The following is a 233,300-nucleotide window of genomic DNA, read 5'->3' as shown; positions in this document are numbered from 1 at the left end:
AGAACGGTCCATGACGCCCTGGTACGCTGGGCTCAGTCCTCCGCCCAGTTCAGCTCCCACACTCCTGTCCTGGGGGCCCTGCCCCCCGTTCGCACCCCGACTTTCTGCGCGCCCACTGTGCGCCCTGCAGGCCACACGTGCCGCCCCATCGACATGGGAGGCTGTCCATTTGGACCTTCAGCACGTCACTCCTCCTCCCGGGACCTCTGTGTCCTCCTCTGAAATACGGGGTTTCAGGGCTCCAAGGTGGTCCTGTTGGCGGGCGCCCTCCCGGCCCCCATGGCTCTGCAGAAGGAGGCCCCTGCCCACACACGCTGTCCCCACGGGGCCTTCCCGGCAGCTGGGGCGCGCCCGTGGTGTTCTAGGAAGGAGTGGGGATGGACGTGCCCGGTCTGACCCCTTCCTGGGAGCGGGTGCCTCTGTAGGGGCTGCCACAGACGGCGGGGTCTGCGCAGGCAGGAGAGGCCACCCGGGTGGGGAGGCTCCTGTGGCTTTCGGTGGCTGTGCGCCTTGGGCTGGGCTGACTGGCTGGGCCTGGGGTGTCCTGCGGCCACAACCTCAGGCCTGGAGCCCGTTTGGGTTTCCACGGGGCCGAGGGCAGTTTATGTTCATGAAGCAGAGTCGTGTTGCCCGGGCTGGAGTCCCTCGCCGCCCACTGCTCCGTGGTCGCTTCTCAAGCTCGCCACAAAGCGGGCTCCCGAGCCACAGTCAACTGTCCTAATTTGAGCTCTGAACTTCCTGTGGGCCTCTCCCTCTTGCCGGGAACGCAGAGGACTTGGTCCAACATCTGGGCTGAGCCTCCTGGATGGCATCGGCTGGACTGGGCGGCGGAGACGGGGTGGTGAACTGTGAGGGGCTGCTTGGCGGGGCGAAGGGCTCCCGGAGCCTCGGTTTTCCCATCCGTAGAGTGGGCGTCACTGAGCACCATCCCTTCCTAAAAGGACAGCTTAGCCCCCAACAGTGAAGGAAGGACAGAGGCTGTGACTAAAGGCAAGTCTTTGAATGTGGATATGCTCAGCTTGAAGGGACACCTGCCGATTTTCTTGTGTTCTCATTGACTGCTAGAAATGGGCGACAGCAGGCAGTGGGTGTGTCAGTGTCCTGGGGCCGCCGTCACAGAGTGCCATAAGCTGGGGGTCTTAAAGCTGCAGAAGCTTATGGTTCTGGAGGCTGGGAGTCTAAGATCCAGAGGTGGGCAAGGCCATGCTCTCTCTGAAGGCTCCGGGGGATCCTCTCCCGCGTCCTAGCTTCCGGTGCTGCCCGCAATCCTTGGTGTTCTTGCCTTGGAGACATGCCACCCCAACCTCTGCCTCCATCATCGCATGGCCTTCTCCCCATGTGTGCGTCTAATGCCTCTCTTCTTGTAAGGAGCCCAGTCATTGGATTCAGGGCCCACCTGAATCCACCGTGACCTCATTTAACTTGATGACATCTGCAAAGACCCTATTCCCAAATAAGGGCCCACTCACAGGTCTGGGGGTTAGGACTTGAACATGTAAGAGACACAGTTTGCCCCAGTAGAGTAGCCAGGATTATGGGGCCCCGGCCCTACCACGTCCTTCCATGCCGACTGCAAAGTGTGAGACAGGCTGAGCTGAAGGAGGATTCCCTCCTGGCTTTTCGGGAGTGAGGGGACAGCCAGGGACAGCTGGGGACCCCTGGGCTATCCCACCTCCCTCGCAGCTGCAGGTGGCCCTTCCAGGGAGCAGCCGGCCTGAGGTCGGCCAGCTGCCCGCTGGCAAAGCCAGGCCGGCACGAGAGGCTCGGTGCCGGGCCAGGGCTGGGCCATGGCCTGGGCTCCTCCTGGGACAGGAGCTCAGCCTCAGCCCCGGGCCGGGAGTCAGGCCCAGCCAAGGAGGCAGCGAGGGCGAGAATTCACGGTAGAGGAAAACCTGCACCTTTGCCGTCCGGATGGAGGCCTTGACCTTGACATCAGGGCCCCTGCGTGACCTCCCAGGCTACAGGCACAGACACCACAGCAGCCACCAGCCTGGCCTGTCCTCTTGAAGGGGACCAGAGTCGGCTCACTCAGGCTGGCGCTGCAGGGGGAATGGAGAACATTGCCAACTCCAACAATGCATTTCCCAGAGAGGTGCAGTGACCAGCCTGGGGTCACACAGCAATCACTCAGGGCCAACATGAGAGGCCAGGGCCCTGCCTCTCAGTTCTGCCAATGAGAGCCTCGTAGCCTTTTACCCCCCAGGATGGCACCTGTCGGGGAAGGTTCTTGCCCACGGAACAGAGGTTGACTTTATAATGGTTTTATAGTGGCAGCCGGGAAGAAAATCCCACCCACTTAGCAGCCAGACCTCCTGGGACATCCGATGTTTGCGGGAAAGAGTGAGAGAAGTAACATCGTCTAAACACCGACCACGTGCCCCGTGTCACCCACACACTCACGGTCAGTGTCACCTCCGCCCAGGGAAGAGTGACACGCCCACCTCACCTGCAAGCAGCTGGAGCCAGCTGAGGGTTCCTGTCCCCACTCAGGCCCCCTCGAGATGTCAGTTCATTCCACTGAGCCTCAGTATCCTCGTCTGTAAAATGGGATCACAAGCTCCATGTCACGGGGTTCCTGAGGATTATCCCATCCCGTGAGGGGGCACACAGTAGGTGCTGGGGGAAGGTAATGGACTGATTTTCTAGCGCTGCTGGGAGAAACTTCCACAAACTCAGAAGCTTAAACAACACGTTTATTCTCTCACAACGTGCAAAAGTCCAGCACGGGCCTCACCGTGCTGAATCCAGGTGTTGGCGGGGCTGGCTCCTTCTGGAGGTGCCGGGGGACGATTTGCTCCCTGCCCTTCCCAGCTTCTAGCAGAAATGCACGTTCTCTGCCTCACGCCCCTTCCTCCATCATCAAAGCCAGCGACACGGCACTCTCTGCCCTCCTCCCATCGTCACGTCCTCCTCTGACCACAGCGGGGACAGGCTCTCTGATTTAAGGGTGCATGCGATTAGATTGCCCCCCCCGACCCGCGGATAACCCGGGAGAATCTGGGCATCACGGGCCCTTAAGCGCATCTGCAGAGTCCCTCTGTCATGTCAGGTCACATACGCTCAGGTTCCAGGAACTAGGGCGAGGACGCCTTTGTGGGGGGCGGTCATTAGTCTGCTGACCACAGGCGAGTGGAGTTGAACCCCATAGAGCCAGGGAGGCCGGGGCTGGTCTTTGGCTGTTCTTTTTGCAAGAAGAGGATTCCACTAAAACCAGCCCATTCAAGGACTATTTCCCATCCTTCTGCTGTTTTTGACTCTCTTCAAAGAGGCCCTGTCTAGCCAAGGAGACTGGGCCCGGGCTGCCAAAGCTTTGCTTCAAAATAAACCCTACTAGGAAATTTCCAGGGCACCAGGCCCTTTTCTTCCCCCACAAACCTGCCTGAAATCCGAAAGCAAGCAGGCTTTCTTGGAGAAAGGACCTCAGACCTCAGGCTCTCCCGAGAACGGGGGTTTTGTTGTTGTTTGGGTGTTTATTTTCTTTTTTTTTGTTTGTTTTTCCCAGTCAAACTAAATAGCTGTTCTGTAGGCAGAGTGAAGCTGGTTTCGGACATCATCCTAACTCAGGAAAGGGTTTTACAGTTCTCGTCCTCCAAAGGGGCTGGTCTCTTACGCCATCGCGGCTGCATCCGGCCGGCTGCCCGCCTGCGGAGAGCGCTCGGCTGTTTCGCAAGCTCGGCACGTGTGCAGGGAGCGTGTTTTCTGCCAACACGGAGGCAGGCACGTGGATCCCGGTCGCCTAATGCTCGGCATCTTTTGACTCTGGTTCATCCAGAAAGCCCCCCTGCACGTGGCTCTCTGTGGGGGGACGCGCGTGGAGGAAGCGCGTCTGTCTGCCATCTCAGGCAGTTTCCGAGGACGGACGCCGTCTCACGATTTCTCCCCACAGTTCTGGCACCTGCGCTTTCCTGATGAGGAAACACGGTGGGACCCGTAGGGGACTTGCTCACAGTCGCTCAGCCCTTAAGTGACAGGGCTGGGTTTGAAGCCGGGTCTTCTGCCTTTCAATCGTTCCAAGTGGCTGTGGCAACACTCATTCTCTGTTGTGATATTGCAACAGGATAAGAAATACATGTTTAGGGCCGGCCCGTTGGCGTAGTGGTTAAGTTCGTGCACCCTGCTTCGGTGGCCCAGAGTCTGTGGGCTCTGATCCCGGGCGCGGACCTAGGCACCGCTCGTCAGCCATGCTGTAGAAGATTGGCACAGACGTTAGCTCAGGGACAATCTTCCTCACCAAAAAGAAAGAAAGAGAGAAATATATGTTTGGTCTTCGTCCCAGGTTCCTGGCACGAGAGCTAAAACCTTTGTGATTTCCTGAAAGGGGTGACAGGAGCATCTTTGGTTGTTTCTAACAAGCTCCTTTCAACCGTACCTGAGTTTATCCTAATGAGGCGACTCTCAGTGGGTCCCTAGACGGCTTCAGCATGGGGGCTGGCTGCCAGAGGAACCAGCCACACGATGAGAGGGTTGGAACTTGCAGCTCCATCCTTGACCTCCAGGGAGAAGACAGGGGCTGGGGACTAAGTTAATCACCAGTGGCCAAGAATTAATCAATCGCACCCTTGCAGGTGGAGCGTCCATAAAGCCCTGAATGGAGGCGTTTGGAGAGCTTCTGGGTTGGCAAACGCGTCCACATGCAGGGAGGGTGGGGCGCCCCACCTCCACGGGGACAGGCTCCGGCGCTGGCACCTTCTAGCCCTCACCCCGGGCTCCTCTACATCCAGCTGTTCATTTGTGCCCTTTTGATAATCCAGGAAAGGTAAGGAAAGTGTTTCTCTGAGTTCTGTGAGCCGTTAGAGCAAATTATCAGACCTGACGAGGGCGTCGTGGGAACCCTCAATTTACAGCCAGGTCGGACGGAAGTGGGAGAAGTCTGGGGCCCCACTACATGTGACTGGAGGCTGAAGTGGGGCGGGCTCGTGGGACTGAGCCCTCAATCCGTGGGGTCTGAGCCAACTCCAGGCAGCTGGTGTCAGAACTGAATTAAGTTGTAGGACACCCAGTTGGTGTCCACAGAGAACTGGACGATTGCTTGGTGTGCAAAACCCCACACGTTTGGGATCCGAAGCATTCTGAGTAAAAACCAGATCTTAGTGGCATCTGTATTCATTCATGCATCAATTCCTTCAATGTTTAGTGAGTTCATGAGGTCAACTTTGGGCTGGTGATAAAGCGATGGACAAGAAGGCCCCTTCCCCACCCTTCCGGAACATACAGAGCAGAAGAGAAACGCGAGCTCGGTCCAGGGGCTCTCAAGCCCCCCGCACTCCAGGATCACGGTGGAACTTCGAACCCAAAACAGCAGAGATTCTGACTCAGTTGGTGTGGGGTGGGGCCATCACACTATAATTCAAAACATTTCTTTTTAATTTAAGTATGTAGGAGGCTGGATAACGGCCCCCAAAGATGTCAGACCCTCATCCCTGGAAACCATAAATGTCACCTTCCGTGGCAAAGACTTTGCAGATATGACCAAGGACCCTGAGATGGGAAAATTATCCTGGATTGTCCAGGTGGGCTCTAAATGCAATCACATGTATCCTCATAAAAGGGAGGCAGAGGGAGATGTGACCCACACAGAGGAGAAGGCACTGGGACCACGGAAGCAGAGATGGGAGGGATGCGGCCACAAGCCGAGGAGTGCTAGCAGCCCCCGGGAGCTGGAAGAGATAAGGAAAGACTCTCCCCTGCAGCCCTCAGGCGGAGCACGGCCTGTTGACGCCCTGATTTCACACTTCCGGCCTCCAGAAGGGAGAAAGAATAAATTTCGATTCTTTTACACCACCCAGTTTACGGTAACTTAGGGCAGCAGTCACAGGAAGCTAACTCGAGGAATAACTTCACACAGCTGTGTGCAAACCTGAACCGCACAGCTTGATTTTTACTTGTGCATACACCGTATGCCACCCTGCAGATCAAGACAGACATCCGCAGCTCCCAGACGGCTTCCAGTCAGCACCCACCCTCAGAGAGAACCCCTCTCCCGACCTCTGTCGCCATAGGTGCGTTTTGCCTGTTCTGGAACGTCACATACACAGAATCCTACAGTGTGTGTTCCCCTGCGAGGTTTCTTTTGCTCAACTTAATATCAGTGAGACTCATGCGTGTGGTTGGTTTCCCCTTTATTGATAAGTCGTATTCCACTGTGAATATATCATAATTTGTTCATCTCTTCTCCTGTCGATGGCACCTGGGCTCTTCCCAGTTATCTGCTGTGATTAATAAAGTGATGGGAACAGCGTCCTACAGTCTTTTGTGGACATACGCGCTCATATATCTCAGGCACGTCCCTAAGGAGTCGACTTGCTGGGTCTGGACTGGGAACTTTCTGTAGCTTCCTGGGTGACTCCAATGTGTCAGCAGGTGTGACACTCATTGCTCTAGGTCAATGTTCTCAACTGGGGGCGATTTTGCCCCCAGGGGACATTTGACAGGGTCTGGACACATTTTTGGTTGCCACAACAGTGGGGGGATGCTAACAGTACCTAGAGTACAGAGGGTGGGGTGCTGCTAACCACCGGAGGGCAGCCCCTCCCACCCCGCCCCCCCCCCCAAGGAATTATCTGGTCCCAACGGTCAAAAGGACTGAGGTGGAGAAACCCTATTGTACGCCAGTAACTCATGACCACGTGCATGAATAACCTACCTGCATGTGGGTTGCTGCTCAGAGAGCCCGGCCCTGCCTGGAGGGGTGGGATGGGCTGACGGTGGTGAGGGTCAGAGGTGTGGCCGCTCTCGGAGGGCCCTGGAGAGAGGGGACAGGCTGCCCTGCTGGGGACCGGGGGAGCCTTTTCCTGGCTGACCTTGGCTGTGGGCCTTCCGCTGCGGCTCTGGGGCAACCTCCTGCTCCACAGGGGCACATGGGGGATTTCTGACGTCATCCCCCAGTGCAGCAGTGCTCTCCTCCCCGGTCTGTTGGCTCCGGGGACACGGAGAGTCCTCAGGGGACGGGAACCATGTTTTAGCCGTCCCTGCAGATGTTTGCTACATAAACGGATGAACGGGCTTCAAAGCCAGTCCGCCTCTTGCAGGAAGCACTGTGCATAGAGCCCTGAAATGAGGTTGGGGTCATAGCCCACAGGACACAGGAACAAAGTGCCAACTGGCAGGCTTTCTACAAGCTCCACCTGCTGGGTCATGTTTAATGGCGTCGCACAGGCAGACTCATGGGGTCCGTTGTGGCCGAGAATGGCTCGTTTCCTCTTCCTCCTGGTCACACAGCTGGACTACATTTCCCAGCATCCTTTGTGGTCATGTGACTCAATTCTGACCAATGGATTGCAGGCAGAAGTCATGTGCTCGGCTTAAAAATCTCCCACATGTGCTCCTCCCTGCTCTGTCCCTACCCCCCAGCTGGAAGCAAAGGGCCCCTGGCGTGGCAGAGCCACAGACAGGAGGAGCCTGGTCCCTAAATTGCCCCGTGGAAAAGCCACCCTCTTAGCACCTGCTTTGTGCTACTGAGCAGAACACAAACTTCAGTCGCTCAAGTCACTGAAATGTGGAGGTTTGCTTGTTACAGCAGCCAGCGGGCTCTCAGCCAGTACACCATGTTTCTGCAAACTGGGGGTCAGGTTTCCACTCCAGTCCAGGTAAGAAGAGACTGTTCCCCCGAAAAGGACTCAAAATGCAGAAGGAGAAAGAGGATGCTGAGTTCGCAGCAAACGCACAGCTGCCAAAGAGACCACAGGATACGGTGTGACTCGGAGTGGTGGAAGCTGCGGCGTTCGGCAGCCATGTCCCAGCTGGTGGAGAGAGGTTGTCGAAATTTGCCAACGGCAGCTCAGACGTACAAACATGAGTGGTTCATTCTTTGCTCTGTTTCTTAAAAAATTATATTTAATTATAAATTTACACATACATATTTAAAATCATATTAGATATTTCCTTAGAAATATGGCTGTTTTCTACTCTCACATTTCACAAAACCATTCGATCAACACTCTCCTCAGGCTCTGTCGCCCTTGGGGCCACGTTGGTGTTCTGTCACATGCATCACATTCGTTGGGTTGTGGACCTTTTCGAGTCCAGATATTATGTTGATGGCTCTCCAGCGTGGCTGTCCTGCCGTTCTCCATCAGGGTCACTTTGCTCCTTAGAGTGGTGACCCCCTCCTCCCATGAGCTCACCGACCTCGCCCCTCAGCCAGACCCCACATCCCCCATGGGGGCACACGGAACTTCTCAGAAGCCACGGGCCACACACAATCCACAGGAAGCAGGGTGTTCTCTTAGGCCCCTTCCCCGGGCCCTGCCCTCCGCCGTTTGTATTCCACCATTCAGGACCATGTTGGAAGGGGGCTGAGCTATGGGTCCTGGGCCTCTTTGCCTTCAGATCCCCCCCAGCCCTTCCCTTTCTCTTTATCACAGGATCCCCAACAGCTGCGTTTCCCAGGTGCCTGGATCGGCCAAGTGAAGCCAATGGGAGGCACTGGAGGAGAAGCCAGGTGCTCCCTCCTCCCCTTCGGGCTACCTCTCTGGTGGCCTCTTGTCTCCTCCATGGTCCCAGCTTCCTCCAGCCAGGCCTCCGTGTTCTGGAATCCTCCCTGACCCTGGGTCCTGCACGTCCTCCTCCTGTCCGCTCACTTGCAGAACTGGGGGCAGCTTCCTGCAGTTGCTGAGCTCAAGGTCACCCCCAGCTCTGTTAAGCTTCCCAGCCACTCTCTGGACTGCAGAACCAACTCCCTGCCTTCAATTCCTTCCGTTGAAATGCTCAGAGGGGCGCCTGTTTCCTGGCCTGGACCCCGATTGCCACGTGGACCCACGGGGAGGTTCTCGGCCCCTTAAGGCAGTGGGGAAGGGCTGCCTGGGGTCTCCACCTCTCTACCCGGAGGGCTGCAGCCAGGCTTTCATCTCTCTCCGTCGCCCCCTCCCTGGCTCTTCCTCTCCCGTGCTTTTCTCCTCCCTCGGCTGCGTCTTGCATCCTCCCCTTGGATTCACGCCGAGGTCAGTCCTCCATGGGTGGCTCTTCGAGAGAGAACATCCAGCTCTGGGAATTACGGGAACCTTTACTCACACTTGAAAGCCCAGCTTGCAAGACCACTGTCTCACCCGGGACTTAAAAAAAACCTCAAGAAAGTTATTTCGATGCTCTAAGCCGAGTGTTTACCCTTTGTACCTGTTCTCCTCCCCGCTGAGCAATAAGCCACATTTCGTGGCCTGGTTGTGACAGCAGAAGGGACGCTGATGTGGGAACCCCAAAACGACCGAGCTATTTCACAGTATCCCTCTCCTACAGAGTAAAGCCAGCAGTCGGTGAGGAACAGAGCATATTCACGGGAGCCACACTTTTGTAGAAATCGGTGGATTTGTGGTTGCTGCCACCGTGCCTGGTCTCCCTGGAAGGATGGAAGATACTGGCAATTGGGAAGGAAAATGGGGGTTCGGGGGTGAGAGGAAGACTCGAGTCCGTGACCACCCCTTGGCACTGTCATCCTGGGCACGCGTATTACTTTCTGAAAATGAAGGAGGAAAAACATCTCTCTTTCCAGAAAGTTCAGTTGGCTCAATTCATCCCGTCTGCAATGAAGAAGAAAATAAAGAAGAAAAACCGCCGATAGAAGTCTCCGGCTGGAGGCTGTGCTTTGAGGAGCCGTGACTAATAGCTCGCCTGCGACCTGTGATAAGCAATTGCAGTTTTGAGCAGAAACAGGCCACAGACATGTGAGTCTGGGCGGCAGCCGCCAGGCGCCCTCCTTCTGGCTGGTTGGGGTTTATCTGCCTTCAGAAATGCGGAGCATTTGGGCTGCCATCATTCCATCTCTGCTCCCCAGCTGGCTGGCTGTCTGAACAGTAAACCATGCACACACTCATTGAAGGTCTGAGATTAAAGGCCCCTCCCGCATAAGGAAGGGTGACCAGGATCGCCCCCTCCCCTCCCTGTGCTCGGTGTCTGAAGTCGGACCCAACCCAGGCACCCGCTGGAGGAAACCCAGGCCGGCCAGACCTGTGCTGTCTGGGTCTGCTCCACGCAGCGCTGGCCTGTCCGTCTGGCGTCTCCTGGAGAGCGTGGCTTGGTGGCATGCCATCTGGGAGGCTGGCCCTGCGAGCTGTGTCCACCAGCATTAACGTGGTGGGGAGTCTCAGAAGGCCGGCAGCTCGGGGCACCCCGAGGAAGCCTTAGAACAGAGGCCGGGATGGGCGCATTGAAGAGGCCACGCCCCGCACGGCCACCAGAGGGCGCCGTTCAACCCGGCATCCCCACTCCCGCCTGCAGACCCTCCATGGCTCCCTAGGGCCCTGAGGACACAGGCCAGGGTCATAAGCCCGGCTCACGCGACCGTGAAGGATCCGGCCACTGACTTTGCAGCTGCATGTCCCACTCCGTGCTCTCTGCTCCAGCAACGATGGCTTTTTCACCGTTCCTGGAAGAGACGACGCTCCCCAAGGCCACAGGGATTTGCACCCACCCTGCCCGCCTCTCAGAGAACGCCCAGCCACCCTGTAGGTTTCATCCCAAACGTCAGCCCAGGCCTGAGGGAGCCTCCCAAACACCCCTGTGAGGTTCAAGTGCCCTGTCGATGCCCCGGCACCCTGCCTTCCTCCTTTGCGGCCTTCGCCATGGACATGATAAGGTCATTCATTCTGCCACACTGGTCCACTGTCTGTCTGCCCGGCTGGACCGTCGTGCCTGAGTCTGCCTCCTTCACTGCTGGCTCCCCCGCCGCCTGATGCCTGCAGGCATGGCCGCCACCAGAAGGCGTCTGCGGTGGACGTGAGCGCCCGTGTGTGGGCAGCGGATGGGGTGCACTCTCACCCCCCTTGTCGGGGGCACATGCATGGCAGTCCTCCTCCAGATAGCCAGCCCGAGAGCTGTGAGCCGCAGAGATGCGCCACTGCCAGGCTGAGTGCTTCACTGAGGCCACCATGAGGCACTCCGGGATGGGGCCGGGAGCCAGTCGAGAAGGCAGCTTGCTGCTCCTCTCACTGGGGTCCCTGAGCATCTGTGATGAGCAGACCTCCCTGCTCACCTGCAGGGGACGTGGGGAAGGAGCAAGGAGCAAATCATTGTCTTCAGCCACCGGACTGGGGTTTTTTTTGTTACCAAGCCCAGTGCATCCCGTCCTGACCGATACACTGCCTTCAGCCCAGACGCAGGAGACATGCAACCATCCTGGAGCTCCAGCTGGCCAAGGGGCCAGATCTAGGACTGCTTGATGGCAGAAAGGTGGCTATTAATCAAATAATAATTAGTAAATTGACAACAGATTTATATTAAAATACAATGCTTCATACTAACTTAATAGATTAATAAAATGGGTTGGTATTACTTAGTAATTTAATAAAACAATAAATTAATAAATACTAATTAATTAATTAAAGGGCTCAGAGAAGGGTCTGCCCCCCCACTTTGTACACACAAAAAATACTTTCCTTCTTGGCCTGAAATTTCACAGTTAGAGTGTCATTTCTTTGGCTAGAGAGAAACAGCCCTAGCTGAGGAGTGCAGTGAAGGTGATGGGAATGGCACCTCCAGGGTTGTGCAGCTCGATGGCCCTGAGGTGGCCTTTGGCTCCTTTTCTTATGGGAGGAAGCCCCATTCCTCTCCTGCTGGCCCATCACTGGGCTCCAGCTCTGCCTTCCTCATGGGGTTGAGACTTTGAGAAGCTGAGCCAGGAAGCTCACAGCCCCCTCCCCCACTTCGACCCCCAAACACCTTCCCTGGACTGGGAGGCCCAGCGCCTGCGGTGTCCTGGTCCGGGAAGGAGGAGAGAAACCTGGGAGAAAAAATTCTGTGTAAATGAAGGCCCCAAAACAAAACCTGGCCACAAAGGAATTTGTAACATTGTATCCGGGCAACTAATTAATTGCTTTGTTTGTCCTGGTGAATTACCCCTTGAAAGCAAGGGCTGTATGTTACTCATCCTGGCACCCACCCCTAGACTCCTGAAATAGAACCAGTGATGCTATGTCCCGCCTTCTCCTGTCCAGGGCAGACATCACCAATGGCTCACAGCTCTCCAGACAGGCATTGCCAATCCATCTGGGCATGTGACGTGATGCCTCCCCTGGCCATTCTGTCTGGGCTGATGTGTGTGGCAGGCTGCTTGGCACAGGCACCAGGAGCTTGATCAGTGTTTGTTAAATGAAGGCAAGGATGACGCTGCTTGTTCCTAAGACTTACCATCTGATGACCAGGGCTACTTCTCTACTCCTACAGCCGTGTAGTTAGTGCACTGAGCAAAGATGCCTGGCGGGGTGATAGGGGCTGAAACCCAGCTGTGAGCTCGCAGTGGCCCTGGCCATGGTGTACGGGCCTGTGCAGAGCATGGCAGTCCCTTCAGGTGTTCTGGATTGTCCCCAGCCCTGTGTGCCTCTGACGGAGGAGATGGGGGCCAGAATTCCAGACAGCAGCCTGCCTTCCAGAAAACAGAAGCCAGGACCCCAGGAGGCTCTTCAGGCCTGAGCGGTTTCCATCCGGGGGCTCTGGAAGAAGAGGGTGGCTCCGGAATGGTGACGGGGGTGGCATGGGACTGGCTGGTTGTCCAGGGCTCAGCCCCCGCCCCCCATACTGGATGGCTGATGAGGACCCCCCACCAGGCAGTAACTGGTAAACGCTTGAAACTATCCTGCTGGTTCCGTGTCAGCACCATACATCTTGTCCCCAAGCAATGAGAGACATGTGACCACTGCTGGGACCGGCTGGGGCTCACTTCCCCTCGCTTCCTTCACTTCTGGACAAAGAGATTTCACGTGGAGGTGATCCCCTTTCATCAGAGAGCGAGCAAACCCTGGACCACCAATTTCACGGTGGTTTCTATTTCTTTCAAAGCGACCCTTTGGATCAGCTATCTCCACGGTCCATTCTCGCTTGGCCCAGGCTAGCCTGGGCTAGCCCAGGTTCTCGGCCAGCAGCCTGGGAGCAAGAAGCCTTGCTCAACCCCAGCTCTGAGCTGGAGGAGCGCGCTTTTTATTTTCAACTCTCAGCCTTCCTTCCCCCTCAGGAGTCACCTGCCATGTTTCCTCCATCCTGAGATGCACATTTGCGTTTTCACATTCTTAACATCTCTGAACTGGTTTGCAAATTTCACGTCACGGTCCCATGGCTGGCAGTCCCGGCGTCGTTGTCACAGCCTGTGCTGTCAAACATCCAAAGTGCCAGCATCGGAACTCGTAGCCCGGGCGCAGAGAGCTGAGAAGAAAATTGGGTGGTAGTGCAGAGAGTTTGAAGGGGGAGACAGATCATGCAAGAGTCGCCGTCAAGGCTACTTTCTCTCTCTTTTTTTTTTTGTCAAGTCTAAGAAACACGTCTGTCCCCCTCTCCTCCCCATTTTAACATCTCTGAGGTCAGGATGCAGCTTTCCAGCAACGGCCTCTTGTATTTGATAAAATACGGTAATTGGGAAGCAGTTGATGACCCTCCGGCTTTAGCCATGGAGAGAACGGGAATTCGCCCTCTGAGCCCAGCAGTGATTCCGAGAGCCGGACTCTGAAAGGGACTACGTCTGTGACATCCTGTAACCTGTTCTTTTCATTTGTATCTTCCTTTTTGTGTCTGCCCAAGAGTGTTATACAGTAAAAATCTATATCTAAACAAGTCAAAAGGAGCTCTTTCAGTAAGAATCAAATAAAACCCGAAATGAGAAGCAAGCGCCGTGTCCTATGCGATGGGTTCGTGTTTTCTTTCTCGGTGGCGCAGGTTGACACGGCGCCTTGCAATGGGGGCATCCCATCCCATATTGAAGAAATACGGTAACTCACCGGTGTCTGGGATGCTGTCTAAATGTTGGAAGTGCTCTGTCTCCATCTCTTAAGTGAGGAGATTGAGGCTCTAGAAGATTCTTGCAGGTGCCCAAGGCCAGTGTGTTAGTGAACAGCAAGCAGGGTTGGAAACAGCCCCTCTCTTTGCTCGCCCGGATGCCCCACCTCGCCCAGGCTCTCCCACCTGGGGCTGGTCCTGGCAGCTGCGCTCCACGCAAAGTTGTGTTGTTCGGCGGGGGGTACTTTAGTAAAACCCACCGGCTGGCCCCGGGCCCTTGGATGCCCACACGGCTTTCAGGGTCGAGGCTGCTGTGAGCAGGGCTTGTCCTGGGGGACCACCTGGTGCCACGGTGCACCCAGGCCACAGCTCACCTGTATTAGCTGCCTGGTGATGGGGAAAGCGGGTCAGGCCCACCTGCGCTTAGGGCCCAGTCCTGCCACCGACCACCTGTGTGGCCCGTCGCCTGCTCCTCACGTAGAAACATATCGAGCACATACACAGGGGAACACATGGACTTATACACCAAGCCGCACACAGACAACCATGGACAGGCACAGAAACACACAGATGCACGTGCACGGACGCGGTGCGTCCATCGCTGCTGGGGTACCACCCACAGAGTGCGCTCAGTAGATGTCTAGTAAATTAATGAATCAGTGAACTCGTTCAGTGGATACATTTCTAACTCAGTTATGTGCTCACTATACTAGACGCCGGCGGAAAATCCTCAAACACACGTGTGTTAGGTCAGAGTCCCCAAAAGCACGTCCCCAAGGTGACAGGCAACTGTCAGCCTTCATGGGCTGGCGACACCGAGGTGCTCCTGGCAGGGCTGGCCTGGGAGTGGGGGAGCGGGACAGGACAGGTCGGGGAGGAGGCCGGCGAGGGGCCCGTTTCAGGCCCGTCGCAGCCTCAGCCTGATCCTGCGTTGTCCGTAACTTGCACGATGAACACGTGGTGCCCAGGTAAACGCTCTGGGAAGGAAAAGCATCTTAACGAGATTGCCCTGAATGTGGAAGGAGCGGGAGAGGGGATTACCTGGCTGTGTCTGTTAGCATCATCAGGAGCCCTGGAGCCTCAGTTTCCCTTTTTATACATGTGTGGTGACCCGGAGGCCTGGCCCGCTGGGCCTGCCGTGAGTTCAAGTGGATGAGAGTGCGCACGGACACTCTACCTTTATCAGTGCCCAAGGCTGCCAGCGTCCGCACACAGCTTCTTTAGGGTTGGTTAGAGGCCCGTCCACAGTGTTGACTTAACCACATTCCCTCTGCCCAAGGTGAGGTGGCATTAAAGTCCGATGGAGACAAAGCGCCAGCCTCTGGCCGAGCCCCTCCGCTGTGCCCAGCTCTGCCGGTCCCCCCCAGGATCTGCCCTGCAGCCTGGCTGCCCCCTCGGCTTCTTGTTAACGAGAGGTGAGCCTCCGGCTGCGGGCAGGAAATGACTTGCAGATGGCAGGTGGGCCAAAGGCAGCTAAAAATGGGCCAGAGCAGGGGTCATTTAAACGCTCAAGTAGGAGGAGAAGCCAGAGCTGGCGCGGCCCAGGCCGCAGCTGAGCAAGCAACGGGCAGGAAGTGTGCGCCGGGCGTTTTTGGACTGGACGATGTCTTTTTAAGGGGAAATGTCAATCGCCTTTGAGAAGAAGACTCAGGCCTCCAGGAAGGGCCGAGTGTTTCCCGGGCCAACAGCCTCGGGCTGCGCACGGGCTGAGCCAAATTGGAGCCTGGCTCCTCCGTTAGGAAGTCGGGGGCCGTGAGGAGCCCCCGGATGGGGCTGAAGAAGCTTCACTGGGACCCCTTCTCTCCCTCCCTCACCTCACCCTCTCTCGTTCTTTTTCTTTCTTGCTGTCTGGCTTTCCTTCTCTCCGTCCTCCCTCCCTCCCTCCCTCTCTACCTGTATTTTTTCTTTTACCAAATGTTTATTAAATGCCTGCTAGGCACTGGGGATTCAGCAGTGAATAAAAAGAACAAAAAACTCCTGCCTTTGTGGAGCTTACATTTTAGTGGGAGAGATAGACAATAAAATAAACAAGTAAAAATAAGCTTTAAAAAAGTGCTACGGGTAAGGAATATGTCAGGAAGGGAAATGTAGTGTATGGGCGGGGGTCTGCAGAACTCTTAGCCAGGGCAGCCAGGAAAGGACAGCGAGGAAGTAAGAGCACTGGGGTGGAGGGGGCATTCCAGGTGGAGGGCACAGCAGGTACAAAGGCCCTGTGGCAGTGATGTGCCTGATGTATTTGAGGAACAGCAAGAAGGCTCAAACTTACCCAGTTCTGTTCTCTGGACTGTCACAGAAGCGTCCTCTTTGTCCTACCTGCTTCCAGGTTCTCTCTCTGACCCAAGGAGAGTCAGAGCACCCACTGCATGTGCGATGCTGCACTCCATACTGGAATCCGGGGCGGGGGTGGGGGGGCCAGGGTATGGACTGTCCCCGTGGAGGTTACAGTCTAGTCCAGATATTAAAAACTGGCCACTCGTGGGCTCACCTTGACCAAAAGGCTTGTTTGGTTTGGCTAACACTGAATGTTTTTTTTTTAAAGATTTTATTTTTTTTCCTTTTTCTCCCAAAGCCCCTCAGTACATAGCTGTATATTTTAGTTGTGGGTCCTTCTAGTTGTGGCATGTGGGACGCCACCTCAGCATGACTTGATGAGTGGTGCCATGTCCGCGCCCAGGATCCACACCCGCGAAACCCTGGGCCACCAAAGCAGAGTACGTGTGAACTTAACCACTGGGCCACAGGGCCGGCCCCAGAGTGGTTATTTTATTTTTTATTTTTTTGGTAACTTTTCATTTTGATGTAATCTCAAACTCACCGAAAAGTTGCAAGAACCGTGCATGGAACTCCCGTGTGTTCTTTCTGCAGACTCACCAGCTGTTCTGATTATGCCTTGTTGGCTTCATCGTCCGTGCTCTCTCTGTGTAGACGGCTCTCTGTCTATAGACAGCTCCTCTGACCCACTGGAGAGGAAGTCACGGCCGTCAGGCCCTGTACCCATAAACACTCGGTGCGATGGAAGCAACCTGAACGTCTGTCGAGCAGGTGAATGGGTAACAGAAATGTGGTCTATGTGTTATACACAACGGAATGTCATTCAACCTTGAGAGAGAGGGGAACCCTGCCCTTGGCAACAGCATGGGTGGACCTGGGGACGTTCTACCGGGAGAAATGGGCCAGACACAAAGGGACTAATAGTACAGGGCGCCACGTATCTGATGAGTCCCGAACAGTCACACTCGTAGAAGCCGCGAGCAGTCAAGGGTGCGGAGTGTCAGTTACGCAGCTCGAAGGAGTCCTGGAGGTCAGCCGCACGGCATGGAGCCCGCCGTTAACAACGCTGGCCTGCGTCCTTAACAGTTTGCTCAGAGGCTGGGTCTTGGGTTAAGTGTTCTTCGCACAGGAAATAAATAAAGAGCCGGGAGGAAACTTTGGGAGGTGGTGGCGTGTTGACGGCATGGATGTGGGGCTGGTTTCACAGGTGTGTGCTTATTTCCAGACTCGCCCCGTTGGACACGAGAAACACGTACAGCTTTCTGTATGTCAGTCACCCCTCGAAAAGTGGTTGAGAAAATCCCGTGGTTTGCAGTTTCTGAGAACAGGGACGTTCTCTGACACAAGCACAGGGTGCAGATCAAACTCAGGAAGTTCACTAGGATCTAATCCATTCTAGTTCTGGTTCAAAATCTATTCCAGTTTATGTGCAAATCTCATCAGCTATCCCAATAACGTCTTTTTAGCTCTGTTTTCTCTCTTATGGTCTGAGATACATTGAAGTTTTTTCTTCTGACAGGTGGCTGTGGCCGAATGTCCTTGCTCCAAATGTGCGACATAAATACAGAAGCAGCGATCAGAAGACTCACAACCAGTAATGGCACAGGGCCGACGCTGAGGCCCGGTGACCCTCTGTGCAGGATCGCCCCGGCCCCCCAGAGCCTGCCAAGGTCGTGCGGCCTGCGCTCCCCGTCCCACGCCGGCTTCTTCCTCTGCCCGGGGCAGCCCGGGACCCCACTGGGAGGGCTCCGAGGAGCCTGTGCGGGTCCACCAGGGCCCGGCCCACGCACGCTTGAGGGTGGCGGGGCGGATGTGGACGTCTGCGAAGTAGTTGATTTTAGTTCTGATCATTTGATTAAGCTTGTGTCTGTCTGCTTTCTCTCCCCCAAAATTACTATTTTCCCCTTTGTAAGTAATCAATAATTAGTGGGGAAATACTGTGAGATGACAAATATCCTGTTCCTCCAAAAGTCTCTGCTTGCTAGTCTTCAGCGTCTGTCAATGATCGAACTCCGCCATTCCTAACATATTTGTTAGTTGGCAGATATATTAGTCGGCAGATATAGAGTTGGCAGAGGGAAGCTTTCTTTCAAAGAGAGTTTTGTCTTCCCCCCATTTACTTATTTGTTTTTTCCTTTATTCCTATCAGCGTGGCCTGGGCATTTCGTCCATGGAGCATCAGGGGTCACTCCAGCAGCTGGAGGGAGAATGCGTGGGGTGGGTGTACCGGTCAGCTCTTGCTGCGTAACGAATCGCCCCAACGCTGGTCTGTAAGTTTATCGTCTCTGCTGGTCTCTGTGGCCGAGGTTTTTGAGAACAGCCCAGTGGGGCGGTTCTGGTGTGGGGTTTCTTGGGGTCAAGATGCAGCCCTGGAGGCTTGATTGCAGTGGAGGCCCCGCTCACGTGGCTTCCACGTGCTGCTGGCTGTTGGTGGGAGGCCTCAACCCCTCTCCACAGGCTGCTTGAGCATCCTCACGGTGTGGCGGCCGGCTTCCCCCAGAGCGAGTGTCCAAGAGAGGCAGAGCCAGGTGGAGGCTGGCCTCCCAGGACCCACCTTACAGGCGGTACCCATCGCTTCCACACCTTCGATTGGTTAGAAGGGGTGGGAGGCTGCGCCCCACTGAAGGGGAGGAGAACCGGGCACCACATTTAAAGGGAGGAGGTCCAAGAACGTGCAGGCACGTGTGGGTTCCTCAAAAAGTTCAACACAGACTCACCTTACAGCCCAGATATCCCCTCCTTTGTGTACACCCAGAAGAATTGAAGGCAGGGAGTCAAATCCTTGTCTCCCTGTGTGTTCATGGCCACCCTAGTCACCGTATCGTAAGGTGGAGACAGCCCAAGTTTGAGCCCAAGCTCAACCGATGAATGTGGTCTATCCAGACAATGGAATATTACTCGGCCGTAAAAAGGAACAAAAGACTGACACACGCGACAACATGAATGACCCTTAAAAATCTTATGCCAAGTGAAAGAAGGCAGTCACAGAAGGCCACAGATTGCGTGACCCCATTTATAAGAAATGTCCAGAATACATGAATCCATAGAGACGGAAAGTAGACTGGTGGTTGCCAGGAGCTGGGGGAGATGGACACAGGGAGAAACTGGTCTGGGTTTTTCCCCAAGGGAGACGGGAGCATTCGGAAACTGGGCAGGGGTGGCGGTTTCCAACATTGAGAATGTGCTAAGTACCCCTAACTGATCGCCCCAAAATGGTCCATTTTATGTTACGTGATTTCACTCACAAATTATTTAAAAACAAAACAAAACAAAACAAAACCCACGACGGTGGGCAGGACCGAGCTCCGGGAGCGAGCTGGAGCCGCTGCCGTCTGTCAGAGGGGAGGGGATGCGGGGGGCTGGAGGGAGCTTGGGGTGGGCAGCGAGGATTTGGAAGGCTGTTACTGCCTGGGCGGTGGGGTCAGCGGGAGAGGAAAGAGCAGAGACGCCCCAGCTTCTGGAGGACTGAGTGCATGGTGGGAGCACAAGGGCCCCCAGAAGCTTCTGGAAGAAGAGCGATGAGCTGTTTGCGTGTTGGGTTTGTGATGCCTGGGGGCCTCCGGGGGTGCTGCTCATGTGAGCATCTTCCAGCCAGTGAGTCAGACAGAGGGCTTGCTGGCATCCATCTGGAAGAACCGGCCACGTGTCCTGGGTTCCGCCACCAGCCCTCCCGCCACATCCGGGTTGAGCCCTGAGGTCAGGGTGGCCGTGTCCTCGCCTGGTGGCAGACTGGCGAAGGAGTGTGTGCGGGGTGGGGTCCGGGTGGGGTTGGGGTCCTGGAAGCCGCGGGGGCCGCAGGGGCTGTGCTCCAGTCTAAGGCTTGCCCCCGAATCCTCGAGCTCGGCGGAACCGAGGGGAGCCCCCCCTCGAGTTTGTAGGATTTGCCTCCATCTGCTTCTCCTTTGGGGCTGGAACCCGGCCACATGGGTTGGACAGGGCCCCTTCCTTACCCCTGACGGGGGCTCAGAAACGCCACGGAGGACACCCAGGGGCCAGAGAGGCCGTTTGGGGGTCAGGGCGGGTGACGTTTTAACCAACAGCGAGCCCACGGATGTTAGGAGCCCGAGCGACATTCATTATAATGTGAACCCCGAGTCCCCAGAAAGGGTTCAGTTCCCTCATTTAAGAAGGTGGGCGAGCGCACGACGGAATCGCTGTGGCGAGTTTTGGGTCTATCCCAAGGTCACGGACTTGGGCTCGGGGCCAGATGGACTTAGCGTCACGGCTCCCTGTGCCGCTCACTAGCGCCTGACCGCTCCTTGCCTCGACTTCCCCATCTGCAGAATGGGACACCGTTGGCCGAGCCCCGCCTGGTCCTGCTCCCAGCCATCGTCTGGGGCAGCGATGATGCTCCCACTTTGTCATGGGGAGAAACTGAGGCTCGGGGCGGGGGGTAGGGGGGTGGTCCGTGGGGGGTCTCGAGGGCCGGGTTGCATCCGCCTGATTTCGAAACTCACTCTTTGTTTCATTTCACGCTCAGCCTCTCACAACACATGTACTTTTCACAAACACATTTTCAGGGGTTTCCTTCTTGAGACGGCCGCAGGGTTTGGGACCTCACAGAGCCCAGGGGTCCTCGGCTCCCGACTGTCAGGATTAAGACGCCTTCTCTTTGGCTTCCGGACCTCATCAGGGTCGCGGGAAAGCCCAGGGTCAGGAGAGGGCAAGGGAAGGGGTCCTGGGGCGCAGTGCCATCGGGAGAGCTGGCCGTGCACCCAGGCCCGGCAGGCACAGGGGAGGGGGGGCCGCTCCCTGAGGGTGAGGGCCGTGGGCAGCGGGCAGGATGGAGCATGGTGGGGCGATGAGCAGCAGCAGCCATCGGAATGACCCTGTGTCCCCACAGGCCAGTGTCCGCAGGCCTGGAAGGGCCGACGCAGGAGCCCCAGGGGCCGCACGGGGACAGCAGGCCAGGCTCGGTGGGCATCCCAGGGCCCTGGCCTCCTCACACTGGACCTCACGAGGACAGGAGGGGACCCTGATCCCTTGTTTTCCAGAAGCCAAGCAAGCGTCCCTCTTAGGGGCCAGGCCTGGATGGCCGTGGACATCTGGAAAACCTCACCCCATTTCCCAACCTCCACTGACTGGCCCAGCTGACGGGACGGGCCCGGGGGTGCGGGCAAGAGGACTTCCCGGCAGGCGAGCCGGGCGCCAGGGCATGTCAGGAATGTCCCATCGGATGGCCCAAGGGACAGCTGAGAGGATATCTCCCTCGGGTTCTGTGTGACGTGACGCCAGACAAGGAGAGGATGGGCTGGGTGTTCCGGAACCTTCTGCGTGGCGCACGAGGCCCCCTCTTAGGCCTTCTCGCCAGAGCCCAGCTGCTTCACGTCCGGACACACCCGAGCCCCTTTCTGCTGGGGGCCTTCCCTGCGCCTTGCCTTGTCTGGGATGCTCCCCCAGCCCCTCACCCGCCAGATCTCACGGAAACGTTCCTAAACTGGGTCAGAGCCCCAGCTAAGCAGTCAGTCACACGGTCTGTGTCCCCGGCGGGCAGGACCGTGTCGGCCGGCTCCCGTCTGTGTCCGTGCCTTCCTTGTACCCGGCAGAAGCTCGGGCAAGACTCTGTTGAGTAAATAGATGGATCTTTGGAATCCCTGGACAAGGGGTTTTTCTCTACAAGTGTCTCTCCTGCTGTAAATGTGTTCAGACACACGTGGGTGACAGAATTCCTAGCTCGCCTTACATATATTTTTTGAAGTTTTGAGGGAAAAGGAAGCAGAAGGACCTACGGTCCTAGCGGAAGCAACCGTGAACACTGCAGTGGAGCACTCTTCCCAGCTCTTCAGCCGCTCTTACACCTTCAGAGGTTTGCACCCTGGGGTGGGCATGGCTGCCTACTGGGCGGGGCTGGGGTTGCTAGAATCCTGTGTCACTCTGAAGAACGAGGCGAACAAGCTTCCACTGAGGCCTCGGGTTCCCACCCGTGCACTAGGAGCTGTGGTGCAGGATCCTGCCTGCCTTGATTTTCTTCAAGAGAGCGGGGTGGGAGCCGGCCCTGTGGCCAGGTGGTTACAGTTCTGCGCACTCCGCTTCGGTGACCTGGGTTTTCTTGTTTGGCTCTCAGACGTGGACCTGCTCCACTCATCAGCCACACTGTGGCAGCCTTCCGCGTACAAAGTAGGGGAAGAGTGGCACGGATGTTAGCTCAGGGCGAATCTTCCTCACCAAAAAAAAAAAAAAAAGGGCAAAAGATCTTTAAAAAGAAAGAGTGGGAGCCAAAAACGGGGACGTGTATCAAAATGCAGATTTCTGGGCTTTGCCGATTGGGGGGGTCGGGGCCCATGACAGGGAGGGGCTCAGAGGAGCTCAGGCTGAGGGATGGCCTGTGGCCTCTTTATGGGAGGGGGCTGCAAATCTGGAACCCTGGGGTGGGGAGCCCCAATGAACCACACACAGTTGGCCTCCCCCTCAGTGCCTTTGCCCGAATGGAGATAACTGGGCGTCGCGGGGCCCTCCCTGGCGCTCAGAGACACGGAAGGGTTTGGCTCGTCCACTCTCTCGTCTCCAGCCAGGGCTGGAAAATGTGCGCAAGACAAAAAAGAACTGAAACAAACAAATGTGAAAAAACAGGGGAAAAGCGTTTCCAAAGAGGCTGGAACCAATTTTGGGGTTAAACCCAGCTGCCCGCACAGATTCGTTTCAGCTTCCCAAGCGTTATTCTATACGATTTATTGCCTGCTGAAGCATTTGACAACTATCGTGTGGACGGTTTCCGTTCATTCTGGAAAGGCATCTTCTGCTCTGGGGAGGTCCTACCGGGAGCCAAGGAAATCAAAAACAACAACAACTGGTTTTGATTTGGAAAAACAAAACCCACAAGGAGACAGAAGGGTAAAACAAAGGCTGATTTCAAAAGGAATCTCCGACCGCTCTGGAATGAGTCACCCCGGGGCACCGCTGGAGGATCTAGGTTTGAATCCTGCTGTGTGTTCTGGGGCAAATTACTTAACCTTTCTGAGCTCCTGTTTCCTCATCTATAAAATGGGGACAGCGGCCGGGCCACCTCACAGGAAGGTCGTGAGCACTGACTGAGGGTGGGCAGGGCACACGGTAAACACTTAAAAACGGCAGCAGTGACTCTGATCGTAAAATAGACGCGTTTTGAACCAGAAATGACTCTCCCTCACTATGCTCGAGGCCTTGGTTCCCACCACAAGGGCTCCAGAAGGAAGTGACCACAGCGGATTCGAGTTCTGGACGTGGAAGTGACTTCTCCCAGAGGAATCGAGTGACGCTCAAGAAAGGACGAGGGACTCATCTCTTCGAGGCTCACAGGAAACAGAGGCGAAGTTTTCTTTTGAATCTAAAAGAATCTTTTCATCTGAGACAAAAGGGGACCCTCCTTCAGAAAAAAAGTGGTTTGCAAACCTCACAATAGAGTCGTTCTTTCTTGACCACGACCAAAAAAAATCTTGATTTAGCCAATTCTGCAATGCTAGTTGGAGAAAAAATAACTTTCCGTGAGCTGGTCCTGAGGCAGCCGGGATGCGGGCGTCGGGACACGGCTTCTGGAAAGCTCGTCAGAGCCGGAGAAGAGTCCTTGCCCATCGGGGCAGTTGGGAGGGAGGGCTGGGTTTTGCTGAGACTGGGAGGAGGGGGCTGCGGCCGGCAGGGGGCCCCGCCTTGCGCATCTCCAGGGGGCCCGTGTGCGCCCTGTTCCGGGGGCCCGTGTCAGCGGCCACCGTTCCTGTGGGATGTGATGCAGGGGGAGCCCCTTGGCCTCGGCCCAGAGCTCCCGGGGGTCGCCCGACAGGCCCGAGTCTGGCTGGCTGGGCCAAGGCCCCTGCGGGTCAGAGCACAGAGAAGGGCCCCGCCGCCCTGGGAATCTCACCAGCATCCGGGCACCCGGAGGCCAGAGGACCAGAGAGACGGGGTCAGGAGGCCAAGCGAGCACCATGAGGTCAGCCTTGGCAGAGCCAAGTGGGGAGGCGGAGCAAGTGCGGCCGGGTCAGCAGGCCAGGGCAGCCTCCGGGCTCCGGACCAAGCCACGGCCGGGCAGGCAGGCCGGGGCAGCCCCAGGGATGCTGACTGGGCCACGGGGAGCCTGGACATGGGTAGGGAGCTGCCTCCCGTCCCGGGTTCCTGACAGTGATCCAGGCTGTGGCCACTGCCTGAGGACACAGGCCACTCACCTTGGCTGTGACCTCGGCTGTGACCTCAGCTGCCTCCTGTCTGGGACGGGCAGGGGAAGGGTCAGAGGGGAAGCGGCGATGGCTGAACAGCTGGGACGGCCAAGTGTCTGGGGAGGCACCTCGTAGCTGCAGCTTGTTAGACTCAAGGCCGGGCTTAGCACAGGCCCGGAGGGGCTCGGGATGGGGAGACCCCCAAATTCCCAGAACCTGCCCTGCAAGACAAGGGGAGCTCAAAGGGGTGGCTTAGTCCCCCCACAATATTCATTAGCCCCTATGCCTCGTGTTTTAGGTTGAGTCCTCCAGATGCAGAGCCTGAGGCAAGGATTTGGTCCAAATAGTTTACAGGGGAGGTACTCCCTGGAAGCACGAGTGAGGAGTGGGGAGAGGAGGCAGGGTGGGGGCAAGACGATAAAGAGAGCGGTCCTGAGCAGGCAGCCTGCTGGGGACCCCTGAGTCGTCCCCCATGAGGGGCAGGGAGCTGGGATTTATACACAAACACTCATCCTTCCTTGCTTGAGGGCTGCACCTGGGATGTTAACGCCTCCACAGGTGACCAACCATCCCAATCTGCCTGGGACTGAGGGGTTTTCCAGGCTCTGGGACTTTCGGTGCTAAAGTCAGCAATGTCCTGGGCAACTGGCAAAAGTTGGTCACCCTACTCTCTGACCCTTCTGGGGGCCCCAGTGCACACCGAGCTTGCTCCTGTGGCTGGAGAATGCCCTCAGACAGGGCACTGCAGGTAGGAAGCCATTGGCATGAACCACGATGGTGAATTCAGAAGGGACATGAGCAAGGGGCATCCCAGCAGCATTTGCTACACCAGACCAGTCACCCCCATAAACCTGGGATGGACCCACCCCGCCCATACCCTACCTCCTGCCCCCCGTTATTCACCAGCCACGGCCCTCCAGCCAGCCGTGATGTTCCACAAACACTCCCAGCACCTCTGACCTCAGGGCCTTTGCACCTGCTGTTCCTGTTGACTGGAAATCTCTTCCCCAGACATGCCCACAGAAGAATGTAACTCCCATGAAGGAGGCTTGTTGGGTATGATCAGTGTGGGCTTCCCAATGCACAGCTCAGTGCCTCGCACGTACTGAACATCTATCCACTAAATAAATGAAAGAAAATGATCTAGAAACAACACTAAGTAGGAATAATGGTCTCAAATGAACCTGGAGACGAGACTCCAGGCCTTTCCACCCATAGAGATCGCCTCCTCCAAAGGGAATCAGAGAATTCTGAAACAGAGACGCCGAGAGAGACTCAGGGCTCCCCTGCCCCTCTGTGGCGGCCGCCTCTGCTGCCGCGAGCCCTGCGAGCCTCCAGTGGTCCCCGTGGTCGTCAGAGGAGGCCTGGCCCAGGGCCGGGACGCTCTGGCGCCTGCACTTCAGAGAACACACTGACGCAGAGCCCCATAAATAAAGCACATGTGTGGTTTCGCCTTCGTGGAAGCAGGGGTGGGGAATCCAGACCTGCACCTCATTGTCCTCATGAGGGGCCCAAAGGACAACCTAGGGATTCGGCTTGAAGGCCGCTGGCTCGGGGTGTGCGGGGATGCAGCACAGGGACAGATGCGATGCTCTGAGGAGCTGAGACCAGAGCTGCTCCAACGGCAGCTGCACACCAGTCGGCAGCTCGATGCAGAAGGTCCGGGTGGAACCGGGGCCTCTGCATTTCTAACCAGCTCCCGGGAGGTGCTGATGCTTCTGGTCCACGGCCAGCACTTCGAGCAGGTGCATTTGGGAAAATCTCCCTTCTCTGCCTGAGTCAGGAGGATTTTGACAATCTGGATGCAGTTTCCATCAGCTCAGCAGAGGTGAGGTGCAGGAGAGTGGCGGCAGAGGTCACCAGCAGTGTGACAAACAAGGCAGCTCTCCTGTAAGCTGCTATGACAAGGAGTCTCCCTAATACACAGGCTTCAACAAGATAGACGTTATTTCCCTCACAGTCTAGAGGGAGGTGACTACTGGTGGGGCAGCTCTGACAGCTTCAACACACGGTTTTTGTCTCTGGATCCAAAGTGGTTGCTCCAGCTCCTGCCATCATGTCTATATCCCAGATAGTAGGAGGGAGGAAAAGGCAAAGGGGCCCATGCCCATTCTTTTTAAGGGCTCAATCTAGCAGTGGTGCATACCGCTTCTGCTCACACTCTGGGGGCCAGACACAGTTAGTGGCTGTTTCTAGCTGCACAGGAGGCTGGGAAATGATCAGTGTTTTGCCCAATGAAAACCGAGGCATTCAAGCATTAAAGGAAGAAGGGGGCATGGGCATTGCTGACATTTATGGGAAGAGAAGTTATTATATCAAAACCATAAAGTTGACATTGTATGAATAATATTCCAACGACTTTACTAGATGGAGGCTGCCCGCCCCAGCCAGGTAAGAACAGTGTGTGGTAAGTGGAACGATGGCCCCAAAGATGTCCATGTCCCAATCCCCAGAACCTATGAGTATGTGACCTTACATGACAAAAGGGACCTTGCAGGGGTGATTAGGTTCAGGCCCTTGAGATGGGGAGGTCATTCTGGACTACCCCGTGGGCCCAACGTCACAAGGGTCCTTATAAGAGGAAGGCGGGAGGCTCAGAGTCAGAGAAGGAGATGTGAGGACAGAAGCAGAGTCAGAGCGACTCGCATGCAAGAGGGAGGAAGGTGCCCCGAGCTGAGGAATTTGGGGCCCTGGGAGGACGAGCCCCGCTGGTGCCGACACCGTGATTTCAGCCTGTGAGCCTCGCCCCGGGCTTGCAGCCTCCAGCGCTGGGAGGATACACAGTCGCGTGGCCTCAAGCTGCTCGGTTTGGGGCCGCAGGCCACAGCGGCCACAGGAAGCTAACATGCTGTGTAGACCACCTGCCGGCTCCTCTGGGCCCTACCCCCTTGAAGCAAGTTCCCGGCGCCCTGGGTCCTTGGTTGCTCCCACAGGTCCTGCTGAGCGTGGGGCTGAGCCCTGACTTAGACCAGGCCTTCGGGGGTCTGCAAAGACCCCTTTCTGGAGCCACCTCCACCTGGAACGGACTCGCCTTCCGCTCCCGTCAGCAAACGACGGCAACCGGCAGCCCAGACGCCTCCCGGGCCCACAGGGCTCGAGCGTCGCAGCCTCGAGGAAACACGGGCAGCCTGGGCCTTGCAACAACTGAGGAATCGGAGGGAACACCAAAGCGGGTTCAACCCATCCACTGTTGCCCCCGTGCTGGGGGCTCCGCCTTCTCTCCTCTCCTGTTCTCTGAGCGCCTGGTCTCAGCCGGGTCGGCCCCAGCAGCATCACCCCCGTGCCGGGCTCCCTCCTTGTGGTGGCCGCTCACGCCAGGTGGTACCCAGCTGCCCCCAGCTCCCCCTTCCCCTCACAGAGGGACCCTCAGTTCTGACTCTGAAAAGGCACTTTGCTCTCCTGCCTCTTCCTGGACGGTTTCTGGTGGATTTTACAAATAAGCACGCTTTTGACAAATAAGTAACATGGATCGGGACTTCTCACGTTGGGAGCTGTGCCCGACGCTTGCCAGCCTGCGCGACTCTGGGCTTCACGACCATCCTTCAGGAGGAGGACGTTCCATGCCCCCCGGCCCCTGTCACAGGTAGGGGACGGGGTGGAGAGGGTCCCTGCTTTCCCAAGGTCACCTTGCTGGCTCGAGCGCAGGTCTGGCCGGGCACCAGTCTCCGCAGTGTTCCCTCGCCTGCTCGGGGCTGTTGCAAGAGCTGGCTGCAAACAACCGCGGCCTGAACAGCTTGTCCCCATTTGCTTCCAGAAGGGTGGCCCTCAGGGTCCCCCAGGGCCACCTCCCTCTTTCCTGAGGGGGAAGATAAACGGTGCTGGCGCAGTGGCTCTGAGGCCGGGACCAGCAGAGCGACTCCTCCTGTGCTGGCCGGCCGCCCGGCTCTGGGGCCAGGACCGATGAGTCAGCAGCCCCGGCCCGGCCCGAGGCATCCTTTCCAGGGGCTGTGCGGACCGAGAGGGGCTGCAGACAGCACCACCTTTGAGCCGCAGCCAGTGGCCCTCTCCCATCCTCTTGGAAACCAGGAGAAGCCGGCCGTGAGCCCGGTGCTCAGACTCAGTTTCTCACCAAGGAAATGGAGAAATAGCCTGGTTCCTGCCTCCAGGTGCAGGTGAAGACCGGGCGAGACAGTGGCAGAGCTAGTATTTTGGAAACCCACTCCCTCCATTGGACACGTTAGTAGAGACACGGCAGCCGGCCAGGGGAGGAGGGGACGTGCAGAGGGGGCCGCCTGCAACTCGTGCCCTGCCGTCCGGGAGTCTTCAGTGTGGCCAAGAAACAGACAGGCCACCAGACCATCACAGATGAGCCCAGGAGTCCTAGAGTGCCTGGGTGTTCTGGAACATTCTGTGGACAGGGCGGTGAGGGGTGGGGGAGCTACAGCTGGAAGGATGAGGGGGCAGAGAGCAGGCCAGTTCTGGGGAAGGAGCCATTGGAGACGGGAGCCAATCAGAATCCTGGCTCACCGCCCCACCCCCACCCCCCCACCCCACAAGCTGCAGACTCTGGGCAGGCTTTATCTCCTCGGTTCTTCACAAAGAGCTGGAAGAGGCTGCTCAACTACAAATGGGGATTTGAGGCCCTGGAGGGAGTGACTTGCCCAAGGGCACAAAGCCGGGACCTGATGGAGCCTTCCCATGACAGCCTGTGCAAAGGCCCAGGGGTGCGAGGGAGCTGGGAGAAGTGGCAGGGCTGACAATGAGTCTATGAGTGGGCGAGGGGCAGGCTGTGGGACCTGAGAGCTCCCCTCCTGAGCCTGAAGGCAGGGGGACGGTGATGAGAAGCTGCAGAGGGTCAGAGCAGGACAGGAGGCAGAGGACGCAGACTCCTTCGGCCCCCGTGGGCAGCTCTCCTGCCAGGAGCCCATCTGTTCCCTGGTGACCCTCCTACTCCAGGGCTGGCGGGCATGGGGGGCCGCCTCGCCCCCTGGCGCTCTGCCGGGGCCCTCTCCTCCTGGACTACGACCATTTGGAGCAGGGCGGGGACACTTCCTCCGGGAGACAAGGCCGGCCAGGCCTCCCTGGCGGCCGCCTTCAGGGGCCGCTGTAGCTTGGGAGCCCGGCTCTCTGGGCCTGGAGACAACGGAATTTTTCTGAGGATAAGTTAGCTCGCGCCCCTGCAGATGCCGGGGTTTAATCCACGTCGAGGCCCTCATGGCGTTTACAGACGAGCTCCCGTTGGAGAGGCTGCGGCCTCACACGGCCCAGGCCGGCCCGGCGGGCTCCGCTCTGCTGCGTCCTGAGGCCTGAGCTTGCACCAGCCCTGCAGCAGAGGCCCTGACCTGGGGACCGGGTTGACCTCCAGAACCTCTCCTAGACGTTTTTGCTCAGGGGTCAATTTGGGAAGAACTAAAATCTTCCTGGGTCCCCCCCGTCCACCCCCTTAATGATAAAAACACTGAAAGTGGACAGGTTGGTGGTGTTTACCCTACTCAGGGTCATGCAAACATCAGTACAGTCAATTTTAGAACATTTCCCCAGCCCCAGAAGAAACCGTGGTCCCTCAGCCGTCATCGCCAATGCCCCACCTGCCACCCCTGCCCCGGCGGCCTCTCTCGGACCGTCTGTCCCTGTGGATGCGCATGTTCTGGACGCTTCCCGTACGTGGACTCAGACACCCTGTGGCCTTCGTGACCGGCTTCTGTCGCTCAGCGGGTGTTTTTAAGGCTTGTCCACACCGAGGCACGTCTGAGCGCTTCCTTCTGCTTTACGGCCCGTGCATCACCCCTCTGTACGGACAGATCCCACTGTGCCCTCCGCTCCTCAGTGGACCGACATCCGGGCTGTGTCCGCGTGTCAGCTGGTGTGAGCGTCCGTGTACCAGTGTCCGCATGAACCTCAGCTTTCAATCTCTTGTGCGGACACTTACAGGTCGAGTTGTGGGTCACACGGGAACTCTGTGTAATCTTCTGAGAGACAGCCATGCTGGGAAAATGTAGACTTTTATAACTGATGCGACCTGTTTATTAAGAAAATTCACTGACGCTTGTTGAGGGTTTACTGTGGGCCGGGGTGTCACATGAATTATCTTGTTTCGCCCCCACAACAAGCTTACTTGGTGGGTACTGTTCTGGTCTCCATTGTCCAGGCCAGGAAGCTGGGGATCAGAGAGGCTGAGTCACTGGGGAGGGCAGCCCAGCAGCCCAGCTCATAAGTATGGAGCAGAGATTTGAACCCAGATCGCCGGGTCCCCTCTCTCCTGATGGGCGGCCTCTTCTCCAGTGTCAGGAGCCGGGGCTCCCTGGTAGACACAGAAGTGCTCCTTTTGGAGAACCAGCTTGCAGCGAACTGCACCCCACTGTGCTTTTCTCCCTTTTCTTCCCCAAAGCAACCTCGACACGTGTCTGCAGATGAGTGGGTGTCGCCATCTTGCCTGACTCATCGGAAGCAGTGGCTGCCAGCACTGAGCTGCTCCAGACTCCGGCTGGGGGGGCAGGTTAGAACCCAAACTCCTGGCCCCCAGAGACTCTGATGCTGTCTGTTGGGGGTGGGGCCTGAGAATCTGCATTTCCAGCAAGCTCTTGGGTGAGGCTGGTGCTGCTGTTCTGGGGACCCCAGCGTAGACCCCAAGAAGTCCGCGGTGCCGCGGCTGGTCCTCAAAAGGAGTGCGAAGGGCTTCAGTCCCTACTCGGGCAGGTGCGTGTTTGAGAAATGACTCCTGCCTCCCTCGGGGACCGTTCTGGACCCCTGCCTGGCGTTCTGTGTAGGATGCCTGGACAGGGCACGCATTCAACTGGGAGGAAAAGGAGGGCTGCCAGGAGGCGGTGTGCAAGGAGTCTCACAACTTATTGCCCTGGTCCTTTGGACACACAACGCGCGTGTGTGAATGGATCCTGGCGCTCTGCCGCCCCCTGGTGGTGGGCGATTCTGCACCCCGTCCCTGGGAGGGGCCCCTGGTTGCTGACTGAAGCAGGGGTGCCAGCTCCCGCGCCCCAAGGCCAGTGTCCTCACACCTGCTCTTTCTTGGGAGCCGACCTGCTATCAGTCATTTGCACCTTAGCAAGAGTAAGGTCAAGCCCTTTATTCTCCACTTAAATCCAGAAGCCATCCCTGAAGGCCAGGGAGGCCTAGCCCTTGGCTTCAAGTTTCATGCACTGAGAAGGACGGGGAGGCCCTTCTGAGAACCCTGGAGAACAACTGTCCCCCCTGAGCCTGGACCACGGAGAGCCTGGCCGAGGCCCTGCCGCCCAGCCCTGGGCGCCCCCCTGGAGGGGAGGATGCCCAGTTCGCACCTGCCTCAGAAGACGGTAACCTCTGATTCCGAGACTCGCCCTGCGCTCGGCCCTGTTGCTGCGTCTCCCTGCACACTGAGAGCAGCCCTCCAAGGTCCCGTCCTTATTACGGCCACGGCCACGCAGGGCAGTCAGGCTAGGGTCTTGCTGCCTTCATAACCGGCCACTGAAGTGTCTGAAGGACATCCGAGGGGAGAGGCCAGTGGCCTGTTGGCTCTACAGACCCGGAACTCAGAGGGGGCATGGGGTGCCCCGCACATGGGTGGCACTGAAAGCCACAGATGGGATGAGCCCTCCTGGTGGGGGTCCAATGAGGAGAGAAGAGGCCCAGGGTCCGGCTGTGAGAGGGGACAGGAAAGAGCCAGGAGGACATGCCAGGAGGGAGGGGGAGCGTGAGGGGTGAAGATTGTAGGTGCCGACAGATAGACGCCAACTGGAAGGGCATGGTCGATAAGAAAAATCCATTTGATCAACCCCTTTGCCGGCCGCAGTGCAAAGCCAGCTGGCCTTGAGGAGGGGCCCAGGGACACAGACCAGGGCTGCAGCCTTGGGGTGGAATTGAACTCAGTACCTTCCGTGTCCTTTTGCTTGAAGGCCAATTTGCAAGAGAATAAATATAAATCCTAGGTATTGGGGTGAATGGTGGCCTGAAAAATGATAGGCCCACATCCTAACCCTGAGCCTGTGGACGCTACCTGATTTGGAAATAGGGTCTCTGCACGTGTGATTAAGCCAAGGGTCTCGAGAGGAGGTCATCCTGGGTCATCCAGGCGGGCCCTGAATCCCGGGCCACGTGTCCTCGTAAGAGAGAGATGAGGAGAAGACACGGACGCCGAGGAGAAGCCACGTGAGGACGGAGGCAGAGACGGGCGGGACGTGGCCGCAGCCAAGAACAACCCGGGGCCACCAGAAGCTGGAAGAGGCAAGGGAGGATTTTGATTAGAGCCTCGGAGGGAGTGTGGCCCCCGCCGACAGCTCGATCTGGGACTTCCCTCCTCCAGGACTGAGAGAGAATTTCCTCCCGCTGTTTTAAGCGCTCAGTGGTGACTAATTCCGGCAGCCCCAGCAGACAGCAACGCCTATATCTATGCCAGTGTCCGTCTATACAAAGACTTCTATATGCACGGATAGATATATAAAGTAGACATCCTCCCCTGTGTATACGTCACATGTCCTGTACAATAAGGGCACAGGGTCAGTGTCAGTGTTTCTCAAAGTGTGGTCTCAGGAACCCCGGCACCAAAATTGCCTGGGGACCCTGTCAAAAATAAAGATCCCCCGGCCACTCCCAGACCTGTGGGATTTGACTCCCTTGGCGGGGGGGTGTGCCCCGAGTGGGCGTTTTCAACCAGCTTTCCGAGTGATTCCGATGGACCTGGAGGTCGAGGCTCCAGGGGGTCCCCGGACGTGGCCATGAGGATAACTTGAGGGCGGGTGGGGAAGAGTCATCGCAGGAGGGCAGGCTGTTCTGGGTGAGCCGAGGTCGCCAACGTGTCTTCCTCGAGGCCGCTTTGTGCCTGGGCCCAGCTGTTTGGGGTCACGGGGACCCAGCCCGCCCGGGCGCAGCTGCTCGCAGGAGGAGCCAGGAGCACAGGGGCTGCTGCTCGCACAGCGCGCTCGGCAGCTGCCCCGCGTCAGGCTGCCCCGGGAATTCCGGGGCCGGGGAAGCGCCGGGGCGCACATCCCAGGCGCAGCTGGTGCGGTGGGCCGCAGGGCCATCTGGAAGTCTCCGGGCCTCAGGGAACACTTATGTAACTGTTTTGGAGGGGAAGTGCTGACGCTGGCTTAGCTCGGGGGCCGAGGACAAGCTGAGTGTTCCCCACACTGGGCGGGGGCCGGGGTGGCACCTCTGGGCAGGTCCCGGCAACAAGGACCGTGCCCCGCTCCTCCAAAGTGCTCCTGTTGTCAAGGACGGATGAGCAGAGGAGGGGACGTCAGCTCTGCGGGGGCGTCTGCGTTGCTTTGTGACCCACACTGCTCAGCAGAGGGCTTGGCACATGGTGGGGCTCAACAGATGTTTGTTGAATGAATGTACGCACGAACAGGGTTTCTGCCAGCGAGGAGGGATCCGTCTCAGGCAGGGGGTCCTAAAGCGGGCTCCCCGGGCCAGCAGCGTCGGCATCTCCTGGGAGCCTGGCCCCGTCTCTTAGTAGCTGGGAGACTTGGAGCAAGTCTCTTAAAAGCCCTTTGCCTCAGTTTCTCTGTCTGCAAACCAAGGACAGTAATCATGGTGACTTCCTCGTGGGTGTTGTGCGGATTAACGTGTTCATTTCCGTACAGTGCTTACAGCAGTGTCCGGGATGCGGTGAACGGTAAATGGGGGCTGTGCTGTCTTACTACTGCTACTATTATTACTACCACCGTTACTATCACTACTGTGACTACTATCACCAATATCATTACTCCTACCACCACCACTATTACTATTGCTACCATCATCACGACTGCTATTACTATTATTACTGCTACAATTATTGCTACTACTATTATTGCTACTACTTTTAATACTATTGCCATTATTCCTATGATTCCTACTATTACCACTGCTACTAGTAATACCGTTACTATTATTACTATAATCACTGCTGTTACTATTATTATCACTGATATTACTATCATCACTACTATTGTTACTTCTACCGTTAATACTATCACGACTATTACTGTGATTGTTACTACTATTACTATTAATGCTACTAGTGTTGTTACTACTACTATTACTACTAACATCATTATTGCTGCTATTACTAGTGTATTACTGTTACTGCAACTTCTATTAGTATTACTATCATTGTTAGTATTACTACTCCCATCATTATTACTTTCAGTGTTACTACTACTGGTACTATTTTGTCAAGGCAGAAGAACTCTGTTCTCCGAGTTCCTTCGAGGAGGGGCAATGGCCGCTCGCCCCTGCTGACCGAGTCCTGGGCTACGGGAGCAGGGACTCAGCTACAGGTCCCTCACGCTGCAGAGCCGGGCCCCGCGGGGGCAGAGTCTCCGGGTCGGGGAGGCCGACAGCGGCGCTGGCTGGGGCTGGGCCCAGCGCCCCCCTCCCCGGCGCTCCAGGAGAGGCTGGTCCATCCCCTGGGAGTGCGGCGCCCCCACACACCCCCACCCCCGCGGAGGCCCCAGATGGTTCCGGAACGTCAGGTACCAGCGCGCCACGCCTGTCTCTCAGGCTCACATTTGAGAAGGCTCTGGGCCAGCCTTCCGTCCTTCCCCAGCAAACAGACGGGATTTGTGGCGGAGGCTGCTTCAGTGGTTCTTCCCTCCCGGAATCCTGTCTCCTCGGGGCCAGAGATGAGAAAAGCCAGCGGCCCAGGGCTGGGGGGGGCGGGGGGCGTGTTTGGAAGGCTGGGAGGGAACGCTGCTCGCCCTCCCTGGACGGGCCCGGGAGCCGCTGGCAACGTCAGCCCCGTCACACTGTGGTTTGCTTTGCACGTGTCTGTGGGAGCAAATATATTACTGAACTTTTAGGATTCAGAACGTAACTCGCAAACCCAGATTTAATCAATGGAGCAGACGCCTCCTGGGGACAGGCTCCCGACGCCGAGGGCTGAGCCTGGTGGCAGCTCCTGGGGGAAGAGGACGAGGCCGGACCCAGGGCCGTCCAGTCCCAGCACTGAGAGCTCCCCGCCCTGCGCTGACCAGCCAGTGACTCTCCAGAAAAACGCAAAAACGACCTCGGTAAGAGGCGTGGATTTGATCAGACAGACGTGCATTTTCAAGTGTGGCTTTCCCTAATCGTCGTACTCGCACGTGGTCATTTATGAACATTTGGGGAATGGAGAAAAGTCAAAAGAGGAGAATCCCGTGTTCAGAGGGGACCCCTGTTGACCTTGAGTGAATTTCCTTTCAGTCTTTTTTCTGCACATTTTAAAACACAGGTAACACCATCCCGTGCATTACATTTTGCATTTTTCAACTTACTATGATGAAGATTTTTCTTTCTCTCTCCCTCCCCAGCCTAGAGTTCCCTGGACTGACAGACACCACCCGGGCCCAGTTCTCGGAGCCAGATCCCCCGGAGGCCGCTCTGCCTGCCTACTCCCTCTGCCTGAAGCCCGTGCACCCCCAAGTCCTATGCCTGTTGTCACCTCAACATCTTGCAACCCACCCACTTCTCCCCACACCCATGGCCACCACCCTGAGCTGCGGCCCGGCTCAGAGGCAGACGGAACGCTTTAGAAATAACTGGCCGCAGGCCTCACCAGGGCTGGACGATGCCTCCCACCTGGTTTCCGTCTTCCCTTCTGGGTCCTCCAAGCCATTTTCCACACTGTCGCCAGATCTCACTTTCAAAATGCAAGTCTGATCACAACCCCCACGCCCCCTCCCCAGTTAAACCTCCAGGGCTGTAGCCTATTGCTCCTATCAGATTCCTCCTCCAGGAAGCCTTCCTGCCTGCACACACAAGCGCCTCCACCCCATGGCACCCCAGGCCACACGCCTCTGTTCTGCAGGTGTTTGCGGGCCCCTCATCTGCCCTCTGCAACTAAATGTCCCACAAAAGCAGGAGTCACGGCACCTCTGGGAACCCCTCTGTCCCGGGACACCCTGAGAGATGCACCCTGAAACGGCCTGTGTCCACGAACACGATGTCAGAGCAGCCTTATAACGCGCCCGGTGGCGGCATCACCGCTTCTTCACCCCCGCCCTCATGTTGGAATTTAGGGTGCGCGATCACCCAGCACGGTGCATAGCAACACGCCCACAAAATTTGGGCATCCGCCGTCCTAAATGCTGAGGATGGCACGGTCACTCCGATTTTGTTATTAGCAAAATAGATCTGGTTCTTAGTCTAAAGAATTTCTGGGGAAATAGCTCAGCAAAAAGTGGAGACTCGAGGGGCTGGCCCAGTGGTGCAGCCGTTAAGTTCACACATTCTGCTTCTTTGGCCTGGGGTTCGCAGGTTCGGATCCCAGGTGTGGACATACACACTGCTTGTCAAGCCATGCTGTGGTAGGCATCCCACATATAAAACAGAGGAAGGTGGGAACGGATGTTAGCTCAGGGCCAGTCTTCCTCAGCAAAAAAAAAAAAAAAAAATGGAGGATGGGGGGTGATGTTAGCTCAGGGCTAATCTTCCTCAAAAAAAAAAAAAAAACGAGTGGAGACTAGAGACCACAGTCCCCTGAAATTCTGCTGGGCTGTCTGCACTCCTTGCTTCCTGGCAGTGGGAGGCTGTCTGGGTGGAGCAAGGCAGCCTGACCCCTGACATTTTCTCCCCTTGCTCGCTGGAGTTTGGGGAGGCAGTGGTCACGTGACCACACTGACTGCCATTGTCAGTGAGCGAGCTGCCCCTGGGCCACTGACCAAGACAGCTGCGGGGTAAGCTGAGGCCACAGGTCCAGCTCGAACGAAGAAACGGTTGGCATCTGCCGGGTGCCAGCCTCTTAACTCCCGGTCTGTGACTACCCACTGGGGGTAGGTCACAGAGTCCCCAGGAGACACGGGGAGTCTGAGGTCGTCCCAAGCCGGGGCCCATCGCTGCTGACGTCAGGGTTTTCCTGCCGCTCTGCGTCCTTTTGGTTAAAATAATTCTCTCGCTAAGTGGCGGGTGGTGGGGTTTGTTACTCTTGCTTTTGGCAAAGCAACAAGAGGAAAACAAACCCACACAGTCTGGAAGGAAAGGATTTGGCCAAATAGTAAGATTTGGACCCGGTTCCTCAGCATCTGGGCCATGAACGGAGAGAATGATGAAGTGTTTTAGCCTCGAAATGGTCGTCACTGGGATCTGCATCGCCGCCGACAGCATAAAGTTTGTCCAGCCACGAGCCAACGCTCTGGGCACTTTGAGTGTCTGTGTTTCAGACACAAGAAGACGGAGGTTTAGACTCAAGACCTCGGCCCTCGTAAGCGGCAGAGCTGGGCCCGCCCCACGCCCACATTCCTTACCTGCTAGTCCACACCCGCGTGCTCCCCGCTCCCAGGGACGTCGGGCAGCTCGGGCAGGGAGAGGACTGAAGCTGAGAGCACAGGTTGAGGGGGGACCCCGGGCCCCGTTTCCCCATGGGCACCAGTGGGTTCCAGTCGCCCATAGATGTTACCCCCGTTTCTTATAGGAGGGGGCGGCAGCGTTCCAGCGCGGGTCCCAGGGCGGCCACATCCTAACCACAGGACCACCGGCACGTTAATTACAAGCATGGACGCTCAGTTTTCCCCGCTACGGAATGGGCTGATGCTACCGAACTCCCAGATTCACTGGAAAACACTCCGCCTTCCCTCTTCCTCCAGCTTTCTTCCCTTCCTTTGGGCCTTGGCGTAAACCGTTTCCACCTGGAGGCCTCCCCAGCTCCCCCCACGCCCCAGACGGGGTTGGGTCCCCTCCACCTTGCACCTCTCCTGCTGGCCCTCCTCCCTGTAATTTCTGTCCTGTGTCTGTTGCTTCCCTGAGCGCCAGGCGGGGTCTCGGTCTCATGAACCATGGGGCCACCGGGGTCACCTCCAGCGCCTGGCACACAGTAGGTGCTTTTGTCATCGCTGGAGCTGGGAGGAGGTTGGGGGCACTGTGGCCTCGCGGACAGCCGGAGCGAGGGCCGCCCTCCTGAGCATCACCGTCTCCAGCAGCCACTGGGGGCTGAGAGGCGCAGGGGCGCGTCAACGTTGGGGAACATCAGTCTGAAAGGGAGGTGCCAGGCTGCCCGTGCGACGTCACAGATCCGGCGCTGCTTCCATTTTTGTGTCATTATTACGGGTAATTCTTTATTTTGGGATGATTTGAAATGTACAGAAAAGTTGCAAGAATAACATAAGGAATTCGCACGTACCCTGTACCCGGATTCGTGAGGCAGTCCCATTTTGCCCCATCTGCTCTGTCTTGCTCTCTACACGTTTCCACGTATGTTCTATCTATATGTAAATCGCAGACGTCGATTCCGTTTCTCCGTAAATACTTCGGTGTGCATTTCTAAGAACAGGACTGTCCCTTACCTGACTATAGGAAAATGGTCCAAATCAGGAGCCTGCCCATCTTACAGGGCTGTCCCGCCACGCGAGTCTAGTAGCGCATGTAGCATACCGCGACAGGCTGCCGCCACCGCCCCACTCCACACTGTCGTTCCAGTGACGCGCTCGCTGGCTGCTCTCGGCTCCTGGGCCCGGGACCCAGTTGCACGTCATCCCCACGTCCCTTGCATCTTGGTCCCTCAGCCTCTCTTGGTCTTTCTTGACTTGTTTCTGATGAGCATGCTTCTTGCTTTGACCCATGAATTGGGAACCATGACAGCCCATTCTGAGCCAAGTTTGGAGAATTAAGTGCACCATGAATTTGATGCCCCCACATCTGATCACACCCTGTCACATGGCCTCGAAGTGTGGCTGTGACCCACTCTAGGTCGGGCACTCCTCTGAGGAGTGGCGTGGCATGGCGGTCGGGAGCGTGTAGTCTGATCCGACTGCTCAGGCTCTGTTCCTCCCAGCCTGTGTGACTTTGGGTAAGTTGCTTATCCTCTCTGAGCCACAGTTTCTTCATGAGGTTGTGACGAGGATTAACGAGCTAATATTTGCAAAGAGCCGAGAACAGTGTCTGGCACGTGTAAGGCAGGGAGCATGTGTGGAATCCGGTGGCTGTCTGGTTTCAGCCGTATAGTCTTAAAGACTCAGACTGTGTCACACTAATTCTGGGGACAGGGGCTCAGTCACATGGACGTATTCATGATTCTGCCCCTGCTCCTTTCCCTGAGCCCTTGGGCTCTCCCTTTACACACACATACACATGTGCACACGCATGCACGGGAAGAAACACAAGAGTTTTTCTCTGCTGGTTTCCTAAGCGCCGATGCCAGGTAAGGGAGTCACCCAGTTGAGAGCGGCGTTTAATCCGTCACCTGAGGCTCCAGGCCCCCCACGTCCCTGTCACCTGCCTCCCGAGACTCTGAGCCCAAAGGGCTTGGTCACCACGTCCCAGACACTCACCGGGAGGAATTGTCCCCATTTCCTTTCTTGCTCATTTTGGCCCCGTCACTGAGCAAGGGGCCAGGGTGAAAGGAGGGGGCCGCAGAAATGAGTCCTCTTCTCGCAGGCGGAGTGCACAGAGCAGGCAGCACCTGCCACCGGCTCACAGGGGTCACCCCGGGCGCTCGGACCTCATTCCTTGGGCTGACAGCCCCGCACAGCCCGCCTGCAGCTGGAGCTCCTGAGACGGGAGGAAGGGAGCTGCTCATGCTCGGGCTTCCCCGGCGTCGGCCTGGCCGCTCTGTTCATTCACGTGCTCGTTCGTGCCCCAGGGGTGACTGGACGCAAGCTGTCGCCCCCGCTCAGCTCTTTACAGTGGTGCGCTTATGGTTGTGATGTCAGCGAACTCATTTGCAGCTCGCTTCGTGCTGATCTGATTAATCGGTCTCTAGTCGACAGTCCAGGCGCCGTGTTAAACACTTTACACTCTTTCATCGACTCCCCATAACCACTCTGCGAGAGAGGTGCTATGATTGCCTGCCGTGTACAGATGAGGAAGTGGAGGCACAGAGAGGTTAAGGAACTTGCACAAGGTCACACAGCTAGAAGGGACCACACCAGGACACTAACTCGTGGGCTCCTCCCTCTTCAGTTACATTTCCTATCCGATGATGCTGGGGATGAAAAAGAGATTTCTGAGACGATGAGAGAAGCTGGGTCTCCAAGTGGTCACAGCGTCTGAGGGGGAAGCCCAGCTCAGGCACCTGTCAGCGTGGGACAAGTCTCTGAGGCAGGTGGGTCTCCTGCTGGGGCTCAGAGAGGGAACTGGCGATTGAGTACAGCCAGCAATCGGGGCGGAGCTAGGATGCAGCGCAGGTTTTTGGGTTCTTGCTGTGCGTTGGGGTGCTGAGCAAGCCAGGCTGTGTCCCCAGCATTCCTGCCAGGGTTGCAAAGGGCCATCAGGTCTGTGAGAAGCCTCCGCCGGGGTTTGCTTCCGCATCTTGTCTGCATTACCTTGGTCCTCAGTTTCCTCATCTGAGAAATGGGCATAACGATAGCTCTTATGTCACGGGGCTGTTGCAAAGACAGGATATAGTGTTTCACAGGCTCCACTCAATAAGGAGGAGCGAATGGGCCCTTCTCCTTCTCTTTTTTTGCTTTTTTACTAAGGAAGATAGGCCCTAAGCTAACATCTGTGCCAATTTTCGTTTTTTTTTTTTTTCCTCCCCAAAGCCCCAGCGTGTAGCTGGATATCCTAGTCATAGGTTGTTCTAGTTCTTGTATGTGGGACACCGCCCCAGCATGGCTGGATGAGCAAGGCATAGGTCCGTGCCCAGGATCCGAACTGGTGAACCCCGGACCGCCAAAGTGGAACATGCAAACTTAACCACTCGGCCACAGGGCCAGCCCCAGGCCCTTCATTTTGACATCGTCCTGTGATTGCTACCTTCCTGAAAGGAGCCAGGGAAAGGCCCGGGAAAGCACAGAGGGGAGGACGGTGGCAGGATGGTTCGAATTAAGCTGTTTATACGCATCCTCACGCAGTGACAAATAGCTGTAGTGACGGAGAAGCGTGGTTTCAATTTTCCATTTGGGATCAGACGTCTCGTGGCTCTGCCAGCCTCCTCCGGAAGCGGGCAGGTCATCCCAACGGCCCAGGGAGCCGGGAAGGTAGGTCTCAACCGTCACCCCTGCTCCAGGCCCGGCCTGCTCAGGCCACCAGACCAGCCAGGGAGGAAGACAGGCCTGGCAGACCCGGGCCTGGGCCTCCCGGGACATTCCAACTGTCCTTGCAGCCTTACACCCACACACCCAGGCACGACAAGGCTGTCTCAGTTTTAGGTAAAACTGAGTTAACACATGTCCACGCCCATCGGCACAAGCTTCTTTCTCAATCGACCCATTTGGCCGGAGCAGCTGTTTCCAGGCCAGCCGGAGCAGGGCGGGTGGGGCGGTGGGGCGATGGAAGGAGGGCAGCCTGGACTTTGGGTAATTTCCGGCTTGATTTTCAAAGTCTTACGGAAGGCACAGGCAAGCCAGAGGCGACTCAGGCTGGAAGGAAGCTCGCCGTGAAGGCGCTGCTCGGGGAAGGCCGCCCCGGGGGTCAGCTCAGGGCTCAGACAGGCCTGCGAGGGACCGCGGCCCACAGAGCCGGACAAGTCGCTTGGCCTCACTGGGCCTCAGTTTCCTCATCTGTAAATGGGGCTAGGAATGAATAAGAGAAGGGCGTGTGAGGCACCAGGAATTTTCAAGCCACACGCTCAGGTGTGCAAGACGAGGTGAATCTTTCTTTGTCTCTAATGAAACTTGACCTTTAGATCTCAACTCCCACCCCGTCTCTAACGAGAATAAAACTGGTCATTCAGGGAAAAGCATCCGGTTTCCCTGTTATTTCAAGTTTAAATTAGTTAATTCGGAAGGCTCTCCTTCCCTTCTCCTTGGGATGGCATTTAACATCCTTTCAAAACGGGAGTCAGAGCCCAGCACTCCTCGGCTCAGAGCCCTCCCATGGCTCCCCATTTCCCCAGAGTCAAAGCCCAAGTCCTTCCCACGGCCCAATGGCTGCTCCTGACCTGCCCACCAGCTCTCCGCCCTCAGGGCTCCTCTCTCCCTCTCCCCCTCCATGCAGCCCTCCAGGAGTCCCTTGGGCCGGGCACGCCCCCTTCTCCGCACCTCGGAGCTCCCTGCTTCCTCCACTGGGAACTCCCCTCCCTCTGAAACCCCCCAGCTCCTCCCTCACCTCTGTCACCCCCTTTTCCAACATCACCTTCCCAGTCACCCGACCTCGCCTTGCCTGACCACCCAGTTTAAAACACCAGCAAGCCCCCACCTCCGGCACTCCCCGCCCCCCTTTCCTGATTCCTTTTTGCTCAATAGCACTTCTCACCACTTGATAATATGTGTAACTTGTTCTCTCGTTTAATGCCTGCCTCCCCCACACGAATGTAAGCTCCACGCAGGAGCAGACACATTTGGGTCTGTTTTTTTTTTTCATTTGTGGTATCTCTAGGCCCTAGAACAGTGCCTAGCACACAGTAGGTGCTCAATAAATGTCAGGTGGATGGATAGACGGAGGCTGGCTGGATGATGGAAGATTGGAGGATTAGATGGGTGGACGGATGGATGGAGAGTGAGTGGATGGAAGATGAATGACTGGATGGGTGGATGGATGATGGACAGGCAGATGGATGGATGGACGGATGGATGATGGATGGATAGATAATGGATGGGCAGATAGGTGGATGGATGGATGGTTGGAGGATGGATGGGCAGATGGGTGGATGGATGGATGGACAGATGGGCAGATGGGCGGATGGATGGATGGGTGGGATGATGGATGGATGGATGGGTGGATGGTGGGTGGATGGTGGGTGGATGACGGATAGGTGGATGATGGATAGGTGGATGATGGATGGATGATGGATGGATGGATGGATGGGCAGATGGGTGGATGGATGGATGCCTTAGTCTTCAGGCTGGGGAATTCTGCAAGTTCTGGAAGGAAGTGGGGATCAAGCCCCTTCTACTTTACAGTTTCCCAGAACTGACCTGGGGGCTTCCTCCCTTCATCCCCACCTGACTTCAGCTCAACGAGAGGAGGGCACAGGTTGCCCTTCCCAGAACCTGCACTCATTTAAGCAGAAAAGGGATTTGTTATATGGACACTGAGGATCCCACAGACTCTCGGGGAGGGCAGGAGGACCAGGCAAGAAGGTTCTGCAGCCAGAAACGACACCCAAATCACACCACGGGATGGTCTGGTGGGACCCAGCTGCTGGGTGCTGAGCCCTGGGTAGTACTGTCTGTGCCACACAGCCCCCAGGGGCGGGGGAGTCTGGACCCTCCTGTTAGTCTCACACCCAGGGTTGCGAGAGAGCACAGAAGAGCCAGTTCAATTTGAATTACAGATAAACAATGAATAATATTTTAGTAAAAGCATGTTCCGTACAATGTTTTATTATTATTATTATTTTATTTTGTTTAAATCTCACACCCCTACCCACTACCTCATGCGCCCCCACTGCTCCCCTGAGAGAAGTCCCTGGACACTAGCTTCCTTGCATCAGGGGCTCTCAATTCAAAGCCACAGCAGCATGTCCCATGCCTGCACCCTAGCTGCAAGGGAGTCTGGGAAAGCGAGTGTCAGACTCTCTAAGCTCCTACAGCAGGAGGGGACTCCACCTCGTGGCTTGGGGAGCCCCTCAGACTGTCGTCAGCACCTGGTTCCAGGCTGCGTCTCTCCCCTTATCTGGAGAGCCTGGGAAGGGTAGAGAACCAGACCTTCCCCAGAGAATATTGTGCGTTGCATGAGATTTGGTTTGTGAGATATGAACATCCTTTCCCTCAACCTATTTTCTCTGCCAGAGAGTTTTATCTTCTAGTCAGATGCAATCTCCACTAAAAGGAGCCAGGCCTCCCTGGAGACACGGCCGATTCCAGGACTGGGGCAAGGAAAGTACACGATGAGCTGGGAACATCTTGTTCTGCCGGAAAGTTGTGCCAAAACTGATGGGGCCATGTCAAACACACACAGGAGCCAGCTGGAAGGGGCCCCGCCTGTTCGAATCTGGGATGATGTGAGCATCAAAGTAAAAAATGATAGTAAAGCGTTGTAATCCACTGCATAAAACAAGAATTAATGAGCCCGTACTGATATATGTGTCTGTGCGTATATGCATAATATATGTATGTAATAAAGAATATATAATATTTAAAGTATGCATAAATATATAGTATAAATATATAATGTGTATTTATGAAATATACAACACTTGCGTGTACATGAATAAATAAATAAATAGAGGAGAAGGGGAACCTTTTCCTTCCAGGACAGTGCCAACTAATAAATACGGGGGGCACGGTGGAATTAGAAAATTCACCCTTGGCAGCCATCATAAAACACTTGTTTCAGGCAAGAATCATCAGGAGAGGCTAGAACTAGTGAGTGAAGGTTTTATGGGGAATAGGATGTTTACTTAGTCTCCATACACCTCTCTACAAGATAGATATTACAAAAAAATGCAGGAACGTCCCAGTGGAGAAACCTGGCAGACGCCAGCTTCCCCAAGTGGTCAAGGTTGACGTCAACAGCAACAGAACAGCTAGGCACGTGCCTCCCGCTACGGCGCACTGAGAAGGACACAACGTCACTTCTGGGAGAGTCCTGCCAAAAAGGCGAAGCCTGAGTCTCGTGATGCAGAAACAGTGGACAAATTCAACGTGTGGGACGTACTACAGGATATTTGGCTGGTAATCTTTTAAAAATGTCAACATCAAGAAAGGAGGAGATAAAGTGAGGAGCTTGTCCAGATTCAAGGACACTAACGAGACATGAAAACTGAATGCGATTCCTGATCCGAGGTTTTCTTTTGCCGTGACGGACGTTCCGGGGACAATCGATGGGATCTGAGTGAGGTCTGTAGACACTTCTCACCCTGCCTCCACGTTGACTTCCTGAGGGGGACAACTGCACCAGGGTTATGTAAGAAAACGTCTCCTTCTGAGGAAGAGAGTGTCCTTGCTCTTACGAAACAGACGCTCACGTATTTAGACATAAAGGGGGTCTCGTGTCTGCCCCTGCCTCTTAAAGAATTTAGAAAAGGAAAGAGAGAGAAAAAGGAAACTATCAAGTAAAGGAGGGGAAAATGTCTGGGGAATCGGAAGGAAGGGTACACAGGATTCCTTTGGACGGTTCTTGCAACTTTTCTGCAAGTCGGAAATTACGTCAAAATAAAAAATGCAAAAACAAACAAAAAAGTCTGTCTGGAAACTCAGAAGCTAAAATTGGCCCCTTTGTTCTGCCGTGGCCTGCACCCCCGGCGCACCCCCCCGCCCCCCGCCCCGAGGTAGGAGCCAGAGAGCAGGGGCTGCTGTCCGAAGGCCCAGAGCAGGGTTTTAGAGGGAAAAAATCCTAGGAATGCATGACACATTTGTTAAAGTGATGGTAATAGCAGCAAGTAACATGTATATAGGATTTACTATGTGCCAGGCTTCCAAACGATTTAAAAAAAAACTACAGTCGCTGGTTTGAGCCTCATAACAACCCTAAGAAGTAGCTGCTATTATTATGCCCATTTTATATGTGAGGAAACTGAGGCACAGAGAGGTTGAGTAACCTGTCCAAAGTCTCTCAGATCATAGGTGGTGGAGCCAGGATTTGAACCCAGATGCACTGGCTGCAGGTCCTTCTCCTGCCCCGGGAAGTGTCATATAGGAAAGACTTCAAAGGCTCAAACCATAATGGGCTGACAAGGAAAAATGGGATGAGGCACAGGCTGGAAACTGAAGCCACACCCCTCACCAGTTCCCACAGCGCCACCCTGATGGAGACAAGCTGTGAGGGGACCAGAGCAAAGACCCCAAAGAGTGAACGGCAGCAAACCCCCCTAAGCTCAGCAACCAGGGAGATGAGATGTCATGTGGACAATCGGCCACCATTGCTCAGCCTGCAGGGGAGGCGCCCACCTGTTGGATTGGGCTGAATTCTGTCTCCCCAATTCTTGTCCTCCTGGAACCTTGGAATGTGACTTTCTTTGGAAATGGGGTCTTTGCAGACATAATTAGCTAAGTATCTCGAGATGAAGTCTTCCTGGATTTAGGGCGGCCCTAAATCCAATGACTGGTGCCCTCGTCAGAAGAGGAAAGGACACAGACAGACACAGGGAGGGGGCCACGTAAAGACGGGGTAGGGCCTGGAGGGGCGCAGCCATCAGAAACGGGAAGAGGCAGAAAGGATCCTGTCCTGAAGCCTTCAGAGGGACCGCGGCCCTGCTTGACGGCAGACTTCTGGCTTCCAGAACTGTGAAAAAATAAATTTCTGTTGTTGGAGCCAACATATTTGTGGTCGTTTCTTACAACTGTTCTAGGAAATTAATACACTTGCAGGAAGTTCACAGACGAACTGCGACTCGCCTCCCAAGGCGCCTCTCTCCTTCCTCACCACACGGCCCCCTTCAGCTGGATCTGCAACGCACTCACTGAAAAACACGCCTCTCTCCAAACTCCCTTGCAGCTAGGAGTGGCCCGGGACCCACTTCTGACCAACCAGGCGTAACTGGAGATTAACTGGCTGAGACTTCTGGGAAAGTCATTGTTTCATGGTTTTTCCGGCTAAGTCACAGACTCAGGGGTTCTGCTTCCAGGAACGGCAGAGTAGCCACAATCAGATCCACTACGCCAGACCCAGCAACCATAAACTCTGGACAAAATATAAGATACAACTACCTGATGGTTATTGAGAGAACCAGAGGCAGGCAGAAACCGCAGGAGCGTCAACATTGTAGAGCGGGGACAGCACCGTGTGAGTCTTCTGTGCTTTTTAACTTTTTGCGTGAAGACAGCTCGGGTCAACACCACGCAGGGTTGGCCAACGTCTAACAGGAGCCGGCAGTCTTGAAGAACCAGAGGACGCCGTAGCCGGAAAGTGAGAGGGGAAACCCTAGCAAAGAGAGAGCCGCAGAAGAGGAATGCCAAATTCTCTGTATACATTCTGCCCAGTCTCTGGCTGGCCCTCTGGCATGTGATCCATGCAGGCACAGAGCAGACTCCATGCTGTGCAGCAAAATGAAGACTGACTGACGCAAGAGGGATTTCAACTGCCGGCCACTGCAGAAGAGGGACTCTTGGAATTGGAGTCCAGACAAGTTAATCTCCTGCTCAAACAAAACACAACAATCCAGAATCTGCACACGGCATTCCTCACAATGTCCAAGATATAACCTAAAATTACTAGACATCCGGGGAAACAACCACCGCCAAAAATGTGTCCATACTCAAGAGAAGGGGTCAGCAAACCACGGCCCACGGGCTGCCCACCTGCTTTTGAAAATGAAGTTTGACTGGAACACAGTCACATTCCTCCGCCTATATATGGTCTGTGGCTGCTTTCACGGTACAATCACAAAGCCGAGTTGTGGCAACAGAGATGCTATGGCTCGTGACCCTAAAATATTTACTAACTGGGTCCTTTAAGAAAGAGTTTGCCAAACCTTATTCAAGAGAAAAGACAATCAATGGTGGCTGACCCCACGATGACCCAGATATAGGAATTAGCTGATATATATCTATGCTGAAGTCATAAAGGAAAGTGTCTTCAAAATAAATGAGAAAATGAGAAATTTCACAAAGAATTAGAAAAAGAACCAAATGGACATGGTAGAATTGAAAAATACAATATCTGGAATAAAAGGGACAGAATCAGCTGCCAGATGGCCTTTGACCTTCACAATGTCCGTCTTCCTGCCCAGAATGTCTACGACACGCAGGAGGTGAGGCTGCGTCATCTTTCAACCACGAGGACACATGCCACGTGCTGAGGATGGCAGAGAGGAAGCGGGAAGGAAGCTGGTCACTGGGGACTTCCCAAGCCCTGGACCCCAGGGGCAGTGGTTGGGTCTCCACCTTCCACTGTGGTTGGGTCTCTGTTCCATACAGCCAAATGCATTCCTGATTGACACTTTGACAAATACCGTCACGTGCCACATACTGACGTTTCTGTCAACGATGGGCCACATATCGGACCGTGGTCCCATAAGATTAGTACCCCATAGTTTAGGTGTGTAGTAGGCTATGGCACCTAGGTTTGTGTAAGTGCACGCCATGATGTTTGCACAACGACCAACTCACCTAATGGTGCATTTCTCACAACATATCCCCATCGTTGAGTGATGTGCGACTGTAAAATCGAATTAGCACCTGAATGATATTTGACAAATATAATCGAATTAGCAAGTCATCGAAGGAGACGTGTGCTTATTAAATGAGATGGCGTCTGCTCGGTGCCCGGCCAGTCGCTGCTACATAGTAGGCACCTGACCCAGGTAACTCCTTTGCACCTTCTCGTGTCAGGAGGGGAGCAGTGGGCCTAGGCCGGGGACAGCGGGATGGAGAAGAAACAGCCTGGGGACGGCAGCCACAACTGGTGTAAGAGGTGAAAGCAGGTGAGCGGGGAGCCTGCTTGCTGACGAGCCGGCCTGTTCCCGTCCAGCGTGGCGGCAGCCAGGGCACACAGGGAGGCCGCCTGCCCTCCTCGGGGCTGGGCCAGACCCTGACAGGGGAACTGTCTGCCCGGTTCCTGGACAAAGGCTGCGACCAGTGCAGTCGGTCAAGATGAAAGAGTCACAGGAACGTCACGAGGTCTTCAAATCCTGCGTCTTCAGAACCAAATTTATTTTTTTTAAGGGCCTAAAAGATTTTCGAAGCCCACAGCAGCAGTCTAGAGCAGTTTGGGTTTGCTGTGAAAAATTGGAAGGAAGGTGGATAAACAAACAAACGAAAAATCAACCCAATAAAACGTAAGAGTTTCAGGACCACCCACATAGCTGCAGGGTTTATTTCTTTTCTTTTTTAGCATGAAGTTGCCATGGTTTGAGGATCCATGATTTCACAGCTTCATGTCACCCCTTCCCCGGGACCCTAGGGCCCTCCGGGCAGGGCGGAGCGGGAAAAGGCAAGCCTCTGCTGGGAGTCGGAATCAGGGAAGGGCCTTAAAGTCCATCTAGTCCAAGGTCGGTCCTGTTTCTGCTTGTATTCTCCCAGAGACAGGGAGCTCCCTCCCTCTTCACACGGGCCATTTCATCTTCGGACAGTTCTGCCAATTAGAACGTCCTTTGTTGTATTCGGTAGAACTCTGTCTCCCTGTGACACACACGCACTGGCATTAGTCCCACCCTGCAAAAAAATGGAGTCACCAAACGTGGTAGCTGTGTGTGCGTACCACGTGCTGAGCTCATCTCAAGTTCATCCTCATTTAATTCGCATAACTGCCCCATGGAGTAGACACTGTTACCGTCACCCTTTTATGGATGAGGCCACTGATGCTCAGAGAGGTTCGGTAACTCACTCAGTGTCACACAGCTGGTAAAGAGCTGAGCTGGGATTCAAACTCAGGCACGTCTGAGTCCCGGCTCTCAACTCTGACACCATCCCGCCTCCTACGAGAGCAAATCTTTATATATTTAAAGACAGCTCTCATGGCCTCCTGGTCTTCCTCTCTCCACTCTAAACCTCCCTGTTCTTTCAACTCTCACTTGAGGTGGATCCAGGAATGGGCATGCGGCCGTGTACGATGAAAGGGACTTAAAAACAGGCCCGCTGGGTGACAACAGGAAAGATTTCCTCCCTGAGAGGAGAGAGAGCGCGTGGGAGGGTCTGTCCATTCCCGTCCCTTCTTCCCGTCTCAGACTCAGTGTTCGGGGACCGGCTGGGCGTGGCGGCCGTCCTGACCACAGAGGACGGGTGAGAGGGGGGCAGGGACGACATCACTGAGCCGCGGCCCCTGGAATCACCTTCCCCGAGACACTGCATGTCTTTGGGGTGGTGATCAGCTGGAGGAAGCACGAGAATCACCCAGAGCCCGGGTATCCCACGGCGCTGGACCCGCCCGCAGAGGGTCCGACTCAGTGCGTCTGGGCTGAGAAGCTGCATTTCTAACAAGTCCTGGGGCCCCTAGCTGGGATTTCTGTCATCTGCAGCCAAACGCATTCCAACCGGGGCAAAACGTGGCCATTATTTGAGCGCTTTTTAATCACCATCTCCCTTGCTTTACTCTTTACGCTGCTGCAGGCGGCTGTGATGTTTCCATTTTATAGAGGAGCAGCGTGAGGCCCAAAGAGGCAACGTGACCTGTCCGAGGTCCCACGGCCGGTGAGAGGTGGAGGACTCCCAGGTCCCCACTCTGGGTCCCCGGGGCCCCTTGTGCTGGCGCAGCCTCTGTCGGTGGCCTCGAGGCACCGAAGCCGGAAGTCATGCCACCCCCGCAGGCCCTGCCTCTTCTCGGACGACTTCTGCAAGGAGCAGCCCCTGCTCCCCCCTGGGCCACCCCGCCTCCCCCAGCTGCCTCCACAACCGTCACATGTGGGAGTCTGGGGGCGAGGAGTGGGGCACGGGACTGCGGCGTCCTGGGGTAGCAGAACTTCCCGAAGCCGGAGGAGGAGGCAGGTGGAGGAAGGATGCAGAAGCCGAGGGAGGGGGGCCGGGGGGAGGGGGCCCTGCAACACCCCGGGGGAGCTGCCAACGGGGGGCGTTTCTATGGACTCGACAGTGCACTTGTCAGGAGCCGGTGTTTCCCAAAGATCAGTCATTATTATCCAATCTCTGTGATTTTTACAATCCACCTGCACGATTGTTTACTTAATATTTTTAAATCATTTAAAAAGCCTTAAATATATTTATTAAAGAGGAAAGCTATCCCCAACTTCAGTGGAAAAGAGCATTTGTCATAAATAGCGAGACTGTGAAAGCAAAGGCAGAGGCCTTGGCAGTGGGGTGGAACAGATCGTCAGGTGCCCCAGAAATCCTTCATGCGCTGTGGGGCGTTGGAACATAAAGGGACACGTGACTGCAATGTGAGGACAAGGGGCTGGGGTCTAGGAAGAAGGTGACTGTTATGGACTGAATCGTGTCCCCTCCCCCACCCCCAAATTCATATTTTGAAGCCCTCACCCCCTATGTGACTGTCTTTGCTGATGGAGCCTCTCGGGAGTTAGTTCAGGTTAAACGAGGTCATAAGGGTGGACCCTGATCCAAGAGAGTGGAGTCCTTACAAGATGAGGACGAGACACCAGGGATGCACGCACAGAGAAAAGGACACAGCGAGAAGGCGGCCGTCCGCTAGCCAAGGAGAGAGGCCTCAGGAGAGGCCAGCCCTGCCGCCACCTCCATCTCGGACTTCCAGCCTCCAGAACTGGGAGAAAATAAATACCTGTGGTTTCAGCGCCCCCCCGTGCGGTGGTATTTTGTTCCGGCAGCCTGAGGTGACTAGGACAGCGACAGAACGAAGCTGAGCCTGTCACCACGCGCCACTCAGCCCTCAGCATGCGATCTGGGGCAGCAGCATCAGCATCGCGGGAGCTCCTGAGCGATGGAGCCTGCCAGGCCCCAGCCCAGATCTGCTGGACCTGCATCTGCGTTTTGACAAAGCCCCGCCCCACACAGGACGCGCAGACTCCATGCATCTCCTCCTGCTCGTCGGCGGAGGTCTGCGCCAGGCTCCAGGGACGCAGCAACGATCAGCGTCCGTAGATGCCACGTGCGACCTTCCCGGCAGACGTGGCGTAAACAAAGTTAGCTATGGGTCCGCGGGGAGGTTTTAAACGTTATATTTCACAGACTGCTCAGATTTGTTCATAAAAGAGACGTCATAGAAAATGTCTTAGAAATCAAACCGGTTTTATTGAAACAATGGCAACGTGGTCCCTGTTCATGCAAAGCACACACACAAACTTTACAAGAAACTTTTGTACATAGGAAGTAGCAAAACACATCATTTTTCATAGAAAAAAGCACACACGTAAGCTGCGGGCTGAGTGAGCCTACAGACAACACGGAAAATCAGAACACGGTGGGGCAAAAATCGGAAGGAAACCGAAAATTTTCATTCTAGGGGCGGGAGACCCAGAAACACTGTTGGCCTGATTTGTCATCTTTTTATGGGTTAAGTGTCGATGGCGCGATGGGCCCTAAACACACCAAATCAGAGGCCGTCCCTCATTACAAGGGCTTCTATTTGGTAGTTTTGTTTCCATTTTCAGAAGAAAAATGGTTCCAGTTTCAAAATGTTCGTGAGGACAAAAAAAGACAGGAAGGTCTGGGTCTGGTGAGGACCTTTAATCCCATTAGCTGGGCGGGAAGAGGCAATCAGGAAGCTGGGAACTTTATTTTTAAATGATGGGGTCGACTCACCCTGGAAGTTTCAGATTCTGAGACCTCAGGTAGGGACAGTTCAAGGACAAACCCGCTGCAACCTCCAGGACTGTCACTGATTCCAAAACCCCAAACTTGCAGTCTCGACATAGCCACAGCCACGAGAGGCTGGTGACAAGGCACAAGTCCGATGGACCAAATCTAGCAGCACAACACCTCGAATCCAGAAGTTTCTGAGTACTCACATCTTGGGCTGCACCTGGACACAATATCTGACAGGCTGACCAAATTTCCTTGCTCTGGTATTTGGGGTTGAATACTCAGAACCTGTGAATTACTACGAGCCCACAATGCACCAGGAAAAACTCAGTCCTGCTCATTTCAGCTCCGTCAAGCAAAACGTTTCATCGCTTTGACAGACTCCCTGCAGGGAGGGGCAGCGATTCCCCTTCAGTTTCTGCATTTATTAGACATGCACTCAACAACCCACGCCCCGAGTTCCCAGGTAGAGAGTTCCTTGCCCAAGCTAGCTTGGTTTTTTGGGTTTTTTTTTTTTTTTTTTTCACTTTCTGCTAGTTCCTTTGCCTTTGAAACATTTTGATGGTGCTTGAAATCAACCTGAAACCGACATTCACAAAAGCGATATACTGGCCAGCGTAATGGCGGAGGGTGGAATGCCACCTTCTGCAAAGACATACTATTTACAAAAGGGGATTTTATTTCACTGTGGGTTTTGGTCTGGGCTTATGAAGAACTCTTACAAAGGGATGGAAGCCAGAGGGCACCGCAGTCCTCGGAGCCTAGGGAACATTTGGCAAGAGTCGTTCCACAAAAACAGGAAGAGAAATCCTTCTAGAGTGTTCCCATCTCTTGTTGTCATTACGCCGCAGGACGGTTTCATAACCACAAACGGTTCCTCCTCCCAGAGCTGCTAACCTCGGCGAGGAATGTGCTCTGGATTCCTTTCCTCCCACTGCTAAAAAATAGGTCATCCGACAGACGGGGAATCTGCACATTTACTTGTCATTTTTCTAAAAGCAGCAACAAAATAGCCCTTCTTTGGCTGTTTTTTAGACATCTCAATGGAACCAACACAGACCAGGAATTAAATTTAAAAAGTGGGCTTCAGACAGAACTGCTTGCAAAGCAAAGACCCGGGTGTGAAATATGACACGTAAACTCGTCTGGGCTGGGGCGGGAGCCACAATGGGTAGGGGGTAAAGAAAGGAGCCTGGTTCATTAGTCCTCACTGAGACCAAAGGTCACGGCAGCAAACAGACAGGCCACGTGGACGAAGAGAAGGACAAAGACAAGATAAACCTCTGGAGTTACTGCTGAACTCTAAATAAACCAGCACTGCTGTATGTAGACCCAGCCTGCGCACGGCAGGATGCTGGCGAGGACAGGCGCCAGGGCAGAGCGGCGTCTCCCTTCCCCCAGCCCCTTGATCCCACCCGTTTGTCTGACCAGCAAACATTAAACCCATTTTTCTCCATTGGTAGGGACGGTGTTTTTTAATTTTTTAAATAACTACCTTCTACTCCTTTCCTGAAACTCAGCCCACGTGCGCTCGCCGTGTCTCTCCCCACGCCCCTGCGGGCCTTATCGCATGAGCCCCAAACCCGCTGTGCTCTTTGCGGGCTTAGAGACCCACAAAAGAACATACAGGAAGGAACGTCTCGGATGACTGTCTATGCAGAGAGGGCCCCCAGGTGGGGACCCCCAGGCGTCAGCGGGACCGGCCACCAGCTGTGTGGTCAGGACCCCGAGGATGCTGTTTCTCCACGGTGCAGAGATGAGACAAGGCATGAAGGATGGGGCACCGAACGCCACTCAAGGAAGCTTCCTGACTCTCCAGATCCCCAGCCCACCCCCCAAATGACAACGTAAAAATAAAAAGCAAACCCCCGAAGCCCTTCTGAAGGCGCCCCCTCTCCCCGGCGCTGGGGCTTCACGGCCTGACAGCGAAGATCCGGAAGGCCTTGCCGTCTCGAGGGGTCCTCAGGCTGAAAAGGAAGGGAGAGGGGATGTTACTGAGAGATCCCGAGAGCCTTCGACAGGGACTGGCGCTGGGAAGGGAGAGCTGGGTGCCCTCCACGTACCCCCCCAGCAGTGGAAGAACCGTGGCCAAGGGACACTTCCCGCCGCCGCTGGAAACCAAGCCGGCCCAGCCAGCAACAGCTGGCAAATTGCGTTCTCTCTGCAGACGGGCCTGGGTCTGAATCAAGGTCACGGTTGTTAAGTTATTTTCTCTGAACTCCGGGAGTCACGGCCCCAGTGTGTCTGAACTGAACTCTCCCTTCAAGACCCGTGCCTGGTTTTTGCTGCCACCTGGGTTTTTGCTGTCAACCCAAATAGGGGCCAGCTGGTCGACGGATTAATAGGATGGCATTATAACAAGCAGGCGGGGGCTGCTGTTATTAAGACGGGGCACGCCGGCGGGGCTCAGATTTTGTGCAAAACACTCTGTCAGCCTTTTTACTTTCTTCCTGAGGTCGTGTGGCTTGTATCTTTATCTCGCAGGGAAGGAAACAGAGGCAAAGAGAAACTGAGTCACTTACCTGAGGCCACACATCCAGCAAAAACTACTCTCTCAAGAGGAGCTCAAGCCTTCAGCTAACTGAAGGCTTTTTGAAAAACTCGCTTTATTGAGGTGTCACACGCCATGAAATTCACCCTTGTTAAGGGTACAATTCAATGATTTTTTAGTAATTTTATAGGGTTGTGCAATCATCTCCACCATCCAGTTTTAGATCGTTAAAAACACACCAAAAAGATCTTTGGTGCCCATCTATGGTCAATTCTTCCCCCCCTGCCCCTGCCCCTGCCCCCGCACCCCAGGCCCTGGCAACTTCCATCTCTACAGATTGCCCGTTCTGGACATTTCATGTAAACGGAATCATACGATATGCGGCATTTTGTGGTCGGCCTCCATCACTTAGCGTAAGGTTTTTGAGGGTCATGCATGTCGTAGCCTGTGTCAGCACTTCGTTCCTTTTTATTGCCAAATGATGTTCCACTCTATGGACAGACCACATTTTATTTTATCTGTTCCTCAGTTGATGGACGTTTAGATTCTTTCCACTTCCGGGCTATTATCAATAACGCTGCTATGAACATTTGTGCACAGGTTTTTGCATGGACACGTTTTCAATTCTTTTGGGTCTACACCCAGGAGCAGAATTGCTGGGTTGTATGTTAACTGTGTGCTCAGCTTTTTAAAAAACTCCCGAAATGTTTTCCAAAGCAGCGGCATCAGTCTTCACGCCCCCAGCAGTGCAGAAGGGACTTCTAGTGTCTCCACATCCTTGCCAACACTTGTTACTGTCTGACTTACAGCTGGTGTAGCGTCTTCCTCTACGTAAAGATTCCTCATTCATTTTCTTCACCTGCATAGTATTCCATCATGATTAAGTATTATGATACAGTTAACTGAGTCCCTCTGAATGGATATTTAATTGTTTCTAATCTTTTGCTTTTGCAAACAATGTTGCAGAGAACAACCGTGTCCAGGAGACTGGATTCATACCGACGAGAGCACCTGTGGACAAGCTCCTGGGGGGGAATTGCTGGATCAAAGGAACGTGCCTTTGGAACTTGGGCAGCTTGCCAAACTGCCCCCCATAAGGTCATACCCATTGACCACCCCCCCATCAATGCGCGAGGCAGCCTGTTTAACCCACGTGCTGGCCAGCATGGCACGGTATCTAGTTTTCTGTTCTCAGCCAAGAGAACGGCATCCAGATAGAGTTTTAATTTGTATTTTGTTCACTCTGGATGAGTTTGAGCAGAAGATCAACAGCCCCGCACGGTTGAGGAGCACAGATCCCTTCAGAGCAGCCCCCTTCAGACAAGAGGAACCCCGACTGGAAAACGCCAGACTAGACAGACGGTCTCCCCCTCGCAGGCTGCTCGGCAAGGTCCTCAATCCTCGGGGAGAGGCTGCTTGGGGTCCCTGGCCTGTCCCCCTCTCCCCCAGGTGGCTTTGTGCTTTTGGCTCCCCTGGGGTTGAACTTGTGAAACGTGTATCCGATGGGAGTCCTTGGCGGGATGGCGCTGTGAGGAGAAGCCAAGAGCCCAGACACAGCGAAGGCTCGGCCGCGGCGGCCTCTGTGCTGGCGGCTCCTCACCAGACGATGCTGGGGAGACGGGCTGGGGCCCGCAGGGGCTGGGGTTACCCAGCTGCCCGGCTGGTTTCTGGAAAGCCCAGTTCCAGGGCCCTCCTCAGGGCTGCAAGATTTTCTTGGATTCCCTGCCCGAATGAATAGTCTGGAAGAACCACCCAGAGCCACAATGCCCTCGGCCACTCCACGTGGTAGGCAAGCCGCGCTGGGGAAAATCACCAGGGTTTGGGTCTCTGACTCACTACGGGACAGTCTATGGAGGGGCAGTGGGGTCTCCCATTCCCAGGGCCCCAACAGCCCAGGGACAAGGCGTCCTTCAGGCTGTCGTCCAGACAGGTACCCCAAGGTTCCTGGATGTCTTTCCCAGACCTAGACAGCATCCCCATCAGACAACCCATCCACCCAGCAGGCACGAGCAAGCCCCGTGGAACTGGGTGTGTATTTCATAGCACAGCAAACCGTGTGCTGATGACGCCGGGCGTCGATGTGACGACCCCAGATGTCGGTCCCACCCACCACCACAGGCAAAAAAATCCTGCAGGTTTGGGTAGCTCAAAGTGCCTTCGGCGAGTCCCTATTTGTCTACACCGCGAACGCTTAGTAAACTCCAGCTCCGCTGGGTAAGGTGACAGTTGTGCACGTTTGATGAAAAACAGGTGACGTGACAAATTATAAAATAACCTCCTTGTCTAAATCTTGCCTCTGATTCTCTTTCTGGATTAGTCTGTAACTCCCATACATGTATGAAGGGAGTGCAAATTGGTGCAGCATTTCTGGGCAATTTTCATAAAAGGTATTGAACAATTTTCACAGAGGAGATTGAACAATTTTCATAAAGGGTATGAAAAATCCCCCAACCAGTTCGGAACCGATTGCTGAACGCAGCGATTTCTCCGTCACTCAACCAGTGTTTACTGAGGACCTACTATGTGCTGGTGACGGGGCTGGGTGTCAGGGACAGGGGTTAACAAAACTGAAGGGGTTCTTGCCTTCATGGAGCTTACAGGCTGGGGGTGGGAGATAAACAGCTAAATATGGGTGAGAAGTAATTTCAGAGGGTGGCGGGTCCTGGGGAAAACAACACAGGGAGACGAGATCAGATCAGATCGCTGAGGAGGAGGCGACTATAGACTCGACAGTAGGAGAACGCTTCCTCGGGGAGGTGGCGTCTGTGTGTAGATCTGAATGACAAGGGGACCCAGCCACAGGAATATGCAGGAGCAGGGAGGGTCCAGGGGTGGAAAACAGGAGGTGCAAAGGCCCTGGGGTGAGAACGAACTCAGTGTGGTCGAGGAGCAGAGAGAAGGCTGGTGAGGTGAAGCATTGTAATGAGGAGGAGCAATGAGCTGGAGTGTGGAGAAGCGGCAGGGGTGGCGTCATGTGTGGCCCTGTGTGGTAAGCGGAGGGGGTTTTATTCTTATCACAAGGGAAAGCCCCAGGGGGCAGGGCTTAAACAGGACCGTGCCTTACAGAAGGAGACCGATCTGGCGGCTGTGGCTGTTGTACTCAAAGGAAGTTACCTAAAGAAGTTGTCAGGAAGTGAGGGCTTGTGCAAGGACGTTCTTTGCAGAGTTGCTTATGACAGTGAAAGACAAACAGGAAGCAACCGGATGCCCATCAACCTGGTAAAGAAATGATGGTCCATCCGCACAGTGGAATGAAAGAGAGAGAGAGAGAGGGGAAGGGAGGGAGGGAGGAAAAAGGAAAGGAGAAGATATTTGCAAATCGTATATCCAAAAAGGGGTTAATACCTAAAATATATAAAGAACTCATACAACTCAACAACAACAAAACAACCCAATTAAAAAAATGGGCAGAGGATCTAAACAGACATTTCTCCAAAGAAGATACCAGATGGCCAACAGGCACATGAAAAGATGCTCAACATCACTAATTATTAGGGAAATGCAAATCAAAACCACAATGAGATATCACCTCCTGCCCGTCAGAATGGCTATAATTAACAAGATAAGAAATAACAAGTGTGGGAGAGGATGTGGAGAGAAGGGGACCCTCATACAGAGCTGGTGGGAATGCAAACTGGTGCAGCCACTATGGAAAACAGTATGGAGATTTCTCAAAAAACTAAAAATAGAAATACCATACGACCCAGCTATCCCACTACTGGGTACCTACCCAAAGAACAAGAAAACACTAATTCGAAAAGATACCTGCACCCCTATGTTCATCGCAGCGTTATTCACAATAGCCAATATGTGGAAACAACCCAAGTGCCCATCAAGGGAGGAAGAAAGAAGATGTGGTATATATATACAATGGAATACTATTCAGCCATAAAAAGATGAAATCTTGTCATTTTCAACAACATGGATGGACCTTGAGGGTATTATGTTAACGGAAATAAGCCAGACAGAGAAAGGTAAATACTGTATGATGTCACTCACATGTGGAAGATAAACAAACACACAGAAAAAGAGAACAGAGTGGTTACCAGAGGGGAGGGTGCTGGGGGTGGGCGAAAGGGGTAAAGGGGCCCGCATGTATGGTGACAGATAAAACCTAGAACATTGGGGGTGAGCACAACGCAGTCTACACAGAGACATATAATAATGGACACCTGAAATTACTCAACGGTATAAACCAATATGACCTCAATAAATAAATAAATGAAAGAATTAAAAAAAATAGAAGGAGAAAGAAAGAAAGAGAAAGAGAAAAAGAAAGCAAAAGAAAACCACCACAAAACTTCCCTTGTTAACTGGGGGATTGGCCTGGAACCTTCCGGGCAGTTCCCTCCAGCTGATCTGTTTGAGCTGAGCTGTGACAAGGGCCCTCTGGGAAGGCCCAGTGTCTGCAGCCTCGGGTGGTGTCCCCATTCAGCCCTGGCTGGTGATTCCCCACCTTCTGATGGCCACTCGCCTCTCCACGCTCGCAGCTCCGCCCGGCACCCGCGTCCCACATGACAGACGCTGCCCCGATCCTTACGCCATCTTACTCCGGCCCTTCCTCGCAGCCACCCTACGACATCTCGGAGGTTCTTCCCGCTTTCAGAAAGGGAAGCAAGGCTCGGAGAGGTGACGCAATTTGCCCCAAATCGAACACCTGTTCCAGGTGCAGTCGGGATGTGGACCCAGGTCTGTCCAGGCTCTGAGACCCTTTGGTGACCACTGTCCTGGACAGAGGGGCCGTGGCCACACCATCCCTGAGGACGACATCGGCCAACCCAGATCACAGTGCCGGGCTCAGATGCCGGCAGCCCCCCGGGAGGCGGGAGGGTGCAGGTGCACAAGGGGCCGCAAGCACAAGGCTCGTCCTCACCAGTCAAAATCCCTCAGGGATGGACCGATCGCTGTGTGCGCCACACGACACAGACTGGGTTAAAGAGGCAGGAAGCTGGCTGCTCTGGAGCAGAGTGTGTGTCCGGGAGGACCGAGGAGTCGTCCATGGAGTCATGGAACCCAGTGTGAGAGGAGAGCAGAAGAGGGGCACTTGATCGCTTAGCCCTCAGCTAACTGCTGCCAATCCTCCTCTTTTTGCTGAGGAAGAGTGGCCCTGAGCTAACATCTGAGCCCGTCTTCCTCTACTTTACATGTGGGACGCCTACCACAGCACGGCATGCCAAGTGGTGCCATGTCTGCACCCGGGATCCAAACTGGTGAACCCCGGGCCGCCGAAGCGGAACGTGCGAACTTAACCGCTGCGCCCCCGTCGTCCCACTTTTTAAATGCATTTTATTACTAAGAACTATCATTTATACGTGTACACGTACAGATGTGTACTTACGTGTATATATACATGTATGTGTATATATACATGTGTATATACATATATATATATATATATATATTTTTTTTTTTTAAGGATTCTCTTTTCTCCCAGAGTCTCAGCCTCTACTGATCTTTCAGGAAAACTCAAGAGCCAGACATAGTCTCAGATCTTGTGTGTAGGCCTGGGGCTGGTCAGCCCATTTCTCTGAGCCTCAGTTTCCACACCCGTAAAGCAGGGTCCATGAAGTACCCACTGCTTAGGGACCCTGTGAGCGTGGCCGAGCTCCTCCAGGCTCGGCGTCTGGGTCAGCGCTGCATGGCGAGCGGTGGGCCGTGGGCCGTGGGCCGTGAAAGCCGTCATTCCAGTGAGGCTCCAACCTCATTCTCCCGTCAGGAAAACCAGGATGGGCCTGGCACGCGGTGGGGACACACACGCGAGGAACGACTTATCCACGTAAAAGCCCAAACCCCAGGGAACTGTCAAACCGCCTTGTCTCAGTTCCTGGAATATGAAACGCCTTTTAGGGAAAAAAGCTTTGGAACAGTGTGTATAATGCGACCTCCATTTTGATTTTCACGCGTGTTGCATGTGCACAGGGGAAACAGGCCTGGAAAAGCTATAAATGAACAATCAGAGGTTAACAGGGTGCCTGCGGGGACTCATTTTCTACTCCATAGACTTATTATTAAATAGTAAGTGTGTATTTCTTTTCTAGTAAATATTTTTTAACTTCGAAATAAGTGTACCTTATAGCACAGTCAGGCTCGCCCTGGCCCCTTCTGCGAGGGGCCTGTGCCCCAAGCTCAGTGACTTGTCTGTGGTGAGGAGTCACATGTGTTGGTTAAGAGCATGGATGCTGGGACAGGCAACCGGGTTCAAGTCCTGGCTCTGCCACTTGCTGGCTAGGTGACCTCAGGCAAGTTGCTTGACCTCTCTGTGCCTCCCTTTCCTTACTGATAAAATGGGGATAAATGTAGTCCCTGCCTCATGGGACTGCTGGGGGGATTAGAGGAGCTAATGTGTGTACAGACGGTAGAACACCGGGAAATGGGGAGAGGAAGGGAAACCCACCGTCTCCACAGCAGAGGGAACCTAACACCCCAGCCTTGGTCCAGCCCGACCTGGACCTTGAACAACTGAAACGTGGCTCGTCCACACTGAGATGTGCTCTACGGGCAAAACACACGCTAGATCTCCAAGATCTTATTTTTAAAAAATGCAAATTTATCAGTATTTTTTCTATTGATACATATTGAAATGATAATTTTTTGATACAATGGATTAAATAAAATATATTCTAAATTTCCTTTCTGTTTCTTTTTACTGTGGCTATTAGAAACTGTAGGAGCCAGCTCTGATGGCCTAGTGGATAAAGTTCAGTGCCCTCCACTTTGGGCCCAGGTTCGGTTCCTGGGTGCAGAACCACACCACCCGTCTGTCCGTAGCCATGCTGTGGTGGCATCCCACATAGAAGAACTAGAAAGGCTTACAACGAGAACATACAACTATGCACTGGGGCTTTGGGGAGGAAAAAAGAGAGGAAGATTGGCAACAGATGTTAGCTCTGGGTGAATCTTCCCCAGCAAAAAAAAAAAAAAGACAAAGAAACTTTATAATCCCATATGTGGCTCACAGTCCACATCTGCTGGACGTGCCACAGTAGACAGAAGCCCCGGAGGATGGGGAGTTTTGTCTCTTCTGTCCCTGCTGTGGCCCCAGCCCCTAGGACAGTGCTGGGCACCCAGGAGCTGCCCCATAAACACTAGTGGAGTGAATCCCCAATCGGATGAAAGTCCATCATATATACACTACCTCCCTCTCTCTACAGGTTTGTTTGTCAAAACCAAGAGGCCCAGAATGTTATCTGTCACTGTTTGTCTATTTCCCAATCTCCCTGTGCAATGTCTTTGAAACTGCTCCTGGCCTAAGGAAAACTCCTGCTCTGATTTTCATCTACATGTCCAGCTTCTTCCTGAGAATATTCGGACAGACCCCAATCCCAGCAGTCAAAGCGCTCCCAGGCCTCTCTCCCCTCCTCTGCTGTGCCTCATGGGCACGTGTGTGAGAGAGAAGGCGCCTGTCCTCTTGCATTGTCCCCATTCTGCACGGTCCTCTTTCAAAACTTTCAGGAAATCCTCTTCTAGAAAAACACTATTGCTAAACTAAAGCTGAGCCCCTCCTGGCCGGCGTGCTGAGAACTCCGTCCAGGAGGGTTTTGTGTGTGCGTGTGATTAACTGAGGATGCCCTATATTTAGAACACAGTTTGCTGTGAATGGATCCCAGTGTGTCCAGTATCCACATCTCTTGGGACCCACTGTAACCGCTCTGGGGTCCCAGCAGACGTTGGGGACAGAGCCACCCTCTTGGTTCCCACAGTCCCTAATGGGAACAGGCTCCAGGGAAATTTCTCAGCCCTGGTCTCTGTGCCGAGGGCTGCTGAGGTCCCATCGAAACAAGAGGAGGATGGGGCATGGCCATACCCAAGGCCTCAGAGGTCTTTGCTGGAGCCCCCGTCACCAAGGAGGTGCCTCCAGACAGTAGGACGGGGCCCTGCTTGAAACGCTCTGCCCTCTGCCCTCCCTCAGCGACAGTGGCGGAGCCACCGCATTCTGGGGGTTGCAACAGACCTTCGAAGTTGTGTCATAGCAACGAGGGTCCCCGGATTTATCGGACGCTTGCTCTGACCCACCCTAAGTGCTTAGCACAGACTATCTCAATTAATCCTCATGGTGACCATTTGACAGAGGACAGACCGAGGCAGGGGACACTGCCCGCCCATGGACACCCAGTGGAGCAGGGTCCCAAATGCCACGGGAGCCATGTGCCCTCCTGGCCTGGCCGCTTCCCTCCATGTGAGCAGGGGGACTCCAGCATCTCGGTGTCTGTGGACCCCGGCTGGGCCTGGCCCACAGTGAATGTGTAGTGAAGGAATGACCCTTAATCACAAACGATCAGAATCAGGTGTGGCTCCAACCATGTGCCAGGGACACGGCGACCTTTGCATCATCCTTCCAGCCGCGGCTGCCGTCCTCCAGCCTGCGTCAGGCCCCTGGAGGGCGCGTTCCCACACAGACCACCAGCCCACCCCCGGAGTTTCTGAGTCAGAAACTCTGGGATCTGCGTTTCTAGCAAGCTCCGCTGGTTCGGATGCCGCTGGTCTGGAGAGCCCACTTTGAGACCCTCCGTCTTCCCACCACCCCAGGGGGTGGGTGCCATCATTTTTCCCTTTATCAGTGAGGAAGCTGAGGCACAGAAAGGTTGAGTAACTGGCTCAAGCATCGTCACAGACTCCAGGACGAGGGGGGAAGAGTCTGAGAAGGAGGGTGGCAGAGGCTCCACTCTGGGGTCTAAAATCACTCACTGAGGTCTTTCTGACGGTGCAGAGGGCCCAGCCACTGTGGGGCCTGGGAGAGCTGCCTCGAAGACACTTATGATGACAGCGGCAATTCGGGTGGGTCCCCAGGAAGAGAGAAAGAACCACCGGCTTCCTCCGGTGGGGGTGGGGGGATTGACAGTGGGAAAGAAGCCACTTTGGGGACCCGCTCTTGGTCCTCTGTCCTCCCCAGACACCCACCTGTGGGGGCCGCACAATCGGCCCTCGTGGGCAGCCAGGCCGAGAGAACAAGGGGCCGGCCCACCCCGCTGGCCCCCGTTTCTCATGAGGACGGGCTCCTCTCACAGGGGGAAAAAGAGCCCCAGAGGTGGGTGTCCTGGGATTTCTTTCCAGCCCATCCAGGAAATTCCACCTAATCAGCTGCTTCGTTTCCCTCCCATTAAATCAATGGAATTTCCCTTCATTAAGCTTTTCCCAAACAAAGCTTGCAAACTTTGAAGGAGAAAATGCAGAACTGTTAACTCTAGCTGTTCGGGGCCGAGGCAGTCGCTGGGCAGGGGCCCCCGGGAAGAGATGCGTGTGACTCGGGTGCCACCGGATTCGGCAGCGTCTCCTCGCACAGCGCCATCCGAGGAGGATGGAAGGGTGGGGCGGGCGCAAGGCTCCGCGGGAACACAGACGCCTTTGCCTCATGGGGCCCAGCACCTTCGGTGCTCTCAATTCTATGCCCCTTCTCCAAAGAGGGCCCTCAAATAGAAAACCTCAGCTCTCGCCCGTCACGGGCTGAATGGTGTCCCTCGCGCCAATTCAGATGGTGAAGTCCCAACCCTCAGGACCTCAGACTGTGGCTGGAGCTGGAAACTGGGCCTTTAAAGAGGTGACTCAGTGAAAACGAGGTCATGAGGGTGACCCTGAATCCAGCAGGACGGGTGTCCTCAGAAGCAGAGCCAGGTGGCACCTCAGTTAATCCTCCCATCGCCCCCAGGAAGCAGACACCACTGTCACCCCGACATCACAGGTGAGAAGACCGAGGCTCAAGGAAATCTGGGGGCTTCGGTAAGGCCCCAGAGCTGGTCGGGACCTAGACCCGCTGGACCCCACGCTCTCTGCTCTTATTTATGTGACGATGCGAACTTACGTTATTATATAGCCGCGTATAACCGTCATGTAACCATAACTTGATCTCACTGTTTTGTGGGGGGAAAATACGCACATGGAAAAAGGACCAGAGGGACACACACCCAAACTCTAGCAGGAACTCCCCCAGGGGACAGGTCATGGATGACTGTTTCTCTTCGGGCTTATCTGATGTTACTAAATTTTCTACGAGAACAGGCATTGGTAAGAGAAAGAAAAAAAGTGCTTCTTTTGAAAAAAGAAAGGAAGAGAAGGGAACGGGCTTGTCCTGGGTGTTCCGGGGAGAGCGCATGCAAGTGGGCCCAGGTTTTATCTTAAAGGGCCCCTTCTTTGGCCCTCCCCCCAGGCCCCCCCCAGGGGCCACCGCTGCAGGCCTCGGGCGCCACGAGTCGGGGAAGAACGCCCTACCTTTCAGACTGGACTCCGTTCCTGAGCGAGCCCACGTAGATCTTCTTCTTGTCCACGGGCATCACGTCCACGTAGCCCCCGCTCTCGTTCCTGATGACCCCCGCGTGCACGGCTGCCTTACAGATGCTCGAAGTCTGAAAGTGAAAAAAGAGCTGTGGTCAGGGTCAAGGAGGTCGGGCCCCTGAGGGAAGCCCTACTGGGGGGTCAGCCATTCCTTGGCCCCCTGGTTTGGGGGGCGTTGACCATGTCGACCTCTAGGCAATGCCCACGACCACCTTGAGTCCTCAGTGGCCATTCCAGAGTGACAGGCATCATTCATTCATTTATTCATTTGTTGAGCAAATGTTTTCTGAGCACCTGCTATGTACCAGGCACTGGAGAAGATGAGGGGGACTTCAGCAGGGAACAAAATAAAGACCCTGCTTTCATAGAGTCGAGCAAGGCAGACAGGTTAACAAACACACAAACTAGCAACTCCAGCTAAGAAGAAAATAAACCCAGATCATGAGATAAAGTGACTGGGTGGAGGGGCTCTTCCAGAACAGTCCATCAGGGAAGACTGCTCTTGGTGGACACTCGAGCTTAGATCTGAATGACAAAAAGGAACCGGCCACAGCCACGGGAATATCACTGGGCAGAGCACGCCAGGCAGAGGCAGCAGCTTGTGCAAAGGCCCTGGGGTAGGAGAGAACTCGTCAAGTCCAAGGGACAGAAAGAGAGCCAGGTGGCTGGAATATGGTGAGTCAGGATGAGTGTGGCGGGAGAGGCAGGAGAGGTGACCAGGGGCCAATCACGTGGTGCTGTGAGGGCCACAGGGGAGTTTGGGTTTGCTCCTGGTGCCAGGGAGCTGCTGGTTTTTAAGGAGGGGCAGGATGTACCGTTTTCTGAAGTCATAGAGTAGTCCCATTGCTGGGGAATAAAACCCTGGAGTTCGACTTTCATTAGGGCCTTAACTTATCCAATAGAAAAACGGTCCTCAGGAGGGACTGTCTGAGGGTAATTCAGCAACAATTCTCAAAGGTGGGGAAACTCATTCAGAGGTGGGGCAGCTGGTGCTCCCGGAAGACGCAGGCTGCTGGGCCTGACCTGACCTGCTGACGCAGAATCTCCCAGACGAGGGCCAGGCGATGCTGACGCACATTCCAGGTTAAGGACCAGCAAGTAAGGCCCTCCTGCAGCTTCGTGATCCCTTCACCCGGCCTGCGCCAACATCCCACACCGGCCTCGGCAGTGGGTCTCAACCTTCACTGCGGCTCAGAGCCCCACGCGGCATCCTCGCTCAGTGACAACACCCAGCTCCCCTGACCTCTCCCACCCCCGCTGGATTCAGTTGCTCTGGGGCGAAGCTCGAGACTCAGCATCTTCAACACTGGCCAGGTGACTCTCAGGGGCAGCCGGGGCTGCACACGCGGGCGGACCTAATCCCCTCGAGGGGTGAACGGCCCCCTCCACAGGAAGCAGCGTTCACACTGACTCTGAGCTGATCACACACCAGGCCCGGGGCTGCCGGCCCTTCTACTTATTATCTCATTTAACGTTCCAATGAGATGGGTGACTTCCCATCTTACGGACCATAAAACATGAGCTCAGGAGGATTCAATGCCCTTGCCGAGGCCACGTGGACAGTTAATGGTTCAGTAGAAATTGCAACTGAGGTCTGGCTGAGTGCAAAGTCCATCCTTCTCTGGTCAGCAGAATAATGGCCCCCAAATGCGGCCACATCCTCATGCCCAGAGCCTGTGAACATGCGACCTGACGTGGCAAAAGGACACATGTGACTCAGTTAAGAACAAATTGAGATGGGGAGGTCCCTGGACTGTCCAGGTGGGCCCAGGGGAATCACAGGGTCCTTCGAAGGAGACAGGAGGGTCAGAGTCAGAGTGAGGCAGCACGAGAAAGCGTCCACCGGCCATTGCTGGCCTTGCAGAGGGGGGAAGGGGCCACAGGCCAAGGGATGTGGGCGGCCTCTAGAAATCGAAAAAGGCAAGAAAACGGATTTTCCTCTAAAATCTCCAGAGGGAATGAAGCCCTGCTGACACCTTGACGTCGGCCTGGTGAGCCCTGTGTTGGACTCTGCCCCCCAGAACCGTAAGGGAATAAATCCGCGTTGTTTTAGCTCCCAGGTTTGTGGTCATTTCTTACAGCGGTGGGAGGGACCCCATAGAGCTTCTAACCACGGTCTTCGAACAAAAACGTCCTATTAATTAAGCTCCTTATGTTTGATGACTTCTAATTATACAGAAAACAGAGTCACCAGGAGAATCACCCCAGTGGCAGCTGGCACTGTGCTCGACCGGGGCTCACGGAGTCAGATGCTCAGTCTGGCTCAGAAACCTGCCAACTTGAAGAGAAAAAATCAGACCCGACGTCTACAGGGCAGGAAGGCTGCCTCCACCCCGCCTTCATTCACGACCTAGTGATTTGTGTCCACATCTGTGTCCTTCCCGGGGGACTTACCCTGTGGACACTGTGTGTCAAGGGTGGACAGGCAGACAGGTCAGGTTAGCCATCCTCGTGTGGTGCATGGAGTGGAGGGCAGAGGCCACTGCTGACCGTGTCCCGAGTTTGAAAACTTCAACACCACCAAGGCAACAGGTGACCCAGCAGGAGGGCGGGTCTGGGCTTTGCTGTCTGTCCGTGCCACCCCTCTGCACAGTACCCGGGTCACAGCAATGACCTATAGTGTGACCAAGGTCCCAACCGCTGGTTAACAGAGCCGGCACCTCCTTCGCGAAAAGAGCAAGAGAATGAAGAAGACAGACCGCGTATGACTCCACTTATAAGACTTATCAAAAGAAGTCAAATTCAGAGAAAGAGAAAGCACAGCAGCGGCCACCAGGGGCTGGGAAGGAGGAACAGAGGGGTGCTGTTCAACGGGTGCAGAGTTTCAGATTTGCAAGATGACAAACTGGAGATCTGTTGCACAACAATGAGAATATACTCAACACCACCAAACTGCTCACTTAAAAAATGGTTAAGAGGGAAATTTTATGTTATGCGTATTTTACCACGATGAGAGGGAGACAGAGGAGGAGAGAGAGAGGGGAGAGTTACCCCCAAGCCCAGGGGAGGATGCTTTTGAGAAGTACTCGGGGCATCCTCGAGAACGCTCAGCCCAGCCTCTGCCCCTGGCACAGCCCTCTGAGTCCCTTTGTTTTCCTGTCCTTACGAGTGTTCCTGGCCCATCCGTGTCTGGAAGATGTGCCCTGAGCTGTCCTTTGAATGGCACGAGCAACTCTTCTAGCAAGTTCTAACACCAGACCTGAGTGGATGGGCTGAAGTGGGCTCTCTGATGACACCGATTTGAAACACCCACTGGAGCGGCACCTGTTACAGCTCAGACCCCGCAGCCCGATCAGAGACTGCAGCATCTCCTCCTCGAGGGGTCCGCCCTCCAGACGGTCAGCTCCGGCCTCGTCCTTCAGAAACCAGGTCATTCCAGAGACGACGCTGGTCATGTACAAGAAGAAAAACTCCTTCACAGCAGAAGGCTCCACCCTGTCTGTTCCCTGGGAAGTTAATACTGCTGGTAACCAGGTGGAAAGTCTTGGAGCCAATACACACATTCCCACCAGAGCCTGGAGAACTGGGTTTCTTGCTTTCCAAGACGGATTCACCTGGAGCAGCTAAAGGCCAGTTTTCTTAACCCCGCGCTAACACATCTTGTCTCCTTCAATAAATACATTAAACGCCTGAGGGCAGGGTTCCTCAGCCCAGAGTGGGCTCCCCAGGGTCCGTGAGGTCCTGAAGTGGCCAGCAGAACTCTGTGAGCCCGCGGGGTCTGCATGAACACCCCTGCTTTCAGCCCCGATCACAGGACCCCCTCGGTCCCAGGCAAACCAGCACAGCCGGTCACGCTGTCTGCCCAAGGAAGCCCTTTTTTTTTTTTTTTTGCCTGGAGGAAGGATCCACAACTTTCCAGTTCTCAAAGGGGTCTGTGTCCCTAAAGATTAAGACGCAGTAAGTGTGCAGCCATCTCAAAGAGAAGAAGGGAGACTTCTGAAACGAGACGATCATTCTAGAATCCCTCTAGATTTGCCGTTAGCCAAGCTGAGCTTTGTAAACGAGCACAAACACCCTCATTGTTCTCCCTGGCAGGCGGAACCGGCATTTTTTTCTGTCTTTCTGGACACTGCTCGCTCTGCTGACCGAGTTACCAGAAGTGAGGCCCCCGGGGCGTTTCCACTGGAGCCCGGAAGAGGGGCTTGTCCCGGACGCGCCTCCTGCAGGCCCCACGTAGGGAGGTGCATCCTCTTGACCGAATGCCGCCAAGAGACAGCACGCTTCAGCTTCGCGCCCTGTGACGGTGCCCTCTCTGCCTCCCGTCCCTGGGGCGTTTCTGGCCACCAGTGGCACAGAAGCTTTCCCTGAGAACATCGAGCCATGGCTTATGAAAATGAAAACCTCACACCCACTGCCAGATCTGTCTCAGGCAGTGGGCCCAGTTCCCGTCCGTTATCAACACGCACATCTGCAACCGCTGACGTCCAGCAAACACTGGCTTTCCCTTTTCTCCCTCCTTCCACCCACAACTCTCCTCTTGCCGAGCTCCCTTCCATAAAGATACAAGCTCGCCGCTCTCTCTTCTCAGGGCCCGAAGCAACACAGATATCTGAACAATTTTTAATAAGTGTTATTAGCAGAGACGTGGTCTCAGGGATGCTGGAAACCAATCCTGCCTCCGGCACTTGTTGGCTGTGTGGCCTGGGATGGCCTATCTGAACCCCAGAGCCTCTATTCTCTTAATATAAAGTGGGGATCATCATAGGCAACCTTTTTGATCATTTACAAAGATGGTCCTGTCCTGTTTCACAGGGTTTGATACAGTAATATCCCAATAACCCCACAAGGCAAATATTTATTATTATTATTATTATTAATTATTATTATTATTATTCCCTCTTAACAGATGGCACATTGAGGTTCAGGGTGGTTAAATGATTTGCCCCAAATCACTCAGCTGGCACACAGCAGAGCCAGGACTGTCCCCTGAGCCAGCAAGATGTACAGTATTGTACACGGGACAGCAATAGCCAAAAAGGGCCATCGTGAAGAAGAAATAAGATCAAGGGCCGAAGGCAGGCATGCACACAGTCAGTGCTAAACAGATGTTAGTTAATAAGACAAATACCACCATCATAGTCATCGCTGTCACCATCACTATTATCAAAAATTCTCAAGGGACTGTCCTCTCTAAGCCAGCGGTCCTCAAAGCGTGGTCCCCAGACCAGCAGCATCAGCATCACCCGGGAACGTGTTAAAAATGCAGATTCTGTGGCCCCACCCCAGACTGTCTGAGCCAGAAACACTGGGGGTGAGGCCGGAATCTGTTGGAACAAGCCCTTGGGGGTTCGGAGGCACAAGTCAGAATTTATCCACCCACCCAGGGAGTCAGGAAGGACAGACGAGAGAGCCGAGGTTCCGGGGAGGCAAGGCCTGCCCATCATCCCACAAGCGGGAAAGGTCACGGCTGGGGCTTAAACCTGCGGCTTCTGACCCAGTCTGTGCCCTCTGGGCTCCACCCTGATGCTCTTCCTGCCTGCAGCTCCTCACAAAGTGCGGGGTCTGCCAAGCAACGCCCTCTGCGTGAGCAGGCAGGAGCTGCAGGCCCCGTTAGGCCCTTCGAAGGTCTGGAGACGATGCTCTCAAAACAAATCTCTTAGCTAAACAGACATTTTCCAAAGGCATCATCATTTCCCAGAATACAGAATGACCTAGAAACCACGGCCAGAAAAGAGCCTCTGAAATGGAGGTGGCTTTCTCCCCTCCCTCCTTCCTTCCTTCCCACTCTCGCCCTCTCTTTTGCTCTTTCTTTCTCCCTTCCTTCCTTCTTATATTTTCCAGAGAGCTGTTTAAGCACTGACTACTACAGTATCTTCACGTATGTATTCCTTCAACAAACATTAACTGAGCAATTATTGTGTAACAAGCCCTGTCACGAGCACTGTGGTTCCAAAAACTCAAAACTCCAGTGAACAAGTCAGTTAAAGACTGAGTATAGGCTTCCACCCACATCCCTGTCCACATCAATGTAATAAAGAGTGAAGGTGCATTTAAACGAAGCAGAACAGAGCAGAAGAACAGAGCCTAAGGCAAGACACAGCCTCATCTGTGTGTCACCTTTGCCATGTGCGAGCTGTGTGATTTGCACAAGGCTATTCTGAGCCTCATTTTCCTTCTCTGTAAGATGGGGAAAATAATATCTAGAGATGGTGTTTTTAAACAACCTAAAACATAGTAAAAGGAAGCTTTATATTATTACTAAATTTTTATCTAGTTTTCCTTGCATTTCTAACCTTTTTTTTTTTTTTTTTTGCTTTATAGGTTTAGCTGCTGTGTTGTTTGGTGCATACAGATTCAATTTTCATATTTTCATAAATTATACCTTTTGTGGCATTGCATAATGAATTGCACTGTCCCATTCAGTACGTTTACCCTTAAATTTCACTTTATCAGATAGCAATATTGCCACTCCTGCTTTATTTCTTTGCTTCTTCCTATTTGGCTGGAATCACTTGGCCCATCCCTTTATTTTTAACTCATTTTAAAATCAAAGTCTCTGTCTTTCAAGAGCAGACTTTGGTTCAGACATTTAGTATAACGACTTGCATACATTATTTTATTCCTTCATTAAACTTTCAGAATTCAATTTTGTCCAATAGTTTTTGAGACGAAAAAAGACGCACTTAAGGAGGAAAGAAAAAAGATGGGGAGAAAAGTTGGGCCAAGAAGGTTGCTTTGACCTTACAGAACTCAGTGACCTCGCATTTCCAGGAATCGGGGACAAACGAAGGCAGATGGAGGGAAAGATGGTGGTGGTGGATGGGGAGAGCTATAAAATGAAGACAAGAAAAGGCTGAGGAAAAATAGAAATGAGTGGAGCTGATCTAACCATGGAATTTAGATCCTGAAGATTCGCTGGGCTAGAAAATCCCAGTTGGGTCCTTCTCCAGAGAGGTGAGGCTTGGCAAGAAGACCGTGCGGGCTGTGGGGCAGAGCTGTGACCACATTTACTTCTTCTGGGCCACCATGTCCTTAAATTCTGGGTAACTAGATGGGACAGACTACGTTTGGGAGCTTTCACTTAAGAGAATCGGCTAAAGCTTCCTTGCTAAAGTAGGAGGGAAATGCTGAAGAGCAGACTCCAATGCCACGTGAGTGGCTTTTAACAAGTTGTAAATTTGTGTAATTTACATCCTGTGTGCTTCTAGGTTAGTGTGTACACAGCCAAAAGAAATGCAGCGAGTAGAGTGGGCCAGAATCTAGAAATGCATCAGGAGACCTGGAAAGATTATTAAACAGCTGGGGAAATGAATACGTATGCATGAAAGCTTACACATTAAAAACGCATGTCATCGGGGCGGCAGGATTCAATTCACCAAACTACGAAGACATCTGTGTAAGAGGAGGCGGAGCTGCACACACAGGCGCAAGCACTAACATCCCTACAAATGGGGAAACCAGGGCAACGGTGGCAGAAACGAGTGGTCCCAATTTAGCTGGAGGCACGGAATGAGATCTCAGGCTCCTGGTATCCAGACCTCGGAACATGGTTTCTGAGGTCCTAAGGGGCTTTGAGAGGTGGTCACTGAAAATGCCAGCATACTCACGTCTGCATAGATGTTGGACCCAAACACGGGAGCCCAGTAGGATGGCTCATCTTTGCAGTACGCCGAACAACGAACTCTGGAAAACAAGAAGCATCTGTGTGATGACTGTGATCAACAGAAAACAAACCTTCTTGACAAACAGCTGGCCCTCTCTTTGAATTTCAAGATCTGAGTATATAGATGAAAGGAAACTCTTTAAGAAAAAAACTTACCTTTCCCACCCTAGCAGTGGTAAAGATATTCTCCCACTCCTTAAACAGAGCATATAGAATTTAAAAAAACCCATACTACAGGATACACACAAACAACATGGCGAGTGGGAAGAAATATCTGAGAGAGGTGGGTATGAGATTGTAAGCCTGTACTTCCCCTTCTGGGTGTTGGCCAATTCCTACTGTGGGGCACATGATGGAGATTATAATCAATAGACTTTTTCAAAGGCCACTTCCCTGTGTGGGGGAGGAAAGGGTGGAGGGCCCTCACCTCTGTGAGTCACAGAACATTCCAGGGAGGGGGCCCTGATAACCTGAGGTAGAAAGGGTTAGATCACCGCTGCGTCAGTTGCCACACTGCCCCCCACCACGGGCAGAGCGGGGGAGGACAGCGCCTCAACTGGAAATGGGTGGACCCTAGGTGGTTCGAGAGATTCAAACCAGGAAAAAGCATGAGCTTTAACTAATAAAAGGTCTTTTGTCTTGATCTGGAACAGCACAAAAGGGCTGCAACCCAGGGACCAAAAAACCAAAATGGCAGCCAGAAGCCATCTGGCCCCAAGACAGGCAGGATTCTGGGAGGGAAGAAAGCCGGGCAAAGGAATTGAGCAGTTGAAACGGTCCAGGGCCGGGAGAGGGCAGGGGTGGGCGGAGAGAAAGAGGATGTGCGTGTGAGATTTAAAAAAACAAAAAAAGAATTTGTGTAAGAATGTTCTTTCCTACTTCTTCTAGAGTGGCAGGCCAGATACTTATATTTTGGATACTCGTCCTACGCCAAGTTTTTCTTCTTGTTTGTTTGTATTTTCCGAAAGTATTTCCTTCTGCTTCTCTTTCATATTTAGGGAAGTTTACTAAAAGGTCGTTATCCCCACTTGAACATTCCAGGGAGATCCGAGTGGTGGTGGAGGCGGCCGGGGGAGCCGGTGAGAAAGCTCCAGGGGCAACGTGAGAGCCAAGCGGGGAGTCAGGCCCCTCCGGTCTCTCCTCACCCCACCCTCCTGGGGCTTTCCCTCTCAACCTCAAGGCTCTCCTCCTATTAGTTTCAAAATCAGTCTTTCTCTTCCAGGATCCATAGGCCTCTGGGCCCAGGATGAGGGTTCCCAGGATGCTACACAGCCCGCTTCAGAGAGGACCTCATGGGTCGCTCAGAGACAAGCGTTCCCAGGACATCCTTGAGTTTGTTGTGATGACTCATCCTCCAAAAACCAGCCAACTAAGGCTTGGGCAGACGCATTGAGACCTGCTCCCCAGACAGACGAACTGTGGTACATCCACAGAATGGAACACCACACGGCGACATGAAAGAATCAACCACTGATACGCTCAACAAGACAGAGAATCCCAAAAGCATTACGCAGAGTGAAAGAAGCCAGACGCAGAAGTCCACACGCTGTTGGTGAGGATCAAGGCTGCCCCAGCCCCAGGGAGGAGCCCAAGGCGCCCTGCCCTACATACCGATCTACATCATCCTCTGGGAAGCAGGGATGTCCTGACCTGATCCATCTGATTTGTATCCAAAGTTATAGGACCATCAGATACCCAGACCCCACCCACACTGATACCATTTTAACGACTTTTTCCATGATCTTTCCTTTGTCTTGTAAAGAAATAGCTCACATACCTATGCCTTATAAATTTAGCTCTAACCCTCAAGGCATTGTAGCTCTTCACCGCCCATGGGTCCTGTCCCCACGCTATTCTCTGAATAAGGGAGCACTACTGCCAGACCTCGAGAGTCCAAGAAATCTTTCCTTCGACTCCTCAATTCACTGAGCCCGCATCACTGTGACGGCTCCATTTATAGGAAATTCTAGAAACGGCAAAACTACAGTGACAGAAAGGAGATCAGCGGTTGGCACGGGCACAGGTGGGAGGTGGAGGGAGGGGGACCGACGACAAGCGAACTTTCTGGGGTGATGGAAACGTGCTCTGTCTTGATTGACCGCGTACGTTTGTCAAAACCCATCGAGTTGCATACTTCTAATGGCTGGATTTTACTGTGGGCAAATTATACCGCAGAAAAAGTCTGGGTTTTAAGGAGCTGATTCTAAAGTGATCCATAAAAACTATCCCAGATGGAGCAGAAGAATCAACAAGCTGACTGAGAGGGGACAAGCGGCGCCAGCTTCCAGAGTTCTAGATTGATCTAAGAGACCAAGAATGACAAACTCGAGGTCTGCACAAGGGAGCCGAGGAAGAGCTTAGTGGCAAAGGAAGTCACTTCTACATGCACAAGTGCTCTCTTCCTTGAGGCAAGGTCACATCTAGAGGGACAAAGCCATTTCCTCAGCTAAGCTCCCTAGAGCATGGCTCCGGGGTCTAGCTGCACCCTGGGCTCACCCAGAAGCTTCTAAAGATGCCGACACCCTGCTGGGCCACCCCCAGAGACTGGGATTTCTGTGATCTGGGCAGGGGGCCCCTGGAATTTGTTCTTTTCATGCCCCTCAGGCAATTCCAACGTGCAGCCAAGGGTGAGAACTAGCCGTCTCAGGGGAAGGTCTGGCGGGTCCTTGACTTTGAGCACGAAGCAAGTGCTTTCCTGGGTGGACACATAGTAGGGCCACATCTAGAACTCAGTCATGCCTTGCTGCCATGAGGTGGCCCCCAACCCGGCAGGGCGCCTTCTTCTCTTAGCCCCCCAGTTTGCAACACCAGACGCCGGTGGGCCTTACCTCGGACAGTGGGTCCCCGTCTTCACAAACGGGCAGAGCTGGGCGACGGTGGTGTAGCAGTCCAGGTCCTGCACTGTGGACAGGAGCACGTGGGGAAAGGGTCAGGTCGTGGCAAGCCTGGGCCTCAGACTACCGGCCTATGAAATGGGCTGCTGGACAACTCGGCCCTCAGGGCTCAGTGGGCCTCGAACAGACCTGGCAGGAGAACCCAGACCCAGTGCCCCGGCACCTCCCCCTGGGGCCACTCAGGGGATGAGACAAACCCACAGCCTGAGTGTCTTTACAGGGCAAGGGTGTTAGCACCCTCGCTCGTTTCCCATTGGGACCAACAGTTCTTCTCATTTGCATAGTGCTTCTCACTTGGAAGCCTTCCTCCTACTCGATCACATTGGATGCTCAGGTATTATTCCAATTATACAGATGAGCAAACTGAGGTCCGGAAAAGCTGAGCCCTCCCAGCCCGCTGGAGACTGCACAGGATGTGAGCGAGAGCCCAGGATCCCGACGCCCAGTCTAGAGCCCTTCTTGAGGGTCACGCGTTGTGTTCAAACAGGGTAAGAAAGCGGTTCTGTCCTGGCCACCTCGGCCCCCCGACAGCACGTCCGCCTCTAGTCCAGGGTTCGGCAAACTCTTTCTTAAAGGGCCAGCGAGCAAATGTTTCCAGCCCTGTGGTCTGTGCTGTAACGACTCGACTCTGCTGTTCAGCAGAAACCTGCCACGTGTCAAGGAATGGGTGTGGCCATGTGCCGATAAAACTTTATTTACAAAAGCAGATGGCAGGCAAGATGTGGCCCTGAGGGCGGCCAGTTGTAGGTCCAGCCTATCACTTGGTGGGGCCCGGGATCTACGTAGCAACCCAACAAAGGGGACTGGTCTAGCACCCGGGGACTGCTCTATAGCAAGATGCCAGGGAGGTCATTAAAATTAGGTTTGGATGCCACTTAAAGGCACAGACGTATCTTCCTGATGCATTATTATTTGAAAAAAATCAGGATGCCAACCTTACATAATTCCGTTTCCATTTTTTAAAGTATATCAATGTGTCTATCACCAATGTACATACTCTTAATACATAGGGAAAATAAACTATAAAGGTATCCACCAAAATGTTCAGAGTGGTCATCTCTGGGTGGTGGAATTCAGGTCAAGCCCTTTGTTCACATGCCACATACCTCCCCACATTTCCCTCTCTTGTCCATGGCAGACATTACTAATCTGTCAAGCTCTGTTTTCTGCTGAGCCCAGAACGAGGCCTCAGAATCCTTCTCAACACAATGGTCCAGGGACCCACTAGCAATCAACAGAAACTGATGCTCCTGATGCAGCTTCTTAGCTACTCCAGACCCAGGCATTACTATTTCTGTGACATTCGGCTGGGAACCCCAGGCCTGTGCTTCCGGTTTAGCAAACTAGGGCCAATGCTGAGTTCAGACATGTTTAGAAACCAGTTGAAGGACCTCTTTAAAGAACCCCTTTAAATAGTCTTTACAATGCTGCGAACGGCAACATCAGCCGGCATGATAAACATGAAATCAATAACTAAGCAGAACGCGATTTCCAGGGACACCCAAGAGACCCGGGTCCTATGGTCACATGAGAAAACACCGGCCAGCTTACCTTTCACCTTTGACACCGTGAAGGAGCTGGAAGACTTGTATTTGCTGTGAAAACAGAACGGTGGGTCAGTGCAGGCAGAACCACTTCTAAAAGCTGCCTCCTTATTGACAGCCTCGACCACACATTTTCCTACTTGTTTCCCATCAGCCCGAAAGTTCTTAGAACATTCTAGAGCGGGATCTGGAAGGAGAACATTCTAGAGCAGGGCTCGTTGACCCTCTTAATGCCAGAACCCCGCTGGGAGCCTGGAGAAGCCTATGGACCCCTTCTCAGAATAATGACTCTAAAAGGCATACAAGAAATTTAAAAGATTAAATCATTTCTTAGTGATATCACCATCAAAGTATTGAAACAACTCTGCGTTAGGGGAACAGCGGGGCTTCTCGGCATTAAAAACAGAACCTAGAGGCGGCTGTCCTAAGCACTGTCACTTCAGAGTAACAACAGCATAGACCGCGTGTCGAGATGTTGGCAGCGAGTGGGTTTCCGCCGTGAGGCAGCCACCGGCCCTGCTAACGCCCCTCAGGTTTGGGGCCAACGTTCATGATGAGGAAATACTACATTTCAACGAGAGGTTAGTAAAAACAAAGCTTTAGTCTGCCCTGTGTTGATGTTCGGAGACTCCCTGGGTGCTAAAACGTGAAGAACATCACTCTAGAGGCAAACAAGTTGGCCACTGGAAGGGGCCAGAAGCGGCTTTAGGACAAGCGCCCAGCCAAGCCCACGGCGGTGTCGGTGTCTGTGCTGCGCTCTGTGGAGCCCGGGGCTGAGGTCACCCGGCCGACACCTCCTAGGACACCTCCTGCGCTTTCATTTAGACGTCCTTGCTCTTGGTTTTGTTTCCATAACTAAGACAAGAGGCAGCACCACTGGAGAACCAGACCTCGCAAAGGGGAGAGACTCACGGAGCTTTGGAAACGTTCTCAGTGGCCTCATGATTCGGACGGGACACGCTACCTCGAGACAGTCTCAGGAGCATTGCTGGGTGCGTCCCTCATCGCAGACCCTGCGGGGGTCACCTGACACGGGGGATCCCTGGCACGCTGTCCCACCGTGGATTAGCGGGGTGTCAGCCCTGGGTCCTACTGTGGCCTTCATTTATGAATGCCACCCGGAAGGGGTGAAGAAACTGGCCCAAGGTCGTGCACGGGGAAGAGGGAGAGCCATGTCGTTTGACCCCACAGGCCCCACTGGGTTCCACGATCCCAAGTCGCCTTCTGTCTCTGATTCCACTGACAGATCAAGACATGGCCTCCTGCTGCTCCTCAAGGCGGCCCCCCACCCCCAGAGTCGGAATGGGGAAGACAAGTGCGACCTGCCATCCACCCACACGCCTTACATGAAAAACATTATCTTGCAAAAAAAGTAGTGTATTTTAAAAATGAAAAGCCTCATTCTCAGGAAGTAAGAAAAAGTGCTGATTGAGAATTAGCCTACAAACTCAAGGATGCTGCCCACCGTTAGTGAGGGCGCGTCTGAAGACTTCCGGTGACTGGGAAGGGAGAAAAGGCAAGATTCAGAACTCAACCAAACTGAACACACATGCGTGTGCACGCACGCACACACACACACACACACACACTCACTCACATACACACTGGAATGAAATATGCTACTCTGCCTACAGGGGCAATTTCTGGGTTATGGTATTAAGGTCGTCTCTAATTTTTCCTGCTTCTTCACATTGTTCAGTACTTTTCAAAGTTTCGACAATACTTTCATAACCAGAAACAAATATTTTAAGGAACCCTGATCACAGAATAGTTACCTCAAAGACTCCACACCGTTTCGCTCAGACTTCACGAAAAAAGGGACCTTCCCGTTCCTGGTGACGTCCACCAGGCCCCCTTTGTCATCTAGGATGCCGTAGTGAATGGCTGCCCTGCAGATGCTGGACGCCTGGGGAGGGCGGGGGAGACGGAAAGTACCTCTGAATTCATCTCTGTGGCAATCTTTCTCGGAAATACCCGAGATGTCTGTCCTCAACCCACAAAAACCCAAAAAGTCGGGCCAAAGCTTACCCCACCTCTGCCCGAGACCTCTCACCATAACACGTCTTTGTTCCCGGGGCTGCTTATCTTAAAAAATCCATCCGCGTTGCTTTACCAGCTAAGAACGGTGACAGACGGCCCTTTCTCCCCACCCAGTGGAGCATGTTAACACTGGGGATGAAATGGAGACTGGCCTCCGTGAGGGTCAGCCCCGGATCCCAAAAGTGGCTTTGCAAGTCTGCGAGCTCATCAATACACATGGATCAGCTCTCGGAACACAGGGGCCCACAAGCCGTTTAAAGAAATATTGGCCACACTTACGCTTTCATAAAAGAGGGTCCCAAAGATCTTCGCTTTGCTGTTCAGGCAGCCTGCTGGGCACTGGTACCTGAGGGAGAAGAAAGAACATGGTTTTCAGGGGTAAACATGTTGATTAAATCGCACCATGAATTCACCGGGCTATCTTTCTTCAAGAGCTCAATAATTACCTATCGAAAAGCCTCCGTGACGCAGAAACCACTGTTTTTGAGCAGGTTGCCATTTACCCAGGATGAAGTTTATCGTCACATAAACGCGACTACCTACTCAATCTGACCTTCTTAGAGATGACTGTCACGTGTTTAAGATTCGAGTTGAAAGCAGAGACACGAATAGATGGACAATTCGCAGAAGAAAGACAAGTGGCTTCAAAGACGCCAAAAAAAAAAATCTTCAACCATCAGATATCAAAGAGGCACACAGCGAAAGGAGAGGCCATCTTCTAGGTGTCAAATTGCAAGGGTTTTTTTTTTAATAGAATAAAACCCAATGATGGTGTTCACGTTCATGAAAAAGTATAAGTGAATCCAGAAAGCCTTAAAAATTCATAACTCTTGATTCTTGAACCTCCCTTGTAAGCGTACATCCCAAGTCAAAAGTCAGAACGTCAGCCGACATGTTATTCCGACCGCTCATAATGACAAAAACCTGGACATAGGCCAGCAGGTGTCAAAAGAGGAGCCAGACATTCTCACGTAGCCGTACGTCAGAGGGTGATGCCGCCACCACAGATGGAGGTTTGGAGGAATACTTACTGACTTTGGGAAATCTTAAGTGAAAACAATAACCCACAGGATCACATAAGCAATATTAGCCTAACAGCACACAGAAAAAAGACTGGAGGGAACGGCCTCAAATTGCTGCCCATGTTGAGGGGATTCTGGGACGCGTTAATTTTTCTTTATGTTTTGTTGTTGTTTTCCTGAATTACTTACAATGAACAAAAATACCTTTAAAGTCAGAAAAAAAATCCAGTAGATGTTATTTTTGCAAAAGTACCACGTGCGAAAAACTGATGGCCCGGGAGGCGGGACAGCTCCCAGGAGAGAGCCGAGGGGGTTCCCGTGTTTGCAGTTGGGGCGGGTTACATTTCCCAGTTGAGGCCTCTAACAGTCTTCGCGGGCCGATCCCCGCCTCCTCCCCGCCTGGGGAGGCTCCCGTCTCCCCCCGGCTCCAGAACTCTTTCGATGCTGGCTGACAAACGATGTTCTCCAAACTCCGTCCTTCTTTCTGGCTGAGTGCACAGGGGTGATGCTCCTGTGACGACCTTGTGGTTCACACAGGCCCATCCTCACAAAGGGACAACCCTGGAGTGTTCTGAAAATCTCAGACCAGGAGTTTGCAGAGTGGACACCCCTTCCTGAAGACGGTGCCCAAAGACGGGGACCGTTACTCCACCACCCATCGCCGAGCCACATCCGGCTCATCTCACCCACAATCGACTGGCTTTAATTTGCAGGACTTGCTGGCTTCTCGCCAGAGGCTCGGGGGATGACGTGTGAGCCCCTGGAACGACCCCATCCTGGGTAGCTCAGTCTACACTCCTGCCAAGGCTGAGCGAGGCGTTCTCCTGGCAAACTGAATTCCAAATCCCCGTGGGATAAAATAGAACCCGCTCTCTTCTCTTTGCAGCATGTGCTTCAAACAAGGCCATTCGGCTTTGGAGGAGCAGATGCCGGAATCCAAAGGAGGACAAGTGAGGCCCCCGCACCGATGGCACGGCTGTCCTGCTGTGACCCTGACGTTCTCTGCATGAGGCTGCTGCACCTGTTGGCCGTCCGCTGCCAGAAAGAGCAGCCCAGCAGCTGCCCTGCCAAACCAGACTCGCTCTTCTTGGCAGACACTCTCCGGCTTCTGAATGGACAGCGCTGAACGACTCCGTCCGCTGGATGAATCCATTCACGTCCTGCAGGAGACACTGGCAGCGCTTTCTCCGGTGGGGCCCACTGGGAAGCGGGCCCACTCAGGCTCTACGGCAGTCCTGCCGGGTCTGCCAACGGCTGACAGTGCGGCTCACACGTGCCTCGCTCTGCCCCCGCCCTGGTCCTCCCTGCACAGCACTCCGGGCTGCCCTGTAACCACCTTCACACACAAAGGCGGGATGGAGCCCCCAGCCGCGCAAAAACATTGGTCAAGATCTCCGCGTCTCTAGCACATCTGGCATTCCTACACTTTGGGGATCCCTTTTGAACCAACGGCCTAGAGCATCTGTAGTTTGAGCACCTCCTCCCCAGTGGGGATGAAATACTTGACTGGAACACATGTCCAGGTAGGAGACCCAGAGCTTAGCCAACTCTGTAGGTCAAAGCTTATCCACTGGGGGCAATTTTACCCCTCTAGGGACTTCGGGAAATTTCTGCAGATATTTTTGGTCGTCACAACTAGGGGGGAGGGTGTTCCCGGCATCTAGCGGGTCGAGGCCAAGGATGCTGCTCGACATCCTACAGTGCACAGAACAGCGCCCTCCAGCAAAGAATCATCCAGCCCTAGATGTCAGCAGTGCCAAGGCTGGGGAACCCCGGTCCGGGCTGACAGAAATGGATCATCTTTGCGGGCCAAGCCCTCACTGAATGGTGGCAGTCAGAGGAAATGCTGAGACGTTGTGGTCAGTCTAATTCATGGCACGAAGCAAGCGGAGTTACTCCCCACTCAATCTGGCACACTTTTGTGCTAAAAGTACGGGGTACCATTTTTCCGTGGGTTTCTACCCAGCTTGGTTCTGGTGGCCGTCAACTGACTGACCACACGACCCACACGGCACAGCAGGTGCTTCAGGGGGCTAGGCAGCCGCGAGAGAGGGACCCGGCCGGGACCTTACCTGTTGCATGTGGACCCTTTGCACTTGTCCTTCAATTTGGTGTCACACTTGACAACTTGGGCTAGGAGAGAAACGCAGAAATATACGTCACGGAAAGAAGCAAGAGGAGGAGTCTGAGTCAGACCCCACCCCGACTCCAAAGAACTTTCTGGAACATTCTGGAATGCATGCCATAACGAGAGCAGGAGCACTGCCCCATGGCAGCAGGCCTCGGTTGTGAGGTTCGAATCCCAGATCCACCACTTCACAGTAGTGATGTGACCTTGGACACGTTACTTCCCCTCTCTGAGGTTCAACTCAGCTACAAATGATGGGATACGTACAGTGGTCACTGTTTCTGTGAGCATTAAATGAGGAGGTCAATGTTGTCTTGGAAGGAAGCCTGGCACACACCGAGGGCCCCGCAGCCCCCTGGGTTCTGGAGAGCAGGACCTACAAGCCTCACCCAGACTGTGAGGCGGGACCGGCCTTTCTCACCTGTCTCCCCTCGCCTACACCGAGATGCCTTTGCAAGCTTTCCTTCCTCGTTTATTTGATAGGGACATATCAGAATCTGGGATTAGCGTTATAGTTTGACAAAAAGACATACATTATTTTGTAATTTTACATTATTTAAAAAAAACTGGGGCCAGCCCAGTGGCACAGCGGTTAAGTGCGCACGTTTCGCTTCAGCGGCCCAGGGTTCGCCAGTTCAGATCCCGGGTGTGGACATGGCACCACTGTGGTAGGCGTCCCACACATAAAGTAGAGGAAGATGGGCATGGATGTTAGCTCAGGGCCAGTCTTCCTCAGCAAAAAGAGGAGGATTGGCAGCAGTTAGCTCAGGGCTAATCTTCCTAAAAAAAAAAAAAAAGAAGAAAAAGAAAAAAAACCCAGTGGAACGAACCGCTTTGACCTTCTGGACAAACGACAGCATCAGCGTATTTCCTGGCCAAGAAAGCTACAGAATGATCAAACAGGTGGAAATTCTGGGGGAAAGACACGGAGTGGCCCACGTTACCACAAAGAACCCTCATGGCAACCCTGTACTAGCATTGTGGCCCCAATTTTATGGATGAACAAATCAATCTCCAAGAGTCCAGTGACGTCCGAGTCACAGCCAGTATGAGGGAAAGAAGCCCTCTGAACTCTCCCTCAGGGAGGCCAGTGCTTCCGAAAGGAACCTAATTTCAGCCCAGGTCCCCTTGGAAAAGACAAGGTCTAACCTTAAAATACGTGCCTGGGGGGGGGGGGCGGGGAATGCCACCCAAGCACAACTCCCAGAATGCTTTTTTTCTTTTTCTTTTTTTGGTGAGGAAGATTGGCCCTGAGCTAACATCTGCTGTCAATCTTCCTCTTTTTCTCTTTTTTTTTTTCTTTTCTCCCTAAAGCCTCAGCATATAGTTGTATACCCTCATTGTAGGTCATTCTAGTTCTTCTTTGTGGGATGCCACCACAGCATGGCTTGATGAGCCATGTGTAGGTCTGAACCCAGGATCTGAACCAGCGAAACCCTAGGCTGCTGAAGTGGAGCACATGAACTTAACCACTTGGCCACAGGGGTGGCCCCCTGCGTGCTTTTGAAATGACTTAAAAAATACCACTTTTTAAAAATGTCTTCAGGTTGTGCTTTTGCAAACTCCACCCCACCCTGCTCCCCGCTGTTTGTTGACCTGGAGACCTCTCAGCCCGCCAGCTCCCCCCCACCCCACCCCCCAGAGCAAACGGGGCCCTTCCTGAGGCAGCTGGAGGGCAGGCGGGGGCAGGGGACGGAGCCGACTCACTCATGTAGTTCACCCCAGGGGTCTTCTTGGGCTTGGTGGGCCTGACAACCCTCGGCTGCACCCAGACGTGCTTCTCTTCAGGGACGGGAGCCACCTCCACCTCGTTCATCTCGTCCGTTTCGGGCTTTTGGTCGTAAGTCTCTTCTTAATAGTGGAGAGGGAGAAAAAGGAAAAATAACATACTGGGATTCAACCAAATGCACTTTGGGGCAAAAAAAGACCAATTTGGAAACTAAACTTGACTGAGGTTTGCTTCCACAAAGAGTCATTTCAGCGGCAAAGAGAAAGTGACATGTCAGAGCAGCGCTGGCCGGGCGGAGGTCCCCCAGCCCGGGTGAGGCGGCCGGGCTCTCACTCACTGCGCCTGCTTTGGACCCGAGAGCAGCGGGCCGAGCCGAGGCTCCAGGGCCCCCCAACCCTGCATCAGCATCATGGTTTCTTGCCCCATCTCCCCCTGCACAGCCCCCTCCACCCAAAGCAGCAGCTTCAGGAAGCTGCCACATCCTCCGACCCCAAACCGGAGCTGTGTTCCCGGAGGTCCTTCCGGCCCCAGCTTTTCCATGGGGGAGGGTCTTCCCTGTTGACGTGCTCATTATGGGGCACGAAGACCCAACCCTCTGTGCTCAGTGCCCTTGGACCTCACCAAGCACATCCCACTCGCTTCTCCACTCCCGCGAGTCAAGATCTCTTAACCAACCCAACTCCTTTCTCCGCATGGAAGTTTCGCTGCCCAATAACATTGCCAGGAACACCCGGTTTAAAAAAAAAGGTTCATTGGGTCCCAATCTTTTTCCCACCCAAATATTATTTCTCCAACCATGACCATGATCCCTAAGTTCGAAAATATTTTAACCAAGCAAACTGCATTTACTTAGTTTATTTATCTTCCAGTTTTCATCAGGAAAGACAACTATTAACTGCTCACCAGAATCTGTCATCAGGCCACCAGGAGACCAAATTCCAGCCAAAGCAGAGCAAATACTGCTGTTTTAATTTGCTCGAGTGGCCTTATCAAAGGTGAGCTGATGTGCACGTCCCCTGCGGGGCCCTCGGCATCTTTACAGCACACACTCGCACCCCTTGCAGATGTCTGTGGCCAGAGCTGGAAAGCCCTGCCTTCTGAGCTCCTCCAGTGAAGACGACTTCAAGGGGTTTGGGTAAGAACGATTGCAAGGAGGACCAGTGAGGCCCCTCGCAGGCCTCTTTGTGTCACTGGATTAAAATTCAAGTCCCATCAAGTGTTTGTCAATCCCCCAGCCTTATTCCTACTTCCCCTTCAGAGCAATGATCTTCCTTCTCTAAGGGGCAGACCACGTGTCTCGTGTCTATGCGACGCAAGCATCCACAGGAGTGGTTCCCCGATGCTTTTCGAGGCTGGGATACTTGGAAGCTGATTCCCAACCCCACAACCAGGCCCCGGGCCAACCCAGTCCCCAGAGGAGAATGAATGGGATCTAAGCCAGGGGACCAACGGCAACCCTGAGTCCTGTTTCCATCCTTATCAGGACTCGTGGACCGCCGCGTACTGCTCCCGGGCAGCACATCCCGGCTGCAATTTCACGGCCACCTGCCTCTTCCACCGGCTGTAAACTCCCTGAGGCCGGGAGCCAGCCCGCTTCTCGTCCCCGTACACCCAGCTCTCAGCACACAGTAGCTGCTCAACGAAATTCACTGACTGAAGGATCATCGAAAACCCCAAAGAATTCTGTCTTTGAATTCTTTTGGGGAGGGGAAAAAAGTCCCAGTGCAGTTTAAAGACAATCAGGAAGGGAACTGTGAAAACACCATTTGCAGCCCGAAGCTATAGGTGGAATCTTTAGGAAGACCTGGGTTTGCAAGGCCGTGGGCGCGTCGGCAGGCTCGGGCTGCCCTGCCCGTCAACGTGGTGATTCAGCCTTGCCCTTCACTGAAAGCCCGAGCTGCCTCTGGAATAAGCTGGGCTTTCTTCCACTGGCCTTTCGGATTTTCATAGCTCATAATCGCGGCTTTATTTAGCCGAGTATAGTCTGGAGAAGCAGCCTAAAGCATTTGAGGGCTCGCTATTTAAGAAAACGGGCAGACGGTCCTCCCCGTCAGACGCACACATGAAAAGGCAAAGGCTCCCCCAGCGCACGGGCTGTATTTGAGCACATGCTAATTAAGGTCCCCCGTGGGGGCCAGCGCAGGCCTGGCGAAATTCGGCGCCGGAGTTCACAGCAAGGTGACCGTCCAGCTGCTGACCAGGGGTCTCGGGGCGCATCGCGTCGCTTACGTCATTCTGCAGACTCCCACCGGGTTCTCTGAGTGGTAACAAAGCTCACAGCTCACACTGACTGAACTCGGACCAGATGATGACCCGCCGGCTAGGCCCTTCCCTGGCATGCTCTGGCGTCATCCTCTCATGGCCCGAGGAGGCAAATGGGGAAACAGGCTCAGAGAGGCTAGGCAACCTGTCCAAGCTCACACAGCTGGGAGTCAAACTGCCTTTCCCCGAAGCCGGGCTGGAGGGCTGGAGACGGCTCTTACGGCCCATCCTTATCCCTGCGCCCTCTCTATCACAGGTCAAGGCTTTGCCAGGCACCCTCAGTAACACTTAAGGAGCTTACGCAGATAAGCTGCTTCCCAGGACACTTTCCACACAGTTAGCTAAGAAAACTGGGATGCCGGCCAGGCGAAGTTGGGCATTTTCCACCAAAAATAAAGAAACAAGCACAGAGGCTTCTCTGGGTGGGTAAGCCAGCATCTAGGGTATATTGGTGGGCATCTGTTCTTTTAAAACGACCCTCTGTGGGTTTAGGGGGTATACGTACAGCATGCAGAACACACCTGCTACGTGCCCCGGAGGCCCCACAGTGAACCGGCGGTTCCAACAGGTGATCGGGGTCCCAGAGAGTCTGGGTGCAGTAAGGGCATGGAGGCAGGTGTGCTGCCTGTCTGAGTAGTCAGGGAAGGCTCCCTGGAGGAGGGGTGACACCAGAGCTGTGTTTCCAAGGAGGAGAAGATGTCTGCCAGGTTCCTGAGATGGATGAGGGCCCCAGGCTGGGCGCAGGCCAATGGTCCCCACCAGGCGAGGAACGGTTCCGTGCAAGGTGATCAGTGCAGCCCTACCCCTCCGCCACCACTTCTCCAAGGAGCTAAAGAGCGTGTTGGTAAAGCACTGACTATGTGCAGGTTGCTGTGCCAGCAACTCACACCCTTGTCGCTGTGGCCTCCACGCAAATATCGCAGGGAAGGACCATTGTTGTCACTGTTGCAGACGGGGAAACTGAGACTCAAAGAAAGCCAGCAGTATGCTCGAGCACACACAGCAGGAAGGGCAGAGATGAGTTCGCTCTGCCTGCCCTTAACCCGGACCGCCCTGGGTGCACCCAGGGAGCCCCCTCCCGGAGGGGCCGATGCACTTCAAAAGCAGCGTTGTGACGTGTCAGGGCTGAGCAAAGAACAAGGGGAGACCCAGGGAGAAGCCCCAGCGGGCGTCCCTCCCTCGCTCCCCACATCAGCACTCAGGCTCTGAGCCTCTGGGGACAGTGGCCCCAGACCCGCCTCACTGGCACCCTGGGGAAGGGAGCTGACCAGCCTGCGCGTCAGCCTCAGCCTGCAGTCTTCTCTAGTCCTCCCACGCCCCCAGGGGTCGACACCATCACCCCCATTTTCAGACGGGAACACTGAGGCTCAGGGGGATGAAGCGACCTGCCCACGGGCCCACCGCTGGCAAGTGGCAGGTCGATATTCTTAAAGCCGGACCGTCAAACTCACTCTTGTCTCGTGAATCCAGGCACCAGAGGGGGCACAGCCAGGAAGATTTCACTAAAGATGGGTGTGGGGAGGCCCCTCTCCAAGACAAGGGAGAGGCGCAGCTGGGAGTAGGGGACCCCTGCCCTGGCCTGTCTGCTGCTCCTCCCCGAGCCCACGGGCCTGACCCCACGGCCCCCTGGCAGGGGAGGCCCGGCACCGAGGGCTGCTCCCTGGCCTGCCCGGCCCTGCTGAAAGGGGCTTCTCAGCCCTCACGAGGCCTGGTGATGCAGCCACGTGAAAACCCAGCTCGGCCACAGACACGTGGTCAGCCCCGTGGGCCCAGGTGTGCCCCTTCTGGGACGGAGCCGAGGAAATATTCCAAAAGGTGAAAGAGGCTCAGGCACGGAAAACGTGCATTATTTATAGCAGCGGAGAAAGTGGGGACATCCCAAGTGGCCGACACCACACACGCAGCGGAGTAGGCGGAATGGGCGGGCGGCCTCGGAAAGCTCTGGTCCCGGCCGAGCCCGGGCGGGGGTGGGGGGAATCATCCACGTTCACGACAAGTCGGGGAAGGATGAGAAAGACGTAAACAGGGGGCGGCCGATGGGCCGACAGGATGGGAGGGAAGGTGTCCAGCCTCCCGGAGGGACCACCCCTGCCTGGCCTGGAGCTCACAGTCATGTCACTTGTTTTCATTCCTTGTTTGTTGTCTGTTTTATACCAAACTGTGAGCACCCACGAGGGCAGGGCTGTGCCAGGGTCCACACTGCACGGGGCAGAAGCCTACCGTGGGACATCCCGGGGTGGCGCGGGTCCCCAGGGAGCTGGGGTCTGAGCCCCAAGTCTGGAGATGGGGCCCGGCTCATCACGCACACAAGGCTGCTGGGGGGGCTGCTCTGGGCGGGGAGGGGGCGCCCTGGATCCCTGTCTGGTTCTCCCCGGTTGTGGCAGCTGTTGGATGGCTTGCAGACCAGAGGGGAAACCCGTCCCCAGCGGTTTTTGTCATTTCCTACCTCGGTAACACAAGTTGCTCCTGCAGCCGCCTCCGTAGCTGGGCGGGCACTCAGAGCAGGGCCGGCCGTTTTTGTAGGGCGCTTCTCCAATCCAGTTCCCCCTGAAGACAGAGCAGAGACACCCATCAGGAGGGGCCGCCACCCGAGGGCCCAGGGCTGCGCCTCTCCTTTCCTGGGCCTCTCGGGGCCCCAAACCCAGAGGGGAAGAGGAAAGGGGTGCGCTGTGTCAGGGGGGAAAGGCAGCTGCCCTGGGTCCCTCCTGTGCACAGAGAGGCTGGAGAATTCTAGAAGAACCCCAGTCTGGAGCTACGACACGTCTTTCTCCCTGGCATCTTTGTCCTGTTGCGTTAGTGTGCGTGCCAACACCCCACCGGCCCCACATCGACCCTTTTGCTCCCCCTCCCACACCTCAGAACATTGTCAGCTACCCCCTGACCCCAGCCCCAACCACCCTGCACTAGAAAGCTGCTGGGACGCCTTTTAAGCCATTTCTCAAATGAGTAAAAGCCAGCATGTTCTAGGGGGTACCTCGTGATTACTGAGCTCTTACCCCATACCCAGCCCGGGTCACTCCACCCTTCCAACACCCCAGGAGGGATGGGCTGGAATTCAACCTTTTGGCAGAGGAGGAAACTGAGGCTCAGAGAGGTTAAGTGCCTTGTCTGAGGTCACACAGAGAATGAGTGGAGGGGCTCAGATTTGAACCCAGGCTGTGGGGCTCAGAGCCTTTGACCACACTCTGCTCTCGGGGCTGGACCAAGCTTCCTCGGGGCATCCCAGATGCCATCACCTCCCTCTGAAGTTCCCAGGCCAGGAAAACCGGAGGCCGCAGGCTGGGATTGCTGCAGGGGCCAGGTAGCAGGTGGTGCCAGAATTCCCAAGCCTGTCTCACAGCCCCTAGGCCTTTGGCAGCACAAGCCGGAACAGCGAGTGACTGGGGACCAGTCTCTGTGATTTGTTCTAGAAACTTCCTTCGTGGTTGCCCCAGTCATCCATTTGTTCACTCGGGAAGGAGATTTGGGGCCTCGCTGCCAGGCCCAGCTTGGCCCCAGCCTCCTCCAGCCAGGCAGGACAGAGCAGACTCCCTGGCTGGGACCCCCGCCCACTCCCCCTCTGAGATGGGGTCATGGCGGGAGGTTGTCGTGAGCATGAAGGGAGCGACTGTGTGGACGCCCTCGCCCGGGCCCTGCTCCCGGGGCAGCTCCGTGCTCTCCCAGCCTTTGCTAAATCAACAGGCTTGCCCGGGTGACATGCTGACGGCTTTCCAGGGAGGCCAGGGCGGGGTCCTGCTGCTGTTGGCCGGAAGACAACTGCAGAAAACACACTCTCTGTTTGCCCTCCGGCGGCTCAAAATAGCGGAGTGGCATCACTGAGGGCCGCGTGGGGATCAGGTGAGAGGGCGGGCGGGGACCGTCCTGGCACACACCCCACCTCCACCTGTGCTACAGCCCCCGCTCGGCTGACCTCCTCTGCCGGGCCGTTCAGGCTGCTGGGGACTCTGGAGGTGTCTTCGGGTGAGTCCCCACGCGGACCATAGCCCAGGGACCAAGAGCGCCACCCGACCTGTCCACTGCCGCGTGAGCCTCCAGGGCTCCATCCGATCTGGGTTCCGGGACGGGCTCGTCCCTCTCCCCCAGCACACCTGGGGTTCCACGTTTCCTCAAAGACACGCCACCCTCAGACGCTCCCGGGCCATAGCACTCGGATAGCATCTGTGGAGTGTGGCTGGGGGCCAGGCCCGCCAACGCCCTGCCCCGGACACGCCCGACCTTCCACAGCCTGTGAGTAAGTGTCCTCCCCTCGCGCACAGGACATTGAGGTACAAGACTCCATCCCCTGGCCTCACCCGCAGGGAGCTGAGCCCACCCTCTCGGCTGCTGCCCACATGCCGGGGGCCTGGGACCGTGTCCTGCACAGCCAGGGACTCAGACTGGACATGGCGGATACCCCGCAGAAATCAAAGAGAAAGGCTCACTGACGGCGTACCAGGGACGCGTCTCACAGACACGGGGTTGAGAGGAAGACCTGGGCACAAGAGGGTGTGTCTCTCCCGTCCACTCACAGGAGGGTCCAGACCAGACAGACGGGCCGGCGGGGAGAGAGGCCAGAAAGGCGGCCTCTCCAGGGGGCATTGGGAGCCTCCTGGGGCCCTGGAAATGTTCACGGGCCTGATGTGGAGGGGTTACACAGGCGTAGATGGATTCTGAGGAATGAACTGTGTCCCCAAATTCCTATGCTGCAGCGCTAACCCCCAGGGTCGCTATATTCGCAGATGGGGCCTCCAAGGAGATAATTAAGGTTAAACGAGGTCATAAGGGCGAGGCCTTGATGAGATGGGATTAATGACCTGGGGAGAGATGCCAGAGAGCTCTCTCCCCCTCCCTCCCTCTCCTTCCCTCTCTGTCCCTCCCTCTTTTTCCCCGCCCTCTCCCTCTCTCTCTCTCCCTTTCTCTCTCTCCTTCCCTCTCTCTCACCCCCTTTCTCTCTCTCTCCCTCTCTCTCCCTCTGTGTGGTCAAGGAAAGGCCACGTGAGGACACAGGGAGAAGGCGGCCGTCTGAAAGCCAGGAAGAGAGTCCTCACCAGGAACGGACCCTGCAGGACCTTGAGCCAGGACACCAGGCTCCAGAATTGTGAGAAAACAAACGTCTGCTGGTGGAGCCCCCAGCTGCGGTATTTTGTTATGGGACCCAAGCTGGCCAATACACACAAATATGTGTGAGAATTTATCAGGCTGGGCCCTTAGGATTAGTATATTCTACTGTATGTAGATTATTCTTTGTTCAAGAAAAGGGGTGGGGGCTAAAGAAAGGAAGAGTTGCGTTTCTGATGGGACTTCAAGTATATTTTTTTATGTAAAGAGCAAATCGAGGGCTAGCCTGGTGGTGCAGCAGTTAGGTTCACATGCTCCACTTTGGTCTCCTGGGATTCACCAGTTGGGATCCTGGATACGGACCTATGCACCGCTTGTCAAGCCATGCTGTGGCAGGCGTCCCACATATAAGTAGAGGAAGATGGGCATGGATGCTAGCTCAGGGCCAGTCTTCCTCAGCAAAAAAAGAGGAGGGTTGGCAGAAAACGTTAACTCAGGGTTAATCTTCCTCAAAAAATAAGTAAATAAAAACTAAAAGAGCGAATCGAATGAGTCCTCACTCCCCACCTGCCACTCGGACAGGAAGCCCACCACAGAGAACCAGTTTCCTGCTCCTGCCGGGGGCCTGCGTCCGTCCCCAGCACAACACAGTCTCCCACCCTTATCCCGCTGGCCACTGAGACCCCGCCACCACGGGCACACCACGTGCTTTACGGAGCTTCTGTTTCCTCCCAGCCTCAGCAACTCCCCCTTCATCCCACCTTCTCTCGGCCACTCCCGACCCAGACCAAATAAATGAGGTCATCCTTGTTTCCTCCAGAAACTGAGCAAACATGCCTCAAGGGCCCGTGGTGTGAAGGGCACGGTGCTAGGATGGCGGCCAGGCCGGCGGCCAGCACGCAAATCGCAGGCTGTGCACTGGGTGAGCAGTTCTCCGAGAATCAGCACATATTTGTCTGATGAGCGATGGAGGTGATGGAGGAAAGGGATAAATGAGACGGGATGATATCAGGATGCTGTAGGGGGAGGGCCATCTGCCGCATACGTTCAGAGAAAAAAAAACACCACTATGGCAGACCCTACTGGTTGCTCAGCCAACAGCTCTTCCTGCTTCTGACTGGCTCAGGTAGTCCCAGGGATGACGTGTGAAGCCAACTGGGACAACTGCATTGGTTGAAGCCAATTAAGGCAATGTCATTTGGTTGAAGTCAATTAGGGCAATCTTGTTTCCTCTGGTCCATGAGTGGCCTAGTCCCGGCCAATGACATAAAGAGAAAGTAAGCCAGGGGTGAGAAAGCCTAAGAGAAAACCTTTTCTACCATTCTCCTCTCTTCTGCTTGGGAACATGTGATGGCTGGTGCTCTGCAACCATCACGGGACCATGAGGAGAGGATGGTACAGCAGAAAGACAGAAAGAACCTGAGTCTTCATTGACACTGCTGAGCTCTTAAGCTAAGCTGGATGCACCAACCTCCAGACACCGTGTTACAAGAAATAATGATGAGATTTCCCCATTTAAGCCACTTTTAGTTGGGTCCTTCATGGCAGGCAAACACATCCCAACCCATAAAACCATGTTGCTTGTCCTTACTTTGGAGAGTAATTGCAGACGAGGTAGACCGCATTCTCCCACACCTCTCCCCAGACGTTCATCCTCTGGCAGGTGTTCACGGCACAGCCGACCTTGTTGGTGGTGGCCCAGACAATCTGAAAAGATGACATCTGTGCATCAGAGCTCAAGGGTGGCACACCAGGGCGACCTCATCTGGCTGCGTCTATCAGGTATGGGGGGCAAGAGCGGAAGGACCAGATTTTTTTTCCTAACCCACTGATGATCCATACATTTGTTTGAAAAACAAGACAAAACCAAAACATGAACAAACAAAACCAAACCACAGACCAGGAAAACGCCCCAGCAATGTAAAATTGCCATGGAAGTTTCTAGTGCTTACTCTCAGTTTCCGTCCTTGGGAACAGGTCACAAACAGCTCAGCCCACCAGCTATACTTTGAGTGGCACCAAATTAAAGGAAAGTATTAAAGCAATGACAGCACAGATGGGGCTGGTCTCCACCTGGGCAGTGACCCCGCGGGGCTGGGGGGTGATGGGCTTGGGCACCGGGCCGAGGCCACGGCCATCCCCCTGGCGTTACCTGGGTGTAGTGGGTGCACATGGCCCCTGAGCACCTCTCGGGGCACCAGGGCTTGCACTCGTCGGGGGAGGGGTAGGTGTAATCCTTCACCTCGTCATACCAGGACTGCACGTGGAAGCCGGGGGAGCGATACCTGCAGGGGCAGATCAGCTTGTTACGTCCCGGCTGCCACACACCCAGCCAACGGAGACCACGCTGGCAGCCCCGCCACCCCCGGGGCAGGCTGCAAGAGGGGCTCCTTCGGGAGCAACAGCCCCAAATCCCAACCAGCACCTGTTAAAAGTGCTTAAAGCCCAAGGAATTGGCCCGGAGCTCAGCTGGGCGTCCCTGGAGTGCCCCTGAGTCCCAGGAGAGTCCTTGGGTGGCCACAGGCCACCTGTGTCTGCACGGAACTTTGGCCCCCAGTGAGTCCTTTGTGTGTTAACAATTATGTATTTATTTCCCTGTACGTTTGGGAAAATCTGTGCTGCCCATGAACCCCATATTTCACAGATATTATCGCTTAAGATAAGAATCCATTTAAGATCTGAGTCCATTGAAAGTCAACGTAGAGAAAAAAATAGTAAGGAAATAACTGAATGGGTGACGTGCAAGGGACACCCGCAACAGCAGGAGGGTCTGAAAGCTGGGGGATGACAGGGCAGACGGGTCCCAGTCAGCCCCCAAATAGGGACCTAGAGCCTCAGGTTTCCGTATTGTCATGACTGGATTCCTTGCTCAGCTGCCGGGGGACCCAAGGATGCAGCCACAAGGCAGAAATCTCAAGGGCGCAGAAACCCAGAGGGACGCAGAGCGCTGCCAACCCGGGGCAGACCCTTTAGGAGACTTCCTATCTAGGATTTTATCCCCGGAGCCCTCCCTCGCCCCCAGTAAGGAGGAGAGCCCCGGTCATCGTGGGTGGCCACTGCCCCCTCGCCTCGGCCCCGTCTGCCACATTGGCACCGGTTATTTTCTTACCAGGAGAGAAAATAAACTGGGTGCAAATGCCTGGTGGCTGTCACCAGCAAGTGTAAACAAGTGGTTTCAATAAAGAGAAAAGGCTCAGGGGGGCACCGGTGGTTTCTGAGAGCACTGCGGCGGGAGAGACAGTCAGGGGTCTTGTGACAATGACTGTCAGGCCCGGAGGGGACGGTGGCAGTCAGTGACGAGGCGGGAAACGGCCTCTCCTCCTGGGCCAGCTTGGGGAAAGGCACGCACACAGCAAGGGAGCCACCCGCGGAAGGACCCCCACCGCCCTGACCCCGTCCCTTTTCCTGAAGACCCAAGGCCAGGCTGGGTGGTCGTGGGAGGAGGGCCCTCGGCTGCCGAGGGGCCTTCGAAGGAGGGGTGCTCTTGGAAAGCGAGTTAACAGGACTCACCCAGAGGGGGAGGTCTGTGCCCTTGGCCCCATCAATCCTAGTGCTCAGAGTTATTCTAGTGAAATAACTCAAATGAGCCAACAACAAAAAAAAAAAACAAGCTACAAGAATGGACCGGCTAAATGTTGGTCTGTCAACTTGACGGCGCACAGGCAGCCTTTACGAGACGATAACCATGACAGCTCTGTAAGAGAAAAGTCGTTTGATCTTGTATGAGAAGGAAAAAAAAGAAAGAATTAAAAGCCGTCCTGGCCACAGTTACAACTGCGTAAAAATATGCCGGCCCCCGGCCAGACGCTACCCAGGAGCCAGCAGAACGAACGGAGCTGGAGCAGGGCGGTGGAAGGCTGGATTTTTTCCCCTTTAGACATTTTCTTTTAATGCTATCGTTAAGATTGATTTTACAAAAAGCAGAATTCCCCAGAGGAAAAATCCGTGTTGATTCGATTCCATGAAGCCACGTCTCTAGACCCACCATGTCCCCAGCCTGGGCATCGACCTGGAGGAGGGTGGAGCTGCTCGGGGGTCAAGCTGAAGTCCAGACCTTAGAGAGCTGGGTTTGGTGTCAGGCAAACCCTGACCTGTATTGTGAGGGGACATGTCCAACGCCAGCAGCGTCCCCCACGGTGGACAGGTTTCAGCAGAGCTTCCAGACCGGACACACTGGGACGAAGGACCTGGCCACCCACTTCTGAAAACACTGGCCACGAAAACCCTGTGCACAGCAGGGAGCACCGTCTGACGGAGCCCCGGAGGGGGAGGGGACAGCGCAGACAGACCAGGCAGGGTCCGCTCTGCTGGACGCAGGGGCCACCAGGAGTTGGAATCGACTCCATGGCACTAACGACAAATCGGTCACTACGGCTTAAGTGGTCAGGAGACATTTTTCCCAGCTGCTCTGATGAAACAAGCCCTCAGCCCGGGGGGGGACTTTCGGCCAGCTTGGGTGCTGGGTGACATGGCCCAGCTGACTTTGGGGGAAGGCCAGCGGGCGGCATTTAACAGACGGCTGCCGAGCGCCCCTGTCCAGCAAGAGGGCGCAGGCGCTGCCAGGCCAGGAGGCCTCGGGGGGGCTGGACGGACGAGGAGGGGAAGGTGAGGGGGGAGCAGCCCGGCTGAGCCCCAACGAGAGAACAGAACGCAGACACGCGGGGGCGGGCGGAGAAGACAGGACTGACGGCCACTGCAAGGCCACATTCCCGCTTTCCCCGCTCACTAAGCCAGCTCCCACCCTCCCGCTGGATGCAACTGGCTCAAGAACCCTTTCAAGCAGACAGGATGCAAACGCCAAGCTGGAGTCCTCAACCAGGCACGCATCCATTTTGCCAGTTACTCGGAAGTGTCCCTGGGCCTGAGCCTCAGTTTCCCCACTTGCAAATGGCATGGGTGGTCTCTCTCTCGGTGGGTGATCTGAGGGCTAAATGCGACAACGGACTCCCAGTCGGTGCTCAGCAGGGGTGGCTAGCTCACAGGTCAGGGGGCCGCGGGAGCTCTTACCTGCCCCAGTGCACGGCCAGGTTCTGCCCGATGGATACCAGCAGGCTGGTGGGCCCGTGCTCCCAGATGCACTCCTGGGCCCACGCCGCTGCCGACCTCTCCAGCTCGTCGTCCCAGGTCTGCAGTGGGGGGAGAGACGGGCACCGGGTCAGAATCAGGGAGGGTGTAGGAACCGGAAATGCAGTGACGCCCCGCCTGGGGCCCCGGGAGACCCCACGGGCTGGGTATGGCTTCTGTGACGCTGGGTTCTGCGCATGTTGGTTGGCTCCTAGCCCAGCAAGCGGGAGGGGACAGGTCAGCAAAGTGCTCAGAGGAGCCGGACCCAAGGCTGCCCTCGGAGCTTCTGCCCCACCTCTGACTCGCCGGGGACGCCGGGCAAGTCACTTCTCCTCTCAGCCTCAGTTTCCCCATCCATGAAACGGGAGGATGAACAAGTTCGGGGGACGGATGGTGGTGACGGGTGCACAATAGTGTGAATGTCCTCAATGCCGCTGAACTGAACACTTAGAAAAGGTTGGAATGGGGGGCAGGCCCGGTGGCATAGCGGCCAAGTTCACGGGCTCCGCTTTGGCGGCCAAGGGTTTGCAGGTTCAAATCCCAGGAGTAGACCTAACACTGCTCATCAAGGCGCACTGTGGCAGCATCCCACATAAAATAGAGGGAGATGGGCACGGAAGTTAGCTCAGCGACAATCTTCCTCACCAAAAAAAAAAAAATTTTTTAAAGTTCGGAATGGTAAATTTTAGGTTAAGTATATTTTACTGTTATTAAAAAAAAAAAAGTAGGAAGAAACGCCTTCGACTCGCCCGGTCCTGCTCCCTAGGGCACAGCCCCTCCTGACTCGGGGGCGTGGGCAGGGGTCTGGGCCTGCGGCCCCTCCTGCCTCCAGCTGGCCTGGGACACACAGCACTGGGGAAAGAGCGCAGTTCGCCGAGCACGCGGGCCATTTCTCTTCTCTGAGGGGACAGACGCCCAGCTGCCCGCCCGGGGCCTCACACCAGCTGCTGCTGTGCCGCCCCCCGGAGTCACGGGCAGACGCTCTGGCTGGTGGCAGGGAGGGGCTGTCCCCCCAACTCTGGGCAGCCCAGCCCGGCACACGGAGGCAGCTCAGGGAAAGCATGTCCGGCAGAGCCCTGAGAAGGAGGCTATTAAACCAACCACGGGACCCCAGTAGGGACCACGGCGAAGCCGCCTGCGCCCTCTCCTCGTCCTGGCCTGCCGCATCTTTCTGGCCAAGATGACGGAGACTCCTCCACATCCAGGGGGCAAGTCCTGCATGAAACGCATGAAATGGGCAAGACCTCCCCTTTCAGCTACAGTGGACATTCTGGGTTCCCCCAGACTCCTCTCTCACCAACAGTGCCCCACCTTTAGTGCCCACCATGCTCTGTGCCCCTTCTGCCTCGGATCTTTCCCCACTGCCCAGGCCCAGCCGGAAATGGACCAGAGGGTTAACGCCTCCAGGGCCACACTCAGTGGGGGACAGGCCTGTGGATAAACGCAGCCACCTCCTGCCTTCTGGGGGGCCATCTGCCTGCTGCTCCCTTTACACAGCAGATCTCGGCAGATCTGAGCCCTCGTTCCCGGTGGGAGACCCCCATCGTGCACAGAGGTTGGACTTCTCCTTCCTGTCTTGAGACTCATGGATCACCTCCTAAAAAGCCATCTGCATGGGGTCAGCCCAGTGGCGTAGTGGTTAAGTTTGCACATTCTGCTTCGGCAGCCTGGGGTTCAGGGGTTCAGATCCCGGGTGTTAACCTACACACTGTTCATCAAGCCATGCTGTGGCGGCGTCCCATACAAAATAGAGGAAGATGGACACGGATGTTAGCTCAGGGCCAGTCTTCCTGAAGCGAAAAAGAGGAAGATTGGCAACAGATATTAACTTAGGGCCAATCTTCCTTACCAAAAAAAAAAAAAAAAAAAGACAGAAGACCACCTGCACCAAGTCAGTGGATCTATCTCCAAGCAGGGGACCTCCTGATGCCCCATGAAGGGACAGACACTGTCCACCAGGAGATGTGGGCCGCGGGGACAGGGGGCAGCTAGCACTCACACCAAGACCCCTCTGGAAGCGGCCAGCAAAGGCCCTTCCCAGCATCCTGGGTGGTGGGCAGAGCCTGTGCAGGTGCCGACCGCCCCACCTCCCCACCGAGGGTCACTGGCTTCTGAGCAGTTCACGGTTTATCCCGCGCCTCGGTTCACGATCACCAGGAACCGCGCTCGCTGTGGGTCTGAGTCCGTAACGCTCCGACAGCTGGGCGGGAGGTGAGCAGGAGGGCGAAGGTCGGGTCAGGGAAGAAAGCCCTGCCCGGCCGGCTCTGGGGGGCTAAAGGCTTTTGAATTCCGGCTGGGGACGTGCAGACTTCACATCTGCTCTGAGCAGGACTCGGTCCACGAGAACCCAGCTCTCCCTCCCCGACGGAGGCCGAGCAGCCCATCCCGGCCCACCCCTCACCTCCCCCCCTCTCGGCTCCAGCCGTGCCCGGCACATAGTAGGACCTCAAAACAATGTTTCCCAAATGCAGGGGCGCGGGGCTGGCAGGCACGGGTGTGGCTGTGTGGGGAGCTGTTCCAGCCGACACACCCTGTTGGCCAGCGCCCTTTCCACGCAGTGAGAATGCCCTGACCGTCACCCCGGAATCACGCATGCATGCATGAATGAATGAATGAATGAATGCATGCACCATGAGGCCTAGTCCCCAGCTCACGCCACCTCTCACTGACCTCCTGCAGTCCCCACCTGCCCGCCCCCCACTCAGCCTGTGCTTTCCCAGCGGAGACCTGCCCCCACAACTAGTCTGCGTCCCTCTAAAGGAAAGGCACGCGTGGTCATTCTTTACCCCTCGAAGGGACCACTCAAGGAAGGAGCGGGGAAGGAACAGGGCAGCAAGATGCACTGGCGAGAGTGTTTGCGTTAAGCCAGGCTCTGCCCTTTCTGGCTGTGTGACTTTAGGCAACTGGCTTCACCTCTCTGTGCCTGTTTCGCTCTCTCTAAATGGGTTAATGGTACCTGCTGGAACAGGATTTGGGGGCAAGCATGGAGCCCCCAGGGGAGGTGCAAAGGAGCCCTCAGGACCAGATATTAAGGAAATGAACTTTCCCAAGCACCCGCTAAGTGCCAGGGGCAGGGCTGGGCCTGTACCTCTAGAGCCGCCATCATCTGGGCACCTGCCACCTGCCAGGGAGCACCAGCACGTTTCCTTTCTTAATTCCCACAAAAGCCCTTGGGGTATGTTTTATTTTTCCGTTGTTGCAGACAAAAAGACCTCGAGGCTAAGCGAGGTTAAGTTACTTGCCTAAGGGCACACAGCCAGGAAGTTAGAACTCTAACAACCCAGCCTTGCCTGGCTCCCAAGGGGGCTCTTCCTGACCGCATGCTGTCACCAAGTGCTGGACCCACTCCACTAAAATAATGTTACTAAAATAATAATAGCAACAGTATATTAACATTTATTTAGTACTGATTGTGCATTTTCTTAGTGACTCCTCCAAACAACCCTATGAGAAAGGTGCTTTTATTGTCTCCATTGTGCCAGTGAGGAAACACAAGCACAGAGAGGCTAAGTAACCCGCCCAAAATCACACAGCCAGCAAGTGGCTGCCACCTAAACTCAGGTAGGCTGGTTCCAGAACCTGTCCACTTATAAAACCTCAAAATGGGGTGTCTTAATTCTCTGGAGTTTTAAAATCCACCTTTCGATGCTGAGGCTATTTCAAAGGACTGCAGCTCGAAGCCCCAGCAGACAGGGCTGAGCAGGAAGCCACGTTTCCAAGACACTTTCTCAAATCACTGCCACCAGTTTGGGTGGGAACAGGAGCAGACAGGTGGCGCGGGGCCGTGGATGCTGGGGTGGAGGGCTGGGCCTCGGACTGCCCTCCTGGCCTCACTGCCCCTGCTCAGAGGCGCCCCAGGAACACCGCGGAAGGCCCCGCTCCCTCCACAGGCGGGCTGTATAGACCCAGAGTGCAACTCCAATCCCGACATATCACAAAATAAAGAAACGGGAACACACGACAGGCTCGTCAGGGGCTGTCCAGGCGCCGGGCCCTCCCGCTGCGGACGCAAGCTCCCCTCCCCGCACCGAGTCCTCCACACGATGGCCAGGACTCGGCCCACCCTCGGCCCTCAGAGCCAGAGGCAGAGTGAAAGGGCAGGGTGACCCAGACGGTGCGATAACAGCGGTGACACCACAGCCCCGGGCGTGGGCATCTCTGCTGGGCGTTTTACCGCATCCCCTCATCACATTGTCACAGGAGCCCCGTGGGATTCTCAGAGTGGAAACTGAGGCTCAGAGCGGCCCAGGAGGCATGAGGTCACACAGCCGGGAGGTGGCCACCCTCAGACCCCGCACTCCGCCCTCGGGAGGGCCTGGTGGAAAGTCAAGGCCGTGTCGGGTCTGAGCCAGAGGGAGGTGACATGACGGGGCTGGTGACTAGGCAGCCTCTGCACCGTGAACCCACGAGTCTGTTTCAGGGGTGTCAAGGACAGAGGCAGGGGACCCTCTCTGCCAGGAGCCCCTGAGCCTGCCACACATCCCGGTGCCTGGGGACACCACGAGACGGCGGCCCCGGCCTCCCCAGCCCCCGGGGCGTGCCCGCGCTCACCATGTGCTCCATGTTGGAGGCGGGCGGGTACACCTGGCCCCGAAGTTTGTTGTGAAGCATGAGGATCTCCTCCTTGTCCGCCCGGGGGATGGCCCTCCGGACCCGGGAGTGGGGTCTGTCCTGCTGGTATTTGCTAAGCATCTTCTCTAAGTGTGTGACGTTGGGCAGGAAAAAGCCTTGGGCTCCGCAGACCAGCAACACCAGCCCCAAGGGGACGACGCCCTTCAGGACACAGCTCATGGCTTCACGGCGGCAGAGAGAACAGGGGTCAGGGCAGCCTGGGTTCCTGGGGCCGAGCCGGGCACGCAAGGGCTCTGAAAGGAAGCAGAAGGTGACGTTACACCCACAGCCGCATCGGCCCAAGCAGTGAATGAGCCGGAGTTCCGTCTCCACCGTGCAGATGTGGAAACAGGCCCACAGAAGCCGAAGAACCAAGGTCCCAAGCAGTGAAGCTGGGGTTCCAGCCAGCCCAGCTGCCCGGATTCCGCAGAGGATGTCCTGCCACCATCTCTCCTGGACTCACCTTCTCTTGTCACCATCTTTTCTAATTCTGAGTCAGCATTTCTACTCATTCCGGCCTCAGGTGGGTCTACGGCCTGAACAAAATTCCATCTCCTGCCCCCAAAGAGCTGGATAAAGTAATCTCCCATCACCAAAGGATTTGCCTTGAACCAGCGTCCGTAGCAAACTTCCTAGTCCCTGGGAAGTAAGACTCAGTTTACCAAAAGTGGTTGACAGGCAAACCCGGACCGATCCTTGCAGAAGGTTCCTCTGATCACGGCCTCCCTTGGGGCACGACCTCACGATTGTCACACACGTGACGCAGTCACCCAGCACCCAGCACCCAGCACCCAGCCAGGGACCCGGCCACGCGCTCTGCTGAGCAACAGCCACCTGCCAATTTTATTGTGGGGGAGAGTGACAGGGGAAGGAGGGAGGCCCCCTCTCGCATCCCTGAACCTGCCCTGCAGACCCGCTCAACCACCAAGCACGTGGCTGCCCTCCATCAGCCTCTGACCACGAGCCTGTTACAGACACGCCAGGTGCTACGCTTTTGGCTGCTGGGTTAGTGGTTCACACGGGTAGTTAGTACCCAGTGACCGCACCGGGATGGTTACTTGTTGGTTGACAAAACCAAGAGCGGTGCCCAGGGGACAGAAGATGGCGGCCGGGACTCCTGGGCTTCTGCGACCCGGTCTTGGAGCTGCCCTTCCCACAGAGCATCCCTGGCATCCTCACCTGACGCGGCCGGGGCTGGAGGCCGTGGGGCAGGGTCTCACAGCCACGTGGGCTGGGACGCACCCTCGAGGATGGACAGGGCCGACCGCAGGAAACCCCCTCACTTTTATTACCCACCGAAGATGGCGATGGTCCTTCCGTGCTTTTTGGGTTACAGGTCCCGTTCCCAAATACCACCTCTTATTAACCTTTCTTCCCGGGCACACGTCTTAGGAAAGGCCGGCTTCGTCTCAGAGCACACTTCCTAACTTTAAAACCCGAAGGTCCGAGTTTTATTAGGTGCATTCCCACTGTGACTTTTGTCCCTTCCGAGAACCATTCCTGAGCACCCATGTGGGCTGGTGACCTCACGCACGTCGTTTCCAACCCTAACGACCACCCAGGAGGTCCATCTGTCGTCCTGTTTTACAGATGAGCAAGCTGAGGCTTAGAGTGGAGACACACCGTGCCGGAGGCCACGCGGCTGGGGAGTGGGGACGCCGGGACTCGAGCCGGTGGGATGACCCTGAGGGCTCAGGACTGTCCATCACGCTATCCACTCCTCTCTCCCTGGGGGCCAGGGTCTCACCTCCTCTAAAGGTCACTAGCTGTGGCCCTCCTCCTGACGTTCGTCCCGTCCAAGGACAAGGCAAGACCTGAGCGAGCGCGTTCATTTACACCTGTCACCTCTGCTTGACTCCCAAGGGAGAGTCGGGTGGCCACCCCATGACCTCTATTGGGCACCTACTTTGTGCTGGACCCTGGGATACAAAGATGAAGCGGACACTGTCCCCAGCTTCACGGAGCTCCCAGCTGGGCTGGGGAGACAGGCGAGGACACCCACAGCCCCCACCCAGTGGGACAGGGCTGACTACAGACAGCGCAGGGAGCCGAGGAACCCCGCCTGTAGGGTGGAGGGCAGCAACCGGGCCTCGATGCTGACCCATCCGGAACCCAAGAGACCCTGTCCTTTCAACGAGGCTCCTCCCTTAGCAACAACCAGGTTCACCATCTAGTAGGCTGGGACTGCGAGATGGAAGCCAGAGGGACATCCTCAGGGGCAGACGCAGAGAGGGCAGGGAGGGGACGGCTGAGCTGGGCAGCCCAGGAGGCAGAGCGCAGAGCCAGAAGCTCTGGGAACACGGCGGTTCCCATCTCCGACCTTGGAAGCCCTCCAGGTCCTGACTGAGCCGCGCTTCCAATAAAAATAACTGCCATGCAGCTGGGGGCGGGGCCGTGGGGTGCTGGCTCTCTTTGAGTGGGTGACATGGGGCTTCTCTCCTAAGGCGTTCCCTTCAGGGCAGAGCCCCAGGGACGGCGGAGAGGACTTCTGTGCGCTCACTGGCCCCGTTGGGAATCAGACCAGTAACACAGAACCTCCGAGGGCCCCTGACTTCTCTCCCAGGTTAGTCACGCCACCATATATGAGCATTTCCCAGCCACAGAGGGCAGGCTCAAAGAAGAGATGCCAAGACACACTGACGCTGGATTAAGACTTGAGACAAAGTGAGAGCGGGATTGACGTCACGGAGCGGCCACTCTCCTGTCACAACACTCGATCTCTTTACTCTACACTTAAGTAGCAGGGAGGGGGGGCAGGGCACCCCCAGAGGAATTGCTTGTATGACTCAACTAGACCCAAAGCTGGGTTTGGTTTAAATCATTAACGGGCACAACTCAGATGGCTATCAGTAGGGGGATGGGTCAATAAATTGTGGGGTAGTCATGAGTGGAATATTATACAGCAGGTAAAAGGAAGGACCTGGAGCCATGTGAGTGTCCACGTAAATAAGTCTCAAATATGATGCCGGGTTAAAAAAGCAAGTTGTGGGATATTACACTAATGGTACTATTTACGTAAATTTAAAAATATCAACCACATTGTGTGTAGTTTATGGATGTATATGTATATGTACATACACCTGTATGTATGTTACATACACATGGGTACACACACACACTCATACACACATTATGCACAGTTCCTGGTGGCGGTTGACTCTGGGGTGAGGGAAGGAGAACACGAGGGACCTCGCCTTCATCCGTAACCCAGTATTTCTATTTTAGAATCTCAAGCAACTATGGCAAAGTGTCAGGCTCTGTTCTCTGAGGAGGACAGGCCGAGGTGGCAAGAGCAGCTAAGTGGTACCCAAAGGAGGGCGTCCTCAGGGCCAGACCTAGGTGGGAGTGCATACTCTCCTTTGGATTTGCCTTTTTAAAAAATTTTTTAAAATCGTAATTAATAAAACAAAACAAAACACTAAAGCATAAAAGGATGATGAAGCAGCTGCCGGCTCCAGGTGCATCCTTCTGGCACGTTCTCCTGAACAAGTGCAACCTTATCCCCAAAGGCTCGACCAGCCGCCCCCCTGTGAACGTTAAGGGCCTCCCACACTCCGTGGCCTCAGACAGTCCTTCCCTCTGAGGGTCCAAAGAGAAGCGACAAAGCCCAGGGTGGAGCTGTGGAGTTGGGAGGACCATGCGGCTCTGTGGAACCTTCCCCTTGGAAGACAACACAAGAGGATGGAGAGAGAGGAGGGTTTCTCCAAGTGTCAGCTCTGCCTCGCGCCAGCCGCCGGCCTGGGTGGAGCCGTTGGCGCTCTGTGCTGGAGCCCAGGGGACCTGGGGTCCACCCGGGGGACGGGGGGCAAGGCCTGGATCCCGATGCTCCTACTCAGGTTGGGCTGCAAGAGGACACTGAAGATACGAGCGGAATGTGACGCTAACAGTGCCGGCGTCTCCTTCACACCTGTCTTCCCAGAGCCCAGCACGAACCTGGGACAGAGGAAACGAGCCCGGAGTTCTGGGCTGAGTTGTGTCCCCCAAATTCACATGCCCCAGGCACCTCAGAACGTGACTGTGTTTGGAGAGGGGCCTTTAAAGATGACTAAGTGCAAACAAGGTCATCAGGACGGGCCCTCATCACGGCACCATGATTGGGGTCCTTATAAAAAGAGGAGACCAGGACACAGACTCGCACGGACGGACGCCCACGTGAGGACACGGGGAGAACACAGCGTCTACATGCCAAGGGGAGAGGCCTCAGGAGAAACCCACCTGCCACCACCTTGACCTCGGGCTGCCAGCCTCCAGGACCGGGAGAGGATAAAGCTCTGCTGTTTAAACCCCGAGTCGGTGGTATCCCATCCTGGCAGCCCGAGCTGACTAATCCAGGTACGAGATAAGAAGCAGAGGGACAGGACTGTGTTCTGAATGTCCCCTGGCCGCTGTACAGAAGGAGGCGAGGCGAAAACAGGAGAATTAGCAGGCCGAGGACCCCGGGCAGTGACACTCGAGCAGCCGAGGTCCACCTACAGTTAAAAAAGAACTTTTTCCAAAGGAGACGTACACATTGTCCAAGGGCGTCTGGGGCTTTGCAAGGACAAGGACAGCTCCCACAGGGGAGGCTGGGGGGGCTTGAGTGAAGGGAGACCTACTGCACGCTGGCGGCTGCGTCTGTCCCCTGGCCCTCCTGCTGGTCCAGAGGTCTGGGCCCGTCACTCCCATTTACAGAGGAGGAGACTGAGGCCTCCGGGGTATAAGGAACCAGCCCAGGGTCACACGACTGCAAGCAGAGAAGTGGGGTTGGAACGTGTCTCCGTCTGACCTCAGAGCCCCTTTCTTACTGTCCTCTGCCTTCCCTGGGAGGGGGCTTCCTTACGCATCTCCCGTCACCACCCATGCAGGGCAGGGACCCCCATAAACATCACAATCTCGCACCGTAACCCTCCTCGCCCTTCTGGGCTTCCGGGCAGACTGCCGGGCCTGCGGCTCAGACGGTGACTGTCTGTGAGGAGGCACCAGCACATCCACCCCAGGGTAGAGGGGCCTGTACGTCACAGGGACACTGCACCAAAACACACCCCGTCATCGGGCTTGGCACCCATCCAACCTCCATCTGCCGACATGCCTTTGACTCAACTGTGATGAGCTGACCTCTGACCCCTGGAATCGATGGGGTCCTCTCTGCAGAGCGCCCTCCGGCTGCCGAGGTCCTGGCCGTTTTCCTAACGGCCTGGAGGAGCTCAAGCTTCTGTGGGGCGACCCCAGCCCGCTTCGGTACCCGGAGAGGGAGGCCCATCCTCTGGCTCTGCACTTTGGCCCCCCGATCCTCCTTGGGCTGCCGAGGGCAAGCCTCGTTTCTGGAGGAGGCCTGCTCAGCTCTCTGTCACTCCTGGCCTCTTTCCAACAGTGTGAGATGCCGCCGTGGACGGCTGTACGAGGCGGCAGCAACGCTCTCTGGAAGGTCTTGTTCTCCTCAGCCGCGGTTACAAAACCCAGCCCGAAGACCGCAAACAAGATAACGGTGCCACGGTCTCATGAGAACGTCCCGGAGCTCAGGCCGCCGGGGGTGTTGGGAGGGGGACAGACCAGGCTCTGAAGCCCCAGGGTGAACAGCGAGACCCAAGCCTGGCAAACAGATGTGGAGGGAGTCAAATTCCTGCAGCATGGCCCGGAGCTGCCACCGCCTCTGCCAAGGAGCTGGCTGCTCTCAACCCCATTTTACAGAAAGGAAAACCAAGGCCGGGGGCAATGCCTGGAACGTGCGAGGCTGCGTGGCTGGCTAGACGTGGAGCCAAGGCTTGAGATCAGGCTTGCTGAAAGCCCGGGAATTTTCAGCATGTGGCTGCTGCCGGATCAGCTCTGCACCCACCCCCGTCCCCGGGCCAGGCTCTGAGGGCATTCGGGGCATTGGCAGGTCCTCATGTTCCCAATCTAGCAACGGGGGCTCCTTGATAGCTATCTCCTGGGTGACGCCACCCCCAAATCCAGCTCTCAGGAGCGCGGGAGAGGAAGGGAACGGGCTTCAAGTCCAGTGCGTCATCTCGCCCGCTGCCTTCGCCCGTGTTTAGGAAAGTCTGCCAGAAAGATGAATCTCAGGACCGAGCCTGTCAGCCATCAGCTCCCAGTCTGTGCCAAGCCCTCTGCTCTTGCACACGCTGTTCCCACAGCTCATCCCGTGACTGCAGCCTGCCCCTTCTGCGGCCCCGGCCTGGCGGTTGAGACTCAGCTCCAGGGGCTGGCTTAATCACGCTCCCCAACCTGTCAGGCTTGTTCACTGCCGGATCACCGATGTCTAACCAATACGTGTTCGATAAATATTTACAGGATGGCCGAGAGGATCTCCCTCCCAGCGAGATCAGAAGAGTCGCACGAGGACGACAGATGGTTTTGGCTTTGTCGTTGACGGCAGCTTGGGCTCTCAGGGAACAGAGACTGGGACCAATTCCTGACACTGCCCCTCACTAGCTATGTGGCCTTGGACATGGCATTTCGCTTCTCTGGGCCCCAGTTTGTGCATCTATAAGGTAGAGATGAATTACAGGATTTGTCAGACACTGGGGATTCAGCACTGAATGAGATGGACAGGTCCGCAGGCGTGATCAACCCGCGAGGCTTCCAGGAAGCAGTGACCTTTCAGCTGAGTCTTCACTGAGGAGCAGGGTTAATCTCTCTGGCTGGGGTCAGGGGAGGGGGTAGGCTGGGGTCAAGGGATAAGCTGTGGGGTGAGGAATGAACGGGATAATGAACATGAACATTATAACATTACAGTGTCAGCCATACAGTGTACAGCTAACAGTGTTAGCTGTTATGGTCATGATGCTAAATGCTCCCCAGATGCCTTGTCTGAAGTAGCTTTTAGAAGGCTGGGATTAATAATGGAGAACTCAGTGAAGAAGACTATTCTCTCTTCACTACAATATTTCAAAGCCCCACCCCTGCCTTGAGTCAAAATCCAATTTTTAAAAATCCTATTAAATGGCTAATGCTTTTGGGGGGAAGCCCTCTCCTAAATTTGAAACACACTTTACTCAGTACATGCCACTTTTTCCCAGCTTTCTGGGGAAGCAGTTTCCAAGATGTCATGACCCAGGTCTGGAGCATCGATGCTGACCGTCCGGCCAGGAACCATCCGTACAAACGCACGTGGTAATTCACGTTGGTGACAGTGAGCCAGCACAGATGCCGTCGCTGCCATGAAGTTCGATCTCCTCCCAGGGCTGTCTCAGCCGAGTCACCAGGCCCGTGGCTGTCCTGGGATCACCACCCTGCGTTGTGTCCGCTCATGCTATTTGCCTCTCCAGCTAGACTACGCTGGAATGAGTGATGTGCTGGTAAATGTTCAACAACCACCGCTCAAAAAAACAACAAAAAAGAAAACATCCTGATTTGTAGTGTCTGCCAATTCCCTTGATATAAATACTCCCTTTCTGGCCAATTTCAAGCAACCAACATGAGGTCACTGACCGTGGAATTTCTGGAAAGAGACTCGCAAAGGCTCCATCAGGTACTCCTTCCATCATACGGATACGATCGACAACAGATGCCAAGAACCTCCAGAGCAGAGATAACAGTAAAGTGGGGTAAAACATTAGGATAAGTTTTGAGTATTTATTACCCGCATCTGGAATATGACTGACTTAATGGTAAGTTTATATAATTTAACATTTAACGATGGTTGTGTTTAATTGACTCACAACCTTTCTGAAACTTTAACTCTCGGCTCTCATTACCAGGACAAGCCAGCTCCAGAGCACCACGGCTGGCACCGAGTCTTGTTCAACTTTATACCCCAGCATGCATCACTGCTCAAGCAACATGCATCTCCAACAGCCCAGCCCACACTTGATGCCTGTGACACTGTGCCAGGTCCTCTGCTCCCAGCCTCTCCCGGTGCATCCTTTCCGCAGACTGATGCGGTCACTCTGATTATCAGCCCCATTTTACAGATGAGAAAACTGAGGCTCCAAACAGACAAGCAGCTGGCTCACGGTCATAACAGAATGCCTGTGGACAGTGCCGACTGTTTGTCACACTCTGTTTGCTGACCAATCCTGGCTCGCCCACACAGCAGCTCTCCAAAACGTCACGCAGGACAGACCGACAGCCCCACGTCAGGCAGACTCACTCAGCGAGACACCCGCCCACAGGACAGCAGCCGACCCCAAAGGCCAGGGGTGCCCCAGGCTCTGCTCTTCCTGAGAAGCACAAAGGAGAACTCAAAATGTGAGCGAGGCCAAGGGCAGATCAGAGCCGTACCCACAAACCACCCAGAAATTCCAGGAATGAAGCCGTGGCTGGAAGGACGTGGTGGGGGAGGACACCCCGGCACGTCTTGGACAGATCCCAGGACCGGGCAGACCCCCCCGGGAGAGCGTCTGGGTGAGCACCAGACGGGATGGCGCCCCTCCTGCACTGGATGCAGTCGGCTTTCCCTCAGCCCTTCTGGACAGGGGAGGAAACAGCCCCGTTCCTTCCCTCACTGGCCACTCTGCCCCCAGCCCTGGGTCCCCTACAACTGAGGACAGTGGGCCAACAGTCCACTTGGCTTAACAGAAACACCAGCCCCACGGGCGCCTTCCTTCCTCCTGTCCCCTAGGCAAAAGATGCATCCTTATAGGATATAAGGGACAGCAAGGCTGGGGGCAAAACTGGATAAATCCAATGTACAAAACCCATTCGATTTAATACCATGCCGAGAGCATAGGCACACAATCCTGGAGAAAAATAGAAGAAAATGCAGTCAACAAACACGTATTCTACTTTGCGCAAAAAAAGAACTAAAACCCAGGTGTGTTCACTACAAGCCAAGGTAATATATAAGAGACTGGATAATGAATTAATACAGTCTCAAAATAGCCGGTCCTCACTCCTGGGGCCCTTCCTCCCTTCTTGCAGATGTGTGGGTGTTTCCTTGGAAGTGATGCTCCCAGCAAAGCTTTAGATAGACAGCAGGAAACCTCCATCTCCGAAGGACAAGCAGCCAAGGGCTCCCAGAAGACAGGTGGAAAGGCGGGGACGTTGGGTCAAAGCCGGGTTCGAATCCTGGCTCCCCCACGTGGAGCTGTGTGCTGCCCAGAAGGTCCCTCACCCTCTCTGAGTCTGCAGCTCCTCACAGGCACCGGGAGGCCCTGAACTGCTCCCCAGGCTGGCAGAGGGAGGGTGTGAAGATCGCATAAATAGCGGGATAAAGAGCCCGGCGGCAGAGTCCGGGACTTCCCGGTGCGTAATGACCGTTCTTGCACTTCTCCCGGGTGAACTCAGGCTTCCCCGATCATCTCTGCTCCAGGCTGCACGACTGGCAGCACCCAGACCAGCCTCCTGCCTCACACGCATGATTCACCGGTATCGGGTGGCATCTGCCAGGGTGAGTCACGGCCATGGTTCTGAACCAAGCTCAAAGCCACACGGCTCAGGAGTTATCCAGCACCAGGCTATAGGATCTTCACCCTGCTTGGGGGGGAACTCCTCAGGGCAAACCCTCGGTGGCCATGGAGTCCTTGGGATACGCAAGTGAACGAGACCGTCCACGCTTGGGACGCGAGGAGTCACCAACCACAGCAAACTGATAAATACAAAAGGCTCGAGGTGAACAGCCCAGGGAATGGGACGGGGAAGGGGGCAGAGGTGGGACAGGGACCACTGTGGGTGGGTGACAGCGAGGTCCCGCTGAGATCTCAGGGAAAGGGAACTGCAGGCAGCAGGAACTGCACAGACAAAGGCTTGGAGGTGGTCACCGTCTGATGACTGAGGACAGGCACAAAGCCAGTGAGCCGGAGAGAAATGGGGTCACAGAGGTGGGCAGGGCCAGGTGGCCAGGGGCCTTGAAGGCCAGGATGAGGAGTCTCGATTTACCCTCAATGTAAGGGGAGCCTTGAGGTGGGGGGAACGAGCCGACTGATTTACGCTTTGAAAGCCCGTGGGCATGCGACAACACAGACGAGGCTCACGGCTGTGATGCTGAACAGCAGGCGCGAGACGCCCGTGAGGAAACAGGCAGGGTTCCGTTTTTGTAAAGTTCAAAACCAGGCAGGACCAACCCAGGTCATCAGAAGTCCGGAAATGGTTACTCTTGGGGGTGGGGCCGTGGGAGGGAGCCGGGGCCGGTCAGGCTCTGCAGCGTGATCTAGGGCTGAAGGCCGAACGTGTGCCCTTTGTGATGATTCAGCCTCCACACAGAAAGGAGTGTGCATTCTTCTCTAGTACGTTAAACTTTAATAGAAAGGTTTTTTTAAAAAGTTGGAAATCGCTCTGGCTTCTGTTTGAAGAAAGGATCAAGGAAGCCGAGCGGCTGCAAGGAGAGCAGCAAGATGCCAGAGGAAGCCCTCCGAGGCTCTCCCCTTGGGGAGTCTCAGAGCTGAGACGAGTCTGGGGCCCGGGCTCAGACAGCCTTCAAAGTGAACTTAAACCCGTCGGAGCCCAGATAGAGCCTGGCGGCCGGCGGGGCCTCCCACTTGGACCAGACACGGCACTCCCAGACAGGGCCGGGTTCATCCCAAGTCTGAGAGGGCACTTTGTCCAGCGACGCCAAAGCTGAAAATATCTTCAGTCCCCGTGAAGACCGAGCCTTGAAGGTTCCCGGGAATAAACAGAGTGTTCAGGCCCGGGGCTTCCCGACGGGAACAGACCGGCTGTGTGGGGCGCTGCTTTGGGGCAGGAGGGCGCGGGGCTGGCAGCAACAGACACACACGCATGTACAGATCTGTTTGAAAAGCTGTTGAGGAAACAACTCCTTCTCTCGGAGGGGGCATTTAGGGGCCATAATAGATGCATTTCGCAAGCTCTGGGGCGCACGGGGCACTAAACACACTCGGAAGAAAGATGCTAGAATCTTGGGATGACTGCTCGGGCCCCAGAGCACCAGGCGCCAACAGGCCGAGCATTCTTCCGGAAGAAAGGCGTACGGATCCGCCAACAACTGTTCTCAAGGGGCCTCTGACTCCGGCCGGAGGGGGTCATTCCAGCTCCCAGCCGCTCACTCCGTTCTTGCCATGTGACTTCTTTCTGGTCACGCCAGGCAGAGCCTTCCACGCAGCTTCACAGCTGCCCCCACTAGCCAGGCCCCCGTGTCTGTGCCAGGGCCCCGGGCAAGTCCACGTGGGCTTTCTAGGGCAGTGGGTCTCCCACCGGAGCCGCACCAGAAAGTACTGGAAACCTCATTAAAACACACACTGCCAGCCCCACCCCCACAGCTTCTGATTCAGGAGGTCTGGGGCGGGGCCTGAGAACCTGCATTTCTATCCATTTCCGGGGCACTGCTGCAGGCCCAGGGACCCCGCTTTGAGACCCCCACCCACAGAGCAGATCCTTGCTGCCCTGAGCCTGACCCTTAGGTTCTGGACACACCAAACTCCTTGCCATTCTCCACGGGCACCAGGCCCCTCCCCACCTCCAGGCCTTTGCACACACGGTCACTTCACCTGGGACCTCGTCAACTCCCCGCCCACCCACCCACCGTCACCTGTCCTTGCCAGCAGAAGGCGGCTGCCTCTTTACTCTGGAAGGACTTCAGCTCTTATCAAGCTGGTCTCAGCGGATGCCAGCTGGATGCTGGCTCCTGGTCCTAGAGGGATCTGAGTGTGTTTTTTTCCCCATCCAAAAGAACTTTGGGTCAGGGTCAATTCCAAGACCAGTTGACTGCAAGCAAAATGTAAGCTCGATTCTTTTCCCTTCTGGAACGCTGCCATCCTGGACTCACAATGGGATGTGGTCCAGAAATTCGGACTGAAAATGTGGGATTTCATAAGTTATGATATTTTTTAAACAACGGTCCAGAAGTTGCATAATCCTCGTTAGGACTTTTCTTTTTCCCCTGGATCTGTGGGTTTTTGTCTAAGCTGACACAGCACTTGAGCCAATCAGAGAAGACAAACCTCCCTCGGGCTGGACCACGAGAAACTGTCTGTCCTCACAGCCTTGAAAGGGGGGTGTGTGTGAGTACCCACAATTCTACAGCCTAGGGTACAAAGCATGGCCCACACAGGACAACGTCTGAGACAGGATTCTCTGCCAGTTGCTGCTGTGACCCTGGGTGGAATGTCAACACTTCTGCCAAACGCCCAGTCGCCAGATTTCCCTGCACCGGTGGCAGAGGGCCTTGACTCATGCTGGAACGAGACGACCCGAGTTGACGCTTCTTCAAGAAGGAAGTCAAGAAAGAGGACATGGGCTCCTCAACAAGTTAACACAAAGTTACCATGTGAGCTGGCAATTCCACTCCCAGCTGTAGACCCTCCACAAATGACAACAGGTGTTCAAACAGCAACATGGACATAAATGTTCATAGGAGTGTCAGTCACAGGAACCGAAAGGTGGAAGCAGCCCAAATGTCCATCAATGGAAAAATGGATAAACGAACGAAATGTGCTCCATCCACACCGTGGAATATTACTCAGCCATTAAAAGGGATGAAGCGCCACACAGGCTATGACATGCATGAACCTCGAAAACATCATGCCCCGTGAAAGAGGCCAGCCACAAAAGGCCCTTACTGTATGGTTTCTTTTACATGAACTGTCCCGAGTAAGCAAATCCGTAGAGACAGAAAGCAGAATAGTGGTTGCCAGGGGCTGTGCAGAGAGAATGGGGAGTGACTGCTCAACATGGCTACGGGGCCTCCTTTTAGGAGGATGAAAATGTTCTGGAATTAAGATAGTGGTGATAGTTGCATAACACTGCAAATGTGCTAAATGCCACTTGACTGTATACTCTAAAATGGTTAAAATGGTAAATTTTATGTTTATGTGAATTTTACCACAATGAAACAATTTTATTCAAGGGAAAAAAGGGCATGACTGGCCCTACCAGCCGCCACTCAGATCTGCTCAACCCTCCCAGTTCCAGAACACAGCGTGCTCCACTCAGGACTTTACGAGGGGCTCCGGATCCCCTTCCCACAAAGGTCCCAGCATCTATTCAGCTCAATGAACCAAAGATGAAATGCAATGACGCCTGTGTTGTATTTTCCATTCTTGACAAGCCATCAGCCCCTTTGAGTGATGCTCGGTTTGCACATCTGGGACTGATCAAAAACCAGTGAGTCTGCAAAAAAAAAAGCCTCCTAGGTCGGGAGCGAGCAGACACAGAGGCACCTCCCATACACAGTAAATTACACTGGTGACAGAGAAAAGAAACGTTCCAGCTCCCGCGGGGCCAAAGAGGTCAGCGTTGGGGGTCCTGCCTCTAAAAGCCAGTTTTCAAATGCAACCTACAAAAGCCAGATATACACCGTGGGGTCTTGGAGGGAGAGGAGAAGGGGGCTCAGCAGGATCATGCTCTTCTGCCAAGGCTCCAGGCCCTCCCCTGCCAAGCCAGCTCTCCGCTCCAGTCCAGAGACAGGGCTGGGGGAGCCAGCCTTGAGCTGGGCCCTGGGGCAGGGCCTTCTGCGCATTGATACCAGTACCTGTCGGCAGAGTGGAACTGAAGCCCCCGTGTGAGCGCATTCCCTCTCCAGGCCCACCCCCCACCGGGGCCAGGGATGCAGACCCCACAGGGCACAAGCAGCCCTGAGTAGCAGAAAGCTCTGCTGTGACATTCTGTGGCTGGCACTGGACAAGCACCTTCTTCCAGAATCTGGGGTGCGGCCCAGCCAGGATGGCAGCTCTCTGCCGCCCTGGCTGTGTCGTGTTGGGTACACGCTTTAATCATGCTGAGCCTCCATTTCCTCCTCGTAAAAAGGAGGACAGTCCAGCGCCCACCTCGTAAAAAAGCCAGTGAGCTCATCCGTGTGAAACCCTGGGCACGTCTGGCCCGTAGAAGCGCCGGATAAATGTCAGCTGCTGGGATGACTTTATAAATGTTATTATTACTATTCCTACTCTTACTTTTTAAGAGATTCTGTAAAAATCAAAATCGTTCTCTTTATTCTCCCCCCTGGGGGCATTGTCAGGGACTTGAGAATTGGCCTCAACTCTGGTGCCTCCTGCTTTGCCCGGAGCCCCTCTTGGACAAATGCCCGTGTGAAGGTCAGGTCCACAGGCAGAGGTAGTGATCGGGCAGAGAAGGGTCTGAAAGGAGGCAGGACCCGGCGGTTAAGCGTGTAGGGTGTGCAGCCAGACGGACCTGGGGGTGACAACATCACACACCAGTTAGGGGACCTTGAGCATGCACTTCGCCTCTCCAAGCCTCGCTCTCCTCATCTGTGAGATGGAGAGCAAGCAGCCTGCTGCCCAGGTGTGTTGCGAGGACCATCATACAGGTAAAGCGCACAACACGGGGCTTCACACCTGCCACACCAGCAATACAGCTCCCACGGCTTCTGATCCTGCCCCCAGGTGGAAACAGCTAGATCAGGGGCAGAAGCGGCAAATTCAGTGCACAAACACCAAGAGCCCGGGGAGGTCCACTTTCGGTCTATCTGGGGGAGAGGGGGGGCACACCCCTCGTCTGGCTCTGCAGGACCCTGGTCTCTCGCCTGTCAGACTCCAGACCCTAGATGCCCTGACCCCGCTGAGGAAGGCAGGCTCACCCTGTTCTGCCAGGGCAAGGAGCCCAAAGGCTCAAGGTGGAAACTCACAAGCCTACTCTTGGCTGGAAGGTGAGCTGGGCATTTGCACAGACTCCCAGCAGCTTCTCTCAACCAGAGCAGCAACTCAGCTTTTGGCTAAAAGATACCCAATTCAAGTTAGACTCTGACGAGCAGGCATCGGCTAAGTCCTTTCTGGCTTGTCCAGCAGCCCAGCCCTTGGCAAGGGAGGCTCCGGGTCTGCACCGCACGAGGGACTGGCCCTGGCTCTGTCCATCTAGGGCAGCCTGTTCTCCCCAGGACTCCAGAGCTGAGCCCTTGGCTCCCGGCACAATTCTCCTCTACAAGGAGTTTGTGCAGATGCCTACTCTGGCTGAAGAGACCCAGGAACGTGTTCCCGAACCTGCAGGAACTCTGACACGCCCCATGCCTGGACACGTCCACCTACAGCTTCGAGGGGAGACAGAGATGTGTCCTAGACCTAGCTCTGCCTGGACAACTCACTTCACCTCCCGACCCTCAGTCTCTTCATCTGAAATAGGGAAAGAGGAAGGCTAACTTGCAGGTTTGTTGCAAATGAAATCTTAAAGGGGCGTGGCCCTGTAAACTGCAGAGGGAATCCACATGCCCTTAGGAGTACCCTGGCCCCTCCGCACGTGGGTAGAACACAGTCAAACTCCTGCCACAGCCACACCATCAGCTTTCCATTTATTGACGTCCACTGTGTACAAAGGAAGGCAACAGACGCTAGCACACTGCACAAGGAAGACACGAGGACACAGCCTCTGGGAGCAGAGATCTGTGATCAGACCAGCTTTGAGTCCCTCACTTCCTGGCTGTGAGGTCTTGGCCAGATGACTTGGGCTCACTGAGCCTCAGTTTCTCCATCTGTGAAAGGGCGTGCTGCTGAGCACCGTTCTGAGATGCAGGTAGCGCGCTCAGCTTAGCGCCTGCACCTAGTAAGCCTAACAGAGGGCATCTGCTCTGGCGGCTCCTCAGAGATGACCGGGGAGCTGATCGCCGCTTCCAGAGAAGGGAAGAATCTAAGTCACACTTACCTCCGCAGGGCTCCAATCACCACCTCGCCGGCGTCCCCCGCGTCGAGCAGCGGCGACGGCAGCAGCAGCACGGGCACAGTGGGTACAGCGGACGCAGCTGGCGCAGCGGATACAGGAGGCAGAGAGAGCCCGCCGTGGGATACAGGACAACCCGGCCGCAGAGGGATGCAGTGGGTCTGGGGGCCCCGCGCGCCGCCTCTTGTAGGCTGCCCGGAGCCCGGAGGCCACGCCCCCTCGGCGGCCAGCGATGCTGATAGGGCCGTGCCGTCATGGCCCCGCCCCCTCCGTCCTCCGGCCCCGCCCTGCCCTGTCCCCTCCCAGGCCCCGCCCCCTCAGGCTCGCCCCGCCCCAGCCCCGCCTCCCTCAGGCTCGCCCCGCCCCAGCCCCGCCTCCCTCAGGCTCGCCCCGCCCCGGCCCCGCCTCCCTCAGGCTCGCCCCGCCCCGCGAGCCCGGTGGACCTGGGGCGGCGCGGGTGCCCGCGGCCTAAGAGCTCAGCTTGAGAAGAGGACGTGCTCAGTTTCCACGTCGTGGCAATAAAAGTATCGCTTACCCCGCGCCCGGAGTGGTACCAAGCACTTTCCACCAGGGGTTCACAAATTTACCGAATCGCGTCTCTCTGCGGCTCAGCTGGAAAATGGGAATAGAGAGGCGACCTCCTGGGACTGCAGCAAATGCCATCGGGAAGGGCGTGGGCTCCGTAAACCGAGGCGCGGAACACACGCTTGCTAAATTTATTCCCATCCTCTACACGTGGGGTGACAACTTCACTCTTGCCGCGCTGACACACACACACACACACACACACTATTCCCAAGGTGCAGATGAAGAAATAAGACTCGGGGACGTTCCTGGCTGAGGCAGGTAAGCGCTTTGCCTTCCTGGTCCCAGCAGCGCTCACAGGAATCCAGGGAGGTGGAACAGAGCCCATTCCACAGACCAGGGAATGAAGGTGTGGAGAGGAGAGAGCCCAGGTGCCACAGCTGGTGAGTAGGCAGCGCAGGTCCAGGCCGTGCTCTTGCCGCATTTTGCCCACAGGCATTTAGCGTCCTTAACCTGTGCAGGTCAATACAGCAAGCAATTGAGAGCCGGAAGAAATCGCCTTTGAAACATGGAAATCCAAGACACCGTTGGCACCCGAAGCAACCAAGGCTGGAGGAGCTGCAGGGCTCCCGGCGCCTCCACTCCATCACACAGTGTGGCCCTACTGTGTGCAGGCAAGGGTGGGAGGAGGCTGTCCTCAGGTCCCCACATGAAGACGCAGGAATCAGCTCACACATCATGCGCTCCTCCCACACCCTCCCATCGACTCCCTGCCGGCCCCTGGGTGATGCAGCGGGAGCCGGCACAGACAGGGCCCCTCCGGGATCCCAGAGTCTGGAGTGCCCAGAGGGGTCAGAGCATGCTGGGCAGGGAGGAGGGAAGAAGACCCCTCGGTGACTGGCAGGGCAGGGGTGACATGGATTCAGAAGCCGGAAACCTGTCCCCAAGATTTTGGTGCAGCTCAAATGCAGATGAAGAATAATGCTATTTCTTTTTAAATCTTTTTTCATTTCTTTTACTTTTCTTTCTTTCAGTTTTGAAGCATGGTTCTCAACTCAAGATTCATTCATTCAATACTTATTAAAAGTACCTACTGTGTGTCGGGCTCTGTTCCAAGCATTGGGGCATTCAGTGGTGAACACGATGGACTGTTCCAGAACAGTGGTCCTCGGTTTGACAAGGGCAAACCCAAAGGGAGAAGAGACCTGCATTATTAACAGACGCCTCTCAAGCACCTGGCCCCACACACAGCATCCCGTCAAATCCACCGCCACCCAACAACCGCCTGAGGCTGGTGCTGTTATCAGGAAACTGGGCACAGAGAGTGTCAGTAGCTTTCCCGAGGCCACACAGCTCCTGAATGGAGGAACTGGGATCTGAACTCATGCTCTCGCCCACTTGGCTGCTAGCTTGTGTAGCAGTAAAGCTCGGGTACAGGGGAGTGGGATAAACGGGGTCCCCACCCAGGCACAGGGGAAGGGAAGGCACGCAGGATCCGATCCCCCGTGTGCTCAGTATTTGGGTGGGGGAGGTTGATAAAGAAGGGTCCACAGCTCTGCTGACCGGGGCCTCCAGCTCCTGCCGACGCTTTTGGTGGCAACTCTGCAGGCTCCTTACTGTGCAGGATGGCCCCTCCCAGCCGGCTGTTCCAGGGGCACCGTTGGCAGAGCTGCAACCTGAGGGTACCTCTCTACAGTGTCGTCCCCCGGCCGAGCCACCAACTCCCGTCCAGCCAGGCAGCTACTGCCCGAACACCCGGCACACCACGGGACCTTCCGCCCCTCACCCCCTTCTCTCCCTCAGTTTCTCCTTTCCTCTCCCTCTGGTCATCTGCCCATGTGTCCTGCTGAGTCTCCCTGGCCTGGCCTCTGGCCGTGCCCACCGCTACCCGCTGACTTCAGCAGGCACCCACACGTGCCGGGCGCTGGGCACAGGGCTCCACCGGCATTGGCCTGTGAACTGCTCACAACCCGGTGACGGGAGGGGTTCTCATCCGCCTTCTTTCATAGATGGGGAAACTGAGGCTCGAGTAGGTGAAGGCACTTGCCCAGGGTCGCTTGGCTATTGAGTGGTGGCATTGGGACTCCAACTCAGGCAGTCCAGGGCCACAGCCCGTGACCTTGGCCTCTAAATCAGAGGGCCTGAGGGGACTGGGGTGTTTGGGTTTGCTGCAGTGTGAACCCAGTGGGGGTTTCTGAGCTATTTCATTTCCTTTTAATGTCTCAGTCAGGCTAACATGTCTCAGATGGGACGTCATGCTTGCTATTGCTATGTAACAAATGACCCCAAAAAGTAGTGGCTTAAAGCAAGCACTGTACTTTGCTCAGTACTTTGAAGGGGAGGAACCTGGCCCAGGCTGGCTGGATGGCTCTTCCTTGGGGGGTCTGTCATGTGGCTGCCGTCAGATGCTGGCCGGGCTGCAGACACCCGAAGGTCACCTGGGCTGGACATCCATGATGGTTCACCCACGTGGCGGGAGCTCAGCGGGGGCCGCAGACTGAAGGGCCTCCGTGTGGCGTCCCCAGGAAGGCTCTCCTGAGCAAGCCTCCCAAGAGAACCAGGCGGAAGGTGCATGACCTTCTATGACCTGCCATTGGAAGTCATAGAACGCCACTTCCGCCATACTCTTGGTCGAATCATGGAGCCTGCCAAGGGTCAAGGAGAGAGGATATCGAGCATATTTCTCAATAGGTGGCGATCAAAGAACGTGCAGACGTGTTTTAAAGCCTCTCCAGGTTTTAAAACAGATAAGATATATGAAAACACATAGCCCAGCGCCTGGCACCAAGCAGACACTCAATAAAAGATGCGTCGTCCTTCCAGGGAGCTAACCAGATGGCCCAGCAGAAGGAGCAGCATCTTTGCATCCCAACGGATGAGTTTGAAACTTCACTCCATCAAGCAGCAGCTGTGTGCCTTTGCTCCAGTCCCCCGACCTCTCTGAGCTACAACTGCCTCCCAGGTGGGGTTATTCAAGTGGCAGACGGAGTCCGTAGCTTGCTGCTTGGTGCCATCTGGAACCAGTGGGGCTGGCTTCCAGTCCCGGCTCCTCCACTTCCAAGTTCTTGGCCTTGTGTTCAGCTCCCCATCTGTAAAATGGGGGTGATGATGATGGCATCTCCCTCCCTCAGGGAGAGATGCACAGAAAATAATTAGAACAGGCCAGGCACATGGCAAGTATTCGCTAATGTTATTGTTATCAGGGCCAACGAAGTAAAAAGGGAGACAGAAAAGTTTAATTTTGATCAACTTTTCCATCGTTGTGCAATCTTAGAATCTAACTTCCAAAAAATAACCTTTGAATTTGAATAAGATGGTGTGTCATGGGCAAAGTGGGATCCCGAGAGGGCGTCCAGGAGGATGGGAAAGGAGCAAGATGCACCTACGAGTTTTCCTGGGAAGGGACTGGCCGCTGATGTCCTTGGAAATCCCAGCAAAGGGTCCTGTTTGCCACCCAGGCAGGAGTAAGTCATGGAGAGTTTGAGACGGAGAAGGTCCTTCTGGTCATAATGAGGCCCGACCCGGAAAAAGGAGCACGTGGGCCAGGTCGGGACACCCTGGAGAGACTCCAGGCCCCTCTCACTCACTCGCTCGCTCAGAACCAAGGTGAGCTGGTGGGAGGACCACACGTGTGAGTGCAGATGGTGGGGCGGGATCAGTCAATGCAAAGGTCAAGGTCTTTCTTTCCCATCTCGACGTGGCTGCCGTACTGACGGGTCTTGAACTCACACCAGTGTCTCCCTCACCAGTTGTTTTCATTGGAGTCTCCTGAGCTGGACATCAAGAGCCAAGACTGGGGAGTTCCAGTTTCTCGTTTGTTCCCACCACACCCATCCAGCGGCTGCAGAATGTCACTGAGACTCAGCCTGGCAGCAAAGACCACTAACTACTGGAGTCAGGAGACCTGGAGGGACCGTCCTGTGATGGGCATGGCTTAGACAGGGGCGCTAAAAGGACGGGAAAGATGGCGACCGCCCTGAGTGGACAGGTGCTAGCTGTGAGGCCCTCAGGCTCTGAGGGGCATGAGTTTGCTGGCCTTGGAGAGGAAGGGTACAAGCGTGAGTTCCACATCTTACCTTGGCAGGACTTCTTTGGGGCAGTGCAGGCCCTGCCCGTGGGGAGATCTGCGGCAAGGTCTTGACCGATGGAAGTTGCGAGTAACAGAAACCCACTCAAGTTAGCTTAAGCGGAGAGGGGGCTTCTCGGTAGGATACTGGACTATTGTGGACCCCATGGACAGCCAGAACCCTCAAAGAACTAGAATTAGTCCTGAAAGGGGGTCAGGCACCCTGGCAGTCCTTTCTGTGTATTTCGCGCCTCTCCGTATCCTTCTCCCTCTGCAGCCGGGCCTCGCCCATTCCCTGTGGACATGACCACCCCGCCAGCACCGGGGTTCACATCTCCCTTGTTCCGGGGACCAGCTCAGGCCGTGCCCAGCCACCTCCCAGTTCTAACTCCATAGAGAGAGAATCTAATTGGCCCTGTTGGGAACAGATGTCACCCCTGGTCCAATCAAAGGAGACCAAGGGGACATCGCCAGGTACCAGGAACATGACAGCAAGGCCCTGTGAGCTGGGTGGGCACCCCCCAAGGCCAGATGGATGGAAATGAGCCACAACAAAGACTCTGTGGAGGCAGCCAGAAAAAGGCTCAGAATCCAGTGAGACAAGAGCTTGGGGTAAAAACTCCATCCATTGGACTAAAGCAGACAGTCAGCGTTCCACTTAAGCCCATCAAACTCCCAACCATTTCTGTGCACGCCAACCTGACTTGCCCCAGCCGCACCTGTGTCTGCTGGAGGGTTGCCCCTGGGCTGCACGTAGCCCGTGAGCATGGTGGCCCCCAAGTGCCTGGGATTTAGTGCCCCGGGGACATCAGCTGACAATGGCTGACAGGGCTGGGGGTGCAAATACCCCGGATCCCGTGCTCTCAGCTGGGAAGATTCCGAGATGGGCGTCTGCCGGAAGGATTCCCTACTCGGCCATGCGGTCGCTGGCTGAACGATGCACATTCCCTGTATCGCTAACGCATCTCTTTCCTCCAGTCCTCGCCCCTTTCAGATACACCGCCCTCAAATCCTCAGCTGGGCGTCTGCTTCTGGGAACCCAAACGAGGACAAGGACCCTGAAGTTTGGGGACAGGGACCCAGGAGTCACGTTATTCTCTTAGGACACCTGTGCATTCGTTCATCCGGCCCCTGAATATTGGCTGAGTATCTACTCCGTGCCAGGGGGTGTGCTGACAAATATAGGAGAGAAATAGGAAAAACCCGACAGTCTGAACAGCCATATAAAGAGAGAAGGGCTTTTTACAAGGAGAGTCTGGGAAGCCAAAGGCTGACTGTGGCATTATTTCACCGTATAAAAACTATGACTCACGGAGGAAAAGGGAACGCGGAATCCCAGAATACGATGGGCACCCCCTTTAAATTCTGAGAGAGGTAGTTTAGGGCAAATTAAAGGAATTCTTCATCCAACAGTGAATAGCAAATTTATTCACCTCCAGTTACCCCACAAGAAGTAATACAAGCAGAAAATGTAAACAGATTTTTAAAAATAAATGAATGCTGGAGTTCATTTGTGATTCTATTTGATGACATTCGCCGAGGACTTTCTTTGGACCAGGCGTTCTGGAAAAAGGAGATGAATGAGGCAGAGAGGAGACAGACGGAGGGACCCTGGGTGAACGGTCAATGCTGTCTTCTGTTCGAAGTGCAAGGACAGAGGGAACTGGAGGGTTCCAAGGAGCCCAGGAGAGGGGCCGGGTGTCTGGACCGAGGGGTGAACCGAGGCCTCACAGCCGTGATGCGGGGCCAGTGTGGGACCCGGGCCTCTTCTGTGGCCGGCACATTACAGAGACTTGACCAGGACGGACCGAAAAAGAGGCCGTGTATGGCTCCTCTCAGTGGGAAGTCTGGGAGAGGGGCGAGTTTCAGGGGCACCTGGGTCCAGGACCTCAGACAAGATGGTCACGTCTCCCTCCCTCCCCTCCCTTGACCTCCCCTTCCCCCCTCCCCCGGGCTCTGCCCAGCTCCCTCCTGCTACTCCATGAGGCAGAGAAGGTGGCCACTGGCTGCTACCGATTCAAGCTACCCCAGCTCTGTGACCCAACAGGCCAGCGCCTCCCACCCGGCTGCAAATGGAGAAATAAAATCCCAGGGGAAGACGCAATTGGCCTGGCTCAGGCCACGTGCCCGCTCCGGCAGACCACCACGCCTCACCCTGGTCCTCCCACCCTGACGGCCATGTGCATACCAGCTGGCTTCCAGCCGCCGGCACATGCGTTCCTTTGCCTCGGAGCTTTCTCTGGGCACGGGCCTCCAAGGCAGGCCAAAATCAACATGGAGTCACCCGCCTCGGGGCAGCATCAATCGATAGTTTAATAAGAACTAGAGGGTAGACGCCCGCTCCCTCGCCTTTCTCACGCGGCAGCACTGGCTCCCCGGGGCCCCCGGGGTTACGCTCCAGGTGCCACAGAGGCAGCTGGCGAGATAGCTCACCCGTCCTTGGCTCCTGCCCCGCCCTGTCTCGCTTCCTCGCCCACCTCCTGGTATTTCCTGGGCTCATCTCCCCAGTAAACTACTTGCTCTCACATCCTGACTCAGAGTCTGTTGGGAGGAACCCAAAGGAAGACACCCAGCCCTTGCCACAAGCTGTGGCGGGGGACAGGACCTGGGGATCAGCTGGCCTGGCTCAGGTGCTCACCCAGGGGCCAGGGCAGCCGGAGTCTGTGATGGGAGTGAGGCAGGAGCAGCTGCCCCAAGGAGGGGGTGCTGGGCAGAGACGGCCAAGACAGACGGATGCAGAAGGATGAAGAGGGGACAGGTCAGGGCCTGTCTGGGCAGAGGACAGCATGGGCAGGCGGGGGTCACAGCGGGGAGGCGAGGCGAGAGCCCTGAATGATGCCTGCTGAGCAATGCAGACTTTAACCTCAGGGGAGAGAAGTAGGAGCTCCCAAAAGGCAAGACTTCCATTTTGGGCAGATCACGGTGCATCCCCGGGAGTGTGGCCTGGGGGTGGGGTGGGGGCGGGGCTGGAATGGTGTTCTGGGGGAGCTCCTGGCGCCAAAGAGAATGGTCAGCCGTAGGCTCCAGGACAGCTCCCCTCCTCTCTGGGCACCTGGCTGAGCCCCCAGCTCAGAGGGGGGAACTAGGAATTCCAAGCTCATCATGCACTCAGCAATTCACACGAAGCCTGCATCCCATCCTCGTGCCACTGCTGCAAGGCGACAGCATCCCCACCAAGCGCAGAAGAAAACCGAGGTTCCCACAGGTAAACACACTGCCCGGGAACACACAGCAAGAGGTCCAGAGGGTGTGGACTCCGAAGAAACCTGAGATTTTACCAATTCTGTGAGGTGTTAATTAATCGTTAATAGGTCCAATGCAGGTCCCTCCCTCTCCCTCACTCTGTGAACCTATTCGGGTCCTGAGTGCCAGGTGTGAGCTTCCAGCCAGCGAGGGACTCCTGTCGAGGCAATGAGGTGGTGAGAAGGGGGGTGTCCTACTGCATCCTTTGTTAGAAAGTACCGGAACATTCAGGGAGCTTTTTGGCACAGGACTTGGGATGGAAATGTCTTTATGGTATTGAAGTACAGACAATTATCCTGGAACGCTCGCGAAGGCTTCCTCCTCAGCCAAGGAAAAGCTTATAAAAAGTGACGAGGCTGCCAGACCATCAACACCCCGGGTGACACGGTTTGTGGTTTGTGGCCGTAGGATGATAACGCCAGCTTCCCAACTCTCCATCTCAGCACTAGATCCCTTTTCCCACAAGATCCCCAGCGGTCACACCGATTGCTCGAGTTGCCTCCCAATACCACCTCTTTTCTTCCTTAAAAATAGGAAGAGCCTTGGGGCGGCCCCGTGGCCGAGTGGTTAAGTTCTCGAGCTCTGCTTTGGCAGCCCAGGGTTTCACCAGTTCAAATCCTGGGTGTGGACGTGGCACCGCTCATCAGGCCATGCTGAGGTAGCGTCCCACATGCCACAACTAGAGGGACCCACAACTAGAATACACAACTATGTACCGGGGGGATTTGGGGAGAAGGAAAAAAAAAGACTGATAACAGATGTTAACACAGGTGCCAATCTTTAAAAAAATAGGAAGATCCTTGATTTCTGAGTACCTTGGCACTCAGCCAAAAGACTACTTCCCAACCTGCCTTGTGGCTTCTCCTGTCCATAGAACCATGTTTTACCAAAGAAAAGTGAGTGGAATCATTGTGCATGGCTTCAACGAAGTCTCTCTAAAGGGAGGGGGAAGTTTGCCCTTCATTGTTCTTCTTCCTTCTTGCCTGGAATATGGGTATGATGGCTGGAGTGCAGCAGCCATCTTGGACCATGAGGTGCCTTGGGAACAGAAGCCATAAATGGTGGCACCTGGGTCTGTGAAACTGTAGGTCTCGATATCAGTCCAACTACCTGCATCAGACTTCATTTACATAAAAGAGAAATAAATTTCCATCCCTATTTAGGTGGGGAGGTGGGGCATGGTCATCATTACTCATAATAGCTAATCCTGCTACGTCTTCAGTTTAAAAGTGCAAATAGGTCTAACGCTAGAACGAGGGAATTTTTTGTTATTGTTTCTTAGTTTTCTCTCCTTTGAATCATCCATTTGGCACCTCTTCATTCTTGGGGGAAAACAACCAAACAGATGTATGATTACATCTCTACAAAAAGGGACGGACTCCATTTCACAATTTTGTTAGAGACTCAGTGCTCACACTGCTTTGAGTCATTAACCTGGGACAGACTGAACCCATGACCGAAACACGCCTGGGTCCCCCATCACCGGGGCTCCTGCCCCCTCCCGCCTCTCCGACACCCAAGCACCGGGGCCAGAGAACACCCCTGACCACACGCGATCCAGAACTCCTGGGGAAACGCAGCTCCTCTGGCAGACGCGGCCGCTGCGATCGCTTTCTCCCTGGGCAACAATCAGGCTTTTCCAGAGGAGGCTGGGCCCTGGGTTTCACGCCCAGGGTGTGGTGTTTCCGGAAGATTCTAAGCCTTTCTGTCAGCCTGGGGGGAAGCCAAGCCTCAGGATGCTGCTTGTTCTCCCCCTGCTGGTACCCCGAGGGCATGGGCTGGGGCCTTACGTGAGCTGGACCCCGTGGCGCCAGCCTGGGGCAGGGGGACGGGACAGAATGGAAGCTGGTCCCCCTCCAGCCCCCACACCTCCTGCTGGGGAGGGGCCCTCACACATCTCCTCGTGGCACTGAGCATCCCGGTCCCCGGGGCCTTGATCGGAGCTCCGTCACTTCCTGGCTTGAGACCTGGGACAAGGGCCTTGACTTCTCGGTCCCTCAGTGTCTTCATCTGTAAAATGGGCATCACAACAGACTGGCCTTACAGCGCCGCCGTAGCGGACGAGTTAACCGTCGGGAACTCTCAGGCCGCTTCAGCCCTTCCATCTTTGTTCCCCAAGTTGTCCCCGCCCCTGGCTCTACAAACACTGTCCCCGCCAAGCATCGCCTCCTACGGGCCACCCTCCCTCATGCCCCCGGAAAACAATCAAACAAGCACAGTCCGCCGTCAGGGTTTGAAAAGCAGGGTGGAGGAGTGCGCTAGTGTCCTGGGGCTGCCGCAACCAACGACCTCAACAGAAACTGGTTCTCCTCGGGTATCCGAGGCCACAGTCTGACAGCGAGCTGTCGCAGGCCGCGCTCCCTCCGCGGCTCGAGGGGAGGGTCCCTCTGCCTCTCCCAGCTCCTGATCTGGCCGTGTCTTCTCCGCTTCTTATGAGGACACTGGTCGCCTCGCATGAGGGGCCACCCGGCCTCAGTATGACCTCATCGTAACAGATTGCGTCTGCAAAACCGATCCCGTTTCCAACTCGGGCCACATTCGGGGGTCCCAGGAGGACGTGGATTTGGGGAGGACACTATTCCCTTGACTCTGAGCTGCAGGACCAAGAATACGATGAGGGGACGCCGTGCCAGGCCTTAAGAAAAGGGCAGCTTCCCCTTCCTGCTCCTGGAAGCCCCCCACCATGCCGTGAGGAAGCCCAAGCTGCCACGGACGGCGCCAGCAGCAGCACCAGGCTGCAGGACGGAGGGGCCCATCTTGGGGAGGAGCAGAACAAACGGCTGTTGCTGTTCTGAGCCGTCAGCTGTGCGGTGGCTTGCTGAGCAGCCACAGACAGGAACAGGAAGGAGCAGTCCGTTCCTCACTTCTACTGCACAGGGCTGGGCACGCCGCAGGGCTGACGGGAACAGAATCATCTCCGACTCCCAAGAAGCTACTTAACAACGGCAACAATCAAAGTCGTTAATACCCTGGGATCTATTAACTGGAACACTCCAGGCCTCTGTCTTCCTCCTTGCCTAAACCAAGATAAATTGAGGTTTTTATTTCCAAATGATGCGTGGCTTCAGTATTCCTGCAAAATAGGCAATACTGGCCCCTAATGGGAGACAGGCCTTCTGGAGGCCTTGGCAGGCGCTGGCGGGGTGAGTAAGTCGATTCCTGAGACCTGCAGCTGTGCAAGTCCTGGCGGGTGCTTCGACCTGGGGACAATCGCAAGGATGATCTCATCCGGCCTGCACACATTCCAGATCCTTGTCATCGGTTGAACGACCGGGGTCTGTTGCTCATTGGGTGTTGCTTTCGACCCAAGCCAAAGCCGAAAACGTCTCTTCAGAAGCGTAATGAGCATGTGGTAAGTCACTGTAACGATGGCACCCAACGAACCCCGCCTCCCTGTGGCCTTGCCCCTTTACAAGGGGACTTTGTCCCGTGTCTCATCTAGCGGTGGAGTCTATTTCTCCATCCTCTGTACCTGGGTTGACCAGGTGACTTACTTTGGCCAAAGGAATATGGTGGAAGTGACCGTGCACCTGTTCTGAGCTTGGGACTCAGGGCATCCACAGCTTCTGCTCTCGCGCTCTTAGAACTGAGATGGCCATGCTATAAAGAAGCCCCGTCTAGCCTCCTGGAGGATGAGGAGACACGTGGGCAGCCTCCTGGAGGATGAGGGCACACGTGGGCAAAGCGTGGCACCTGAGCTGACAGTCAGCACCAAGTGCCAGGCATGAGCGAGCGGCCTTGAACCTTCAGCCCTAGTCAAGTTGTCGGCTGCATGCACGAGCCCCTTCGAGACCACAGGAGGACACCAGATTGCCACCCCACGGAACATGGGAACAATACACCGTCATTGCTTGAGCCCCTACAATTTGGGGTGCTTTGTTATGCAGTAAAGCCTAGCTGACAGATCACGTCATGTAACCATCAACCTCGTCAAGAGAGCCATGTGTGTCCCCTCCAGCACAGCCAAAGTCCACTGAAAAATCTCAGGAACATTTCATGCTTCTGCTACGGGCTGAACTGTGCCTCCACAAAATTCCTACGGTGAAGCCTCAAACCCTAGGACCTCCGAATGTGACTGTGTTTGGAGACAGGTCTTTCAAAGGTACTTACGGTAAAATGAGGTCGTCAGGGTGGCCCGAATCCAGAATGACTGGTGTCCTTAGAGGAGGAGATTGGGAGCCGGCCCCGTGGCCGAGTGGCTGGGTTCGCGTGCTCCTCTGTGGGGACCCAGGGTTTCGCCGGTTCGGATTCTGGGCGCGGACATGGTCCCGCTCATCAGGCCATGCTGAGGTGGCCCCCACAGCCTCTCACGTGACCCCTGAGATTCCCCCCGCTGGCCTTTGCACTGGAAATTTGCACTGACCTTAGCCCACCCCCCTCTTTGTCATCACAGGAGAGGGACCCACAGGTTCATCTCTCCAAGGGCCCGCACGGCTCCACCCCCAGCCCCAAGCCCCGGCCCGACACTGGCAGGGAACCACTCGATACTGTCGAATGAGAAATTCAGACCTGCCGGGCCACGTGGCCTCCCCTCCCATCCTCGCACTTGCTGCAGGGGGTGAGCTATTTTCCTCCCCTCTCACAGCGAAGGAAGGAAGCGAAGCCCAGAGGGGCTGCCTAACCTCCCCGGGGGCACACAGCTAAGCGGCCGGGCTGGGCCCCTCCACGTCTCCAGCAGTCCAGCTCCTCCCCGGCGTGGAGGCTTATCCTGAGCTCTAAGGCTCCGTGGTCAGCTGAATAACGGCCCCCAGAGACGTCCCCATCCCACTCCCTGGACCGAGAATGTTCTTTATGTGGTGCGTTCATTTCCTGAGGCTGCTATAACAAAGGACCACGGACGGCAGGGCTTAAAACAACAGAAGCTGCTCTCTCCCATTCTGGAGGCCAAAATCAAGGCGCCGACAGGCCTCGTTCCCTCCAGAGGCTCTGAGGGAGGATGGGTTCCGGGCCTCTCGCCCAGCTTCCGGGGGCGGCCGGGATGCCTGGCGTTCCTGGCTTGTGGCCACATCCCTCCAGTTTCTGCCTCCATCTTCACACGGCGCCCCCGTGTCTGCGTCCACACTTCCCTCATCTCACAGAGACACCCTTCTCACAAAGGCCCACCCTCAGCCACAAGGACCTCATCTGAACTGGATGACATCTGCAAAGACCCTATTTCCAACTAGGGTCATTCTGAGGCTCCAGGTGGACATGAATTTTGGGGGGCGCTGTTCAACCTACTACACGTTGTCAAAAAAAGGGATTTTGCATGTGTGATTAAGTTAAGGATCTTGAGATGGTGACGTCATCCTGAACTATCCCATGGGCCCAATGGGACCTCAAGGTCCTTATAAGGGGGAGGCAGGGGTCAGAGTAGGAGGAGAGAGGATGTGACGGGAGAGGCATGGCTGCAGTGATGCACACGGAAGAGGGAGGGAGGGGCCCCGAGCCAAGGAGTGCAGGCAGCCTCTGGAAGCTGGAAGAGGCCAGGAAACAGAGCCTCTCACGGAGCCTCCAGAAGGACCCAGCCCTGTCAGCACCTTGCCTCTAGCCCCGCAGGACGCATCCCGGGCTTCCGACCTTCAGCACTGTAGGAGAGTAAGTTCACATTGTTTTCCACCACTAAGGCTGCGGCCATTGGTTACAGCAGCCCTGGGACAACAGCACAGCTCCATGATCAGCTGTGTCTGCAGGAGGCCGCAGAGCTGGGCCGCGGGCCGGGCCGCCCCTCGAAGGGAAACCACCGGGCATGGGCCGTGCGCCGCGGACGCCGGCTCCCAGGCCCACGGACCACACAGCGCTGCCGGCCTGAGTCATGCGGCCCCGGGAGGCGCTCCTTACAGCCTCCTTACCAGAAATGCCCTGGGTTCGCCCGGATTATTTTTCTAGTGATCAAGTAACACTTTCCAGATGCAGACTTTGGCCAGGGGCCAGTCGCAGGCTCCGCGTGGCCTGAGAGCCACGCAAGCCACTCGGGTGGGTTCTTCAGCCCGGGCCACCATCACTGCCCACCCAGTGCCCTCCAGCACCGGCCGTGTCCTGGTGGGCAGCCGTCCTGCCACTGTTGGGGGAGCCCTGGCAGGCGGGACTGGAACGTGGCGGGGGCCGTGGGCAAACAGCCCAGCGCGCCCTTGGGTCTCCCCGGCCGTCCTGCTCTGTGCATTCTCAGCCTGGGCTCAGGGCAGCTCTGTTCACACCCCGTCGCTCGGAGGCGTGTATTTATCTTCCATCACAGGCGGTTGGGGGCGCTGGGAGGAGCAGGACTTAAACATGACAATAAGCAGTATCCCGTCTCTCCCACTTGACGTCATCTCTGCTCATTTGAAAAGTCTCTGGTCACTAGTCTACAATGGGGTTCCGGAGCCTCTCAGGGCAGGTCTTCCTGACTCTCCCCTTCCTAAGATGCCCGTGGCTGGAGGGGAGGTTTAGGGTCTCCATGGTTTTGCTGGGGGAGGGGAGCCTACCCCACCCCCAGATCCTTTTACACAACATGGGAGCCAGGACTCGCTTCCTGGGGTGGCCATAACAAACACCCACAGACAGGAAGTTATCCTCTCATGGGCCTGGAGACCAGGAGTCTGAGATCCAGGTGTGGCAGGGCCTGCTGCCTCCAGAGGCCCCAGGGGAGGCTCCTTCCTGCCTCTTCCACCTCCTGGGGACCCCAGGCGCTCTCTGTGGCCACATCACCCCAGTCTCTGCCTCCATCTTCACACGGCCTTCTCCTCTTCTTATAAGGTCTCGTCACTGCACTGAGGGCCCACCCGGGGAACCCAGGACCATGTCTCTCGAGACCCTTGATCACAACTGCAGACTCTTTTTCCTAACAGGGTCACAGGTGCCAGGGGTCAGCTCTTGGAGATCTCTTTTTAGGGTCCCATTCAACCCACACAGCGAGCCCAGGCTCACCTCTGGCCGCTCTCCCACCCCAGCAGCCTGGGCTCTGGCGCCGCCTGGTGCTGGAGCTGGACCGCGCATGGGGTCCCCCCTCCACATCGCACTGGGTGGTGGCTCTCAGCCCTCTGCTTTCAGCCTTGCCCTTAACCCACCTCCCTCGCTCAACCCCAGGGTTCAGACCCAGGGGGCAGCTCAGGACAAGTCGCCCCCATCACTTCTTCATCTCCCCCTCATGCAGCTAGAGCCGAGAGGGGAGGACGCCCCTTCTGCGAAGCAGTGAATTTTATTTCCACTCCGGCTGATAATCAGCTTGAAGGTCAAGTTCAACAGGGCTGAACTCTGGATGCAGAAGTGGGAGCTAAAGGCATTCAGAAAACCCTTTTGTCTTTGACCTACATCAACTTGCAGGACTGTGTCTCAGAACTCAGAAGCTCAGCTCGGACCCCTCCTTTCGTGCTGAGCTCCTGTGAAGCGTTCCTGGTCCCCGGAGGCAGACAGGAGCCCTGGCAGAGAAGGGAAAAGGTCATGCACCCCCAAAGACAAAAAAGGAAAGCACAGCCACGTGTTCTAAAAGAAAGATCCCGCTCGTCGACTAACGGCACCTGCACTGACCCCATCTCACCAGCAGGAGGCCTCAGAGGAGTTACGAATCAACCTTATGGCAGGGCGACTTTACATATGATGGAGTGCACACGGTTTATGAGTGCTGACTGTCTACACCCGAGTAACCACAACCATGACAGAGCGTCACCCCTCATGCCCCCCGGTCAGCCCTCCCCGAGCCGTGCCCCTTCTAGGATGGCACGTCAATGGAATCGTACAGCAGTAAGAGCTGCTCTCGGCCCTTCCCTCCCCTACGGGGGAGCACAGTCAGGCCTCCAGCTCCTCGAACGGGGCCAATGAGGATGGATTTTAAAATAAATAAAGATTCATGGCTTTGTATGTTAAAAAAATAACACCTATTTCACCGCTTGTCGTGAGGGTCAAATGCAATTACGTGTATCAAGTGCCTGGCACTTGTTTAAAAACCTCTAAGTGACAGCAACGTGCCTCCTCTCTGTTCTCCACTCTGCACCCAGAATCAGCTGAAAGCTGAAGCCTGACCAGATGCTCCGCTGCTTACAACCTCAACTGGCTTCACCACCGGCTGCCTCTGAGGTCACCTCCTTCTACCGCATTGACTCCCTCTCCCTAACCCACAACCTATGCTTCCACCTCACCAAACTTCCTCCTGCCCTCTGAACCCACAGGGCCTTCTGTGCCCCTGGGCCTTTGCACATGCTCTACGCCTTCTCCAGAACTCCACCCCACCTTTCTAGACCCAGCACAAATGCCACCTCCTCTGTGAAGGCGTGTGGTAGGCAGGTCGCAGTTCCTTATATCTCTGTCTTCCTTAGCAGCATCTTTTGCCTCTTCTCTTTTTGCATTTATCATGCAAATTACCTTACTCACCTGTCAAAATGGATGAGGTAAATTGAAGTGTGGGTTCCAATTCTTCGCTCTGCTGGAAGACTGCTGTACAGCCCCATGGCCTTGGGGCTTGCACAGCCTCGTGGTGGGCAGAGAGCAGTTCCCACCTCTTGGCTTTGAACTTGGCCATGGGACTTGCTTTGACCAATGGGTTTCTGCCATGGCCACCAGGAGAACACACCCCAGGTAGCCCACTGGCCACAGAACAAAGATGTGTGGAGTAGGACGGGATCCGATCTGCAGCTTGGAGGCAAGCCCAGCGGAAGCCGGCATAGACCAGCTGACCCCACCCCCTCACTCCAGCTGACCTGCAGACACGGGAGCAAGAGAGCACCAAGTCACACGTGCTTGCACTCAGCATCACTGTGGCAAGAGTGAACTGTTATGATGGTTCCATTGCCTCTTTTTACGACAAGCATCTATAAGACAGGGACCACGTCATGCTCCCTCTGCACCCCAGCTCCAGCACGAGGCTGACTCTTGAAGGGGAAGACGTTTCAGAAGGCCTTGTGAAAGAACGTATCGTCTGTTTCAGCCACGAGGAAGAAAAGACAGAAACAGGAACCCCAGCACGACGGGCCCTCCCCGGGACAGCTGAAGGGTGAAGAGCATGGATTCCAACTGCCGGACAGGCCAGGCTTCACTCCAGCAGCCTCCTTAAGGGACTGGGCCTCAGTTTTATCAGCCACAAAGTGGGGCTAATAACAGTGTGAACCTCACAGTGTTGTTGGGGGGAGTAAATGAACTAATGTAGGAAAGCCCTGAGTATAGCGCCTGGCACATTGTCAGCTCCCCCAAACATACCTAAAATGGCTATCTGGGAGAGAGACACAAGCTAACCCAAGAACTGTACTTAGCAAAGAGAAGAACCGGAAAGCACTCGTTAGAGAGAAGCATCCTTTGGAGCGTGGACTATGCAGCTCCAGAGACAGAGGCCCAGCACAAGGGGAGGAGGAGAACCAGTGGGGAAAGTGGAGCAGAGGTGAGCACATCATTCCTGATGGCTGGGCTTTTAGCCCAATACCTCATTTCTCCCAAATTTCCAGAACTTCCTGCCTGGCTCCTTTGATGACTCAAACCATAGACACCACAGTTGTGAACTTAGGGGATAAAATACACTCAGCTTCTGGTATAGGTGTGTTGTGTTTCCTAACGGTAACACATTATGTTAACACACATTAGGTAACACACACAATGTTTCCTAATGTACCAGAGGTACATCCAAGCATGCATTACTAATACTGACCTTTTCCTAAACCAGTCATCTGCTGATTGTCTCACTGTTTTAGGGAAAATCTCCACTTTCTATACATCCCTAGTGAAATTTCAACTTTTAAAAAAATCTGCAAGTCAATAATAGAGATAAATTGTAATCAGATAATTTACGTAATTAATCTAAAAGAAGACAAGAAAAACAAGAAAAAAGTAATGAAGAAGAGATAAGACAAATTGAAACCAAATAGCAAAATGGCAGGTTTTCACCGAACGATATTAATATTCATCTTAAATGCAAATGATCTAAAAACTCCAATTAAAATGCAGAAGTTGTCAGATTGTATGAAAAAGCAGGGTGAGACTATGCTGTCTACAAGAAACCAACTTTAGATACAAAGATATAGATAGGCCAAAAGCAAAGGGAGGGAAAAATGTGTACCATCCAACATGCTACGCTAATCAAAAGTAGACCTCAGAACAAGGAATATTTCCAGGAATAAAGAGGAACTTATCATAATGATAAGAAGGCTGACTCATTAAGAATATACAAAATTCCTACTGTGTACATACCTAATAATAGAGCTTTAAAATACCTAAAGCAAAAACTTATAAAATTGAAAGGAGAAATAGACAAACCAAAATCATAGTTGGAGAGTGAAATTTAAAAATGCCATTTGCAAGAGTTACAAAATACGAAATATGAAACACTTATTACATCTGACAAAAGAGGAACAGGACCTGTGCACTGAAAACTACAAACGCTGCTGAGAGAAATTAAAGACCCAGAGAAACGGAGAAGTACATTGTTCGTGGAGCAGAACCCGAGGAACTCTCCAACTCCATCTATAGCTTAAATGTAATCCCAATCAGAATCCCAGCAAACTTTTTTTTGGTAGAAATTAACCAGCAGATCCTAAAATACACATGGAAATACAAAGACTACAAAATAGTCAAAACAACTTTGAAAAAAAGAACAAAGTTAGAAGGTTTACATTCCTATTCAAGACTGTCGTTATAAAACAGTGAGCAGGACAGTGCAGGACTGGTAACAGGAGAGACAAACAGACCGAGAAAATGGAAACAAGAGTCTAGAAACAGACCCAAACATATACGGTCTTTTATTTATTTATTTTTTTGCAAAAGCACAAAGGCAAATTTGATGGGGAAAGGAGAGTATCTTCAATAAAAAAGTACTGGAAGAATCGGATATTCACATGCAAAAAGGCACTTTGATCTATCCCTCACACCATACACAGAAATTAACTCCATCAGATCATAGACTAAATGTAAAACCTAAAACTATAAAACTGCTAGAAGAAAACACAGGAGAAACTCTGTGACCTTGGGATAGGCAATGATTTCTTAGATACGGTTATCAAAAGCACAATCCGTAAAAGAAGAAATTGATAAATCAGATTGTTTAAAGCAAATACTATAACACAGAGTTCTTGGTTTTATGACGCTGTGTGTGACTACAACAGCGCTGAGTGTGGGGGAGCGGGAGCAGACGGACAGACCGCGGCTGGGCTCCTGCATTTTCCTGGAGGAATTCACTAACTCTGAGTAGGTCACGGTACGTTAAAGATGCATGGTGAAATCCCCAGAGCAACCACTAAAAACGATGGTGTTTCCCGTGGCCTGGGAAATATATTAAGCAAATACAGAAGAAAACGGCATCATATCAAGGGTACAATCCTAAATATATAAAGAAAAAAAGGAATACAAAGAGGCCAAAAAGAAATATGCGTGCATGTGAATGATGAGACTACGGCGGGGTTTTTTTTTCCCTACTGTTATGTTCCTAACAAAAATGTTTAAAGTGAGCATGTGTTACTTTAGGGGGAAATGTGTAAAATAGGAAAATGAAAGAAAAATGAGAAGGAGGAAAGAGGAGAAAAAAAAAAAACAGGAAAGAAGGGACAGAGGGAGTGAAGGAAAAATAAGTGATGGGGAATCCTCAGACCAGAGAGAGGAGGGATGGCCCGGGCGTTTGCAAGCCAGGAGCTTCCCCCCGGCCTCCATGCACCGTCAAACGTAGGACGACGGCTGTCAGGTGACTTGCAAGAGCAGAACTTCCTGTGAACATGGAGCAGAAGGAGATGTACCAGCTGCATTGTCCACACCTGTAGCCGCGCGCTCTGTGCTCATCATGAACGGAGGGCAGAGAGAAGCGCGCTGCTGTTTAACTGACAACAGCAACCAAATGCACCCAGTTGCAGCTGTACAGGCGTGCCGGAGACCGCCGGGGATGCAGTGCTCTCGGTGCACATCCACAGCCTGCATGGGGTCCCGCAGTGGCCCGCCCCCCATGGCCTGTTTCTGAGATTAACCCTCATGACAGGGAGTCAGGGAACGGCTGGTCCCACCTCCTTCCAAGCCCTAGGGAAGGGGCCGGGATCCGGACCTCTCTGAGTCAGCCTTGCTGACCAAGACTGGGCCGGGTCAGCGGAAGAGAAGGTCACAAAGTTCCCATGAGTGACGTGATCTTGCTCCATCTGCAGAAGGAGCCAGCCTTGGTGGAGAAATGGCAGCTCTCCACGCGGAAAGACGTCTCTGGCTTCCCAGAATCCTTAATCAAAACCCTATAAACGTACAAGCTTTTCAAGGGTAATTCTTCTTACTAACATTTCCCATCAAGAGATGGAAGTCATCTGAGAGAGCGTTGGCTCTTCGCCTCTCGATGCGGTCTCTGTGAAGTGTTTGCTGACACGGTGGCCGACTGCTGGCTGAGCCCAGAAGAGCCGGGATCAACAGAAGCCTGACACTCTGCAAGCCCGCCACTGGACGACAAGCCGGTCCACCGTGTTTACCTGGAAGACATGTCTTCAGAATTTTATTTTTTTAATTTATCCTGGCCAGGAGTCACCATAAAAATGGGCCTGGGTTCGAATCCTTGCCATAGCACTTCCTGGCTGTGTGCCCTGGAGAAAGTCACTTTCCTTCTCTGGGCCTCACCCCCTCCTCTGTCAGTGAGGACAGTGAGCATGATGCGCGGCCCAGGGCTGCTGTGGAGAGCAGGGAGAGGGTTCGGTGGGTGCAGAATGGTCAGTGTGCAGGTAAGCGTCTAAGAAACAACAGCTGTTACCCGTATTTAAAATATAGATTCTTGGCTGTGTGCGCCTGACCCGAACGCTTTCACTCCCTGGATAACTCACACTCTGTCCGCCTTCCGCGTCGATCAGGCCCCCAGGGTCAAGCACACCGGTGCCTCGTGTCAGAACGGCACAGCCCTGGGAGGCGGGAGTCCCAGCTGGGGCTCTTGGCTCTGCCACGCTCTTCCTCTCTGCTGCTGGGTTTCTCCATTTGTAACAGGACAGGACTTGGCAAGCTCCCCGAGAAGGCTTCCACTCTGACCTTCTCCACTCTTCCCGTTTAGAGCAGACGGAAATTCAGCTCCACACACAAAATGTGGAGGGAAGCCGGGGGGTGCCCGTGGGCCCAGGCGAGGGGAAGTCATACCAACTGGTGCAGAAAACCATTTGACAAAATTCAAGTCCATTCACGATAAAAACTCTCAGAAAACTTGGCATTAATAGGAACCTCCTTAATCTGATCAAGAAGATCTACCCAAACCCCACGGCAGGTATATTAATGATGAAAGGCCGAACGCCTTCGCTTAGGGTCAGAAACAAGCAAGAACATACCTCCTCACCCCTCCTGTGCCACATTTTACTGGAAGGCCCAGCCAGAGAAATATTGCAAGAAAAAGACATCAGAGGCATTTGGACTGGAAGGGAAGAAACAGAACTGTCCCTAATTTGCATACAGCACCGTCTATGTAGAAAATCTTAAGGAACCTAGAAAAGAAGCTTATAGGGATAATGAGTTTAGCAAAGTCTCAGAAAACAAAGCCAACATACAAAAATTAACCATATTTCTACGTACTAGCAATAAACAATTGATAACTAAAATTTTAAGAATACTGCCAGTTACAATAGCACCACCCCCCCCCCCCCCAAAGAAATGCTGAGCTGTAAATCTCACAGAACTCGTGCACGGTTTCTACGTTTCATTTTGTCTGCTCCGTAACGCGAGCATTCACCATTGCCCTCTCACCTGGCTCCTGCCTCCTCCCACTGACTGTGGACTCTGCGGGAACGGAGCCGTCAAGATGCCACCTCTTTTCATTTTTGATCTTCCTAAAACTGCAAGCAAAACCTGGCACCGAGTCGGTGCCCAGTAACCGGTTGATGAATGAATCGATGCACTTGAAATTGACCCAAGACTTGATTCTGATAATGACTGATGGTGGACTCTGGGCAAGGATTTTGGGGGGAAAAAGGGGGCTGTTTTGTGATTGCGGAGAGAGACTGGCCAGAGCAACGTGAGCCCCAGACCCCACTGTGCCAGGATAAACTCTCAGCACAGAGGTCTCCTTAGCCATTGACAGAACTAAGAATAGACGGAGAAAGCCCTTATAGACATAGTTATTAAGTACCAATTAGGATCCAGGCTGGAGCCATCTAGGGTTTGGAAAAATGTCTTCAGATTATTTTCCAAGGGTTTGATGAAACCCCAAAGACATTTTTCCCAGGCATATTTTTTCCAGAAGTTGGAAACTCTCGAGTATTTAAAGGAGAATTTAATCCCTAGGTTTGGGGTTTGTTTGTGTGAACTCATCCTGATGGAACGGTGCCCGGTGCCCATGGGGCTCGTGCGTCTGTATTTTATGTGTGGAGTTAGATGCTGGTGGAATTTCGAGGGCATGCAACTGAATCTCATGGTAATTCTCAACTCAGGGCTTGAATTCCAAGAGGGTACAGACTTGGCAGACGCATTCCCCAAGGACTGGAATCAAAAGACGCCCCTTGGGTTGCCACACGGCCAAACCGTGAGCCTTGGAGAACCTGGGACCCTGGGTCGGCAGAGAAGCAGAGGACAGGCGGGGCTCCAGCACCTTTCCTGGGCAGGCCACACCAGGGTGGGAGACACAGAGGAGAAAGTATTTCTAAATTTAGAAAGTAAAAATTGCTCATTGTAGAAACATTAGAGTATACAAATAGAAAGATTGAGAGAAAAAAAAAACGACCGCTGAGACAACAGAGACAACCGCTGGCGATGTGGACAAGTGGACTTGCTTTCAGTTTGTTTGGGGTTCCTTTGCCCTGCGCTTTGGGAATTGCTTTCAAGGTGGCAAATGCACGATGGACATGAAAGGCGGACTTGTGTCTCATCAGCCGGGGCCCCTCGGTACAGCTGGTCACCGTCCTGGTGGGCAGCGGGGTGAACAGGATTCCTGCGCCAGCTGCACCTGTCACTCACACAAAGCCCATCCAGAGCAGGCGGGCACCAGATCCCGCCCACCTCGCAGAGGGAATGGGAGCAGGGAGGGGAGAGAGGAGACGTGTGCGGTGGGTAAAACGTGGTGACTTTGCAAACCACCACCGGCCAAGCTTCAGTTTCCTCATTTATAAATGGGACTAATCCCGCCCTCACAACTTAATTCCTCCTAAGATCTTGGTGACGCTTAGGGTGATACAGTGTGAAGACATAATGTCACATGGTTAGTGTGGTGTTCGATTAGGCGGTGAGCATTCAAGAAATGGTCCCCAGGAAGGAAAGACCTGTTTTATATCCTTCTGAACTATGAGAGCTTCCCATCTGGAGAATAATTTATTAGTGGGTATACTGTTATTAAAACTGGCATCCTCTGGATATGTTTCTGTGTGTTTAAACCCTCTACTGTAATTTCAACACAAAGCGACTTTGAGCCCATCAAAAGGACTACATTGACCCTGCAGGGCACTTAAAATTGGACCAGAGCCCCAGGACCGGTTGGTAGGAGTGGAAATTGGTACAATCACTTTGGAAAACTGTGTGACAGTGTCTACTGATGCTAAACATACACCTACCCCAGGAACCTGCACTTCCCCTCCTGAGTGCGTACCCAAGAAACACAAGCGCACGTGTGCACCAAAGACAAGTGCGGGAACCTTCAGGGCCTTCTTCCTGACGGCCCTACCTGGACTGCCCACCACCAACAGCACACACAAATACACTGTGGTCTATGCCTATAATGGAATACTACTCAGCAATGAAAAAGAACAAATGACTGGGACAACCAACCACGTGGATGGACTGCAGAGAAATAACGCTAAGTGAAAAAAGACATGATGAGCACATACTGTTCGATGCCATTTATGGGAAGCTCAAAACAGTCAAAATGGTCTTGGCAGTGGTTCTCAACCAGGGTGATTTTGGCCCCCAGGAGACATTTGGCAATGACTGGAAAAATCTGGCTGTCACCACTGGAGGGGAAATGCTCCTGGTATCCAGTGGGAGGAGGCCAGGAGGCTGCTAAACCTCCTACAATGCACAGGATGGCCCCACTATATAGCATTACTGGCCCCAAATGTCCATGGTGCCAAGAGCGAGAAACTGACGTATAACAGATGTCAGGTACTGGTGACAATTAGGGATGAGGCAGGGACAGGGAGGGAGCTCAGGGGCACTGGAAATGCTCCACACGCTTACATGGCAGTGTAAGTAAGCACAAGTCCATTTCCGGCTAGTGCGCTTAGCCATCCGTCAGTCATCCTCCGCTCCAACCGCAGCCAGCCCCACACTCCGCAAGGCGCGACATCAGCGCCCTTGCCACCACTCCCGCTTAAGTAGGACAGGACGTTTTAGTCCACAAAGTATCACTTTGACTCAAGTGAAATGAAAAGGTCTGGTTTTGGGGGATTCCAAGTCATATGAATGTGCAGGCTCATGGTAGCCACTCCGTTCTCTTTCGCAATATTTTCCAAGTCACCGCCGTGGCAAGTGAGCGAGGCTGCCATTGACGGCCCCCCAGGTTTTACTGCTCTGGCACCCCCGACTGGAGAGCTCATCATTTCCGTGAAAGGGGCAGGCTCGGCCCCGCCCTGCTGGCTCAGGCGGCTGCAGACCTGCTCCGGGGCGTCGGCGCGGGCGGGTCATCGCTCAGTGGGCCAGGAGGTCAGTCCTGAGCAGCTGACACTGCTGGCTGGTGCTCAGCTTGAGCCACAACTTAATTCCATCCGGTCCAGGGCATGAACGGGCCAGAGCGATGCTCTGGCTGGACCTGCGAGCCTATTGTGCTGCGGCTACTGCTCCAGGGAGAGGGCTCTGAGGCTCCGAGCCAAGGGGCGGGAGAGCCGGCTGAGAATCTCTCAGGGAATTTTATTTTCCCTTTGACTCCTATTATACCATCGCCGTTAGGACTAAAGAGACCAAAACACTGACATCGATCTGGTTTCAGGAGAAGATGACTCAGAAGTCAATATGGGTTTTGCAGTGCAATCTGAAGTCGGGGACTTCAACCACCCAATGCCACAGGAAGTCAGGCGGCCCGCCCGCCTGGGAACATCCAACAGGCTTTCGGGCCAAGCAGACGGCACCTCCAAATGTCTAACACACGAACTGTGTTGAAGACGCTGAGACCCTGACAATTCCAGAGCAAAGTGTTTCTAGAAGAGAAGCAAGGACTAGCTGCTTTCCTGCAGAGGGCAGGAGGCAAGTGTACACGAAACTGGTTTCCGCGGTGGCCGTCAGCACCCACCGCGCCCCCAGGACCAGGCTCCTCCCCGCTTTCGGTGTCTCTCCTCTCCTCTCTCCTCCATCCCCTCTGCCTCCCCACAGCCTCAGCCCTCCCTGCCCGGGACTGGGCACACACAGACCTAAAGCTTCCAGCGGTTTGCTGTGTTTATCGAAGTGCGTGCTCTCTCCTTAGTCGTAAACGGGGCTGAGCTGAAGTTTTATATTTCTATTTCTTTGGAAACAAATCTTAGGTTGCTTCAAATCTTAGGCTGGAGGCGGTCTTTGACCTGGTTTATCTCCTGTGCACTGGTGACTTTCAGTTTTAAAAGAAGTCCCATTACAGCTGCAAAGAAGAGTAGGAACAGAAAAATGGAATGCACGGATGTGTGGCCGACCCTTGATTCCGCATCTGAATGAGAGGAAGACAGCGGGAGTACAACTTTTCTACTGGGCTGGTCGGGATCACTTCACTGGTTTGCCCACAGTCCAGACATTCACGCTTTTAGGGGAAATTTGGCCAGAAAGAAACATATACCTCTCCTGGTGGACCCTGACCAGGTAGCAGGCAACATCCACCCGTCTGGGTTGAACAGACGCATCCCCAACTGACAAGACGGCAGAACTCAAATGAGGGGACAGGCAAGCAGGGTCAAAGGTCACAGTAGGTAAAAGGGGGAGATTGGAAAGGCGAGTTGTCAGAAAGGAGGACCTGGCCCGGCCCTGAGATAGGCTTCCTGTGGCAAGGGCCCCCTCGGCCAGGGCTCCTGGTCCGGGGCTTGCCTGGAGAACGTGGCCCAGCTCCTCCTCCAACATCAGAGGGGCCACCAGTGTCCAGGGCTCACTGAGACCCACACGGTGCTAAGAGGTCACACCCATTACACCGTGCCTACTCCTGTCCCCGATTCGGTGTGGCAGCACCACCACAGCCACTTCCTAGACAGACACTGGGCCACACCCCCAAGGCCACATGACCGTTAGTGCAGGGTGAGTGTGGCTTCTGCGCCCCAGTTTTTAATCATTTCATTACTTTGTTGTTGTTGTTTGATGTCTGATCTGATTTATTTGTTACCCTTAGAAAATCTCATTCCTGACTGGACTCAGAGGACAGCCTCAGTCTCTTGGCAATCTGTTCCTGGTGTTTTTCTTCGGCCTCCTTCGTTCTCTTGGCCAAAAGCTCAGCATACTCTGCAGACTCTTCCTTATTTTCTGAGGACGCTGCTTCTCCAGAGCAGTACGCTGACGTTTGCGCCGCAGGACATGTGGAGTCGCAGGACGCCGGACCTTGGGTGCTTTGGTCCTGGGTTTCTCACCTTCTTTCTCGAGACGCTTTCTCACAACATGCTGGCTGCCGTCAGCTTCCTTAGAGACTGGCAAGTCTGCAGATTCTGCTGGCTCTTTTGGGCCCAGGCGACGAGGCACAGTAGCATCCGTGAGTCCAGGAACATCCTCCTCCCCTTTTTTACAACGACCAAGTTGAGAACGCTCAGACTGGCATCCACAACGCAAGCCCGCACAGAGCTGCGCTTTCTTTCTCCAGCCTCCTCGCTCTGTAACAGGAACGCCCCTTCCTCAAAGGCCCGCGGACAGGCCGTGGGTGAAGGCCCCCTGCTCCAGGGGGAGCCTTGTTTGTGGTCCCCACCACGGGTCCGGACCACGAAACCCTCCTCTTCTTCACTCAGAGCATCAGCAGCAACTTCTGTGGCCACACGCTTCTCACAAAACGGACAAAGTCTGTGTTCATCGTCGCCTTCAACGACTTTCTGGCAGCCGGGCTGGGGCAGAGATGTGCAGCTTCATCCCGACGCACCGATCGCCTCTGAGGCACCACAAACAAGTTGTTTTTGGGTTCATGCTGCAGGCACTGAGGGATCGTGCAGTTTCCCTGCGTTTCTCTGCAGTATCCCCGGCCCTGCCTGCCGCCCCAGTTCACCACCAAGTGCCAGGGACGGAGCTCAGCAAGCAGGGCACGCCGCAGGAGCGAGAGGGGGAGCGCCTGCCCGCAGCACAGTGCCGGGGCTCTGAGCAGAACAACTCCCCACTGTGCCACCAGACAGGAGGTCCTCGTGGGGTGATCAGGGAGCCTGATGCCTGTAAAGAGCTCAGAAGCGGGCCCGGTCCATAGGAAGCCCTCTGTCTTGGCTATCATGAACAGCTTAAAAATATGCTAAGCCCTCAGCCAAAGGAGAAGGATGTCCCTGAGAGGGGAGGGGAGGGGAGGTGGAGGAGCTGGAGGAGCTGGAGAGAGATGCTCAGGGGGCGGCAAGCAGGAGCGCCCCAGGGTGACCAGAGGACTCTGCTGTGAGTGCCCGGTCCCAACATGGAAGTGCTCTGGGTCCTGAACCTCACGGTTGGTCGCAGCCCAGGCAGAGGGCTCCCGTGGAGCCTGTGCTGTTTGCTCTGGGAGGTGTGGCCCCAGTGCAGCAAGGAGCATTTAAAGCCACAGGAAACAGGGGTTATCTTCCTAAAAAGTCAACTTTACTCACTGCAAAGTTAATTTACACCTTTTCCCAAGAGGACAAATCTCCTGTCCGTGCACTACTCCCTCGGAGGACCCCTCGCTGGCTGGCCTCTCGGGGCAGAGGGAGGACGTTCCCCGGGAGGCTGAGAGGCACGACCTACCCCCTGCAGAGCGCAGGAGCGCAAGGCTTCACGCTGCACGGGATCCAGCAAGCAGTGGGGCAGCTGCCCTCTGCTCTCAGCAGCCGCAGAACCAACAGTGAACACACAGCTGCCTGTGCCAGGACAGGCACGGGTCGACAGCCTCGACCCCGCCCACAGCCGCCCCCGGGGAGCCCGGGGAAGGAGCGAGGACAGGCAGTCCGTTTTCAGATCAGCAAGTAAATCCACATCTTACACAGGAGGCTTTCAATCTTTTTTTTTTTAAAGCAGAGGAAAATTTTTTTTCTTAGATCATCTAGAGAATCCCCAAATACTCAGAAAATGTATCAAGAGATTTGCTTGCTTTGAAGGACAGGCAGGAAGCCCAACGTCAGATTCGTCAAACCCCGGAATCCAGGGCTATCCCGAACACTGAAAACCATGCAGATGGCCGACAACACAAACCAAAACACAGTCTGGATGGGTGAAGATGTTACAAAAAAAAAAAAAAAAGACAAGACAAAAATCTAGGGTTGAGGTTTATACAGCTGCCCAGTGTGCCGACAGGGACACAGGCATTCCTTGGGAAGTGCATCCAGAACTCCCCAAATGCAGCAGTGCATGTTAGGGGTTTGGTACAGCAAAAGAAACAGTTACCCTATATTGTACTCGTTTGGAAACAAACGATACTTTCCCAACCATGATAAATACGACAAAGTGCCAGCACTTAAATGGGGTTCTGGGAGAAAATGAAGTTTATAACAGTTTCAAATGGAAGTATCTTAGACGCCAACCCTCAGTATGCCTCGAGTCAAAACACAATCCTTTGTAAATACCACCGCAGCCTGCGTGAATCTTCTCTAATGCGAGTAACAGTGATTTCAACGTTTACTTGCCAATTGTTTCCACGGAAAGACCGCCTGACAAAGTGGTACTGTGTTCAGTGAATCAGTGCTCAGTCAATTCTCCCTCATGACGATCAGCACACAGCCCGAGACATCCACACTGGCTAGCGACAAGATGCCCTGTCCTGGGCATAGGGAGAAGATAAGAGAGTGAATGGGGATCACACATTTCTTCCTTTACTCCTTACAAGAACAAACACCAAGGTGAAGCCCGGCTATGGAGTGAATTTCATTTCTCAAGCAAATAAATTGTTCTCCATAAGGTACAAATAAGATGGGAATGGTCAGGGGCTGGTCCAGTGGCATAGTGGTTAAGTTCATATGCTCCACTTTGGCGACCTAGGGTTCGCTGGTCTGGATCCTGGGCACACACCTACACACGTCTCTTCAAGCCATGCTGTGGCAGCATCCCACACAGCAGAACTAGAAAGACTTACAACTAGGATTTATGACTATATACTGGCGCTTTGGGGAGAAAAAGGAAAAAAAGAGGAAGATTGGCAACAGAAGTTAGCTCAGGGCCAAGCTTCCTCACCAAAAAAGAAAAAAACAATCACTGAAAACTGGGGTAATGTGAAAAAGAGGATAACACAGGGGAAGAAAAAAAAGATGCAAATGGTCAGACCAGAAGCTGAGAAACAACGCTAAAAAATAAAACCCTGGGAAGTGACAAAATGTTGATGACGGGAAGGCATGCCTGCTTCGAATCTGCCATGATTGACTGTAAAGAAAAAACACTAAATTCTATGTAGGATTGGCCATTAACACAGGACCTTGCGAGACACTGACTATTTTTAAAACAGTCGGATTTTGCCTAATGTTTTCTAAATCCACTGGCCCTCAGGAAATTGGTGTAATGGGTGACTGTCCTCACTGGGGACAGTCAACAAAATCTTCTTTTTTCTTGAGCCCGAGAAGTAACAGAAAAGTCTCGGGTCTTCTGTCTCTCCTGACGGACTCAGCCCTTCCAAAGAGAAGCTGAAGAAAAGGCTAGAGTGAGGTGTCCACATGGGAACAACTTCCTGTCACTGACTCACCCAAGTCAGCTGATGGCCTCACAATTCTAAACTCACCGGTTTATTTGGCCAATTAAAGCAATGGACTTTGACCGCAATCTCAGCTTTCTGACCGGTTGGCCTGGTCAAGCACAAGCAGCTTACGAGAGCAACAACCAGAAATTTCCACTAAGGAAGACATAAAATGATGTGTTTTCTGATTACAGAGTTCCTGCTCGTGTGGCCCGCATGTTAGACCAAGACGATGAAACTCACCATACTGAGAAAAGAAAGCAGTGTGCTGCCGGAGCCGCTCGGGCAGCCGAACCATGTTATACACAGAGGACGATGAAACGACGGCCGTTTTTCATTCTGGATGGAACCCGTAGTGCCTCGTGCGCTTTCTCGGCTCTGGGCAATGTACCAACCAGGGAAACCTCGTTACGCTCTTCCCTGTGTAACTTCTCAGTTCATTACTAAAACTTACACACTAAAGAAAAATCTCCCTGTAATATACTTCTAACAATACCCTCCTACTCACACTGGATGAAAAGCCACTTATAAAGACATGTCAAATCCTAATGAAGGAGCATCACTAAATTTGTATCCGTGACACCAAGGTTAATGGGCCAAGTTCTAAGTGTAAATGGCTTAAAGACAGGGAAACAGTCTATGAAACTTACAAAAATACTAAACATTACAGCACAAAACATTAAACGTTGAGGTCAAAAATCTCAAAAACCGATAACATGGATAAGCCCACAATTCACGTGGGACCCTAGAAAATGCTGGATTTGCTAGAAAGATCTAATTCTTTATCTATGAGCCAATTATTCACTCCAGGGACAAATGCAAATAATGCTTAATTGCAGGGGGGCATCTCCTTGTTCCGCATCCTGTCCCTTTCTGAGTTTCGCTCCTGTGTGCAGCCAAATGTGCTCAGCCCGCAGAAGCAAAACAAAATTGGGAAGCTACATCTCTGTCATAAATAGAGTCGGGGTCGTTAGGGGGTGTGGGGTTACGCACGCTCTTTCAAACAAAGCTAGCTTTCATCTTTCAAACAAACATCCTCACATGCAGGCTAACACAGGAGGCCCCTGCTGGCTACCAGATGGCTGAGAACGAGTCCCCATGGGCCCCAGGGACAGCAACCTCAACAGCAAATGCATCGTTGCTACACGTTACACAGTGACCAGGACACCCGAATGTCCCACTGGGCCTAAATCATCTCTAAATACTTTTGAGAGACTTGAGATCTTTCCAAGGAAGTTTCTCAATGTCTCAGTCGTTTCCAAACTATTTCGGGACTGACAGAACAGATACCTTAGCAACATAAAGACTATGGAAAAACCCCTGCATGCTATGTGAGGGAAAATTTTCTCATCCAAGTACACAGGACGTGTCTGAAGGTTTGGAAGCAGGCTGGTGTGACAACAGCAGCATTCTTCGTCCGGCCCCTTGCTCCAGATCCCTGTGGAAGGCGTTCCCAGACCAGCCAGCCTTGCTCTTGACTGGCTGCTCACTATGACTGCAGGCGATACTTCAGTAACTTGAAATAACAGAGCCACTTTACCCTGCTGGGGGCGGAGGACCAACACCAGTTAGAGAGGTGGGTACTCAGACAGATAAGCCATTCCCTCCAGATGGGACACGACAGGGCTCAGAGTATCACAGCCCGGAAACTCAAGGAAGTGCTTTAGAACAGGGGTTATTTCACCACTGGCTGGGTTACTGCTGGTGCAGTTACTGCTGGGTTACTGCTCCCCCAAAGTTCATTTGGCTTCCAAAATCCACATGTTACATAAGAGTTGTATATTATTTTAATGAGAAACTAATTATAATATGACTTGTCAGCCAAGCAAATCAGAGCAGGATTACAACAAGCTAAGTAAGCCAAGTGGACAGTGCCTGTCCTATAATTTTAAACAGCTAGCTCAAGCCAGGAGTGGCACAAGGCTATGATTAGGAACAGAAGACGGTAAGAGGAAGAGCTTGGGTAAAAGGCTCAGACCACGTAGAGCCGCTTCTCTGGGGATCCCGTACATTATGATGAGTTGCCTGCACGGGGCTGGAAGCTGGGGCAGGAGAGGCCCAAGAGCCGCGGGGAGAAGCCTGACCTGTGTGTGCGTCTCTCCTCTCCGTCTCTTCTGTCTAGGAAGGCTTTCTTCCACAACCCGAGGGTGGCATCAGATGTGCTGCTAAGATGCCCCAGTGGCACACAATTAAAAGGATGCTCAGCCATAAACCCACCACTTTGGTGACACTCAACAATGCTGGGGACAGAAACAACGAATGGAGACTTTATCTCCCCTTTTTAGCTATCTGAAGAATCAGAAAATCCATTTACCCGAATCACCACAGTTAACCCCTCTGGAAACATTAAACGAGCATGACCCGCGTCTTGGTTCGGCTTTCACAAACGCAGCAGGCAGCTCAAAGGCTCACTTTACTTCTGGAGGGGCAGTCACGCCCCCCTGAGCTCCAGTTTCTGAAAACGGCATTCGCAGTCAAAGAAACCCCACACATAGCTTTAAACCAACTTTGTGATTTTTATTGATGGGCGACAACTTTATACTCCTAGATGTCACTAAACTGTGTACAATTAGAGACGCAGCGCTAGAGAAGAGCAGACAGCGGAATTACACAGAGACTCAAGGAAAGACCAACCTTCATTATTTTGCCCATTTGTCATTATGTGTACACAGAAGCATGAAAGCAATTTGAAATCTTTTAACGGCAATAAAGTTACAATCACCCATCTATGTGACTAACATCTTAACTCCAAATATTTGATCTGCAATGTGCACGTAAGCAATTTCTCATCGCACAATTATTAAAATGTATTTTTCCTGTTAGGAACCAGCAACTTATTTTTTGTGTTTATTTTTCTTTTGAAGTAAGAACTATTTCTTCTCTGATAACTGGCTCATTTTTACTGTTTATCAAAAACTAAAGGGTGGGGAAGGAAAGTGTGATGGATTAAAAAATTTATTTTTTAAGGAAAGATAAAATTCATTTTCACAAATTTACAAGTGTCGTTGCTGGTGCAGGATTTATTCTACTAAGCAATTAGACTGGGAATCAAATGCAAGTTTCCCCCTCTTACTTAGGAATCAGCATTATTTCAGAAATATGGGTTTTTGTGTATTTTCTCAAATCAACCGACAGTCTGTTTCGACCGAGTGATTTTGATTTGGAAGTTAGAAGTCAACACAAACTATGTTGCGCACAAGCCCCCAGGCGTCTCCTTTCCATTCTAGCCCATTTTTGCAAAAGGGAGAAAGTTTCTCTCTAAAGAGCCACTAAAGAGAGGGAGGAAGTCAGTGAGAGTCGGTGTTCTAGAAGCAGGCGTCGGGCACACAGAGCACACAGGCGGTCACAGCAGGTCCACGCGGCGGTAGTACAGGAGGTAGGCTGTGCGGTCAGCAGTGGGCTTCACCACCTGGTACTGGTTAACCACTTTGACCATCTGGTCGTCGATGCGCAGCCAGCCGTTCAGGCCGATCTGGAAGACGTCTGTGGTGTAGTGGCCGCCCGTCGCGCTGCTGCCGTGGTGGTAGACCACTGCAAGAGAGGCCGGGGCTCAGTCGGAGAGGCAGGGCGACCTGGCGCACCGCCTGCTCCTCCTAAGCGCTGTCCCCTGGAACCCCGTCCCAAAGCAGGGGGACGGAGAGATGTAATCACACAAGGAAACGTCACTGAAACTCCAAGCCCCTGAACAACTTACGATAAAAAGTTATACACATACATCTTAACGACATGTTTAAATCATTCGATACCTCACAAACAACGAAAGAAGCACCAATCAAATGGGGTTGTCCCATCTGTGAGCCCTCTGGGCAAGGACTATCAACCATCTCGATGTTCAGCGCTGCAGAAGCGGACCGGAAAGCAGGGCGTCAGAGCAGAGCAGCTGCCCTCTAGAGAGCACATCCGAGGCCTAAACACGTGCGTGCCCCCTCCGCCAGCCCACAGCCAGACGCTGACAAGAGATTATCTGAATCTCGGACAAAAATTTTACAACAGTCAAAAAACGGAAAAACCTCAAGACCCACTAGAAAGAAAGATTAGTGAAGCAGATTACAATTAGATGAATTTTTTGGCAGAACAGATTAAGAGTGTTTGGCGTGCTCATATTACATGAAGAAAAATGAGAACGCTAGGTTTTCTCTGGATTGCCACTCCCAGGTGACAGCACCCGTCCCAGGAGGGACGCCAGGACCATCAGCTGAGCTGAGCGCACAGCTGAGGAGTGACCCCACAGAGGCAGTGATACAGTTATTACTTTTTTCTTTTAAAAACATTTCCAATTTTTCTATAACAATGTTTTAACAGGAAAAAATACCACTTATTTACTTAAAAAAAAATCCTGTTAATTCAACTAGGAAGCCTTAGTGAAAGGCCTGAAACAAATCTGTTGGCAGATGTAATGAAGACATTACAGACAGCACGCTTCCCTCCTACCAAGAGGGGCCCAGGCGGCTGGCCAGGAGCCGGTGTCTGTAAGACCCCTCGACTCCACAATTCAAAACAGAAGAGCACTCGACCGGCACTCAGCTTTCTGAGGCAGTCGCCTGGTAACTAATGCGGTAACAGGTCACGGACACCTGGCGAGCCCACTTGCCAGAACAGAACTCAGCATCTGAGTTTTTAAAAAGCTTACGCGCCATACTACCTTGTTCTTTCTGGTCCCACAATCAGAACCTTTTTAAAAAGTACCTCTTTACTCACATTTTACAGAAAATTCCAACCAGTGACCTCATTTCTGAGATTAGAAGACTCAAGATGAGGACTCAGGAGAGCAGGAGAGAACAACTCAGGTGTGACCCCTGGGTCACGGCCGGGGTGGGACATGCACCCACACCAGGCCCCTGGACACCAGGAGACAAGGAATTCCTACCCCTTGCCCTTGATCATCAGCCTTGCCCTGCAAGGCCCCAAGGGAGAGCTGCAGGGAGACAAAAAGAACCACTTTGTCACCCACTGGGCCTCGGAGCCCAGTGCAGGGAGCCTGGGGACTCGACCAGGAGGACTCCTCTGGTCTCGGGGGTAGGCCTCAGAGCTGCCAGCCCAGGGCAGGGCAAGGGAAGGGCCGGAGACACCAACAAGAGCGAGGTGTGCGTCACCACCTTCTCTGGGTCCCCACAGGCTGGGAGGGGCTGTGACCAGCTGCCTTGGTGGAGAAAAGAAAGTCAAGAGCAACAGCGTCTGGTGGAAAGAAAGCCAACTGAGCCGAACACCTTCTGATGTGGCACAGGGACCTCCTCCACTGACCAGGGCCCAACCCCACTTCCTACAGCCTTGGCAGTGGACCGAGGGTAGAGGAGAGAAGCCCTGCTCTGCCACTTGGGTCACAGAGCAGTGAGCGTTCCTCTCTAAGTTTCAGTTTACTCTTTTATAAAATGGGGACACCACCACTGACCTCTCAGGACAGCTGTAAGGAATAAATGAGATAATATATAAAAGGCATGCAGTAGAAAGGCTCAACGAAGGTGTGAGGGTCAATCAACATGTGTTATTTTAAATTACAAACAGGCTCATCAAAGGCAACACAAAGAAGGGATGAGAGAGAAGCCAGAAGAGTCTAACAAACACAGCCAGAAAAGGAAACACAACGACAGCTACCAAAGGAGATGGAGAGCCTCAAAGGCACAATGAGTCCAGCTATAAGGAGAGAGAGGCGGGAGGAAGGACACAGGGCAAGGACAGAGGTGTATCAGACAAACGGGCCCAGCGGATGCTCCAGGCCGGGAGATAAAGGAGGTCCCAGGGCCCCAGTTTTGGGGCTGGGCTGTGCCCTCGGCCACTGGATGATCCGGGACTGATGGAGAAGCGCGGCAGCCGAGGGGCCCGCGGCAGCTGGAGCACCTGCTCGGGCACACCCGACCGCGCCGTGTGGGGAGAATCCCGCGGCAGGCAGTGTGGGGTGCTCCCCTGGCGACCGGGCATCGCGGCCGCTCCACAGCTCTCCCCCACAGGCGCAGCTGCAGCAGGCAGAGGCCGCCTTCTCACATTGCCAGGCTGGCGCCTAGAACTCATCCTCCGACCCCAAGACCAAAGCGATCGTGCTCAACAAGGTCTTATGTTGGGCTCAGCTGAGAGAAGGGGTATTCTGTCAAATTCCAAGCACCAAGTGTCAGGTAAAGCACATATTTTCAAATGATTTCCTGACTTCTAAAGTCCATACAGGTACAAATAGAGGAAACTATTCCCTGTGTTAAGTGGCACCACAGCAAAATCGTGCCTGGCAGCAAACCTTTTTAGCATTGTTTTAACAGGGAAACCATGCACAGACTGACTTACCCGCAAACAGCCTGTAGGTTCTGTGGCATTTCAAATTCTTATTTTTAACTCCTGGAGAAAGCAGCTCTGAAAAACAAAATACCAACAGCTCCAATCTATAAAAGCGCTTGCAGAAAGGTCAGAGTGACAGGAGCAAAGGGCTAACAGCAGCCTCCACTCAAGGACACCGCCCAGCAGGCCAGGACACACAACAAAACCCCATCCCTTTACCAGCATTAACATTGACCCATAAGGAAAATGCACTGTGCAATGCAGTTAATACACGCGACCACACCCAATCCGTGAAAGAAGTATGGGCAGTACACTGAGCCTATTAGACTCACGCTAGAAATCCCTTACAAGCAGATGTTTGAAACACGGAAAAGAAAAAAGCTGCCCACTGAAAAACAAAAACAGAATGAAGCAGCCCTGGCAGACCTAAGAATTAAAACGTTTCACATGGAAGTCAGACCACAAAACTTCAATCAAGTAACAGTAAGAAGATTTCCCCAGCCAGAGGTGCTGGTCCCCCAGCCGGTGCAGGCTGGAAGTCCTCTCGCTCCTAAGGCACGCAGTTCCCCTTCACAGAAGCCCCACTCCAAAGCCAGGAAGAGCTCAGCTGGAGATGACTGTTCTTCCAGCCAATACTGGTTCATTCTCTGCTGCCCACCTCCATGACCTAAGCTAGGTCCCCTTGTCCTCATTTATGTCATTTCTCTTTCTAGAAAGCATCTGAGGTGGCAGCTGATACAAAAATACATATAACAAGCAAGAAAAGATAGGCAAATAAAATCTGTGAAAACCATATAAGTCAGTTAGTCAAGATGGTTGATTTAGGGGTGAGGGAAGACACAGGGGTTGGGGTAAAAGGCCGCTGTTGGACTCTGCGCTCGCTACCTTTCCTGACAACCGTGCAAAACAGGACAGATGACCAATACACGACTCTCGGCTGGCGTTTCTTCCCCTTTCTGGTCTCACCTGGGATTAGAAAAACATGCTGCCTATGAATGAAGCAGCACAAAGTGCGAGAGGAGGGGCGGGCCGTAAACTGGCCCCAGAGGCAAATCTATCAGCTGAAGACGGCAACTCTTGTGGCCAAGTCTGAATCTTCAGCTGAAAGAAATGCGAGGTCCCTGGGGTGCAGGCACGGCCGACCATGAACACAGCCAGCTACCCACAGTTCCCAAGTCCCTGGCCTGGGGAGGAGTGGAGTGCGGGTGCCGTGCTGCGGGGAGAGAAGGAAGGAGGGAGACGACAGGGTTATTCCTCTACGAGATCCAGGGGTGACGGCCCCACGACCTCTCTTCTGTTTTCCAGAAAACCTGCTATTCTCAGAATCACCGCTAGCTTCTTCCACTCCCGATCGAGCTTCTGGATTGCACGATACACTTTTCACAAATTCTGAAGCTTTCAAGGAGTCTTCCTTCCAGCTGTGTTGTCAGCATGACAGCTTGAGTCTGGCGCTCTTTTGAAAGCATGTGCTCACGCTGCAGAGCGCCAGTCACCTGCCAGGGACCTGTGGCTGACAGAGTGCCACGAATGTAATGTGTGTCACTGCAGCCAGGCCAGAGGAACCCCCAGTGGCCTAGGGGAAACATTCTCAATTCATTCAAAAAGTCCATTTAATCAGGCTGGCCAACACAGTCGTTAACACTTATTATGAGAAAAATTACTTTGTACCATTAACCTATAAAATGTTCATAGAAAAGTCATGCTCATTTTAATGGACAAAAGCTCCTGTTTTTCTAATCTAGTGAAATAACATGGTTTATTCATTTTTGCCTTTATTTTTAAAAAGCCATTTTAATGATAATTTTAATATAAAGGTCTATTAAACGTCAAGAAATTTAAAATAAAAAAAGTCATGAAAGAGAACTTCCTTAATCTCACCCTTACACAGAAATGCTAAAGCGTCAAGCTCACTGATTTCCAGGAGTACTGTCAGCAAAAACGCTTTCCGCCTCATGTACTATGTATTTGTACCTTTACTGATTTCCAAGTCCACAGGGTATTCGATGTTTTTGACGAGCTTCTGACAGCCACCAGTCTTCTCGTAAACAAAGCGCTTCAGGTGGAGCACGAGAACAGGAGGGAGCTTTTCCAGAGTCACTCTCCGACTGATCTCGACCTAGGACACAAGCACACCGGGACACGCCGTCCGTCTTACTCCAGGCAGCGCATGCCATCTCCACCTGCCACTCAGAGACCTCCGAGAGCTCATGCCTTCAACTCTGTGGCAGGGCTCCTCAGGCCTCCCGGGTCACAGGATCTTTTGAGGATCTGATGCGATTTTTTGAGAGCTACTGATATTATTCTTAGAAAAACGCGTATATCCCTAAAACACAACGGCAGAGGACCCCCTGGGCCCCTGAGCCCACCTGTGAGCTCCAAGTCAAGAACCTTGGCTCTGGGGCATTACTGACAAATTGGCACAAAAATTAAAAAGCTGACTCAGTGGCACTTTCAATTGCATATGTATTAACTTGCTTTTAATAACTCTCATAGTTTTGATAAAACTGACGCCAGCATGTTTTCCTAAATTAGATGTTTTAAACAACCCTAAAGCTACTTATCTAACCATTAGTTTTCTAACAATTTCAGTTTTATCAATTTAATGTGCCCACTAAGTACTTTCACAGGTCTAATGAATGCTTTCTATTAAAATACAACTTCACAAACAATACTTAATCCCTTTATCTACTGTTCTCTGTCCTTACAAACGCTTTGATGCTTCCTGTATTTACGTGGAGAAGACTTCTGGCAGTAGTGTCTGTTAAAGCAACAATCCCAAAGACAGGATACGTAAGATATGGAGAAAGCTTCCGGAGGACACTACCAGCATCTGGCGGAAGGTATCTTAAGGGGCAGGAGGCTTTTGGAAAGCAAGCTAGTGGTTCACTGCTCGGGCTGATGAAGTCTCAGGACCCTTCCCTGCCCGTCCCCCCACCCAGACTAAGGAGCCACCCTCCGCTTCTCTATATTCCCACTGTCTTTGCATTCTCCTCTCTCGAACCAACAAGATTTGTGAATGAATAAAAGTGCAACTCCAGTTCAAGAGTCAAAACCAGAGAGGATGAGGACAAGCCCCCAGGCTCCTCACTTGAGTCAAGAGAGCTGACGACAGTGTCTCCGGGATGCTTCTCAGTGCTCATGATCTTGGACTCTGACCTTAAATTTTCAGGCAGTTCATTAAGTGGCTAACCTAAAATTCCTAAATGTGTGTTTTGGGTTTCCAGACAAACTGCGGCACACTTTCTTATCATCCAACAAAGGTCAGGCCTTTTCTATACAGCAAATATTTTGTATAGTCAAATTTCCCCATGGACCTTCATGTGTTCCCAAAGAAAAAAACCCTAAAAACATAATAAAATTAAACTCACTATTTTCAAAAGTACATTTAAAAAATCACATTCCAGAAAATGTTATTTGCTCTTTACAGATGTTTTCATACAATCTATCCAAAATCTTCTTTCCCCAAACATCTGCTTTTCCGAGTGATCTTGACCACATCTGATAACACACGAACACAGTCATGGAGCTAGAACAGTCAGCATCGCTGTTTTTCATGTTCAAGGCTCCGCCAAAATGCCGCTTTCTCGGAGCCTTCCTCCAGATGTGCCATCTAGAATAAATCCGCTTTCCTCACCATCCTGTGACAACAGGCCAACAACCACCTCCAGCTCCATCCCCACCCCCACCACACCCCCTCCCTAAAGTCGAAGTGTAACTGCAGGAGAAGCAAACGAGGGGAAAACAGACCACCAAGGGGGCTGTCCTGGTAGCCCAGGGAAAGGCTGAACATCTCCCCCGCAGAACAAGGGGCCAGAGACTCGCACAGCTGGCTCAAAGGAGAGACAGCAAGAATAGGGCACAGTGGCCAGGACAGCAATTCCATCTCTGAGTCATGGCTGCCACAGAAGGAGCCAAGTGGACAGTCCCCACAGCCAAAGACACAACTCAGCCACACCAACCAAGCTCCTAAAACAAATACCCACTCTCTCCCCCTCTGCATTAAGCTCAGTTCCACCGCCGGACTCTTCTCAGCTTACTCACTAAGGCAACTGCCAAGATCCTGCTTCTGGCTTCCACCACTTTGTTTTAAACAAAACTGCCCATGAGAAGCCAGTCAGAAAATATATAGTGGAGGATTAGTTGTAACTGCTACAGATTCCCCAAGAGGCTGGCTTGACCAATCGGGAGCAGGAGACCCCAGAGGAACTGAAGGCCTCCAGGTCCCACTCTGCTCGTCTTCACTGAGAGCGTGGGCTGCAAGGGCAGGCCCACCTCAGCCAGGTGAGGTGCTGACCGGTCTTCCACATTCCCCTTAGAACTACCACACACTGCCAGTTATTTGAAGCAAGCTTCCCAGGAACACTCTAAAACTGTTCACCAAAGTATTGCCCATAATACAGCCCAGTGGTGTAGTGGTTAAGTTCACACACTCCACTGAGGCGGACCAGGGTTTGCTGGTTGGGATGCCGGGCATGGACCTACACACTGCTTATCAAGCCATGCTGTGGTGTCTCCTCACATATAAAACACAGGAAGATGGGCACAGATGTTAGCTTAGGGCCCATCTTCCTCAAAAATAAAAAAACGTAAAAAAATAAAGTACTACCCATAACTCACCTGCATCATCTCCCCAACACATTTTATAAATTCACTGCCACAATCCAGGATATGTAATAGAAAAGACATTCTCTACTGGAGAGTAGAAAACAGGCCTACACCGGCCTGTCAGAATAGCCAGGAACCATCAGGCTCCCACAGAGCAGAGCAGTGTCCCTCTCGGAGCTGACAAGAACGCCACGCTAAGCTATCCTCTGCTTGTCTTGACCCCTGAAGACCCAAAGACGTTATCTTTTTCAGATCAAATCAAAGAGTAACAGGCATCAGAACAATTAGTTTCTATTTTTCAACGTCCTTGAAGAGCTACGATTAAATGCAAAACAGATGTGTTCAGGATCTCTTTGACAGCCTAACTAATCTCACGAGACCGTGCTCCACGAGGCCAGGAAGGTAAAGAAGCTATTCCACCTGTTAGAGGTAGTAGCGATTTTGTGACATCATGATTAGATAGCCAGAAAATTAAATGTAGCTCAGGATAAATAATCCACAAAATCATTATCTTGTGTGACATGATTCAGAGTGAAAGCAGGTTGGTACACTCATCTGTTTCAACCATTTCCTTCTAAAACTGAGCAAACTTTCAGTCTAAAACAGCTAAGTGACTGATTTAAGAGGCAGAACCCAAACCTACTTCTCCTCATTCCTAATTCTGTGTTTCCACCACATCAGAGCGCCTTAGTATAAAAGTCAAGATCAACTGTGAATATACCTCTTGTTTGGTTTTTGTGGTATAACCTTGGACTGATTCTCTCGCCACCAAGCTTTCCAATGCATCCTGGACTGTCCGTATCTTGTCAGACTGGATATCCAACTGCAACGTGAAAAATGGCTGCAAAGTGGCAGATTCTTTTGAACTTTGCTGGTAAACCACAGACCTAAGAATTGAAACAAAAACACAAAATTTAAGAGACTACTCCTTCCGACTTTCCCTTAAGATTATCCAACAGGAGAAGAGGAATAAATACTGAAAATAATATTACTCAATACCATATTCATAAGGCTAGAGAGAACAGAAAAGCCAAAAATATACTGAATTTACAAATAATTCTGCTGAATACCATCTGCTAAGTATTTCTAGCAACGAAGGCCACCAGTTGATAATCTTCCCAGCTCAAGTGCTCCGAAGAGAAAACATTTCGCCTTCCAATCCCTTCCCTGCCCCCCACGGCTGATTTACCGCGCTGTTAATCACTGTGACGATCCTGCCACAGCCTCAAAATGCTGACACTTCTCATTTTCTCAAAGTATCATGGCCTGTTCTAATAAAATAGAGGAAACCCCAAAGGAAACAGAATATTTTTAATGGCATCTTCCCCTATAAAAATGACTTAGAAAAGAAAAGGAGCAGGGTGTGTATAATAAAACAAGTTACACTCCAGAGAACAAGCCTCCCACCCTCCAGAAGAAGGTGCCAATTCAACCTTGTTTTCTTAGCTGGCTTTTCATTTCATCTTTCTTTTTCTAAGTTTTCCTGAGTACAAACTGTGTGTCCGCCCCTCTCAATTAGCCTCAGCCAGGAAACGTTCCAGGAGCTGAACAAGGGGCTCTGGGCCTGCGGGCCGAGCGAACTGTTTACAAACGGCCGGCCCGGGTGTGCAGAGCGTTCGACTTCGCAGAGCAGACGCTGCGAGGAGCAGGCTGAAAGGCCCCTGCTCGGGGCCTGAGTTTCCGCGCGGCTTTCCGCACACCCTCCGAGGAGGCGCCTCCACGCTCCTCTCGGGAGAGACTGGAGAGTGACGACCGTTCCCTTGGTTCCAAAAGGGAACCGCGGAAAAGCAGTCACTGAAGTCGGCGAAGAAACAAGCGGTCCTCTTGACTCAAAGGGCCTGGATTTTATCAGAAGTGTCCAGGGGCCCAGGGGGAAGGTGGCGAAAGGTGCTGGTCTTTCTGGGGAAACTGAAAAACCACCCAAACAGGGTGAATTTTAGAAGAAATCCTTTTAGCTGGTCTGAATAAAGAAGCATGCTTAATGATGGCTATTATACACAGAAGAGAAGTTTCTAAATTATACGTAGTTCAGTATCCTTGCTTTACCGTTTTTCAAACAGAATTATCAACAACCAATCTCAGCACAAGGAGCCCAGAGAGGCCGAGGAGCCACGGTAGAGCCATTTAGGCCAAGCCAGAAATTCCTCAAAAGTGGACGCTAGCTTTTCTCACTGCTTATTTTCAAACCAATTTGGGATCTTTGGGTATGCTGGCCATCAGTGGCCTTGCAATCCTGATATTCCACCTACCTTACATCCATTTGGGCTGCTCCCTCACCCCTCTCCCCGATCCATAAGTGATCACCCCAACAGTGCTAACATCAGGCTGCTGGTCTAACGGAGAGCTGAGGGCACAGGCAGCCTCCTCTCGCTGCTGCTCCCCGACCTGGATCCCTGCTTCCCTCTCCCCAAACAGCCCATCCCCAGGGACCTATCTGGCAAAAACGAGTGAGAGCAGCAGTGGTCGTGGCTGGGCGTCCCCAGAGCACACCTGACCAGAGGGCTGACACGGAGAGACTGCAGAACAGAGGGGCCTGTAGAGTCTAGCGCACAGCGAAGAGCACAGAAAGGACTTGTGCAAGGTCCCATGGCAGCAGCACAGCTGGCCTCCACATCCAGTCCCACAGCATCGCTGACCAGCTTGTGAGGGAGTCAGCGCAGAGGGGCTGTTTTCATTAGTCTGTTGAAAGATGCCCAGTCTACACTGTTTTAGAGCAGAGAGACTGAACAAGTCTTGAGGCCTTGAATAGTGTGTTACTTCTGTTGGATACACATCATCTGGGACAACACAAGGCGGAGAGTCTCCCTAAAAACCCCCCTCGCGGGTCACGCTGCGAGGCCTTCAGAGAGGACAATGCGCTCTTCAGGTGAGTGAACCTCCCTGGGGACAGGGCGAGTTCTACTGACTTCCACAGCACGTGGTAAGGAACGGCTCTAATGTAAACAGATAAACACCTTTTAGGAGTTCGTGAATGAGCAAAAAGCAGCTGGTTTAAGGGCACTGGGGCAGAGGAGGTGCCAGGTCTGCGGGAAGTCACCCGCCCTCCTCTCTGTGACGGTATCTTCCTCCACACTCCCTCAACTTGGCAGCTCCCGTGGTTCCGGCACCTAAAACTCCTCCAGTCAGACACATGAATTTCCCCTCTTCACAAAGCCTGCATTTCAATGAGCTCATTTTCCTCTGCCTACCTAGCTGTGAGCAGCTGGAGTAAGAGGAGCAAGGAGCTCACACTAGCAGATGGCACCTTGGGGACAGTGCCCCTGTGGAAATGTCACGATGGGTACTGAGAGAGCATTGGGGCGGCAAGAGAAGCATGAGGAAGTCCAAGAAAGAGCAGGCACAGAAACATAAAGGCGAACCATCGAGTGCAAAATTTCTTAGGACAAGGCTTACACCTTTTCCCCCTTTAGCAAAATGCCAAAACTCTGAAAAAGGCAAATACTAAATTATTCCAGAAAAGCATAAACCTGATGTGTCCACCAAAAATGCCGGTGATTGGGGTCTGAACAAAATCGGCCTGGCGAGTGACTGAAGTCTTATTTCTGGGGCCCACTTGTTCCCACTCGTCCTCACTTCCTTCATCGGGTTCTTCCTGCTCATCTTCGTTCACTGAGTGGCTTTTGGGTCCATTGGAAATAGTAAGTTCTGAAAAGTAGACAGTCTGCTTAGGCTGCTATTTACAACAAGAACAGCAATAAACAAAAATAAAAGAAGCTTCTACTTAAACCACCCGCACAGATTTGTCAATTGTAGCCTTTGAAACGAACTCAGAGTGTGTTCTACGTTAAGAACAAACGCAGCGTTGAGTGACCTGACTGAATCCCTGCTGCAAAAACTGCTCAGAAGACGCTCTGGGCACCACCGGGGACACGTGAGGACAACGGGACAGTGGGCATTCCTGTGCAGCCAGTTAGTTTTCCTAATCGGATAAAGGACTCTGGTCACGCGAGAGAGTAGTCTTGCCCTCAGCAGGTGCCTGCTTTAGCAGTTAGGGGTGAGCTAAACTGCCACCTGCCCTTCAGTGTGAATCACTCAGGAACAATGTGCACGGACATTGTGTGTGTGGATGGAAAGAGACAGAAGTAATGCCAACATGTCAACAACAGCAGAATCCCGCAGTTACACAGGAATTCATCAAACGATTCTTTCAGCTTTTCCCCATGTTTGATCATTTTCCTAATTAAACGTTGAAGGAAACAAAGCAGAGGTTCTGGATAAATTTTGATTTATCCAAATATAACATTCTCAATGGTATGTAATAAGCAACATAAAAATAAGTACTTATCCTAATGAGTAAATAAGTGATTTGTGAAGGGCAAATGACTGTTGGGGGGGGCGCAACTTAATATATGAACACGTAACATTTGTTTAAGAAGAATTCTTAAGAAAATGTTGTGACGCAATTCTGCAGCAAATACACCATAACCTACTTTCATTACTCGGTGAAAGAAGTTTCTTTAGGTTCAACATCTCCTCGTGAAGTCCGTTCAGAATGAAGCCTAAGTACTCCTCGGCATCTTCCTGTCGGCCCTGGAAAGGTTAGACGCGATCCCATGAATTTTAATGGACCACTAGCCAAGGTCTGAAGGGAACATTACAGCTGCATATTCAAACTATGCCTCCTCTTAAATTTCCAACAAGAAGTAATGCCAAGTGTTTCCAAAATATCATGTGAGCTTTTCCTCGGACGGCTGAGACAGAGGGTGGGACGAAGGTGGGGGGAGACAGATCAAACACTTATCTCTAAGTGAGAGAACTAACGGGGATTTTTATTTTATTATGCTTTCCTGTATTTCTGAAATTTTCTACAACAAATATACATTACCTTTATAATAAAAACGTTATTTAAAAGTTGCTCTTTTGTTTAAATGAAACAGAAGAACAAGAACTCAATGTCTAGGGCCGCCTCACTGCACAACCCCAAGGGTTATCATTCATGCTGCCCGCTGTGAAATCAGCAGCCCAGTACGTCTCCTCCTGCCTGTTTTTGATGATGGGTAACTGTAGGGGGAAGGACCCAAAGCCCATGTGAAAAACTATTTATTTAAAGACTTAACTGTTTTAAATACACACACATCAGCAAAACCATTCACAGATGAGTCACACACTATAGTCACATATTCGTTTTATAATCTCACAATGGTTTTACCGCAATTAGTTCACATTTCATTCTTTGGAGCATAATGGCATGTTCCAAGGATCTGTAAATTCTTCTGCTTGCGGCCCCTGGGTAGATTTGCTTGTTCCAAATGCAACTGCAGTCATGGACAGCAGCTGTTTGGTGTGAGTGTGCTCTGCGTGTGTGTGGAAAAGGGCAGAAACTGGCACAGCCCAGGATGTGGTAAAGAATTAACACAGCAGACCTGAGGCTGCTGTCCTTGAAAAGCCTGCTTGCTGGGATGGTCCTGGTTGGCATGCGGAAACCTGGATTTCAGGAAGGTTCTCACCATTCCCAGAACTGATAAAGGACTGTGCCTAAATTGTGCAGTGTGACTGATGCTAAGATACCTGCCTTCCCTCTGGGAGTCTGGAGTTTTATCTCGTGCTACGCAGAGGGTGCCTACGTGACGGCCCCTAATAAAACCCTTGAAGATTGAGTCCCTAACGAGCTTCCCTGGGAGACAACCTTCCCACGCGCTGCCACAACCTAACGCTGGAGGCCAAGCATGTCCTGTGCGATGGCTCTAAGAGAGGGGTCTCGCAGTTTCCTAAAGATGCTGCCCTGGTGTCTTTACTCTGTGCTGTTTTTGCTTTGTGTCCTTGCGCTGTACCAACCCTAACCGTGAGGACAACAGCTTCCGAGTCCTATGATTCCTTCTAGTGAATCACCAAACCTGGGGGGAGGTCTCGGGGACCCTGACACAGCCAATATTTATTAACTTCAACAGACACTTTTGTCCATGACCGTAACTTCTGAGCAGGATCTCAACCACAGGAAGTGCTGTGCCTTTGCCTCTCTAGCTCTGCCTCCACCCGGGCTGCGGGGCCTTCCTCTGGCTTCTAAAGCATCTGTACATGCGTCTATGTTAGCACTTCTCTTGTTGTCTCTACCCTTAGGTCATCTATCTTGTTCCCCCACAGGACGGTGAGCTGAGGGCAGAGGGTACAGTTTATTCCATTTCTGCATTCCTGACACTCTGTATATTCCCCATCACTTGGGAAATGTAAATTCTGAGCTTATTACCAAAAGCTACATTATGAGCATGGAAAAGCCCCTGGTGGTATCCTGCTACACTGCCCCGGGCATTCACCCTTCTCCAAAACAATGGAGCTTCATATTACTTTACTCAGTTTTAATGGAATTTTCTTGACTATTTTTCTCTCTAAATAATTTCCCTGAGCATCATTTCAACTGCTTGTACTGATTCATCACAAACTCTACCAGGGAAGAAAGAAATGCTCCAGTTAACTAATGCAAAGGATGCCCCAGAGTCACTCTCAAAGCCATCAGGGCCCGTTACCAGACCTCCTTGGCCCTTGGTCCTGTGGCCTTTCCCAGCAAAGCGCATGATAAAAATGTAGATGCTCCAGTCAAGGACCCAAGGAGCTGCTAAAGCAGGAGCATGAGGAAGACAAAGGCTCTTCTCAGCCCTGCCACTACTCCACTCCCTACCAGCCCACTCTCCCTGAAAGGCAGCACGGCACAGTGGTTAGGGGCTGACTCCAACACCAGGCTCTAGCTCTGCGACCTTGGACAATGACTTCACTCTTCTCAAATGTAACAAGGAGACAGTAACCATACTTTACTCACAGGGTTAAGTAAGTTAACATACGGAACAGACTTAGAACAGTACTTGGTGCACGGTAAATGATACATGAGTTGGCCCTAATTATGATAATTATCGTCATACTCTTTAAATTCATCCAGGCAACTGACACCATAACAAGCCTAGATCTACTGAACCCCCACCAAATCACAGCACTTAAAGCACAGGGCAAGCCCTGAATAGGCCACAGTCAGGGCACACACTGGAGCACAAGGCCACATTCATACTGGCTACGTTAGCGCAGTCCCAAACCTTTTCAGACAAGCTCGACTTGATGACGGTCAGGAGTCTATAAATATACGTGGGTTCAAAGGCAGCTCCAGGGCGGATATCTCTCACAATTTTATCCCCAAGAGCTGCAATGAAAACAGAACAGAGACTTTCATAACTAAGACGCAGTCTTAAACTGATGGAAAGTAAAATCACCAAACCCCCCCCCCGCCCCCTCACAATGTTGAGAGGAACATAATGTCGCAAGCTGTACTTGAAGAGACATTTTCTCTCCACAAAGACTGACTTGATCCAATTCAGTGATCTGACTTCGTAACTCCCAGGACCTAACGGCCCCAAAGACCTCATCTGTACTCACCTTGTCTGGGTTTTGGAGGTACTGGCATATTAGTAAACTCGTTCATTAGCCGGACACTAAACATGGAAAAAAAACGTTAAGTGGCACTTCTTAAAAAGACATACTTTCACTAAAGAACACTGACGGCTAAGGAGACATTACTTAGTATGAAGACAGCAAATTCCAGGTAATCAGTGCTATAATAGCTGGTGAGTCTTAAATCTTCTCTGTATAAGTTTACGGGGTATTTTATGTGATACAAACTGGTAAACACTAAAATTTATTCTACTCAATATAAAGAACACAGATGAATAAGCTCTAATTCTGGTTAGCTTCCATATAAAATCATGAACAGTAAATTTAAAAAAATAGAATTAGGGACTCATTTACAGGAAAACAAGAACTTTGCTAAGTCGTTTGAATTCTAATTATCAGAGGGAGAGAAACCTAGCCCTTTAAAACATTTGTGAGCACCTTACTTACAAGCTATCTATCATGGGTGTCGATGTACAAGGCCTCTGCACTTTTGAGTACAGAGGAATGAACTTCATCAGGTGGTACATCGGAGGGCAGGCTACCAGGGCCTGCAGCGTCTGCACGTCGGCAGTAAGGAAGCGTAAAGGAAATACAACAGACACTGCAGATGTCCAAAAGGCACCTTCAACACAAGAGCATGTAAAACAAGCCAAGGACACTGAAGGACTTAGATGTGTACACACAAAAGAGAATAAACCAAACCACCAGGGAGCACCTGCCTTGTGACAGCCATAGAAGGTGTTATATGAATCCAGTCGTTAATACGCGAGAACCCAACTCAACCAAGACGACCAAAATCTAGTAAAACAAAATTTCCAGTTGTGAGTGGTCACTCTGCCCTATTATTTGGGATCATTCTAATGAGAATAAAACTTGCCTGATTCCGTCAGGCACAGGTCAACAAGTCATCTTTTTGGGGGCAGCAAGAACCCTGTTTATAAGCAAGACAGGCAGACTAAGAAATGAACCAAGGTTTTGGATTCAAAACGTGAGATAGATGCCCCGTGGAAGCTGAACCAAGTCAAATGCACTCAAGAAGGAGCAAACTGCAGTCAGCTGGCCTTGGGGACAGCATTTGAGAAGGATACAGCGTTAATGTAGCACCAGTTTCCTTTATTGATCAGCCCACGGGGTTGCAATGACACTGGTTTATGTATTAGGGTTACATTCTCCAGTAACTCTGAAAGAGGAAAGAAGCACATTGAAGAAGTTAATGACATCAAGTCAACAACACTGAAGTAGATTCTTATGCTCTACACTGGGAGAGTGCTAAAAACCCCTCAGTAAAACACACATCCAAAGAAAAGGCATACTGCGCTAAAGCTTTGTTTCATTCAACATCATGTACATTATTTAACGATTCAAAATTTTAAAAAATATTTCCCCCCAAACTCCAACATTTATTTATCTTCCTGGGAATATATAATTAGGAAGCATGAAAATTATTGTAATAAGAAACAGAAAAGGCTTCAACAACAACACAGTATTAGAGAATAAATGTCAAAGACACAGGCTCTTTCCCTTCAACACTGAGGGCAGGCTTACAGGCTTCTGTAACGGCTCAGTCCCTCAGACACCAGCCGTGAAGGTGCTTCCGTGAGAACCAGAGTCTCATTCATGCCTGAACTCCCAGCAACCGCTACGGCAGCCAACACATCACAGTGGGTGCTCAGTGAGTGACGATACTGTTTGGGACAACTGTCTCCTACTTATTAAATTGTATTTTTCATCAGAATGCCTATTTAGGGACTGTGTTATACACCGGAATTCCCTTATTCCACTTAAAAACAAGCTCCTCCTCAGATTCACCCTTTGCCATCACTCTCTTTCAGTCTTGAGATAGCCGTGAATGACATCTTTACATAATGCTTTAAATAATTTTTTCCAGAAAGTCTTTAAAACAAGACAAGGTCCCCCCATAGCCCATCATGAAACTTGTACAGTGACAGCTACAATTTAAGGACAACTTCTACGCTCGGCAAGAGCTTTACATACAAATGTTAATCGGCTGCATTTAATCCTCAGTAACCTGGAAGTACCACTACCAAACCCCTTTCACTGATGAGGAAACCGAGGCTCAAAAAGGTTAACTAGCTTGCCTGTGACCACACAGAAGCCAAGCAGTGCAGCCAGTGCCTGAAATCCATAACCTGTGGGCATACCACACTGTTTCCCATTACTTTTAAGTTGCATCCCAGGAAAGAAACACCAAGTGAGCACACCATTTCACAGTAGCATCCATCCAAGGCATCACTCAGAAGAAGGCTTTCTTTTCTAAAACAGTTGGATTGGCAGGTCCTAGACTTAAGCATTAGTCAAATGAGAAACTAATTTGCAACTTGCAAATTCTAATGTCAACATTAATGTTAACACACACTCCCGCCCCTCTCCCTCCCAAGAGTAAATGCCCTCTTTCCTCTAACTGACGAAGCATAGGGAATAATTTCACATTTATAGAAAGGAAAACATCACGGGCTCAAGAGAAGCCAACAGAATCTGTCCAACTAAACCAAGCCTGCAAAGCTCCTCTCATCTCTCTCTGACTACGGGGTGCAGTGTTGCACCTTCAGTGAATAACAGCTCAGTTACAGAACCGAACCACAAGCCGACCCGTGACAACACCCAGCACAGACAGTCGCAGTCACGCGGCACACACTGTGCTGGGAGCTGGATCTGTATAACTCATAACTGTCCTAACAATCCTGTCAAAGAGACAGCGTTAACATCCCCATTGTACAGCTGAGAAAACTGAGGGCCAGGGGGTTAGGTAATTGACATAGGTCACACAACTGAGCTGACACATGACTCCAGAGGCCCAGCTCTTTCATCTCAATAGATAAGGGGCTCCACTTTAGAATTCTACTCTGAGGTTTCAAATATGAACCCTTCCCCACAGGCGTCAGATCTTCTACTTAGAATGGATTTTTACATTTGTCTTTGAGCCATATCATGACAACAACCCATAATTTCCAGTGTGTGCCAGAAAATGGCAATTATTTAATATAATTACTCTACCAAAAAATCTGTGCATTTTCAAATAAGCATCAATCCCTCAATCCCAAATGAACGCTCAAGCGTGACACCTGTGAATCTCTGCCATGGTATTTTTATATCTAAAAACAATTAACAAGTTTTTTATAACCATAAGACTCAAAATCAACTGCCTTGCGAACACAGGGACCTCTGTTAAATGACATGCTGCCATCTGCTGAGTCTTGCCTGAGCACCGGGTCCAGGAGGCGCAGAGATGACTAAGAGGTGGCCCTGCTGCAAGAGAGCTTGCAGACCAGTGAAGAAGGGCCATCACAGTGCAGGCTAAGCTGGAGGGGTTCAGCGAAGAGGTGCTCAGCCCAAGCCAAGGACTGGAGAACCCTGAGGAGGCCAGGGGCCGATGACAGCAAAAGGCAGCTGACGCCACAAGGAGGTCTCCGGCTGGGAACGGTGGTGCCTTCCACTCAGAGGAGGAACACAGCAGGACGAGAGGGTTACTTCCTGTTTTGTGCAGTGACGAGATAATGCGTTCAGTTTTCAGGGTGCTGATAAGAGGTACACCAGGAACAGTACACACAGACCAGTAAGTAATGTATCTATCCTCACACACACAGGCCCTGCAGCTCAAGGCTGGAACTAGACCTTCTGACAGCACAGACAGCAAGGAGAACAAGGAGTCCGAAGGGGAACCCTGGGCACCACTAGGCCTACGTGACAGGCCAGGAAGAACCCACATGGTAACCTAGAAGGACAAAGCACTCCGAGTTAGTGGTGGGGGCAGAAGTAGGTTCTACGGCCTCAAGGAGGGAAGCGACAGTGGAGAGGACACACGCAGGGCCCTTTGGCTAGAAGCCTGGCTGAAGAGTGAGACAGGATGGGGTCCCTAAGAGGCTCGCAAGACTGTCGGAGGGAAGGAGCTAAGGAAGTGCAGACTCACCAAGGTTTATGGAGGGACAAGAAAGGAAAGAGCAACCTCAATCTTCTACAGTGGGGGCAGGGGTGAAGGTCAGAGGGAGGGCTGAGGAGGGGGCTTGACAACACTAATTCCTGTTCAGTACAGACACTGGAAGAAAATGGAAAGAAAATGACAAGGGACAGGCATACAAGACCTCCCTGAAACTTCCCTTCCATGTCAACTGTTGTAACAGACTCAAAGACATGCTTACAGGGCTAGCCCCACGGCTGAGTGGTTAAGTTCACGTGCTCCACTTCGGTGGCCCAGGGTTTTGCTGGTTCGGATCCTGGGTGCAGACATGGCGCCACTCATCAAGCCATGCTGAGGCAGCGTCCCACATGCCACAACTAGAAGGACCCACAACTATAATATACAACTATGTACTGGGGGGCTTTGGGGAGAAAAAGGGAAAATTGAAAATAAAATAAAATTTTTATATAAAAAACATGCTTACAGATGGTCAAAAGCACTTTGAATTCACATCTTGTTAAATTTAAAAAATCACTTATGACAAGGCTAACTCCCCTCTCAAAAAGGAAGCAGATGCAAAAATATCAAGAACTGCTCTAGGCTGCCCTGGAAAACACATCTCCTCTTACGTCCTTAACCGAGCTACACGCCCAAAATAATCCGCACACCTGGAGGCTGGAGCACCCAAGCCCTGTGGAATCAGAAAATACACCCAATTCAAAACCGCCCATTAGCGGACTGCTTTCCAACATTTATCTGGGAAACAGTGTGTACCGGTTGGACAGAAACCTTTGGTGTCTACATCCACCCTTTCCTTGAATCGATGCCAGTTTCTGGCAGTTACTTTTGGTTTGCTGATTTTAAGGAGCAGGCAGGTAAAAAGCTGTCTCACTGTCATCTTTCACAATATTAGTTCAAGTCTTTCAGCATCACCTAGTGGTTTGTTCAGTAACTGCAAGTAACGGAACATTCCAAGTAGACATCTATCTACAAAATTAAAAATGCAAAAGGTCTAAAAACACAATGTGGAACAAAAGAACACAGTACATTTACTAGAGAATGTACTAAACTAGCTTCTTTAACATTCTTAAAGAGACTTCTGCTCCAACATTCATAAATGTAGATTACTAAGTCTTTACAGACTTAGAAAATACAGAGACACTGAACAATCTAGATTTTTCTTAACAATTATCTGTTATTCTAGAAAAATTTTCTCTACACTGGCAAGACTTCTATGAGCTAAAAAGCACAGAAGCATTCTGCTGCTTTACCTTGCGGTGCCCCTCAGCCGCGCTCTCAGAGTGAGCCAGGGTTCCAGGCTGCCGGGAGCAGTCTTCCCCACAGGGGCCTCGGAGCCGTGCGCTGCGGGCCTCCACAGGAGCAGACTCCTCGTCGTCTCCCTCGTGTTAGCAGTGAGGCTCCTTCCTTGGGCAGGAAGCTCCTTACAGACAACACCCTCACACTGCCACCCATCAGCTGAGTCTCTCCCCCGCCCACCGGGTCATCCAGGGTCACAGGACTTCCTGCCATCTCTGCCCCCAGCCTGATACTACCATCCCTACTGGCTCCATCAGGTCTCCCCCTCACCTCCTTCCCCCACACTCCTCTGCAAATGATAACTTCTCTCTTTCAGCTAAAAAGAGCTGCTGTCTCTTCCTATCTTATTCCTTAGACAACCCTCCCGGCCAGGCCAGTTGTTACGCACTGACCTGGTGGCTTGCCTCCAGTAAGCACTCATTAGACAGTAACACGGGATGCAGTAAACACCTGGATACCAAAGCTGTTGCTTACGGTACAGGACACCATTCGAGTCTGTCAGATACGACCCCATGGACACTAAAAGTCATTCTATCACACTTCACAGAGCCTCTAGGAGTGCCCCGTGGGGAAGACCACCAAGGGCACAAGTCAAGGAAGACACCCAGACGACAGGGTTCACAGCCTGGCTCTGCCACATCATTCATCCGCCACCTGGAGCAGATGACTGCAAGATCCTCACCTGAGAGAGACACAACGAGCGGCCCCATGCACAGCCACGTGAGGATGTGGGATGAGCAACACGTGCACAGAGAACACATAGCAGGATGGCCAGCTCGTTACAGATGCTCCGTAATCCTCATTAGGAAATAAGGAGCTCACACAGGCGGGAAGAGAAGTAACAAGGAAATTAATTTCTGGAAGAGTTTGAGAGAACCAAGAATTTTCAGTACTCCGAGAAATAAGTTAGCTTAAATTCCTTAAAATGAACTTTTGAACACTTTGTGAATATATATTAATAATTTCATTTCAAAAAGAATGAAAGATTGTAAAAAAAATTAGGATTAAATATCTTACTGTCTAGGATTTTCTCTTAAAAACCAAATATACAAACAATTTTAGAGGTTCAGGTTTGTAACGTACTGTATTTCCCCTGAATAATCTCAATAAGCACACACTGGTCCAGACCCTGAGACGCGACAAAGCGTCCGTGTGCTCCTCCCCTTCTCCCTCCTAGTGAAAAAGCACAAGTGAAACAACAATTCTAATTCCAGTGAGTTGTCACCCGTCGCTATTACTGAATCCTGTTAAAATGAATGAATCCTACTGGTATAGTTCAGAAGTCAGTTATTCACGATTTGCAGACAAGCCAGTTATGAATACTGCTTTTAATTTTTTTGTATAGCTCTTGGCTCTATTTAACTAAATTCCCTTTATAACAACATCACCATTTCCATTAACTATTTTATTCCTAGCCTAAAGCCCAGTAAGCACTAGAATTAGGGAAGTCAAAAGAATCAAAACTGGGAAGGGCAGCCACAAAGGAGAGAAGTTAGGGTACTTCCTGAGGGTGGAACTCTAAATCTGACCTGCAGCCCAAAGTCACCACCCACAGTGATGCTGTTGGTTATCTATTTTACCTTCTTTTAGGGCAAATAATCAGAAGTTGACTACAATAACAAACTTTTCTCCCAGAGGCCTTCTATTCAATTCCTCATTGTTAGTGTAATTCACCACCAGAGCCATTTAGACGGCGGCTTTAGGAAGATGTCCTCCCCAACCCATCTTCTTCACAGGACTTGGTGGGGTTGCCCAGAACAATGTTATTGGAACGGCACAAAATGCCAGAATGACTCCATAGCACATAAAAGATATAAAACTGAAACCAGAGTCCTCACCCTTTGTAATACCTCCAACATTAAGTGGTTGAATTAAAGTTCAACCTTCTTACGTAATCTGCTGACATATAGAAAAATGGAGTGTTTAATATCCTTTCTCGTATTTCAGGACGCACAAAGTAGCTTCTATACGTTGCCATAAATCAAATATGAAATGACATAAACTCGGTGGCAGAACTCGAGTTTTGACGTCAACTTTTACATCAACATAAGCTGCGATTATACTTACACATATTTTATGCACCAAATTTTGTTTTCCTAAAATTAGGATTTGGAGGTCATACTACCATTTACAATCCATGAAAACACAAGGTGCAGAACTTTCTTTGATTCCTAAGGCTCAACAATTGGCCCGTAATCAACATTCTGACGTTGCTGACCTGCTCTTCTGTCATCTTTTAACTGTCCAGAACATTCTCCAAGTGCCTACTTTTTCCTCACTACAGACTTTGGAAGCACACAGACCATCCGGGTCACCTAATCAGGTGGAGGACAGCAAAGAGACCAAAACGCAGCACTACAGCCCAGCTGACATTTTCCAGGCGGAGGGGTCTCAATTTAGTTCTATAAAATAGAGACGCATCCTAAGCAGCAGCAAGGACGCGGTCCACGTGGAATCAGACACGGAACGGACTCCTGCACACAGGAGCTGCCCTTTTCAGCTTAGGGCACGCTACGTTATCACGACCTTCGCCACTTAGGAGAATTTGAAGAAAAATGCAAAATATTTGAGCAATCATTTCCCAAGGAGGAGGGTGGTATAAATACGATTGATAAACTACCAAAATAAATACCAATCATAGGGTATATTTCTGTTTACATTTAAAATAAATATGGACATGGGAATTCATTTTTCTGAGCAGATCCAACTTGTAACGATTTTGTAGCTCTCTCCCCAGCAAAACTTTTTAGGTATAAAACTACTGTGCAAAATCAGGTATTAAACATGTTTGGACTAAAATTCATAATAAGTGATATTACCAGATACTTCAACTTCCTCACAGTATAGAATTTTCTTAGAGCTGTCAAAAAACCTCAGTTTATCCAGTTCTCCTTCACTGAAATTTTAACTCATTTCATTTGGGCATTTGCCCTAATCTCTCTCCTTGCCCAACATTATTTACAGCCCTTTAAAACAAAATACACTGATGCACAATTTTAAAAGCAAAACAAGGGGCCGCCCGATGGCCAAGTGGTTGAGTTCACATGCTCCGCTTCCACCACCCAGGGTTTCACCGGTTCGGATCCTGGGCGCGGACATGGCACTGCTCATCAGGCCACGCTGAGGCAGCGTCCCACATGCCACAACTAGAAGGATCCACAATTAAAAATACACAACTATGTACCGGGGAGCTTCGGGGAGAAAAAGGAAAAATAAAAATCTTTAAAAAATAGAATAAAATAAAAGCAAAACAAAATAGCTCTATTTGTGATTTGAAAGCATTTGATACAATTTAGGTTTGAGAAATGATAAACGTTCCTTAGTAAAAACCCAGGAAAAGTTTAATGTTCATTAAAAAGATGTGTGCTTTCCAACAACTCTCGATGACGTGTGCTAACGGCGGGAGTGACGGCACAGCTACCCCTGCGTCACTCATATTTGCCACACTTCTGAATCGGGAATGTTTTGCAACCACTTTCAAATACAAGCTAAGATCTTCGGGTTTATTTTTCTCGGCTCTGGGTTCAGTTATTGCTCCTGAAACGCCGCTCTTAGAGCACAGCAACCACGCGCTGACACCCAGACCCCTTGCGAGCCTCCGCAGCCTTCGTTTCGGGGTCGCACTCCCTGAGGGGTCGGGAAGGCACCGAGCGTTTTCAGTGGAGTGCTCTTCCTTCATCTCCTTCTTGACTAAGAGTTTACACTTAACAAGAACCAGCCAAGGGAACCAAATGTTGGCAAATACGCTACACCGTGAATATGGCCCTGCCACCAAGGGGAAAGCAGAGCCCACTAAAGAAATGGAGACCAGTTTGTGAGGAATCAAGAGTGGGTGCATTTCACTTCAAAATGCCTTCCGTGTGATTCTCATTCTTTGTTTACAGCTGCTTTGTCTTCCTAATACAAAAATTAGTTGGCACTTATTAAGCACAGGGTTGATAACCTAGAAAATACAGACATCCAAAACAAATGCACCTGGGATCAAAAACTGGCTGTGGATATTGTTATTATTCTAAGAACTCAAGAAAGAATAGATTTGATATCTGAACTGTTCCCGTCTCCCTCTTTCCCAAAAGTTATTAAGTAAACATAAAAATTACTCTCTCAGTAGAACCACTTCGAAGGTAATCCAAGTCAAATTCTATGATAACCAATATCAACAGATCTTTTAATGGAGCCAGAATTTCAGTTAAATCCTGCTTAAACTAAGTGGGGCTACGTTTAAAAGCATGCCCATTAAAGGGAAGTTTGTGGTAGTGGGTCTGACTTATAACAAACCGAATATACTTCATCATATTTATAAAGTAAATCTCTAAGTAAGAGAATACGACAAAAGGAAAAAAATCCAAATATCGCTTCACTTAATTAGGCTCTACATGACTGCAAGAGTTATTCACTGTGACGACTATGACCGCGTTATTTTACAGGACGTAATGCTGAAAACTGTCAGCAGCTACATTCTCTATTTCTAAGGCTTAATAAACAAGAGAAAGAAGAATTGTAAAAAGAGCTACACTTTTGCTCAGATAATTGACACATCTTTATAACCGGCCTAATCAAAACAGGATTAAGGCCTAAACCTGCTGGGGAGGCGTGGGGGCACACACCACGCCAACGCAGAGCCACCTGCATGGTTTGCAGCGACGCTCTCCGCCCGCCGCACTGCTTCACAAGCAGGCTGACGCTAGAGTTAGCAGGTTAATTAGAGGTTAACACATAGAGAACACAGCAAACTATGTGTCAAACCACACTGAGAGTCATAGGACTGGAATGTTTTAAAACACTTCAAATGAAGCTCTTCTTTCTTATTTTAAAATAAAGATTGAGAAAACTTCCCAGGAATGGGAGGTTTCCTTTGTGAAGTAGGAACAAAAGTATAATTACAATGTCTTCAAGACTTCGAACTTAAAATGCACATTTTCAAAAGCAGCCCACCATGAATTTCTCATTCATTAGAGGTTAAAAATAAACTTTTAACTTAAACGATCTGTAACAAAGGCTTACACTGTCTTATCCCGACTATAACAGCATTCCCTGGCAATGAATACATTCTAAAAGTTATGACAAAGAAATTACTTGGCTTTTAAAAATATATATGAAGCCCAAAGTGACGACTGGCCTATTAATTGTCTTCTCATTTTAAGAGAACTCCAGACACCAAGATTATTCAAAATTATGTATTTTGTATAAGAAATAAAGTGCTTACTTTTTTTTTTTAAATACTGCTTGCCGTCACCTTACTGCCATCAAAAGACTGTGTTTTCTATCTGATGGAATTCTGACCATGCATAAAAGCGGTGCATTTTGCAGCTTGCTACTGCACTCATCCTCATCCTGGATGCTGTCAGGTGTTCCAAAATGATACGTCAGAAAACATCACATAAAGCACAAATGAGACCGCCTATCGTAACCGAGCTAAGGAGCAGGAATCTGAAGGGTTGGTTACTAAACTTCCTGGTGCGATGAAACCTCAAGAGAGGGCTTTGGCTTCTTGGAGACGCATAAACATACATGCTCCTCTGTATTTCTGACTTCCTGCTTTAACTTAGAAAAACCCTGCAAATTATGCAGCTTTATATTTTTACTGTGAATTGGCCCTACTTTTGAGCCTTGGCACTTCGAAACAAAATGTTAACTTTGAGCCAAATTGTTAAGTTTTTCTTTTCCTGTCAAGAGCTGACCTTGGTGTGCTAAAACTGAGTAAAATCCATTTACTCAATCCAAAATAGGCATTAAAAACAAAAAGCCCAAACGCTTTCTTATATCTTAAGAAACGGAGAAAAGAAACAGTGTGAAGTGAGCTCACTTCAGGGATTATCACACCAAAGGTGCAGGACAGCTGTAACACAGAGAGAACAAGTCCATTATACACTCACACAATGGAGCAGAATTACTTAATCAAAAGCCAAGAAACGGAAATGTAATTTGTCAACAGAAAAGCACTGGTAATGGACATGGATTTTTTCTTAACATAAAGGTATGATACCCCTCCTCCCATTTTGCTTATGCATCGTTTTACTTTTAGATAACATTTAAGGCACACGCGTTTTTCAGGAATTCCGATTAACACACAGCTAATCTATTAGTGTTCTGGGTAACAATCTATCACCACAGTTCATAAGCCCAGACTGTCTCAAACTTCTCACTCAACAGGCAATGAGATCTGCTCCCATCTTCACTTCGACCTGTATCTTTTCAACTATACCTGCAATCTTTATGGCTACAGGATCCTCTGAAACTGGAACAAGCCCTTCCTTGACTTCGGCCTGCTTTTCAGAGACCAGGGGAGACGTGGCAGGAGGGGAATACTTAGTTTCCACAGAAGCCACAGGCAAGGAGGAAGAGGGCTTAGAATCATGAAAAAGACTGGCCCATGACTTAGCAGGCTGACTGGCGGGAGCAGCGCCCATGGCCGAGGCCAGGGCGTCACCAGGAGGGGAAGCACCCTCGGCTTTAGCAGGGTCCGAGTCCGGGCTTTCCACAGTGTGCAACTCCACCCCGTTGGCAGCTGTGCCCTCACCCAAGGATTCAAGTATTTGTCCATTAGCAACTCCAAGATTTTCAGTAGTATCAGTCCCAATGTAAGGCTGAGCCACAGCTGTCCTCAACAGGCTGTCCCTGCCAGCCTCTGCAGGGAGGCAGGACTGTTCCAAGTCAGCCCTGGGGCAGCCCTCAGGCTGCCCTGCAGTCCTGGCATCGTTGTCGAGGGCTTCAGGGAAAGAACCACCAGGCACAGTGTCACTGACAAAGTCCGTGGAGTCCTGAGGGCTGCTACAAGTCCTGGGCGTCCCCGACCGGGGCACATCGCCCATCGACTCTGCTTCCTCTGTGCCTAAGTTGTTCGGGACTGCTGGATTGGCATGGCCGTTGACCAGGGCTTCTGCGGAAACGCTGCCCTCACCGCCATCTTTCAAGTAACTGTAATACCCAGGTGGACGTTTCTTCTTCTTTTTACGCTCCCTTTGTCCAAGACCACCGGAGACGCTGTCATTTTCCAACACTTCCGCCTCCAGGTTAGAGCTGCCATCCAGAGCAAGAGCAGAGCCTGGGTCCGGGCAGTCAGTGGAGCTGTAGTTCGCTTCTTTATCCGGGTCGTCAGGGGTCTTGGTGGAAGCTGTGCAACTAAGAATAAATTCGGGGGCCTGAGGATTCAATGTGCTCGAAATACTGTAGTTGGGCGTTCTCGGCAAAGCGCCATTGGATTCAATTACTTCATTCACACCAAACTCAATTCTCTGATATTCTTGTCCTGTTTAGAAAGAAAACGATCAGTAATTAACCCATCAGTTACGAACACCACTGTGAAAACTTATGAAAGTCTCAATAATTTATTTTCTTTCAGAAAACTGAAACCTTAAAATCTTCTCCTAATTAAGTTATGACATTTTATTTCTGTGCTGAATAAGTAATTTGCTTAAAATAACTATAAAATTATATTTAATTGGGACTATGGAAAGCAGAGGCCTGTATTTATCTTCCATTCTCAGGGTAGCCAAGGGAGACTTCCAGAAGGTAGAAATTAAAATGGAATTATAATAAAAAGCAAATAATATTTTGCCTGTCTAAAAACACCCCTCAGGGCCAGCCCGGTGGCATAGCGGTTTAGTTGGCACTTTCTGCTTCGGCGGCCCGGGGTCTGCCGGTTTGTATGCCATGCCTACCAGGCCATGCTGTGGCAGGCGTCCCACAAAGAAGTAGAGATGGGCATGGATGTTAGTTAGCTTAAGGCCAATCTTCCTCAGCCAAAAAGAGAAGGCCTGGTGGCAGATGTTAGCTCAGGGCTAATCTTCCTCAAAAAAATAAATAAAAACACCCCTCAATGAAATCTGACTTTATTAGCTCACTGATGCCTGAGACTATGGTATATGTGTTCTGGACAACTTAATTTAAAAAAATCACAATGACTAACTTAAGGACTTAAAATCATTGTATATAAAGGCTTCTCTAGTTAGTGCAATTTAATAATTCAAGAAGTCTGAACTACACCAAGAACTAATGCTCTATATAAAACTGCACCTCAGAAGCACTCTTCTGAATTATCCGTCTCCTGATCTTGCCCACTGACAGCCTGAACCGAAGTCGGAAAGAGGCTTTACATGAATGCGTGTAAACATCCACTAAGTGAATTCATATTGGATTAGCTCCATGGGTGGTCAAAGTACTTCCAAAAATACTAACAGATAAAGTTAGGACTGTGAACTTTAAAAAAATCTCTTTGGAATCCTTCAAGATTTCCTGCCAACTGACAACAATCTAGGTGTTCCATGCTTTCTAAGATGTGCACTTTTTCGTAGTTCAGCCCTCTGGAATCAGGCTGAGTTCGAGAATCAGCTGTGTCTCAATAGATACCGAGGCTCAGTGTCATCCTGTATCCGAGCATTTTGAAGTTAAGGAAAAAACTCACGCCTTAATTCATTTTTAGTGCATAACTGAAGATTTCTCCAAGTCTGGTACAAGAGGCCAAGTTTTTTTCAAGGCATGGATTTCAAGGAAAAAAAATCCTAATATCAAAAGTCGTGTTCCATTACAGAGGACTGAATACATTTCACCTTGGACGTCTTTTTATAGAAGGAGAGCTTTGGCCCCTGAGTACTGATTTTTTTCTTTCCCTACTCTGAAAAGAATCAAAGAGAAATTAATTTCTCTATTATTATACCTCAAGGTGAACTGTCCATTTCGCTTCCAGGCATCACCTATTTCACGATGCTGCAAGGTGCAATGCTGCTACATGGTTTGAAACGGACGGACCTGAAGAGGTGAAGAACACTCCGCAGGGGGAGACTACCCTTTGGAGGCTGTGGCGTACGTTGTGTGATTACACTGAAAATTAGTATGCAACGTGTCGTGCAGCTTGTGCGGGATTCTGATTATTTCCAATAGACACAGTGCCTTCCACATATCAATTCTTAATCTTATCATGAAACACTCTAGAATGTGATGTGACATTAATGGAACCATTTCAATATGCTATGGCTATTATCAAAACATTGACCCAGAATAGCATTGGATCACATCACTGGAAGGCAGACTTCTACCCAGAACAGCTCCTCTTCTTATGCAGGAACACCCGTCATGGACACACATGTCACTGCAAGGCAGAGAGGTCAGCACAAAGCCCAACACGTCAGGCCAGAATAGGGGTGGACGGCCCGCCAATTTGTGCTTTAAACTACCCAGTCAAGGCACTGAGTAAATGGGAGCTCAATACAGAGCTCATGCAGGCAGTGGGTTTGCCGGGGGAAGGAATACCAGCTCAGATAAAACCATGACATCCTAACACAGCCTTTCTCCAAGCCTGCTCACAGTAGCACACACACCACCACGGCCCGGGGACCTGCAGTCTGCCATGTTCAAGGCACCCAGGTGATTCTCGTGCCCACTACCACCTGAGAACTACTGCTTATGTGGCTTCCTCAGTGGATTTCTGATTCTGCTAGAAACAGCTCCTAGCAAGCTGATTCAACAATCAGGAGCACCTAGCTATGTGTGAGGTGTGTATTATCACATGGGTACAGAGATTAGCAAGGCAAGGTCTCTGCCCCAGCGAGTTACATTTACTAGGGAGACACCACATGGGACTGAAGATGACAATGCGGAGGGAGGGTGAGATAAGTTCTCAACAGCTTTACAAAAAGAATGCTTTGGACACAGAAGAAAGTGACCAATTTCAATCAGAAGCTAGAAAGAGGTCAGTGGAACTGGCAGGAACCTGGATTTGTGGGGGTGGAGGGGAATATAGGCTATCTCAAGCTTTAGAAACTGACTAAAAAAGGCAGAGGTATATAGACCGGCCGTGAGGGGGACCCTGCAAAGACCTGGCTGAAGCCGGCTGTGGTGGAAGGTGGAATAGATCATTCTAAATTATTCACCCAAAAACACGCTGAGGGTTTACAACATTCCAGATACTACAGAAGTGGACGAATTATGGTCCCTGCAACCCACAGCTGAACTCAACCTAAATAGGGAGGCAGATTCATTACTGCACAGTGGGAGAGGCGCTATAAGAGAAATAAAAGTGACAAATAGAAATGGCAAGCAATAGGATATACTGGAGAATATGAGGAAGCCATTTAGTGTAAACCTAATTCGGCCTGACTTTGTTTTTCCAAAAGGGCCTGACCGTGGCCATTGAGCATGCATTGTATATCTGCTTTAAACATTTACTATGGCAAGAACAAATGGCCTTAAGATAAAGGTGCAACTTCCCCCCACATTGGCATTTCCTTAGGGATAAGCATCTTTCTTAGGGTAAGAACTGACTGCTGCACTCACCTGTGACCACCCAGCTCACCTGTGACCACCCAGCTGGAGACAACAGACCTGCCACCCTGCTGTGTCCACCGGGACAGCAGACCTACCTGCTGTGTCCGTCAATCGCTGTGCTGACAGAGCAGTCTCCTCTGGACTACTGTAAAAGGGACATTTCAATCCTATGTGAAACACCCTCTTTGGGGGTATATAACCACTCTGTACACCCCACTTCTTTGGTGCCCTTTCTTCCTTTGGGAAGAAAGGCCCTGGGCCATGGTCTCACATTTTAGCTCAGAATAAACTCACCCAAATTTTCATTTATAGATTGGTTATGGATTATTTTTGTCAACAAAAGTAACAAGAGACACAAGAGGACAGAAACACCTCAGAGAAAAAGGGGTCTTTAAGCTGGCCTGTCACTAACATTGTGAGCAGGTAACAAGATTCCAGCTGCGTTTTCAGCAGAATAATAGATACGCTTGAGGGAAGATGGGTGAATGGAGGAAAAAAGCCAAGAAGCAGTAACTGAACAAGGATGATGAAGCCGGGTACCTGAGGGCTACTGCAGATATTAAACCTACGTACTGTTTTTCCTGTTTAACTTGAGGGGTGACTCAGGGGTCTGGAGGATTTGCAAGCTTGCTTTGAAGAAGAAAGAGAATACCTCCAGGGAGGGTGCAATCACTGGATGGCTGCCCACCCAAATGGCTGCTAACGAATGGCTGCTGATGGCCCAGAAGTCAGATCCCCAGGGGCTTATCACGAGTGACCCCTTTGTTTCCCCAGAGCTCCTCCTGCCAAGCCCCTTAGCTCCATAAAACTTCCCTGCTTTCTGTTCCTGGGGAGGTGGATTTGAGTGAACCCAGGCTCCCGCCTACTACTTCTGGCCAGTTCGAATCAATCTTACTCCATCTCCAAGCACTCATGTCTTGGTGTTTGGCTTGCTGGGCACCAGGCACACAAACCTGAGATTAATGGGTTTGGTATCAATGACAGCCTGGAAGGAGAAGCACAGCGTGAGAAAGGGAAGGAGGAAATGGATTCGAAGCGAGTGGAATGGGAACTCTGAACGTTGGGAGGAAGAGCTGCTGGAGCCTCCGATCTACACCACTGGGAAGATGGTGAGGCCACTAACTGAACTAGAAAGAAAGGAGTAACAGGAAAGAGAAAATAACAAAACATTTCTAAGCATCGAGTAAACATCGGCAGCATGCTTATTATGTGCAAAGCACATGGAGACAGACAGAAATCTGACTGACTGACAAAAAGCCTCTGCAGATGCTGAATGGACAGCCTGGCAAGGGTGTTTGGGTCCCTTCAGTTTCATTTATGTTATTCTCATCCTAAGCCATCGTTAGAACTGCTCTTTCCCTTACGGGCTCCTATATCACTGTTTCCTGTAAAACTGCTAATAATTTTAGATATGACCCCTTACTGACTTTACTGTAGATAAAAAGGTTGGACAGCCTCTTCAAGCTTTGTATTTAAACCTAAATTGTAATTAACCCACTTTCACAGGTCTGACCACGCTAAGGAAAATGGGAACCCAATCCCTGGCTTGCAAAGAAAGCGTTTGGTTTTAGCTTCTCCGAGGCCAGCAAAGGCCCTTCACAAGATGCAAACTGGAGATGCGCTAGACAGGTCTGACCTGCACTGTGGCAGCCTCCAACAATTAAACGACCCTGCTGTTATTTAAACACTGGGCACTTCAACAACATCAAATCACGGCATCTCAAGAAGCACTGTCTCCTGTAATCAGCTCAGTGTCTGAGTAGGAGACCCAAAAAAAGTGACAAACCAGGAGGTAAAGAAGTTACGTGAACTCTGAAGAGCATTAGCGACAGCCAAGGACATAAACGCAAACTGCTGGAATCAAAGATTCGAACTGCCGTGGAGCCATGCAAAGAGTACATGCTCAGAGACTCACCAGCTCTGGGCCTTGCAGCCCCGCAACCTGGCAGAAAGCCCACTTCAGAACTTTCACTGACAGAACCGGCTATGGGGAACGAGCCTACCTGTGCCACTGAGAACTGTTAGGAAAAAACAGAACTGAACTATTTCCTTAACTAAACACTGAACTCTCATACCCTGAAGCACAGAATGAACTTTAATCCATCAGTCAAAGTAGCTCAGTGATGAAATCTGCTATAGTTTACAGCAAAATCAGCAAGCAGTAAGGGAATGTTTACTCAGAAAGTTGAACAAAGAGGAAACATGCTTCCAGGCAGCCTGCCCCTGCAGCATGTAGGCCAGAACTCACTCAGGGAAATGAAGGGAGCGCCAGCTTACCATCAGGTAGGTCATCTGCAGCCTGCACGCCACACAGCACTGTCCCATTGTATGGAGGAAGCTACACAGGGAAGTGGAAGACAAATTTTAACTCAACAAAACATGAAAACCTGACACACACTATTTCATTAGAGCAACACTTCATTAAAATTCTTTATCCATGCAACTTCTCATGACATTATTTTTACCAAAATAACACACATGGAGAGACAGTAAAAGTCAATCATCTTCATTTAAGGAAAAAAACACCATAGGAATGCTTTTAAATATACATTGTTATTAAACAGATCCAAAAATGAAGCAAAACAAATGGACATGTAAACAGCTACAATAAAATGCTTATGTTTGTTTCACAGGATGTTAGACTGCCCACTTGTCTTTGTTGACTAGCAAAGATGACTCTTAGTGACCATCTGCACTTCACGTTCACAATCACCGTGCGTCAGCACAGCCAGCGGAGGGCGGGACCAGGCCCACGGCAGAGTGGAGAAAGGCCACTGGGAATGGAAGTCTGGTCATCGAGGCTCCCTTTTTAACACAGTGCCTTAAATAACGGAATTAACAGCTAGAAATCACATTCCCTGTTTGGAAGAGAGAAAGCAAAATGGCAAGTGTCTGACCTCTTTGTAAAAAGCCGGGAAGGTGTTATGAATATACCAAGTTTTTCTCCTTCCTAGCTAGTGCATACCGTTGAAGAGTTGGAACTGTTTTGAATGGACATGTTTGAGATAAGGAGTTTAGGATGGGAAGGGGCAAATTAAATGGAAAGATAATTGCTACCTGAAGGCAGAACAGAACCATGACACCCTAACACAGCACTTCTCCAAGCGTGTTCAATGCCACACCCGCTGCACCCCAGCCCAGGTGTCTGAACGGGGTCCCACAGGGGTCAAGGCACCCGGGTGATGCTTGTGCCCACAATTACTTGCTTAAGTGGCTTCCTCGGCTGACTTCTGCAATCAACTCTTAGCAAGTTATTCAATAATCACAGAGATAAAAGCTTATCACTCCAAATAACCAAGTTCTCTCCACAGAGAATTAACGACAAATAAGCAGCTAAGAAAATGCAGGGCGATTCAAAAGGAACGGAGCGCTCTCAGGACCTGAGAGCTGCGCACATTTCCACCACACGGGGGCACCCCAGTGTTCATCACCTTGAAGCAAAACGAGAAAGCAGCCTGGGTGCTGAGACGGGCCACCCTTGGCCTTGCACCCGTAGTGCAAAGACCATTCCACATCATTCACACGCTGGCAGCAGGCGCATCCGCAGGACTGCTGGAACGGACGTGTGGAGCAGAAAGGCGCGTGTGAGGAAGCCCCGAGTCGGGCTCACGTCCTTCCGCAGTCACAAGAGAAGTTTAGCAAACTCCCATGCACAGAATGCCTTCTCTTTTTCTATCAACGACACTAGGGTGCCCCCTGGTGATGGAAATGTTAAGGAGCTAAAAGTGTTTTGTTTGTTTTTTAAATCACGCTGAATTTACACAAAATCTAGTAAGTGGCAGAGGCAGGCTCTGCAAGACCACCCGGTTGACTCCAGGGCGCGATACTGCCATTTTCTGTTAGTGTGTTTAAAACACTTATTTTGATGACTAATCTGGCAAGAGCGTAGCTGTGGGAGTTACTGAAAGCTGAACTGAGTTGTGGCTCAGAAGAAATGTGTCCGTGTGTATTTCTTTTTTACGCTAGAGGCTTATGGCACCTTTAATTCAACAACTCTCTGCCACTCATAAGATGTCCCTTGGTCTGTGGTAATTGGGTATAATAAATACACAGCAGAATAAAACTGTAAGAATTGTTCAAAGGTCCATTTTTAACTATACAGATACTTAAAAGAGCACAAAATTTAAAAATCACAGCAAAAACATCAAATCTCACATACAAATGCACACTGAGCAATGTAAAACACTGAAATCTAGTTCTACTAGATACAAACTCAAATCAGCTTAGTCTGAAAACAGTGCTGCCGTCTTGTGAAGTCCATGCTCGGGCCCTTCGATAAGAAGGTAAGGTTTTAAAATCTTTTTGTGCAGCCACTATCTATTCTGCTTCTGTCGCCAAGACCCTCATGAACGCTGAATCTCCTCTGAAATCCCACTGAGACACCAAACCACTAAGAATAACTGTCTGAACTCTCTGCATTACACACTTACACACACACACACACACACACACACACACACACAGGCGCGGACACTTACGGTCTATATCATGCTACCCGGGGCTTGTTTATTTTGTTTATTCAGTAACGGGTTGAGGCATACGTGTTGCCTCCAATGTTGTGATTCTGGGAAGTTTCGAGACCAATGAGCATTCTCTCCCTATTTTGAACACTAGTAACAGGATTATGACTGGGATTCAAAAGACGCTTATTCAGTATGTTGACTGTATTTTTTCCATTTGGAGAAATTCATTTTTAAATCACGTTGGCTTATAAACTAGAGCACAACTTAAGAAAAGATGTCGGTTACCTTTTAAAATTTTACTCTCACATTCAAGATCACACACAAAAAATCAGCTGAACCTATTTCTTCGGATCCTTTTAAACCACTCCCCACCCGATCTTGCCAGTGGGCAAGCTTCCAAAGAAGGAAAGTAAAAGACAGTCACACTCTCAGCTGAGGAGGATGATGATTTTTGTAGAAAGATAGAACTTACACATTTTAACACTCCATATTTCTCAAATTTTTATTTTTCAGTCTTGGCCCTAAGTAGAGACAAAATGCTTTATCAATTTCCTTACAGCGAAAATGTGTAGGAAGAATAGGGCTGGATTCTAATTTATGCCACGGCCACATGGAAGGAACAGTGCAGGTGTGAGGTGCAACTCTTTTACCTTCCAGATAAAAGGCCAAACGATGCAGTGGAAGCGAGACATCATTCCTCACACACCCAGCAGCCACCCACGCGCCACCCCCTTCGGCAGTCCGTGTCCTCTGTGATTACAGTATTACCGTCAGCCAGACCCCTGAATTATAGTAATTATACCTTGAGAAAGGTAACTCAACCCGATCATGTTAATTAGCCCACATTTCCCTTTTGTGGGTTACTGGGCCATATGTGATTGTGACAGACAACACTTGTCACACCCTCCTCCCAGACTCAAGGCATGCTCCCAAGTGAAAAAACGGGAAGACCTCAAGTAAGCTCAGACTCACAAAGATTTCTGGCTATAACTCTTGTGATGAGACACAACCATTACTTTTGCAAATAAAAAGTCTGACATAACTTTACCACTAACATCCTTCATATCTAGTAATATTTGGTACTCACTAAATGTTAACACATCATACTTTAATGATTTCCCAATATTTCTGTTAAGTAAATAAGCATTCTCCATTTCTCAAATTAAAAAAAAAGGGCACAATGAGATGCAGGAAATTGCCCAAGACGGCCAAGCCCGTTTAAGCGGCAGTGTGAGGAAGGAACCCAGCTCTTCAGACTTGAAATACGATACATTTCCCACTTTCATATCATGGGAAAAGCCAGGTTTTTATTCTCACACTTACTTGCAAACAAGCACTCACAAACCCACACATACGCACACCCTTGAAAAAAGCTATAAAGTAGAGAAATTGGGCTTCACCGTTTTTTAAAACCTTAATCCCAAAGAACACAGTTACACTGTAGTGTTCCTGACAAATACTACCACATTTTACTGTAATTCAAAGACGGAAAGTATTTAACACGTGAATCATTAGTAGAGTATTAACATTAAGGCTTGAGGAATATGGGATCTGATGTTTTTCCTAATCAACTGATTTTTAATAAGAAAGAACTAAACTTCAGTCTTCCTTCTACAGAATTCTAAAATGCATAGACACATCTTATTGTCTTAGGATGTGCGCCCTCACAGGGCGGCACACGAATAGGGGCCAAGCGCTCAGTAAATGGCGCTAGGACAACTCCCTGCTGCCACGGGGGAGAGGACGCCAGCGCCCCCGCTGCGCAGAGCGCACACGGACACAAATTAGTACCTCAATTTCAGTTGTTTCACATCCTAAAGTGAAAACAGAAACCTTCAAACTTTTACAAGAAAACAAACGTCTTTATTACCTGAGGAAAGGGAGGAATTTCTTAAAGATTTTTTTTAAAAACCAAAACTCCACAAACCACGAGGGAAAAAAAATCAATACATTTGACATTAAAGATAAAAATGTACTGCCCTTACCCAGCAAAAAAAAAAGTGCATCAGATATGAAGTTTAAAAGCCCTCATGCTAGTTATTACTCCTATAAACCAATAAGAAAAAGACAAGCTGCTTGATAGAAAACACAGACAAGGGTACAGATTGGGTAATTCACACAAGCAGAAATCTGTACTGCCAAAGGACATATGAAAATAATAAAATAGCGCTCAACTCTGTGTAATCTGGGAAATGCAAATCAAACGGAGAATCTATTTATCCCATCAGATTAACAAAAATTTTAAGTATGCCTATTCTGAGAATTAGCAAGAACTTTTTAAAAAACAAGACTGAGAAAACTCTCGGGCACTGCCAATGGGAACGCAGAGTGTTCAAACCACTTCAAAAGCAAATTAGCAGTCTCTAACAAAACTAAAACCGCGAATTCCTTGCAGAACCCTCCAATTCCATTCCTAGGAATATATCCTGGAGAAACCCGGAGAGGAGCGTGAGGAGACAGGACGAAACATGTTCGCTGCAACACTTCTGCAATACTGGAAGAACTCAAGACCGAAACGGCCTTCAGCAGGAAAAAGCAAATAAATTGGTATGATCCATCAACGGTATTTAGCAATTAAGATCAAAATGCATCTGCATAGCTAAATCTAAAAAATGTGTTAGCTTAAAATAAACAAACTACAAAATGATGACTATAACATGAAACCATTTTTGTGACATTTTAAACCACATAAAACAATACAATGTACTATCTGCTGATACACAGGTATGTAGCAAAAGGTGAAAACCAGAGTCAGGAAACAAAACTGAGCAATTTTAGCAGGCGTGTTATTTCTGGGGACGGAGGGGAATGAGATGGGAGAGGGGTACAGTGGAGGCTTCAACCATCTGTAGTGTTTTGCTATTTATAAATACAGCAAAATGTTAATATTAGTCAAATCTGGTTGGTGGGTTCAGGCATTTCTCATACTAGTCTCTGTACTTTTCTGTACATTGGAATTCTTTATCAAAAGCATAAATCAGTAAATAAAAATGAAAATGTAACCATTGATTCTATCTACACATATACTCAATAAAACAAAGCTTTGTCTTACCTCAACTGAACAGCGAGGGGCCACAAAGAACTGATTGAATTCGTCAGGGCTAAAATCTCCAAAAATATACTGAAAAAAAGAGAATCACCGATCACATAAAATACACAAATTATGTACTTTTAGAAAAAATGCTATATGTTATAATAATCCTATGAAATATTTGGGCCAGAATCCCCAAGACCCTTTCTTGATTAAACAAAATAAGGGTCTGCAAACTGCGATTTCTAGTATTTTCCAATTACAAACAAGAGAAATGCGACTTAGCCTTTTCTATAGATTGCCAAAGAATACTCTAAAGCTGATAAAGCTTATTTTGAAACAGGTCAATTTTATACACCAAACTTAGAAGCAGAGTCCTGCTTGCAGGAGAATTCTTTGGTTCACAAACATTTCCAGTTGTCCATTTACCTTTCTGCTGACTCATGTCATTACCTCCTTTCCAGCTTTCTCTGCCATACATACTAAAGAAAAGCAGAAAATGCGGTTCAAATGGGGAGATAGGGAAATCCACAAAAGCAAAATGTTAATGATCCTGACGAATGATCTTTAAAAGTATACGTAATTTTTTATCTTAAAAATGCACTGGAACATGATGCACAGATAAACATTATTCGATAGACACAAACATAGTTGTGAATCCTCATTTCATAGAATTCTAAATGACTTTCTGGAAAAACAATGGCTAACCTACATGGAAGCAAGTTTGGCAAGTGCCTAACAGTTTATACCCTCTCTGGAGCTTCAAGAAATAAGCCATTAACAAGAAGCAGTGCGCCCAGATTTCTACAACAGAGAATGCCTCACTAATTACTCCTTCATTTAGTCCCTGACACTTAGAGCCTACTAGCGCGTGCGCGATGACCAGCACCGGGGATACCAATGGTAAAGCAGAGTGTGGTCCCCCGCTCGCATGGACCTGACAGTCCAGTAACTTGGAGGGAAATGTACAAGCACATGATTCAAAAGTAACCAGTAGCTTAATATTATATAAATGAATAATACCCACTACTATTGTAAATGTGAATAAATGGCAACTAACTCTCACACCCTGTTGGTGAGAATGGACCACTATTTCCGGGGGAAACCCTTCTGGAGGGCTCTTTGGCAACAGCCACCAAGACTGTAAATATATATTAAAACCAAAAATACCTTCATATAGTATTTACATATACTTGCAAAAGTCCACAAAGAAGTTGTGCAGTGACACTAATGGTGAAAATAAGCAGAGTCCCAAAACAATCTAGAAATGGTCTTCGGAAAGATTCTCACTGTGAGCTCAGTGAGCTTAGACCGTCTTACCGCCTCCAACGGTAAGCGCACATTCATTCCACTTAGGCACAATCCCGAGCACTGGGAGGGAGAATCTAAGTGAAAAGGAAGCAGAAGAGAGGTGGGAGTGAGGCATCTACGAAGAAACGACACTGCCGACTAGAGTTCCTTGCAGTCCCACTGCAGACAGAGATCTTTAAGTCTAGATATAAACCTTCAAACTTACTCAGGAGAAAAGAAGAAGGCAAGCCATAGACTAGGAGAAAATATTCTTGACCACATGAACGCCGGCAAGCATGTGAAGCAACTGGAACTGCCTGCCTGGCTGTACAGACGCAGAATGGCACAGCAACTCTGCAAAAGAGTTCGGCAGTTTCTTACAGAGTTACTTACCATACCACCCAGCAACAGCACTCCGAGGCACTATCCAAGAGAAATGAAGACCAACGTCCATGAAAAAACCTGTCTGCTGATGTTACAGCAGCTCTACTCATTATTGCCCAAAACTGGAAACAACCCAAATATCCATCAAGAGTGGACGTGGTACATCTATACAACCAAACACTACTGCAGGACTCTCAAAAGCATCATGCTAGGTGGAAGAAGTCAGACTCACAAGGGCACACAGCTTGTCTAACTGCATTTATACAACATCCAAGAGCAAAATTATAGGCACAGAAAACAGATCGGCGGTTGTCAAGGTCTGGAGAAGAACTGATTAAAAGGAGGCACAAAGGAACTTCTAGCGTGATGAAAATACTCACAAGAGAAGCCTTTTGGAGAAACAGTAACCACCCTAATTGTAAAGGAAACACACCCACTAACACAGGATTTCGGTCCTCATGCATGAATGGACAATAAAGAATCACAAGACACGTGAGGGGGAAACCAACAGCAATAATGGGAATTACTATTAAAATTAGGGGAAAATGACTGAGTAAACAGGACACAGGAAACAGAAAAGAAGTTAAATTCTAATTTGTATCCTTAAAGCGATTCAAGCAGACAAAATAAGCAGAATAGCATGAAAAAGGACCTAATCATTAGAGAAGAAGGAAGAGTTCACAGAAATCAGAAGATTATTAGATTTAAATTACTAAATTTACAAACTCAGCAGAAAGTTTCAACAGCAGAGTCAACAAGACTACAAAGCAATGGAGCGATATTTTCAAAGTTCCAAGAAAAAAATATTTTGTTCCTAGAATTCTAGAGTATTTTGTTTTCAGAGAACTCTATCCCATAGTTGAGGTTATTACTCAAAGGCCAAAGAAAAACAACATTCTCTGACACCCGTACACCCTCTGGCTGGGGTGGGGTGGGGTGGGGTGGGGTGGCGCCTGCTTAAGAATTCCAGAAAATGAATTCAAGACATACAAGAGTGGTAAACAAAGAAGTAAGGTCCAAGAGACTGCCGACACTGTAGCTGTGAAGCCTACTGCAAATATGAGGAATCAGCAAACTACAATCATGCTGTTTCACGCAATACCAATAGGAGAAACACTGCAGTCAAAGACACCCATTTTATCTTCTCTTATGAGTAGAAAGGACTCTGTTTATTGTAATTCAGAATGCGGGGAAGACATATAGGGATGAGAACTGGAATGTTCTACAGGATTGTTAACTTATTTTCTTCAGGCAGCTTTTCTTCTTGGGAAAAAAAATGCAATGCTCATTTAATCCACACTCCTAAGCATCCTTTCTTACTTGAGTTCATACACAGTCTGAAAAGTCTTTTAAAGAGAGAGATCTGGTGAATCCAGTAAGAGAACTAAAATTCCAAATGATTTAATAAAACCTTGTCAGTAAGAGGGAGAGGGAGGAGGAAACACGACTCCAAGCTACTCGCACACACAAGGCTCCTGGTGCGCCCGCAGGCCCTGCGTGGCCGCACTAGCGGGCTGGGCGGGGCAACCTCACAGCCAACCACTGGAAGGCTGAGAGAGGCTCCCGAAAGACTTCTTCTATTATTTTCTATTTTACTATTTTTATCCAATTATTTTTGAAGTATTATTTTAAAACGTCTGCTATAGATTGTAAATGTGCTTTTATTGCAACTTCATGTCAACCATTTCTCCACAGATAGGCACCTTCAATCTGATTACAAGATTCACTGGGGGGGGAAATGAGGAAGAGCTTGATGTACAGATAGAGAGAAATGTCTAAGACACCGTTCAATGAAGAAAACATTCTTTGCGTAAAAGAGAGGAAAATAGAAATATCTACTTGTCTTTGCAATAAAAAGATACTGGAAAAGGAACCCAGAATGGGATGTAACTGTTTTCAGCACAGAGCCATGGGGACACCAAGTGGACGAAGTGGGGCGGGAGTGAGGCCTCCTAGTGTGTATCTTCTCAGAGTTCCTAGTTCTGAGCCATACAAACGCCTTATCTATTCCAAAAATTCAATGTAAAAAGTCAATGTAAACAACAGAAATCACTGTACGACTATTCAAACATACCCATTTTGCAGAAACGTTGTAAATCTGCAGCTTACTGCAAGTGTTAGTTTCAAGATCTGACAACAGATTAGATCTTGATCGAAAACATTTAATACAAGAAAGACACCATAAGCAGCTGTTAACTATCAACTATGCAACGCTAAAATATCATTTAACACTTGCCAAGCAGCTAGCCAGAGCTGTTTTGAACTCCAACGTAATTTCCTTAACCCTGGCTCACATATATCCATTGACAAATAAAAATGGCAAGTAATAGGATATATTGGAGAATATGAGGAAGCCATTTGGTGTAAACCTAATTAGGTCTGAGCTTGTCTTTCCAAAAGGACCTGACCGTGGCTGTTGAGCATGCACTGTACATCTGCTTTAGATATTTGCTATGGCAAGAACAAAGGCCCTAGAGATAAAGGTGCAACTTCCCTCCCCCTCCCAACATTGGCCTTTCTTTAAGGATTAAGCATCTTTCCTTAGGCTAGGAACTGATTGCTGCGCTCACCTGTGACCGCCCAGCTGGAGACAATAGACTTGCCTCCTGCTACACCCTCTGAGACAGCAGACCCACTACCTGCTGTGTCCACCAAGCGTTGTGCCGACAGGGCAATCTTGTGACTATTGTGGGAGGGACATTTCAATCATATGTGAAACGTCCTGTATGGGGGTATATAACCACTCTGTATACCTCACTTCCTTGGTGCCCTTTCTTCCTTCGGGAAGAAAGGCCCCGGGCCATGGTCCTCAGATTTCAGCTCAGAATAAACTCACCCAAATTTTCATTTATAGATTGGTTATGGATTATTTTCATCGACACCATACACAACTCTGACAAAATACACGAGCCACATGCTCTTGCCATAATCAGATTTATTTTCAATCCCCAAATACATAAATTTTCGAAAGCGAGCAGCTACACTTCACCAACATAAAGAACAGTTGTTTCAAGTTTGTGACTGAGTTAACAGAGGGGATCGCTAAGAAGCTGGCACAAAGACCAGGAGCATCTCTGCACGGTGTTCACCACCAGGGGGAGGCTGGGTCAGGACCTCTCCTTCCTGTAGAGTGAGTGTTCCCCATACGCTCAAGGCAGATAAACTCCATGTAGCTTTTTCCTACATGTCTACATACACACTACTTACACTCAAACAGGAATTCAAATGTAACGCAGTGACTGCAGATTAAGGCAGGCCTGATATATGATAGGGAGTTCATTCTCAAAGATCAGCAAAGGCCAAGCCACTGAGGCCTCAGGCTAGGGCAGCCTTAGGAATAAAAGGGAATTTCCTACCACCGGAGTGCATGTAAAAAAAGGAAAAACATTTCTTAGGCAAAGTTACACATTAATGCCTCTTTGGTAACCATTCAAACATTCATTCAGAATGATATAATAAAGTGTCTCATACAAACTTAAGGCTATGACATCATTCAGTACTTAACAAAATCATCTGCGTCATTCAAAATTATTACAGGAGGCACAACCACAAAGAAGCATTTGTCCACACTGCTCCAAAAAGGCAAATAAAAGTGTCGCTTATAAAGTAAAATTTAGCTTAAATAAATTTACTGGGAGAAAAAAAGGTAATTTTTTGACATCCTGATAAAACTACAAAAGCAAAGAAATGGCCAAATGTTTACTCAACAGTACATCCCAGTGAGTGGACATAAATTGCACTGCCCTCCATTTTAGTGACAATTATTTAACTAAAATTATATCTGACTAAAGGCTGAATCAACACAAACGTTCTCACATTAAAGAGTTTATCACAGAAATTCAGGATAGTCAAGCATCATTAAAATGTTCAGGGTTCACCACCTCCTTCTCCAAAAGCCTTCATAATTTTCTTTTTTTCTTTTTTCTTTAGTTATTTATTTGAGGAAGATTAGCCCTGAGCTAATATCTGCTACAAATCCTCCTCTTTTTGCTGAGGAAGACTGGCCCTGAGCTAACATCCGTGCCCATCTTCCTCTACTTTATATGTGGGACGCCGCTACAGCATGGCTTTTGCCAAATGGTACCATGTCCACACCCGGGATCTGAACCAGTGAACCCCGGGCTGCCGAGAAGCGGAACATGCAAACTTAACCGCTGCGCCACGGGGCCAGCCCCAGCCTTCATAATTTTCAACCACAGATTATTTTAGGAGTTTGGCAAAATGAACAATGTTACAAAAGGGGAGAAGGGGTACTGTGCTCTTCAAAAACGTCAACGTCATGAGAAGCTGTGGAAACGTCCCAGATTACAGGAAGCTCAAGAGACATGACAATTAAGTGCAGTACACCTGACCCCAGACTGGACCCTGTCCTGGAAGGAAGGCACCATAAAGGAGATTGCTGGGTCAAGTGACAAAATTAGAATACGGACAGCAGGTGAGAAAGAAGTATTGCATCAGTGTAAGCTTATAAAAGTGGTGACTGCTGTACTGCGGCTATGTAAGAGAACATCCCTATTCTCGGAAAACAGACATTCAAGCATCCAGGGGTAAAGGGTCGTGGTGTACATCATCTACCCTCCAATCTCAGAGGGGGCAGAAGAAAACCGTGCACACGCGTGTCCGTCTGGGCATACCTGCGTGTATGTAGAGAGAGAATGCAAGCACACACAAGTGCAAGAACACAGGGTCAAATCCTAACAGGGCAATCTGAGTAAAGGAGTAAATGGAGGTTCTTTGTACTATTTTTATTTTTGCAACTTTTGTAAATTTGAAATTTCCAAATACAAAGAGATTTTTAAAAGTTAAGGCTGCAAACAGTTATGAGGAAAACCTTTACCCTTCTCATGTGAGTGCAAAACACTCTTCTTCCTCTGGAGGGTTAATAAATATATTTTAAAGTCTATTTTTAGGGAAAAAATATTGTAGGTGTTTGGGTAATAAAAGGATGAAAATGATTCTGTGCTTGATTTCACAGGATTTATAACCTAGTGGGGGAGAAAATGTCACTGACCGCATGAAGTAGCTTTGTCCTGTCAGAGCAGAGTGAGATAAAACATAGGACAATTAAGTGTGCAGAGGAGACTAAACAGGAGGAACAAGCGCATCCTTTGTTGTGTTTCCAAAGCCCTGTGCGGGCCTGGCACGCCCGACGCTCAACACACAGGGCTGTGAGGATGACACAAAAGAAGGCGCCGGAAGCCCTCGGTCAGCCATCCGCAGTACGGACACATTTATGTTGTCATTAATAAGCCCACTCTTCTAAGAGCGGCACCAAATTCTGTTATAAGGCAGAGTTGGAAATTCCGCTGGGTTTTAAGCAACAGCCCCCTCCTGCCAGAGTCAGATGAAGAACGGAGTCAACAGCAGGAACGAGAAAGCAACATCTCTCGCTCCGCTCCCAGCTGCCCTGCACCCACAGGAAGGCCCGTGGCCAGGGCACACGCCACAAGGGCTGTCGGCCTCTCCGCGGCCTCCTGGGGAGCGAGTCTGCGAGGCGGGCAGCTCCTCCCCACTGCTGCCCCAGCTGAGCTCGGCTCCCTCATTGCCAACTGGCCCCACTCAGGCTTTCAGGAGGCCCACTGTTCACACGCTGGAGTATTTCCTGATCCTTTCCAGAGAGGACATTAAAATATCAACGGGTACATAAAAAACACTCCAGGAGAAGAGGGCAAGCCCACCACAGCTAGGCTGGAAACAAGACCCGCTGCTGAAGAGAGCCCCTGGGCATGGCCCTTGGATTCTTCTTCCTGGAGGAGCCCAGAGGCTGCAGCATCAGAGCGGAAGGGCTGGGCAAGACTGCAAACACCAGTGTTCCTGCTAAAGGAAAAGCAAAGAGCCAACCTCAGCGCAAGGAAGGTGAGGGGAAGGGAGGACGTTCACCGTCCACCTGCCGGCCTACAGCTCTGTGCAGATCTAACGTGGCCACAGAAGCACACGTTCTGCAGAGCACGAGACACGGAGGACCGCCACTACAGCTCGGCACCAGGGGGCGCCGCAGCACCACGCGCCGAGCCTCCAGCCAAGCTCCCAAACCTTCCTCTCCAGAAACACGAAGACACACCAGTCACGTGTCACTTAACAACCGGGATACGTTCTGAGAAGTGTGTCGTTAGGTGATTTCATCCTTGTGTGACCACCACAGAGGGCAGTGAAAGGGAACAAGATTTGCCACCCCAAAATGTGTCTCTTTAACATGAGGATTATTTTAAGCTGATTGTTATTATTTTTTTTTTTTTGGTGAGGAAGATGAGCCCTTGAGCTAACATCTGTGCCAATCTTCCTCCCTTTCACATGCAGGCAACTGCCACAGCATGGCTTGATGAGCAGTGTGTGTCTGCTCCGAGGATCTGAACCTGCAAACCATGGGCCACCAACATGGATCACACAAACTCAACCACGACACCACCAGCCAGCCCTAGGCTGATTATTTTTAAGAAACAAAAGACTCCAAGCTTTTCTTGTTACCTCCCCCTTAACTGCCTAAAAGAATTCAGATAAACAAGCCTGTCTCAGGAAGCAAGCTGTAGGCTTAGTGCCACATGCACTAGGTGGTGGACAGGGAGGCACCTAGAGAAGCCTGCTTGTCGGGCTCCCCTCTGTGTTCCTCTGTTTCTGTGGCCAAATACTTGTTTTCTCCGACCTGTGAGCTGCCTTCTTCCTTCTGAAGTCCCTGACTCTCCCCACCTCCAACATCTTCTGTCTTTAGCTGAGGACGGTATTTAAGGTGAGGGTTCTGGCCACTTCAGAGAGTTACTCAGTTTCCCCGGTTTCTACCATGTATACCTGTTATTAAACTCATTTGTCTTGCTCCTGTTAACCTGTCTCATGTCAACCTAATTCTCAGACCAGCAGGAGAACCTGGAAGGGTAGAGGAAAATGTCTTCCCCCCTACAGTACTTACACAAACCTGGATGGTCTAGCCTATTATACATCTAGGCTATAGGGTAGTAATCTTTTGGGACCACCATCATATATGCGGTCCGTTGCTGACTGAAAGGTCATCATGTCCCACATGACTGTATCTAAGGTGCCACCAAAGCAATGCTCTCTGCCTTCAAAAGGATTGATGGAAACAGGAAATCGGCCTCTGTGGTAAAAAAAATTAAGAGACGAAGGCAGTGATCAATAAACACTTTCCTGCAGAGGCATCATACTTCAGCTGCCAAGGCAGTCGGACAACTATGACCCCAGCTCCAGGAACGATCTCCTGTGTACGCCTCATGGGATTAAATGACAAAACTAAGTCATAGCTAACCAGAAGCTGAGAAGTACAAAGTCTTCTCCCTCATTTCCCAGCCCAAGGAAACTCAATTTGGGAGATATGAGTAAACATTAAGGAGTAATAAACTGTTCTAAGAGTGATAAAGCCTTAATTTCATCTCTAAAATGAGGGTATATTGGACTAGACAGCCTCCAAAGTTCTTCCCAGCTCCAAAAATATCTCCTGGATCTAACAAGGACTAAGAAACAGTTTGGAAATGTCCTCAAACTCATACATGCTACCACATGGATGAACCCTGAAACATGCAGAGTGCAAGACACCAGACTCACAGGGCCACACGTTGTATGATTCCATTCATATGAAATGTCCAGAACAGGCAAATCCCTAGAGAAAGAAGTCAGACTGCAGTTGCCAGGGGCTGGGAGAAGGGGCAATGGGGAGTCACTGCCAATGAATACGGGGTTTCTTTTTGGAGTTATGAAATGTTCTAAAACTGACTGTGGTGATGGTTGCACAATTCTGAATATACCAAAAAATACTGAAATGTACACTTCTTTAAATGAGTGACTTCTATGGTATGTGAATTATATCTCAATAAAGTAAAAAAAAAAATCAGGTCAGTATTTGATGGATGCTAACTGACATCTACTGAATAGTTACAGTGTGCTTTCAACTTTGGAAAGTGGTGCGGGTGATTTTGGGGACATGTGGAGATGACATTGTTCGGTCAATGCACAGCAGGAATTTCATTGATTTAACAATATGATTGAGTACCAACTATCCACGCTGAACTATGCTAGCTTATGAGAATAAACTGAATAAGAGACACGGCGTTCAGGACACGACTACACGTACAGTTTTGTCACAGCGCAAGTGGACTGCAAGTTGCAGTGAGTGTTACAAAGGGCAAGGCAGACAAAGGGACAGGGAGGCAGAGGCATGTGCCTCGGCTGGTGGGCTGCAGACCTCTACTTTCTCAGGGCAGACGAGTCCTGAGAAGGGAGCAAAATGGACAAACCATGTGACCAAGCCACTCCCACAGACGGCATCCCTCCTTCTTAGGATTCGATGTCAAAGTACTGTACTTTAGTGTCTAGTTTCATGTGGTTTGTGTATTTTATTCTGACTATTAAAGTCTTATCCAAAGACAGCCTCTCACCTTTCAAAGGAGGATTTTTAATAGGTTGGCTGCATATTCTTAAAGCGCTTTCATGGAGATTCTGAGCTAACCTTGTTCCCACAGACTGCATCTCCAAATTAGAAAACATGATTCGTTTAACAAAAATCCACTTTTACCAACTTTCCAGTCCTATGTCTGCATTAGAGTTACACTACACAATGGCAGTAAAATTTTAACTTGCTTTGCTCTAAACTAGTACTAAACAGCTAAGATAATAGAGATAGCCCTCATTATACAGTAACTTGTTATATAGAATTTTTATCACATGGAACAGAGCTAATAAATTAGGGAGTGAATTCAGGGAACGTTATCTGGGATAGAACTAGGAAAAGTTCAAGATTCCACCTATTTCCATATCCATTACAATCACCTTGGTGCTAATCTTGGAAGGGAGGGAGGCAGGAAAAACAAAAGAAGAGGGGAAAAAAAGCAGGTGGCCAGTAAAAAACAAGCTCTCACTAGCCCTACCTTTGCCGGGCCAGGGTGAAGGAGAGGACAGGCTGCAAGGGGCACGAGGGGAGCCGCTGGGCGTGATGGGAATGCTCACACAAACACAGACACTGGCTAAAGTTCATCAAACTACATACTTCAAATGGGTGAAATTCACTGCATGTATAGCATACCCCCATAAAGTTGGTTTTTAAACAGGAATCAGAGGCTGGCCCCGTGTCCAAGTGGTTAAGTTCGCACACTCTGCTTCGGCGGCCCAGGGTTCGAGTCCTGGGCGTGGATATGGTACCGCTCATCAGGCCATGCTGAGGCGGCGTCCCACATACCACAACTAGAAGGACCCACAACTAAAATATATACAACTATTTACTGCGGGGCTTTGGGGAGAAAAAGGAAAAATAAAATCTTTTTAAAAATAAATAAATAAAAATAAACAGGAATCAAGTTAAATTCATCTTTGTATCGCCAGCAGTTAATACAGTACTTGGCATACAGTAGGTGCTCAAAATAGCTTTGTTGAACAAATGAATTCAGAAAGAGGAAGAAGAAAAAACCCATAACAAACACAAGAATAAGAAATACGGAAAAGGGGCTGGCCCAGTGGTGCAGCGGTTAAGTGTGCACGTTTCACTTTGGCGGCCTGGGGTTCACCAGTTCGGATCCCAGGTGTGGACATGGCACCACTTGGCAAGCCATGCTGTGGTAGGCGTCCCACATAGAAAGCAAAGGAAGACAGGCACGGATGTTAGTTCAGGGCCAGTCTTCCTCAGCAAAAGAGGAGGATTAGCAGCACATGTTAGCCCAGGGCTAATCTTCCTCAAAAAAAAGAAAGAAAGAAAGAAAGAAGGAATGATAACCTCGCCATCCTCCACAGCAACAGTTTAAACTTCACAGATGTCAGTGGACTGCAAAATTTTTTTTTTTCCTTTTTCTCCCCAGAGCCCCCCAGTACATAGTTGTATATTCTTTGTTGTGGGTCCTTCCAGTTGTGGCATGTGGGACGCTGCCTCAGCGTGGTTTGATGAGCAGTGCCATGTCCGCGCCCAGGATTCGAACCAACGAAACACTGGGCCGCCTGCAGTGGAGCGTGCGAACTTAACCACTCAGCCACGGGGCCAGCCCCTGGACTGCAAAATTTTAACTTGACCCCTCTCAGTGGATTTTATTCTCCTGTTTTTATGATCACCAGAGATGTTCCAGTCAGGAGCACAATTTTCATTTTTAATATAATCTTTATAAATAATCAAGATATAACATTTAATTTTTAAATATAACATTTAAACACAATCAAGACAACTGAATTAAGCTTTACAGAAAACTTAAAGAGAATACCTATTTTGACCTAGAGGAACACCAATCACAATTACCACGTGGTCTCCCAAACTAAAGAAAAATCAACTTTCAAAATTTTAAATCTAGAAGAAAAAAAGGGCAAAACAAAGCACAGACATGATCAGAAAGTATCAGGGCAGGGCAACCTTTTAAAAATCCATTTTTATTTCCCACCCCACACTACCCCCCACAACCAAGTATCATCTGTGTCTGGCGTGAAGAAGGCACTCTCCTAGTGTCACCCCCCTCTTTTTTGCTTAAACTTACAGTTCTTTCCTTGACATATTTAAGAAATACGTATTTTCAGGCAGATTTATTTTTCTGTCATAGAGTGAACTCATGGTCCTATGGACAAAAAATTCCTTCCCTTTAAATTGACGTGGGCCAGCCCGGTGGCGCAGCAGTTAAGTGCACACGTTCTACTTTGGCGGCCCGGGGTTCACTGGTTCGGATCCGGGGTGCAGACATGGCACCACCTGACAAGCCATGCTATGGCAGGCGTCCCAGGTACAAAGTAGAGGAAGATGGGCATGGACACTAGCTCAGGGCCAGTCTTCCTCAGCAAAAAGAGGAGGCTTGGCGGCACATGTTAGCTCAGGACTAATCTTCCTCAAAAAAAAAAAATTGACACACAATAAAATCAAGAAGACTGACAATACCAAGTGTTGCTGGGGATGTCAAAGAAGGGGAATTCTCATGCACTGCTAGCATGAATGTAAAACAATACAGCTGCTTTGGAAAAGCCTGGCAGTTTCTTACAAAGTAAAACATACACTTACCATATAACCCAACAATTCCACTTCTAGGTATTTTAGTCACAAAGAATGAAAATGTACGCCCACACACAGACTTGTACATGAATGCAGACAACAGCTTCATTCATAATAGTCAAACGCTGGAACAAATGTCCATTAAGAGGTAAAGAGACAAACAAATTGTGGCAGGTCCATATAATGGAATACTACTTGGCACTGAAAAGGAAGGAACTTTTACACACCACATGGATGAATCTCAAAAATGTTACGCAGAGTGAAAGATGCCAGATAGAAGAGTACACTCTGTATGATCCCACGTAAACAAAACACTAGAAAAGGAAGACTTAGCCTATAGTGACAGAAAGCAGATCAGTAATTGCCTGGATATGGGGTGGGGATTCACAGCAAAACGGCATGAGGGAACTTTCTGGGCAATGGAAACGGTCTATATCTTGACTGTGGTGGTAGTTACCCTAGTGTGTACATCTGTCAAAACTCAAACTGCAAACTTAAAATGGGTACATTTATTGTGCTGAATTACATCTCAATATGGTTGATTTTTCTTAAGTGATGCACAATCAAATTGATTAATTGATGCACATCCACAAATAAGGTGGATGAGGCAGGTGTATTATAAACACAGCTTTGAAGACCAAAGACTACAGTATTAATCTTTCACTTACTTAAGCAGAATTCTTTAGCACTCAGTATTTATACATATCCACACACTGAGATTGTTTTTAAGATTTCACGTTTCTTGGTCCAAAGACTCTTACTAGTGGTACCCAACACCACCTCAACTATTCTGCGTGATCTGTGCATTTCTCTCCGTTAGCACTAGGAGGCTGCCTGTCCTTCTCTAAGCCTCCATCCATCATTATCCAAACACTCCCTTGGACTGTCCGCGCCTGGCTGGGTCTTTATAACTGCCTAGACCCCCTGACCACCTTCTCAAACCCCACACTACACACAGAGACACTGACCGCCAACAACACCGAATCCAAACTCTAGTGTTGCATTAAACAGAGTGCTACATGGGCAGAAACTTGTAAGTGCATCTGTTCTACAGGATTTTTCACTTAATGAAATATGCTGAAACCAAACCAACAACAGCTGGGCTGCTGAAGGCCACCTGCTGGAAAGAAAAGGACATCACTAACCAGAGCTTCATGTTAAAAGACATTCAGGAAAAAAGCATGACTACATAAATGATTTTCTTCCAATCTGCTGGCCATTGCCAATGTTCTTCCAATACCGTGGAGGAGTCAGAGCTGCCTGATTAGAAGTACTTACGTGAGCTACCACATGCAGCCCTCTCCTTCCAACTCTAGGGAGGAGATGCACAGTGTTCCCCTTAATGAGTTGCTTTGGTTGTTAATGAAAACCAGTTACTTAAAAGAGTTGTCGAAGTAGTTAAGAGCTGCAAAATTACTCTCTGCTGAAAATAAAAGAAAGCAAAAAGGCGTGCTGCTAGCTAAGGACCTGCCAGGTCCACTGAGGAAGCAGTCCACTGTTCACCTTCTCCATTTAACCTCCAGCTAACGATCTGTTGAAGAACGGCCTGCAAAGACTGTCATTATGGAGGTACAGTTTACTTCACCAGCCAAAATAACAGACTGCACCTCATTCTGCAATTACGTATTTAAGTTCATAGTTATGATTAAAAATCTTTTATTAGAAAAATGAAACAAGACTTCAGAAAGTCCCCCTTATAGTAAATATGTGGAGCTCGGGACTCAAGTATCCTGGAAAAGAGATTTTTTCCACCCAATCAGCTCACAATATTCTGTTTTTTATACAGAAGCAGAAAACCAAGCCCTAGTGGGGCTCCCCTAGCAGGGGGAGCAAGCTGGGCTGTGTGGAACCTGAGGCAACGGCTCTCAGCCCGGGCTGCACCTCAGAGTCACCTGAGGAGCCTCAGGCCACGGCCGGCAACAATTCTGGGTTCAGTGGTCTGGGGGGAGCTCAGGCTTCGCCCAGCATTTGAAACACTTCCTGTGTCATTCTGACGTGCACTTAGGGTTCAGAATCACTGTGCAGGGGTGGTTCACATGCCCCAAGGAAAAGCTCTACCGTTGCAGACAATCAAGGGTGGCAGGAACTAAGCAGACACCAGGAGGGAGGGTGCGCAGAGCTCCTTTGCCACTCAAGCCCCCAAAGCAGGCAGAAGCCACTATCAAACAATCTGAGACGATTATTCACTTCAGAAGAGAACCTGCAGTGTGAGGAACATCCAGAGCAGACGTTTGTCAAGTGGGAACTCTCTCAGTGCTTTGAAGGGTTTACTGGTCGTTAACAACAAAGCCAAATGTCAATCAGAAGAAAACCTATAATGCAACTAAACTAGAAATAATTTGATGGACAATTCAACTCCCACGTAACTTTTCAGGAGTATCTTTTCCACAGACACTTCTTGTGTAACTGAACTCCTTTCCTATTTGCTCTGTTAACTCACTGGGACCTAACTTTCCCCTCCCACACTCTGCCTTTTCAAAAATAACCTTCCAATCCAATCCAAGATCACTCTACATCCTAAGCTCGTCAGTCTACCAAGCACCTGATTAATAACAAGTTCTCTTTCACACTCACACACACACGTACGTGCACACACTCTTCCCAATATCGTCCGTGCAGTGTCTTCCGTAACTGCAGGACTGGGTTCTGTCTCTTTAACCACTCGCTCCCTCTCTTTCGGGCTCGCACCTAGATATTGCCCCGCCCAGCAGCTCTCCTAACCCCACAGCCCCAACCACACTGATGAACTCCAAATTCACATCCGCAGCTTGGACTGTCCACTTGTATTCCAGTTCCATTTTTCAGGCTGCCAACCCCACAGCACTTCCACTTTACGTTCCAGTTAAACAAATTTTAAAGGCCCATTATTTTCTGAAAACCAGCTTCTACACACGTCAGTGGCACACTTCGTTGGTCTTCCAACCTTCCAGATGAGAAATTTACAAGATTATCTTGAATTATATACCCTTCCCATCCCAAACTGCTGGGAAGACCTCAACAAAATACCAAAATGTTCAAAAAATTGTATTTGGAAAGAACAATAGCAGTTGCATGAACTGAAAAAGGCATTCTAATTAATTAACCCTACTGACATCCCATACAACTGAGATCCAGAGAACAGGATTTCAATGAATCAAAGGCAGGAGCAGCACCTTTCTGAACATACATTATACTTCAATAGTAAGATTACTAAAAAACAAGTCTGATTCATCTCCTCTTCAAGCCTACTGTCACTATCCAGCTAAGCCCTGATGACCCCTCCATGCCTGGATAGCTGCAATAACCAAGATTAGATGGCAGCCTCAGTATCTAACAAATTACTTAGGGGCTGGCCCCATGGCTGAGTGGTTAAGTTCGCACGCTCCACTGCAGGCAGCCCAGTGTTTCGTTGGTTCGAATCCTGGGCGCAGACATGGCACTGCTCATCAAACCATGCTGAGGCAGCGTCCCACATGCCAGAACTGGAAGGACCCACAACAAAGAATATACAACTATGTACTGGGGAGCTTTGGGGAGAAAAAGGAAAAAAATAAAATCTCTAAAAAAAAAACCACACAAACAAATTACTTAGCACATAGGAGACCCTTAAATGTTGATGGAATGGCTAACAGTCCTAAAACAGTGTGCCACCAAACTAAACAGATTTTTATTGAACACCAATGGTATAGAAGATATTAAAAAGATATTTAAGGGGCTGGCCCGGTGGGGCAGCAGTTAAGTTCACATGTTCTGCTTCAGTGGCCTGGGGTTCGGCAGTTTGGATCCCATGCACAGACCTATGCACAGCTTATCAAGCCATGCTGGGGGAGGCATCCCACATACAAAGTAGAGGAAGATGGGCATGGATGTTAGCTTAGGGCCAGTCTTCCTCAGCAAAAAGGGGAAGATTAGTGGTGGATGTTAGCTCAAGGCTAATCTTCCTCAAAAAAAAAAAAGATACTTAAAATGTTTAAGCAACGTTTCTTGCCTTCAAAGAAGTTGGCAGGGGGGTGGGGGGGGAGGGAAGGAGCACAGATACCTAACACATGCTGAATGACTGTTACGGGTTAGGCACAGCATTAAAGGCATTTAATATATAGATCTCATTTAACCAACACATTATTTCTAAAAGGCATGATTCCTAACCTTTCCCGGGTGGTGGTAGTCCCCTGCTGAGAACCTGATGTAAACAAATTTGGCCCATTACCTGAAGAGTGCACACTCACACATCTTTGCATATGAATTCTGGCCCATTACCTGAAGAGTGCACACTCACACATTTTTGGCCCATTACCTGAAGAGTGCACACTCACACATTTTTGCATATGAATTCTGGCCCATTGCCTGAAGAGTGCACACTCACACATCTTTGCATATGAATTCTGGCCCATTGCCTGAAGAGTGCACACTCACACATTTCTGGCCCATTGCCTGAAGAGTGCACACTCACACATCTTTGCACATGAATTCTGGGACTTTGCAGACCCTCTGGTGCTCCTAATGTCCTATACTACCTGCTACTCGAAGCGTGGTCCCCAAGCCAGCAGCAAAGGCATCACCTGGGAGGGTAGGCAGCTCTCAGGCCCCATCCCAGATCTACTGAAGCCAAATGCGCTGTTAACAAGATCCCCAGCTGATTCTTAACGTAGTTTGAGTTGAGAAGCACTGCAATGCTGTATCTCATGTGACGCCAGGGTCCTACTACAAGGTAAGCCCTTCATCCTGTACATGCTATCGCACGGCTCTGAACTCCTACTTTAAGCTGGGTGACCATTTATCATCCAAACTGGAGGCACATTTCAGAGTGAAAAGATCACATTAATTATTGGAACAACAGGTATAAACCAGGACGTACGGTCAACTTAATTGTAGGGCATACAGAGACGGAATCTCAGCTTTTCAGCCTGGTGTAACGGGTGTCCCTGCCTCACCTCCTTGCACACCAAGACCCCAGTTACTCTAAATGTGCGCACTGGTCTCCTGTCGGGAAGCCTCCTGCAGGCAGCTCCCTCCTCCCCCACTGCCCTAATGAACTCCTGCTTGCCCGGCTGGCTTCACACAGCCATCACTTCCTCAGGGAAGGCTTCCAAACCCCTATTCCTATCAAAGCATTGTTGACATCTCAGGGTAATTCTCATTTACCTACTTATCTCTGTGAATGAACTGCGATCTCCTTGTGTCTTTCAGTTCTGGATAGCGTCCACTTAAACACAGTACTGAGAATCCAGAATACATTTGCTGACTGAACGATGAAGATGAGAAAAACCTTAAGTTCAGAGAAATACTCTTGCCCGAGATCCCAGGAACAGAAAACGGGAGAGTCATGATTGGAACCTGGGGCTGACCCCAAGGCACAGAGACACGAACAGGTAAGCGACGACAAAACTTAAGGTACAAAAGATGCCATCGGACAGTACAGGATGACCTGCCGAACACGAAGGACAGTCTTAAGCCTGAGGAGTCCAAACGAAGGAAGAATTGACAACCGTCGGAAAGGAGAGTGCAGGGATGGGGCTTCAGGGTGGGAATGTCAGGAACTTTGCAGCCTTCCTCGCAGCGCTCATCTCTTCCTCCCCTGTTGGATGGGGACCAGTCAGTTCAAAAGGCTGGCACACATCTATCCCAGCTCCAGAGCCCAGCAAGGCATCACCCTCCTAACCCACAGTACCTGGTTCAGGAGTAGCCCAAAGGGCACGAAGCTCAGAAGTCTCAACACGGTCGAGAACTGTGGGACGCACACCCACTCTCTTGTGGTTGATGTGGTGGAGGCTGGGAGCAAAGGCGAAGCCTGCAAATGCTGTGGCCATTTTGCTATTCGAGGGAAAACTAGCCTCAGAATACTACTGATACAACAGAACTGGAAAGAAACCAGGTCCTCAAAGATACCACTGAATTGATGAATCAAACCAACCTTGAAGCCTGACCTACCTCTGCAATTTCTAGTTCCATGAGCCAATAAATCTCTAGTTTATGGCGTAAGCCAGCTAGAGTCGGGCTTTCTTTTACCTGTTATCAAAAGCATCCTAACTAAGATAGTAACAGAGTAAGCAATAAAAGAGATAAAAGGCTTATTCCAAGTTCAGCAGCAGCCACCAGAGGATTCATAAAAAGTAAGATCACTCGACAAGCAAAACACAGGTTAATCTGATTTGTTTGCCTACACAGAACGCCCTCCTCCTTCCTCTCCATTTGCCCAAACCCTATGCATTCTCAAGGCTACTCACTGCCCATCTCCTCCCCTCCCTCAATTACTGCAGCAGCACTTAACACGCGCACCCCGTAATTCAGCACGCACGTACACACCTCGCAATGTGCCCCGCTGTGTCCTAAGCCTCAGCCACCCACTTGGTTCCCCACGACCTACACAGAATAAGAACACTAATATCTACAGCATTAGCTAAGAGTTGGCCTTCGCCAAACGTGAGCCAGCTTATTGACAAATATTTTATGACAAGACCTTTTTCAAATATTTCATATGTATAACTTGCTCTTGATCAAATTAGTACTGTATGTAGTTTTAAAATCCACAAACATAAAAAAACTTCATTTTAAATTACCTCTAATTATTTTCTCAACATTACTTAGTAAAATATATCTCCCACTCTGCCCCCAAAATAATCAATGAATTAAAGACGTCTGTCTTTCAGTTTACAATGCTGTGCTTTAATTAACTCTGGGAAATAAGATAATCAACTCACAATCAGAAAAAACTAAAAAATGGATCCAAAAAATGCCGAACATTACTGTTTTTGGTGTGGGTAAAATATAATCTGTGAATACTCTGCAGTACTTAAGAATAATACTGAAGAAAAACGTTTTATAATGAAGAATATTCACAATACGAGAAGTGGGGAAAAAAACACTTGACTAAACAACACGCACTATAATCCTTTTTACTAAAAAACAACATGCGTTACTACAAGCACAGGCCCCTGGCGCTGCGCAGCCCCCATGCCTCCTCTCACATGGGGTCGTCCCAAAGCCCTCAGCTCCTCTGCCCACTGCCACCCCGAGAGGAGGCCTCAGCACTTCTCGCTGGGTCGCGGTGAGGGCCGAGCTGGCTGCCTCCAGTCTCACCCTTCATGATCTAGACCCCATGCGGCCACCACAGTGCTTTCTCCAACATGTCAATCTCATTATTTTGGCCCCAGGAAGAGCCTTTCAAGGCTCCCAGGGCCTTTCGGGAGCCAAGCCTTCACCCGTGCCCCCACAGCCCGGGCTGCAGCTCCCTCCGTGGCCCTCCACGCCACTGAGCATGTGGGGTCTCTCGCGTCGCGTCAAGTGCCTTCTCTCTGGCCTCACCTCACACTCCAGAACTCGGTCCCAGAGTCTCATCTTGGCGAACTACGCCCCGCACAAGCCTGCCGAGTCCCTCGCTCAGACTGCACCAGGTGGGGAGCCTCCTTCCCCACTCGACTGCAGACTTCCCGAACGCACGGGCGGTGTGAGAGCGCCCACTCCTTCACCCACCGACGAGTCCTCACTGGACACTGCCTGCCTTCTAAGCCCTGGATGTGCCAGTGAACTAACCGCACCCCGGCCCACGTTACACTTCCATTTCGGGAGGAGACAGAAAATGAACAGAAGGACTTACGTGAGGCTACTAGACACACAGGATCGCGGAAGGGGGTGAGTGAGTGAGGAGAAAGAAGGCAAAACGGTGGCGAGAGAGGAGGAGGGGGCCACTCTACAGAGGGCAGTACAAAAAAAGACAAAATCGTCCCATCCGCCACAACACGGATGGACCTCAAGGGTGTTACGTCAAGCGAAATGAGCCAGAGAAAGACAAACAGCGCACAGTTTCACCCCTGTGGAGAATAAACAAACACACGCACGAAGAGAACAGATGAGTGGTTACCAGAGGGGAAGGGGGCCAGGGCGTGGGCACAAGAGCAAAGGGGCACATCTATGTGGTGACTGACTAATAATATACAACTGAAATTTCACAATGTTATAAACTATTACGACCTCAATAAAAGATTAAATTAAAAAATGAATTTAAAAATAAAGCGGCAATACTGCAGGCCTCCCTGAGAGGATGCCATCGACACAGGGAGTGGCTGAGAGCTGGGGAGCAGGCCGCGTGGACAGAGGGGAGGAGCGTGTCTGGAGCAGAGGGTCTCAGGTAGAGACAACTCGTTCACACTCACTTTTGTACACACAGTGCCTGGCACATAGCTGAGCTCAACAAATAACAAGAGGATGAATGATGACACTGGCTGGGATATCTAAGGTAACAAAAGTGGCAAACATAAAAAATAACCGAGGCAAGCCACGTGAAAAGTTCTCTTTCCACACTCATCACCGACACACATGCAGGCTCTCTACCTGGGAAGGCTGATGGCCCCGGGGCGATAACAGCATTTACTCTGACCTGGTCAACAAGGGACCACTGCCACGCCCGCTCCCTGGGCATGGGAAAGCTGCACTTTGTCTGCATCAGTAGCTGCCCTCTGATCTCATGACCACATTTGTGCAGAAACAGCCCAAAGAATGAAAGAAAACAGCTTATTACCTGATCTGCAGGTCAATCACCTGGATTCGGGACACTAAATGATGGAGATAAAGTGACCCATGGAAAACCTTAAAAGAAGCTTAGCGGTCACACATGCATTCTCATGGCATAAAGTATGGGTTTCCAAGGTGGGCAAGCCTGTCCCTCACCGTTCTACACCGCGTGGTCCTGATCTTCATTCTTAGAACTAGAAACACCAAAACAAACCCATATGCAGGCCTCAATAGACTGAATGACGACCAGGCGTTCTCTTTATTTCCTTCAACTGGTCCTGCTGTCAACTAACTGACCCGTTCCACACACAGTGAGGCACGACGCTGTGCTGGGCAGCGGGGGTGCTGGAGTAGGACCAGATCACACGACACTCAAGAAAGCCTTCTTGAGCCGCCAGACCACTCCTGGGGCCCTGATCCTACCCCAGAGCAGCTGCCAAGCTCTAGTTAGACAACCATCTGTGTGGTGCTCCCCTCCGCCAGGCAGGGCCATGTCTTCCTTCCGCCGCTCTGGGCACAGGGCCCACTCGGGGCCTGGCAGGCTGCAGGCCTCCGTGAATGGCTGGCTGACCGTCGGAGGAAAGACAGGGCACCGACAGAATCAAAGTCCACTGGCCCTCAGAGCTCACAGGCACGCTCCTTTCCCTTTTCATAGAGAAGCGGTGGGCTACTTAACACAGGTAACTCAAATCTATGTTTCCACCAAAAAGAAATCAACGGCAAAGAAACCAAAAAGCAATGTACCTTACTTTCTGTCCACCTTAAAAGGAAAAGAAACCTGTTTGTCCACATGTTCCACGGGAGGCAAGACAAACTCTTTCCAAACACAGCTCTGGTAAGTGTGGCGGGGACTAGTCATTGCTGGGCTATCGCTACAGTATCGCTCGGAGGGAAGCTGAAGTTACAGCCAGCGAAGCTTCCAGCCAAAACTGAAGAGAATGCTTCCTAAGATTTTTTTTAAAAAGTTACTTCATCTCTTTCTCACTGAATAGAACTCTAGTCACAGATGAAAATGAAAGCTTACGCTCCTGGCACTTACCTCACACTGTGTAGCTGTGGCACGGAAAAGCCAAGAGTTCGATAAGAACCAAGACGGAACCAAGCGTACTTATTTTTGCCTCCAGTTTGTGAAAAACTGGAGGCAAAAATTTCCTGAGCAGACAAATCCATGACCAGGAATAAAAAAAGGCAGCAAGACCTTCTGATAGCAAACTGGCTCAATACTGTGCACACATCCACATCCTCGAACAGATTTTGCCCCCCAGCAGGCTTCGTTCGGCATGAACTAGCGGCTCGGTCCAGCTTCTGGACGCCAGGCAGCCCCGTCAAATCAGGCTGTGCTGGAGGCTGTGCTGCGCCCATGCCGTCCACTAGGGCCCCGCTCAGACACCGAGCCCAGCACTCAGCAGAGCGGCTCTCGTGGCTTTGGGGGAACGTAGTCATACTTACATACTTTTCTGTAATTACATACTTTTCTGTAATTGTGTTTTGCAACTTACAAACCCAACATAGGCCCCAGCATACAGCAAGAGCAGGATAAATATTTGTTGAAAAGGAATTAATCAATCAGTCAGTTAACAAACTTCAAACAGAACTGAAATCTCGCTCTCAAGACCCCACGCAGCAGATCTTCAAAGCGGCAACATTTCCAGGTCTCTCAGCTGGTGCTGTTTCCACAACTCATTCCACTCGGTGCTAAAATTAGACAATACCGCCCTCAGAGCGGCACGAACCTGCACTTGTCGTCGTTCACACCTAACCTAGAGCGGAGAAGTTAAAACATTTTTGTCCAAAATATGACTTAGTTAATCCTATTCATGGGAAGTGCTCAACAGGTTAAGTGAAAAGAGCTACAAATAAAACCATGTGCAGGTTCTGGAACTCGGACTGGGGGCCTGGTCACAGGGATCCCTACTCAGTAGGTCTGGATGGCACACAGGGTGCCAGGTGGTTCAGACGGAGAAGACCGTGACCAAGGATCACAACTTAAGAAATACTATTATATAAAATGATCCCAAGTGTCTAAGATTTTCCACAAAAAGTACTGAAGGGAAGCATTTCAAATTTTAAAAGAAGTCATCTCAGAGTCGTGGGATTTATGGGTGATATGTTTCTCCTAATATTTTATTTTCTAGGAACATAATCAAGGAAGAAATGCTTACTTTTAAAGGTACCCACTAAAAAATAAACGGAATAATGTCCCCAAATGACATTCCCTAACTACTCTATCCAATTATCACTGAGGACATTCAAAGGCTATTTGCTTCACATTAATCCGCCTCAGATGTCCCCAAAAGAACGCCTTAGTTTCTTCCCCGCAGAGTTTCGGAGTTCAAGATGCTTGGGGTACTGAGGTGAGCAGAGAGCACGTTCCCAGATCTGGTGAAGAGCCTCAAGAGTGAAACCTTTGACAAACCACGACGGACCCCAATTGGCCCCCTGTACAATCATCTCCAACAGCAATGCTAACACAGAGAAGTGCTACCCACTTTCTAAAACCTGTGGTTTCTCACAGGCACCCGTCTGCTTACAAGGCAAATGCAGTCTCTGGCTTGGTCATCAAGGTCCTTCCTCACTCCTCTGACTCCTGGCTCACCACTTCACCCTACATATCATTTCAGCCGCACACTTATCTCGGGTTCCCAAACATGCTGCAGGCTTTCAGACTGCTCCTCTGCATGTTCTCCCCCATATGCCCTTGTCCTCATGCTTCTCTGCCCAAATGTCAGCTTTCTAGAAGAGACATCTTCCTAGTTTCCCCTGATAGCCACTCTCTTCCTTTCTCAGTCCATCTTATACCCACATACCTCTGGATCATGCCACTTCTCTCCACCTCCACTGCACCCTCCCTAGTCAAAAGTCCAAGAACCCCCCTACCTGATCTCCTTATGGCCACTGAGACCCTGCTAGAGTCTATGCTATACAGGACAGGCAGAGGGTGAGCCCAAACTGCACCCTGATTGTGAGGTTCTGTGCTCAAACGCTGCATCATCCCCTCTTCCACATTTTTCTCAGGATAAAGATGATAAGGAAGGTTGGAAGGTTGAATGGACTCCTTTCTACCTTCCTCTCCCAGCACTAAGCTCAAGATACACGAGTCCTCTCTGAGTTCTCCTAAGTGCTCCAAACTCCTTCCAGCCACAGAGCCACTGCAAATGCTGTTCCCACTGTCTCGTGCTGTGCATCTCAGCAAAGGCACTAATTCTGGGGGACCCTTCCTTGACTTCACCAGGCCACTCTAACAGACTGTTCCCTTCCTTCCAGACACATTTCTCAGTTTGGAATGACACATGCATTACTGTGATTATCTGATTAGCAACTGTCTTCCTCATTAGACAGTAAGCTCCCTGGTAAGGGGGACCATCCCTGTTTTTGCTCATCCCTGCATCCTCAGTGCCTGGTACACAGGAGCCACTCAATAATTATTTGCTGAAGGAAAGAATGAATGAATGAATGAATAAAAGAATGAAAGTTCTTGGCTATGTTGTTCACATTTCTGTTAAAAGAACTACAACCCTAAAACAGGATTCACCAATTAGCCTGCTTCTCTCCCCCACTACTCTATGAACTTCTAAAACACAGGAACTCTCTTTTCAGCTCTATATTGCTAATGCCCAGCCACCAAAAATCCTTGTTCGAACAATGACAAAAGATATAAAGTCCTTTATAAGCAGTTCTGAATAAAAGAGTCTGGTATCCTACAAATTAATTCCAAATGAAATAGAGTGCTCCCCTTGGAAGACTGATTTTGCATTTTACTAGAGTCAGCAGTGGCTCAATGTGGTTGTCTCTGGGGAGAGGAACCTGACGTGGGGAGCAGGAGAGAGTTATTTTTTGTCATTGCAGTACTTTGATAAAAACAAAGGGGCAGGAGAAGAAAACGTGATTTTGGAGAAGACAGGGAAAAACCCAGGTTAATTACCCAATTCCCCACTATTCACTGGGGCTGGTGACCCACCAATCGCTCCCACTAATGAAAGGTTTGTCCTCTCAGTAATCTTGTCTAGTACAGAGACTGACTGATAGACAAGAACATGAATTTGAATCAGACCTCTTTTTACAATATAAAAATTGGACAGCATGGATGCCCTAATTAAGGGGCTGTATGTTTTCAAAATATCGCTTCTTTAAAAAAAAAAAAGTTGTTTGAACATTTTCTTCCTCAAAGATTGGCACCTGAGCTAACGACTGTTGCCAATCTTTTTCTTTCCCTGCTTTTTCTCCCCAAATCCCCCCAGGACATAGTTGTATATTTTAGTTGTGGGTCCTTCTAGTTGTGGCATGCGGGACGCCGCCTCAGCATGGCCTGACGAGCGGTGCCATGTCCGCACCCAGGATCCGAACCAGTGAAACCCTGGGCCACCGAAGCAGAGCGTGCAAATTTAACCACTAGGCCACAGGGCTGGCCCCTGTTTGAACATTTTATCACTAAGAAATCCCCACAGCACTTCCATAGTCTTCAGTATACTGGGTCTCAATGAGCCACTTTAACCTCCAGAATATCTGCTCTGTTCCCTGGCAAAATTGGATAAAAATAAGGAAACTTACTATACTTAAACACATGTCTTTAATAATTTTGAAAACAAGCTTTGCTCCAAAAAGCTCAGCTCAGTGACTATCCAGTTATAACAGACTGTATTACGATCAATGGAACAACAAAAACGTCCTAACAGGAAAAAAGCACAGAAGACATACATCAAACTGAAGATTACGGATCAAAGAGGAAGAGAATGGCATATTTTTTACTTTAAATACTTCTGTATTGTCTGCATGTTTTAGACATAGCATGTCTTTATTTTGTATTTAGAAATAAAATCAAAAAGGACTTTTATCAAAATGCACTTCACACAAAATTTAGTAATTAATAATTGGTAACATATTAGTAACACTTAGTAACATATTGGTATCTTTAAACATTTAAATCTTTGTCTCATTCATTCGTCCAGCCTCTAAACTTTCATTGAGGAACTAGTGCGAGGAAGTTGTGATGTGAAACACTGTGCCTTTGTCAGTCTCTTCTAGAAAAGCAGTTTGGCAAAGCAGAAAAGGCAAAGAATTCACAAGTCCAAAGACCTGCTTTTAAGTCCCTGATCACTGATGATCACTCACTTAAGAGCCACGTGACTTGAGGCCACAAGCTCTGTGGGTCTCACTTCATTCATCTGTAAAACGGTGACGTTAGCAATATATCACAGGGTTGTTGGAAGGGTCAAACAAGCCATGGCACTTCATAGACCATGCACAACATTCCCCACCTGTTGATACTGCAATGCTTCATTACTGCTTTAGAACAAATATGCTCTTCCCTACCAATTATCAGATCTATTCAGAAGGCCTACTCCAGCTTTCAAATGAATATACACATCTTGGCAGCCATCAAAGGGGAACTACTACTTGAAATATCAAGACGAGCATTTTACAACACTAGGCAAGAATCTCCAAAGACTCTAGAAGTAAACTTCATCTTCCACCTCTCTTCTGTCTCCCCCAAAGCTTCACCATGTCCCACTGAAAGGAGACAGCCTGGTAATTTCAAGCAAACAGGGAGGACGTGTGTTTTACTCACATAAGATGCGTGTCTCCTGAGAGGCACTGTTTCTCTGTCTAGAGCTACTCAACTGCCTAAAATGGGAAAAACCCGAAAGAAAAGGAACACCAGAAACCCTCTTGACAGTCATCAGAATACCAAATACATTCACAATTGGTCCTGACCAAATTTAAAAGAATATAATAAAATGAAAAATGCACGCTCTTATCCAGGGCAAAGGACACTATCACGTTGTTGCGAGAACAAGTGAACAAAGCGGACTGTAACCCTCAGACCAAACGGCAGATCAAACTGCTCTACACAGGACCATATATCACACACTCTTGGGCAGTTCCAGTTCGCAAGGTCCACAGCTTGCAAAATGTAATATATACACATAACCAGCTTAATTCAATATATTTTAAAACATAAAAGTGAGTACTTTTGACACATACTCACAATAATGGTAACCTTCTATTTTGTGGAGAGGCAGGGGAACAAGTTGTGGAAGGCACGCCCACCGCCTCGGGTGCAGCCCGTGGAGCTCGTCAAGGACTGCAGCCCCGGGGCGCCCTCCTCCTGGGCTCCTCCCTTCCCACCGGCCAGCCATCCGGAAGCACAAGTCTGTAACATGAACCCCTCTACTTTGTGCAGTCTTAAAGTGTGTTTTTTCCTACATTCAGTTTCTTACAGCAGGGTGTACCTGATACATCTAGTATTATTCAACTAACGTTTAAACATATTTTTTTCCCACAGTAGCTCCAATGAGAATATAAGTTGGGAGCTGTCACAGCGAATCTTTTGATACTTTTAAGACTACTTTGGCAGAAAAGAGCAAGGGCATACCAATTTATCCACATCCAACACAGAGATGAAAAGGAGCGCTTCTCCATGAAACAAGGACAAATGGGGAAACAAAAATCTACCACCATCAGATATGTTTAAGACAGAGAGACAGAGAGACGGGGGGGCGGGGGGTGGCGCCAGATAGGAAGGCAGCCCGATGTAAAAGTCAAGTCCCAAGGTTATAAGGGCAGGGCCACCAGCCTTTCTCCGAGGAGGTCCTTTCATTTCTAATGCACTAGTTGTCAGACTCTTAAATCAGAGTGCAGGCTTACGAGACGGTCCTCAGGCAGATTCCAGAAAAACAAATTGAGAACTGATCTGAAGAACAGCCACCAATAAACCTGCAGACAAGCCCAAAGGGGAGGGGCCTGAGGATCGCACCAGCGGCCATCATGAGCATGTGGACACTCGTGGCAGGCACCGGGCTAACACTCCACATGCACGCTGTCATCTAACAATTCTCAAGGAAGCCAGAAAGAGAAAGTCTGGGAAGCTCTGCTCTGATCTGCTTCCAGCCCCAAACCATGCTTCTGCCTCTACTCCTCAGCTCCCCATCTGCAGGAGAGGGCAACCAGAGCACAGGCTGTCTCAAGGGGGGCAGAATGGAGGCACTGGTTGACAGCAGCTGGTTTCTCAGGTCTTGTGCTGAAAACCGGGTCATGACTGAGCAGCTTTCAAATAGTCAGAAAGTAGCCAGCTCATGAAAAGTCTACATTCTGAAAACTCCCCATCTAGGCTTATGACAGATTCTACAATTTATGGCCCTTGAAACAAATACCACGAACACACCCCACACGCTACCTTTATTTCGTGACAGAAATGGTCACAGAAAGACCTTTTGGGAGATCACTTCAACAAACAGGAAAACTGCGGTCCAAGCACATGTGAGTCTTTGGAAATGAACATCTACACTGCTGAAGTAGCACTAAAGTGACAAATGACAGTAATCCAATGGCCCGAGGCCAGTAAATTCCAGTGCAAACCGATTTATCTGTTTCATGCCACAGGGATTCTTGCATGTGCGGCAGTAAACAGAAATGTAACAGCCTAACTACAAATTCAAAAGCCAGCTCTTCCTACTACTTTCCATGCTTTAGTATATAATGAGTAAGAAGTGTTCTCAGCAACCACCTTTAATGCGCCACTTGAAAAACCAGATCCATCAATATCAAGTACTTACATGTCTGAAATTCGTAAAAACACAAAAACAAACAAAAAATAACCTTGATGTAACTAATTCAAGCAGAGACGATATGACTTTTCTCAATTATTTGAATACTAAATTCGGAGAACAGCACAAAGTAAATGTGCCAGTAGGCTTGGCATTGAATAATCATTAAGCTTTGTAATCCTTCTCTCCTTTAAGTTTTCCTATGTGAACTACGTCAGTTCCACATTAAAAAAGCCCTGGAATATATGTCCTAACTTCTGCTCCAGAGAGGAATTTCGAATGAGGTGGGTCACTTGTTATTCACTGTGATTTCAGTACTGTGGCCCCAACGAGATGGGCTCCAGAGCCCGAGGGTGAGGCCTGGATGTGGCTCCTCCGCACTGTCGGTCCACAGAACCACCGAGGCAACCATCAACTCACAAGCGTTCAACACCACATCAAGTCTTAGGACACGTTTCAATATTTTGCTGTCACTATGCAAAAGAAAACTGCTATCTCCAAATATCCTGTATTTCAAACAATTTTATTTACTTCAGCTGCTCACTGCCTGAGACTCGAATAAAAATCTTTCGAAAATTACTAACACAGCTGTCAGTGATAAAGATCTTCAACGATACGGTAACACTCCGCCATATGCTGTAAACTGGATCCCAGGAATCCCAGTGTGAAGTGTGGGTCCCGCTCCTGTGGGGCAACGAGAAGACTGCGGCCAGCCTGCCGCAGGGACCAGGACAGAGCAGCACAGTGCAGCCCCAACAGCGGGCAGGAAGCGTTAGTGAAGGGATTTCACTATAGGCGACTTCAACGAGCACAAAAATTTCTTCTGGTTTAAGGCAGAACTGCTCAGTTCAAATTAATTACCCCAAATCACTTAATCAGGTCCTCTGCGACAACAAATATTCATAAATCAGAGAAGTACTTACACTTCAATTGTCTAAGTTCATCACCTGTATTTGTTAAAAGGCTGAAAGCTGTCTGCATTAGAAAAGTTTCTGAGTTTTGCAGTGTTTCACTTCAATCCAGGAAACAGGGTTCAACCAAAAATATGGGAATAAGATATAATCTACACAAACTCTTAAAATTGTAACTTTAATCCAACTTTTAAAAAGGACTCTTACTGTTATTTTGTGGTTGTCAACCCCAACAGTAAACAAGTCACAGGCATACCACGGTGCTGAGCACTCGGTAAGCGCTCAATGAGGTTTTGCTGAATTAATGAATGAATGGCCATTAACGTGGCAGGACCGAGGATGGCAAGTAACTGAATAAAACAAACGTATTAAAACGCTCAGCCTAACTCAAGCAGGACACAATCACTAAATCCTGTCACGTATGATTTCATTACTGTTTCATCACTATTCTTTCACAAAGAAAATTCTAAGAAATCAAACTATTTCCTTTGCTACCTTCTCCATGGCAGAACATAAAAGCACTTAAATCACACTTTAAAAGAATAAAAGCAAAGTGTCGATAACATTCACGTTCGGCTAACTTTCGCCACTCCAATTTTCTAAAGACGTATATAGGCAATACTGTTGTATAAAGCATAAATACCTGGACAACGAATGCATATGAAGTTACAACTAAGTTTACATATTATCACCACTAATTAACATTTCAATCAATTGTGCATTGTGATTGGTGCTTATAATAACGGAAGTGAATTATGCCTAAACACACTTTCTTCATTTCAAAATCACCATGAATATTATATTGCACATTAGTTCACAATGAACCTTGTCCCTGTTTGCACTAATTTTAACACTAAGCTATTTACATTAATATTTAAGTTGAGAAAAAAGCAAATACCAAATCTCTTACCAAAAAAAATCTTTGAATTACACCTTTGTAAAAATCACTCAACTAAGCCCCTTTTTCGTGCCAAGAACTATACGAAACACAGAAGCAGGCGGACAACAAAAAGCTAAAGGGGGAGAGTTCCAGCGCAAACTAAAATACTAAAAATTTAACAGAACTGCTGTTTCCTGTAAGATCGAACTTTTTTTTTAAAGTTTTCGCGTTTTAAACCCCACAAGCATTAATTACAACAGTTATTAAAAATCGACTTCACTTCCAAAAGAGCAACAAAAAACCAATAGCTTATAAAGGGTTAGGGTTTACTGGCCACGAGTTTTCCGAATACTTTGTTTCACCTTCCCGTATTTAATACAAAAGCACACTGAGATGGTATAGAAGTGTGCAACAATTTCCAGAGATTCGATGTCAACAAATCAGCAGTCTCCAGCCAGCCTGACAAATACCACCACACGCCGATTTTCATCCAGAGTAACTGTAACCGGGGAGGGAGAGGCGAGCCAACAAATAGCTCAACTCCCCGCTCCCTAAAAGCGAAAGGTGCGTTTGACTCTTCCTTTCCCACGACGGGATGGCGATAAACGGCCCCCAAACTTTAGATGCTGTTCTGACATAGGGTGCGTTCGTGTCGGCCAGGCTGAGACGGATTCGTGCAAAAGATCGCACTCCAGTGCAAGTCAAAGTACAGCCCTGGAGACTCATTTCGAGTTTTCTTTGCAACAGTAACCTAAGGCTGCCCCTAAGCGATTTGGGGCTAAAAACCAGAGACCCAGCCGGCCCCCCGCGCTCCATCAAGCTGAGAAAGCAGCCTTGGCGGGGGGGGGGGGGCAGGGGGAAACGGGGCACCCCCAAATCCCGGCGACTCGCACCGGGCGGGGGACGCGGAGCCCCGGGCGCGTGGAAACCTCTGCCGCCCCGGGGGTCTTCCGAAGCCCCCCGGCCTCCGCTCCGGGGCGCCCGGGGCCACGCGTCCCCCGCCGGCGGGCGCGCTCCCGCCCGAAGGTTAACCCCTTCGCGCCCCCGCGCCCTCTCGCGCGGGCCCGGCGCCCCCTCGGCCGCGCCGCCCCGAGGCGGGCCCAGGGGCCGGGGGGCGGCGGGCGGCCACGGCGGAGGCGGCGGCGGCTCGGGCCTAGTCCCGGGCAGCGTGTCCCGGCGCCCTCCCCCACTCCCACACGCCCGCGCCGGGCCAGGGAGCGCCCGCCGCCCGCCCGCCTGCGGCTCGGGGCCCCTTCCCGCCGAGGGCGCGGGCCGCCGGCTACCTGCGGGCTGCGGAGGGCCATGGCGGCCCGTTTCAATGAGCCTCGGCGCTCGTCCGACTCCTCACGCTGCTTCCCCCGCCGCCGCCATCTTCTCGCCCGCACATACACACTCGCATCGGCCGCCGCGCCTGCGCACTGGCCGCGCGCCGCGGGGCGCGGGGAGGCCGGGCGCGCCGGGCGGGCGCTGCGCATGCGCGGCCGACAGGTGGGCGTGCGCGGCTGGAGCCGGCCCCGGGTGGACTCGGAGCCCGCGCCTCTAGGGCGGGTGCGGGCCCGCCCGCTGCGAACCCGGAGCCCGCGGGCCCGGCGGCGGTGCCGGCAGGGGAAAGGGCAGGGGATGGAGATGATAACGCCAAAGCGCCCAGCCTTCCCGGGCTTCTCACATGCTGGGAGGCCATCTGGGTGCCGGGCCGCACTCAGGACGTCCCGAGCCCGGGGCAGCGGCCGGAGGTCGGCCCTGGGCCCCCGAACCCCAGGATCTGCCTGGACCGGGGTCTCCGAAGTGAACGCTGAAGATCGTGGGGGAGTCCCCTGGTTGATGGAGGTCACATCCGTCCTCATTCATTTATTCACTCTTCATTCATTCCGCAAACGTCGTCTGACCGCCTGCTTTGTGCCGCGCCTTTTGCTGGGCATTGGAGAATATTCAGATCAGTAAATAAACGCACACGTCAGGCGCTTAAAGAGTAAGCGCTCCATAAGTGTTACATACATGCACGCGTGTGTACAGACGGACCAGCTTTGGGTCATAGGTTCAGGAAACAGTGAGCCCCTCCCTGACCACGCAGTTTTCCATCTGGTTTGGCCCCGTTTCTAGCTGAGTGATTTCAGGCAGGTGACTTCCGTTCCCTAAGCCTTGGTTTCCTCAACTCTGGATGAGATTAATAAAATGTCTTAACTCATGAGAGTTTTTTGAGAATCAAATTAGACGAGTATGGACGCACTGACCAAGAGAGCCAGCCTTCGATAAAAATTAGCTACTATGATTATTTTTCATAACCGTTATCACTGGTTTCACTTATTCAACCAACAGCCTGCGGTCACCAGACCCTGTGCCTAGCAGCAGAGAGCCACAGGGCGATCCATGCCCACATTCCACAGGACGAGGGCCTGGTCTTTTCAAATATGGGGTGCCATGAAAAATGTAAGGGGCGGGGGGGATAGTGCTTAAATAAAAGAACTAAAATGACGTGACCAAATACAATGTGTGAATCTTGATTGGATCCTCGTGTGTTTTTTAAGCTGGTAAATGTTTTTTGACAGCTGGAGAAATTTGAGTATGGCTTGGATATAGATGATTTTAGTGAATTATTGGTAATTTCATAGTGTAATGATGATATTGTACTCGCGTAAGAGGTTGATCTTATTGTTAGGATATGCATCTGAAGAATTTAGGGGTCAATGTCATAATGCCTGGGAGTTATTTTTTAATGGTTCAACAACAAATAAAAGCATAAAAAGACACAAAAATATCCATCGAGAGAAACCAAATAAGGTAAAATATTAACAATTCTTAGATCTGATTAGAACTATCAGCTTTTATGTATCTTTGAAAATTTTTATAACAAAAAGCTAGGGTAACAGAATATAATATTGTACCCATGCTATGGTTACAAATGACAGGAAAATTGTATCTGCACATGGATAAAGGCTGGAAGGGAAATGAAAACCCATTGGTGAGTTATGGTGGTTGATGTCTGATTTTTATCATAACAGTGCTTGAATAAAAAATAAAAATTATGGTAAATAAGACCCGGCGCTGATTTTCAAGTCACTTACAAAGATATTAACACATGATTTCGAAACAAGGAGATAAATGTCAAAAGGAAAAGATAAACTGGCACTGTGGGCCCTACAGTGTTTAGCAGGCCCTGGAACGTGCAAGGAGTCTAGGGGCAGTGGAGGAACCCAGAGCCCAGACGTCTCCGAATGAAAATCCTGACTCCCCACTCGCTGGTTGTGTGAACTTCAGCAGATTCTCTTAACCTTCCTTTGAATCTTTTGATAAAGGAGGTGTGGTAGGCAGAATAATGCCACCCCCACCAGCCCCAAAATGTCTACATCCTCATCCCTGGAACCTATGAATATGTGACTTTACAAGGCAAAAGGGACTTTGCAGATGTGATTAAGTTGAGGACTTTGGCATGAAGAGATTATTCTGGATTATCAGAGTGGGCCCATGTCATCACAAGGATCCTAATAAGGGAAAAGAAGGAGGAGACCAGAGAGTCAGATAAACAAGGAGATGTGACAAGAAGCAGGGCAGAGAGAGAAGGAGACAGAGAGGTTGATAGCAAGACACTGTGCTGCTGGCTTTGAAGATGGAGGGAGGGGCCCTGAGCCAAGGAACCCAAGCAGTCTCTAAGAGCAAGGAAACACATTCTCACCTGGAGCCTCCAGAAGGAAGATAGCCTTGCCTAGACCTTAATTCTAGCCCAGGGAATCTTCTGACCTACAGAACTAAAACAACCATTTGTAAACCAGTAAATTTGTGGTCATTTATACAGCAGCAACAGGAAATTAACACGGGGAAATAATACCACCTACTTTGCAAGCGTGTTGCCAGGAGGAAATGAAGTAAGCGGTCTAGCACGTGGAATATGGTGCCTGGCACTTTTTAACTACCACTCAACAAACGGTAAAGGGCTTTTTATTGTATCCCGGGGAAGGTGTAAGTTTTCTCCAAACAAGTAACATTTGAGCTGTCTTGATAAGTATGTCTTTAGAGGGGGTCCATGTTACCCCAGAAGCCAATGGATACATAGTCTCACAAGCAAATTTAATTTCTGAGCCCAATGGGGCAGAGCATTTCAATTAGGCCTGTCCTACCTGGAAAATTCTTTTCTGGAATTCTGATAGTATAGAACAGTGCCACTAGCTGTGTGACCTCGGGCAGGTACCTAACTTCTCTGGACTTCAGTTTCATCTGTAAAATGGGAGAAATAATACCTCACAGAGACGTAGCAACATGAATATAATAACCAGATAACACATAAATTCCTTAGTAAGATGTACAGCATACAGCAAGAGCTCAATAAATGGTGGAAAGTATCAGCATTATTCCCAGACTCCTTGGAAAGGAAGGTGATATTTGCACAGGGAGAGCTCAGTGCATTTGACAGAATTTATTGCTGATGATAAAATTCAAGCTTTCAAACAAAAATTAGAATTTTGGGAAACTCGTATTCCCCATTGTGAGCTGGACAGCTTCCCAACACTTAAAGACTTTTCTGGTGAGATTGGTGATAATAGTAACAAAAGAGGGGGTTTTTAAAAAAATAATGAATAATGGAATGTTTCAACGTTTGGAAATTCTGCATAACTCAGTAAATCAATATTTTCCAAATGACCCAGTTGGGATGTTATAAAATCAGGCATGAGTAAGAGAGTCACTCAAAGTACGAGAGAGCAATGGATTTTAATCTAACACAGGACAGAAAGTTCATAGATAGGATTTCACATTCCACTTTCCAATTTTCCTGTAAGAAATTTTGCTTTTGGCAGAGCAACAAAGAAAAATATCAACAATTATCTGAAAAGGCCATTCCTTTTGAGGAATATACTTTTCAGGAAAATACTCCTGCCGCCCATTCCCAGCTCCATTATGCAGGCGAGACGAGATTTTCTTCATGTGCTTCAGTCGAAGCAACATATCACAACCGACTGAATTCAGCGGCAGATACGAGAACCGAGTTCTTTTCCTATTGAGCCAGACATTAAGGGGCATTACAAAAATACAAAACAATTCCACTCTTCTTTTTCATTTTAGAAAATCATTATTTTTCCTTAAAAACACATTATTTTTATGTTGATATACAATGAGTTTAGGATTAAGTTGTCATACATATTTTTAAATGTCTCAGTTTTCACTCCTAACTGGTAAATAGCGACAGATATAATTCACAAAAACAAAAGCCTTTGGGCGTCAGCAATTATTTTGAAGAATGTCAAGAGACTGAGACCAAAAAGTCTGAGAATGACAGCTCTGGGCACCAGGCAGCTCCGTGTTCACTTTGCATGTGCCTGCCGTCTGCCTGGAACGTTCTTTCCCTTGCTCACTCAGGTCTCTAATGGCCGTCTCCTCTGAAAGGTCTTCGCTGAGCCCTCTGTCCAGCAGAACCGCCCCACCGTCATCCCTGCTGACCGCCTGCTTGATTCCCTCCACAGCACTTATCACCAGCTGACTGTTGACAGTGTGCTTCTTCCTTGCGTGACTCATCTGTCTCCTCCACTGGACTCTAAGCTCCAGGTGGCCAGGTGCTTGGTCTTGTTCCATATGTCTCTGGCACAGCTCCAGACATTTGGCAGCCACTCAATAAATACTTCTTGAACGAAGGAACAAATAACCAGTCATTTCTTCTCTCACAGCTCTGGAGGCCAGAATTCTGAGATGGAGGTGTCGGCAGGGTCCGTTCCTTCCAGAAGCTCTGAGGGAGCATCTATCCCATGCCCCTCTCCAGCTTCTGGCCCTGCAGGCAATTCTTGGCGTTCCTCGGCTTGTAGCTTCGTCACTCTGATCTCTGCCTCCGTGGTCACCTGGGCTTCTGCCCTATGTGTCTCTGTCCCTGTGTCACTTAATAAAACCAACACAGAGGGTTTTTCATCCAGAGCTGAGTCAATTCTCAGGTTGTCTACTTGAGCCCTTAATTATGCCTTGCTCTGTGGGACATGCTATCTGAAATCTGTTTATCTTTAAACATGAACATCAAACTCAGCCCAGCAACCCGCCGGAGGACGGAAGGGAGCAGACGACAGAGCACAGGCTGCTGCCTCTCAGCTCGCTCTCGGAGACGCATCCACTCTCTGGATGGCACGCTGGCTTGGCTGTTCGTCCTTTGATTTCTTCTCCATCTCTTCCTCTCTTATCTTTGGTAGCAGAACTCATATAGTCAAAGTCTCTTCTTAAGGAGAATATCCATACAGGTCCTCACTTCCACATTGTAATCATTTCCTTGTCTCTGCCCTCCCCAGGGAATGGCACTGTCCCCAGACAACACGGTAACAATCAGACACCACCCTCTTGAAGGACCTTGGCTGGGGAAAAACTGCTGCAGAGGGGGAGTAAAGAGAAGGGAAGGAGCACCGTGGTCTGCACTGCATCCTTCATCCCGACCCCAAGTCGCTCCAAGACTGATTTTCTGTAACTGGGTTCCTACAAAATAGGGAGAGTGCTGTGTCATGCCCACCTCGTCGGGTGGATTCCCCCATCACCCAGGATGAGGAATGTGACTGCAACTTAAATCACATAAAATGATCCGTTACTGCCACGCGTTCGCGTTATTAACGAGTTCAAGTGGCGACATTGCTTTTTAATGCCCTTTCATTTTTCTTGATCCAGTCACCCCGACAAACCCTTCCCTTCCCCATCCATCCAACAATCTCTTATTTTTCATTGATTTTCATCTAACTTAGGTTTTTCCTTTCTGCCAGACAGACAGCATGAGGGGAAAAAAAGCATTCTTCCCATTTCCTTTAGCCCACAAAATAAGTATTTTTTCTAAGCTAAAGCCAAGATTAATTATTATGACAAAATCAAGAGATTTTGAAGAAAAAAAATCTGTGACCCCAGAACGCTGCCACAAACACTATGATTGATTTTTCCCCCTGAGCTCGTTGTTAGGATGTCATGGGCCTCTACAAAGCGGACTTTGGAGTCCCGGAGGCCCGAGCTTGGCTCCCCCTACCCCACTCAGCAGCGGGTGGAGGGGGCGAGTCCACTGCGGGTGCCTCGGTTTCCTTGTCCGATGCCTTTCTCACAGGGTCGCGGTGGGGACTAAAGGAGATCATACACACTAGCTGGAGTAGAGTAAGCTGAGGAACGAAGAGAAGTCAGCCAAGGCGACCTGAGAAGCTGATACCAACCAACCCTCCGAGGGGTGCGGTGGGCGTGAGGGAGTGGAGAGGAGTGGGTCCAGGAGAGACTAGAGGAGCCCGCCCGGTGCCTCTAAGCACAGGGCCAGACGAGCAGCCAAGTCTCAGGGGAGGGAGGGAGGGAGTCTCGGCAGAGATGTTGGAGAAACCGGCAGGTCGTATACTAACATCTATCGTTTACTGAGGGCTGTGCACTGGGCACTTCGTTAAATCCTTTATTTGTGTCAGCCAATCGTTTATTCATGTATTTGTTCATTTGACAAAAACGTATTAAGCTCCTACTGCATGCAAGCGTTAATCTAGGTGCTGGAGATACAAGGGTAAGTCCAACAAAATGTATATGCAGAATGTGTCCGTCTACGGACGGTGCACACAGATACACACACATTCTCAGCTGATGTTGTCCAACATGTGCGTTGTTTCCACACTTCACCATCACTGATGACTCTGCCATGAAATGTGTGTGGCTTAACTAGTCTTCTCCTGACTTTATCTTTGATGTTTTTTTTTTTTTTTGAGAAAGATTGGCCCTGAGCTAACTACTGCCAATCCTCATCTTTTTGCTGAGGAGAACTGGCCCTGAGCTCACATCCATGCCCATCTTCTTCCACTTTATATGTGGGACGCCTACCACAGCATGGCTTGACAAGTGGTGCCATGTCTGCCCCTGGGATCCGAACTGGCGAATCCCCAGCCGCCGAGAAGCAGAACGTGTGCACTTAACCGCTGCACCACCGGGCCAGCCCCTATTTTTGATTATTAAGTAACCAAATAAGCAATGACTTGGTGGCCCGTGAGCACATTTTAGGTGGGGGATGACCCAAGGGTTTCCTGACAGCTGTGAGTCCTCATAAAGGAGGCCACTTCCTGCCCAGGGCCCTGAGCAGGAGACGGCTTGTTTCGCCCCGTTGCACACTGGTGAGCAAAAGCCACGAGATTTCCTGGTTCTGCTCCAACAAGCATGATTGTGTTCTGGGGGGGGGGGTGGTGGCACGCACACCTTGCTTTCCACAGGAGCCTCGACATGAGGCATAATCCCTGACACGTGGTGAGTGCTCCATCAATACTTGATGAATTAATGAAGAACGGGGGCCCCAGAGAACATTCGAATGGTAGCGAGGTGCAACAGCTTCAAGCCTTCGAAACCCATCCTTACGTTTTTCTCCTGAGATTTGCTTTCTCTCAGTGCAGGACAAACTAGATTTTCCAACCTTGACAAGGTGACCCAGCTAGTTAGAGACAGAAAGATTAGCCCCTCACACCTTGCCCGGATGATGGCAATACCCTACTAACACAATATCCTACTCCTCCACCCTTGTCTCTTTCACACAGCAGCCAGAGAGATCCTGTTAAAACTCGAATTTGATCCTGTCCCTCCTGTGCTCAGAACCCTCCACGGGCTCCATTGCCCTGAGTAGAAGTCCATGTTATGACCTCTCAGGCCCTCCGTCATCTTGTCCAGCCTCCCCTCATCTCCTACTCCTCTCCTCCCTGCTCTCTGTGCTCCTGCACGCTGGCCTCCTTGCTGTTCCTCAAACAGGCCAGGATGTTCCTGCCCCAGGACATTTGCACTTGCGGGTCCCTCTGCCTGAAATGTCCTCCCCACATGGCCAAGGCCGCTCCTCCACTTTCTCCAGGGTCACCCTCTCACGAGGACTTCCCTGGCTGTCCTGGATAAAATGGGAACATCCTCCCCGACACTGTTTATCCTCTTCTTTGTTCCTTTTTTCTCTTTAGAACTTATCACTGACGTGCCACACATTTAATTTATTTCCTTTAATGTCTGTCTCGCTCCCTAAAATGGAAGCACCAGGAAAGCAGAGATGTTTATCTGTTCACTATAGTATCCTCAGAGCGTGGAACAGCATCTGTCACATAAGTGCTCCACAAAATGCACTGAATCAATTAAGGAGTTAATTAACGGACCAGACTGAGGGTCTCCAGAGAGCCAGAACAGGTCACTTCTTTATCTGAGGGCTTCTCTAGTGACACATCGAGGATGGAGCCACATCTCTAAGATTGTTTTACCTCTGACAACCATTACTTGCAAACATCAAGATTTTGACTACTCTTCCATTGGTTCCAAAACATTCTTTTTTTTTTTTTTTTAATGTTCTCTAGAGCATGCTAGCCTGTAGCTGCACCTGCTCAAAGGCACCGTGGAGATTTCTTCCTGAGTTAACAGCCCGGAGCCATCTGTGTGGAAGATGAAAGATGGCTGCCTACTCTTTGACAAAATCTCTGCGCGTGGGCCCGGGCACAGGTGTTTTGTGAACGCCCCCCCCCCCAAGCTGTTCTAACATGCAGCCCAGAAAGAGAGCCACAGCCTGTGCTCTCCGGCCTCGCCATACCCTCGCCGGCTTGCCATCCTCTAGAGGCAACGTGATCTCTCACAGCTCCATAGCTTATCAGTGCCCTTCCCTCTGTCTACCACACCCTTCCCTATTCCCTCCAGTCTAGCCTGGCAAACTCCTATTTACACATCTTGCATTACTGGAGACCACACAAGCTTTGGATTTGGATGGACTTGGTCACAATCCCTACCGCTTGTTAGCTGTGTGGACCTGGGGGAAGCACTTGGCTTTCTGGGGGCCTCGGTGTCTCCATCCACGGCGCTCGTGCCAGTAGGCATCATGTGGGGCTGTGGGTGAGGGGAAACAGGTTATGCACACGTAGCAATTAGGCGGAGTGCTGGGTGCTCAGCGAGAACTCACCAAACACAAGATGTTTTTATTAGTATTATTAGTTTTTGTTATTGTTGTAGTCACAGCAGTAACAGTAGTAATAGTCTGTAGTAGCAGAAGAAATGTGCTGGTCTGCCCCGTACCCCACTCCCACTCCCACTCCAGGGTAATCTTGCTCCTTCCGGGGCCGGCGCCCGTGCTCCTCCCCCGGGGACAGGCCTGGGGCCGGACTCAGCTGACTGGGGGGTGATTCTCATCAGCTGGGCTCCGTGCTCCACTCCTGGGGGGCACCTGACCCGGCCGGTCACTCAGTCTCCTCCCAGGATGCAGCCAAGCCACTGAGCAAGATGGGCACCGGGATGGGCCACTGCTCATTACTGGGGCCTCTGGGGACACTCTGTGGTCACATGAGAGGACCTGCTTTAGAAGAAGCCAAGCGGATGTCAGCAGAGGTGAAAGGTGGAGAGAGAGACAGAGAGAGAGGAAGGGAGGGAGGTAGAGAGAGACGGGGGGGGGGGGGGTGGTGATGGAGGGAGGAAGAGAGAGACAGAGAGAAAGAGAGAGAGAGGGGGTGATGGAGGGAGGAAGAGGGAGACAGAGAGAAAGATAGAGAGACCCAGAGACTGAGGGAGACAGAGACAGAGGCGGAGAGAGACCTGATGATGTTCCCCGGTCCCCTGGACACCGCCAGCCTGAGACTAGAGATGACTCCGATTTCCACATGGACTGAGACACCCACCTCTCTCTCCCCTCTTTAAACTTTGCCACTTTGCATTGGGATTTTGTCACTTGCAACTTTATGAGGGTCATAAATACCTTATTGTGTTATTGTTGTGCAAGTATCCTTTCAAAAAGTGAAAACCATGACCTCGGGTAAATGTATGGAGAGCCTCAGTCGGAGGCTCCCTTATCTGGTTAAGGAGGGAGGCAGCAGGAGGGGAAGTGGGCTCGGGGGAGGCTGCTGGAGGCCGCTGCGTAGGGAGTGGAAGGGAGACCGCTGGCACAGGACTGGAAAGCCCGACACAAGGGGAATGCCCTGCACGGCGAGACAGTGGTAACATTCGGGGCCGTCTTCTCCTCCACACGTAAATCATCTTCCTCTCCATGGGACAGACGTCATTTGTGACTCACGACTACTCTGCAAGTTAGCATCTAACTTCACAAGGTGTAGGCCCTAACAGTAAGTAAGAAGTCAAACAAAATGACCTTTCCCTCGAGAGGCAAACTGCGGGCCAAGAAGGCCCACTGCTTGTTCATGTAAATAAAGTTTTATCAGAACACAGTCAGGCCCATGCGTGTACATTGCGTCTGTGGCCACTTTCCTGCTACAACTGCGGAGTTTAGGAGCTGCAACAGAGACCCTCTGGCCCACAAAGTCTAAAATCTTTACGATCTGCCCCTTCCGGTAAAAGCCTCCTGACCTTTGCCCTAGAGCTGTGGTTCCTAACATGTGGTCGTGGGACCAGCAGCCGCCCCTGGGAATTGTTAGAAATGTAAACACTCGGGATCCACCTGAGTTCAGAGCTGCTGAACAAGAAAGAGCAGGAGTAGGCCTTCCAAGGTGGTCCTGGTGCTTTTCAGAGGTCGATGGTCCTCCAGCAGCCTTGAGGCCTCTGCTCTAGTAGTCTGGGATGACATCTGAAGGGCATTGAGCGTCCCAAGGTCAGCATAATTTTTCTTTATATGGCACGTGAGGAAAAATGTTGGGAGGTGAGATTGGGGAGCTGGGCAGATGGCAGATTGTGTCAAGGCAGGAAGTTAAGCTATTATCCTGCCATCAAAAGCTTTTGGCACAGGAATAGTGACCAGACTTTCACTTTAGAAAGACATCTCAGGCATCGGCATGTAAACCAGTGGGGATGGGAAGGTGGTGAAGTTGGAGGAGCGCAAGAGATAGGAGGATGTGTGGCTAGTTAAGAGGCTGTAACTGAATCCCAGGCTCAAGACACAGTGTGAGCTCCTGGATACAGCCATGCCTGAAGCTAGAAATAATTCATAGACTTCTCAATTAAGCCATCCTGAGTAGGATGCTGCAGAGGAGCTGGGTCACAGGCAAAAGAAGCGAAAGGTATTCAGATAATGGGATTCGTCAACTGATATGAAAGGTGAGAGACAGGTGAAGTTATCCTAATGCCATATTTCTGATTTGTTGGACTGGGTAGCTGGGGCAGTCCCGGAGGAGCTGTTTACACATAGAGCCTCTCTGGTTGCTGTCCACCTGATGGGAGAGAGAAAGACAAGCCAAGGGAAGGACAGAGCTCCTCTGGGGCATAGTATACACGTCTTGTCTTTCTCTTCCTTTCCATTCACGATCCTTTGAGAACGCCACAGCAGAGGTTGAGAACACGTCTCTACTGCCAGCATAGCCTGGTGGCTGAGACCGCCTCGCTCCTGAGTGAGAAGCTCCTAGGCTTAGATTCTAGCTCTGTCCCCTCAACAAGCCATTTGAATCTTTCTCGGTCTCTGTTTTTTCACCCGTGATCTTGTGATCACAAGACGGACCTCCAGCACGGCAGCGAGGGGCGCATCTTGAGACATCCAACGCGAAGCGCTTTTCACGCCGGTGGGTCCCTGGTAAGTGTTTCATAAGGGGTGGATGTTATGATGATCATTCTGGGACCTCCAAACAGACAGACATTTTTTGACTAACTGGCTTGTGACATGGATTGTTTCTTTCCAATTTAAGATGCTTTCTTTTAATGGAAGTTTATAAGAATAACAAAAGTGTAATTACCCTGTGATAGATTGTTACTATGCTGTGCTCGCTCTACAATTACAGTGATTTGCATAGAAGATAGTGTTGCTGCTGTCAGCACGGTTGATACATTGCTTATACGGTAATTTTGAGCTTAACTCCATGGGCAGATTCTGGGGATGGAGGCCCCCCAGGAAAGGGAGAGGGCACCCCGCCACCTGTCATTGCTGTCCCACCGGTACCGCCATCGCAGGTAAGTCAGATGAAGGGTCAGGCAGGAGAACGAGGCTCCAGGCCACTTGAAAAAATTCTGTTTGCTTTAATTCTATCCAATTAACAAGGCAACACAAGCTCGATGTCCAAAGAAGGTAAAGCAAAGAGGAAAGAAGAAAACACTCATTTTTCTTCAAAGACAAACACTGTTGGCTTCTTCTGAGTCTTTTTTTTTTAAATATATTTTTAACATAGCGGTGAGAATTTCACTTAGTTCAATGACACATATGAAACACCCAGGATGGTGCCTGACACTTAGTTACGGCTCAAGAAACGAGTGTTACTGTTATTATTACTGGATACCTGATTTTGTATTCTCGTGTTGCCCATGACACTTATGGAAGTATTCTCCTATTTTATTAAAAAGAAAAAACTCATGGGGCTGGCCCGGTGGCATAGTGGTTAAGCTCGCATGTTCTGCTTTGGTGGCCCAGGGTTTGTGGGTTCAGATCCCAGGTGGAGACCTATACACCACTCATGAAGCCAGACTATGTTGGTGTCCCATGTAAAAGAGAGGAAGATTGGCAACAGATGTTAGCTCAGGGCCAATCTTCCTCACCAAAAAAACTAATGTGGAACCATTAAAACTTTCCAACTCATTATTAAAAAATAAACAAAAAACTCATAAACACTATTTTAAGTGATTGTATGGTATTCTGTCCTGTGCACATTTCATGTATAAAAATTGTTTCTAATTGTTCCCTCTTAGGAATATTAATGAACATATTTATGCATAAGGTCTTCTCTGCATCTCAGGTGATCACATTGTATTAGAGTTCTCCAGTGAAACACAACCAACAGGAGACATTAGATAGATGATAGATAGACAGACAGACAGACAGACAGACAGATTATAGGTAGATAATAGATAGACGTAGATACATAGATCTATGGAGATTTATTATGAGGGACTGGCTCACGTGCTTACGGAGGCTGGGAAGTTCCACCATCTGCATCTGGAGGCTGGAGACCCAGGAGAGCCGATGGGGTCATTCCAGTCTAAAAGCAGGAGAAGACAAATGTCCCAGCTTGAAAACAGTGAGGCAGAGAGCAAATTCTCCCTCCTCCCAGCTTGTGTTCTATTCAGGCCTCCACCAGATTGGATGGGGCCCAGCCCTATTGGGGAGCATCATCTGCTGTTCTCAGGCTATGGATTCAAGTGTTAATCATTCAGAAACACCTTCACAGAAACACCCGGAATAATGTTCATCCAGATACCTGGGCACCCCATGGTCCAGTCATCTTGACACATAAAATTAACCACCACACTCAGGCCTTTTTGCACTCATGTCCAGTTATAAGTCTGAGGATTCTACAAAGATCTTCTATGAAAATCTGGTTGGAAAGGTGTCACGGATACAGGACTCAACATCTGCCCAACTGTGGGGAAATGGGCACTCTGGTGGAAGTACACACTTGTATCACCTTTCTCCTAGGAGTTTGACAATGGATTTCCAAAAGCATTTTCACAAAATAGTCTGGATGATACTCTTTTTATTACCAGTAACAGAAATTCATCTGTAGCATTAGGAAAAAAAATTACTGTTTGTTGGAACTGGAAGTCTAGGGTTTCAGGCATGGCTGGATCTAGGGTTCAAATGATGCCATTAGGGCTCCATGTTGCTTTCTCCATCTCCTATCCTTGCTTTCCTTTGGGTTGGCTCCATTCTTAGGCCAGCTCTTTTCCCCTGGTGATAAGGTAGTACCAGAAGCTCCCTAATTGCATCCTTTTCTTAGCACGCCCAGTGGAACCAGCATTTCTTTTCACCAACTGTACAAACAAAAGACCCAGAACACAGGCTCACTTGCATGGTCCTGGGTCATGTCTCCATGCCGACACCAGTGACTCCTGCCAGGAGGATGTTGATTCTTTCATCGCCCGGGCTTGCATCCATGGAGTGAGTGCAGTTCTGACCGATAGCAGCAGTGCAGGCTCTGCCTCCAGAGGCCAGGGAAATGGATGCTGAGTCAGCAAAAGCAACAAAGGTCCACCCCCCTCTGCCCTGCTGGGCGCTCCATCTAGGAAAGCAGTGCGCGCACACGGGGGTTCGTTGTATAACTGTTTATGGCATCAAACAATGGGAACGGCCCACATCTCAACAACAGGGAAAAGATGTGTAAATTGCCATATATCCATATCATGGGGGACTAGGAAACTATTGAAAATTATCTTGTAGAAAAACATTTCTTGACATAAGGAAAATGTCACCTAACTAGCCACTGGTTTTGGGATTAGACAGACCTACGTTTGGATCTTGGCTCTGCCACTTCCTGGCTGTGTAAGGGACCCGGGGCCAGTCCCTTAACCCCACGGAGCCTCCGTTCATTCATCTGTAATATGGGGATGACAGCGTCTGCCTTGTAGGGTTGCTTTGAGAGGTGAAAGTGTGTCAAACATTTAGCATGGTCCTTGGCATACAATAAGGACCAAATGAATTAAAATCATCGTTGCTAAATTAAAGGGCAAAAAGTAAAATGTGAGCGCACCATATCGAAAAGACATATAGCAGAACGTAATTGTCTTTGGCTATTGAGATTTTGGGTGTTGTGAATTTCTACTTTGTCCTTTTCTGCATTTTCCAAGATTTCTATAGTGAAACTGTATTATTACAAAAATAATACAAAAAAATCCCCCAATACATGTGACTTTCCAAAGGTTGCTGCAGTTTCACTGTGGTGACAAAGCAAGTCAGAAAGAGAGCAAAGAGCTTTCACACACCCACCTGCAGGTTCGAATTATACTTCACACCATGGCACAAAGGGAAAAGGACGGGCATGCAGACGGTACTCAGGGTTGCTCATTTATTTCACAGCTTTGTTGAGGTATAATTTACATACCATAAAACGCACCCTTTTAACCTATTCTATCAGGGGGAAGTCAGAGGCTGAATTTTCAAGGTGCCCAGGTAGAATGTTAACTCCTCTGGGAACCTGGACCCCCAGACCCACAGAGCCAGAAGTTACAAGGAGTAAGGACACCCCTTACAGGGTCACTGGGAGTTGCATCACTCGGGGCCATATCTACTTCCAACCCGTAGACATCAGCCGACCATCCTCTTTGATCTCTTCATGGCATCTTCCCAGGGGGGGTGACAGGACATTCACTGAATCTTTGACTGTCAGAGTCGATGGGACACAGAAATCTTTTAGCTTCCCATTTCCCAAAGGGCGTTGTACTGACGCAGTCTCTGTGGTCACGAACAGAGGAAAAAGGAGGGGGGCCGGGGGCGGACAAGGTTGAGAAATCCTGGTTCAAGCAAAGTTAGATGGGTGTCTCTGAGGGGACTTTCAGAGGCTGCAATATACAAATGTGTACCCTGATGTGACT

At 51.3% G+C, this 233,300-nt stretch overlaps 2 protein-coding genes, 1 long non-coding RNA gene and 1 pseudogene across 4 annotated transcripts; 1 reads left to right on the top strand and 3 right to left on the bottom strand.

Annotated features, from left to right (window-relative positions):
• The first annotated feature begins 16,557 nt into the window (after positions 1 to 16,557).
• LOC138923392 (uncharacterized) lies at positions 16,558 to 17,933 on the top strand. The gene is made up of 2 exons (XR_011436939.1): positions 16,558 to 16,734; positions 17,483 to 17,933. It is a non-coding gene; the product is annotated as an uncharacterized lncRNA (long non-coding RNA).
• Positions 17,934 to 51,368: 33,435 nt separating this feature from the next.
• On the bottom strand, positions 51,369 to 116,303 carry CRISPLD2 (cysteine rich secretory protein LCCL domain containing 2). Of its 2 annotated transcripts, XM_001499908.6 has the most exons (15): positions 116,052 to 116,303; positions 100,530 to 100,843; positions 95,922 to 96,040; positions 93,067 to 93,199; positions 92,506 to 92,621; positions 88,324 to 88,424; positions 83,594 to 83,737; positions 81,831 to 81,891; positions 79,016 to 79,082; positions 78,472 to 78,602; positions 76,704 to 76,747; positions 75,087 to 75,159; positions 72,203 to 72,278; positions 64,593 to 64,726; positions 51,369 to 53,865 (listed from the first exon to the last, which is right to left on the bottom strand). In XM_001499908.6, the coding sequence occupies exons 2-15, from the start codon at positions 100,767 to 100,769 to the stop codon at positions 53,811 to 53,813; spliced, it is 1,494 nt and encodes a 497-aa protein (XP_001499958.2). In that variant the 5' UTR covers positions 100,770 to 100,843; positions 116,052 to 116,303; the 3' UTR covers positions 51,369 to 53,810. The 2 variants fall into 2 exon arrangements, with proteins under 2 accessions (XP_001499958.2, XP_023493196.1); XM_023637428.2 differs by lacking the exons at positions 95,922 to 96,040; positions 100,530 to 100,843; positions 116,052 to 116,303 and adding an exon at positions 93,340 to 93,617.
• Positions 116,304 to 141,916: 25,613 nt separating this feature from the next.
• On the bottom strand, positions 141,917 to 142,875 carry LOC138923391 (small ribosomal subunit protein eS6-like; annotated as a pseudogene).
• Positions 142,876 to 147,985: 5,110 nt separating this feature from the next.
• Positions 147,986 to 218,639, bottom strand: USP10 (ubiquitin specific peptidase 10). The gene is made up of 14 exons (XM_023637426.2): positions 218,450 to 218,639; positions 186,738 to 186,806; positions 181,500 to 181,560; positions 175,165 to 176,208; positions 164,815 to 164,906; positions 164,174 to 164,283; positions 163,712 to 163,767; positions 163,375 to 163,478; positions 160,786 to 160,885; positions 159,823 to 160,000; positions 157,077 to 157,242; positions 153,722 to 153,866; positions 151,760 to 151,825; positions 147,986 to 149,020 (listed from the first exon to the last, which is right to left on the bottom strand). The coding sequence occupies exons 1-14, from the start codon at positions 218,468 to 218,470 to the stop codon at positions 148,833 to 148,835; spliced, it is 2,400 nt and encodes a 799-aa protein (XP_023493194.1). The 5' UTR covers positions 218,471 to 218,639; the 3' UTR covers positions 147,986 to 148,832.
• Positions 218,640 to 233,300: the final 14,661 nt, after the last annotated feature.

This window comes from Equus caballus, chromosome 3 (genome assembly GCF_041296265.1).
Source record: "Equus caballus isolate H_3958 breed thoroughbred chromosome 3, TB-T2T, whole genome shotgun sequence".
Taxonomy (NCBI): domain Eukaryota; kingdom Metazoa; phylum Chordata; class Mammalia; order Perissodactyla; family Equidae; genus Equus; species Equus caballus.
Note: the sequence above shows the minus strand (reverse complement) of the source record. Positions and strands in the feature narration are given on the sequence as shown.

Bases quoted from the DNA above. Each gene is read 5' to 3' on its own strand.
- USP10 (XM_023637426.2), bottom strand. From the start codon at position 218,470: ATGGCCCTCCGCAGCCCGCAG. The intron at 164,284-164,814 runs GTATCCTTCTCA...GCCGACGTGCAG, and splicing joins ACTGGTGCTACATTAACGCT to ACGCTGCAGGCCCTGGTAGC. The intron at 151,826-153,721 runs GTACAAATACAT...TTTGTTTTTCAG, and splicing joins GGACTTGGAAATCAGTAAAG to AGCTGCTTTCTCCAGGAGTT.
- CRISPLD2 (XM_001499908.6), bottom strand. From the start codon at position 100,769: ATGAGCTGTGTCCTGAAGGGCGTCGTCCCCTTGGGGCTGGTGTTGCTG. The intron at 92,622-93,066 runs GTAACGCCAGGG...TCATCTTTTCAG, and splicing joins TGTGCACCCACTACACCCAG to ATTGTCTGGGCCACCACCAA. The intron at 79,083-81,830 runs GTAAGGTCCCGG...CTTCTCCCTCAG, and splicing joins AAAGGGTCCACATGCAACAG to GTACCAGTGCCCAGCAGGCT.